Source organism: Oncorhynchus gorbuscha, linkage group LG09, assembly GCF_021184085.1.
Source record: "Oncorhynchus gorbuscha isolate QuinsamMale2020 ecotype Even-year linkage group LG09, OgorEven_v1.0, whole genome shotgun sequence".
Lineage (NCBI taxonomy): Eukaryota > Metazoa > Chordata > Actinopteri > Salmoniformes > Salmonidae > Oncorhynchus > Oncorhynchus gorbuscha.
In genome coordinates this window covers 33,020,918-33,309,275 of record NC_060181.1, presented here as the reverse complement: position 1 = coordinate 33,309,275, position 288,358 = coordinate 33,020,918, and the positions used below count along the sequence as shown (strand labels likewise).

Below are 288,358 nucleotides of genomic sequence, written 5' to 3'. Positions count from 1 at the left end.
ACTGCAGCCCATACTACAACAGCCAATGCCACCTCAACTGCAGCTGGTACTACAACAGCAGTTGCAACTACAACTTCCCCTGCAACCACAACTGTAGCCCACACTACAACAGCTTCTGCCACCACAACTGCAGCCACTCTTACGACAGAGGCTGCCACTACAACTGCAGCTGCTACTACAACTTCCCCTGTCACCACAACTGCAGCCCATACTACAACAGCCAATGCCACCACAACTGCAGCTGGTACTACAACAGCAGTTGCAACTACAACTTCCCCTGCAACCACAACTGTAGCCCACACTACAACAGCTTCTGCCACCACAACTGCAGCCACTCTTACGACAGAAGCTGCCACCTCAACTGTAGCTGCTACTACAACTTCCCCTGTCACCACAACTGCAGCCCACACTACAACAGCCAATGCCACCACAACTGCAGCTGGTACCTCAACAGCAGTTGCCACTACAGCATCCCCTGTAACCACAACTGCAGCCCACACTTCAACAGCTTATGCCATGTCAACTGCAGCGGCTCCTACGACAGAGGCTGCCACTACAACTGCAGCTGCTACTACAACTTCCCCTGTCACCACAACTGCAGCCCACACTACAACAGCCAATGCCACCACAACTGCAGCTGGTAACTCAACATCAGTTGCCACTACAACTTCCCCTCTAACCACAACTGCAGCCCATACTACAACAGCCAATGCCACCTCTACTGCAGCTGGTACTACAACAGCAGTTGCAACGACAACTTCCCCTGCAACCACAACTGTAGCCCACACTTCAACAGCTTCTGCCACCACAACTGCAGCCACTCTTACGACAGATGCTGCCACTACAACTGCAGCTGCTACTACAACTTCCCCTGTCACCACAACTGCAGCCCACACTTCAACAGCCAATGCCACCACAACTGCAGCTGGTACCTCAACAGAAGTTGCCACTACACCATCCCCTGTAACCACAACTGCAGCCCACACTACAACAGCCAATGCCACCACAACTGCAGTTGCCACTACAACTTCCCCTATAACAACAACTGCAGCCCACACTACAACAACCAATGCCACCTCAACTGCAGCTGGTACTAAAACAGCAGTTGCAACTACAACTTCCCCTGTCACCACAACTGCTGCCCATACTACAACAGCCAATGCCACCTCAACTGCAGCTGGTACTACAACAGCAGTTGCAACTACAACTTCCCCTGCAACCACAACTGTAGCCCACACTACAACAGCTTCTGCCACCACAACTGCAGCCACTCTTACAACAGAAGCTGCCACCTCAACTGTAGCTGCTACTACAACTTCCCCTGTCACCACAACTGCAGCCCACACTTCAACAGCCAATGCCACCACAACTGCAGCTGGTACCTCAACAGAAGTTGCCACTACACCATCCCCTGTAACCACAACTGCAGCCCACACTACAACAGCCAATGCCACCACAACTGCAGTTGCCACTACACCATCCCCTGTCACCACAACTGCAGCCCACACTACAACAGCCAATGCCACCACAACTGCAGCTGGTACTACAACTGCAGCTGCTACTACAACTTCCCCTCTAACCACAACTGCAGCCCATACTACAACAGCCAATGCCACCTCAACTGCAGCTGGTACTACAACAGCAGTTGCAACGACAACTACCCCTGCAACCACAATTGTAGCCCACACTTCAACAGCTTCTGCCACCACAACTGCAGCCACTCTTACGACAGAGGCTGCCACTACAACTGCAGCTGCTACTACAACTTCACCTGTCACCACAACTGCAGCCCACACTACAACAGCCAATGCCACCACAACTGCAGCTGGTACATCAACAGCAGTTACCACTACAACATCCCCTGTAACCACAACTGCAGCCCACACTACAACAGCCAATGCCACCACAACTGCAGCTGGTACTACAACAGCAGTTGCAACTACAACTTCCCCTGCAACCACAACTGTAGCCCACACTACAACAGCTTCTGCCACCTCAACTGCAGCCACTATTACGACAGAAGCTGTCACCACAACTGCAGCCCACACCATAACAGCAAATGCCACCACAACTGCAGCTGGTACCTCAACATCAGTTGCCACTACAACTTCCCCTATAACCACAACTGCAGCCCATACTACAACAGCCAATGCCACCTCAATTGCAGTCCACACTTCAACAGCTTCTGCCACCACAACTGCAGCCACTCTTACGACAGAGGCTGCCACTAGAACTGCTACTACAACTTCACCTGTCACCACAACTGCAGCCCACACTACAACAGTCAATGCCACAACAACTGCAGTTGCCACTACAACTTCCCATATAACCACAACTGCAGCCCACACTACAACAGCTTCTGCCATCTCAACTGCAGCGGCTCCTACGACAGAGGCTGCCACTACAACTGCAGCTGCTACTACAACATCCCCTGTCACCACAACTGCAGCCCACACTACAACAGCCAATGCCACCTCAACTGCAGCTGGTACTACAACAGCAGTTGCAACGACAACTTCCCCTGTACCCACAACTGCAGCCCACACTACAACAGCCAATGCCACCACAACTGCAGCTGGTACTACAACTTCCCATATAACCACAACTGCAGCCCACACTACAACAGCTTCTGCCAATCCAACTGCAGCGGCTCCTACGACAGAGGCTGCCACTACAACTGCTATTACAACTTCACCTGTCACCACAACTGCAGCCCACACTACAACAGCTTCTGCCACTCCAGCTGCAGCGGCTCCTACGACAGAGGCTGCCACTACAACTGCAGCTGCTACTACAACTTCCCCTGTCACCACAACTGCAGCCCACACTACAACAGCCAATGCCACCACAACTGCAGCTGGTACCTCAACAGCAGTTGCAACTACAACTTCCCCTGCAACCACAATTGTAGCCCACACTTCAACAGCTTCTGCCACCACAACTGCAGCCACTCTTACGACAGAGGCTGCCACTACAACTGCAGCTGCTACTACAACTTCACCTGTCACCACAACTGCAGCCCACACTACAACAGCCAATGCCACCACAACTGCAGCTGGTACCTCAACAGCAGTTACCACTACAACATCCCCTGTAACCACAACTGTAGCCCACACTACAACAGCTTCTGCCACCACAACTGCAGCCACTCTTACGACAGAGGCTGCCACTACAACTGCAGCTGCTACTACAACTTCACCTGTCACCACAACTGCAGCCCACACTACAACAGCCAATGCCACCACAACTGCAGCTGGTACCTCAACAGCAGTTACCACTACAACATCCCCTGTAACCACAACTGTAGCCCACACTTCAACAGCTTCTGCCACCACAACTGCAGCCACTCTTACGACAGAGGCTGCCACTAGAACTGCAGCAGCTACTACAACTTCACCTGTCACCACAACTGCAGCCCACACTACAACAGCCAATGCCACCACAACTGCAGCTGGTACCTCAACAGCAGTTACCACTTTAACATCCCCTGTAACCACAACTGCAGCCCACACTACAACAGCCAATGCCACCACAACTGCTGCTGGTACCTCAACAGCAGTTACCACTACACCATCCCCTGTAACCACAACTGTAGCCCACACTACAACAGCTTCTGCCACCACAACTGCAGCCACTCTTACGACAGAGGCTGCCACTACAACTGCAGCTGCTACTACAACTTCACCTGTCACCACAACTGCAGCCCACACTACAACAGCCAATGCCACCACAACTGCAGCTGGTACCTCAACAGCAGTTACCACTACAACATCCCCTGTAACCACAACTGTAGCCCACACTTCAACAGCTTCTGCCACCACAACTGCAGCCACTCTTACGACAGAGGCTGCCACTAGAACTGCAGCAGCTACTACAACTTCACCTGTCACCACAACTGCAGCCCACACTACAACAGCCAATGCCACCACAACTGCAGCTGGTACCTCAACAGCAGTTGCAACTACAACTTCCCCTGCAACCACAACTGTAGCCCACACTTCAACAGCTTCTGCCACCACAACTGCAGCCACTCTTACGACAGAGGCTGCCACTACAACTGCAGCTGCTACTACAACTTCACCTGTCACCACAACTGCAGCCCACACTACAACAGCCAATGCCACCACAACTGCAGCTGGTACCTCAACAGCAGTTACCACTACAACATCCCCTGTAACCACAACTGTAGCCCACACTACAACAGCTTCTGCCACCACAACTGCAGCCACTCTTACGACAGAGGCTGCCACTAGAACTGCAGCAGCTACTACAACTTCACCTGTCACCACAACTGCAGCCCACACTACAACAGCCAATGCCACCACAACTGCAGCTGGTACTCAACAGCAGTTACCACTACAACATCCCCTGTAACCACAACTGTAGCCCACACTACAACAGCTTCTGCCACCACAACTGCAGCCACTCTTACGACAGAGGCTGCCACTACAACTGCAGCTGCTACTACAACTTCACCTGTCACCACAACTGCAGCCCACACTACAACAGCCAATGCCACCACAACTGCAGCTGGTACCTCAACAGCAGTTACCACTACAACATCCCCTGTAACCACAACTGTAGCCCACACTTCAACAGCTTCTGCCACCACAACTGCAGCCACTCTTACGACAGAGGCTGCCACTAGAACTGCAGCAGCTACTACAACTTCACCTGTCACCACAACTGCAGCCCACACTACAACAGCCAATGCCACCACAACTGCAGCTGGTACCTCAACAGCAGTTACCACTACAACATCCCCTGTAACCACAACTGTAGCCCACACTTCAACAGCTTCTGCCACCACAACTGCAGCCACTCTTACGACAGAGGCTGCCACTAGAACTGCAGCAGCTACTACAACTTCACCTGTCACCACAACTGCAGCCCACACTACAACAGCCAATGCCACCACAACTGCAGCTGGTACCTCAACAGCAGTTGCCACTACAACATCCCCTGTAACCACAACTGCAGCCCACACTACAACAGCTTCTGCCACCACAACTGCAGCCACTCTTACGACAGAGGCTGCCACTACAACTGCAGCTGCTACTACAACTTCACCTGTCACCACAACTGCAGCCCACACTACAACATCCAATGCCACCACAACTGCAGCTGGTACTTCAACAGCAGTTACCACTACACCATCCCCTGTAAGCACAACTGTAGCCCACACTACAACAGCTTCTGCCACCACAACTGCAGCCACTCTTACGACAGAGGCTGCCACTACAACTGCAGCTGCTACTACAACTTCACCTGTCACCACAACTGCAGCCCACACTACAACAGCCAATGCCACCACAACTGCAGCTGGTACCTCAACAGCAGTTACCACTACAACATCCCCTGTAACCACAACTGTAGCCCACACTTCAACAGCTTCTGCCACCACAACTGCAGCCACTCTTACGACAGAGGCTGCCACTAGAACTGCAGCAGCTACTACAACTTCACCTGTCACCACAACTGCAGCCCACACTACAACAGCCAATGCCACCACAACTGCAGCTGGTACCTCAACAGCAGTTACCACTTTAACATCCCCTGTAACCACAACTGCAGCCCACACTACAACAGCCAATGCCACCACAACTGCAGCTGGTACCTCAACAGCAGTTACCACTACAACATCCCCTGTAACCACAACTGTAGCCCACACTACAACAGCTTCTGCCACCACAACTGCAGCCACTCTTACGACAGAGGCTGCCACTACAACTGCAGCTGCTACTACAACTTCACCTGTCACCACAACTGCAGCCCACACTACAACAGCCAATGCCACCACAACTGCAGCTGGTACCTCAACAGCAGTTACCACTACAACATCCCCTGTAACCACAACTGTAGCCCACACTACAACAGCTTCTGCCACCACAACTGCAGCCACTCTTACGACAGAGGCTGCCACTAGCTGGTACTGCAGCAGCTACTACAACTTCACCTGTCACCACAACTGCAGCCCACACTACAACAGCCAATGCCACCACAACTGCAGCTGGTACCTCAACAGCAGTTACCACTACACCATCCCCTGTAACCACAACTGTAGCCCACACTACAACAGCTTCTGCCACCACAACTGCAGCCACTCTTACGACAGAGGCTGCCACTACAACTGCAGCTGCTACTACAACTTCACCTGTCACCACAACTGCAGCCCACACTACAACAGCCAATGCCACCACAACTGCAGCTGGTACCTCAACAGCAGTTACCACTACAACATCCCCTGTAACCAAAACTGCAGCCCACACTACAACAGCTTCTGCCACCACAACTGCAGCCACTCTTACGACTGCCACTAGAACTGCAGCAGCTACTACAACTTCACCTGTCACCACAACTGCAGCCCACACTACAACAGCCAATGCCACCACAACTGCAGCTGGTACCTCAACAGCAGTTACCACTACAACATCCCCTGTAACCACAACTGTAGCCCACACTTCAACAGCTTCTGCCACCACAACTGCAGCCACTCTTACGACAGAGGCTGCCACTAGAACTGCAGCAGCTACTACAACTTCACCTGTCACCACAACTGCAGCCCACACTACAACAGCCAATGCCACCACAACTGCAGCTGGTACCTCAACAGCAGTTACCACTACACCATCCCCTGTAACCACAACTGTAGCCCACACTACAACATCTTCTGCCACCACAACTGCAGCCACTCTTACGACAGAGGCTGCCACTACAACTGCAGCTGCTACTACAACTTCACCTGTCACCACAATTGCAGCCCACAATACAACAGCCAATGCCACCACAACTGCAGCTGGTACCTCAACAGCAGTTACGACTACAACATCACCTGTAACCACAACTGTAGCCCACACTACAACAGCTTCTGCCACCACAACTGCAGCCACTCTTACGACAGAGGCTGCCACTAGAACTGCAGCAGCTACTACAACTTCACCTGTCACCACAACTGCAGCCCACACTACAACAGCCAATGCCACCACAACTGCAGCTGGTACCTCAACAGCAGTTACCACTACAACATCCCCTGTAACCACAACTGTAGCCCACACTACAACAGCTTCTGCCACCACAACTGCAGCCACTCTTACGACAGAGGCTGCCACTAGAACAGCAGCTACTACAACTTCACCTGTCACCACAACTGCAGCCCACACTACAACAGCCAATGCCACCACAACTGCAGCTGGTACCTCAACAGCAGTTACCACTTCAACATCCCCTGTAACCACAACTGCAGCCCACACTACAACAGCTTCAATGCCACCACAACTGCAGCCACTTGCAACTACAACTTCCCCTGCAACAGAGGCTGCCACAACTGCAGCAACTTACCACAGACTGCAGCCCACACTACAACAGCCAATGCCACCACAACTGCAGCTGCTACTACAACTTCACCTGTCACCACAACTGCAGCCCACACTACAACAGCCAATGCCACCACAACTGCAGCTGGTACCTCAACAGCAGTTACCACTACAACATCCCCTGTAACCAGAACTGTAGCCCACACTACAACAGCTTCTGCCACCACAACTGCAGCCACTCTTACGACAGAGGCTGCCACTAGAACTGCAGCAGCTACTACAACTTCACCTGTCACCACAACTGCAGCCCACACTACAACAGCCAATGCCACCACAACTGCAGCTGGTACCTCAACAGCAGTTACCACTTCAACATCCCCTGTAACCACAACTGCAGCCCACACTACAACAGCCAATGCCACCACAACTGCAGCCACTCTTACGACAGAGGCTGCCACTACAACTGCAGCTGCTACTACAACTTCACCTGTCACCACAACTGCAGCCCACACTACAACAGCCAATGCCACCACAACTGCAGCTGGTACCTCAACAGCAGTTACCACTACAACATCCCCTGTAACCACAACTGTAGCCCACACTTCAACAGCTTCTGCCACCACAACTGCAGCCACTCTTACGACAGAGGCTGCCACTAGAACTGCAGCAGCTACTACAACTTCACCTGTCACCACAACTGCAGCCCACACTACAACAGCCAATGCCACCACAACTGCAGCTGGTACCTCAACAGCAGTTACCACTTCAACATCCCCTGTAACCACAACTGCAGCCCACACTACAACAGCCAATGCCACCACAACTGCAGCTGGTACCTCAACAGCAGTTACCACTACACCATCCCCTGTAACCACAACTGTAGCCCACACTACAACAGCTTCTGCCACCACAACTGCAGCCACTCTTACGACAGAGGCTGCCACTACAACTGCAGCTGCTACTACAACTTCACCTGTCACCACAACTGCAGCCCACACTACAACAGCCAATGCCACCACAACTGCAGCTGGTACCTCAACAGCAGTTACCACTACAACATCCCCTGTAACCACAACTGTAGCCCACACTTCAACAGCTTCTGCCACCACAACTGCAGCCACTCTTACGACAGAGGCTGCCACTAGAACTGCAGCAGCTACTACAACTTCACCTGTCACCACAACTGCAGCCCACACTACAACAGCCAATGCCACCACAACTGCAGCTGGTACCTCAACAGCAGTTACCACTACAACATCCCCTGTAACCACAACTGCAGCCCACACTACAACAGCCAATGCCACCACAACTGCAGCTGGTACCTACAACAGCAGTTACCAACTACCTGTCACCACAACTGCAGCCCACACTGCAACCACAACTGCAGCTAGCCCACACTCCCCTGTAACAAACAGCCCACACTACAACATCTTCTGCCACCACAACTGCAGCCACTCTTACGACAGAGGCTGCCACTACAACTGCAGCTGCTACTACAACTTCACCTGTCACCACAACTGCAGCCCACACTACAACAGCCAATGCCACCACAACTGCAGCTGGTACCTCAACAGCAGTTACCACTACAACATCCCCTGTAACCACAACTGTAGCCCACACTACAACAGCTTCTGCCACCACAACTGCAGCCACTCTTACGACAGAGGCTGCCACTACAACTGTAGCTGCTACTACAACTTCACCTGTCACCACAACTGCAGCCCACACTACAACAGCCAATGCCACCACAACTGCAGCTGGTACCTCAACAGCAGTTACCACTACAACATCCCCTGTAACCACAACTGTAGCCCACACTACAACAGCTTCTGCCACCACAACTGCAGCCACTCTTACGACAGAGGCTGCCACTAGAACTGCAGCAGCTACTACAACTTCACCTGTCACCACAACTGCAGCCCACACTACAACAGCCAATGCCACCACAACTGCAGCTGGTACCTCAACAGCAGTTACCACTACAACATCCCCTGTAACCACAACTGTAGCCCACACTACAACAGCTTCTGCCACCACAACTGCAGCCACTCTTACGACAGAGGCTGCCACTAGAACTGCAGCAGCTACTACAACTTCACCTGTCACCACAACTGCAGCCCACACTACAACAGCCAATGCCACCACAACTGCAGCTGGTACCTCAACAGCAGTTACCACTACACCATCCCCTGTAACCACAACTGCAGCCCACACTACAACAGCTTCTGCCACCACAACTGCAGCCACTCTTACGACAGAGGCTGCCACTACAACTGCAGCTGCTACTACAACTTCACCTGTCACCACAACTGCAGCCCACACTACAACAGCCAATGCCACCACAACTGCAGCTGGTACCTCAACAGCAGTTACCACTACAACATCCCCTGTAACCACAACTGTAGCCCACACTACAACAGCTTCTGCCACCACAACTGCAGCCACTCTTACGACAGAGGCTGCCACTACAACTGCAGCAGCTACTACAACTTCACCTGTCACCACAACTGCAGCCCACACTACAACAGCCAATGCCACCACAACTGCAGCTGGTACCTCAACAGCAGCCATTTCAACATCCCCTGCCACCACAACTGCAGCCACTCTTACGACAGAGGCTGCCCTACAACTGTACTACCTTCACCTGTCACCACAACTGCAGCCCACACTACAACAGCCAATGCCACCACAACTGCAGCTGGTACTACAACAGCAGTTACCACTACAACATCCCCTGTAACCACAACTGTAGCCCACACTACAACAGCTTCTGCCACCACAACTGCAGCCACTCTTACGACAGAGGCTGCCACTACAACTGCAGCTGCTACTACAACTTCACCTGTCACCACAACTGCAGCCCACACTACAACAGCCAATGCCACCACAACTGCAGCTGGTACCTCAACAGCAGTTACCACTACAACATCCCCTGTAACCACAACTGTAGCCCACACTTCAACAGCTTCTGCCACCACAACTGCAGCCACTCTTACGACAGAGGCTGCCACTACAACTGCAGCAGCTACTACAACTTCACCTGTCACCACAACTGCAGCCCACACTACAACAGCCAATGCCACCACAACTGCAGCTGGTACCTCAACAGCAGTTACCACTTCAACATCCCCTGTAACCACAACTGCAGCCCACACTACAACAGCCAATGCCACCACAACTGCTGCTGGTACCTCAACAGCAGTTACAACTACAACATCCCCTGTAACCACAACTGTAGCCCACACTACAACAGCTTCTGCCACCACAACTGCAGCCACTCTTACGACAGAGGCTGCCACTACAACTGCAGCTGCTACTACAACTTCACCTGTCACCACAACTGCAGCCCACACTACAACAGCCAATGCCACCACAACTGCAGCTGGTACCTCAACAGCAGTTACCACTACAACATCCCCTGTAACCACAACTGTAGCCCACACTACAACAGCTTCTGCCACCACAACTGCAGCCACTCTTACGACAGAGGCTGCCACTACAACTGCAGCTGCTACTACAACTTCACCTGTCACCACAATTGCAGCCCACAATACAACAGCCAATGCCACCACAACTGCAGCTGGTACCTCAACAGCAGTTACGACTACAACATCACCTGTAACCACAACTGTAGCCCACACTACAACAGCTTCTGCCACCACAACTGCAGCCACTCTTACGACAGAGGCTGCCACTACAACTGCAGCAGCTACTACAACTTCACCTGTCACCACAACTGCAGCCCACACTACAACAGCCAATGCCACCACAACTGCAGCTGGTACCTCAACAGCAGTTACCACTACAACATCCCCTGTAACCACAACTGTAGCCCACACTACAACAGCTTCTGCCACCACAACTGCAGCCACTCTTACGACAGAGGCTGCCACTAGAACTGCAGCAGCAGCTACTACAACTTCACCTGTCACCACAACTGCAGCCCACACTACAACAGCCAATGCCACCACAACTGCAGCTGGTACCTCAACAGCAGTTACCACTTCAACATCCCCTGTAACCACAACTGCAGCCCACACTACAACAGCTTCTGCCACCACAACTGCAGCCACTCTTACGACAGAGGCTGCCACTAGAACTGCAGCAGCTACTACAACTTCACCTGTCACCACAACTGCAGCCCACACTACAACAGCCAATGCCACCACAACTGCAGCTGGTACTACAACAGCAGTTGCAACTACAACTTCCCCTGCAACCACAACTGTAGCCCACACTACAACAGCTTCTGCCACCACAACTGCAGCCACTCTTACGACAGAGGCTGCCACTACAACTGCAGCAGCTACTACAACTTCACCTGTCACCACAACTGCAGCCCACACTACAACAGCCAATGCCACCACAACTGCAGCTGGTACCTCAACAGCAGTTACCACTTCAACATCCCCTGTAACCACAACTGTAGCCCACACTTCAACAGCTTCTGCCACCACAACTGCAGCCACTCTTACGACAGAGGCTGCCACTAGAACTGCAGCAGCTACTACAACTTCACCTGTCACCACAACTGCAGCCCACACTACAACAGCCAATGCCACCACAACTGCAGCTGGTACCTCAACAGCAGTTACCACTTCAACATCCCCTGTAACCACAACTGCAGCCCACACTACAACAGCCAATGCCACCACAACTGCAGCTGGTACTCAACAGCAGTTGCCACTACAACTTCCCCTGTAACCACAACTGTAGCCCACACTTCAACAGCTTCTGCCACCACAACTGCAGCCACTCTTACGACAGAGGCTGCCACTACAACTGCAGCAGCTACTACAACTTCACCTAACACCACAACTGCAGCCCACACTACAACAGCCAATGCCACCACAACTGCAGCTGGTACCTCAACAGCAGTTACCACTACAACATCCCCTGTAACCACAACTGTAGCCCACACTACAACAGCTTCTGCCACCACAACTGCAGCCACTCTTACGACAGAGGCTGCCACTACAACTGCAGCTGCTACTACAACTTCACCTGTCACCACAACTGCAGCCCACACTACAACAGCCAATGCCACCACAACTGCAGCTGGTACCTCAACAGCAGTTACCACTACAACATCCCCTGTAACCACAACTGTAGCCCACACTTCAACAGCTTCTGCCACCACAACTGCAGCCACTCTTACGACAGAGGCTGCCACTGTCACCACAACTGCAGCCCACACTACAACAGCCAATGCCACCACAACTGCAGCTGGTACCTCAACAGCAGTTGCCACTACAGCATCCCCTGCAACCACAACTGTAGCCCACACTTCAACAGCTTCTGCCACCACAACTGCAGCCACTCTTACGACAGAGGCTGCCACTACAACTGCAGCTGCTACTACAACTTCACCTGTCACCACAACTGCAGCCCACACTACAACAGCCAATGCCACCACAACTGCAGCTGGTACCTCAACAGCAGTTACCACTACAACATCCCCTGTAACCACAACTGTAGCCCACACTACAACAGCTTCTGCCACCACAACTGCAGCCACTCTTACGACAGAGGCTGCCACTACAACTGCAGCTGCTACTACAACTTCACCTGTCACCACAACTGCAGCCCACACTACAACAGCCAATGCCACCACAACTGCAGCTGGTACCTCAACAGCAGTTACCACTACAACATCCCCTGTAACCACAACTGTAGCCCACACTACAACAGCTTCTGCCACCACAACTGCAGCCACTCTTACGACAGAGGCTGCCACTAGAACTGCAGCAGCTACTACAACTTCACCTGTCACCACAACTGCAGCCCACACTACAACAGCCAATGCCACCACAACTGCAGCTGGTACCTCAACAGCAGTTACCACTTCAACATCCCCTGTAACCACAACTGCAGCCCACACTACAACAGCTTCTGCCACCACAACTGCAGCCACTCTTACGACAGAGGCTGCCACTAGAACTGCAGCAGCTACTACAACTTCACCTGTCACCACAACTGCAGCCCACACTACAACAGCCAATGCCACCACAACTGCAGCTGGTACTACAACAGCAGTTGCAACTACAACTTCCCCTGCAACCACAACTGTAGCCCACACTACAACAGCTTCTGCCACCACAACTGCAGCCACTCTTACGACAGAGGCTGCCACTACAACTGCAGCAGCTACTACAACTTCACCTGTCACCACAACTGCAGCCCACACTACAACAGCCAATGCCACCACAACTGCAGCTGGTACCTCAACAGCAGTTACCACTTCAACATCCCCTGTAACCACAACTGTAGCCCACACTACAACAGCTTCTGCCACCACAACTGCAGCCACTCTTACGACAGAGGCTGCCACTAGAACTGCAGCTGCTACTACAACTTCACCTGTCACCACAACTGCAGCCCACACTACAACAGCCAATGCCACCACAACTGCAGCTGGTACCTCAACAGCAGTTACCACTTCAACATCCCCTTAACCACAACTGCAGCCCACACTACAACAGCCAATGCCACCACAACTGCAGCTGGTACCTCAACAGCAGTTACCACTACAACTTCCCCTGTAACCACAACTGTAGCCCACACTTCAACAGCTTCTGCCACCACAACTGCAGCCACTCTTACGACAGAGGCTGCCACTACAACTGCAGCAGCTACTACAACTTCACCTGTCACCACAACTGCAGCCCACACTACAACAGCCAATGCCACCACAACTGCAGCTGGTACCTCAACAGCAGTTACCACTACAACATCCCCTGTAACCACAACTGTAGCCCACACTACAACAGCTTCTGCCACCACAACTGCAGCCACTCTTACGACAGAGGCTGCCACTACAACTGCAGCTGCTACTACAACTTCACCTGTCACCACAACTGCAGCCCACACTACAACAGCCAATGCCACCACAACTGCAGCTGGTACCTCAACAGCAGTTACCACTACAACATCCCCTGTAACCACAACTGTAGCCCACACTTCAACAGCTTCTGCCACCACAACTGCAGCCACTCTTACGACAGAGGCTGCCACTACACTGCAGCAGCTACTACAACTTCACCTGTCACCACAACTGCAGCCCACACTACAACAGCCAATGCCACCACAACTGCAGCTGGTACCTCAACAGCAGTTACCACTACAACATCCCCTGTAACCACAACTGTAGCCCACACTACAACAGCCAATGCCACCACAACTGCAGCCACTGGTACGACAGAGGATGCCACTAGTTGCAGCACTACTACAACTTCACCTGTCACCACAACTGCAGCCCACACTACAACAGCCAATGCCACCACAACTGCAGCTGGTACCTCAACAGCAGTTACCACTACACCATCCCCTGTAACCACAACTGTAGCCCACACTACAACAGCTTCTGCCACCACAACTGCAGCCACTGCGACAGAGGCTGCCACTAGAACTGCAGCAGCTACTACAACTTCACCTGTCACCACAACTGCAGCCCACACTACAACAGCCAATGCCACCACAACTGCAGCTGGTACCTCAACAGCAGTTACCACTACAACATCCCCTGTAACCACAACTGCAGCCCACACTACAACAGCTTCTGCCACCACAACTGCAGCCACTCTTACGACAGAGGCTGCCACTAGAACTGCAGCAGCTACTACAACTTCACCTGTCACCACAACTGCAGCCCACACTACAACAGCCAATGCCACCACAACTGCAGCTGGTACCTCAACAGCAGTTACCACTACAACTTCCCCTGCAACCACAACTGTAGCCCACACTACAACAGCTTCTGCCACCACAACTGCAGCCACTCTTCTGCCACGACAGAGGCTGCCACTACAACTGCAGCAGCTGCTACTACAACTTCACCTGTCACCACAACTGCAGCCCACACTACAACAGCCAATGCCACCACAACTGCAGCTGGTACCTCAACAGCAGTTACCACTACACATCCCCTGTAACCACAACTGTAGCCCACACTACAACAGCTTCTGCCACCACAACTGCAGCCACTCTTACGACAGAGGCTGCCACTAGAACTGCAGCAGCTACTACAACTTCACCTGTCACCACAACTGCAGCCCACACTACAACAGCCAATGCCACCACAACTGCAGCTGGTACCTCAACAGCAGTTACCACTTCAACATCCCCTGTAACCACAACTGCAGCCCACACTACAACAGCCAATGCCACCACAACTGCAGCTGGTACCTCAACAGCAGTTACCACTACAACGTCCCCTGTAACCACAACTGTAGCCCACACTTCAACAGCTTCTGCCACCACAACTGCAGCCACTCTTACGACAGAGGCTGCCACTACAACTGCAGCTGCTACTACAACTTCACCTGTCACCACAACTGCAGCCCACACTACAACAGCCAATGCCACCACAACTGCAGCTGGTACTACAACAGCAGTTACCACTACACCATCCCCTGTAAGCACAACTGTAGCCCACACTACAACAGCTTCTGCCACCACAACTGCAGCCACTCTTACGACAGAGGCTGCCACTACAACTGCAGCTGCTACTACAACTTCACCTGTCACCACAACTGCAGCCCACACTACAACAGCCAATGCCACCACAACTGCAGCTGGTACCTCAACAGCAGTTGCACTACAACCATCCCCTGTAACCACAACTGTAGCCCACACTACAACAGCTTCTGCCACCACAACTGCAGCCACTCTTACGACAGAGGCTGCCACTACAACTGCAGCTGCTACTACAACTTCACCTGTCACCACAACTGCAGCCCACACTACAACAGCCAATGCCACCACAACTGCAGCTGGTACCTCAACAGCAGTTACCACTAACATCCCCTGTAACCACAACTGCAGCCCACACTACAACAGCCAATGCCACCACAACTGCAGCTGGTACTACAACAGCAGTTGCAACTACAACTTCCCCTGCAACCACAATTGTAGCCCACACTTCAACAGCTTCTGCCACCACAACTGCAGCCACTCTTACGAGGCAGAGGCTGCCACTTCACAACTGCAGCTGCTACTGGTACAACTTCACCTGTCACCACAACTGCAGCCCACACTACAACAGCCAATGCCACCACAACTGCAGCTGGTACCTCAACAGCAGTTACCACTACAACATCCCCTGTAACCACAACTGTAGCCCACACTACAACAGCTTCTGCCACCACAACTGCAGCCACTCTTACGACAGAGGCTGCCACTACAACTGCAGCAGCTACTACAACTTCACCTGTCACCACAACTGCAGCCCACACTACAACAGCCAATGCCACCACAACTGCAGCTGGTACCTCAACAGCAGTTACCACTAAACATCCCCTGCCACCACAACTGCAGCCCACACTACAACAGCCAATGCCACCACAACTGCAGCTGGTACTACAACAGCAGTTGCAACTACAACTTCCCCTGCAACCACAACTGTAGCCCACACTTCAACAGCTTCTGCCACCACAACTGCAGCCACTCTTACGACAGAGGCTGCCACTACAACTGCAGCTGCTACTACAACTTCACCTGTCACCACAACTGCAGCCCACACTACAACAGCCAATGCCACCACAACTGCAGCTGGTACCTCAACAGCAGTTACCACTACAACATCCCCTGTAACCACAACTGTAGCCCACACTACAACAGCTTCTGCCACCACAACTGCAGCCACTCTTACGACAGAGGCTGCCACTAAAACTGCAGCTGCTACTACAACTTCACCTGTCACGACAACTGCAGCCCACACTACAACAGCCAATGTCACCACAACTGCAGCTGGTACCTCAACAGCAGTTACCACTTCAACATCCCCTGTAACCACAACTGCAGCCCACACTACAACAGCCAATGCCACCACAACTGCAGCTGGTACTACAACAGCAGTTGCAACTACAACTTCCCCTGCAACCACAATTATAGCCCACACTTCAACAGCTTCTGCCACCACAACTGCAGCCACTATTACAACAGAGGCTGCCACTACAACTGCAGCTGCTACTACAACTTCACCTGTCACCACAACTGCAGCCCACACTACAACAGCCAATGCCACCACAACTGCAGCTGGTACCTCAACAGCAGTTAGCACTACAACATCCCCTGTAACCACAACTGTAGCCCACACTACAACAGCTTCTGCCACCACAACTGCAGCTGGTACTACAACAGCAGTTGCACTACAACTTCCCCCACAATTGTAGCCCACACTTCAACAGCTGCCACCACAACTGCAGCCACTCTTACGACAGAGGCTGCCACTACAACTGCAGCTGCTACTACAACTTCACCTGTCACCACAACTGCAGCCCACACTACAACAGCCAATGCCACCACAACTGCAGCTGGTACCTCAACAGCAGTTACCACTACACATCCCCTGTAACCACAACTGTAGCCCACACTACAACAGCCACCACAACTGCAGCCACTCTTACGACAGAGGCTGCCACTACAACTGCAGCTGCTACTACAACTTCACCTGTCACCACAACTGCAGCCCACACTACAACAGCCAATGCCACCACAACTGCAGCTGGTACCTCAACAGCAGTTACCACTTCAACATCCCCTGTAACCACAACTGCAGCCCACACTACAACAGCCAATGCCACCACAACTGCAGCTGGTACTACAACAGCAGTTGCAACTACAACTTCCCCTGCAACCACAACTGTAGCCCACACTTCAACAGCTTCTGCCACCACAACTGCAGCCACTCTTACGACAGAGGCTGCCACTACAACTGCAGCTGCTACTACAACTTCACCTGTCACCACAACTGCAGCCCACACTACAACAGCCAATGCCACCACAACTGCAGCTGGTACCTCAACAGCAGTTACCACTTCAACATCCCCTGTAACCACAACTGCAGCCCACACTACAACAGCCAATGCCACCACAACTGCAGCTGGTACTACAACAGCAGTTGCAACTACAACTTCCCCTGCAACCACAATTGTAGCCCACACTTCAACAGCTTCTGCCACCACAACTGCAGCCACTCTTACGACAGAGGCTGCCACTACAACTGCAGCTGCTACTACAACTTCACCTGTCACCACAACTGCAGCCCACACTACAACAGCCAATGCCACCACAACTGCAGCTGGTACCTCAACAGCAGTTACCACTACAACATCCCCTGTAACCACAACTGTAGCCCACACTACAACAGCTTCTGCCACCACAACTGCAGCCACTCTTACGACAGAGGCTGCCACTACAACTGCAGCAGCTACTACAACTTCACCTGTCACCACAACTGCAGCCCACACTACAACAGCCAATGCCACCACAACTGCAGCTGGTACTCAACAGCAGTTACCACTAGTAACCACAACTGTAGCCCACACTACAACAGCTTCTGCCACCACAACTGCAGCCACTCTTACGACAGAGGCTGCCACTACAACTGCAGCTGCTACTACAACTTCACCTGTCACCACAACTGCAGCCCACACTACAACAGCCAATGCCACCACAACTGCAGCTGGTACTACAACAGCAGTTGCCACTACAACTTCCCCTGCAACCACAATTGTAGCCCACACTTCAACAGCTTCTGCCACCACAACTGCAGCCACTCTTACGACAGAGGCTGCCACTACAACTGCAGCTGCTACTACAACTTCACCTGTCACCACAACTGCAGCCCACACTACAACAGCCAATGCCACCACAACTGCAGCTGGTACCTCAACAGCAGTTACCACTACAACTTCCCCTGTAACCACAACTGCAGCCCACACTACAACAGCTTCTGCCACCACAACTGCAGCCACTGACAGAGGCTGCCACTCAACTGCAGCTGCTACTACAACTTCCCTGTCACCACAACTGCAGCCCACACTACAACAGCCAATGCCACCACAACTGCAGCTGGTACTACAACAGCAGTTGCAACTACAACTTCCCCTGCAACCACAACTGTAGCCCACACTACAACAGCTTCTGCCACCACAACTGCAGCCACTCTTACGACAGAGGCTGCCACTACAACTGCAGCTGCTACTACAACTTCACCTGTCACCACAACTGCAGCCCACACTACAACAGCCAATGCCACCACAACTGCAGCTGGTACCTCAACAGCAGTTACCACTACAACATCCCCTGTAACCACAACTGTAGCCCACACTACAACAGCTTCTGCCACCACAACTGCAGCCACTCTTACGACAGAGGCTGCCACTAGAACTGCAGCAGCTACTACAACTTCACCTGTCACCACAACTGCAGCCCACACTACAACAGCCAATGCCACCACAACTGCAGCTGGTACCTCAACAGCAGTTACCACTTCAACATCCCCTGTAACCACAACTGCAGCCCACACTACAACAGCCAATGCCACCACAACTGCAGCTGGTACTACAACAGCAGTTGCAACTACAACTTCCCCTGCAACCACAACTGTAGCCCACACTACAACAGCTTCTGCCACCACAACTGCAGCCACTCTTACGACAGAGGCTGCCACTACAACTGCAGCTGCTACTACAACTTCACCTGTCACCACAACTGCAGCCCACACTACAACAGCCAATGCCACCACAACTGCAGCTGGTACCTCAACAGCAGTTACCACTACAACATCCCCTGTAACCACAACTGTAGCCCACACTACAACAGCTTCTGCCACCACAACTGCAGCCACTCTTACGACAGAGGCTGCCACTACAACTGCAGCAGCTACTACAACTTCACCTGTCACCACAACTGCAGCCCACACTACAACAGCCAATGCCACCACAACTGCAGCTGGTACCTCAACAGCAGTTACCACTTCAACATCCCCTGTAACCACAACTGCAGCCCACACTACAACAGCCAATGCCACCACAACTGCAGCTGGTACTACAACAGCAGTTGCAACTACAACTTCCCCTGCAACCACAATTGTAGCCCACACTTCAACAGCTTCTGCCACCACAACTGCAGCCACTCTTACGACAGAGGCTGCCACTACAACTGCAGCTGCTACTACAACTTCACCTGTCACCACAACTGCAGCCCACACTACAACAGCCAATGCCACCACAACTGCAGCTGGTACCTCAACAGCAGTTACCACTACAACATCCCCTGTAACCACAACTGTAGCCCACACTACAACAGCTTCTGCCACCACAACTGCAGCCACTCTTACGACAGAGGCTGCCACTACAACTGCAGCAGCTACTACAACTTCACCTGTCACCACAACTGCAGCCCACACTACAACAGCCAATGCCACCACAACTGCAGCTGGTACCTCAACAGCAGTTACCACTACAACATCCCCTGTAACCACAACTGTAGCCCACACTACAACAGCTTCTGCCACCACAACTGCAGCCACTCTTACGACAGAGGCTGCCACTACAACTGCAGCAGCTACTACAACTTCACCTGTCACCACAACTGCAGCCCACACTACAACAGCCAATGCCACCACAACTGCAGCTGGTACCTCAACAGCAGTTACCAGCTTCAACATCCCCTGTAACCACAACTGCAGCCCACACTACAACAGCCAATGCCACCACAACTGCAGCTGCTGGTACTACAACAGCAGTTGCAACTACAACTTCCCCTGCAACCACAACTGTAGCCCACACTTCAACAGCTTCTGCCACCACAACTGCAGCCACTCTTACGACAGAGGCTGCCACTACAACTGCAGCTGCTACTACAACTTCACCTGTCACCACAACTGCAGCCCACACTACAACAGCCAATGCCACCACAACTGCAGCTGGTACCTCAACAGCAGTTACCACTACACCATCCCCTGTAACCACAACTGTAGCCCACACTACAACAGCTTCTGCCACCACAACTGCAGCCACTCTTACGACAGAGGCTGCCACTACAACTGCAGCTGCTACTACAACTTCACCTGTCACCACAACTGCAGCCCACACTACAACAGCCAATGCCACCACAACTGCAGCTGGTACCTCAACAGCAGTTACCACTTCAACATCCCCTGTAACCACAACTGCAGCCCACACTACAACAGCCAATGCCACCACAACTGCAGCTGGTACTACAACAGCAGTTGCAACTACAACTTCCCCTGCAACCACAATTGTAGCCCACACTTCAACAGCTTCTGCCACCACAACTGCAGCCACTCTTACGACAGAGGCTGCCACTACAACTGCAGCTGCTACTACAACTTCACCTGTCACCACAACTGCAGCCCACACTACAACAGCCAATGCCACCACAACTGCAGCTGGTACCTCAACAGCAGTTGCCACTACAACATCCCCTGTAACCACAACTGCAGCCCACACTACAACAGCTTCTGCCACCACAACTGCAGCCACTCTTACGACAGAGGCTGCCACTACAACTGCAGCAGCTACTACAACTTCACCTGTCACCACAACTGCAGCCCACACTACAACAGCCAATGCCACCACAACTGCAGCTGGTACCTCAACAGCAGTTACCACTTCAACATCCCCTGTAACCACAACTGCAGCCCACACTACAACAGCCAATGCCACCACAACTGCAGCTGGTACCACTACAACAGCAGTTGCCACTACAACTTCCCCTGCAACCACAACTGCAGCCCACACTACAACAGCCAATGCAACCACAACTGCAGCTGGTACCTCAACAGCAGTTACCACTAAACATCCCCTGTAACCACAACTGCAGCCCACACTACAACAGCTTCTGCCACCACAACTGCAGCCACTCTTACGACAGAACTGCCACTAGAACTGCAGCACTACTACAACTTCCCCTGTCACCACAACTGCAGCCCACACTACAACAGCCAATGCCACCACAACTGCAGCTGGTACCTCAACAGCAGTTGCCACTACAACATCCCCTGTAACCACAACTGCAGCCCACACTACAACAGCCAATGCCACCACAACTGCAGCTGGTACCTCAACAGCAGTTACCACTACAACATCCCCTGTAACCACAACTGTAGCCCACACTACAACAGCTTCTGCCACCACAACTGCAGCCACTCTTACAACAGAGGCTGCCACTACAACTGTAGCTGCTACTACAACTTCACCTGTCACCACAACTGCAGCCCACACTACAACAGCCAATGCCACCACAACTGCAGCTGGTACCTCAACAGCAGTTACCACTACACCATCCCCTGTAACCACAACTGTAGCCCACACTTCAACAGCTTCTGCCACCACAACTGCAGCCACTCTTACGACAGAGGCTGCAACTACAACTGCAGCTGCTACTACAACTTCCCTGTCACCACAACTGCAGCCCACACTACAACAGCCAATGCCACCACAACTGCAGCTGGTACCTCAACAGCAGTTACAACTACACCATCCCCTGTAACCACAACTGTAGCCCACACTTCAACAGCTTCTGCCACCACAACTGCAGCCACTATTACGACAGAGGCTGCCACTACAACTGCAGCAGCTACTACAACTTCACCTGTCACCACAACTGCAGCCGACACTACAACAGCCAATGCCACCACAACTGCAGCTGGTACCTCAACAGCAGTTACCACTACAACATCCCCTGTAACCACAACTGTAGCCGACACTACAACAGATTCTGCCACCACAACTGCAGCCACAATTATGACAGAGTCTGCCACTACAACTGCAGCAGCTACTACAACTTCACCTGTCACCACAACTGCAGCCCACACTACAACAGCCAATACCACCACAACTGCAGCTGGTACCTCAACAGCAGTTACCACTACAACATCACCTGTAACCACAACTGCAGCCCACACTACAACAGCCAATGCAACCACAACTGTAGCTGGTGCTACAACAGCATTTGCAACTACAAATTACCCTGCAACCACAACTGTAGCCCACACTACAACACTTTCTGCCACCACAACTGCAGCCATTCTTACGACAGAAGCTGCCACCACAACTGCAGTTGCCACAACAGCTTCCCCTATAACCACAACTGCAGCCCACACTACAACAGCTTCTGCCATCTCAACTGCAGCCCCTCCTACGACAGAGGCTGCCACTACAACTGCAGCTGCTACTACAACTTCCCCTGTCACCACAACTGCAGCCACTCTTACGACAGAGGCTGCCACTACAACTGCAACTACAACTACACCTGTCACCACAACTGCAGCCCACACTACAACAGCCAATGCCACCACAACTGCAGCTGGTACCCCAACAGCAGTTGCTACTACATCCCCTGCAACCACAACTGCAGCCCACACTACAAAGGCATCTGCCACCACAACTGCAGCCACTCTTATGACAGAGGCTGCCACTACAACTGCAGCTGCTACTACAACTTCCACTGTCACCACAACTGCAGCCCACACTACAACAGGCAATGCCACCACAACTGCCGCCCATACTACAACAGCCAATGCCACCTCAACTGCAGTTGGTACGTCAACAGCAGTTGCAACTACAACTTCCCCTGTAACCACAACTGCCGCCCACACTACAAAAGCTTCTGCCATCTCAACTGCAGCGGCTCCTACGACAGAGGCTGCCACTACAACTGCAGCTGCTACTACAACAGCCAATGCCACCACAACTGCAGCCCACACTACAACAGCCAATGCCACCACAACTGCAGATGGTACCTCTACATCAGTTGCCACTACAACATCCCCTGTAACCTCAACTGCAGCCCACACTACAACAGCTTCGGCCATCTCAACTGCAGCCGCTCCTACGACAGAATCTGCCACCCCAACTGTAGCTGCTACAACAACTTCCCCTATAACCACAACTGCAGCCCACACTACAACAGCCAATGCCACCACAACTGCAGCTGGTACCTCAACATCAGTTGCCCCTACAACTTCCCCTCTAATAACAACTGCAGCCCATACTACAACAGCCAATGCCACCTCAACTGCAGCTGTTACTACAACAGCAGTGTCACCTAAAACTTCCCCTGCAACCACAATTGTAGCCCACACTTCAACAGCTTCTGCCACCACAACTGCAGCCACTCTTACGACAGAGGCTGCCACTACAACTGCAGCTGCTACTACAACTTCACCTTTCACCACAACTGCAGCCCACACTACAACAGCCAATGCAACCACAACTGTAGCTGGTGCTACAACAGCATTTGCAACTACAAATTACCCTGCAACCACAACTGTAGCCCACACTACAACACTTTCTGCCACCACAACTGCAGCCGCTCCTACGACAGAGGCTGCCACTACAACTGCAGCTGCTACTACAACTTCCCCTGTCACCACAACTGCAGCCACTGTTACGACAGAGGCTGCCACTACAACTGCAGCTGCTTCTACAACTTCCCCTGTCACCACAACTGCAGCCCATACTACAACAGCCAATGCCACCTCAACTGCAGCTGGTACTACAACAGCAGTTGCAACTACAATTTCCCTTGCAACCACAACTGCAGCCCACACTTCAACAGCTTATGCCACCACAACTGCAGCCACTCTTACGACAGAGGCTGCCACTACAACTGCAACTACAACTTCACCTGTCACCACAACTGCAGCCCACACTACAACAGCCAATGCCACCACAACTGCAGCTGGTACCCCAACAGCAGTTGCTACTATATCCCCTGCAACCACAACTGCAGCCCACACTACAAAGGCATCTGCCACAACAACTGCAGCCACTCTTATGACAGAGGCTGCCACTACAACTGAAGCTGTTACTACAACTTCACCTGTCACCACAACTGCAGCCCACACTACAACAGCCAATGCCACCACAACTGCAGCTGGTACCCCAACAGCAGTTGCTGCTACATCCCCTGCAACCACAACTGCAGCCCACACTACAAAGGCATCTGCCACCACAACTGCAGCCACTCTTATGACAGAGGCTGCCACTACAACTGCAGCTGCTACTACAACTTCCACTGTCACCACAACTGCAGCCCACACTACAAAAGCTTCTGCCATCTCAACTGCAGCGGCTCCTACGACAGAGGCTGCCACTACAACTGCAGCTGCTACTACAACAGCCAATGCCACCACAACTGCAGCCCACACTACAACAGCCAATGCCACCACAACTGCAGATGGTACCTCTACATCAGTTGCAACTACAACTTCCCCTGCAACCACAACTGCAGCCCATACTACAACAGCCAATGCCACCGCAACTGCAGTTGGTACGTCAACAGCAGTTGCAACTACACCTTCCCCTGCAACCACAATTGCAGCCCACACTTCAACAGCTTCTGCCATCTCAACTGCAGCGGCTCCTATGACAGAGGCTGCCACTACAACTGCAGCTGCTACTACGACTTCCCATGTCACCACAACTCCAGCCCACACTACAACAGCCAATGCCACCACAACTGCAGCTGTTACCTCAACATCAGTTGCCACTACAACTTCCCCTCTAATCACAACTGCAGCTGGTACCTCAACAGCAGTTGCTACTACATTCCCTGCAACCACAACTGCAGCCCACACTACAACAGCCAATGCCACCACAACTGCAGCTGGTACCTTAAGAGCAGTTGACATTACAGCATCCCCTGTAACCACAACTGCAGCCCACACTACAACAGCCAATGCCACCACAACTGCAGCTGGTACTACAACAGCAGTTGCCACTACAACTTCCCTTATAACCACAACTGCAGCCCACACTACAGCATCTTCTGCCATCTCAACTGCAGCAGCTCCTTACGACAGAGGCTGCCACTACAACTGCAGCTGCTATTACAACTTCCCCTGTCACCACAACTGCAGACCACACTACAACAGCCAATGCCACAACAACTGCAGCCACTCCTACGACAGAGGCTGCCACTACAACTGCAGCTGCTACTTCAACTCTACCTGTCACCACGACTGCAGCCCACACGACAACAGCCAATGCCACCACAGCTGCAGCTGGTACCTCAACAGCAGTTACCACTACAACATCCCCTGTAACCACAACTGCAGCCCACACTACAACAGCCAATGCCACCACAACTGAAGCTGGTACTACCACAGCAGTTGACACTACAACCTTCCCTATAACCACAACTGCGGCCCACACTACAACAGCTTCTGCCACCACAACTGCAGCTGGTACATCAACAGCAGTTGCCACTACAACATCCCCTGTAACCACAACTGCAGCCCACACTACAACAGCCAATGCCACCACAACTGCAGCTGGTACCTCAAAAGCAGTTACCACTACAACATCCCCTGTAACCACAAATGCAGCCCACACTACAACAGCCAATGCCACCACAACTGCAGCCCACACTACAACAGCTTCTGTCACCACAACTGCAGCCACTCTTACGACAGAGAATGCCACTACAACTGCAGCTACTACTACAACTTCCCCTGTCACCACAACTGCAGCTAACACCACAACTGCAGCCACCTCCAAAACAGCCGCTGCCAACACAACTAAAGAAAATACTTCACCAGCAGTCGCCCCTACAACTTCCCCTGTCACCACAACTGCAGCCGCCACTACAACAGTCCCAGCTACCACAACTGTAGCCGCCACTACCAATTCCCCTGTCACCACAACTGCAGCTGGTTCTACAACTGCCGCTGCCACCACAACTGCAGCAGCTCCTCATACAGCTGTTGCCACTACAACTGCAGTTGCTACTACAACTTCCCCTGTCACCACAACTGCAGCCGCCACTACAACAGTCCCAGCTACCACAACTTTAGACGCCACTACCAATTCCCCTGTCACCACAACTGCAGCTGATTCTACAACTGCCACTGCCACCACAACTGCAGCTGCTACTCATAAAGCTGCTGCCCCTACAACTGCAGCTGCTACTACAACTTCCCCTGTCACCACAACTTCAGCCGCCAATACAACAGTCCCAGCTACCACAACTGTAGCCGCCACTACTACTGCCACTGCCACCACAACTACAGTCTTTCCTACGACAACTCCTGCCACTACTGCAGCCATTACAATCACCAGAACAGCATCCACCACAACAAAAGCTCCTGTCAGCAAAACTGCAGCCCACACTTCGGAAGCCACTGCCACCACAACTGCAGCTGCTACCACAACTGCATCTGCCAATATGACAGTAGTCACAACAACCACAAGTACTTCCACAACAACTACATCACCTACCACAACTGTAGCCACCACTATCACAGCCCCTGTCACCACAACTGCAGCCTCTACAACAACATCCCCAGCCAACACAACAGCCGCTGCCACCACAAATGCACCCACTCCTACGACAGCCCCTGCCACCAGAAATGCAGCTGCTACCACAACTGCAGCTGCCACTACAACAGCATTCCCTGCCACCTCAACTGCCACCACCACAACTGCATTTGCGACTTCGACAACTCCCAATGCCACACCAACAGTATCAGCCACCACAGCCGCCACTACAACAGCCCTTGCCACCAAAACTGCAGCCACTACTGCTAAAGCCCCTCTCACCACAACTGTAGCTGCAACTACGTCAGCCCCTGCCACCACAACTTCAGCCGCTACAAGAACAGCATCTGCCATCACATCGACTGCATTTACCACTTCGATAACTCCCGCTGCCACCACCACAACTGCAGCCACCACCACAACTGCAATCGACACAACAGCCTATGCCCCCATAACTGCTCCCACTACTACTACAGCCCTTCTCACCACAACTGTTGCCGCAACAACCTCAGCCCCTGCCACACCAACTTCAGCTGCTACCACAACAGCAGCTGCCGCAACCACAACTGCATCTGATACTATGACAACATCCGCTGTCACCAAAACAGCAGTCGAAACTGGAAGAGCCCCTGTCACCAAAACTGCAGCTTCTACTACGACAGCCCCTGCCACCACAAATATAGTCAAACTACTACGACAGCTCCTCCCACTACAATTACAGATATTAACAACAACTAAATCTGCCACTATGACAATAGCCTCTGCCACCACAACTGCTAACACCACAATTTCAGCCGCTACCAGAACAGCATCTGCAACCACATCAACTGCAATTACTACTTCGACAACTCCCGCTGCCACAACCACAACCGCCAGCACAACAGTACCAGCCACTACAACTGCATTCACCACTACAACAGCCACTGCCACCACAAGTGCTCCCACCACTACTACAGCCCCTCTCGCTACAACTGGAGCCACAACTACTTCAGCCCCTGCCACCAAAATGTCAGCTGTTACCACAACAGCAGCTGCCGCACCCACAACTGCTTATGCTACTATGACAAAATCCGCTGTCACCACAACAGCAGCCGCCACTACAAAAGCCCCTGTCACCACAACTGCAGCCAACACTACGACAGACGCTGCCACCACAACTGCAGCTGCCAGTATGACAGCAGCCGCTGACACCACAACTGCAGCCACTCATACGACGGCTGCTGCCACTACAACTGCAGCTTCTACTACAACAGTCAGTCCAACTTCAAGAGCAACTGCCACTATGACTGCCGATGCCACCATAATTGCAGCCCCCACTCCTACATTCCCAGCCACCACAACTGCAGCTACTTCCACAACTGCATCTGCCACTACGATAGCAGTCTCTGCCAAAACTACTTCTGCCACCACAACTGCATCCACTACCACAACAGCATCTGCCACCGCCACAACTGCATTGACCACTTCAACAACTCCCGCTGCCAACACAACTTTAGATGCAAACACAACAGTCCCAGCCACCTCAACTGCATTTGCTGTCATCACTGCAGCCCACACGACAAAAGACGAAGCCACTACAATTACAGATGCTAACACAACAGCAGCCACCACTAAAACTTACCATGTCACCACAACTACAGCCCACACGACAACAGCCGCTGCTACCACAACTGCTCCCACCTCCACCACAGCCGCTCCTATGATAGGTGCTACCACTTCAACTGCAGATGCTACTAGAGCTTCCCCTGTCACAACAACTGCAGCCCACACTACCACAGCTGCTGCAACCATGACTGCAGTTACCACCACAACAGTCCCATCTACCACAACTGTAGCCACCACTACGACTGGCACTGTCACCACAAATGCAGCTGCTACCACAACTGCATCCGCCACTACAACAATAGCCTCTACCACCACAAGTGCTGCCACAACTACTACATCAGCTCCCAAAATTGTAGCTGCCACTTTGACAGCCCCTTTCACCACAACTGCAGCCTCTACTAGGAAAGCCCCTGACACCACAACAACAGTCGATACTATGACAGTTCCATTCACTAAAATTGCAGATGCTACCACAACTTCATCTGCCACTACGACAGCAGCAGCTGCCACCACAACTGCGGCCGCTACCACAACTGCATCTGCCACCACATCAACTGAATTTACCACTAAAACAACTCCCACTGCCATCACAACTGCAGCAACTCCCATTACAGCTGCTACTACAACTTCCCCTGTCACCAAAACTGTAGCCCACACTACAACAGCCGCTGCAACCACAACTGCAGCTGCCACCACAACTGAAGCAACTCCCACAACAACCCACACTACAACAGCCGGTGCACCAACAATTGCAGCCCCCGCTACAAAATCCCCAGCCACCACAAATGCAGCTGCTACCACAACTGCATCTGCCACTACAACAATAGCCGCTACCACCACAAGTGCTGGCACAACTACTACATCAGCTCCCAAAATTGTAGCCGCCGCTGTGATAGCCCCTTTCACCACAACTGCAGCCTCTACTAGGAAAGCCCCTGCCACCACAACAACAGTCAATACTATGACAGTTCCATTCACTAAAATTGCAGATGCCATCACAACTTCATCTGCTACTACAACTTCCCCAGTCACTACAATTGCAACCCACGCTATAACAGCCGCTGCCACAACAACTGCAGCCGCTCCCATGACAGCTGCTGCTACAACTTTCCCTGTCACCAAAACTGTAGCCCACATTACAACAACCGCTGCAACCACAACTGCATCTGCCCCTAAAACCGTAGCCCCTGCCACCACAACTGCAGGGGCTGCTGTTATAATGGAAGATGCAGTTGTGGTACCTGTATCTATGTCAGGCCCTGCCACCACAACTGTAGCTGGTACTGCAACTGCAACCACCACTACGACAGCCCCTGCCACCACAAGTGCATCCCTTATGACAACTGAAGCCACCACTTCTGCAACAACAGTCGCTGACACCACAACTGCAGTTGCCACAACGACAGTAGCTGCTGACACCAAAAGTGCAGCCGCAGCCACAACAGCATCTGCCACCACCTCAACTGCATTTACCACTTCAACAACTCCCGCTGCCACCACAACTGCATCCGCCACCACAACAGTCCTCGCCACCACAACTGCACTTGCTACTACAATAGCCCCAGCCACCACAACTGAAGCTGCTACTACGACAGTCCATGCCACTACAATTGCAGATGCTACCACAACTGCATCTGCCATTATGACAGCAGCCCCTGCCAACACAACTGCCATCACCACAACTGCATTTGCGACTTCGACAACTCCCAATGCCACAGCAACTGCAGCCGCCACCCCAACAGAACCAGCCACCACAACTGCCACGACAACAGCAGCTGCCAACACAACTGCAGTGGCCACTACGACAACAACCGCAGCCACCACAACTGCAGGGGCTGCTGTTACAATGGAAGATGCAGTTGTGGAAGCGGCATCTATGTCAGCCCCTGCCACCACAAGTGCAGCTGGTACAAAAACTGCAACTGCTCCTACAATAGCAGCTGCCGCAACTGCAGCTGCCACTACCATAATAGCCACTGCCACCAAAACTGCAGCCCACACTACAACAGCCACTGTCACCACAACTGCAGGGGCTGCTGTTATAATGGAAGATGCAGTTGTGGTACCTGTATCTATGTCAGGCCCTGCCACCACAACTGTAGCTGCTACTGCAACTGCAACCACCACTACGACAGCCCCTGCCACCACAAGTGCATCCCTTATAACAACTGAAGCTGCCACTACTTCAACAACAGTCGCTGCCACCACAACTGCATCTGCCACCACAACAGTCCCCACCACCACAACTGCAGCTGCTACTACAACAGCAGCCGTCACTACAACTTCCCCTGTCACCACAACTGCAACCAACACTACAACAGATGCTGCCAACAGAACTGCAGCCGCTCCTCTGACAGATGCTGCCACTTCAACTACAGCGCCTACCACAAGTTCCCCTTTCACCACAATTGCAGTCACAAACAAGACAGCTCATGCCACTTCAACTGCAGATGCTGCCGCAACTGCAGCTGCCACTACCATAATATCCACTGCAACTACAACTGCTACGACGACAACAGCAGCTTTCACCACAAAAGCAGCCACTACTACAAAAGTCCTTGCCAACGCAACTGCTGAAATTATAACTGCAGCCGCTCCTACGAAAGCAGATGTCGTGACCACAACTGCAGCTGCCACTACGATAATAGCCACTGCCACCAAAACTGCAGCCCACACTACAACAGCCGCTGTCACCACAACTGCAGGGGCTGCTGTTATAATGGAAGATGCAGTTGTGGTATCTGTATCTATGTCAGGCCCTGCCACCACAACTGTAGCTGGTACTGCAACTGCAACCACCACTACGACAGCCCCTGCCACCACAAGTGCATCCCTTATAACAACTGAAGCCGCCACTACTGCGACAACAGTCGCTGACACCACAACTCCAGTTGTCACTACGACAGTAGCCGCTGACACCAAACGTGCAGCTGCAGCCACATCAGCATCTGCCAACACCTCAACTGCATTTACCACTTCAACAACTCCCGCTGCCACCACAACTGCATCCGCCACCACAACAGTCCCCACCACCACAACAGCACTTGCTACTACAATAGCCCCAGCCACCAAAACTGAAGCTGCTACTACAACAGTCCATGCCACTACAATTGCAGATGCTACCACAACTGCATCTGCCATTATAACAGCAGCCCCTGCCAACACAACTGCCATCACCACAACTGCATTTGTGACTTCGACACCTCCCAATGCAACAGCAACTGCAGCCGCCACCCCAACTGAACCAGCCACCACAACCGCCACAACAACAGCAGCTGCCAACACAACTGCAGTTGCCACTACGACAACAACCGCAGCCACCACAGCTACAGGGGCTGCTGTTACAATGGAAGATGCAGTTGTGGAAGCGGCATCTATGTCAGCCCCTGCCACCACAAGTGCAGCTGGTACAAAAACTGCAACTGCTCCTACGATAGCAGCTGCCGGAACTGCAGCTGCCACTACCATAATATCCACTGCAACTACAACTGCTACGACGACAACAGCAGCTTTCACCACAAAAGCAGCCACTACTACAAAAGTCCTTGCCAACGCAACTGCTGCCAATATAACTGCAGCCGCTCCTACGAAAGCAGATGCCGTAACCACAACTGCAGCTGCCACTAAGACAATAGCCACTGCCAGCAAAACTGCAGCCCACACTACAACAGCCACTGTCACCACAACTGCGGGGGCTGCTGTTATGATGGAAGATGCAGTTGTGGTACCTGTATCTATGTCAGGCCCTGCCACCACAACTGTAGCTGCTACTGCAACTGCAACCACCACTACGACAGCCCCTGCCACCACAAGTGCATCCCTTATAACAACTGAAGCTGCCACTACTTCAACAACAGTCGCTGCCACCACAACTGCATCTGCCACCACAACAGTCCCCACCACCACAACTGCACTTGCTACTACAATAGCCCCTGCCTTCACAATGGCAGTCGCTACTATGACAGCTCCTGCCACTACAATTACAGATGCTATCACAACTGCAGCTGCTACTACAACAGCAGCCGTCACTACAACTTCCCTGTCACCACAACTGCAACCAACACTACAACAGATGCTGCCAACAGAACTGCAGCCGCTCCTCTGACAGATGCTGCCACTTCAACTACAGCGCCTACCACAAGTTCCCCTTTCACCACAATTGCAGTCACAAACAAGACAGCTCATGCCACTTCATCTGCAGATGCTGCCGCAACTGCAGCTGCCACTACCATAATATCCACTGCAACTACAACTGCTACGACAACAACAGCAGCTTTCACCACAAAAGCAGCCACTACTACAAAAGTCCTTGCCAACGCAACTGCTGCCAATATAACTGCAGCCGCTCCTATGAAAGCAGATGCCGTAACCACAACTGCAGCTGCCACTAAGACAATAGCCACTGCCACCAAAACTGCAGCCCACACTACAACAGCCACTGTCACCACAACTGCAGGGGCTGCTGTTATAATGGAAGATGCAGTTGTGGTACCTGTATCTATGTCAGGCCCTGCCGCCACAACTGTAGCTGGTACTGCAACTGCAACCACCACTAGGACAGCCCCTGCCACCACAAGTGCATCCCTTATGACAACTGAAGCCACCACTTCTGCAACAACAGTCGCTGACACCACAACTGCAGTTGCCACAACAACAGTAGCTGCTGACACCAAAAGTGCAGCCGCAGCCACAACAGCATCTGCCACCACCTCAACTGCATTTACCACTTCAACAACTCCCGCTGCCACCACAACTGCATCCGCCACCACAACAGTCCCCGCCACCACAACTGCACTTGCTACTACAATAGCCCCAGCCACCACAACTGAAGCTGCTACTACAACAGTCCATGCCACTACAATTGCAGATGCTACCACAACTGCATCTGCCATTATAACAGCAGCCCCTGCCAACACAACTGCCATCACCACAACTGCATTTTGACTTCGACACCTCCCAATGCAACAGCAACTGCAGCCGCCACCCCAACTGAACCAGCCACCACAACCTCCACAACAACAGCAGCTGCCAACACAACTGCAGTTGCCACTACGACAACAACCGCAGCCACCACAGCTACAGGGGCTGCTGTTACAATGGAAGATGCAGTTGTGGAAGCGGCATCTATGTCAGCCCCTGCCACCACAAGTGCAGCTGGTACAAAAACTGCAACTGCTCCTACAATAGCAGCTGCCGGAACTGCAGCTGCCACTACCATAATATCCACTGAAACTACAACTGCTACGACGACAACAGCAGCTTTCACCACAAAAGCAGCCACTACTACAAAAGTCCTTGCCAACGCAACTGCTGCCAATATAACTGCAGCCGCTCCTACGAAAGCAGATGCCGTAACCACAACTGCAGCTGCCACTAAGACAATAGCTACTGCCACCAAAACTGCAGCCCACACTACAACAGCCACTGTCACCACAACTGCGGGGGCTGCTGTTATGATGGAAGATGCAGTTGTGGTACCTGTATCTATGTCAGGCCCTGCCACCACAACTGTAGCTGCTACTGCAACTGCAACCACCACTACGACAGCCCCTGCCACCACAAGTGCATCCCTTTTAACAACTGAAGCTGCCACTACTTCAACAACAGTCGCTGCCACCACAACTGCATCTGCCACCACAACAGTCCCCACCACCACAACTGCACTTGCTACTACAATAGCCCATGCCTTCACAATGGCAGTCGCTACTATGACAGCTCCTGCCACTACAATTACAGATGCTATCACAACTGCAGCTGCTACTACAACAGCAGCCGTCACTACAACTGCAACCAACACTACAACAGATGCTGCCAACAGAACTGCAGCCGCTCCTCTGACAGATGCTGCCACTTCAACTACAGCGCCTACCACAAGTTCCCCTTTCACCACAATTGCAGTCACAAACAAGACAGCTCATGCCACTTCAACTGCAGATGCTGCCGCAACTGCAGCTGCCACTACCATAATATCCACTGCAACTACAACTGCTACGACGACAACAGCAGCTTTCACCACAAAAGCAGCCACTACTACAAAGGTCCTTGCCAACGCAACTGCTGCCAATATAACTGCAGCCGCTCCTACGAAAGCAGATGCCGTAACCACAACTGCAGCTGCCACTAAGACAATAGCTACTGCCACCAAAACTGCAGCCCACACTACAACAGCCACTGTCACCACAACTGCGGGGGCTGCTGTTATGATGGAAGATGCAGTTGTGGTACCTGTATCTATGTCAGGCCCTGCCACCACAACTGTAGCTGCTACTGCAACTGCAACCACCACTACGACAGCCCCTGCCACCACAAGTGCATCCCTTTTAACAACTGAAGCTGCCACTACTTCAACAACAGTCGCTGCCACCACAACTGCATCTGCCACCACAACAGTCCCCACCACCACAACTGCACTTGCTACTACAATAGCCCCTGCCTTCACAATGGCAGTCGCTACTATGACAGCTCCTGCCACTACAATTACAGATGCTACTACAACAGCAGCTGCTACTACAACAGCAGCCGTCACTACAACTTCCCCTGTCACCACAACTGCAACCAACACTACAACAGATGCTGCCAACAGAACTGCAGCCGCTCCTCTGACAGATGCTGCCACTTCAACTACAGCGCCTACCACAAGTTCCCCTTTCACCACAATTGCAGTCACAAACAAGACAGCTCATGCCACTTCAACTGCAGATGCTGCCGCAACTGCAGCTGCCACTACCATAATATCCACTGCAACTACAACTGCTACGACGACAACAGCAGCTTTCACCACAAAAGCAGCCACTACTACAAAGGTCCTTGCCAACGCAACTGCTGCCAATATAACTGCAGCCGCTCCTACGAAAGCAGATGCCGTAACCACAACTGCAGCTGCCACTAAGACAATAGCTACTGCCACCAAAACTGCAGCCCACACTACAACAGCCACTGTCACCACAACTGCGGGGCTGCTGTTATGATGGAAGATGCAGTTGTGGTACCTGTATCTATGTCAGGCCCTGCCACCACAACTGTAGCTGCTACTGCAACTGCAACCACCACTACGACAGCCCCTGCCACCACAAGTGCATCCCTTTTAACAACTGAAGCTGCCACTACTTCAACAACAGTCGCTGCCACCACAACTGCATCTGCCACCACAACAGTCCCCACCACCACAACTGCACTTGCTACTACAATAGCCCCTGCCTTCACAATGGCAGTCGCTACTATGACAGCTCCTGCCACTACAATTACAGATGCTACTACAACAGCAGCTGCTACTACAACAGCAGCCGTCACTACAACTTCCCCTGTCACCACAACTGCAACCAACACTACAACAGATGCTGCCAACAGAACTGCAGCCGCTCCTCTGACAGATGCTGCCACTTCAACTACAGCGCCTACCACAAGTTCCCCTTTCACCACAATTGCAGTCACAAACAAGACAGCTCATGCCACTTCAACTGCAGATGCTGCCGCAACTGCAGCTGCCACTACCATAATATCCACTGCAACTACAACTGCTACGACGACAACAGCAGCTTTCACCACAAAAGCAGCCACTACTACAAAGGTCCTTGCCAACGCAACTGCTGCCAATATAACTGCAGCCGCTCCTACGAAAGCAGATGCCGTAACCACAACTGCAGCTGCCACTAAGACAATAGCTACTGCCACCAAAACTGCAGCCCACACTACAACAGCCACTGTCACCACAACTGCGGGGCTGCTGTTATGATGGAAGATGCAGTTGTGGTACCTGTATCTATGTCAGGCCCTGCCACCACAACTGTAGCTGCTACTGCAACTGCAACCACCACTACGACAGCCCCTGCCACCACAAGTGCATCCCTTTTAACAACTGAAGCTGCCACTACTTCAACAACAGTCGCTGCCACCACAACTGCATCTGCCACCACAACAGTCCCCACCACCACAACTGCACTTGCTACTACAATAGCCCCTGCCTTCACAATGGCAGTCGCTACTATGACAGCTCCTGCCACTACAATTACAGATGCTATCACAACTGCAGCTGCTACTACAACAGCAGCCGTCACTACAACTTCCCCTGTCACCACAACTGCAACCAACACTACAACAGATGCTGCCAACAGAACTGCAGCCGCTCCTCTGACAGATGCTGCCACTTCAACTACAGCGCCTACCACAAGTTCCCCTTTCACCACAATTGCAGTCACAAACAAGACAGCTCATGCCACTTCAACTGCAGATGCTGCCGCAACTGCAGCTGCCACTACCATAATATCCACTGCAACTACAACTGCTACGACGACAACAGCAGCTTTCACCACAAAAGCAGCCACTACTACAAAGGTCCTTGCCAACGCAACTGCTGCCAATATAACTGCAGCCGCTCCTACGAAAGCAGATGTCGTAACCACAACTGCAGCTGCCACTAAGACAATAGCCACTGCCACCAAAACTGCAGCCCACACTACAACAGCCACTGTCACCACAACTGCACGGGCTGCTGTTATAATGGAAGATGCAGTTGTGGTACCTGTATCTATGTCAGGCCCTGCCGCCACAACTGTAGCTGGAACTGCAACTGCAACCACCACTAGGACAGCCCCTGCCACCACAAGTGCATCCCTTATGACAACTGAAGCCACCACTTCTGCAACAACAGTAGCTGACACCACAACTGAAGTTGCCACAACAACAGTAGCTGCTGACACCAAAAGTGCAGCCGCAGCCACAACAGCATCTGCCACCACCTCAACTGCATTTACCACTTCAACAACTCCCGTTGCCACCACAACTGCATCCGCCACCACAACAGTCCTCGCCACCACAACTGCACTTGCTACTACAATAGCCCCAGCCACCACAACTGAAGCTGCTACTACGACGGTCCATGCCACTACAATTGCAGATACTACCACAACTGCATCTGCCATTATGACAGCAGCCCCTGCCAACACAACTGCCATCACCACAACTGCATTTGCGACTTCGACACCTCCCAATGCCACAGCAACTGCAGCCGCCACCCCAACAGAACCAGCCTTCACAACCGCCACGACAACAGCAGCTGCCAACACAACTGCAGTGGCCACTACGACAACAACCGCAGCCACCACAACTGCAGGGGCTGCTGTTACAATGGAAGATGCAGTTGTGGAAGCGGCATCTATGTCAGCCCCTGCCACCACAAGTGCAGCTGGTACAAAAACTGCAACTGCTCCTACGATAGCAGCTGCCGCAACTGCAGCTGCCACTACCATAATAGCCACTGCCACCAAAACTGCAGCCCACACTACAACAGCCACTTTCACCACAACTGCAGGGGCTGCTGTTATAATGGAAGATGCAGTTGTGGTACCTGTATCTATGTCAGGCCCTGCCACCACAACTGTAGCTGCTACTGCAACTGCAACCACCACTACGACAGCCCCTGCCACCACAAGTGCATCCCTTATAACAACTGAAGCTGCCACTACTTCAACAACAGTCGCTGCCACCACAACTGCATCTGCCACCACAACAGTCCCCACCACCACAACTGCACTTGCTACTACAATAGCCCCTGCCTTCACAATGGCAGTCGCTACTATGACAGCTCCTGCCACTACAATTACAGATGCTATCACAACTGCAGCTGCTACTACAACAGCAGCCGTCACTACAACTTCCCCTGTCACCACAACTACAACCAACACTACAACAGATGCTGCCAACAGAACTGCAGCCGCTCCTCTGACAGATGCTGCCACTTCAACTACAGCGCCTACCACAAGTTCCCTTTTCACCACAATTGCAGTCACAAACAAGACAGCTCATGCCACTTCAACTGCAGATGCTACCACAACTGTATCTGTCACTACGACAGCAGCTGCATCCACATCAACTGCTGCCACCACAAGTGTAGCCGCTGCCACAACAGCATCTGCCAACACATCTGTAGCCGATACCACAACAGTCCCAGCCAACACAACAGCATCTGCCACTACATCAGTTGCCCCTGTCACCACAGATGCTGGCACCACAACTGCAGCCGATACGACAACAGTCCGAGCCACCACAACTGCAGCAGCAACTATGACAGTCCATGCCCCTACAATTACAGAAGCTACCACAACTGCATCCACCACTAAGACAGCCCCTAACACCACAAGTGCATCTGCTATCACAACTGTAGCCACCACTACTACGACAACAACAGCTAAAACCACAACAGCAGATGTCACTACAAAAGCCCCTGTCATCACAACTGCAGCCCACACTACGACAGCCGCTGCCACCACAACTGCTGTCACCACAACTGCAGCTGCTACCACTACAACTGCAGCACCTACTACAATGTCCCCTGTAACCACAATTGCAGTCGCTACATCTAGAGCTCATGCCACTACAATTGCAGATGCTACCACAACTCCATCAGCCACTACAACAGCAGCCGCTGCCACCAAAACTGCTGCCACCACAAGTGTAGCCGCTGCCAAAACAGCATCTGCCACCACAACTGCAGCCGATACCACAACAGTCCCAGCCAACACAATTGCATCTGCCACTACAACAGTAGCTCCTGCTTCCACAGATGCTGCCACCACAACTTCAGCCGATACCACAACCGTCCCAGCCACCATAACTGCATTTACCACTTCGACAACTCCCGCTGCCACCTCAACTTCCAAAACCACAACTGCATTTTTGACCACTACAATAATAGCCACTCCCACCACAACTGCAGCCCACACTACGACAGGCGCTGTCACAACAACTGTAGCAGCCACTATGAAAGCCCCCAAAACCACAACTGTAGCTTCTACTACGATAGCCCATGCCACCACAATTGCAGTCGCTACTATGACAGCCCCTGCCACTACAAATGCAGCTGCTTCCACATCTGCAACCGCCATTATGACAGCCCCTCTCACCTCAACTATAGCCACAACTACATCAGCCCCTGTCACCACAACTGCAGCAAAAACTATGATAACAGCCACTGACACCACAACTGAAGCCCCCACTACGCCGGCCCGCGTAGTGGTTGCTCCAGTTGTTGTGGCAGTGGCTGGAACTACAAAAGCCCTTGTTTCCACAACTGCAGCTGCTTATACGACAGCTACTGAAACCACAACTGCTGCTTCTACCACAAGAACAGCTGCCGCAACCAGAACTGCGGCTGCCAATACGACAGCAGCCACTGCAGCTGCAACTACTACAGCTGCTATCACCAGAACTGAAGCCACCACTACTACACACCCTGCCACAACAACTGCAACCACCACTACGACAGCTCCTGCCACCAAAAGTGCATCCACTATCACAACTTTAGCCACAACTACAACAGCCCCCACCACTACAACAGCCACTGCCAATACAACTGCAGCCACCACTACGATAACAGCCACAGTCACCACAACTAGAGTCATCACTACGCCGGCCCGCTGCAACCAGAACTGCAGCTGCCTCCACAACAGCCCTTGCCACCAGAACTGCAGCCGCTCCAATGAAATCTGCTTCAAGCAGAACTGCAGATGCTACCACAACAGCAGGTTCAACAACCACAACTGCAGATGCCACTACATCTGCAACTACTACTGTAACTGCAACTACAACAGCCCCCACTACCACAACTGCTGCCACCAAAACTGCAGCCGCAAGTACGACAGTCCCTGCCACCAAAACTGCAGCTGCTACTCCTACAGCCCCTGCCACCACAACTGCAGCCACAACTCCTATGGCTCCAGCCACCACAACTGCAGCCGCCACCACATCTCCATCTGCCACCACAACTCAGGCCGCAACCACAACTGTGGCCGCTACTCCTACAGCCCCCGCCACCACAATTGCAGCCGCTACGACAACTGCTGCCACCAGAACTGCAGCCGCAACTATGACAGTCCCCACCACCCCAATTGCATCAGCCACCACAACTGCAGCAGCCACCACAACTGCAGCAGCCACAACTGTAGCTGCAACCCCAACTGTAGCCGCCACTATGACAGCCCTCGCCAAAACAACTGCAGCCGCCGCCACAACTGTAGCCGCAACCACAACTGTGGCCGCTACTCCTACAGCCCCCACCACCACAATTGCAGCCGCTACCACAACTGCTGCCACCAGAACTGCAGCCGCAACTATGACAGTCCCCACCACCACAATAGCATCCGCCACCACAACTGCAGCAGCCACCACAACTGCAGCAGCCACAACTGTAGCTGCAACCCCAACTGTAGCCGCCACTATGACAGCCCCCGCCAAAACAACTGCAGCCGCCGCCACAACTGTAGCCGCAACCACAACTGTGGCCGCTACTCCTACAGCCCCCAACTACAACAGTCCCTGCCACCACAATTGCAGCCGCTACCACAACTGCTGCCACCAGAACTGCAGCCGCAACTATGACAGTCCCCACCACCACAATAGCATCCGCCACCACAAATGCAGCAGCCACCACAACTGCAGCAGCCACAACTGTAGCCGCAACCCCAACTGTAGCCGCCACTATGACAGCCCCCGCCAAAACAACTGCAGCCGCCACAACTGTAGCCGCCACCACAACTGTAGCCGCTACTCCTACAGCCCCTGCCACCACAACTGCAGCCGCTACTCCTACAGCCCCTGCCACCACAACTGCAGCCGCCACAACTGTAGCCGCCACCACAACTGTAGCCGCTACTCCTACAGCCCCTGCCACCACAACTGTAGCCGCTACTCCTACAGCCCCTGCCACCACAACTGCAGCCGCCATCACAACTGCTGCCATCAGAACTGCAGCCACAACTACAACAGTCCCTGCCACCACAACTGCTGCCTCCACCACAACTGCATCAGCTACCACAACTGTAGCCGCCACCACAACTGCAGCCGCAACCATAATTGTAGCTGCCACTATGACAGCCCCCGCCACAACAACTACAGCCTCCACCACAACTGCATCTGCCACCACAACTGCAGCTGCAACCACAACTGTAGCCGCCACCACAACTGTAGCCGCCACCACAACTGTAGCCGCCACCACAACTGTAGCCGCCACCACAACTGTAGCCGCCACCACAACTGTAGCCGCCACCACAACTGTAACCGCCACCACAACTGCAGCCGCAACCACAACTGTAGCCGCCACCACAACTGTAGCCGCCACCACAACTGTAGCCGCCACCACAACTGTAGCCGCCACCACAACTGCATCCGCCACCACAACTGCAGCTGCCACCACAACTGCAGCTGCCACCACAACTGTAGCCGCCACCACAACTGTAGCCGCTACCACAACTGTAGCCGCCACCACAACTGCAGCCGCCACCACAACTGTAGCCGCCACCACAACTGTAGCCGCCACCACAACTGCAGCCGCCACCACAACTGCACCAGCTGTCACATCGGTAGCCGCCACTATGACAGACAACAACAGCATCTGCTACCATAACTTTAGTCTTTGGCACCACAACTTTAGCCACCATTACAACAGCCCCTGCCACCAGAACTGCATTTGCCATTGCGACAGCCGCTCCCACCACAACTGAAGCTGCCACTAAGACAACAGCCACTGCCACCACAACATAATCTGTCACCAGCACTTGTGCAGCTGCCATTTCGACAACTGCCGATTCCACCACAACTTCAGCTGCCCCCACAACAGTCCCTGACACCAGCACAACTGCAGATGCCATTTAGACAATAGCAAATGCTTCCACAACTGCAACCTCCATTACGAAAGTGTTTCCCTACCCTGGTCGTCGACAGTACACGGTTTCTTTATAAAACACCTGATTCAATTTATCAACGAATCATCAAACCTTCACCAAGTTGAATGAGATGTTATTTTCCAGAGTTACAGTGTTACCACAGCCCTTGCCACCACAACTGCAGCTGCCACTACAACAGCCCCTACCACCACAACTGTAGCTGCCACTACAACAGCAGCCGCTGCCACCACAACTGCAGCTTCTACCACAAAAGCAGCTGCTGCAAACAACAACTGCAGCTACCAGCACAACTGCAGCCACTACAGCCTCTGCTAAAAACAGACCCTGCAACCACAACTGCAGCCACCACTAAGACAGCTGCTGCCACCACTGCTGCATCAACAGCATCTGCCTCCACCACAACTGCATCTGCCACAATGGCAACAGCAACTGCCATCACAACTGCATTTTTACATTACGTCAGCCCCTGCCACCACAACTGCAGCTGCTACCACAACACCCAAGTGAAAATAGTATATTCATCTATACATAAATATATTAAATTAAAATAATATACTGAAAATACAATATGTATTTTTCGGATATATCTTAAGTATATACTACCCATATAACAATTTCACTTCAACACACTTATTAAAAGTGTACTTTAAATTCATAGTTTTTTCAGCCTTTTACTTTCAGCCTTTTACTGTATGCAATCATCACACTTCAATACACTTATTAAAAGTGTAATTTAAATGGATTGTTTTCAGTCTTTAAGCATACAATATGTTCACTATCATTGAAATTGAAGTACAGTTATGATTGTGTTTAAGTTCAAATGCTTTTATTGTATTTTAGTATATTCATAAAAATACACTTGAAGTTGTTTTTAAATTGAAACATTGCTTTTTTTATGAAACTCTGCTTCTGAGTGATCAAGTACACTACGAGTATACAGTGCCTTGCAAAATTCTTCATACCCCTTGGATTGCTTCACATTTGTTGTGCTAAAAAGTGGGATTAAATGTATTTAATTGCCATTTGTTGTCAACAATGAACTCTATTTTAGTCACATTTTTATTAATCTTGTATTTTTCCCACGTTGACATTACAGAGTAATTATAGTAATTGCATAAATATTATATCTTTGCTTAGGCAAGCCTAAATTAGTTCAGGAGTAAAATTTGGCTTAACAATTTACAGAATATGTTTCATGACCCTTCCTCTGTTCCCCAGAAATATAGCATACCTTAAGGGAACATTTAGGCAGTTGCTGTATGGTTAGTGAGAAAGTCCATATTGCAAATGTACGGTCCCTTACTAGACGTCCGAAATCGTTTGTAAAATTTGCGGACGGCGTCGGGCCGAGCGGCAGGGCCGGACCTACCGGGAAGTCATCAAATGAACTTTGTCGCACATTCGGTTTCCGTTTTACAAAAATAATCCAATTTTGGTCATTTTTCTGCTGTCCCGGAAAATCCCACAAAAGGGCATAGGCAATCATATTGCTATTGGACAAAACATCACGATTCACGACGGGGCCTTATCTCGAAAACGGAAAATATTTTGAAGCCGAAACTCAGTGAGCGTAGGTTTGGCATAATGGGCAGTTGGCCCCGAACAAGATGGCGTCTAGGCCTCAACGGTTTTTGAGTTATGGCCATTTATCTGGGATTAAAGGTCCAAAATGAAAATAGAGAAATTATTTTTCCACTTCACCTCAAAGTCAAGGAGCCTCCGGTGTCAATAAAAAAAGAAGCAGCCATTTATCTATCGTCATTTAAGATAAATCGTACAATGACAGATTGGTGATGTTCACGGATAGGTGTTTTTTTTCAACGGTTACAGATCCAGTTGCAGGGTGTTCTTAAGAATATTTTTAAAGTGTGCTGCGGAGCTCTGCAAGATTTCTGTGATTTTCTATGATTTTCTGAAATAACACACACTCACAAAACCCTCCTTAGATAACACAGTTCTTAATGTAAAGACTTAAACTCAGGATTCTGTAAAGGCATACCCCAATCAGGATATGAGTTTATTTATAGCTTCCTGTGCCACCCGTAAGTGCCTTAAATGGTGTCATAGTGGCAGTTTCCAAGGGTTAACTAAAAAGGTCAGATCTTTTCAAAACTTCATATGTGTGATTAGGCAAACCCCATAAACAGTAAGTCAGTAATTTCTCCCAACAAATGTCAAAGAATAGCTCTCTCTCTCACACACACACACAGAAACACACACACAGCAAGGATGGAGTGACAAAGTGCGGTGCTTAAAGACACACAAAGCCTACAATGGCATTTCCATATTCTCTAGGCCGTGCCGAGTACAACGAGATGCCCCGCTTGACCGTAGCTCGCTCGGTCTAAGCACAGCGACCATTAGAAAAGTAGGCCCAAAATGAAGCCTAGCCCTAAATGTCATTTGTTTTGGGTGACAGTGAGAGAACTGTTAGGGTGAGAAGCACAATTCGACCTCAGGTATGTTCCTAAGGTCCTCCCGAAGGTGTTTACTTCAAAGAGTTTGCATTGACTTCTCTCCCCATAGGAATACATTGCCTGCACCCCTAAATTCAACCTGAAGACTATATGGGTTATGAATGCCTTATGAACCCGTCTTTGGTAACAGTCCATCAGGCCAGTATGAGGTCTACCTGTGTTGATTCTAAGCTTCCTGGACCAACCGGAAGTGGTTAAAATCACCCTAAAAGTGTATATCCATACCCTGCCTGCAGTTTGATAGACTGTAAATCAGTCAATTCTTAACATAAGGACTTAAAACTCAGGATTCTGTCAAAGCATTCCCCAGTGAGGATATGTGATGACTTATAGCTTCCTGTGCCAACCGGAAGTTCCATAATTGGTGTCTCTTGGGCTGTTTCGAGGGGTTAAAAAAGTCAGATATTTCCAAAACTTCATATATGTGATTAGGCATCCCCCATGAACTGTAAATCAGTCATTTTTCCCATAAAATTTCAAAGGAAAACTAAATCACATACACACACAGCTTGGAAGTAGGGACCCATTGGGGTGCGTAGAGACATACACTCCCTAGATTAGTTAACCTTGTTGGAACTTTTAAAGAACCGTCAGACCTAGAGTTCCGAAACTTTAGAATCCTGTTCTAGACCTCAGGTCAATAGTGCGTGGTGAGTTACGTGGCTCTAGAAGGTTCTCGGACCGAGAAACAGCCTCGTACATTTGGCCTACACATAACATAAGAAATGGACCCACAGCTAGAACGTAACTACGTGTTTTATGTTTTTTTTATGGTTTGAACCGAAGGCGTTGTGAATTCTGGGCCAGCTCTGAAGTATGTGATAGTTGGCTACTAAACGAGTTGGAAAAAGTGGGTTTAGTGTCAGTTTGTATCAGTTTGGTGTCAGAATGATATCTAATTGACTGATGGACAGTGACTTGCTGGTGACTCTTGTCCATTTGCAATATGTTTAAACAGTGAGGTTCCATCACCAAAGTGACATTCTGAAATCAACCCTAACGAGCGATTTAGATGAACCAGAATCACTGCCCAGCCATCCCGAGATTTTCGGGCCAGTTAATTTCACATTCCTGCAGGAGTTTTATAGCATGACAAATTCGTGATGGTACCTGCCCATTAAACCATATTGAAAATGCACAGTGACTTTGCAAAAGTAAGAAAACATAAACAAATGGACATAATGAAATCACCATATTTTTATTTTTGGGTTACCAGTTGCAAAAACAATGCACGTGCATATGCAATATTATTCAACAGTGAAAAGACATCACAAAATGGACATGATGAAGTCAACACAACGAGCGATGGAAAGGAGCAACTATCACTGCCAGGCCACCCCGAGTTCATCAGGCCAGTCAATTTTGCATTTCTGCAGGATTTTTGAGCATGTCAAATTTCTTATGGTAAATGCCCATTGAACCATATTGCAAATGCACGTGCACTTGCAATATGATTCAACAGTGAAAAAACATCACCAAATGGACATGATGAAGTCAACACAACGAGCGATGGAAAGGAGCAACTATCACTGCCAGGCCATCCTGTGTTCATCAGGCCAGTCAATTTTGCATTTCTGCAGGATTTTTGAGCATGTCAAATTTCTTATGGTATTTGGCCCCCAAAAAAGTGACTTTTGACTTTGACTTTTGACTTCCTATGAAATCATATTGCAAATGGACAAATCATATTCCTTATGCACAGGTTAAAAAAACAATTATGATAATACAATTTTACAAAAGCATATTCATACAGTTCTTACACATGATTAATTGACATAAAATCGAAACAATTTCGAAAAATGGTCCAGAAAGCACTTTTTTATGAGGGTGATACGTTTTTTAAAAGTTCACATTTTCGACTTTTGACTTCCTATGAAATCATATTGTAAATAGACAAAACATACTCCTTATGCGCATGTAAAAAAAAATATGATAATAAAATTGGACAAAAGTATATTCATACAGTTCTTACACATGTGTAATTGACAAAAAAAAATCGAAAGAATTTCGAAAAACGGTACAGAAAGCACTTTTTTAAGGGGTGATAAGTTTTTGACAAAAAAATCATTTTTTTAAAAATTTTGCTTTTGGATGTTGACTTGGGTTACATTTCCAATATGAAAAACCAAGGTGGAGCGGATTCGCCACCTGTTGGATTTTTAAAGTGTTGCAACTGGCAATTGCCATATGGCATTTGCAATACACTTTGTCGAATACCACCCAATTCGGCGTTGATTCATGCAATGTGTATATGGTTTGGCCGATGCCAATGACTTCCCATTCATTTTTGTCCAATTCAGGGGGGTATTCCCTTACTAGACATCCACCAACATTTCTAAAATTTTGCGGACGGCGGTGGTCCGTGCACAGGAGTCGGATCTTCCGGGAAGTCATCAAACGAAGTCTCTCGGACATTCGGTTTCCATTTTATAACATTTTCTAATTTTGGTAATTTTTCCGCTGTCCCGGTAAATCCCACAAGAGGGCGAATGGAATCATATTGCAAATGTACAAAACATCTTCAATCACGACAAAGCCTTTTCTCCTAAATGGAAAAGACTTAGAAAGATGAAACTTGGTGAGCATAGGTTTGGCATAATTGGGCATTTGGCCCCGAACAAGATGGCGTCGAGGCCTCATTGGTTTTTGAGTTATGGCCATTTTTCTGGGATTAAAGGTCCAAAACGAAAATAGAGCAATAATTTTACCGCTTCATGTCAAAGTAAATGAACCTACGGTGTCAGGAAAAAAAGAACCAGACATTTACCTATCGCAATGTACAATTGGTGATGTTCAAAAAAATATTTTTTTAAAGTTACAGATCCAGTTGCAGCGTGTTCATTTGAATCTTTTTAAAGTGTGTTTAGGAGCTCTGAGAGATTTCTGTGATTTTCTGAAATAACACACACTCGCTAAACCCTCCGTAAATATGTCAGTTCTTAACATAAAGACTTAAAACTCAAAATTATATAAGTGCCTACCCCAAGGAGGATATGTGTTTAGTTATAGCTTCCTGTGCCAAAACTGGTGTCATATGGGGCTGTTTCGAAGGGTTAAAAAAGTCAGATCTTTCCAAAACTTCACATGTGCGATTAGTCAACCCTCATGAACTGTAAATCAGTCATGTCTCCCATAAAATTTCCAAGAAAAACTCACACACACACACACACACACAGTGTGGTGCGAAGAGACAGATAGAGCCTGCAACAGTTACCTTTGTTCGAACTATTAAAGAACCGTCAGACCGAGAGTTCTGAAACTTTAGAAACCTGTTCTAGAGCTCAGGTCGATGGTTTAGTTTAGTTTATTTTATTTTTACAGGGACAGTGCACATTAATCAACGTTTCAGTAAAAGTGCCGGTTTTAGCCAGCCGGCTAATTTTCAACCACAGTCCCAGGGCAGGTTATTAAAAACAATTACAATATAGACAATAGCACCATAGAACAAGCAAGACATAGCAACATAGGACAAGCAAGACATAGCATACAGACAGAGCAACACAGAACAAAAAGCAGCAAGACAAAATTCATAAAAGCAACAAAGTGTTTCCACACCTCACAAGCTACAGACAACAGACAACATGGAAAGCGGCAACACACAGCTAGGGACCATGTTCACAAATCTGATTGACCTTTAGCCATGTCTTCAAGCATTTTGTGAAAGTGTGATATGTGGTGCAGTTATGTGTTTCTGATGGCAGTGTATTCCAGACATGGGAAGCTCTCACAGAGAATGCAAATTTACTAAAGGTGCTTTTCCTTAGGGGAACTATACAGTCACCTCTCATGGCAGACGTTGTGGATCTGCTGCCATATGTCTGGGTTTTCTGTTTAACAAAAATATTGAGTGGAGGGGGAGCCAGGCCATTAAGGATCTTGAATACAAGACATGCGTCGGTGTATTGCACAAGATTTTCCCAACTCAAGAGCTCATGTTTTCTAAGGATGTGACAATGATGATGGCTATTGGGCTTCCTATCAAGCACTTTGAGAGCCTGTTTGTAGACAGACTGAATAGGTTTTAATGTTGTACAGCAAGCTTGGGCCCAACTAGTCAAGCAGTATGTTAAGTGGGGGAGTATCATAGATTTGAAGTACAGTTTTGCTACCTCTGTAGTCAAACAATTTCGTATAAATCGGAAATTAGCTAGATTGAATTTAGTTATTTGAATTACCTTTTTCACATGCTTTTTAAAAGAGAGGTTGGAATCAAGTATGATGCCAAGGTACTTAAAATTGGATACCACCTGGAGCTTCTCCCCTGACACATAGACATCTGGCTCAGTAGCATCTGTTGCCCTCTTTGTGAAGAACATGCAAACAGTTTTTTTCACATTGAGATGCAAACACGAGTCACTGAGCCACTTTGTAACCTGGACCATTACAGTAGTGAGTTCTTGTGCAGCTTGTTGTTTGCTCTTTGCATGCACATATATCACTGTATCATCTGCATACATTTGAACTTCAGACCCAGTACAGACATAAGGCAGATCATTAATGTACAGGCTGAACAGGAGGGGCCCCAGTATTGACCCTTGGGGCACGCCCACATCATAGCTACGAGTGGGCGACAGCTCATTGCTCACTCTGACACACTGAGTTCTGCCTTCAAGGTATGATTCCATCCATTTTAAGGCATCAGGGGAAAAGTTGAACTTGGACAATTTTGTGATGAGAATCTCATGGTTAACAGTATCAAAAGCCTTCCTTAGGTCCAGAAACACAGCCCCAACAGCACCCCCTTTGTCCATCTTGGACTTCACATTTTCCAGAAGAAAGCAGTTGGCCGTTTCTGTGGAGTGTTTCGCTCTGAAGCCAAACTGCATGGAGTGTAATGTGAAGGGGCTGTTGTTGAGGTGGGCAATCAGTTGTTCTGCTACACACTTTTCAACAACCTTTGACACCACAGGTAGTATACTAATGGGCCTGTAGTTACTCACGTCAGCAGGGTGGCCTGATTTAAAGATGGCCGTTATTATGGCCGACTTCCATACCCTTGGAAACACACCGAGACCAATAGATGTGTTGGTGACCTTAGTAATGGGGCCAATGAGTGTCTCTTTGTAGTTTTTAAGAAAGGTAGAGTCCATCCCAAACACATCTTTGGCTTTAGAGTTCTTTAGTGAGCTAATCACCTTGTTCACCTTTGACTCAGAAACCTCCCTTATGATGAAGACAGGTTGAGTGTCATTCACTAGCACTGAGCCCAAGAAATCAGTGGAGGGGTTCTGTGTCAGTAACCTGACAGAGTCAATAAAGTAGGAATTGAAGGCTGTTGCGATTTCAACTGCATCCTGTGTTAGATTGTTATTCACCATGATTTCTAGTCTTTTTGCAGTGTTACTATGGTCTTTCCCTGTTAACTTTTTTAGATTCTCCCATATCAATTTTGAATTTCCCTTTGCTTCACCAATTACGTTAATAAATAAATGATTTCTTTTATCACCTTATTTCTCAACATGGTAAACCTACGTCTGTCATGCTCTAATTTAGATTTTAGGGCTGTTTTTAGAGCATAATCTCGTTCTTTCATCATTTTCCAGATTTCTCCATTTAGCCAAGGAAGAGTGCTCTTTTGGCCAGGTTTGGATTTGATTTTCTTTAGGAAGCCATTTATTGTAGTCTGGATTGTGGATAGAAAAACCTATCAGCTTCCACGTCTGTATAGGACAAGAGATCATTCCAGTGAGTTATCTGGCTCTAGAAGGTTCTCTAACCGAGAAACAGCCTCGTACATTTGCAATAACTTCAATTAATTTTGACATCACGAAAATGACGACATCTAGAAATGTCCCAGAGTCACAAGACTAGGTGCATTGCAACCGCCTCGGCCCATAGAGACGGACCCTAACGTTTCTGTCCGATAGCTCATTCAAGGACCCCGTAGCAACACCAATTAAGGTCGCTACTCGGGCTCCAAATTATCTATCGAGTTGAAACTCGGGATTCGGGCTCGCCTCAGATAGGCCTACACATTATGTCAGAACTGGATCGGATGCTAGAACATAACCATGTTTTTGTTATGGTTTGAACAGAAGGCATGGAGAGGAACCAGAAACACTGCCCGGCCATCCCGAGTTCATTGGGCCAGTCAATTTTGCATTTCTGCAGTATTTTTGAGCATGACAGATTTGTGATGGTAAATGCCAATTGAAACATATTGCAATGCACAGTGCATTTGCAATATGATTCAACAGTGAAAAAACATCACCAAATGGACATGATGAAATCAACACAACGAGCGATGGAGAGGAACCACTATCACTATCAGGCCAGTCAATTTGGCATTTCTGCAGTATTTTTGAGCATGACAAATTTGTGATGGTAAATGCCCATTGAAACATATTGCAAATGCACAGTGCATTTGAAATATGATTCAACAGTGAAAAAACATCACCAAATGGACATGATGAAATCAACACAACGAGCGATGGAGAGGAACCACTATCACTGCCCGGCCATCCCGAGTTCATCAGGCCAGTCAATTTTGCATGCCTTTGCGGGGTAGCAAGGGGTCAACGGTTGGTAGGGAGCACCCCCCACCCGTGCCCATCCAATAGGGGGCGCCCCTTGTCATTTTGGACGTTCTTTTTTTATTGTTAAAAAACACAGTCCCACTTCTCCCTCATCATACATGACAAATAGACCATCTAGGTTGATGCATGGTTTAACATAGTGCTATATATCATTTTGGCAGTATAAATGCCTGTTGGACATGGTTCACAGACTTTTGGGTTTGTTAACCGAATACAGTTGATCGTACATGGCAAATGGACATAAAATCCTGATTTGGCACTTTCAAATCTTTCATATTGCATTTGGACATTTCTTATGGCATTTGGCAAAAAAAAAAGTGACTTCGACTTTTGACTTCCTATGAAATCATATTGCAAATGGACAGAATGGCCTTATGGACAAGGGAAAAAAGATTATGATAATACAATTTGACAAAAGTATATTCATACAGTTCTTATACATGTGTAATTGACTAAACAATCTAAAGAATTTTGAAAAACGGTCCAGAAAGCACTTTTTTAACCTCTTGGAGATAGGGCTGAATACTGCCCCCTTTGGAGGAAGTGCGTGCCCATAGTAAACTGAAAATATTTTTTCCCAAAATTGCTAATATATGCATATAATAATTATTATTGAATAGAAAACACTCTAAAACCGTTTAAATTATGTCTGTATGTAAAGCAGAACTCTCAGGGCAGCCTTTCTCCCAAACTCTCTCTTGTCAAGAGAAAAGTTGGGTCAACTTTGACGTCATCGCCCCCACCCTTCCCAGGCAGCTACCGATCTGGGAACAGTACGTATTTGTTCAGCGCGATGTCTGCTTTCAAATGGCGCGTTCATTGTGAGAATCTCGCGAGCCCTCGCCGTTTGGCAGGCTAAAATGTTCGGGTCACTCTCAAATACATGCACTCTATTGCGCACTGCCGATTTGGGGCACATTCTTTTCCAAGAAACACCAATTGAAGGTGGTTTGTCTGTTCGCGCTGATCGTTGTTTTACATGTTAAAAACATCATAAAGCTCGATTCTGCACATAGTTTGACCAGTTTAGTCGACATATAATATGTAATTTTGAAGTTTTGATGCGCAAGAGTGCGGGACCAGAAGTCATTTTGGGTGCATTTCAGCTGAAGCTGTTAGCATATGCTAATACAGAGACACACAACGTGAAACCAAACAATGTATTGGGTAAGTATGACTCCTTCTACGTCTTCTGATCGAAGAACATCAAAGGTAAGGGAATATTTATGGGGTTATTTTGGGTTTCTGTGGACTCCAAACGTAGAGGAGACATACTGCTAATATCTGAGCGCCGACTCATAGTATAGCCTAGTGAACTAATTCTGTAACGTTAAAAATAAATGTAATACAGCGGTTGCATTAAGAAGAAGTGTATCTTTGTAACTATATGTAGAACGTGTATATTTAGTCATGTTTATTGCTTGTTATCTGACGTTATCTGTCGGAGCTATCATCATTTCTCCGGACATTTGAGTAGCATTTTTTGAAAATGTCGTCATTGTAAACAGAGATTTATGGATATAAATGGCATATTATTGAAAAAAAAATGTATTGTGTAACATGTACTATTACTGTCATCTGATGAAGATTTTCAAAAGGTTAGTGAATTATTTATTTTTTAATCCTGCTTTTATAATTTTATATTTTCTGGGACAAAATGGCTGCCTCTCGTCTTTTGTTTCGGTGGTGGTCTAATATAAATATGTTCTATGTTTTCGCCGTAAAACATTTTAGAAATCTGACTTGCTGGGTAGATGAACAAGGTGTTTATCTTTCATTTGAGCTATTGGACTTGTTAATGTGTGGAGGTTAAATATTTCTAAGAATATTTTTTTTGCATTTTGCGTTATGGTAATGAGCTTGAGCCGTAGTCACGATCCCGGATCCGGGATGTGCCCCGCAAGAAGTTAAGGGGGTGATAAGTTTTAGATTTTTTTTTTTTTCAAATGTTCAAAATTTTACTCTTGGGTCTTGACCTGTGTTACATTTGCAATATGAAAAATTACGGTGGAGCACACTCGCCATCTATTGGATTTTTGCAGTGTTACACATGGCATTTACCATGTGGCATTTGCAATCAACTTTGAATGAAAAGACGTCCAATTGAGTGGTATTGGACACCGTGTTTATCGTTCGTATAGTGCCAATATGTTCCCATTAATTTTTGTACATTTCTGGGGGATGTTCCCTAACTTGGCTAATCTTACAGACCACGACAATATGGCCGCGGGGATTCCCCCAAGGACATAAGGTGAGGGTAAGTGGACGAGAGTGTGTATTTTATGAGTTTTAAATGCAGCCATGGTTTGAAAAACTATGGGATCAAAGGAATCTTCAGACTTCCTTGATCGCGTGATAATGTTACTTTTAAACTAGCATCCATTCAGTGTTAGATCTATAGTGCATTTGTGTTTTGGAGCGGTGGAGAAAGAGTGGGCAAGTTCGATTCGACTTGAGGATGGTGAAGCACAGTTCACATAGCCACAGTTGGAGTGTAGGATATCTACAAATGTGTAGCCTACCACAACATTAGGAGAGGGGAAAACATAAAAACAGGGGAGTTTGAGTAGCCTCTAACCCCTCCCCGGAATCATGCAATCTACTTTCACTGGTGGTTGGTAGGTTATAAACTATTTAAATAATTTAAACGTTTAAATGAATGAAGTAGGTATTTAATTACATAAATTACCTTCATGCTTAAAGGGACAATCTGCAGTTGCTACGTACATTTACTTAGAAATGAATGATATGTACCCATTGATTAGTGAAGAATATTACTTATTTAAACCCACCCTGAGCTTAGTTCCACTGTCATACCCCATCAAAACCCAAAATATGAGCTTGTTTTACTCAAATGTTTGTAAACAAAGTAAATATAAACAAACACAATATAGACTCAAAACATGTTTTAAACTATAATTGTGATAGCATGTATGTTACATCCATTTCTCCAGCCCTGTCCCTCAGCTTTTTACTGAAACGGGCAGGGACTCCGCTTTGCTACTGTTATTGTAACCGCTGATTACCGCTTTAATAGGAACTGAGAGAAAAGAGACGAGAAAATATACAAGTGTACAGTATTACACATTGACACTACCCACCAAGCTCTCAAGCACTATTTTGAAAGTGCGCGTGTGTGCCCAACGTAAGAGCGTGCTTCTACGAGAACGCTGAAAATAGTTGAATTCAATGGGACTAAATTCAATGGGAATAGACTTTGTTCTGATTATAATTAGGTAGAGAACGATTAAGATAACCTATAACGTGCACTTGGTAGCCTAATGCACTGCACACGCAACCGCTCAAACGCTCCACCTCTTCTTGCTTCTCTCTCCCACTCACTTCGGCTCGTGTGACATACCCTATTTCTATGTAGACTACAATTTACATGCATTGATGTTTATGTCCTTTACTCTATCGTCGGAAATGGTTTCCAAAGGAGATGGACTGAGTCATTTTAATACATTGCTGTTGTATTTTGTCAGTTAACGGTTCCTAGGCTTTGCGGGATCATTATGTAGCTGTTTAGTTAATGGAATTTCTATACTGACGAGATTGGACGTGCTGAGAGCTTGCTCTCGGTGACTCCGATGTCTTTGGACCATGTCCTATGTCTCTTCGCAAGGTAAGATACCCAGATATTTAACAGCTCTTACAATCACGCACCCTCTCGTTGCCTCATAACCCACAGAGAATGAGTAAGTGGTACAGTGCAGGTTGCGAGATTGTTTCGCTCTGTATCATTTCGTAAGGTATACAATCATCGTGTTGCTTTGTCAACTGGACTACTTGATTTGCTGTTGATAGTGGTGACCAAATGTTGTGCGTGTATGCACTGTAGCTGAATTGTTACAGTATTTGTTTTTTAAAGGATGTCTTCTTAACTATTTCAGTTGATGGAAACACTGAATGCGTGACTAGATGGTCCTGAAATACTCCGAGATGATTATACAGCATTACATGTACTTGATGTTCTAATAGTGCGTATAAGCCAGTCATTATTAAATTATTGATACGAAATGTGTTTTTTTGTCAATGCACAACCTGACTCTTTCGATAGTGCACTTCTCATTTGTATTGGGGAGCTGTTGGCCTCAGAGTATTTTACTAAAGCCTACGCCAGCCACTGCACTGCACACATAGTGTATTTTTAGATTTCAAAATAGCCCAACGGTGAAAAGTCGTGGAATTGAGGTGAGAATATTTGGAGCACGGGGTCATAGTATTACACCAATAAACCGAGGGTCATTTAAGTTCGCGTTTTGCATAGGCCAAACAAATGAAATAATTTCATATTTCTTAAATATGAATATACATAGGATCAAGCTGATACAGGTTTGTGTTATAGCTTTGGAATTTAGTAGTCACAATGTTGGACTGTTAATCGGAACTGTGTATCTGATTTGTATTAATTTCATGTTATATTATTGAAATCTTATTGTCACTGGACTAATTGGTTAATCACCCTAGTCACTATTAACAGACCTTGTATAAATCATTTTAAGGCTCTTCCTAATACTGTGATGTAGTCAGTGGTTAACCATACTGACAAGGACCATTAATATATGTTTGAGACAACTTAAAGAAGAAAAAAATCTCACTAATTGGTCTCTTGACCAATCAGATCAGGTATTTTGCCAAAACTGGGCAACATATCAGAATTTGGCTGCATGTGTAAATGCAGTCATAAGGCTTATGTTAAAAAACTTTCATTCATAGCACAATAAGGAAATCAAAATGCCTTGATCAGTACGAACTCATTTGTTTAGTTCATAAAATATACCATTAATCATCTCAAAGTCCATATCAATCTCAGTCTGAGTACTCCCCTCCACAAAAAAACCCCAGAATAAACATTTACCAATTTAACTTGATTGAGAATGGAAAAAATGTGTTATTTGTAAACTGACAAATAATAGCTTGGTTCCTTAACACTTGAAAGAGCAAACATGCAACTTCACTCAGATTTTCTTTCATGTTTTGTCATGCTGTAGATATTCATTTGAATATATAATGATCTCAGCTCATCAACCTAATTGTCAAACATGTTTGCCCCAAAATATTTTGACATTATCTGGATTTTATAGATGACTGGAGACATCAGCATTACTGTATGTGCTGTAACCCAATCATTGAGTTTGTTGCTGTAATGCACAGGTACTTCCTTGCAAGTTTGCTTATCTTTGAGAAGTTCGCTTTGAGAAGTTCACTTTGACCCTCTCATTAGTGTATCAGAAAAGATGTTCAGAATCCTGATACAATTGTTTTTAGGACTAAAACCACTCCTAATTTAGATTAGGGTGTTGAATTATGTTATGAAACTGTTAGGACAGTTCATTAGGTGTGATATTTAGATTTTGGTTAACACTTTATTTGAAGGGTACTTATTATAAGGATGTCCTAAAGCAGTGGTATACAAACTTTTTCAACTGGGACCCCATTTTTTTTGCCTGAATTTTTCGGGACCCCATTTCTTCACAAGTCTTTCTCGTGACCCCACCAAAAATCTAATGACACAACCTTAAAATCGTTAAATGTACATTTTTACATCAACAAATAACCTTCAACTCATGGCATTTTAATTTCTTATCAACATAAATACATTTACTCAATAAAATTGTATTTTTATTTGTAATTTTTGGTTCAGGGTGGGGTTGGCAACCCTACTGCAGTTCTCATAAAGCCCAGTAGGGGTCGCAATCACGACTTTGAATACCACTGTCCTCGAGGGATACTTCACTCAAATGGCAAAACTACTTACAGAATTTGTTTCCTTATACTTGGAAATAAAACATCTCTGACCATTTTTTAAAGACACATTTGCAATAAAACAATTGTTCCTAAATTCGTTGTACAACATAATGATTAGGGTTGTAGCATTGTTTTTTAACTTAACTGTGCCTTTACAACTTTATTTGTAATCGTCCATTTACCAAAAACCATTAGGCCTACTTGTAAAACCCTATCAGAGTGCAAAATGTGTATGCTTAAGCACAGCATAGTTCTAGAATATTGGACCATTAGCTTTCATACTTTCTGAATTCTCGTCGCTGCTCAAGCAATTTATCCACACATTCAAATGAATAGAGGCGTAAATGGAGCCGCGTTGGTTGGTAATATTGGGGAGGTGCGCAGTCGGGCTGTGTGGTCTCAAACGTCCCTGCGTCTGTGGACTCTGAATTACGCTTAATGAGTTACTCACCCTGCGAAACAAACCCAGTGTGTTCCATTTTAGCTAGAGAGAAAAGGGAATGTAGTTTTGGTCCTGTGAGATGCAGAAAATAGTAACCTGTCCTCGATTCATAGATAGACTGAAAGAAATGTAATAGCCCTTAAGAAATGCATCATCACTTCCCTGGCACACACCCCAACACACCCACCCCTTTACTGATACAGCATCGTGCACACACAAAGAAATAGTTTCATGCATACACTAGACTGGAGTAAATATAAGATTTTCAGTTGAAACCCAGGGCTGACTGAGGGAATCTGAGGTGTGAGGCGGAAGGTTACTGGTTTTAGACACAGGTCCCCATGTAGGGTGACCACATTGTCATGCAGGTGAAAGAGGACCCAAAAGCGACTTAACAGAAACAGAGTTTATTTAAGTCCAAACAGGGAATAACAGAAATCCTCTAGTCTGTAGAGGGGAAATAACTGGAGAAGCGGCCACAGACTGCAGGTCGCTTCGGGTAGGCGCAGGCCGTAGTTGACAGAGACACCTGCTCACACGCAGCATCTGATGAAGGCAAAAAACACGACAGGACAGGGCGATACACAATCACAGCAAAAACACGACAGGACAGGGCGAAACGCAATCACAGCATGGTGAATACTAAACAAGGAACCGACGGGACAGGAACGGAACACAAAGGAATAAATAGGGACTCTAATCAGGGAAAGGATCGGGAACAGGTGTGGGAAGACTAAATGATGATTAGGGGAATAGGAACAGCTGGGAGCAGGAAGACGATAGAGAGAAGAGAGAGCGAGAGAGTGAGAGAGGGAGGGGAGAGAGAGGGATAGAGAGAGGAAAGGACCTAATAAGACCAGCAGAGGGAAACGAATAGAATGGGGAGCACAGGGACAAGACATGATAATAAATGACAAACATGACAGTACCCCCCACTCACCGGCGCCTCCTGGCGCACTCGAGAGGAATCCTGGCGGCAACGGAGGAAATCATCGATGAGTGAACGGTCCAGCACGTCCGAGACGGAACCCAACTCCTCTCCTCGGACCGTAACCCTCCCAATCCACAAGGTATTGGTGACCCCGTCCCGAACGCATGTCCATGATCTTATGTACCTTGTAAATAGGTGCGCTCTCGACAAGGACGGGAGGGGGGAGGGAAGACGAACGGGGGTGCGAAGAAAGGGCTTAACACAGGAGACATGGAAGACAGGATGGACGCGACGAAGATGTCGCGGAAGAAGCAATCGCACAGCGACAGGACTGACGACCTGGGAGACACGGAACGGACCAATGAACCGCGGAGTCAACTTACGAGAAGCTGTCGTAAGAGGAAGGTTGCGAGTGGAAAGCCACACTCTCTGGCCGCAACAATACCTTGGACTCTTAATCCTGCGTTTATTGGCGGCTCTCACAGTCTTCCCCGCAGACAAAGGCAGACCGGTAATGAAGTCTAAGGCGATGTGAGACCATGGTCGAGAAGGAATGGGAGAGCGGTCTGAGACGACCGGCAGGAGGAGAGTTACCCGACTTAGTCTGCGCGCAGTCCGAACAAGCAGCCACGAAGCGGCGCGTGTCACGCTCCTGAGTCGGCCACCAAAAGCGCTGGCGAATAGACGCAAGAGTGCCTCCAACACCGGGATGACCAGCTAACTTGGCAGAGTGAGCCCACTGAAGAACAGCCAGACGAGTGGAAACAGGAACGAAAAGGAGGTTACTAGGACAAGCGCGGCGGCGCAGTGTGCGTGAGTGCTTGCTTAACCTGTCTTTCAATTCCCCAGACTGTTAACCCGACAACACGCCCATAAGGAAGAATCCCCTCGGGATCAGTAGAAGCCACAGAAGAACTAAACAGACGGGATAAGGCATCAGGCTTGGTGTTCTTGCTACCCGGACGGTAAGAAATCACAAACTCGAAACGAGCGAAAAACAACGCCCAACGAGCTTGACGGGCATTAAGTCGTTTGGCAGAACGGATGTACTCAAGGTTCTTATGGTCTGTCCAAACGACAAAGGAACGGTCGCCCCCTCCAACCACTGTCGCCATTCGCCTAGGGCTAAGCGGATGGCGAGCAGTTCACGGTTACCCACATCATAGTTGCGCTCAGATGGCGACAGGCGATGAGAAAAATAAGCGCAAGGATGAACCTTATCGTCAGACTGGAAGCGCTGGGATAGAATGGCTCCCACGCCTACCTCTGAAGCGTCAACCTCGACAATGAATTGTCTAGTGACGTCAGGAGTAACGAGGATAGGAGCGGACGTAAAACGTTCTTTTAGAAGATCAAAAGCTCCCTGGGCGGAACCGGACCACTTAAAACACGTCTTGACAGAAGTAAGAGCTGTGAGAGGGCAGCAACTTGACCGAAATTACGAATGAAACGCCGATAGAAATTAGCGAAACCTAAAAAGCGCTGCAACTCGACACGTGACCTTGGAACGGGCCAATCACTGACAGCTTGGACCTTAGCGGAATCCATCTGAATGCCTTCAGCGGAAATAACGGAACCGAGAAAAGTAACGGAGGAGACATGAAAAGAGCACTTCTCAGCCTTTACGTAGAGACAATTCTCTAAAGGCGCTGTAGAACACGTCGAACGTGCTGAACATGAATCTCGAGTGACGGAGAAAAAATCAGGATATCGTCAAGATAGACAAAAACAAAGATGTTCAGCATGTCTCTCAGAACATCATTAACTAATGCCTGAAAAACAGCTGGCGCATTGGCGAGACCGAACGGCAGAACCCGGTACTCAAAATGCCCTAACGGAGTGTTAAACGCCGTTTTCCACTCGTCCCCCTCTCTGATGCGCACGAGATGGTAAGCGTTACGAAGGTCCAACTTAGTAAAGCACCTGGCTCCCTGCAGAATCTCGAAGGCTGATGACATAAGGGGAAGCGGATAACGATTCTTAACCGTTATGTCATTCAGCCCTCGATAATCACGCAGGGGCAGAGTACCGTCCTTCTTCTTAACAAAAAAGAACCCCGCCCCGGCCGGAGAAGAAGAAGGCACTATGGTACCGGCGTCAAGAGACACAGACAAATAATCCTCGAGAGCCTTACGTTCGGGAGCCGACAGAGAGTATAGTCTACCTCGAGGAGGAGTGGTCCCCGGAAGGAGATCAATACTCAATCATACGACCGGTGAGGAGGAAGGGAGTTGGCTCGGGACCGACTGAAGACCGTGCGCAGATCATGATATTCCTCCGGCACTCCTGTCAAATCGCCAGGTTCCTCCTGAGAAGTAGGGACAGAAGAAACGGGAGGGATGGCAGACATTAAACACTTCACATGACAAGAAACGTTCCAGGATAGGATAGAATTACTAGACCAATTAATAGAAGGATTATGACATACTAGCCAGGGATGACCCAAAACAACAGGTGTAAACGGTGAACGGAAAATCAAAAAAGAAATAGTCTCACTGTGGTTACCAGATACTGTGAGAGTTAAAGGTAGTGTCTCAAATTTGATACTGGGAAGATGACTACCATCTAAGGCAAACATGGGCGTAGGCTTGTCTAACGGTCTGAAAGGAATGTTATGTTTCCGAACCCATGCTTCGTCCATGAAACAACCCTCAGCCCCAGAGTCAATCAAGGCACTGCATGTAGCACCCGAACCGGTCCAGCGTAGATGGACCGAATAAGTAGTACAAGATCTAGATGAAGAGACCTGAGTAGTAGCGCTCACCAGTAGCCCTCCGCTTACTGATGGACTCTGGCCTCTTACTGGACATGAATTAACAAAATGTCCAGCAACTCCGCAATAGAGGCACAGGCGGTTGGTGATCCTCCGTTCCCTCTCCTTAGTCGAGATGCGAATCCCTCCCAGCTGCATGGGCTCAGTCTCAAAGCCAGAGGAGGGAGATGGTTGCGATGCGGAGCAGGGAAACACCGTTGATGCGAGCTCTCTTCCACGAGCCCGGTGACGAAGATCTACCCGTCGTTCTATGCGGATGGCGAGAGCAATCAAAGTCCACATCTGAAGGAACCTCCCGGGAGAGAATCTCATCCTTAACCACTGCGTGGAGTCCCTCCAGAAAACGAGCGAGCAGCGCCGGCTCGTTCCACTCACTAGAGGCAGCAAGAGTGCGAAACTCAATAGAATAATCCGTTATGGACCGTTCACCTTGGCATAAGGAAGCCAGGGCCCTAGAAGCCTCCCTACCAAAAACTGAACGGTCAAAAACCCGAATCATCTCCTCTTTAAAGTTCTGGAACTTGTTAGAGCAATCAGCCCTTGCCTCCCAGATAGCTGTGCCCCATTCTCGAGCCCGGCCAGTAAGGAGTGAAATGACGTAAGCAACCCGAGCTCTCTCTCTAGAGTATGTGTTGGGTTGGAGAGAGAACACAATCTCACACTGCGTGAGAAAGGAGCGGCACTCAGTGGGCTGCCCGGAGTAGCAAGGTGGGTTATTAACCCTAGGTTCTGGAGGCTCGGCAGGCCAGGAAGTAACAGGTGGCACGAGACGTAGACTCTGGAACTGTCCAGAGAGGTCGGAAACCTGAGCGGCTAGGTTCTCCACGGCATGGCGAGCAGCAGACAATTCCTGCTCGTGTCTGCCGAGCATGGCTCCTTGGATCTTGACGGCAGTGTAACGAGCGTCTGAAGTCGCTGGGTCCATTCCTAGGTCGGTTCCTTCTGTCATGCAGGTGAAAGAGGACCCAAAAGCGACTTAACAGAAACAGAGTTTATTTAAGTCCAAACAGGGAATAACAGAAATCCTCTAGTCTGTAGAGGGAAATAACTGGAGAAGCGGCCACAGACTGCAGGTCGCCCGGGTAGGCGCAGGCCGTAGTTGACAGAGACACCTGCTCACACGCAGCATCTGATGAAGGCAAAAAACACGACAGGACAGGGCGATACACAATCACAGCAAAAACACGACAGGACAGGGCGAAACGCAATCACAGCATGGTGAATACTAAACAAGGAACCGACGGGACAGGAACGGAACACAAAGGAATAAATAGGGACTCTAATCAGGGGAAAGGATCGGGAACAGGTGTGGGAAGACTAAATGATGATTAGGGGAATAGGAACAGCTGGGAGCAGGAACGGAACGATAGAGAGAAGAGAGAGCGAGAGAGTGAGAGAGGGAGGGGGAGAGAGAGGGATAGAGAGAGGGAAAGGACCTAATAAGACCAGCAGAGGGAAACGAATAGAATGGGGAGCACAGGGACAAGACATGATAATAAATGACAAACATGACACACATTTTATTTTATTTATTTTTATTTCACCTTTATTTAACCAGGTAGGCTAGTTGAGAACAAGTTCTCATTTGCAACTGCGACCTGGCCAAGATAAAGCATAGCAGTGTGAACAGACAACACAGAGTTACACATGGAGTAAACAATTAACAAGTCAATAACACAGTAGAAAAATATGGGCAGTCTATATTTTATTTATTTTTTATTTCAACTTTATTTAACCAGGTAGGCAAGTTGAGAACAAGTTCTCATTTACAATTGCGACCTGGCCAAGATAAAGCAAAGCAGTTCGACAGATACAACGACACAGAGTTACACATGGAGTAAAACAAACATACAGTCAATAATACAGTATAAACAAGTCTATATACAATGTGAGCAAATGAGGTGAGAAGGGAGGTAAAGGCAAAAAAGGCCATGGTGGCAAAGTAAATACAATATAGCAAGTAAAACACTGGAATGTAAATACAAATAAATAAATAAATAAATTAAATACAGTTGGGAAAGAGGTAGTTGTTTGGGCTAAATTATAGGTGGGCTATGTACAGGTGCAGTAATCTGTAAGATGCTCTGACAGTTGGTGCTTAAAGCTAGTGAGGGAGATAAGTGTTTCCAGTTTCAGAGATTTTTGCAGTTATATATATATATATATATATATATATATATATATATATATATATATATATATATATATATATATATATATATATACAATGTGTGCAAAAGGCATGAGGAGGTAGGCGAATAATACAATTTTGCAGATTAACATAAATGATCAGATGGTCATGTACAGGTAGAGATATTGGTGTGCAAAAGAGCAGAAAAGTAAATAAATAAAAAACAGTATAAAAACAGTATGGGAATGAGGTAGGTGAAAATGGGTGGGCTATTTACCAATAGACTATGTACAGCTGCAGCGATCGGTTAGCTGCTCGGATAGCTGATGTTTGAAGTTGGTGAGGGAGATAAAAGTCTCCAACTTCAGCGATTTTTGCAGTTCGTTCCAGTCACAGGCAGCAGAGTACTGGAACGAAAGGCGGCCAAATGAGGTGTTGGCTTTAGGGATGATCAGTGAGATACACCTGCTGGAGCGCGTGCTACGGATGGGTGTTGCCATCGTGACCAGTGAACTGAGATAAGGCAGAGCTTTACCTAGCATGGACTTGTAGATGACCTGGAGCCAGTGGGTCTGGCGACGAATATGTAGTGAGGGCCAGCCGACTAGAGCATACAAGTCGCAGTGGTGGGTGGTATAAGGTGCTTTAGTGACAAAACGGATGGCACTGTGATAGACTGCATCCAGTTTGCTGAGTAGAGTGTTGGAAGCCATTTTGTAGATGACATCGCCGAAGTCGAGGATCGGTAGGATAGTCAGTTTTACTAGGGTAAGCTTGGCGGCGTGAGTGAAGGAGGCTTTGTTGCGGAATAGAAAGCCCACTCTTGATTTGATTTTCGATTGGAGATGTTTGATGTGAGTCTGGAAGGAGAGTTTGCAGTCTAGCCAGACACCTAGGTACTTATAGATGTCCACATATTCAAGGTCGGAACCATCCAGGGTGGTGATGCTAGTCGGGCATGCGGGTGCAGGCAGCGATCGGTTGAAAAGCATGCATTTGGTTTTACTCGCGTTTAAGAGCAGTTGGAGGCCACGGAAGGAGTGCTGTATGGCATTGAAGCTCGTTTGGAGGTTAGATAGCACAGTGTCCAATGACGGGCCGAAAGTATATCGAATGGTGTCGTCTGCGTAGAGGTGGATCAGGGAATCGCCCGCAGCAAGAGCAACATCAGTGATATATACAGAGAAAAGAGTCGGCCCAAGAATTGAACCCTGTGGCACCCCCAAAGAGACTGCCAGAGGACCGGACAGCATGCCCTCCGATTTGACACACTGAACTCTGTCTGCAAAGTAATTGGTGAACCAGACAAGGCAGTCATCCGAAAAACCGAGGCTATTGAGTCTGCCGATAAGAATATGGTGATTGACAGAGTCGAAAGCCTTGGCGAGGTCGATGAAGACGGCTGCACAGTACTGTCTTTTATCGATGGCGGTTATGATATCGTTTAGCACCTTGAGTGTGGCTGAGGTGCACCCGTGACCGGCTCGGAAACCAGATTGCACAGCGGAGAAGGTACGGTGGGATTCGAGATGGTCAGTGACTTGTTTGTTGACTTGGCTTTCGAAGACCTTAGATAGGCAGGGCAGGATGGATATAGGTCTATAACAGTTGGGGTCCAGGGTGTCTCCCCCTTTGAAGAGGGGGATGACTGCGGCAGCTTTCCAATCCTTGGGGATCTCAGACGATATGAAAGAGAGGTTGAACAGGCTGGTAATAGGGGTTGCGACAATGGCGGCAGATAGTTTCAGAAATAGAGGGTCCAGATTGTCAAGCCCAGCTGATTTGTACGGGTCCAGGTTTTGCAGCTCTTTCAGAACATCTGCTATCTGGATTTGGGTAAAGGAGAACAAGGAGAGGCTTGGGCGAGGAGCTGCGGGGGGGGCGGAGCTGTTGGCCGAGGTTGGAGTAGCCAGGCGGAAGGCATGGCCAGCCGTTGAGAAGTGCTTATTGAAGTTTTCGATAATCATGGATTTATCGGTGGAGACTGTGTTACCTAGCCTCAGTGCAGTGGGCAGCTGGGAGGAGGTGCTCTTGTTCTCCATGGACTTCACAGTGTCCCAGAACTTTTTGGAGTTGGAGCTACAGGATGCAAACTTCTGCCTGAAGAAGCTGACCTTAGCTTTCCTGACTGACTGCGTGTATTGGTTCCTGACTTCCCTGAACAGTTGCATATCACGGGGGCTATTCGATGCTATTGCAGTCCGCCACAGGATGTTTTTGTGCTGGTCGAGGGCGGTCAAATCTGGAGTGAACCAAGGGCTATATCTGTTCTTGGTTCTGCATTTTTTGAACGGAGCATGCTTATCTAAAATGGTGAGGAAGTTACTTTTAAAGAATGACCAGGCATCCTCAACTGACGGGATGAGGTCAATGTCCTTCCAGGATACCCGGGCCAGGTCGATTAGAAAGGCCTGCTCACAGAAGTGTTTTAGGGAGCGTTTGACAGTGATGAGGGGTGGTCGTTTGACTGCGGCTCCATGGCGGATACAGGCAATGAGGCAGTGATCGTTGAGATCCTGGTTGAAGACAGCGGAGGTATATTTGGAGGGCCAGTTGGTCAGTATGACGTCTATGAGGGTGCCCTTGTTTACAGAGTTAGGGTTGTACCTGGTGGGTTCCTTGATGATTTGAGTGAGATTGAGGGCATCTAGCTTAGATTGTAGGACTGCCGGGGTGTTAAGCATATCCCAGTTTAGGTCACCTAACAGAACAAACTCTGAAGCTAGATGGGGGGCGATCAATTCACAAATGGTGTCCAGGGCACAGCTGGGAGCTGAGGGTGGTCGGTAGCAGGCGGCAACAGTGAGAGACTTATTTCTGGAGAGAGTAATTTTCAAAATGAGTAGTTCAAACTGTTTGGGTATGGACCTTGAAAGTATGACATTACTTTGCAGGCTATCTCTGCAGTAGACTGCGACTCCGCCCCCTTTGGCAGTTCTATCTTGACGGAAGATGTTATAGTTGGGTATGGAAATCTCTGAATTTTTGGTGGCCTTCCTGAGCCAGAATTCAGACACGGCAAGGACATCAGGGTTAGCAGAGTGTGCTAAAGCAGTGAGTAAAACAAACTTAGGGAGGAAGCTTCTGATGTTGACATGCATAAAACCAATGCTTTTTCGATCACAGAAGTCAACAAATGAGGGTACCTGGGGACATGCAGGGCCTGGGTTTACCTCCACATCACCCGCGGAACAGAGAAGGAGTAGTATGAGGGTGCGGCTAAAGGCTATCAAAACTGGTCGCCTAGAGCGTTGGGGGCAGAGGATAAGAGGAGCAGGTTTCTGGGCATGGTAGAATATATTCAGGGCATAATGCGCAGACAGGGGTATGGTGGGGTGCGGGTACAGCGGAGGCACTGGGTGATGATGAGAGAGGTTGTATCTCTGGACATGCTGGTTGTAATGGGTGAGGTCACCGCATGTGTGGGAGGTGGGACAAAGGAGGTAACAGGGGTATGCAGAGTGGATCTAGGGGCTCCATTGTGAACTAAAACAATGATAACTAACCTGAACAACAGTATACAAGGCATATTGACATTTGAGAGAGACATACAGCGAGGCATACAGTAATCACAGGTGTTGAATTGGGAAAGCTAGCTAAAAACAGTAGGCGAGGCTAATCAGCTAGCACAACAAACAGCAGGTAAAATGGCGTTGACTAGGCAACTGGGCCGACAGATGAAACAAACAAGCAGAATGGAGTACCGTGATTAATGGACAGTCCAGCGTGCGTCAGCTATGTAGCCAAGAGATCAGTGTCCACGGGGCAGCAGTGGATGGGCAGGGAAGCTGGGCTGGTGAGTGTTATCCAGGTTTTTTTTTTTAAACGAACAATGACTAAATAGCTTGTAGCTAGTTAGCTGGTTAGCGTCTGGAGGTTCTTGAGTGTGTCATAAAAATAAATTAAAAGTAATAGCGATTCCGTATCACATTGGGTGAGGCAGGTTTCCGGAAGGTATAAACAAATAAAAAATCAAAAAGAGATAGAAAGTAAATGGGTTCAGAGAGTGTTTGGGACGCTGTGATTGACGGTTAGCAGGCCTGTGCTAACAAGCTAACAGTTCGTAGGCCCGGGCTAGACAAGGTAGCAGTTAGCGGACCGGAGCTAGACAAGCTAGCCGTTAGCAGGCCGAATTAGCAAGCAGGGAGATAGCGAGGGCTAGAGAGTTAACCTTTGGGGGACGTCGCGATGGGGTGAGTCTGTTTATTTCTCTTCATGCGGTGACATCGACAGACGGGTCGTGGGCCCGGGTAATTGTAGCCCAGGAGTATGCTACAGGTGCTCTAGTACGCTAGGTGAGCTGGAGACACAGCGATTCAGAAAGCTCGCGGGCCTTGGCCAGCAGATGGATCTTTGGCGATGTCGCAACGGAAAAGCCTTTTGAAACCACCTCGGACGATTATGTCGGCGGACCAGTCGTGATGGATCGGCGGGGCTCCGTGTCGGCAGTAAAGGGTCCAGGCCAATTGGCAAAGGAGGTATTGTTGGACCTCTTCGGCTAGTCAGGAGATGGGCTTAGCTCGAGGCTAGCTCAAGGCTAACTGGTGCTTGCTTTGGGACAGAGACGTTAGCCAGGAGTAGCCACACGGATTGCAGCTAGCTAGTTGCGATGATCCGGTGTAAAGGTTCAGAGCTTGCGGTAGGAATCCGGAGATGTGGTAGAGAAAAAGCAGTCTGATATGCTCTGGGTTGATGTCGCGCTGGTGTCCTAGTTAGCTTTGAAGACCGCTAGCAGTGGCTAACTGAGTACTAGCTAGTAGCTAGTTAGCTGGCTAGCTTCTGATGGGGGTTCCGGTTTGGGTGATGCGGGTTGCAGGAGAGTATATTCAGCCTATAGTTGGAAAGTGAGATTAAAATATGTACGAAGTATATACAGAAAAAAAACGAGGAAAACTATATTTACACCAGACAGGACGGGACAAGACAAAACATACGTCTGACTGCTACGCCATCTTAGATTAACCCATCTCATTATAGAATATGTATAAAATGCATCTTCCAATTGCAACCTCTGCCCATGCCCACACATATTGTTTCAATAACATTTTCTATTTTTAATACCCTCAAGCATCAAGTTAAGCAGACCTAATTTCAAAATAGGCCATCATCCCTGTCAATCGTGAACAATAATTATGATCACATTTTACCGGTGAAACATCCAAACTAACTTCATCTGCATGCCAGTCATTTGATCTCAATCAGTTTCATGGGAATATGCATTTACATCATCTTGATTTAATGTTTCATAAACAAATTAGAGCAGATGGCGTTAAACTATAGCTTAGCCTACAGAGCCTACAGCCTTCCTGTATTTAGTTAAAATCCAAGCACATAATGCCTAGTGTGGCGCGTGGTTGTTTTGGCCGCATGCGAAAAAAAAGTGACTATTCAGTTAACCATCCTAAAATCTCATGAGATATTAGGTGTTGTTTTTGATGTAACGTTATACTATTGTATTATATTTGTTTATGTTATGTAGAATACTGATGAGATATTCCAAGACATTGATTCTGCTTTGATCTAACTTTACTGTGGTCCTTCTGTAGCTCAGTTGGTAGAGCATGGCCAAGAGGGTAGTGGGTTCATCCCGGGACCACCCATGATGTATGCACACATGACTGTAAGTCGCTTTGGATAAAAGCGTCTGCTAAATGGCATATATTATTATTATTATTACTAAATGAGCACCATTGTTAGAAGTGGCAGAGCGACACTTCGGTGCTCTCCAGCAGCACAACAGTGGAAGTCGGTGCCGTTTAATGAGGGAGGACGATTGTTTTTCTCATGAGCATGGCCTTATTTCTATTACAACATATTGGATGACTGTCATTCACATTCCATTCACCCTGTTCAATGTAACATCAATAGGTTTAGGCTACTACATGGTACTCAACATTTCCCTATACCCATCATGAGGTTGCTACAAATTAGTTAAAGTTTACAACATAGGTGCACACAGGTCGAAAGAAAAATGTACCTTGAAATGGAAGAGTTCCAGTGTTGTGTATAATATCCCTCTGTTTGACCAGGGTGTTTGAGGAGGCTAAACTAGTTAGCTAGCTGCATTTGCTAGCTAAGTAAGAGAAAGTGAGATTGTAAAGAATGACAAAATAAGGCTCTCTCTTTCTCTCTCTGACTTCTTCATTTTGGAATGAAATAATTTGTTCAAAACTGATCAACATTGTCGTTCTCCCCCTTCTTTGAGTCAACTTCTCACCACAATTTAAGCACTGCAGTGCTGACTAGCCATAGTTTATGGGTTCAGTACTAGATTCATTCTCTGATCCTTTGATTGGGTGGACAATATGACAGTTCATGCTGCAAGAGCACTGATAGGTTGGAGGATGTCCTACGGAAGTTGTCATAATTACTGTGTAAGTCTTTGGAAGGGTGTGAGACCTTGAGCCTCCTAGGTTTTGCATTGAAGTCAATGTACCCAGAGGAAGAAGGAAGCTTGCTGTCCTCTGGCTACACCATGGTGCTACCCTACAGAGTGCTGTTGAGGCTACTGTAGACATTCATTGCAAAACAGTCTGTTGTTAATCAATTATTTGGTGACGTGAATATATTTAGTATAGTTTTTTCCAAAAATGATAACTTTTTAAATGTTTTACAATTTGTAAAAAAAAATACTGAGGTGAATGGTCCTCCCTTTCCTCTGAGGAGCCTCCACTGCACTACACCCCTGCTCCCACTGCACCAAACAGGCTAGTTGAAGCGCACCTAGCTTACTCTTTTGTCTTGCGTAAAATTTAGTGATGCAGCAATGAGAGACCACATGTGACTGTTGAATGAAAATCTGGGAATACACTACATGACCAAAAGTATATGGACACCTGCTCGTCGAACATCTCATTCCAAAACCATGGACACTAATATGGAGTTGGTACCCCCTTTGTTCCTCTTCATCTGAAGAGGAGAGGCGAGAAGGATCAGAGGACCAAAATGCGGCGTGGTATGTGTTCATGATGAATGTTTAATTAAAGAAAGAACTGAACACTGAATACAAAAACAATAAACAAATAAAGACCGTGAAGCTATCATAAGGACTGTGCTGACACAAGCAACTAACATAGACAATCACCCACAAACAAACAGTGCAACCCAGGCCACCTAAGTATGATTCTCAATCAGAGACAACTAATGACACCTGCCTCTGATTGATAACCATACTAGGCCGAAACATAGAAATCCCCAAATCATAGAAAATCAAACATAGACTGCCCACCCCAACTCACGCCCTGACTATACTAAATAATGAATACAAAACAAAGGAAATAAAGGTCAGAATGTGACAATAACAGCCTCCACACTTCTGGCAAGGCTTTTCACTAGATGTTGGAACATTTCTGCGTGCCTTGCTAGCATTCAGCCGGAATAGCATTAGTGAGATCTGACACTGATGTTTGGCGATTAGCCTGGCTCACAGTCGGCTTTCCAATTCATCCAAAGTAGTTTGATGGGGTTGAGGTTGGGGCTCTGTGCAGGTCAGTCAAGGTCTTCCACACCAATCTCAACAAACCATTTCTGTATGGACCTCACTTTGTACAAGGGGCATTGTCATGCTGAAACAGCCTTCCCCAAACTGTTGCCACAAAGTTGGAAGCACAGAACCATCTAGAATTTTGTATTTTATTTAACCTTTATTTAAATATGGAAGTCAACTAAGAAACAATTCTTAATTAAAAGGATACCCCTCTCCTTACTCCCCGTCATGGAATTGAACCCCGGTCTCCCACATGCCCGCAGGACACTGGATTCTTTAGCTAAATAGCCCATTACTGTACTCCTGACCGTCATGTTGTACAGCGCCATATTTTCTGTTCCATCCTAACGGAAAAACAATGGGTTTTTCATTTTCCTTGGCATAGAAACACCATAATATTAATCAAATTAATTAAGCAAGTACCAGTTTTTCTTTATTTTTTACTTCTTTTCCACATTGTAGAGTAATGGTGAAGACATTACAACTTTTAAATAACACATATGGAATCAGTTAAGAATAAATTCTTATTCACAAGGACAGCCTACTCCTTCCTCCCTGTCGGGGAATTTAAAGCCGGTCTCCTGCGTGCCCGCATTCTCTAGTACAGCTATTATTGAAGGCTATCAAATGCTTCTCAAAGATGCCCTCTGGTGGTCAAACTAGCACTAACTAGCATTAATGGAACCAGTGGTTCAACACTTAAATAACGTTCCATAGAATTATTCGGCACCATGCAAGATGCGCCGCAGTACGCTGCAACATTTAAAGGAGGAACCACTGTAATAACCCCTAAAGAGACTCTGACCTATGATGACAATTGTGCATTGATAGGGGGTGCAGTTTTAACTACTAGCATACTAGCTGATAAATTGGTTCTTCATACGGACAGCACTGTAGCAAGCTAGCTAGGTGGTTGATGTTTTATAGCTTCCATAACTTTAACATGAACAACTAGCTATCTTGATTTCAGTTTAATGTCGAGGGCAGGCAGATATATCTAGCACTAGCTAGACAAACTCACTCAGTAAAGTTGTTAGGTAGCTAACTTTCTTTATAGCTGTAACATTAGCTAACGTTACACCACTCACAGTCAACACCTAGAGAGTGAGAGAGTGAGCAGCTAGAGCCCAATTACCTTTATGCAAATGAGGATTTGACACTGACAAAACCTATTACTCATAGCTAGGGCTGCACATTTTGGGGAATATTCAGAGGTGGACATATTGTGGGAATTAACGGTGATATATGGGAATTAACGGAAATATGCAAATTAATATTAATACCATATAAATGTAGATGTTGTTTTCATTGGACATATTTACCATATATGGAGACAGAAACATAAATATTTTACCTTATCATAAGTAGACATAATTGCAAATGATTAAATCCTCCCAATAGAAATTAAAAAACAAACATTTTAGTTACGAATTGTACTTTAATTAAATGAGTTGACTCTTCACATGGGATGATTTCACTGAACAAAAAAAAGAAAGGGAATATTGAATGATCCCCAGTGATCCATCGCATCTCCCAAAAACATTTTCAACATACATCTGTAAAATGAAAGTCTAGAAACTAAAGCTTTGGTTGTCTTCCTCTTAGGCTTCTATGTCTTCTCACTGGACCATCAGACTCTGATGCCTGATCTTCACTGTCACTTTCCAACCTTGTTGAGGATGGCTCGTTGTCAGGCTCAAAAAGCCTCAATTTTGTCCGGATGGCCACCAATTTTTCAAACCTTGTATTGGTCAGCCTGTTGCATGCTTTGGTGTGTGTGTTCCCAAACAATGGCCAGTTGCGCTCTGAGGTGGCTGATGTTGGTGGGATTTGGAGGATTATGGAGGCGACAGGGGAAAGAACCTCAGATCCACAATGTCCCTTCCACCAGGTGGCTGATGAGATATGTTGGCACGACTGCCATATTGCATCTACATCCCAAAGCACTTTCTTGGAAGTGTACTTCGCCAGACTGCAAAGAACCTTGCCCTCATCCAGGCCAAGGTGGCGAGACAGGGTAGTGATGACACCATAGGCCTTGTTGATCTCTGCACCAGACAGGATGCTCTTGCCAGCATACTTGGTGTCCAAAATGTACGCTGCGGCGTGTATGAGCTTCAGGCAGAACTCTTCACGCTTTTAAATGTATTTCAGAACTGCAGATTCATCTGCTTGGAGCAACAGTGAAGTGGGCAGGGATGTACAGATTTCTTATCTTACATCTGCAAGAGTCTGAACATCAGACAGGATGGCCTTGACTCCCATAATCCGTGCAATGACTACTTCTATAGGTTTCAGGAGTTTCAGGCTGCTTACCACTCTCTCCCAAAATACATCAACGACGGCCTAGGAACAGTTTGTTAACAACCTTGTTCAGGGGCAGAACAACATAAATTTACATTGTCAGCTCAGGGATTTGAACTAGCAACCTTTTGGGTATAATAATGCACCCTAAAGAAATCCATGCCTCTTGCAGCCGGTGGCCGCTGTGCCCTTGCCTCGGAGTGCTGCATTGTGCCCTTCTCTCTAAGTGCCCCACGCTCCTAACTCTCCATCATGTGATCGGGTCTTTCTCACAGACTACAAGAGAAGACAGACACATCAGGACGCAACTGTGCGTGAATTTATCAATTTACGAGGTGCATATTGAAGATATTGGAAGAACTGTCCACATTTACATTTCATCAGCTCACAAGATGAGTAAGCCTAACGAACAGCAAAACCACTAGCCTATATCAATCTACTATCCCCCATAGTAGTTCACCTATTCTATTCTGTGTGAGAAATGAAAACATAGCCTGGGACAGATCAGAACATTTAGCTTAAACTTTTGATAAACTATTTCTTCACATTAAAGCTCATTAATGAACACATGGCAGTAGGCTATAAGTGCAAATGTTCCATTAGCAGAAAACACCATTATCATAATGACAAATGCAATTATACATTTAATGCTTTTATTGTGAAGGTGCATTTTTATGGTGAAAATTATCTTCCCTAAACATGAAACTCACACGCTGCTTATGTATGCCAGTTGTAAAGCGGATTAATGTGCTTAATTTTAAGAAGTTATTTGGCCACCATAGTTGTGATACAAACCTTCAAAACATACAGTGCTTTCAGAAAGTATTCAGACCCCTTGACTTTTTCCACATATTGTTTCGTTACAGCCTTATTCTAAATTGGATTATATATTAAAAGAAATCTCATCAATCTGCATAAAATAATACCTCATAATAACAAAGCATTTTGCAAATGTATTAAAAATTTAAAAAATAGAAAGACCTTCTTTACATAAATATCCAGACCCTTTGCTGTGATTCAAAATTGAGCTCAGGTGCAACCTGTTTCCATTGATCATCCTTGAGTTGTTTCTACAACGTGATTGGAGTCCACCTGAGGTAAATTAATTTGGACTTGGAAAGACACACACCTGTCTATTTAAGGTCCTACAGTTGACAGTACATGTAATAGTAAAACCCAAGCCATGAGATCGAAGGAATTGTCTGTAGAACACAAAGATATGATTGTGTCAAGGCACAGATCTGGGGAAGTGTACCAAAACATTTCTGCAGTGTTGATGAGGCCCAAGAACACAGTGGCCTCCATCATTCTTAAATGGAAGAAGTTTGGAAACACAAAGACTCTTCCTAGAGCTGTCCGTCTGTCCAAACCGAGCAATCGGGGGAGAACGGCCTGGGTCAGGGAGGTGACCAAGAACCCAATGGCCACTCTGACAAAGCTCCTCTGTGGAGATGGGAGATCATTCCAGAAGGACAACCATCTCTTCAGCACTCCACCGATCAGGCCTTTATGGTAGACTGGCCAGGTGGAAGCCACTTTTCAGTAAAAGACACATGACAGCCTGCTTGGAGTTTGCCAAAAGGCCCATAAAGACTCTCACACCATGAGAAACAAGATTCTCTGGTCTGATGAAACCAAGCATCACATCTGGAGGAAACCTTGCACCATCCATACGGTGAAGCATGGTGTTGGCAGCATCAAGCTGTGGGGATATTTTTTAGTGACAAAGAGTGGGAGACTAGTCAGGACCGAGGGATAGATTAACGGAGCAAAGTACAGAGAGATCATTGATGAAAACTTACTCCAGAATGCTCAGGACCTCAGACTGGGGCGAAGGTTCACCTTCCAACAGGACAACAACCCTAAGCACACAGCCAAGACAACGCAGGACTGGCTATGGGACAAGTTTCTGAATGTCCTTTAGTGGCCCAGCTAGAGCCCAGACTTGAACCTGATCAAACATCTCTGGAGAGACCTGAAAATAGCTGTGCAGCGGCACTCTTCATCCAAACTGACAGAGCTTGAGAGGATCTGCAGAGAAGAATGGGAGAAACTCCCCAAATACAGGTATGCCATATTTGCCGTGTCATACCCAATAAGACTCAAGTCTGTAATCGCTGCCAAAGGTGATTCAACAAAGTGCTGAGAAAAAGGTTCTGAATACTTATGAAAATGTGATTATTTCCATGTTTTATTTTTAATACGTTTGCAAAATTTTCTAGAAACCTGTTTTTGCTTGGTCATCGTGGCGTATTGTATGTAGATTTGACAAGGGAAAATAACTATTTCAGACATTTTAGAATAAGGCTTTAATGTAACAAAATGTGGAAAAAGTCAAGGGGTCTGAAATCTTCCAAATGCACTGTATAGGCCTATGGGCTAGGCTACATGAGGTATACAACTACAATTTTTTTTTAAAGGCATCATTCACAAGTCATAATATGTCATTCACAAGTGATATGCTAATATTGTCACCCATCAGACTATTCTTGATTTAATCTTGTTTTTACATATACTAAATAATATATGTGTGAAATTTGTTTTGATTTAGAATGGACCATTATCATGCACCTGTATCGAAACAGGGGTAGCGGGAAAAAAATAAATGTCATCTATGCACTTAAATAGCGAATGGAGGATGGTTTTCCGGTGGTTCATTTTCATTCCAGCCAGGTAGGCTATACTCCGGTTGTAAAGATAAACTATGTGCTTAATATTAGGAAAGTTGAGAAATACATATAGTATGCCATGCCTATAGAACGCTGATGGGATCCTCCTCCTTTCAATAGAGGCCATCACTGTTTTCTTGCGCAATTACATAGCCTATAGAAATGTTGCACAACATGTGCTCATTGGCTCTCATGAAGTGTTTGATTCGATTTTCGAATACATTTGCATTGATGTCAGAGTGATTACAGGGACAATAGAATGCTGAGTACCAGACAGTTAGCAAGTTTGTTAGTCTACTAACGACCAGCAGCACCATCAGAGCTTGGAGAAGCCTAATTACCATGACTAAACGGTCACGTGGAATTTGACTGCCTTCATGACTCGTGACCGCCGGTGTGGCGGTAATACGGTTATCGCAACAGCCCTAGTTCAGAGTAGCTAGTGAGACAGTTGTATCGTGAGTACTGTGTGTCAGAGTAGTTTAGGTCTTGTGATGAAATGTAATTTGGCTAACTAGCAAAGCTAGCCTTCTGTTTCCCACCCCTGCACTGAATATGGACCGCTATCGCATGCATGTGTTACTCCCACTCCCAGAACTCACACACACCCACACACAGACACAGAGAAGAGCAAGGACCACTCTTGTTCTTGTTCATCTAGTCCCATTGAGGAACGAAGCCCAGGCCTGCAACGTAGTAAGATACTTTTTACATTTCAGAGCTCTCAATAGTAATAAGGGGTACCCCAGGTTTTGCAAGGTTGCAACCGGTTTTACTTCATTGAATGTTTTTTTTCTGATTGTGAATTACTGAGTTTACTACGACTTTATGAATTCCAGTTCTTCTGCAGGATACCATACTGAATGATTTTGTTTCTGATTGAAGCCTTTTCTCTTGCATGATCCCATACTGATTGCTTTTGTTTAAATAAAGTATTCCCTCTATTGTTATTCTGACATTTCACATTCTTAAAATAAAGTGGTGATCCTAACTGACCTAAGACAGGGAATTTGTACTAGGATTAAATATTTGGCTATGTGTATGTAAACTTCCAACTTCAACTGTATACTCAAAAATAACCAAATGAAGGAAATTGGCATACATGATCTTGTATTAGGAAAACGTAATATATTTGGACAGTACATATTACCTTTGGGTTTATTAAGAGTTATATGCCTTGCATTTCATTCCATTCTGAATAGTTTTATTTCTGTATATACTGAATTAAGCCCAAAGGTAATATGTTCCGAAACTTTAGAAACCTGTTCTAGACCTCAGGTCGATAGTGCATGGTGAGTTAGGTAGCTCTAGAAGGTTCTCGGACCGAGAAACAGCCTCGTACATTTGCAATGACTTCAATTCATTTTTGCATCAAAATGACAACATTTAGAAATGTCCCAGAGTCGCAAGACTAGGTGCATTGCGACCGTTTCGGCCCATATAGACGGACCCCAACGTTCCTGTCCGATAGCTCATTCAGGGACCCCTTAGCAAGTCATGGAAAAATGTGGATTTTCAGCACCAATTAGGGTGTTGCTGGGACTCCAAATGACCTATCAAGCCAAAACTTGGGATTCGGGGGTCGCCTCAGCTAGGCCTACACATAACATAAGAAATGGACCCGCAGCTAGAACGTAACTATGTGTTTTATGTTTTTTTTATGGTTTGAACCGAAGGCGTTGTGAATTTTAGGCCAGCTCTGAAGTATGTGATAGTTGGCTACTAAACGAGTTGGAAAAAGTGGGTTTGGTGTCAGTTTGTATCAGTTTGGTGTCAGAATGATATCTAATTGACTGATGGACGGTGACTTGCTGGTGACTCTTGTCCATTTGCAATATGTTTAAACAGTGAGGTACCATCACCAAAGTGACATTCTGAAATCAACCCTAATGAGCGATTGAGATGAACAAGAATCACTGCCCAGCCATCCCGAGTTCATCGGGCCAGTCATTTTCGCATTCCTGCAGGATTTTTATAGCATGACAAATTCGTGATGGTAAATGCCCATTGAATCATATTGCAAATGCACAGTGACTTAGCAAAAGTGAGAAAACATAAACAAATGGACATAATGAAATCAACACAACGAGCGATGGAGAAGACCCACTATCAATGCCCGGCCATCCTGTGTTCATCAGGCCAGTCAATGTTGCATTTCTGCAGGATTTTTGAGCATAACAAATTCGTGATCGTAAATGGCCATTGAACCATATTGCAAATGCACGTGCATTTGCAATATGATTCTATAGTGAAAAAAACATGACCAAATGGACATGATGAAGTCAACACAATGAGCAATGGAAAGGAACAACTGTCACTGCCCGGCCATCCTGTGTTCCCATAGCGGGCATTAATATCAGAATGACTGGTAAATGCATTTACAACCATATTTCTATTTTTGGGTTGCCAGGTGCCTATTTTCAATCACCAGTTGCACAACAATGCGTATCCATCAGAATATTTTAAACAGTCCATAAAGCACTCAGGACGGCCCCCACGGATCGAGGGCCGTAGTAGGGTGCTCACATAGCGGGCATTAATATCAGACTGACCGGTGAATGCATTTACAACCATATTTTCATTTTTTGGGTTACCAGGTGCCTATTTTCAATCACCAGTTGCACAACACTGCGTGTCCATAAAGCACTCAGGAAGGGCCCCCGTGGATAGAGGGCCGTAGTAGGGTGCTCACATAGCGGGCATGGATAATAGGAGTACCGGTAAATGCATTTACAACCATATTTTTATTTTTGGGTTACCAGGTGCCTATTTTCAATCACCAGTTTCACAACAATGCACGTGCATTTGCAATATGATTCTATAGTGAAAAAACATCACTAAATGAACATGATGAAATAAACACAACGAGTGATGGAAAGGAACAACTATCACTGCCCGGCCATCCTGTGTTCATCAGGCCAGTCAATTTAGCATTTCTGCAGGATTTGTGAGCACGTCAAATTTCTTATGTTATTTTGCCAAAGAAAAAGTGACTTTTGACTTCCTATGAAATCATATTGCAAATGGACAAAACATATGCCTTATGCACAAGTTTAAAAAAAATTATGATAATAAAAGTTGACAAAAGTATAGTTTGAGCAAAGTATAGTTTGACTTTTGAGCATGCCAAATGCGTGATGGTAAATTCCCATTGAAACATATTGCAAATGCACGTGCATTTGCAATATGATTCAATAGTGAAAAAAACATCACCAAATGGACATGATGAAATCAACACAACGAGAGATGGAAAGGAGCAACTATCACTGCCCGGCCATCCTGTGTTCATCAGGTAAGTCAATTTTGCAATTCTGCATGATTTTTGACCATGACAAATTCGTGATGGTGAATGCCCATTGAAACATATTGCAAATGCACGTGCATTTGATTACGCTCCCGGATACGGTTTTGGAGTCGCAAGAAGTTAAGGAGCCGTCAAGACCTGCATTCAAATTGTTACTGTTTTCTTTCAAATACTTGAAAGATTTAAATTACTCTTTGAATCCAGGTCTGGTGCCAGCCATCCAGTACTGCCATTGTGCAGCACTGATACTCTGAATGATCGGCTACGAAAATCCAACTGACATTTACTCCTGAGGTGCTGACCTGTTGCAGCCTTGACAACCACTGTGATTACTATTATATGACCCTGCTGGTCATATATGACCATTTGAACATCTTGGTTTTGGTCTGTTATAATCTCCACCCAGAACAGCCAGAACAGGACTGGCCACCCCTCATAGCCTGGTTCCTCTCTAGGTTTCGTCCTAGGTTCTGGCCTTTCTAGGGAGTTATTCCTAGCCACCGTGCTTCTACACCAGCATTGCTTGGTGTTTGGGGTTTTAGGATGGGTTTCTGTACAGCACTTTGTGACATCAGCTGATGTAAGAAGGGCTTTATGAATGCATTTGATTGATTGTGGCCTTGAGAAAAGCAACTCCTGTGGCGGGCCGGGCACAGTGCACGCTGACCAGGTCGCTAGGTGTACAGTGTTTTGTCCGACACATTGGTCCGCCTGGCTTCCGGGTTGGATGTGTGTTGTGTCAAGAAGCAGGGCGGCTTGGTTGGGTTGTGTTTCGGAAGACGCGTGGCTCTCGACCTTCGCCTCTCCTGAGTTTGTACGGGAGTTCCAGCGATGAGACAAAACGGTAATTACTACCAATTGGATACCACGAAATTGGGAGAAAAAGGGGTAAAAAAAAATTAAAACAATAAATGTGTTATGAATGTTGTTATGAATGATACTGCAACACTCAAAGGTGTAATGCCTGGTCATGAAGGTGTTGTGAATTCCTTATGTATACAACCTTCAAATAGTGTTACCACCAAAGCTCACACAGTCATTCATTCTGCACACAAACTTCAATGGTCCCTCAGAACCTGAATACTGACCCAAATGGGTAAAATAAAATGTGTCCCTCCAGGTTGGGTCCTGTTTGACTGTCACAGGTCTCTGGTCTATGTAACTACAGCTGATATACCCAAGTTGATCCAACCATGGCTCTGCATAGCCTATATCTTATTTTTAAGGCAATGTTTTTGATTTACAGTAGGCCTGGCCAACAACAACAGAAAAGACTAGTGTCTGCCACATTTATTTTGGTGATATAATCTACATCAGTTGACAGCACCTTTTGAACACCTTGTATTTTGGAGTGTTGAGATATGTCACTGGATGCTCCTCACACATAATTTCTTATTGTATTTTATTTATTTTATAAGGCTATAACTAGTAAACGTACCACTGTACCTCTGTTCCTTGACTCAGATCATCCCAACTACACAGTAAATCATGGATAGTTGAAATCACATTGTTAAAGAAATGTGGGTTAAATCGACACTTCTGGGAGTTATCTTAACCCTCAAGAGACCCTTGAGTTAGTGTTGATAACTGGAGTTGATTGGGACAGAGTATTTTTAACTCCATTAAGAGTAACCAGAGACTGGGAGTTAAATCTATGGCATCATCCACGGATATGGGAGGGGCCTCATTGACATAGTTCCCAGCATGCACTGTTGCAGGTAGTAGAATTTTGAAATGGCTTGTTATTGATTTAATGCGGCACGAAAATAAGAAACATACATTTTTCTAAACTAATCCAATCTGTAAGTGGTTGGATTTATACCACCGTTAGTGACATAGTTACAGTTTACACTGTGTAGGTAGTCTCCAAATACTGTATTTTCGTCCCTACTATGACAGGTATTATAAATGCTATATGTGGGTAATGTAGAAGTGCTGGATATCTTCCTGCAATTTGGATTCCAATAGAGATTCAATATCACATTGTAATATAATAATAATAATAATAGTAAACCACTATGTGACATACTGAATTAAGAAATGTTCAAATAAGGCTAAATACACAGTTTCTCAGGTCAGGATGACAAGGCCTACATGTATTTACTATGGTGGTGGGTATTTATTTATATTTATGTTTTTATGCACTAGAGTTGTTTTGAATGGATCAAAATATGCAACCCTTCGGAAAGAGGTATTCTAACATCAGTGAAACATTCTGGTTTAATAAAGGTGAAATTAAATTAAACAAATTCCATAGTGTGGAGTTGCTTTTGTCATGGCCTTCTATTGTTTCACACAAGCTCTTTCCTGTTGCAAACCTGGCCCACTTTCTTATAACCTTTTGTGAGTATGTCAGATCACTCCTTTTAAACAGCACTTTTTGCCTGTTCTGTCTCGTCCAGTGACGGTGGGTTTGTGCCCATAGGCAACGTTGTTGCCGGTGATGTCTGGTGAGGACCTGCCTTACAACAGGCCTACAAGCCCTCAGTCCAGCCTCAATTAGCCTATTGCGGACAGTCTGAGCACAGATGGAGGGATTGTGCGTTCTTGGTGTAACTCGGGCAGGTGTTGTTGCCATCCTGTACCTGTCCCGCAGGTGTGATGTTCGGATGTACCGATCCTGTGCAGGTGTTGTTCCACGTGATCTGCCACTGCGAGGATGATCAGCTGTCCGGCCAGTCTCCCTGTAGCGCTGTCTAAGGCGTCTCACAGTACGGACATTGCAATTTATTTCCCTGGCCACATCTGCAGTCCCCATGCCTCCTTGCAGCATGTCTAAGGCACGTTCACGCAGATGAGCAGGGACCCTGGGCATCTTTCATTTGGTGTTTTTCAGAGTCAGTAGAAAGGCCTCTTCAGTGTTCTATGTTTTCATAACTTAGAACATACTTAGAACACGTTGTTAGTGTCTTAACAACCGTTCCACAGGTGCATGTTCATTAATTATTTATGGTTCATTGAACAAGCATGGGAAACACTGTTTAAACCCTTTACAATGAGGATCTGTGAAGTTATTTGGATTTTTACAAATTATCTTTGAAAGACAGGGTCCTGAAAAATGGATGTTCCTTTTTTTGCTGAGTTTAGTAGAGCAATGGATGCAATCAGATGTACTGTACGTATATATTTTTAGGCGAATGTGTTACAGATTTTATGTATTTATTTATTATTTATTTAACTAGGCAGTTAATAACCTCCGGGATAATCCGGGATCGTAATCATAGCCTCAAACGAATTAGCATAACGCAGCGGGCATAAATACCCCTAGTAACTGTTCCTATTCATGAAAATCGCAAATTAAATGAAATAAATATATTCAAACACAAGCTTAGCCTTTGGTTAACAACACTGTCATCTCAGATTTTCAAAATATGCGTTACAGCCAACGCTAGACAAGCATTTGTGTAAGTTTATCATGGCATAATGCTATGCTAGCTCTGCTGGCAGCAGGCAACATTTTCACGAAAATAAGAAAATCAACCAAATTAAATAATTTACCTTTGAAGAACTTCAGATGCTTTCACTCAGGAGACTCCCAGTTAGATAGCAAATGTTCCTTTTTTCAAAAAATATTATTTTTGTAGGAGAAATAGCTCCTGTTTGTTCATCATGCTTGGCTGAGAAATCGACCGGAAAATGCTACCACTAGAATGCCAAACTTCTTTTCAAAATTAACTCCATAATATCGACAGAAACACACGGCAAACGTTGTTTAGGATCCATCCTCAGGTGTTTTTAACATATCTATTCGATAATATATCCGTCGATGCTCAGGAGGAGATGAGCCGGCAGTCCCAGATGATCCTCGAAGGGGCTCGGGTGATTTCGAATTCTCTCGGGAATGCGTCCATCGATCCTTATTAACAAGGCTATGAGGGAGTGAAGGTCCCTGGGTAACTCCTGGGCTGCGAGTTCATCTTTGATTTCCTCAGATAATCCATGAAGGAAGGTGTCAGAGACTCGGGGTTCCAGGCACTCTCGGCAGGCCAGCGTGCGAAAGTCTACCACGTAGTCTGCCACACTGTGGGAGTCTTGACGCATACGAAGTAGCTTCCAAGCCGCCTCTCTCCCAGACACAGGGGAATCGAACACCTTCATTACCTCCACCACGAAATCCTCCAGAGTAAGGCAAACAGTGGATTGTTGATCCCACACCGCTGTAGCCTCAAGTGAGCGCCCTTCCAGACATCAGCGTTATAAAATATGCTATCTTTGACCGATCTGAAGGGAACGAAGAGGGCTTTAGCTCAAAGATAAGGGCGCACTGGGAGAGAAACACCCGGCAAGTTCCAGAATCTCCAGCATAGCGTTCCGGAGGCGGTAAGAAGAGTTCTCAGGGAGCCAGGATAGGCTGGAGAGAAGCATCACTTCACAGCAAGATTACTGAGCGCCCTGTAGGTTTCCGTTGTGGCTTGCTCCAGTAATGAGTTGAACATATGGTCATGGCATTCCTCCAAGGTATGGAGTCCCTCCAGAAGGTTCTGAAGTAGCTCCTCCTGTCTTCCAATGGTGGCTCCTTGTAGGGATACAGCGTTGTGGAGCTGGTGTGAGTCTGCTGGGTCAGTCATGGTTCGTACTTTCACGACTCAGGATATGACCCAGATGCAGACACAGGAGGCAGATAGTACAGTTCTGAGATAATTTATTATAACACAGGGTCAGGCAAAGGACAGGTCGAGGACAGGCAAACGTTCGTAATCAGATCAGAGTCAGGCAGGTACAGGCGCCAGGTAGACTCAGGGTCAGGGCAGGCAGAATGGTCAGAACCGGGAAAACTAGGAAACAAAATCTTGAGAAACGGGAAAACACACAGGTAAGACCTGACAAGACAAACTGGCAACAGACAAAGAGAAAACGCAGGTATAAATACACAAGGGATAATGGGGAAAAATAGGAGACACCAGGTGGGGGGTGGAGACAAGCACAAGACAGGTGAAACAGATCAGGGCGTGGCAAACATGAAAGAGAGGAGGAAGGCATTGGTATTTCTCTACAAGTAGGGTGAGTCAACATGTTGTTCTTCTTTGCACAAACGAACACACACACACACACACACACACACACACACACACACACACACACACACACACACACACACACACACACACACACACACACACACACACACACACACACACACACACACACACACACACACACACACACACACACACACACACACACAAATCAGAACCATGGACAGCCACATCATATTTAGCCTATATTGTTTTTGGTATCTTTTAGTTTTCACTGTTTTAGTCTTAGCAGAGGTGATTTGATGATGTTGAAATCTTGAAGTTGAAATGGTGTTGGAATAGTGGATGCAGCTCCTGTTTTCTTTCTGACTTGCAGTAAGTCTCCGTAGTCCTAAATTGTTAAGTAGTCCAAAAATGTCAGAAACATTAAATCGTTATGTTGGTCATGTAACAGTTTTTTACATGCAATATCTTTGTGGACTTCACCGGACAGAGGTCACTCTTCGGTATTGTGATGAAACAATACCGAAGAAAATACATTTCTTATTGTCTCGGCCTTAGGCCTTTATATCAAGGTCGCAAGGCCTATAACAGGTTATTTACATTTACATTTAAGTCATTTAGCAGACGCTCTTATCCAGAGCGACTTACAAATTGGTGCATTCACCTTATGACATCCAGTGGAACAGTCACTTTACAATAGTGCATCTAAATCTTAAGGGGGGTGAGAGGGATTACTTATCCTATCCTAGGTATTCCTTAAAGAGGTGGGGTTTCAGGTGTCTCCGGAAGGTGGTGATTGACTCCGCTGTCCTGGCGTCGTGAGGGAGTTTGTTCCACCATTGGGGGCCAGGGCAGCGAACAGTTTTGACTGGGCTGAGCGGGAGCTGTACTTCCTCAGTGGTAGGGAGGCGAGCAGGCCAGAGGTGGATGAACGCAGTGCCCTTGTTTGGGTGTAGGGCCTGATCAGAGCCTGGAGGTACTGAGGTGCCGTTCCCCTCACAGCTCCGTAGGCAAGCACCATGGTCTTGTAGCGGATGCGAGCTTCAACTGGAAGCCAGTGGAGAGAACGGAGGAGCGGGGTGACGTGAGAGAACTTGGGAAGGTTGAACACCAGACGGGCTGCGGCGTTCTGGATGAGTTGAAGGGGTTTAATGGCACAGGCAGGGAGCCCAGCCAACAGCGAGTTGCAGTAATCCAGACGGGAGATGACAAGTGCCTGGATTAGGACCTGCGCCGCTTCCTGTGTGAGGCAGGGTCGTACTCTGCGGATGTTGTAGAGCATGAACCTACAGGAACGGGCTACCGCCTTGATGTTGGTTGAGAACGACAGGGTGTTGTCCAGGATCACGCCATGGTTCTTGGCGCTCTGGGAGGAGGACACAATGGAGTTGTCAACCGTGATGGCGAGATCATGGAACGGGCAGTCCTTCCCCGGGAGGAAGAGCAGCTCCGTCTTGCCGAGGTTCAGCTTGAGGTGGTGATCCGTCATCCACACTGATATGTCTGCCAGACATGCAGAGATGCGATTCGCCACCTGGTCATCAGAAGGGGAAAGGAGAAGATTAATTGTGTGTCGTCTGCATAGCAATGATAAGAGAGACCATGTGAGGTTATGACAGAGCCAAGTGACTTGGTGTATAGCGAGAATAGGAGAGGGCCAAGAACAGAGCCCTGGGGGACACCAGTGGTGAGAGCGCGTGGTGAGGAGACAGATTCTCGCCACGCCACCTGGTAGGAGCGACCTGTCAGGTAAGACGCAATCCAAGCATGGGCCGCGCCGGAGATGCCCAACTCGGAGAGGGTGGAGAGGAGGATCTGATGGTTCACAGTATCGAAGGCAGCCGATAGATCTAGAAGGATGAGAGCAGAGGAGAGAGAGTTAGCTTTAGCAGTGCGGAGCGCCTCCGTGATACAGAGGAGAGCAGTCTCAGTTGAATGACTAGTCTTGAAACCTGACTGATTTGGATCAAGAAGGTCATTCAGAGAGAGATAGCGGGAGAGCTGGCCAAGGACGGCACGTTCAAGAGTTTTGGAGAGAAAAGAGAGAAGGGATACTGGTCTGTAATTGTTGACATCGGAGGGATCGAGTGTAGGTTTTTTCAGAAGGGGTGCAACTCTCGCTCTCTTGAAGACGGAAGGGACGTAGCCAGCGGTCAGGGATGAGTTGATGAGCGAGGTGAGGTAAGGGAGAAGGTCTCCGGAAATGGTCTGGAGAAGAGAGGAGGGGATAGGGTCAAGCGGGCAGGTTGTTGGGCGGCCGGCCGTCACAAGACGCGAGATTTCATCTGGAGAGAGAGGGGAGAAAGAGGTCAGAGCACAGGTTATAAAGCAAACAACACATATGTTGTAATATGGCTTTTATTTCAGTTGTGATGAGGGCACGACAAAACCTATTCCACCTCAGGAGACTGAAAAGATTTGGCAATGGTCCTCAGATCCTCAAAAGGTTCTACAGCTGCACCATCGAGAGCAACCTGATGGGTTACATCAGTGCCTGGTATGGCAACTGCTTGGCCTCCGACCGTAAGGCACTACAGAGGGTAGTGCGTATGGCCCAGTACATCACTGGGGCCAAGCTTTCTGCCATCTAGGACCTAACAATTGTCAAAGATCCCAGCCACCTCAGTCATAGACTGATCTCTCTGCTACTGCACGGTAAGCGGTACCGGAGCGCCAAGTCTAGGTCCAAGAGCTTCTACCCTCAAGCCATAAGACTCCTGAACATCTAATCAAATGGCTAACTAGATTATTTACATTGCCCCCCTCTTTTATGCGCTGCTACTCTCTGTTATTATCTATGCATAGTCACTTTAATAACTCTACCTACGTGTACATATTACCTCAATTACCTCGACTAACCAGTGCCCCCGCACATTGACTCTGTACCGGTACCCCCTGTATATTGCCTCGCTATTGATATTTTACTGCTGCTCTTTAATTATTTGTTACTTTTCTTTTTTCTTTTTGGTATTTTTAACTGCATTGTTAGTTAAAGTGCTTGTAAGCATTTCACTGTTGTATTCGGCGCATTTGACAAATACAATTTGATTTGATTTCTAGCCTTGGTCGGTTGATCTGTTTAAGATTGAACATGAAGACTTTTTTGGCACAAATGTCCATTGATGACTGTAAAGGAGGACTTCTACATCATACCCAATTAGCGTTCGTAGTGGATTTGACCATGGTCGTGATTTGAATTAGATCAATAATTCTCAGGTGTGGGTGTGAGTCTGTGAGAGCAGTGTGAACAGTGCTGTGTTGCTGAAACAGTTCAAACTCCCTAGACATTGGGCAGCACTTAAGGACATCACTGTGGTGCTGAAATGGTTTGAATTCCGTAGACACTGGGCAGCACTTAAGGACAGCGGAATGGTGCTGAAATGACAGACTCGACATACAGATAGATACACGCATTCAAAAGTGTGAATTGGAATCTGACTTCTTGAGAACACTTTATATTAAGTTACCCTAAATACAATGCTGAAGCTACTACAGTAACAACATTGTACAACATGGTTCCTTAATTGTTCCTTATCTGCATAGTAATGGAGTTGAGCAGTTTCGGTTGTCACAAAAGTGGAATAAGGAACGGTCCCTATTCCTCTTGTGCAATTACTCAATATAATTCTATCCAATTTACCTAAGTAACAAAATGTTAATATATTGTTACTAGTGTAATTACAGTGTTACACAATTCTCAGGGAATTCGGTAACACCAAATTAAGTTGCTTTTATACACGTGTAGTGTGTGCCCAAAGGTAATATCTCCTACTGGCCTATGAATACAGTGCAACCCATTCTGCTACTTTATAATTGTCTCTTTCTTCATTTTTCCTTGAAGTAATCGATATGTTATGACTGAATAGATGAGAGTTTAGCAATGGAACCCTTGCTTACATGTATACAACCGTATTAGATCAGTGATTACTTAAAGCAGTGTTTCTCACTTAAAAAAGGTTGTCTATGGCCTGGTTTTAATTTCCTCTCTTTGCTTTCTCAATCCATTCCTGTGGGAACCTCACGGTGTGTACATTTTTATTTGACCTTTAGTTGAATCAGGTATGTTAAGTGCTGCGGTATAATGAAATTGTGCACGCCCCTGTATTGAATGTATTGAGAAACACAGGCTTAAAGGAAATGTAGAGAGAAGGATGCACTGTAAACTTGTTCAATTCAGGTCATACTGGCTCAGGCAGCATTCTCATTGCATGACAGAGAAAATAGAGAGTGTGGGAGACAGTGAAATACAGGGAGCGAAGGGGAGGAAATGGAAGGGACAGATGGGTAAAGAGAGAGGGGGAGGGGTGAGCCATAAGGTGAAAATATGATTGTCACTATGAAGCAGAACAATGTTTCCTGTATGTAGTGGTCAAGGTTATCAAAAGCCCACACAAAACTACAGTGGCGGAATATCTACTTCCTACTTTTTGGATCTGGAAGGCCTCCTACATAGTGCATGTGAAATTGTACATTTAAAGACTATAGAGGACAAGAATGGGAGGAGACTAGTCACTATTTCTCGTGTGTCAGGGTTACCATGGAGAAAAAGTGTGGGCTTCTCTTAAAAAATAGTGCCTTCCTTTCCTTCATTTCCTACCCCTACTATATCTCTCTTCCACCTTTTCCACTGCATTGTCAATGATTCACAAACCTCCATTTCCCCTTTAGGTAGCTAGTTCTATCAAATGTTCTCTTCTCTTCTTCTCATGTGGAACGCTAGTCCTATCCTCCTAACCCATTTTCCTCTTTCCATTTTTCTTTCCATTCTGCTTGGAATGTCTCGCTCTATCCTTTGCAGATCATCTGTCCCTCCAGCAGTCCCTTACGGTCTATTCTTTACTCAGTTGCCATGGCAATGAGCTGGGGGCGTTTGTGTGTGAGTTAGAGAGAGTGAGGGAGTGGGTGTTGCGGAAGTGACATCGATAGAGCTGAATTTTTGCTTCCTGTGCACCCTCTCTCTATTTCTGGAGGTGCAACTTTAACAGTGCACAAAATATAACACACAGTCAAATTGTATACAGTATTGCATTCTCATTGAACTGGGAATGTAAATCACCTTCCTCCAAGTAGGAGGCTAATAATTGTGTTGCTTGGCTGTCCTCCCAGCACAATGAATGCATGGGCAAATTATAGAAATGGTTCTCTATTCTATTTTTATCATTGTCATTCAACCAACGGAGAATTAAAACTAAAATGAAATGTCACATACCTTTCCATAAAAAATCATTAGGTTTGCTATATTGCCAAGTACATATGCAGGAGTATGTCTGTTTTACTAATGTTATATTAATGTTAATGTTAGTTTCTTTGTGCATCCCTGTCTCCTAGATTTGGGCATAAACCCATGTGATATGTCGCGAGCATCACACTGCTCAGGTGCATACAGGCCTATTGGTTAACATTAAAGGTGCACTATTTAGCGTTTTTACAAATTGGTATGTGAAGAATGCTGCTTTTCAAATTATTATATGCACTGAACAAAAAAATAAACGCATCATGTAACAATGGCTGTGCAAAGCTGCTGATTATTGGTGGGAACTGTAACATGCTGTTGTACACGTTGATCCAGAGCATCCCAAACATGCTCAATGGGTGACATGTCTGGTGAGTATCCAGGCCATGGAAGAACTGGGACATTTTCAGCTTCCAGGAATTGCGACATGGAGCAATGCATTAATATGCTGAAACATGAGGTTATGGTGGCAGATGAATGGCATAACAATGGGCCTCAGGATCTCGTTAAGGTATCTCTGTGCATTCAAATTGCCATTGATAAAACGCAATTATGTTTGTTGTCTGTAACTTATGCCTTCCCATACCATAACCCCACTGCCACCATAGGGTACTCTGTTCACAATGTTGACATCAACAAACCGCTTTCCCACACAACACCATACACACTGTCTGCCATCTGCCGGGCACTGTTGAAACCGGGATTCATCCATGAAGAGCACACTTCTCCAGCATGCCAGTGGCCATCGAAAGTGATTATTTTCCCCCTGAAGTCAGTTACGATGCCAAACTGCAGTCATGTCAAGACCCTGGTGAGGACGTTGAGCACGCAGATGAGCTTCCCTGAGACGGTTTCTGACAGTTTGTGCAGAAATTATTTTGTTGTGCAAGCCCAGTTTCATCAGCTGTCTGGGTGGCTGGTCTCCGACATTAACGTCGGTGAAGAAGCTGGATGTTGAGGTCCTTGGCTGGCGGGGTTTCACGTGGTCTGCAGCCTCAAATTCTTTAAAATTATGTTGGAGGGGGCTTTTGGTAAAGAAATTAACATTCATTCAAATCTCTGGCAAAAGCTCTGGTGGACATTCCTGCAGTCAGTATGCCAATTGCACGCTCCCTCAAAACACAATTTGTGGCAATGTGTTGTGTGACAAAGCTGCGTGTTTTGGTGTCCTTTTATAGTCCCCATCACAAGGTGCACCTGTGTAATGATCATGCTGTTTAATCAGCTTATTGATATGCCACACCTGTCAGGTGGATGGTTTATCTTGGCAAAGGAGAAATGCTCACTAACAGGGATGTAAACAAATCTGTGCACAAAATTTGATAGAAATTGTTATTTTACTATGCAAGTCAGTTAAGAACAAATTCTTATTTTCAATGACGGCCTAGGTGAGTTAACTGCCTTGCTCAGGGGCAGACCAACAGATTTGTACCTTGTCAGCTTGGGGATTTGAACTTGCAACCTTTTGGTTACTAGTCCAACGCTCTAAACACTAGGCTATGCTGCACTTTTTGTGCATATGGAACATTTCTGAGATCTTTTATTTCAGCTCATGAAACTTTACACTTTACATGTTGCGTTTATATTTTTGTTCAGAATATGTAAGCAATAAGGAATGAAGGGGTATGGGTATGGATATGGCCAATATACCAGGGCTAAGGGCTGTTCTTCTGCACGACTTAACGCTAAGTGCTGGATACAGTTCTTGTAGAAATATACCACAAACACACAAGGTGCCTTATTGCTATTATAAACTGGTTATCGGCGTAATTAGAGCAGTAAAAACAATTGTCATAGCAGTGGTATATGGTCTGATAAAGCACATTCGGAAAGTATTCAGACCCCTTGACTTTTTCCACATTTTGTTACTTTAAAGCCTTACTCTAAAATGGATTAAACTAAAATATGTTTTCCCTCATAAATCTACACACACTACCCCATAATGACAAAGCAACAAGAGGTGTTAAGATTTTTTAAATAAAAAATATACATATATTTACATAAGTATTCAGACCCTTTACTCAGTACTTTGTTGAAGCACCTTTGGCAGTGATTACAGCCTCAAGTGTTCTTGGGCATGACGCTACAAGCTTGGCTGTATTTGGGGAGTTTCTCCCATTCATTCAAAGATGTTTGATCAGGTTCATGTCCGGACTCTGGCTGGTCCACTCAAGGACATTCAGAGACTTGTCCTGAAGCCACTCCTGCGTTGTCTTGGCTGTGTGCTTACCGTGGTTCATCAATTAAAAGTTACGAGCTTATACTGCGACTGTTTGTGGTTGATGGTGGCAATCAGTCATTGCACCACACTATCACAAGGGGGAGTTAGAACGCTGATCCATCAGGAGTCTGAACTTAAATGTCCTGCATCAGGCAACAACAACAACAACTGTCGGTGGTCCTGGAGATAAGAGAGAACTTGGGTAAATACAATGGGGGAATTTCACTTGACATGTGAACTGATGATTTTCCCAAAAATAGGCACAGTGGGCTTTTGGTTTCTCTCCCTCAATCATTCTAAATAACAAACTGACTTTATTTTCAAATGAGTAAGAATGTCTCCACCCATGTTCAAGAATGGGCATTATTCCTTTATTCAGATTAAAATCATTCACGTTTGGTTATTTGAAATGAAATCATCTCCAAAATATCGTTTAAAAAAAAACAAAGCTATTATTATTATTAACCCTGCATATTAATTATATAACTAGGCTACCTGCCGCCCCTTAGATATTCTGACAGATCAGATTTGCTCTAATGAAAAATGCCCCTGAGATAGTAGTTTAGAATCCTCCAATCCTCTAAGTGTAATTATTGCTGAAAAGTCATGCAACCATCCGTGGAGATCAGTGGACAAAGGGCTGGACAACAGGCCACACCGGAAAAAATGATGGTTCCACAGAATACCAACTGGGATGAATCTCGAGGCAAATGAGGCTTCGTTAATAGAATAATGATTAATATACTCTCGCCAGCTTTGATCCATGCCTGCACCTGCAGGGCCCAAAGGTCTTTGTTTGTCAGATGAATCATTGGGTCGAAACTACAGAACAGTAATAAACAAGAAAATTAACACATGGTTAATGTTCTGAAGAAAAAATTATATATATATATATATATATATATATATATATATATATATATATATATATTGGTCATATTGCTTATGGCTCCCGAGTGACGCAGCAGTCTAAGGCACTGTATCTCAGTGCAAGGCATCACTACAGTCCCTGGTTTGAATCCAGGCTGTATCACATTTGGCTGTGATGGGGATCCCCCCAACAGCAATAGTCTACCCACGTGTGGTCAACTATTTCAGCACTGTTTCGCGCTGCTCTGAGACAAGCAAGACTTCTTAATTAATAAACATCTACTTTTTAAATTTTTTTGATTAAACCTGCATTATAATTGTATAAAAGACCCGTAGATATTCATTTAGAAACCTCTACATTTAATTAGATCTCCTACTGTACAAGGACATTTTATGGATCTGCCAGTATTTTCATTTAGAGATTCCGGTAAAGAAATGTGTGTGTAGAGAGGTAACATTCTTCACCAGTTCTCTTACCATTTTGTTCAATTGTGTGATTAGACTACCAGTTGGTGTAACTGTAATGTTAATTCTCACAATATTAAAAATGTTTAAATGCATTAATGAATTAATTCGCTTTAGCCGCCATGTTGTGGTTCATCTGATGAAGGATTGACTCGATCTATAAGCCCAGGGAAATATTAAAATGGGCAACAAGATACACTACAAGAAAGGGAACACATATATAACCGTAGAAAATGGTTGTAGGTAGGAGGGCCATCTAACAAGTGCAGATCAGAGGGCCATCAAGCGAAACAAACCAAGGAAGCATGGGTAAACAGTAAACTCTCTGAGAACTGGATAGGGTAGGGGGCCCACTCCTTCCACTTCTCCCTTCCCTTGGCGCGAGGTTCTGGCTCGGGAGGGTCGGGAAGGTGACTTCGGCTCTCACCCAAGCTCGGATCCCCGCATCTCCATGTCGCCTGGGGTGCGCCCCATTTCCCCATTAGGCACGGCCGCATGGTGCACCCCCAAAATCAAGGTGCACATGGGCCTATTTATATAATGAATATGAATTCAGAGGGCAGAAATGATTAAATATTAAAGAATGAGACCTCTCACTAAAGGCATCATACAAAAGTTATACGCATGGGATATCATGGATCACCTCCTATAACCCTTCTCAGAGTTTTAAGAATTGTGTGTGTTAAATTATTTGTGACATTGTGGCATTTAAAGCATGTTGAAGATAGAAGCAATAGGATTTGAAGCAATAGCCTACCCACATGTGGTCAACTATTTCAACACCGTTTCGGGCTGCTCTTAGACAAGCATGTGGACTGGTCTTGATAAATCAATTAGATTTTTATTGTCACTGAATCTCCGTTTGGGTATTGGTTAAACTACAATTAGGGTGTGGGAAGGTTTGGATTATTTTGCTCTTAGTACTGTAGCCTACTCCCGACCGGTCATGTTGTACAGCGTCATATTTTCCTAACGGAAAGCCAGAGGGTTTAGTTTTTCTTGTAAAATAAACACTATAATATTAATCAAATTAATGAATCTAAATTTCTTAAAATCATTCCCATATACTATGTTCTTACAAAAAAAGGTTTTAAATTCTCTAGTACAGCCAATATTAAAGACTGTCAAATGCTTCTCAAAGCATCAGCTAGCAATAATGGCAACAATGGCTGACACTAAAATAACGTGCCTTAGAATTCTGTGGCAGTGTGCTTCTGTATGGCGCAACTTCTACAGGAATAAACACTGTAGGGTCATTGTCCTGTTGGAAGGTGAACCTTTGACCCAGTCTGAGGTCCTGAGCGTTCTGGAGCATGTTTTCATCAAGGATCTCTCAGTACTTTACTCTGTTCATCCATCCTGACTAGTCTCCCAGTCCCTACCGCTGAAAAACATCCCCACGGCATGATGCTGCCACCACCACGCTTCACCATAGGGGTGGTGCCAGGTCTCCTCCAGATGTGATGCTTGGCATTCAGGCCAGAAAAATCAATCTTGGTTTCATCAGACCAGATAATCTTGTTTCTCATGGTCTTTTGGGTGCCTTTTCACAAACTCCAAATGTGCCTTTTACTAAGGAGTGGCTTCCGTCTGGCCACTCTGCCATAAAGGCCTGATTGGTGAAGTGCTGCAGAGATGGTTGTCCTTCTAGAAAGTTCTCACATCTGCTGTACACAGAGGAACTCTGGATCTCTGTCAGAGTGACCATCGGGTTCTTGGTCACCTCCCTGACCAAGGCCCTTCTCCGCTGATTGCTCAGTTAGACTGAGCGGCCAGCTCTAGGAAGAGTCTTCCACTTAAGAATGATGGAGGCCATTGTGTTCTTGGGGACCTTCAATGCTGCATAAATGTTTTGATACCCTTGCCCAGATCTGTCCCTCAACACAATCCTCCCTCGGAGCTCTACGGGCAATTCCTTCGACCTCATGACTTGGTTTTTGCTCTGACATGCATTGTGAACTGTGGGATCTTATATAGACAGGTGTGTGCCTTTCCAAATCATGACCAATCAATGTAATTTACCACAAGTGGACTCAAATCAAGTTGTAGCAACATCTCAGGGATGATAAATGGAAACAGGATGCACCTGAGCTCAATTTCGAGTCTTTTAGCAAAGGGTCTGAATAGTTATGTAAATAAGATATATATATATTTTTTTTAATGAAATTTTACTGGCAAAAAATGAAAAATAAGGTTTTGCTTTGTTATTATGTGGTATTGTGTGTAGATTGATGAGTACAAGTATTTAATCAATTAAGAATTAGGCTGTAATGTAACAAAATGTGGAAAAAGGGAAGGGGTCTGAATACTTTCTGAATGCACTATATACCACAGCCTTCAGCCAATCAGCATTCAGGGCTCGAACCACCCACTTTATAATCAATTAAATACTTTTGGTGAGCCTTGTCCAATCCAGAACAGCCCATTGGTTCAGGAGCCAGTTTCTGTATCGTGAGGCAGCACATAGATATAGCATAGAGGTCTCTCTCTTTCTTTGTCAAAAGACACCACTGTCTTTCTATCTCATGAAAGTTTCTGAATTGAGGATAGGTCTATTTTATTTTTAGGACAATCCGTAACCCTGATTGCCGACTCTATTTACGGCAAACTCTGCTGCTACCTCCTGGAGAAAATAATTGTTTTGTTTTTCTGCAAATGCCACTCTACCGCTGTTAATTGTGCTATTGATCCCAGTTTTTGTTAAAACGTTTCAATTAACAAATTCCTCTTATCTCATTCTTAGATGGAATTTGTGCCTCCCCCTTGTCCTCGAGGCCCCAGACCCCTTCCAATGGCCTGGCTTATGATCCCCCGGGTTGGAACCCATGTCGCTCGATGAGAACTGGGAGTCAGCGCTACATGTTTGACCAGGAGGAGGTAGGATGAATACCTCCATCTTGTTCACAAGAGACAAGCACATGCAGGACATGGAACACAACCACAGTCCTGCTGATTTTCATTTCTCCCAAGCTCTTAATTGGTCAGTGAATCTATTCGATTGACTCGACTAGAGAGTCCACATTGAGCTCTGAAGTATTTACCTATATGGGTATGGTGCACCTAACCCCTGTTTGGATCGAAGTGTTGTCCCTAACCAATAAAGGTACAGTTTGTTTTATATAGACCATTTGAGTATCCAGACTAGGTCCTACTTTATTCTGTTACCTATTAAAGGTGATGTGTTTAAACGTTATAACGCTACTAGAGAGAGTCCATACACCAGACTACCTAGGTCTTTTTCAGTCTAGGATTGAGGGACAGGGGTGAGAAACAAGGTATCAAATCAGATCTTTTCACATCAGAGCTCATTTAGAGCTGATCTGATTGATCAAAAGACCAATCAGTGAAACAACAGAAACAGAATTGGGCTGCCTGGGTAAACGCAGCCATAGAGATCCACATCAGATCCCTAGCTCTGTTTAATTATTAAATTATATTTCTATAAAATTATATACGTTTCCATTAGGTCCAAGTGGGGGTTATTGAATTATTTAGTTAATAAGCGGTGTCTCATCAAGTGGTTATGAACATATTTAAGGAATTGTTGTTGTAAAGAACAGCAAGCATGTTATTGTATTATACAATTTTAATTTTAATTTTAATTTAAAATGTGTTTTTGTATTATCTTTCCCCCATTTGAATACATACATATACAGACTGATGAAATTAGTACAAGCTAAAGCATTGATGATGTAATGCAATATATCAGTGTTTTATTAGTTCCGATTAGGACAGTGGAAGTGGACAAATTTGTGGATTGAAGTAATTAATCAAAAAAGTTACTAATTGATAATACAACACGGGGCAGTCCACATGTGAGAGTTGATGTCCCAAAACTAGCCATTGGAGGGAGACATTATTCAACAATACAATGAGGTGTTGCACTGTTTAAAGTACAGTAGTCTTGCAAACCCCCCAGTCCTCCAAAGAGTGTCCGGGAGACACTTTTTTGTTGTTGTAAATTTAAACTTATATGATCGTAATCATTGTTTTAGGGTTAGGGTTTACTATGAAAATGAGAGGAATCCCTCTTACCTTTTCCTTTAGTGTGGATGGGATGGGGGATGAAATGAATCTATTGATCTGAGTACATAGCAGAAACATTGATTATAGTTCATTATTATTTATAGTCATACAAAACATCCTCAATATGTTTTAGTCACTGCACTTACTGGGGTAGTGCATTTGAAAAATCTGTGCAATACTATACCAGTGAATAAAGGAAAAAAGCTATTTAACTTAGATTCAACTTAATAGATTTTATAAGTCAATTTTGATGAAAATTTGTCATTGCTAACGTTACCATTGCTACACTTTTTTGTGTTGTTTTCTGCTACTTACTATGACACAGTATTACAATGGCAATGTCACTTGTGGCTCACGTCACCTGTCTAGGGAAATAAATACCTGTGAGAGAAGTTATTTCAGACCACTCGCTTGTCCTTTCACTGTCCCTTAGCCAAGGTCTCTTTGCCCCAGCTAACAGCAGAACCCACTAAACATAATGTACAGTAGCTCTTCAAGTTCATTGAGGTTGTCCTCTCTCTGTGGTATTTCATGATGTCAAACAACTATGCATAGTAAAATGATCTCCATGCAATATGTCAGATGTAATATATGAACTCAATGCAATATCTGGGAAAATGTCACAATTTCAGAGTTACAGGATCAACAAAGCTACTAGTGTTTATAGAGAGGATAGGGGACATAAGAACGGCTCACAAATGAAATATGACATTTAATACAATATGTGCTGCATGGTTTTGAAGGTCGCAGTAAATTACAGGATATGATAAATTAATATTTTCAGATACAAGGTCAGTAGTACTGATATTAAAGGGATATTTGTATCTCTGAAGTGTACATAGTTGCTAAAGAGATTTGAGTTGCCTCCGCTGTCACGATTTCATAATGAAATTGACACAAGACTGATGGTTAGTAATACAATGAATTACTTTAAAGCTGTGGTCTGGAATTTGGAAATCTGCCCATTTAAATGACCATTGAACATTTAATGAATGGATGAATGGATATTTATTTACAGATTGATTCCTAAAGTATATTACTTATAAATGCATCATGAGCTTAGCACAACCTTCTTTCCATATAATAACCCACATAAGGTATACAATGACATACGGTTCTATTGTTTAAAAGCAACAAAAACATAAACAATGTACATTTTATAAATGTGTTAAACGATCATGTGGATGTCACAGACTGTCAAGAGTTTGTGCTGTCTATGAATTTGAGAAGGGTTACATTTCCCTCTCCCCATCCGAAAGGCTGTATACCGATACACATGGCAGTTTGTTATATTAAATACCTGAATGTAGCTTTAACCCCAACCTTCTATTCACTTTGTTAACTATTTGTGTCACACAGAGACAAAGTGCTTCTGGGTAAGGCTTTGCATGTTCAAAAGGAACTTGACCTTTCACCTCTGCAAACCACATTGGGAATGTGTTGTTCTAGTCTTTACTTTAAGTGTGGGTGGAAAATGCCCTTGGTCCTTGAGACAGTCAACTCTCAAAAGGTTTCGATTTCAGAAGGGGAGGTTTTCAGCTTTGAGCTTTATTATGTTAAACGCTGTATATATATATATATATATATATATATATATATATATATATATTAAGTCATATGAAGGTAACTGAACATTTTACACCATGAAATGGACATAAATAAAATAATAAAAACATGTAGCAGTGTTACACAACTAACTTTTTCTTATACAGTATATGCTCTGGTTTGATATGATCATTTAGCGTAAATGAAATGATCCATTTAACATAAATGAAATTATTTAAGATCCTCTACAATCACTTTTTTATTGCAGGACAACAGCTAAAGAAGTGAGACTTTAGTGCCCAACACCAGTGATTTCTACAGTATGTAGGGAAGGTGCTAGTAGGAGGGATGAACGGGCGTGGAGTGACCAAGGTACAATCTGAACATTTTACTTTGACCTCTCTGACCCTCTGTTCCGACCATAGGTTCACCCTTTACTAATGCGTGAGCGTCGCTCAGGGTCTCAGCGCAGTGAGCGCACCAAGCTGCTCCGAAGGACAGTCAGTGTGCCGGTGGAGGGGAGACATCAACACCCTGAGATAGGTATGTAGAACATATATCCCAAAAAGATTTGTACTGGATTACAAAGTGAAAAGTATATAAATACATTGCAGTTATATAGCACCAATTAAAATACATTGTTTTTCATTTTTTAAGTACATGCATGCTGGCAGTTCCCAATCCATTGTATTTGTTAGGAGTCGATTTAAATACACCACTATGAAAGCATACTGTTGGTTACCATTCGGCTTTGCATTCCTTCTCTGTGCCTTTTTATGTGTCAATCAAATCAAATGATATATCATAAACCATCAATAGCTCACGTTCATGTTTATACCTTAAATAAATAAGAAGTGCCCACTTGCAGTTTGTAGTCTTTTGTTGTTGAAGTGATGCATTGGCATGATGCACTACAGTATGTCAAACAACAATTTGACCGTATTGGTATTTGTCAGGTTCAAAATATCATAAAATGTTTCTTTATACTATTGCGCTGGAAGCATAGAATAGTTTAATTATTTAAATAGATTTGTGATCAAACTGCACCATGAAACAAGCTAAGCGTTCCCTGATTGCTGGTTTAGAGAAAATCTCCTTTCCAATGGTCAGTGTTAGCATGAACCTGTATGCCGTAATCAAATACAGAGATGAAGAAATGTGTATGGAAAACAATAATTTAATGAATTTCGGAATTAAATGCCTATAATTGTGCCTCTAAGAATACATCTATTGGCTTTGTTGATACAGTTGTTAATACTCTGTAGCCTGTACATTAGTTGGTGGGATGTTCCACCAATTCGGTGCCTTTTGATCAATCTAATTAGCATAATCTAGAAGAAAAAGAAACGCACACCTATTTAGGCGAGGTGCTGGCTAGCGGAGTAGAAAACTTGAAAATAAAAGCTCAGGAGCTCAGATGCAACAATGTAATTACCAACGTTTCGACAGCCAAGCTGTCTTCATCAGGGTACAATCACAAACACTGCGGGATGACTCGTTTATATAGTGTCAAAAGACACAGGTGTCTGTAATCATGGCCAAGAGTGGCCTAATATCATTGGTTAATTATCAAGTATTAAAATGAGATACAAAGAACAGCATACAAACAACAAATGGATAGCATACGATCATAAATTCATTTTCGACTACACAAGCTTATAAACAATTACAATGGCAAAGTCACAATAATCACAAGAATGGCTTCAGATCAAAGTCTACGTTGAGACCTAAGGGAGCAAGGGTCTTTAAGTTAAAGATCCAGGCAGCCTCTTGTTTTAACAATAAATTATCAAGGTCACCCCCTCTCCTGGGAGGGTGACATGCTCGATGCCAATATAACACAGAGATGAAATCGAGTGGCCTGCCTCCAAGAAGTGGGCCGCAACTGGGTAAGTAAAGTTTTTACACCTAATGGTGCCACGATGCTCTGAGATACGTACTTTTAATTTGCGCTTTGTTTAACCACATAATTTTTACCACAAGGACAAGTTATAAGATAAATAATTGCCTTAGTGGAGCACGTAATAACACCTTTGATTGGGATTGATTTCCCTGTTTGTGGGTGTTTGAAGGATCTACATTTATAAGTGCCATTGCATTGAGCACAGCCATTACATTTGTAATTTCCATCTAGTAGAGGCGCAAATAGACGTTGTTCATTAATATTTTGGGGTGGTAAATCAGAGTGTACCAATTGGTCTCTGAGATTTCTGCCCAGCGAGAATACGACCAACGGAAGGCACGAAAACACATTACCGAGACTCTCATCGGGTTTTAGAAAGTGCCAATGTTTGTGAACAATTCCCTTAATTTGTTCAGAATACTTTGAATAGCGGGTAGTTAGAACACAAGAAATAGTATTTTTGCGAGACTGTCACGTTTTGTTTTGAATTTTCTCAATATTTCTGTCAAAATCTGATTGTTTTTTGCAAATTCTTTTGATTCGACAGAATTGGCTGTAGGGCAAACTATTTTTCAAGGGAAGTGGGTGACAACTATCAGCCCTCAACAAACTGTTACGATCAGTAGGCTTCCTGTAAAGATCAGTGTATAGAACATTATCTTCACAAAAGATCAGAAGATCAAGAAAACTGATTTGACGTGTATCTAATTGCATAGTAAATCTCAAATGATCAGAACAGGAGTTAAGAAAAGCATGGAACGCCTGGAGATGTTTTGCATCACCCCTCCATAGAACAAAAATATCATCAATATACCGTTTCCAAATAATGACGTTAGGCAAGAAAACATTTTTGAGAGGGTTGAAAATAGACTGTTTCTCTATGTAACCCACATACAAATGAGCATAGTTAGGAGCCATGGGGGATCCCATAGCACTACCCTTCATCTGAATAAAGAAAGCATTTAGAAACATGAAATAGTTATGCGTGAGTACTATTTCAGCCAATGTTATAATGCAGGCACTGGTTAGTCGAGATAGTTACTTGAACTCTTAACTACTGTACATGTACATTTTACCTCAATTATGTCTAGACAATAAACAGAGAGTAGCAGCAGCGTAAAAGAGGGGGTGGAGGGTAATGCAAATAGTCTGGGTAGCCCTTTGATGACCTATTCAGAAGTCTTATGGCTTGGGGGTAAGAAGCTGTTAAGAATCCTTTTGGACCTAGACTTGGCACTCTGGTACCACTTGCTGTGCGGTAGCAGAGAGAACAGTCTATGATTAGGGTGGCTGGAGTCCTCTGACACCACCTGGTATAGAGGTCCTGGGTGGCAGGAAGCTTGGCTGTACGCACTACCCTCTGTAGTGCCTTTCGGACAGAGGTCGAGCAGTTGCCATACCAGGCTGTGATGCAACCAATGCTCTCGATGGTGCAGCTGTAGATCCTTTTGAGGATCTGAGGACCCATGCCAAATCTTTTCAGTCTCCTGAGGGGGAATAGGCTTTGTCGTGCCCTCTTCACGACTGTCATGGTGTGCTTGGACCATGTTGGTTTGTTGGTGATGTGGACACCAAGGAACTTCAAATAACTCTAGCCTAAGCTAGAGATATCTGTTTGTTTTTTTGCATTGGATACAACTCAATCCACCGCATCCACTGATGTTGCACTTCCGCATCTGCTGTGAAATGTGACAGAGCAAGAGTGGTGTTGTTCAGATCATGAGACATCCCAATACTCGGGCTTCTCAGAAAAATCATCTGTAGCTTCCGAACAAACTATTACTCCTCTGATGAGACTTCTCATGATCACGGTGTTCCCCGTTTTGCTGTACGACCCCCACAAGAGTCTTACATCCGATCTGCTTACTTCTGTCTGCATATTTCTGTCTGCTACTTCTGTAGTGTCTGAACAGTTTGGGCTACAAACTAATATCCCTCTGTGGAATGGTGAGGCTCTCATGAACACGTACATGTCTGAATGTCCCCCGGTATCCGTTGAAAACAGTAGATGCAGTGCTTTCGGAAAGTATTCAGACCCCTTCATTTTTTCCACATTACAGCCTTATTCAAAAATTTACTAAATGTGTTTCCCCTCAACAATCTACATACAAATACCCCATAATGACAAAGCAAAAACGTTTTTAGAAATGTTTGCTTATGTATTTGGCTGAAGAGCCTTTGGCAGAGATTATAGCCTCAAGTCTTCTTGTGTAAGACTCTACAAGCTTGGCACACCTGTATATGGGGAGTTTCTCCCATTAATATCTGCATATCCTCTCAAGCTCTGTCTAGTTAGATGGGGAGCATCACTGCACAGCTATTTTCTCTCAGATGTTCGATCGGGTTCAAGTCCGGGCTCTGGCTGGGCCACTCAAGGACCTTCAGAGAATTTTCCTGAAGCCACTCATGCGTTGTCTTGGCTGTGTGCTTAGGGTCGTTGTCCTGTTGGAAGGTGAACCTTCGGCCCAGTGCTCTGGAGCAGGTTTTCTGTAAGGATCTCTCTGTACTTTGCTTCGTTCATCTTTCCCTCGATCCTAACTAGTCTCCCAGTCCCTGTCGCTGAAAAATCTCCTCACAGCATGATGCTGCCACCACCATGATTCACTGTATGGATGTTGCCAGGTTTCCTCCAGAAGTGACATTTGCTTCAGGCAAAATAGTTCAATATCGGTTTCATCAGACCAGAGAATCTTGTTTCACACGGTCTGAGAGTATTTAGGTGCCTTTTCACAAACTCCAAGCGGCCTGTCATGTGCCTTTTACTGAGAAGTGGTCACTCTACCTTAAAGGCCTAATTGGTTGAGTGCTGCAGAGATGGTTGTCCTTCTGGAAGATTCTCCCATCTCCACAGAGAAGCTGAAGAGCTCTATCAGAGTGACCATTGGGTTCTTGGTCACCTCTCTGACAAAGGCCCCTTTCCCCTGACTGCTCAATATGGGTGGGAGGCCAGCTCTATTAAGAATCTTGGTGGTTCCAAACATCATCCATTTAAGAATGATGAAGGCCACTGTGTTCTCGGGCACCTTCAATCCTGCAGAAATATGTTGGTACCCTTCCCCAGATCTGTGCCTTGACACAATCCTTTCTCTGAGCTCTACAGATAATTCCTTCAATCTCGTGGCTTGATTTTTTCTCTGACATGCACTGTCAACTGTGTATATAGACAGGTATGTGCCTTTCCAAATTATGTCTAATCAATTAAATTTACTACAGGTGGATTCCAATCAAGTTGTAAAAAGGATGATCAGTGGAAACAGGTGTCACGATCGTCGTATGGAGGAGACCAAAGCGCAGCGTGATGTGAATACATCTTTTTAATCAAAGACAAAAAAAACACGAAGTACACTAAACAAACAAACAAACAAACAAACAAACTAACAAACTAACAAACTAACAAACTAACAAACTAACAAACTAACAAACTAACAAACTAACAAACTAACAAACTAACAAGACGACCGCTATCAAAACTGAGTGCAAACATGCAACATCACAGACAATAACCCACGAAATACCCAAGAAGATGGCTGCCTAAATATGGTTCCCAATCAGAGACAACGATCAACACCTGCCTCTAATGGAGAACCAATCTAGGCAACCATAGACCTACATAAACAACCCCATAAATCTACAAAACCCCTAGACAGTACAAAAACCCTAGATGAGACAAAAACACACATACCACCCTCGTCACACCCTGACCTAACCAGAATATATAAAGAAAACAAAGAATACTCAGGTCAGGGCGTGACCTTCAATTTCGAGTCTCATAGCAAAGGGTCTGAATAGTTATGTAAATTGGTTATTTCTGTTTATTACTTTGAATAAATTTGCAAACATTTCTGAAAACCTGTTTTCACTTTGTCATCATGGGGTATTGTGTGTACATTGAAATATTTAAAATATATATATTTTAGAATAGGGCTGTAATGTAAGAAAATGTAGAAAAAGTCAAGGGGTCTGAATACACTCGAATGCAATGTAAACCGCTGTGAAATATATTTTCCATTAACAAAAATATTGTATTATCAGCTGTTTGAAGCTGGTATACAAAACCGAGAGTAAAAGACAAAAACAAAACTTAAAAACCGGAAGCATAGAAATAGCACACATAGAACAGATCTACCGCTACTTAGACTTGCTTTCTATGAGAATGACAGATGTATAACTTGAATTTTGTAACTTCAAAAGTTACATATTGCAGCTTTAAGTACCAAATAAAGTAACAATATTAATCATTTAATCTTAAATCAGCCATGAATGCCCTGACAGGGGAAATAGATGCTTGTTGTATTCAACAGGGTGGGGCAGTTTAAGCAAGATTTAAAAAGTCTAGAAATGTTTTAACAGTTTCATGTTGTCTATCTATGCTGTCTATCTATGGGTAACAGGGTTGATGAGTCATGCTTGACTCACTCAGTTTTCCACCTCAAAACACTAGAAAATGGCCAAAAATAGTAGAACCAGATCACCTGCTTTTACGCTATGATTTGACTATTAGATGTTCAATGTTTCTTTAAACAAATATAAAAATAAATAAGGAGTAGTTTCACTATATTAAAATGAGAGTTCAGTTCACATGAAAGAGTTGACCTTAAAATTAGGAAAACATATATAAATATATTTTACTTTGTCCATGTGGTCAATATTAATTGACTATAACAGACTTTTAAAATTCAGTATTGCTGCACAATTTCTACTTAAGATATCAAATGGACCCAAAAGACATGCATTTTATTGGAAGAACGACCCTGGTACATTTGTATATTCTGAATTAGAGATAACTTTGTTTTCTACAAATACAGTGTTTTCCGATTTATCTAGTACCCCATGGGATTGGCTGGTGGTGGTAATGTGCAATTATGAACATTAACCTTTTTTCTAATTCAACAGTATTTGTGAGTGGGTTTCACAGTGGGACTGCAATATGTAATCATGTAATTAATGATGGAGCGAATAAGTTATTTTCCCCCATCAACAATTAATGCTGGCTATTTTGTTAGTGGTTCACAAATTGGTTCACAAATTCTTCACCTTTAAATGTCCTGTTATTCTATGTAGATGAAATGTTTTTGCTTGTCAGCTAAATGGGTTTTATTAAAAACACAGCTTCTGAAATGACATTACACGATCTGAATCCAGAGTCCAAATACTCAGGGAAAAAGTCAAAAACAAACAAAGATGTGACATGGGAACCACGTCCATGTATGTTATTGCAACTTGACTACAGTCTGTCTCATCTTTACCCAACTTTAAACCAAAACGCAATTACATGGTTTAAAGTTTTGCTGATTTCACATTGAATTTACGTCCGCCAACAACAAACTAAACATTGGACGGAGGTCTGTGCCCAGTGGGAGAGCATTCAGTTCTGCCTTAAAAAATATTAAGAACAGCAATGACAGAGTGACCAGGTGAAAGCTATGATCCCTTATTAATTCAACTGTCTCTTGTTTAATCCACTTCAATTAGTTTAGATGAAGGGGAGGGGACAGGTTAAAGAATGATTTTTAAGCCTTGAGACAATTGAGACATGGACTGTGTATGTGTGCCAGTCAGAGGGTGAATGGGCAAGACAAAACATTTAAGTGTCTTTGAATGAGGTATAGTAGAAGGTGCCAGGCGCACCGCTTTGTGTCAAGAACTGCAACGCTGCTGGGTTATACATGCTCAACAGTTTCCCGTTTGTATCAACACTTGTTAAGCAATTGTTGAGCATTTACAACTGATTAAATGTAGATTGTTTGTCACCGGCCTACACATTGTCAAATTCTTTACAAATGAATTACAAATCAAAAGCTGAAATGTCTTGAGTTAACCCTTTATGTTATGGCAATCCTTAATACCTTTTGGAGTACAAATGTGCTTAACAAGTCTTAATAAGTTGCATGGACTCACTCTGTGTTCAATAATAGAGCTTAACATGACTTTTGAGTGACTACCTTATATCTGTACACCACACATGCAATTATCTGTAAGGTCCCTCAGTCGAGCAGTGAATTTCAAACACAGATTCAACCACATAGACCAGGGAGGTTTTCGAATGTCTCACATTGGCTGTGATAGGAGAAAATGGAGGATGGAACAATAACATTGTAGTTACTACACAACACTAACCTAATTGACAGAGTGAAAACAAGGTAGCCTGTACAGAATTAAAATATACCAAAACATATTGCTGCAACAAGGCACTAAAGTAATACTGCAAAAAAGTTGGCAAATCAATTAACTTTTTGGCCTGAATACAAAGTGTTATGTTTGTTTTGTGGCAAATCCAATGCAACATTACTGAGTAACACTCTCCATTTATCAAGCATTGTGGTGGCTGCATCATGTTATGGGAATGCTTGCAAAAAAATTCTGACTTCGGAGTTTTCCTGGATATAAAAATTCATGGAATGGAGCTAAGCACAGGCAAAATCCCTAGAGGATTTTTTTCAGTCTGCTCTTCATAAGACACTGGGAGTTGAATTCACCTTTCAGCAGGACTATAATCTAAAACACAATGCCAAATCTACACTGGAGTTGCTTACCAAGAAGACATTGCATGTTGGGCCAGTTACAATTTTGACCTAAATATACTTGAAAATCTATTGGAAGACCTGAAAATGGTTGTCTAGCAGTGATCAACAACCAATTTGACAGAGCTTGACGGGGTTTGAAAAGAACAATGGGCAAATGTTGCACAATCCAGTTGTGGAAAGCTCTTAAGAGACTTTCCCAGAAAGACACTCAGCTGTAATCACTGCCAATGGTGTATTGACTCAGGGGTGTGAACATTTTGTAAAAACATGTTTTCACTTTTTCATTATGGGGTATTTGTTTTATTTATTTTTTATTTAACTAGGCAAGTCAGTTAAGAACAAATTCTTATTTATAATGACGTCCTACCTCAACCAAACCCTATCCTGGACGATGCTGGGCCAATTGTGCACTGCCCTATGGGACTCCCAATCATGGCCGGTTGTGATACAGCCTGGAATTGTGTGTGGATGGGTGACAGAAAATATACATTTTACCCATTTTGAATTCAGGCTGTAACAACAAAATGTGTAATAAGTGAAGGGGTATGAATACTTTCTGAAAGCACACACACACACACACACACACACACACACACACACACACACACACACACACACACACACACACACACACACACACACACACACACACACACACACACACACACACAAATCATTATTGGATTTGATGTCCAGGACTCTTGCATTTTACCCATTTTGAATTCAGGCTGTAACAACAAAATGTGTAATAAGTGAAGGGGTATGAATACACACACACACACACACACACACAAATCATTATTGGATTTGATGTCCAGGACTCTTGCATTTGCAGCACAAGACAGAACAACGCCATCACAAGTTTTACATATCAACAGTGTACCGTGATCGGTTTGAATCTGTAGTTTAACAATATTATACAATGAATTGGACCCCGTTTGTGAAAAAAAAGCAGCTCTTGTGCCAAACGAAGTACTACACTGCCCGTTTTAAACTAGATTGTATGAAATACATACAAATCAAAACTTAACTGTACATCAGTTCAAACATGCTCTCTGTCTCGTAATGCATGAATGCTTTTATACTTTTACACTGAAATCAAGTTTTGATGAAATAGGGTAATGCACAAATCGAATGTGAGTTTTTTGTCTTGATTGACTGTTGTCTTAATCCGCTGACAAGTGTCCTTGTGTCCCACTGAGCTTACAAACTACCCATGAATGATGAGCACCGATAAGCCTTGATATGAAAATAGGCTGTGTGTGTGTGTGTGTGTGTGTGTGTGTGTGTGTGTGTGTGTGTGTGTGTGTGTGTGTGTGTGTGTGTGTGTGTGTGTGTGTGTGTGTGTGTGTGTGTGTGTGTGTGTGTGTGTGTGTGTGTGTGTGTGTTATAATATAGTGGGGAAAAGAGTTCAGTCGAAGAAAGTATAATCATACTGCAACATCACCGAGGTCAGATCTCATCTCTCTCCTGATGGTAACCATAGTAATAACCAGACTGAAGTCTGTTAAATAGTAATAGATTTTTCTATGACTCTTGTGGATGCTGTTAAAAATATTTGTTGGTCTGATGTGATTAATGAGGAGCATCCAGACACTGCACTTGATGAATTTATGAAATTGCTTCTTCCAATTATTGATAAACATGCACCTGTTAATTAAGAAACTGACTGTTAGAACTGTTAAGGCTCCATTGATTGATTAGGAATTGAAAAACTGTATAGTTGAAAGAGATGGGGCAAAAGGAGTGGCCAATAAGTCTGGCTGCACATCTGACTGGCTTACTTGCTGAAAATTGGGAAATTATGTGACTAAACTTAACAAAACAAGAAGAAACTGTATCATGAAGTCAAGATCAATAATATAAAGATTGATGGAAAAAAATTGTAGTACTTTTAAATGAAATTATGGGCAGAAAGACAAATTCAACTCCATCTTTCATCGAATCAGATGGCTTATTCATTATGAAACTATTTGATGTTGGCAATTATTGTAATGATTATTTCATTGGAAAAGTGGGCATACTTAGGCAGAAAATGCCAGCAACGAACAGTGAGCAATTATATTCATGCATAAAAAACTAATCATGAAAAAAAAGCATTGCAAGTTTGAATTTTGTAAAGTTAGTGTGGGAGAGGTGGGAAAATTATTGTTATCGATCAATAATGACACACCTCCTGGCATTGACAACTTAGATGGAAAGCTACTGAGGACGGTAGCTGACTCTATAACCACTCCTATCTGTCATATCTTTAATCTGAGCATAGAGGAAATTCTTTGCCCTCAGGACTGGAGGGAAGCCAGAGTAATTCCACTACCCGAGAGTGGTAAAGCGGCCTTTACTGGTTCTAACAGTAGACCTATAAGCTTGCTGCCAACTCTTAGCAAACTGCTGGAAAAAATTGTGTTTGACCAAATACAATGCTATTACTCTGTGAACAAATTAACAACAGACTTTCAGCATGCTTATAGAGAAGGGCACTCAACATGTACTCTGGCGCCTCTGGGCTGAGGGGCTCTGGCGGCCCCTGGCTGACTGGCGGCCCCTGGCTGACTGGCGGCACTGGCGGCCCCTGGCTGACTGGCGGCACTGGCGGCCCCTGGCTGACTGGCGGGCACTGGCGGCCCCTGGCTGACTGGCTGCACTGGCGGCCCCTGGCTGACTGGCGCCACTGGCGGCCCCTTGCAGACTGGTGGCACCTTGCAGACTGGCGGCACAGGCGGCGCTGGGCAGACGGGCGGCTTAGGTGGTGCTGGGCAGACGGGTGGCTCAGGCGGCGCTGGGCAGACGGGCGGCTCAGGCGGCGCTGGGCAGACGGGTGGCTCAGGCGGCGCTGGGCAGACGGGTGGCTCAGGCGGCGCTGGGCAGACGGGAAGCTCAGATGGCGCTGGCCAGATGGGTGGCTCAGGCGGCGCTGGGCAGACAGGTAGCTCAGATGGCGCTGGGCAGACGGGAAGCTCCAGCAACGCTGGGCAGATTGGAAGCTCCGGCAACGCTGGGCAGACGGGAAGCTCCGGCACCGCTGGAGAGGAAGGCTCTGACAGCGCTGGACTGAGTAGCTCTGGCGCCTCTGGACTGAGGGGTGGGAGCTATGGTAGCGCCGAACAGGCGGGAGACTCCGGCTGCGCTGGAGAGGAGGAAGGCTCTGGCAGCGCTGGAGAGGCGGGAGACTCCGACAGCGCTGGAGAGGAGGAAGGCTCCGGCAGCGCTGGAGAGGCGTAAGGATGAGCCGGAGAGACAGCCTGGTGCGGGGGGCTGCCACTGGAGGGCTGGTGCGTGGAGGTGGTGACGGATAGACAGGACCGTGCAGGCGCACTGGAGCTCTTGAGCACCGAGCCTGCCCAACCTTACCCGGTTGAATGGTCCCGGTCGCCCTGCCAGTGAGGCGAGGTGGAATAGCCCGCACTGGGCTATGCAGGCAAACCGAGGATACTGTGCGCAAGGCTGGTGCCATGTAAGCCGGCCCAGGGAGACGCACTGGAGACCAGATGAGTAGAGCCGGCTTCATGGCACTTGGCTCGATGCCCACTCTAGCCCGGCCGATACGCGGAGCTGGAATGTACCGCACCGGGCTATGCACCCGCACTGGGGACACCATGCGCTTCACAGCATAACACGGTGCCTGCCGGTCTCTCCAGCCCCCCGGTAAGCACAGGAAGTTGGCGCAGGTCTCCTACCTGGCTTCACCACACTTCCTGTGTGCCCCCGCCAATATATTTTTGGGGCTGACTCTCGGGCTACCATGCACGCTGCCGTGCTGCCTCCTCCTACCAGCGCCTCTCTGCCTTCGCCGCCTCCAGCTCTTCTTTGGGGCGGCGATATTCTCCAGGCTGTGCCCAGGGTCCTTTGCCTTCCAATATTGGCTAGAGTGGGCATCGAGCCAGGTCAGGTTGGGCAGGCTCGGTGCTCAAGAGCTCCAATGCGCCTGCACGGTCCGGTCTATCCAGAGCCACCTCCACACACCAGTCCTCCGGTAGCAGCTCCCCGCACCAGGCTTCCTGTGCGTGTCCTCGCTCTAGTATCACCAGTGCCAGCACCACGCATCAGGCCTACAGTGCGCCTCGCCTCTCCTGTCTGTTCAGCGCTATCAGAGCCTTCCTTCCCTCCTGCGCTGTCGGAGTCTCCCACTTGTTCAGCGCTATCGGAGCCTTCCTCCTCTACAGCGCTGCTGGAGTCTCCTGTCTGTTCAGCGCTATCAGAGCCTTTCTCCTCTCCTGCGCTGTCGGAGTCTCCCGCCTGTTCAGCGATATCAGAGCCTTCCTCCTCTACAGCGCTGCCGGAGCCTCCTGCCTGTTCGGAGCAGCCTCAGCTGTCAGTCTGCATGAAGCAGCCAGAGCTGTCAGCCTGCATGAAGCAGCCAGAGCTGTCAGCCTGCATGAAGCAGCCAGAGCTGTCAGTCTGCAAAGAGCTGCCAGTCTGCAAGGAGCTGTCAGTCTGCAAGGAGCTGTCAGCCTGCATAGAGCAGCTAGATCCGCCAGTCAGCCATGATCTTCTAGATCTGCCAGTCAACCAGATTCTTCCAGATCTGCCAGTCAACCAGATTCTTCCAGATCTGCCAGTAAACCAGTCTCTTCCAGATCCGCCAGCCAGCCAGGATCTACCGGAGCCTACTACCTACCTGAGCTTCATCTCAATACTGGGCTTCCTCTCAGTACTGGGCTTTCTCTCAGTACTGGGCTTTCTCTCAGTACTGGGCTTCCCCTCAGTCCCGGGCTGCCCCTCAGTCCCGGGCTTCCCCTCAGTCCCGGGCTGCCCCTCAGTCCCGGGCTGCCCCTCAGTCCCGAGCTGCCCCTCAGTCCCGAGCTGCCCCTCAGTCCCGAGGTTCCCCTCAGTCCCGAGGTTCCCCTCAGTCCCGAGCTGCCCCTCAGTCCCGAGCTGCCCCTCAGTCCCGAGCTGCCCCTCAGTCCCGAGGTTCCCCTCAGTCCCGAGCTGCCCCTCAGTCCCGAGCTGCCCCTCAGTCCCGAGCTGCCCCTCAGTCATGAGCTGCTCCTCAGTTCAGTGGGGTTCTGGGTGAGGACTATAAGGCCATGGTCGGCGGCGAGTGTGGATTATCCCGGGACGCGAAGGGGAGGAACTATGACTTTAATGGAGTGGGGTCCACGTCCCGAGCCGGAACCGACACCATGAACAGACGCCCACCCGGACCCTCCCTATGGTTTTGAGGTGCGTCCGGGAGTCCGCACCTTAGGGGGGGGTTCTGTCAAGCCTTGGTCTTAGTGTTTTGTGTTTTCGTTGATTGTTTGGTCAGGCCAGGGTGTGACATGGGTTTGTTTTGTTGTATTTCGTATTGGGGTTTTGTAGTTATTGGGATTGCGGCTGAGTAGGGGTGTTGTATGGGCTTGGCTGCCTGAGGCGGTTCTCAATCAGAGTCAGGTGATTCTCCTTGTCTCTGATTGGGAACCGTATTTAGGTAGCCTGGGTTTCGCTTTGTATTTCGTGGGTGATTGTTCCTGTCTCTGTGTAGTGTTCACCAGATAGGCTGTAATAGGTTTCACGTTCCGTTTGTTGTTTTTGTATTTATAGTTATTTCATGTATCGTTCCGTTTTTTCTTCATTAAAGACATGAGTAACCACCACGCTGCATTTCGGTCCGACTCTCTTTCTACAAATGAAGAACACCGTTGCATTTCTTAAATGGAAGCTTCTCTAATGTCAAACATGTAAATCGTGGTCTACAGCAGGGCAGCTCTCTAGGCCCTCTACTCTTTTCTATTTTTACCAATGACCTGCCACTGGCATTAAACAAAGCATGTGTGTCCATGTATGCTGATGATTCAACCATATACGCATCAGCAATCACAGCTAATGAAGTCACTGAAACTCTTAACAAATAGTTGTAGTCTGTTTTGGAATGGATTGCCAGTAATAAACTGGTTCTGAACATCTCTAAAACTAAGAGCATTGTATTTGGTACAAATCATTCCTTAAGTTCTAGACTTCAGCTGAATCTGGTAATGAATGGTGTGGCTGTTGAACAAGTTGAGGAGACTAAATTACTTGGCGTTACTTTAGACTGTCAAAACTTATAGATACAATGGTTGTAAAGATGGGGAGAGGTCTGACCGTAATAAAGAGATGCTCTGCTTTTTTTGACACTACACTCCAAAAAGCAAGTTCTGAGGCTAGTTTTCTCTAATCTTGATTATTGTCCAGTCGTGTGGTCCAGTGTTGCAAGGAAAGACCTAGTTAAGCTGCAGCTGGCCCAAAACAGAGCGGCACGTTTTGCTCTTAATTGTAATCAGAGGGCTGATATAAATACTATGCATGCCAGTCTCTCTTGGCTAAGAGTTGAGGAAAGACTGACTTCATAACTTCTTCTTTTTATAAGAAACATTAATGTGTTGAAAATACCAAACTCTTTACATAGTCAACAAACACACAGCTCGGGCACACACACTTCTCCCTCCAGACATGCCACCAGGGGTCTTTTCACAATCCCCAAATCCAGAACAAGTTCAAGAAAGCGTACAGAATTATATGGAGCCCTAATTGCATGGAACTTCCTTCCATCTCATTTTACTAAAATAAACAGCAAACCTCTGTAAAAAAAACAGATAATGCAACACCTCACGGCACAACGCCTCTCCCCAATTTTACCTAGATAGTTTGTGTGTATGCATTGATATGTAAGCTACGTGTGCATTTAAAAAAAATGTATGTAGTTCTGTCTTTGAGCTGTTCTTGTCTATTGATGTTCTGTAATATGTCATTCTGTATTATGTTTTGTGTGGATCCCAGGAAGAGGAGCTGCTGCTTTTGCATCAGCTAAGGGGGATCCTAATAAAATACCAAGGACCAAACTGTTCAGATGTATTTTTTTACACCAAGATCGCTCACTCGCTCCATTTTCCTCTATATTTTCCTCCTCTTCAAGTAAAAATCTAATTTTGTGCTGCCTGCAGATAAAAGGGAAATAATCAATGGCATACAGTATGGTTGTCATGGAAACTGGGAATACTGATTTATCCCCCCATGGCTGGCTTGGTTGGATCCAGGAACCATGATTGGCTAGTACAGTCTCATCTTTAATAAACTGCTGTAGAACACGGAACAGGTGGTCAGAATAAAAAATGGTGTAGTTATGTGTTCATTCAAAGATGCATGGAATAAGAATCCTTCAGCTTAGTGAGTATTTTGTTTAACAAAATGCCATCTGCATCAGTGGTTGAATGAAGAGCTGTACATTTAGACTTACTTTACCCATTGTTGATAGAAAAGTAAGGCACAGAGTTTTCTTTCAATTCATTCACCATTCCAACTCCATACTTCATCGTATCAGCCTTTAGGAAAATTCTATCTCTGAAAATGCTTAGCATTTATATTTTCATGGTGTGGCACCATGTGGGGTGAAGTGCTGCTGCTACAGAGCTACTGGGTTCAGAGAGGTAACATTTGTGTGGCAGTGGTCTTCAATCCTGGTCATTGAGACCCTCCAGCAACTGATCAAGCCTTTGATTGGTTAAATCAGGTTTGTTATTATTGGTCTTCAACAAATGGCTGCAAATCCAGTTGATCTCCAGGCCTGGGGTTGAACAACACACGTCTGTGGGTAATAAATCAAGTACACATTCTGCAGCTGGAGGAGTGTCTTCTGAACAGATAGAGATTTCCTATGTATTCAGATATGATTTATCAACACTGTTAGTTGGTGTCCTAAGCCAATGCCTCAATGCAAATGTCTAACTGTCAGTCTTCTTTAGAGGACGTAATACATATAAATGACTGAGGAGTAAAAAAATAAAATGAAGGTCAACTGACAGTATACCATAGCTGCCAAATGATCACAGTATAGGCATATGTGGGTTCCCAGGGTCCCAGAATTCTCCCAATGTTCCCAAATGTTGGACACATGCACATCATTTGAAACACAATTGAATGCTTTAGTCTTGGGAGAGCTGTTTTACTCTGCTAAAAATGAATGTGTAGTTGGTAGGCTGTTGTCTGGTTCGTTTGTGACCATTAAGGCTATACCACCGTTTACCGTGCATCCTGTAAGCCTATCGCGCCTTTGCGCCCATGCTTCCCACACACTTCCCCCTCTCTCGTAACCTCTTCTTGTTGTGCTTCGTGTGTGTGCGCGCGGTCCCGGTCGTCGTTGCAAGCGATAGAGGGAGAGAGAGCGCGCGCGCCAAAGAGAGAATAAACGAGAAAAAACGATTTCACCAATCACCTGCGCCTCTTTCTGACAATTTGCATCTCCATCTTCTCGTTGCAAGTGACAGAGCTAGATGAAGCGCGAGAAAACAGATTGGCGACAATGTACACAACATAACCTATGCGGACACCATCGATCAATCCATCTCCTCCAAGCTACAAATAAAGTATGATGCAGCACCATAGAGAAATAGATTTGACGGAAGAACGGAGGGAGCATCAAAGCTGCAACTCCTTTGAATGAACCAGATCATTTGGAATGTGATGCACTTACATTTCGGTTTATTGGACTTCAGTGAGGGGGTGACAGATTGCGGACGTGTCCTCAACCCTTCCCCGATGCTATCAGCAAACAATGTGTAGCCTACGAATTGGAAAATATTCCATGTTTTACGCATTTTCTGGATGTGGGGCATATACGCGCATTGGAAAGGTATAATACCTCTATAGGCTATATTTTCTTTATTGCTGGTCTGACGTGGTGTGTAAACGCGCATAGCCTGAGCACGATGATGCATTTGTAGTCTAGTTGTTGGCATACACCCTAAATTTCTACACACGTTTCTGCTTGTATGATAACTCTGGCCTTGTCATATCGATGAAAGTAGGGGTGATGTATGATACGCATTTAATATTGACACATCGTTCTGTGAATTTCAATGACATGTGTGATGGCATGCAATAATCTTCAGTGTCTTTCACAGAAATACTGAATGCATTTGACACACAATTGACAGGTGAACCTACCTGATCATTGATCATTAGATTGATAATTAGGCTATCAGAGAGTACAACTAGGCCTATGTTTAAATAGAACGCCAGTTATGGTATTAAAGAGTAATAGGCTGCAAACATAATCACAACAAAAAGATGAAAAAAATCAGCCTCAGAAGAGATTCTGTAGGTTACCGAGGAAACTGCAAAGGGATCGCATTTCAGCTTTGGGGTTGGAAAACAGTCGGAAGAGAAGGAGCCGGGGGAAAAGACCAAGGAGAGGCCGCGGCCAAGGAGCATTCTGTGGGACTGCACGACAAGGAGCTACCGCTGCCAGCACTGGAAAGCGTGGCTTGGGGTTGGTGGAAGAAAGAATCGAATAATCGTGAGACGTCATAACAATCATTATAACAAAACACATCACGATATCGTTTGAATAATCCCATATTTTTGATTGTGTTAAGAGGTGTGGCAAGCAGCCATTTCAAAATTAACATATTTTAACAAAGACTATTTATAATATGTATGTTGTATAACTAATATTTATAATTTAAAGACTGTGCAGGTATATTTGAATAATCCAGTCTCTGTAATAATCGACTTGTATTCTCAGTTGTACTGACGATATAGCATCGTAATAATGGGACGTTTAGAAATACATTACTACAGACACAAGCTAAATCCATGTCACAAGCAACACAAACACACTTAAAACAGTATCCTGTTAATGTTATTCTCTAACATCTGCACACTGATACGAACTGCCAGAAAGATGATCAGCCTTATGACTCCTTGTCCTCAACAACATGTTGGCAAAAGACATATGCTTTCTTCACAGAGAGCTATCAGAATTGATTCAAAGTATATTATCATAAATGCAATTGCACACACATCTACAGAAAAGGTGAACATTTTCAAATGCATACTAATTTGGCTTAAAACGATGAGATGCACACACTCCTTTTCCTGTCCAATGTGATGTGAAGAGTACCACTTTGGTAGTGATAAAGGAGTATGGATATCAGGCACCTTTAAGTGTCTCAAATGTGGTCACATAGATTGCTGTAAAGCGCAAGCTATCTTAAAAAGGAGAGGACCCTATACCCTATTACTGGACACATCTCAGCCCACACCCTCAACCTGTGTTGTGGACCAACAAAACTTGGACCCTCTTTAATATAGTCAACCTTAGCCGGAAGCGAACTGGAAAACTAACCCCCCTGCCTAAGCAACTTGGAAACCAACCTTAACTCTGCTGACTCCAACTCACCCAGTTATCGAGCTGCAGTACTTGGAAATCAACGACTCGCAACCTGACGATTGGGTAAGGCCTGTAAATCTATCAGCGTCTTTGATCATTTTGTCTTTGTAATCCTCTCCAATGTTGAACGTCAGAAGTGTCATGTCCATTCTAACTGAGACTGACTTGTAACTTTAAACTGTAACAACACTGAAGTTCCAATTGCTCGACAAGTGCCCTGTCCAGAAACAACACCTAGCTCCTACCCCTGTGGCCATGTTGATCTGAATTAAGTTAATAGGTATACGTTATATGGTAGTAGCTCCTTCACCCTCTGGTATGCTAGATGGAGCTACTACCAAATGGTTTTACCTGTCCAATTCCTTCAGATCTACATGAAGTATCCAGGGATTGTTTCTGGACCGGGCCGTGAGCTGTTGTGAAATGGTGAGGATAGAGAACAGAAATCTGGATTAAAACAAGCTAATAAGGGGCCAGGGATGGGGCTGGTCCACTTGGAAATTTGGACGTGGAATGTATGTTACAGATTGCTCTAAAGATTTATTGTAACAATAGTTTTGGCCTTGGCCATGCATGCCATGTTGTACCGTTCAGAGGCTACCTGAACAGTCACATCACATCTAGAGTTGTTGTTGGAGGACCTGAGGCCCACAATGTTGTTATTACCAGTATCTCTTCCCGGTTAATGCATTGTAACCAATGATGTAGTGGAATCTTTTTATTCATTTGGTGAATAGCCTTATGCACTTATTATGCTAAATTAATATTGTTAGTGTTAGCCTTTGTTTCTCAGCCACCTTTATATACCCACCTTTTTACCTCTACATCCCTGCTTGTAACGCTACACACATACAGTATACTTAGGTCCTTAGTTTGTTCCTATTAAAACGCTAGCCTTACCGTTTCCACATTTTGGCCAGAATTAAATCATTACAGATGGTGTATTTTCCACAACTCGTTTCCAGAAGTGTTTGACTTGCACAACAGTGTGTCCTGATTGGAGGGAGTTGACACTTGATTTAGCAATAAGCAGTCCCATTCTGTGAGCCGGATGACTTTCCAGCCAGGTTTGCCATCCGCACTGAATAGGTCACAACATGGGACAGACAATTTCTAAGCTCACTAGGTCTGGGATGTGCTGCTGCTGTTCAAATCAAAGGCACTCCTGATAGCATAGTTGTGGAAAGTCCTCCATACTCAATGATAGCGTTCCAGCCTTTGTTCTGTACTCAGTCTACCTGGCAAATACATGAGTTCCACATCTTATTGGCTGGTAGTCAAAGAATTGCTTTGAACTTTTGCCATCAAGATGTCTATTGATGCCGTGTTTCCAAATGTAAAGCTCCTCTTATCTGACTCAGTTTCCTCCCTCATATAGCATTGGCTTTGTACTGTACCTAACAGATTGGACACCGAAGTTGGTGTGTGCTGTGAAAACTTCAAATGGACAGTTGTCATGGTAACAATAGAAAAGGGAATGCATAGGGAACAACATTGAAGCAGATAGAAACCTACCGTAGATGCTGTGGCAAACTCCTGCAGTATTATTTTTGTTTTTCCACACACATCAAATTGTTCATTAAACACTAATCAAGAATGTTTGAGTGTAGTCAGCTACAGATGATGCTAATTAACCCCAGAGTCTAAGCCTCTGGCAATATCAACTAAGCTACTAACATTTGAACTTTTTTTAAGATGATCATAAGATGGATCATTCAGCTATTTAATTTAGAAGTGTAGGACTCCTGTAGATATCCAAAAGAAATATAAAACAATTATTTGATGAAACATTGAATTTGGTATAACTGCTGTTAGCCCGTATTAGCATTGAATAGCACATTCGTACAGGGAAAAAAATGTAGTCCAAAAATTAATCAACAGGAAGTACGATTTGAAGTGTCTGAAATGCATCTGAGAGATATGGGAAAGCATCAGAGACGGGGGAATAAAGGTTACATGTGCAACCCTGGTTCCAAAAAAAGCCTATTCAGCGCCATTCATTTTTACCGCACAGTCACAGATGAGCTGTGAAGCTTGTGAGCATTGTATAGCAAAACGGACGACATGTTCGCTCCAAATCCTGGGCTCAAACCATTCAGACTTTACAGACGTTTTTTGTGAGAAGATTTGTGCAGAGTTGGCACCTCGACGGGGCCGACTTTAGACAAGTCCTTTGAAGCTTGTGGGCGTCGTAGAGCAGAATGGACTACATGTTTCTATTTGTGAGTCTCGGCTTTTCAGAACAGGTTATAGTTATATAATAGTTTCATGCTCAAATCCTTCTGACTTTACAGAGATTTTCGTGAGAAGATCTGTTTTGTGGATGTCTTCTGGTCTTACAAACACCGATGTAGCTTCCTTCATCCATTGTTTCTTGCGCAACAGCCAGAAAATCATATTTCCTGGTGTCACAAAACATCCGTGGGTAAATCTATCAAGCAAAATAAATAGCATGTTTTAGCCTTAAGAGAATCTCAAAACCCTAAAAAGCAGCGCAGGAAAGAAATACCCCTGTTTAGTATATATATTTTTTTACAACCATATTTTTATTGTCACACACTGGATAGGTGCAGTGAAATGTGTTGTTTTACAGAGTCAGCCATAGTAGTACGGCGCCCCTGGAGCAAATTAGGGTTAAGTACCTTGCTGAAGGGCACATTGACAGATTTTCACCTTGTCGACGTGGGTATTCGAACCAGAGACCTTTCATATACTGGCCCAAAGCTGGTCAGCAAAAGCCGTAAATATTTTTGATGGCCATGCATTCCGATTACTTCTTAAAAATAAAGATTTAGTCTCGGTACACTTTACTTGAAACCCAGTGTCATAATATGTCATAACAGCTGACATAACGTGCCATAACCTGTCATAATATGGTCATAACACTGTCATGACCCATATATATTTACACCTGTTGTGACATATATTGTGTTTATTTATGGATGGTTATGACACCTACATAGGAGTGTCAAAACCCACATTTATTCAAATGAGTAATTTTCCCTGCCAAGAAATGTCTTTTAATTCGTAGGCTTGTTCCTTAAATCCTTTGTTGTTGTTGGGTCTATTATGTACATGCCCTTATGTCAGTCATCAGTCAAAAAGAGAATGTCTTGTCCTGCTCCTGAAATCTGCTCCTGCATTCAGCCCAGTCTTCAGCAACAGAGCATTGGGGTAGATAGGTGGCATGAGCCCAGCCAACAGCGAGTGACATAACGTGCCATAACCTGTCATAATATGGTCATAACACTGTCATGACCCATATATATTTACACCTGTTGTGACATGAAAAACCCACATTTATTCAAATGAGTAATTTTCCCTGCCAAGAAATGTCTGTGTTCAATTTGTTGTTGTTGGGTCTATTAATGTCAGTCATAAAATCTGCTCCTGCATTCAGCCCAGTCTTCAGCAACAGAGCATTGGGGTAGATAGGTGCATGTGTGACATGAATGTGTGCAATTTACAATGATAATTTGAGATGGTCAATTTCATAAAATGTTATATAACATAAACATACTATTGAAACGTAGGCTATGGGGTAATGGAATGTTTGGCCTTGTGCGGAAGGTTTTGAGAGTTTATGACAGGTGTAATGATGCTGGGTGTCAGGTAAAAGTGTTACCAATATCTCAAACTCATGCACAGAGAAATACATGTGAAAGGGCTATTGTGTACTTCCCAAACACCCACTCTCAATCTTCCTTGCTCTCCCCCTATCTCTCTTTTTATCTCTGTCCCTTTCTCGCTCTCTCTCTCTCTCTCGCTCTCTCTTTCTCTGTGTATCAGTTGGCTGGAAGCTGTTACCACCCACATACACTCCGGCCTGACATAAAATGTACATTCAGAATATAAACACACACACACACACACACACACACACACACACAGATATTCACAACGATGCAATCACACACAGACAAAGTTATTTCAGCGTTTGAAAATTTTGTTGTGTGATATGTAATAATGCCACAGCAGAGTCATAAGGCATGTGTTTTCACTAGGATACCAGTTGTGTGTTTTATTACTGTTCCACGCCTCTGGTACAAGGCCCTGTGCAAAGCTATTTGATTTGTTCCTCACACATGAGTGTGAGAAATGCACTCTCATTTGCACATTTTGTGTGTGTGTGTGTGTGTGTGTGTGTGTGTGTGTGTGTGTGTGTGTGTGTGTGTGTGTGTGTGTGTGTGTGTGTGTGTGTGTGTGTGTGTGTGTGTGTGTGTGTGTGTGTGTGTGTGGTAAGTTGGTGTGAATTTACTGTTGTTTTGTCCTGGAAAATGAACATGTTTGTAACTCTCAAGTCTCTTGCTCCAAATGTATTAGTTGTGCCAATGTCTTGTGGTTCAAGTTGAATTTATTGGTGTTGTTACCATGGATACCAAACAATGAGCTGGGATCTAGAATAGAACATATAGAGAGAGAGAGAGAGTTGAATATTGCAAAAGGTTGAACCAAATGGACAAGTGCCAAATATACAGGATACAACCTATATTTTCTCTTTCTTTGATGTACATGTCAGGCCACGTTATAAGCCCATATTTGGGCTTATAATGTTACAATTAGGGTTGCAAAGGGTTGGAAACTTTCTGGTAAATTTGGGAATTTTGCTTAAATTCATCAAAAAAGTTTGCTTATAACAGTGAACCTTTTTTGGTGGGATACACAAGGCAATTCTAGGTCTTGTGACATATTCTGGTTAAACTATCCCGAATTCAATGGAATCCATTCCATCACATGTACATGTACAGCTGATTCTCAAGATCTTGCACACTAATGAGATGCTATTGAGCCCACACTACTAGACTGTCTGAGCCAAGGACTACATACTTTCTGGTAAGTTTTGATTACAATACTGGGTGGGGTGAATATATTTTATATGATATACATGATTTTCTTGTTAACTAGTAAATGGTAGCCTTCAGCAAAGTGTGTTTAAATCATTTCTAACTTGTTAACAAGTTAACAAGGTTTGATTTACTTCACGTTTATTGTTTTGTTCAGTGTTCGTTATTTCATTAAAAAACATGAACACTTACCACGCTGCGTTTTGGTCCTCTGATCCTTCATACTACTCCTCTTCGTCAGGGTCAGGGACAGCCTGTCCCTGACCCTGAGACTGCCTGCTGTCCTGCACCTTTGCTCCACCTCTGGGTTACTGAACACTGCCTGTTCCTGACCCTGATCCTGCCTGCCGTCCTGCACCTTTTCTCGACCTCTGGGTTACTGAACTCTGCCTGTCCCTGACCCTGAGTCTACCTGCTGTCATGCACCTTTGCTCCACCTCTGGGTTACTAAACCCTGCCTGTCCCTGAGCCTGCCTGCCTTGACCTGTAATTTGCATGCCCCATTGTTACTTCGACACAGGCTGCATCTGGGTCTTACCTTATCCTAATAGTGCAAACTGGCCATTACTGACCCAGCAGACCCGGGCCAGCTGCGTGACGCCATCTCCTCCAAAGGAGCCCCATCGGGAGTCACAAGGAACTGCTTTGTGGCCTTAAAGAGGGGGTAAACGTTGGCTAACCGCCATGGCTGGGCATTGAACAGTTTGCTGGAGCAATTCCGCGGGTTTTCTGGGAGGCAGCCTACCAGGGTGGTAACCCCGCAGCTCTTCAGCAACTCAGCTGTTAGCAGCGGCATCCCATCAGCCACTCCACCTTCTTGGGAGCCCCGTTTACCCCCTGGAACGCTTCAATGGAGAGTTGAGCACCTGTCGGGCGTTTCTTGCACAGTGTGTTCTCATTTTCGAGCTTCAGCCCTCCTCCTTCCCCTCGTTGATGTCCGGGAGGACTCTCACCTGGGCTACTGCGTTAGTCTGGAGGGGTTCGTGGGGTTTATGAATCAGACGCCTTTTCGATAGCAGCAGCTCATGGTCCTCCTGGAATCAGAAGTTTTTCTGACGCAATGGACGAACGTAGTCAGAGAAATGTTGATGAATGTCTTGCTCGAGCTGTGTATGCAACTGGTTCACCTCTGATGCTTACAGGCAATGTGTATTGGAAAAGATTTCTGAATGTTCTTCGCCCAGCATACACCCCTCCAATCAGACATGCTTATTTACTAATTTGCTGGATGCAGAGTTCAACAGAGTTTAAGTGAAGGTCAAGCAAATCATAGAGAAAGCAGACTGTCTTGCAAACATCTCTGATGGGTGGTCGAATGGTCGTTGGCAAGGAATAATTAACTACATCATCTCCAACCCTCAACCAGTATTCTACAAGAGCACAGACAGAAGGGACAACAGACACACCGGTCTCTACATTGCAGATGAGCTGAAGGCAGTCATCAATGACCTTGGACCACAGAAGGTATTTGCGCTGGTGACAGACAATGCTGCTAACATGAAGGCTGCTTCGTCTAAAGTGGAGGAGTCCTACCCTCACATCACACCATTGGCTGTGCTGCTCATGCATTGTATCTGCTCCTCAATGACATCACTGCACTGAAAATAATGGATACACTCTACAATAGAGCCAAGGAAATGGTTAGGTATGTGCAGGGTCAAGTTATAGCAGCAGTCTACCTCACCAAGCAAAGTGAGAAGAATAAGAGCCCCAGTTTGAAGCTGCCCAGCAACACCTGTTTGGGTGGTTTTGTCATCATGTTTGACAATCCCCTGGAGGGGAAGGAGTCTCTGCAAGAAATGGCCATATATATATATGCCATTTAGCAGACGCTTTTATCCAAAGCAACTTACAGTCATGTGTGCATACATTCTACGGGTGGTCCCGGGGATCGAACCCACTACCCTGGCGTTACAAGCGCCATGCTCTACCAACTGAGCTACAGAAGGACCATACATATCACAGTCTGCAGATATGGACAGCCCCATCAAGAGGATCCTCCCGGATGATGTATTTTGGGAGAGAGTGGTAAGCAGCCTGAAACTCCTGAAACCTGTAGCAGTAGCCATTGCACGGATTGAGAGAGACAATGCCATCCTATCTGATGTTCAGACTGCTTGCAGATGTAGGAGAAGAAATCCTTACTGCCCTGCCCACTTCACTGTTGCTCCAAGCAGAGGAAACTGCAGTTCTGAAATACATCAAAGAGCGTGAAGACTTCTGCCTGAAGCACATACACGCCACAGCGTACATGTTGGACCCCAAGTATGCTGGCAAGAGTGTCCTGTCTGGTGCAGAGATCAACAAGGCCTATGGTGTCATCACTACCATGTCTCACCACCTTGGCAAAATTAACCTACATTTAGGCTAGTGTTTATATGTGTATTTCACGCTATGTTAGAGTAATGCTTGTATGGATGTGAATCCCAATACATGTTCATGTCAACTACATTACAGTTAAAAACAACTTTGACTCCCACCACCAATTTCTCCATGCTAATTATGAAGCCAGCTTATACAAACAGGAGTTAGCATTTAGCAGTCACTTCTTCTAAACCTGAAAACAACTTCTAAATGTTATGCAGTGAAAACAGCCAAATATATCCAAATCAGACTTTAGCAACCACATTGTGGGCCAGTTACAATACATAGATCATGACAGATTTGATGAAGATCCACTTTGTTAGATCAGATTTGTTGAATTTTTAGCATTTTGGCGTCCTTCTATGGTCTACATTCCATTGAACTCGTTGTAGTGTTGTAATGACATGAGCTGCACATTTGAACACAAACATTTAAATTCATAAGGTTACCGTAACGTTGTTGTAAATGTGTATAAGGCCTCAGAAACACAGGCCTGTATTTAATCAAAGTAATCTCTGGTTAACAAACAAAATGTCATTATTGAAGTGTAAGAGATCTATTTGAAGTAATGCAGTTTTATATTTGGCTTTGTTTCACTCCATAAACATTATTTAGGTGGGCATAGAAACATCTAAAATAATATCCTCAGTTAGATTAGTCTAGCAGGCAGGACAATCCATTTTATAAAGGTGTTTAGATAATTACTAGGAGTGTTGCTCATTAAACAATGCATTAAAAGGAAGAGTTAACTCTCAATGGAAAATACATTGAAATTCCGTAGCCTGCAGGCAAACAAACTCTAATGAAAGGTCTAATGAAAACTGAGTGTCGGGCTGACAGCACATAATGTTCCTAATCAGTGGCAATTTTATCATCTAAATCTTGGTGGGACAAACGAACAAAAACATTTTTTGATGCATGCCAGCAAAGCCACTACCCAACACAACACTACAAAATAACGGTGACAAATGGTTCCAAATGGTTCCCACAAACTGTTAGGGACTAGATGAAGCTGTCCCAACAGCAGACCTTTCTTTTCAGTCCCATGGAGTGATTCCTTACCACTGCTACACCTGGCTATGAGTGGAGCCTTGTCTGTAGCGAAATAGTTCATTCAGGCTCATTTACTGCCTTTTAAAAACGCATAGCTGATATGGCTGACTTGCTTAACCAAATGTGGTTTCTACTGACAATTGAGATGTACAACCTATGGCATAAGGGGGACGACGTTAATGAGACATTAATGAGCGACATTAATTAGCAAGCTAGGACGGACATAGTCATTATAACTATTTGTTCAGCGCTTCTGAAATGTACAACGACAGAATTCAGATAATGGGCCATTCTTGCAGTATTCTCCCTGTACACCAAGATAGAACCGTAGGATGAATAATGGGGGCATATAAGCAGACAAGGAAAGTTCTTACAAAATTCAATTATTATATTTCTGTAAAACAGACTATAGACTACATGTGCACCACCAAGTCAGAACAGTAGACTAGGTTATGAAGGGGAAAGGGACCAAATTATTAGGGTGAGGCACATGGGCTACTAACATGGGCTACTAACAGCTTACTACACAACATACACTTAGTATTACTTTCTTAGTATATGTTACATAATTCATGCAGCAGCATACAAGACATTTTTGGACTCACCTTGTTGTGCTGTGCTCACTTGAACCGGAAGGTGGTGCTGCGGTCTTTGTGGGAAAATCTTGTCATCAAACTTTGTAATCAAAGTCTGGCATTCTCTGGATTTATGGTGTTTTCAAGACAACTGGGAACTCTGGAAAAAAGCAAGGTTGAATCATGACATCAGTGATCTTCGTGGACTACAAGAGAAGGCGGGCCAAACAGGCCACAATTAACATCGACGGGGCTGTAGTGGAGCGGGTCGAGAGTTTCAAGTCCCTTGGATGTCCACATCACCAACAAACTGTCATAGTCCAAACACACCAAGGCAGTTGTGAAGAGGGCACGACAAAACCTTTTTCACCTCAGGAGACTGAAAAGATTTGGCATGGGTCACCAGATCCTCAAAAAGTTATACAGCTGCACCATCGAGAGCACTGGTTGCATCACCGCCTGGTATGCTCGGCATCTGACCGTAAGGCGCTGCGGAGGGTAGTGCGTACGACCCAGTACATCACTGGGGCCAAGCTTCCTGCCATCCAGGACCTATATAATAGGTGGTGTCAGAGGAAAGCCCATAAAATTGTCAGAGACTCCAGTCACCCAAATTATAGACTGTTTTCCCTGCTACAGCACAGCAACTGGTACCGGAGCTCCAAGTCTAAGACCAAAAGGCTCCTTAAGAGCTTCTACCCCCAAGCCATAAGACTGCTGAACAATTCATCAAATGGCCACCGGACTATTTACATTGACACCCCCCCCCCCCCCCATTTGTTTTGTACACTGCTGCTAGTCGCTGTTTATTATCTATGCATAGTCACTTCACCCCGACCTACATGTATAAATTACCTCAACTAACCTGCACCCCTGCACATTGACTCGGTACCGGTACCCCCCTGTATATAGACTCGTTATTGTTATTTTATTGTGTTACTCTTTATTGTTTTTTACTTTAGTTTATTTGGTAAATATTTTCTTAACTCTTCTTGAACTGCACTGTTGGTTAAGGGTTTGTAAGTGAGCATTTCACGGTAAGGTCTACACTTATTGTATTCAATGCATGTGACAAATTTGATTTCAGGTCGGAGCTCTAGAAAGAGGCCCGAGTTCCCAATTTCCAAGTTGGTTGACCGTTCAAAACTTATTTTCACTGTCGGAGCTCGTTTTGTCCCTGAGTTCCCAGTTGTCTTGATCTCACTGAAGTCTGAGATTTCCCAGTTCCGAGTTTCCAGTTGAATTGAACGCGGCAGAAGTCATGTTGGATTGACAGCATTGTTAATGTATTCAAACTTTTCTGGCCGTAGTGTTTATCATTTTAATATTGGAAAATAATCCCTTAAACCCAGACTTGGACCACACCCCCACCGCACTGAATAGCAGGCTAGTAATTGCTTTGCAATGCTTTCAGTTAGCCACTGATTCCTTCCAAACCATTCATTGCCGAATTTGCGACTTCCTAATGGCTGTGCAATGTCCAATGGCCGATGTCCACCGATTCGCTTTATGTATAATTTCTCTTCATATGACAAGGATTGCAAAGGATTTGCCAGTAGATTGTCAACGTGATTCACGATGATACCTGCTTGTCTATCTTGCTAACTAAGATTGTGTCTAGCTTCCTAGCTAAGATCAGTCCAATCAAAGCTACGGTAGATATAACGTGATTTTTCATCATTTTATCTGTGGCCAATGAGACTTCTTGGATGGGCACTTCTAATGTAACTCTATGGCAGCACCCAAGGGGCTTGAATTTTCTAGATCTCCCTGTAGATTTGTTTGCGGTGATGTAGTGTCCCCATGAGGGACAGAACACTGAGCCAATCACAGCGCAACTAGAGAACATCACCAAACCTCCGTATTTTCCGCTGGCTGCCCCACCATTACAGAAAGCACTGAGCTAGGCTGAAACACCTGCATTTTGGAGATGCCTTACTCAACTAAGCAAAAAAGAGACCATCTTTGTATGCACCTTTTATTATTATTATTTTTTACATTGGTTGGAAATTGATGTGACACGTATTCATGCTAAAATAATATATTTTTTTGCTAAACATGTATGTCAGCCCAAAACAGGTTGGGCTCTGCCCCACCTGCCCTGAATGATGGGTTGCCACTGTTCCTAATGTACTAAAACAGACAGGACAGAACGTGGTCACTTTCTGAGAATTAGTGTATGACATACAGTATTTTGTGCATTGAATCACAGATTTTTGGTATGCAGTTTTCATGTTTTTTTGGACCTGGGTTTCAAGTGGTCTTAAACTGTACAGTAAAACAGAGCTTCCTACTCAATCAATTGTGTTTGTTTTTGGCCAAATTCTAAAATCTCTGGTTCTCCATCCCCTGCAATATTAGCAGGTACGTTTGGGTAGTCAAGGCTGTTCAGTGAGCTCACTTGGGCGTGCATAACTTGTTCCTGTGAGCAGGTCTTCTATAATCAACTTTTAAGATCTTGGTACTAAAAGTAAGCACTTAAAGCCTGAAATAACTTTCTGGCTGGTTGCATTGGATAGCACTTTTGTCCTTGTTTTGGAAATGTGTTATTTTTGTCCAAGATATGCTACTCAGGGCAATGAGCTGTTATGAAGCATTTACGAGAGCCATGTGACACTAAGTTCTAAAATAATTGCTCTGAAATGACTCATATTCTCCCAATATAAATCCTTATGTGAATTAGCTTTATGTGACTCAGTCTCTACATTCCCTCAATATTTTGGCATGTTTGAGTCATTAGGGCACATATTTTATGAAATCAAGGGTATTCTATCCAGGCCATTTCTGACACTAGGTAATGGTGTTTACAATCTTCACTGTAGAAATATGTTCACCTAAAGCCGGGTGTACACCACAAGACGTTCATAATCCTAGCATCGCTGAGCCTCTCACATTAAACAACCATCTTACAGGTAGTGTTGTCTTGCTAACGTAGTGTTGCTCACAATAAATGAGGTGGCACAGACTGGGGTCACACACTACAAGGTTCTTGACTTGGTCGTTAGGATTCTCGATACCACGCTGCCTCACAAAAACTATGTGATGATGTGATTAAGATTTAACTTAGCTACAATGAATTGTGGCTCAATGCAGCCTCATGGACGTTTTCAGTCAGACCTTCACGCTTGCCATTCAAAGTTTAAATATCTAGCCAACATTTAGAATTTAATCAAATGTATTGTGAACTTCAGAGCTATAATGATTTGACACTTTGGCTTTGTTTAATGGCAATTACAAATGCGTACCATGTAGTCATCACTCCTGCTCGAGAGAGTATACAAATTCTGGGTAATGTGAAATAACCTCATCGTCTCACTGACCTTCTTCTCCGGCAAGCTCTGACCAACCAGAGTCTCTGACCAGCTCACATTAAAACGGGTGTCGGTGACGGCCGCTGCCCTGAGTAGACAACGACATGGGGATTTTGTCTCCGATCTCAAAAATGTGTCTGTAACAGCTAACCGTTTAGTGTAGAAAATATATTTTCCACCGTTCCAGCTGTGTTAGATTGAGATTGAGGAGAATGCTTAACATTTTTAGATACACATGTATGGAGAACAAGGTGGATCTTTGGTGATGCTGATTTAATCTAATGTTGTCCAAATATAATATGGGAATAGTGGTCTATGGCTCTATGGTACTTAGGATTTTGTCTGCTTTGAGTCACACTGTGGCAGGGACGTTCAAGGTAGTTCTAAATGGGGCCTGTGTAGTTTGATACATTCAAACAAGACTGCTTTGGCACACGACCTTGGATTGCATTAAAGTATACCACTCGTCTTTTTTCATACATAGTTTTGCAACGCAGCCACAAAAACCTGCAAGCCAATGAGAATGTTTTAGTGCTGACAATTGCAGTGACACTTTTCTTCTTTCCATGTTTAATCATGTTCTAGGATGATGTGGTGATTTTTTTTCTTCTCCCTCATAGAATGTGCTCATGAATGCCTTTTATATTATCAACTCATATTGAAGGACACATAAATCCATATAATAGTTTATAATCTTAGGCACTTGTTTCACAACACCTGATTGCCCTCGGCAATATTAATTATGCATGTTGAATGTGTATGAACTTTAGAGGTCTAATAATTGGTGACGTAATGAATGAATTAATTTGCCTATTTCAAATTAATAATGTTGTATAAGGGCATCAGTAATATTTTTTTTTTTAAAAAGAGAACAATTAACTTCAAACTCAGATTAGTAGTTTAGCATCCGTTCATCAAGTCTGATACACTACATTACCAAAAATATGTGGACACCTGCAAGTCGAACATCTCATTACCAAATCATGGGCATTAATATGGAGTTGGTCCATTCTTTGCTGCTATAACAGCCTCCACTAATCTGGGAAGGCTTTCCACTAGATGTTGGAACCTTGCTGTGGGGACTTGCTTCCATTCAGCCACAAGAGCATTAGTAAAGTCGGGCACTGATGTTGGACGATTAGGTCTGGCTCGCAGTCGGTATTCCAATTATTCCAAAGGTATTCAATTGGGTTGAAGTCAGGGCTCTGTGCAGGCCAGTCAAGTTCTTCCACAAAGATCTCGACAAACCGTTTCTGTATGGACCTTGCTTTGTACATGAGGGAATTGTCATGCTGAAACAGGAAAGGGCCTTCCCGTTGCCGCAAGTTAGAAGCACAGAGTTGTCTAGAATGTCATTGTATGCTGTAGCTCTAACATTCCCCTTCACTGTATCTAAGGGGCCTAGCCCGAACCATGAAAAACAGCCCCAGACCATTATTCCTCCTCCACCAAACTTTACAGTTGGCACTATGCATTGGGGCAGGTAGCGTTCTCCTGGACTCCGCCAAACCCAGATTTGTCCGTCGGACTGCCAGATGGTTGATTCATCACTCCAGAGAACACGTTTCCACTGCTCAAGAGTCCAATGGTGGCTAGCTTTACATCACTCCAGCCCAAGCTTGGCATAGCACATGGTGATATTTGGCTTGTGTGCGGCTGCTCGGCCATGGAAAACCATTTCATGAAGCTCCCGACAAAAAGTTATTGTGCTGACGTTGCTTCCAGAGGCACTCATTAGTGAGTGTTGCAACCAAGGACAGATGACTTTTACATGCTATGTGCTTCAGCGCTTGGCTGTCCCATTCTGTGAGCTTTTGTGGCCTACCACTTCGCGGCTGAGCCTTTGTTGCTCCTAGACATTCCCTCTTCACAATAATAGCACTTACAGTTGACCGGGGCAGCTCTAGCAGGGCAGAAATGTAATGAACTGACTTGTTGGAAAGGTTGCATCCTATGACAGTGGCACGTTGAAAGTGGCTGAGCTCCTAAGTAAGAGCAGTCTTCTGCCAATGCTTTTCTATGGAGATTGCAGGGCTGTGTGCTCAAATGTATACACCTGTCAGCAATGGGTGTGGCTGAAATAGCTGAATCCACTCATTTGAAGGAGTGTCCACATACTTTTGCGTATATAATGTATTATACTTATTTGTTTAGTTTTTGGGGGGTTGATCAGCTTTACTATTGCATATAGATTGTGGCTTCCCTCAATGTAATTGTTTGCATAATTTCCAATCCTCCATATATTTTTTGGGGTAAAAATATTTAAAATATATATAGAGTGCATTTGGAAAGTATTCAGACCCCTTCCCTTTTACCAAATATTGTTACATTACAGCCTTATTCTAAAATGTATTTTTTTTAAATCCTCATCAATCGACACAGAATACCAAATTCTGAAAAGCGAAAACAGTTTTTTATACATTTTTGCTAATTTATTACAAATAAAAACAGTGATAACTTATTTACATAAGTATTCCTACTCTTTGCTATTAGACTCTAAATTTAGCTCAGTTGCATCCTGTATCCATTGATAATCCTTGAGTTGTTTCTACAACTTGATTGGAGTCCACCTGTGATATATTCAATTGATTGGACATGATTTGGAAAGGCACACCTGTCTATATTAGATGATAGTGCATGTCAGAGCAAAGATCAAGCCATGAGGTCGAAGGAATTGTCCGTAGAGCTCCTAGACAGGATTGTGTTGAGGCACAGATCTGGGGAAAGTAACAAAAAAGGTCCCCAAGAACAAAGAGGCTTTCATCATTCTTAAATGGAAGAGGTTTGGAGGGGACAAAATGGCGCCGTAGAGAGAACACTGTGTTTCAGCGAGCTCCCGTGGCATTCGTAAATGTATATTTTTACATTAATCGCCTAGTTTGAAAAAGTGGTAGAATTGGCTAAATAAGTTATCCTACAATGAGTATTGACGGCTATTTCCCAAAATCTCCGACAACATGCCCAACAGAACTACTAAGAACTCTAATAAAACCACCATCCCTGTAGATGTGCAGGAGGAGCTAGCTAACGTTAGCCGAAGCACAATGGACCTGGTGATTCAAAATATGACTGATGATGGATAACATTACTAAAGTGATCGATGTTAAGATAATAACGGTCTTGGAAGCTATAGCAGTCCATTCAGCTGAACTACAGAGGGTTGTCAAACATGTTGATGAGGTAGAAGGAAGAATTGCTACAGTGGAAACTTCAACTACATCTATGGACACTAAGATAAAAGCACTTGAGAAACAGGTGCGCGAAATGGCGGAGCACATTGACGACTTGGATAATCGAGGATGCAGATTCAATATTTGTGTTGTGGGACTCCCGGAAAATTTTGAAGGGACACGTTCAGTAAAATTTGAGGAATAGATCCCTGGCTACCTACAAATGGACACTAAGGCTGGTCGTGTGAAGCTGGACAGAGCCCATCGCTCTCAAGCACCTATACCCGGTCCCAACCAGCGCCCACGGCCAGTGGTTATAAAGTTCCACAACTTCACCGACAAGCAGCGCGTCATGGATGCGGCTAGAAACATCGGCTCTGACGGTAGTCAACGTAAAGGTCCAAAGGTCTCATTCTTCAATGATTATTCCACAGCGATTGTATGAAGACTCAAAGCGTTTGATGAGGCGAAGGCTCAACTCAAGAGAATGAAGATGGACTACGCACTGCTGTACCCGGCCACATTGAAGATTATGGTCAACGTCTAAAAAACTCTACACACCTGAAGAGGCAACTGCGTTTATTGACTCTCTCGGGTAAATAACTTTAAGCTGCACCTCCGCAGCATTGGATAACTTTTTAATTTTTATTTGAATCTGATCAGGAAACAGTGATGTGAGTTCTCACATGCTCCGGCTCAGGAATATTCGTATCTTTATTATTTTTATTGCTAAAGTTACTGCTGCTATAGCTCAGGCTGAGATATGTGTGAATCTATATTGGTGCCCAGGCTTGGTTTTAGGTGGAAGAGCCTCAATCTTTTTCTATTGATTTTCATTTCCATATATATATATATAAAGGATGAGGCTATTGAGCGGCAATGCGGACTTAAGAGTCTACATTGGAAAGTTGAAATCCCCTGCATGTTAACTAGTGGGAAAACCCCCTTTTGGATCTTTACATGTTTAATTTTGGGGTTTAGTATAGTTCGAGTTCAGGGTTCATATCGTTTGGTTATGCCCGGTGAGATAGAGGAGAGTTCAACACATGGAAAAAGGTACCACCCCACTTTTACAGTAGGATTCAGTCTGGATATTGAATGGTCAAAGTGCAATGGCAGGTAACAGACTGCAGGTATGTACATGGAACATTAGAGGGAGCCATAACCCCATTAAAAGGAAGAAGGTACTGTCTTTTTGGAAAAAAAGAAAATATTGATATTGCCCTGTTGCAAGAAACTCATTTGGATGATAAGGAGCATCTGACATTACAACAAGCAGGGTTTGGTCAAGTGTTTTTCTCATCATTTACATCCAGCTGTAGTGGTGTGCCAATTCTTGTGAAAAATAACTTTTCACTTAAGTTCTTGAATTGTGTGAAAGAAACAAGTGGTCGCTTTGTTATAATTAATGGTACTTTACAAGGGCAGAACATTTCCATAATGAATATTTACTCCTCTACCCCCCCCTGGATTTCCTCACTAAGGTATTTCTAGACTTTTCAGAATTAAACTCAGACACTGCAGTGGTTGGAGGAGATTTTAACTGCTTGTTGAACCCCCTTATTGATAAGTTTCCCAGCGGTATAGCTTCACTCTCTCCTCAAGCTAAGTCACTTAAAGCTATTTGTGATGATCTGGGGTATGCTGATGTTTGGAGAACTTTTCATCCCTCCAACAGAGAGTTAACTTTTTTCTCTGCACCTCATGGATGTCAGACTAGAATAGGTTACTGTTTTATGCACAGGACGTCTTTGCAGTCTGTTTGATCCGCTAGGATAGGAAGCATAGTCATATCTGATCATGCAGAGGTGATCCTGGACATAATACTCAATGGGGCTTTCAATCGTTCATTGGAGGTTGACGACAACCATTCTTAAAGACCATACATTCACATCATATTTTATTACAGAGTTGAAAGCATTTTTCTCTATTAATTCTCAATCAACAGATAACCCCTCGCTCCTTTGGGAAACCTGTAAAGCGTACGCCAGGGGTCTGATTACGTCATACACAGCCACTAAGAGACCTGTAAAGCGTACGCCAAGGGTCTGATTATGTCATACACAGCCACTAAGAGACCTGTAAAGCGTACGCCAGGGGTCTGATTACATCATACACAGCCACTAAGAGACCTGTAACACGTATACCAGGGGTCTGATTATGTCATACACAGCCACGAAGTGACAGAAAAAGCGTGAAAAGCAAAAAATGTTAGAGGGTGAATTAGGAACTAGAGTGAAGGATTACATTAAAACTCCCACTCCTGCCCTGTTAAAGGAAATATCAGTCCTTTGATCAATGTTGGACTCTCTCCTAACACAGGACGCTGAAAAGAAAATTAGATTTGTCAGGCAAAAGCTATATGAACATGGCCAGGAAAGTACTTGGCATACCTAGCTAAAAAGAGAGCTGACTCTCAGTCAATTGCTACTATTACTGATTCTGATGGCAATCATTCATATGAAAATAAATTGATAAATGACTAATTTAAGAAATGTTATGCAAACCTTTATACCTCACAACTGCCAAATGATGCACTTATTTTCTAAGATTGAGCTCCCTACTATCTCTGAAGAACAGAGGTATCTCCTTAATGCCCCTATTACCGAGGAAGAAATAATGTTCACAATTAAGAATCTGCAAAATGGTAAGGCCCCAGGACCAGACGGGTTTTGTAGTGAGTTCTATAAAGAGTTCCATGGCCTGATCCTTGAGCCATTGCGTGATATGTTTAACTACTCATTTTCAAATGACCAGCTCCCTCAAACGCTGAGAGAAGCCAACATATCACTTATTCTCAAAAATGGAAAATGTCCAGTCTTGTTCCTCGTACAGACCAATTTCCCTCCTGAATGTGGATAGAAAATTGCTTTCTGAAATTTGAGCCACAAGATTAGAGGAGTCAGTGCCACTAATTGTGAAAGGAGACCAAACTGGCTTCATTAAGGGCCGTAAGTCATGCAACAATGTCAGGCAGCTTCTTAATGCAATTCAAGCCTACCAACAAAGTGCTATGGATGGTCTTGTGCTCTCCCTAGATGCTGAGAAAGCATTTGATCGTGTGGAGTGGTCTTACCTATTCTTTGCTCTAAATAAATTTGGTCTAGGGGACAACTTTATAAAATGGGTGAAAGTTTTATATGATGATCCTCAGGCTGCTGTCCTTACTAATGGGCTAAGGTCAAATAGCTTCTCTTTATACAGAGGTACCAGACAGGGCTGTCCTTTGTCCCCTCTCCTATTTGCACTCGTTATGGAACAACGCCTGCTATACAGGGGCTGCTCATTGGTGATGTTCACCATAAAATAAGCTTGTATGCTGATGATGTCCTGATATTCATCTCTAGTCCCGAGACTTCAATTACATCTCTTATTAATATTATTGAATTATTCTGCGAATTCTCAGGCTACAAGCTTAACTTAACTAAATCAGAGGCTATGCCACTTGGTAACCTTCACTCTGTACCTAGTACTTCTCCCCTCTTCCCTTTTAAATGGTCTCCCTCAGGTTTTTTGTATCGGGGTATATTTGTAACTCCTAAATTCCAGTAGATGTACAAAGCCAATTTTGTTCGCTTGTTTGATACAATAAGACAGGATCTGGAGCGCTGGAACTCTCTCCCGATTTCTTGGTTGGGTAGCATATCCCTCTTGAAAATGAACATTTTACCTAGACTACTTTACCCAATCCAAATGATCCCAGTATTACTCTCCAATAAGGTAATAAAGGATGTAAATGGATGGCTAAGTTCCTATATATGGCGTAAACGCAAGCCAAAACTTAAGATGTCAATATTGCAGCTGCCAAGTTTTATGAGCGGCTTGGATCTGCCCAATATCAGGTTCTATCAGGGGTGTGCCCACCTATGTTATATTTCTGACTGGATCACAAATGATGACTCCTCTATTTGGTTAGACATTGAGACTTCTCTTTCAAAATACCGCTTACAGGATCTTTTATTTTTCTGAAGTTTCAAGTCTGTAGAAGATCACTGCAATAATCCTATTACACTTAACACACTCAAAGTATGGAGGTCAGTTCAACGCTTCCTGGGAAGGTCCAAGCTAACCTCTGCTCTTACCCCAATTCTTAACAACCCAGATTTGAGTCCAGGATTGCTGGATGCTGGCTTTAACTTTTGGCTTAATAAGGGGATACGCAGACTAAATTACTTATTTGCTGATAAGATTTTATTGTCATTTGAACAGATGGTCGAGAATTACCGACTCCCAAAGCAAGCCTTTTTCCACTTCCTACAAGTAAGACATTATATTCTGAAGAGCACCACCTTAATTGGTAACCCTGATATATCTGTCATTGAAATAATGTTTTTTTCCCCACAAAGGAAAATGTCTAAGTCTGTTTTATGATGCGTTAAGGTCCTTTTCTGCTGTCAACACACAGAGGGTGAAACAAGTGTGGGAGATAGAATTGTCTCTTACTATTTACGAAGAGATGTGGGAGGACATTTGGAGATATGCAAAAAAATTCTATATGTAATCGTACTAGAGCAATCCAATTAAGAATAATACACAGATTGCATATATCCCCAAATCGCAGACATGCTTTTAGCCCCTCTTCCTCTTCTCCTCAGTGTCTTAAATGTAAAACTGATACAGGCACCCTAACACATTGTTTATGGTCATGTACCAAAATGCAAAGATACTGGTCTGGTGTTCTGCAAGAAATTGAAAAGATCCTAGGGGTTGATCTAGAATTGGACCCAGTTTCTTTATTGTTAGGTCTCCCTAGTAGGCATGTTACTTCTGTGGGTAAGAGGAGGCTTTACAACATCCTTACCTTCACATCGAGGAAAAACATCATTTTACAGTGGATGAGTGATAAGGTTCCTTCTATTAAAGATTGGCATAAGATACTATTTGAATGGGTGCCTCTGGAATATCTGACATGTACATTGCATTCTAAAACAGATCAGTTCTACAAAGTATGGGAACCTTATCTAAATGACCTAGAACATGTTTTTTGTTGTTGCTTTGTCTCTGTTGTATCTCTTAATATAGGTGAAAATTGTGAAATTCCAATAAAAAATACTGTTACAAAAACGAAAATGGAAGAAGTTTGGAACCACCAAGACTCTTCCTATTTCTGTCTGCCCGGCCAAACTGAGCTATCGAGGGAGAAGGGCTCCAGTCAGAGTGACCAAGAACCCGATGGTCACTCTGACAGAGCTCCAGAGTTCCTTTTTGGAGATGGTTGTTTTCCTGGAAGGTTTTCCCAACTCTGCAGCACTCCAGACGGAAGCCATTCCACATTAAAATGCACATGACAGCTATCTTGGTGTTTGCCATTGATGTTTGCCAAAAGGCACCTAAAGGACTCAGACCATGAGAAGCGTCACATCTGGAGGAAACCTGGCACCATCCCTACGGTGAAGTATGGTGGTGGCAGCATGCTGTGGGGATGTTTTTCAGCGGCAGGGACTAGTGGACTATTCAGAATCAAGGCAAAGATGAACAGAGCAAGGTACAGAGAAATCCTTGATGAAAACCTGCTACCAGAGCACTCAGGACCTCAGATTGGGGTGAAGGTTCAACTTCCAACATGACAACTACCCTAAGCACACAGCCAAGACAATGCAGGAGTGGCTTCGGGACAAGTCTCTGAATGTCCTTGAGTGGCCCAGCCAGAACCCGGACTTGAACCCGATCAAACATCTCTGGAGAGACCTGAAAATAGCTGTGCAGCGATGTTCCCCATCCTACCTGACAGAACTTGAGAGGATATGTAGAGAAGAATGGGAGAAACTCCCCAAATACAGGTGTGCGTCATACCCAATAAGACTTGTTAAAGGTGCTTCAACAAAGTGCTGAGTAAAGGGTCTGCATACGAAATGTGATATATATATTTTTTTAAATGAGACAAGCAAAAATGTCTTTAAAAAACGTTTTGCTTTGTCATTATGGGGTATTGTGTGTAGATTGATGAGGGAAAAAACGATGTAATACATTTTAGAATAAGGCTGTAACGTAACAAAATATGAAAAAAGTCAAAGGGTCTGAATACTTTCCCAATGCACCGTACATAGAGTTCTATCTGTCAAGTAATTTTTAAACCAGTTGCATGCAGCCTGGTCTAGGCTAATTGATGAAATTAGCAGAGAGTGATCAACAGTATCGATCAGTATCGAAAGCCTTTGACAGGTCAATGAAGAGGACAGCCTTTTATCCACACAGTTAAGCACATAATTTACAACTATGCAGCAGAGATAGTGCTTTAATGTGGATCTGACCTGGTATTAAACCTGACTGATGTACATTTAGAATACATTTCAAAGATAAGAAAGATCTTCAACGAGAATATTTTAGCTATGCAAGAAAGTTCATTATTTAGGTCACAAGGGTCAAGGGTGACAAGGGTCACCAACTTTGTGAAGTGGGAGTACATGGGCCACCTTCCAAACCTTGGGGATAGTACCAGATATGATTGTCAGGTAAACAATATGGGTTAATCATTTCGCAGCCAGGGGAACAGAGAGATGCATCAAAATTGATCAAGTTTATCAGCTGTAGTGGATTTTTCCTCCTCAATCTAAAGCAAGGCATGTAGCACATCACAAATAGTTAATTGTTGAAATGAAAACAAAGATTAACTAGAAGTTGACAGGTTAACCGTCGAGTCAGCTAGAGGCTGGCAGAGGGAAGAGCAGTTGATTTACTGACCAGGGTCAACTACACCACCTTTTCCCTCAAATAAAAAGCCTGCCGAGATAGAATGACAATTAAAATAATCACTTATCCCATTCTTCTCAGTTATGATGCCAGAGTCAGACAGAACTTGCTTAGGCAGGGAAGAAGAGGAATTTATACGCTTCAGTGCATTTGCTGTTTTCCAACATTTTGAATGATCACCAGCAGAGTCAGAGTTGGAGCTTAAAAAGTAGCTTGATTTAGCTTTCTTAATCGAGATAATACATCTATTAAATGTCTGAAAGGTTGCCAGTCTACTACACAGTCAGTTTTCCATGCTTTGGCCCAGGCCTGATATCTCATCTGAATGAGCTCTGATCACTCAGAAGAAATCGGATCTATCTTTGTTTAAAAGGTGCGTGTTTGTCTGCCAGAGGAATAAATATCGAGGAGACATTTTCTAGAGCCAACTTAGGGTCAGGTATACAGGAGACAGTGGCTACATCAGAGTAGAACACGTAATCTTGAGCAGAAAATAGGATTTTGCTCATTCGTATCTCTAATGCATACTATGGGACAGTAATCACTGAGATCATATGAGAATACTCCACTAGACAAGTATTTATGGGGGTTATTAGTAAGAATTAAATCAAATAATGTTTTTCACATTTAACTGTGTGGGTTTTGAGATCAATTAAGTCAGATTAAAATCAATGCATACATCTTAAATTGATCTGAGGCCGGGGATAGCCAATCCAGATTCAAATTCCAGCAGAGACTATTATATTTTTGTGATAATCTACCTCTACCTCATATTGCACAATGTTTCCAATACAGCATAGGCTTTTTTCGATGAAAATTACAGTTTACAGTAAGGGATTGCTTTTAGGGTCTGTTATTATTACTTAATTGATTGATATGTATCAACTCACATTAAAATGCGTAGCCCTTCTTAGAGAAATGACTAGCAGGGGAAATTTGTTAGGCAGCAGGATGAAAAGAAAAAGAAGAGAAAAGAGAGGGTACAGAGGAGAGGGGAGGATGACAGAGAGAAAAAGACGAGATGAGAAGGGTGTACACCACTGGAATTATGTAAAAGAGTGCGTGGGAGAGAAGAACAGATGAGAAGGAGAGTGAGTATTTATAGTGCCTTAAGTATTCAGAAGGTTACCATTGCTCTACTGTGAAACTGAGGAAAATGTCAGATATTGACTGTCCGATATTAAGGGGGAAATAAAGGGGGTGTGGGTGTAACCATAGGAATTGATTTGGTAGAAAATTGCCTGTTTGTTTACAGTCTGGCAACCATCTTGTTGGGGTGGTTTGAGATATTTAATTTACCAATGCTTTAAACAACAAAGTCGATGACCTTATGTTATAGGTTGTATATAAGTAGAGTAGAGGGAGTGCTATTCATATATAATTGATCATATGATTATATAGGTATCCCCCCCAGTTGGCTAGCCAACTGAAGCTCCCTCAGTCGCTTGGCTCGATGGAGAGGGGGGGCACAAAAGTGTTGACGCAGGGGATAATTCTCATCTGCCCATACGCCAAGGAGTACTTTCATATAGTCTGCCCTCCAGTTGGTGGTTATTTTCCATTTTCACGTCATTTGGCTGGTGGCCTACTTTCGTATCTGCTTCTGAATGTAGACATATATGATGTGGACATATGGCTAGCATTTCTTCATTGTGTAGCTGTCTGTACTTGTGATTTCTTCATTGTTTATCTTGACCGCACCCCTTCAAACCGTTGGCACGACTAGGGAATGAAGGAGGGGGCCAGGCCATAGGCGTGATGTATGCGAAATAAGCACAGAAAATGTTCAGATAGTACATAGAACAAACATGCCTCTCTGACATTTAGAATTAGTAGCAACATCAGCTCAATTCTTGACTGTTAAATCTGCAACATTCCACAACATTTGCCTGCTGAACATGGCCCAGACAAAATATGCACCCAACTGATGAGCAAAACAAACAGGCACTACCATGCACTGGCTCACCTGGAGATATAGAATGGTAGTGAAAATCATGCTACAGTATTTTCAACTTCTCAGAACAAAAGTTTTGTTTGTGTTTGTATTTTTTTTGTTTAGACTATTCTTGCAATTTTTCCCATGGTCAGAGTAGATATTAAGTTACAGTTTCAGACTGGACTTAAGGTTCTTGGGTTCCTTCTCTCTCACAGAGCACACTCGAGCTCGCAGGAAGAGCATTGCCACTGCGAGACAGCCAAGCATGGAAACCCCTCCCACTGCCCCCCCACAACCCTTCAGACAACAAGTAAGTACTGGAACATGCTACATTACCTGTCATTTCCACTTAATCCAGGCCTTACAGTAAAGTTCTATCCACCCATATTAGCTTCACTCCCTGCTCTCTAGCATTATTCTCCCTCATCTCTTTTGTACTGAGTAGAATCAATAATAGTAATAGGTAGTAGGCTAACAGTCAGTGGTGGAACAAGTACCCAATTGTCATACCCACTGTTCCTAGGCCATCATTGAAATTAAGAATTTGTTCTTAACTGACTTGCCTAGTTAAATAAAGGTCAAATAAAATAAAATAAATAAATACTTGAGTTAAAGTAAAGATACCTTAATGGAAAATGACTCAAGTAAAAGTAAAAGTCACCCAGTAAAATACTACTTGAGTAAAAGTCTGAAAGTATTTGGTTTGAAGTATTCTTATGTATCAAAAGTCAATCTAATTGCTAAAATATACTTAAGTATCAAAAGCAAAAGTAGAAATCAAATCAAATTCCTTATATTAAGCAATCCAGATGGCAGCATTTTTTTTTTACTGAGAACCAGGGACACACTCCAACACTCAGACATAATTTACAAACAAAGCATTTGTGTTCCTTGAGTCTGCCAGATCAGAGGCAGTAAGGATGACCAGGGATGGTCTCTTGACAATTTTCCAGTCCTGCTGAGCATTCAAAATGTAAGAAGTACTTTTGGGTTTCAGAGAAAATGTATGGAGTACATTTTTTAGGAATGTAGTGAAGTAAAAGTTGTCAACAATATAAGTAGTAAAGTAAAGTACAGATACCTCAAAAAAACTACTTAAGTAGTACTTGAAAGTATTTTTACTTAATTAAGTACTTTACACCTTTGCAAATAGTAATGGTACTAATTTACAGATTCCAAATTAAAAGTACACCAGTTCAACCTCTGAACAGTACTCCTACCAATTGAGTTTTCGAGTCTTCAAAAAGGCTTACACCATCCATCTTAGTGACTGAATCAGCGATGCCCACTGAAACAACATTATTGAATGGACATTGTTGCTTTATCTGTAGCCCAATAGCCTCCTCCAGTGGCCATCAGTACCATAACTTTATTCCATGTGTAACTCTTGTTGTTGTATGTGTCGAATTGCTATGCTTTATCTTGGCCAGGTCGCAGTTACAAATGAGAACTTGTTCTCAACTAGCCTACCTGGTTAAATAAAGGTGAAATAAAAAGAATAATAACACCATCATCACCAACAACAATAACATGGACACGTGCTAGCACTGATTTTGCAGATAGCATCTATTTTGTAGAAGGGTTTAATGATTCCATTATTTATGGAATGGACATCCCCACCTGTGTCTCGTCTGCTGTCCCTAATAGAGCTTCCTCAGTCGAAAGTTGAAGGGCTCCATCAAGAGGGCAAAGAGCCAGCCCAAACTGGATCGAACCAGCAGCTTCCGCCACATGATTCTACCCCGTTTCCGTAGTGCAGATCAGGAGAGGTAGCTAACACTTTCCCAAAAGTTTGCATGTGTGACGTACACTTGTGGTCCTTATTCTATACTCTGTAATGTTTTATTTTATACTCCTTTTCTTTTCAGTTTTTTTTTGCCTGGTGTTTTCCAATATGTACAATATATTGTAACAGTGGTTACTTCTTGTGGCAAATTATATTTAGGAGTGCTTGTTTCAAAGCACTGTTACCCTAAACACACCTTCTCTCTCTATCTCTCTTTAGGACCCGTCTAATGCAGAGCTTCAAGGAGTCCCACTCTCACGAGTCCCTGCTCTCCCCTAGCAGTGCAGCGGAGGCTCTGGACCTCACGCTGGATGAAGATGCTGTCATCAAACCTGTCCACTCCAGCATATTGGGCCAGGAGTACTGCTTTGAGGTGTGTGCACTGCTGCCAGAAGGATAGAGGATAGTATCTCTCCTGATATTACATCTGAAACAGTTATTACAGCTGTGTCTTCCCAGTTGATGGGTCAAGGTCATAACAATTGATCAACTGTCACACACTAACAAGCAACAAACAATATAATTGATGAATTCACTTCTATGGGTCTGTTTGACTGCAGGTGACCACCAATTCAGGGACGAAATGCTTTGCCTGCCGCTCGGCCGCTGAGAGAGACAAATGGATTGAGAACCTACAGAGAGCTATCAAGCCAAACAAGGTAAACAAATAGAGAGGACCCTGCTTGCAGTCCACACTCAAAATGCCTTTTTGGCATAAATATTGTAAGATCATCTCCATTAGTTTCAGCAGTCTTCACCTCTCTCGCTCTGTCTCCAATGCTGCCATTTTAGGACAACAGTCGAAGGGTGGACAATGTGCTTAAGCTGTGGATCATTGAGGCCAGGGACCTTCCGCCTAAGAAGCGGTACTATTGTGAGCTGTGTCTGGATGACATGCTGTACGCACGCACCACTAGCAAGCCGCGTACGGACACTGTCTTCTGGGGCGAGCACTTTGAGTTCAACAACTTGCCTGCCATTCGCAGCCTACGCCTGCACCTTTACAAGGAGACAGACAAAAAGAGACGCAAGGTGTGTGCGTTTCTCTCTATGGTGGTTGTATTTCTCTTTGTCTATCTTTGTGTTTGCAGAGTTACTCAAATATTCCTTTCTATTCTATTCTCCATTCTGTTCTCTAACCTAGGAGAAGAGCACGTACCTCGGCCTGGTCACTATCCCCATATCGAGCATCACAGGCAGGCAGTTTGTGGAGCAGTGGTACCCGGTGATCCAGCCTAGTGCTTTGGCTAAGGGTGGCGGTGTAGGCGGTGGCAAGGTCATCAATGCCTCAATCCGCCTCAAGTCCCGTTACCAGACCATGAGTATCCTGCCCATGGAGCTGTACAAGGAGTTTGCTGAGTACATCACCAATAACTACCGTACGCTGTGTGCCGTGCTGGAGCCTCTGCTCAGTGTCAAAAGCAAAGAGGAGGTGGCGTTCGCACTGGTGCACATTCTCCAGAGCACAGGCAAGGCCAAGGTAGGAAGGAAGGCACTACAGCAGGTGTGGCCAAGCACTCCTGTTGGAGAGAAACCCCTTTCAAAATGTTTTGTAAATGTGTCTGCTGTCAAATGTGTTTGTGTTGTTTGTTTGAGGAGCATGTTCTTTTTTCAGGACTTCCTTTCGGACATGGCGATGTGCGAGGTGGATAGATTCATGGACAGAGAGCATCTGATCTTTCGAGAGAACACCCTTGCTACTAAAGCCATAGAGGAGTACCTCAAATTGATAGGGCACCGGTACCTCAAAGATGCCATAGGTAAAGATTATTTCATTGTATACCAATACCTGTGGAAAATTACCTGAAATGATCAAATCCAGAAATGGTTTCAAATATTATTTGAAATCGATCAAATACTTATTATATTAATGAACCATTGTTTCATTGACAGGGGAATTCATTCGAGCATTATACGAGTCAGAGGAGAATTGTGAAGTGGATCCCATGCGCACTCCACCGTCTGTCCTCGCCGACCACCAAGCCAACCTCCGCATGTGCTGCGAGCTGGCACTCTGCAAGATTGTCAACTCTCATTGGTCAGAACTTATTTCACATGAACTCTGTCATTGTACAAATGTGTCAGTGACATAGCATCCTTTCAAGTGTGGTGGGGTGTTTGCCCCCCCCCCCAAAAAAAAACAACAACATTTGCAATGGAAAATCAAGTACATTTCTGTCCTTCTGTCCTACCCTTTCATTCTAGTGTGTTTCCACGGGAGCTGAAGGATGTCTTTGCCTCTTGGAGGGTCAGGTGTGCCGAACGGGGAAGGGAGGACATCGCAGACCGCCTCATCAGCTCCTCCCTCTTTCTACGCTTCCTGTGTCCCGCCATCATGTCGCCCTCTCTCTTTAACCTCACCCAGGAGTACCCCGGAGAGCGGACATCCCGCACTCTTACCCTCATCGCCAAGGTGGTGCAGAACCTGGCCAGCTTCTCCAAGTCAGTCACTACCTTCCCTCCCATGCAGCCTTCCCTTTATTTTTATCATTGTGTTTATTTTAGCCTTCCCTCACATTCAGCCATTAACATTTACCAGTAACTTTATTTTTTTTGCCTTTCCTCCTATGTACAATTTACTCCCACATAGCCTTTCCTTTCTTTTAACATTTATTAACCTTTATTTTAGCCTTCACTCACATTTAGCCACCCCTCACCTGTACTGTACAAAATAATCTGCCTTTCCCCAATTTATTCAGTATGTCCACTACCAATCAAGCCTTGATAAGTCATTATCTATGTCCTCGACTAGTTACTCTTCCAGGAAGCAATACATTCATTTCCACAACATTACAATGGGGTCATACATGCTTATGCCTTGCTTAAATCTTACTATGCATTATAACTGCATCATAATACATTATATCAGTCAGCATGAAGTAAAGTATTACCAAATATTGTTTTCCTTTGTGGATGGGGAATGAAGAATTCATCCAACATGATTGTCCACAAACAAGATGATTGTGCACAAAAGTGACAGAAACAGGTTTTAATCGCACAAATGTTCAGAGGGTGGAGAAGTCTGTCTGCACAGAAATGATTTGTTTTTGTGATGTTCTTGTCACATTGTAGACAAGGTTAAAGTATGAATAAAACAATTCTCCCCCTCACCATCACCTGTGTTTTGTACTGTATACTTCCATCTCCTCACCTGCTCTTTCATTCTTTACATTTTCACACTGTCTCTCTCCCCTCTCTTGTTATCCCTCCATACCCCCTTATCTCTATTTCTCTGTACTCGATACTATATACAGTGCCTTCGGAAAGTATTCAGACCCCTTGACTTTTTCCATATTTTGTTACATTACAGCCATATTCTAAAATATATTTTAAAAAGGCAGCAAATCTACACACAATACCCCATAATGACAAAACAAAAATACAATTTAAAAAATTGCAAATGTATTGAAAGTAAAAAACAGACATACCTTATTTACATAAGTATTCAGACCCTTAGCTATGAGACACATAATTGAGGTCAGGTGCATCCTGTTTCCGTTGATCATCCTTGAGATGTTTCTACAACCTGTGGTATATTAAATTGATTGGACATGATTTGGAAAGGCACACACCTGTCTATATAAGGTCCCACAGTTAACAGTGCATGTCAGAGCAAAAACCAAGCCATGAGGTCGAAGGAATTGTCCATAGAGCTCAGAGACAGGATTGTGTCGAGGTACAGGTCTGGGGAAGGAACCAAAACATTTCTGCAGCATTGAAGATCTCCAAGGACACACATCATTCTTAAATGGAAAACACAAAGACTCTTCCTATAGCTGGTCGCCCGGCCAAACTGCAATTCAGGGAAGAAGGGCCTTGTCAGGCAGGTGACCAAGAACCCGATGGTCACTCTGATAGAGCTCTTCAGTTACTCTGTGGAGATGGGAGAACCTTCCAGAAGGACAACCATCTCTGCAGCACTCCACCACTCAGGCCTTTATGGTAGAGTGGCTAGACGGAAGCCACTCCTCAGCCCACATGGAGTTTGCCAAAAGCCCCCTAAAGACTCTCAGACAATAAGAAACAAGATTCTCTGGTCTGATGAAACCAAGATTGAACCCTTTGGCCTGTATGCCAAGTGTCACGTCTGGTAACGCGTCTGCTGTCACGGGAAGCATGGTGGTCGCAGCATCATTTTGTGGGGATGTTCTTCAGAGGTAGGGACTAGTGGACTACTCAGAATCGAGGCAAAGATGAACGGAGCAAAGTACAGAGACATCCTTGATGAAAACCTGCTCCAGAACGAACACTCAGGACCTCAGACTGGGCCATCCAACAGGACAGCAACCCTAAGCATGCAGCCAAGACAACACAGGAGTCTTGAGGCTGTAATCGTTGCCGTAATCGAGGCTGTAATCGATGCCAAAGGTGCTCCAAAAAAGTACTGTGTATGAGTCTGAATACTTATGTCAATGTGATATTTCCAGGGGGGTTTTCTTCATAAATTAGCAAACATTTCTAAAAACCCATTTTTGCTTTGTCATTATGGGGTATTGTGTGTAGAGGGATGAAGAAAAAAACGATTTAATCCATTTTAGAATAAGGCTGTAGCCTAACAAAATGTGGAAAAAATAAAGGGGTCTGAATACTGTCCGAAGGCACTGTATCTTGTCCCTTTCTCCCTCAATCTTTCACTGTCTGTGGGGATTTCTTTCTCTCTGTCCCCGTGTCTCTCTTCCTTCCCCCTACTCTCTCTATATGCTCCCTCCACACTGCTGTCTTTTCTCCCCTCAGGTTTAGTGGCAAAGAGGATCACATGTGTTTCATGAATGAGTTTTTGGAGATGGAGTGGGGCTCCATGCAGCAATTCCTGTACGAGATCTCCAACATGGACACGGGGAGCAACGCCGGGGGCTTCGAGGGCTACATCGACCTGGGCAGGGAGCTGTCAGTGCTCCACAGCTTGCTGTGGGAAGTCATGGCCCAACTGAGCAAGGTAATGTGGAATGTAACCTCGTCCCCAGGCTATTGTGCACAGTGCATATAAGCCTGGGACATCAACGCTTCAAAGTTGCTTCAAAGTTGGCCTTAATGAGATTGACCTTAATAAGTATAGTATGTGTCATCATTTAATTTGAGTGAATCACACGACTGTGAAGCGTGGTTCAAAATGGAGGCAGGAACTTGCGGTGTGCACAAGACATGTAGGGTTAGGGGGAAGGTGTTGTGGTAGATGATTGGCTGGTTGATTAAGTTGAGGCCTACATTTCTCCCGTTCTTTCTGTATAATTGGATAACGAAGGCCAAGTGTCATGCAGGTGAAAGAGGACCCAAAAGCGACTTGGCGAAAACAGAGTCTTTAATCCAGTAAAGTAAATACAAACAAAAAACACAACTTTCACTCGAAATGACGAGGACAAACTGGAGACTCGATCTTGAACAGCAGGTGAACAGCAGGTTGCCTCGGGAAGGCACTTGAACCAGACAGACTCAGACACCTGCTCACCACGCAGCATCTGAGGAAAACACGACACGACAGGGCGATACACAAACACAGCACGGTGAATTCTAGACAAGGAACCGACAGGACAGGAACGGAACACAAAGGAAGAAATAGGGACTCTAATCAGGGGAAAGGTTCGGGAACAGGTGTGGGAAGACTAAATGATTGATTAGGGGAATAGGAACAGCTGGGAGCAGGAACGGAACGATAGAGAGAAGAGAGAGCGAGAGAGTGAGAGAGGGAGGGGGAGAGAGAGGGATAGAAAGAGGGAAAGAACCTAATAAGACCAGCAGAGGGAAACGAATAGAATGGGAAGCACAGGGACAAGACAAGATAATAAATGACAAAACATGACAGTACCCCCCCACTCACCGAGCGCCTCCTGGCGCACTCGAGGAGGAATCCTGGCGGCAACGGAGGAAATCATCAATGAGTGAACGGTCCAGCACGTCCCGAGACGGGACCCAACTCCTCTCCTCAGGACCGTAACCCTCCCAATCCACTAAGTATTGGTGACCCCGTCCCCGAGAACGCATGTCCATGATCTTATGTACCTTGTAAATAGGTGCGCTCTCGACAAGGACGGGGGGGGAGGGAAGACGAACGGGGGTGCGAAGAAAGGGCTTGACACAGGAGACATGGAAGACAGGATGGACGCGACGAAGATGTCGCGGAAGAAGCAGTCGCACAGCGACAGGATTGACGACCTGGGAGACACGGAACGGACCAATGAACCGCGGAGTCAACTTACGAAAAGCTGTCGTAAGAGGAAGGTTGCGAGTGGAAAGCCACACTCTCTGGCCGCAACAATACCTTGGACTCTTAATCCTGCGTTTATTGGCGGCTCTCACAGTCTGTGCCCTGTAACGGCAAAGTGCAGACCTCACCCTCCTCCAGGTGCGCTCACAACGTTGGACAAACGCTTGAGCGGAGGGAACGCTGGACTCGGCAAGCTGGGATGAGAACAGAGGAGGCTGGTAACCCAGACTACTCTGAAACGGAGATAACCCGGTAGCAGACGAAGGAAGCGAATTGTGAGCGTATTCTGCCCAGGGAGCTGTTCTGCCCAAGACGCAGGGTTTCTGAAAGAAAGGCTGCGTAGTATGCGACCAATCGTCTGATTGGCCCTCTCTGCTTGACCGTTAGACTGGGGCTGAAACCCGGAAGAGAGACTGACGGACGCACCAATCAAACGACAGAACTCCCTCCAAAACTGTGACGTGAATTGCGGGCCTCTGTCTGAAACGGCGTCTAACGGGAGGCCATGAATTCTGAATACATTCTCGATAATGATTTGTGCCGTCTCCTTAGCGGAAGGAAGTTTAGCGAGGGGAATGAAATGTGCCGCCTTAGAGAACCTATCGACAACCGTAAGAATCACAGTCTTCCCCGCAGACAAAGGCAGACCGGTAATGAAGTCTAGGGCGATGTGAGACCATGGTCGAGAAGGAATGGGGAGCGGTCTGAGACGACCGGCAGGAGGAGAGTTACCCGACTTAGTCTGCGCGCAGTCCGAACAAGCAGCCACGAAACGGCGCGTGTCACGCTCCTGAGTCGGCCACCAAAAGCGCTGGCGAATAGACGCAAGAGTGCCTCGAACACCGGGATGACCAGCTAACTTGGCAGAGTGAGCCCACTGAAGAACAGCCAGACGAGTGGAAACAGGAACGAAAAGGAGGTTACTAGGACAAGCGCGCGGCGGCGCAGTGTGCGTGAGTGCTTGCTTAACCTGTCTTTCAATTCCCCAGACTGTTAACCCGACAACACGCCCATAAGGAAGAATCCCCTCGGGATCAGTAGAAGCCACAGAAGAACTAAACAGACGGGATAAGGCATCAGGCTTGGTGTTCTTGCTACCCGGACGGTAAGAAATCACAAACTCGAAACGAGCGAAAAACAACGCCCAACGAGCTTGACGGGCATTAAGTCGTTTGGCAGAACGGATGTACTCAAGGTTCTTATGGTCTGTCCAAACGACAAAAGGAACGGTCGCCCCCTCCAACCACTGTCGCCATTCGCCTAGGGCTAAGCGGATGGCGAGCAGTTCACGGTTACCCACATCATAGTTGCGCTCAGATGGCGACAGGCGATGAGAAAAATAAGCGCAAGGATGAACCTTATCGTCAGACTGGAAGCGCTGGGATAGAATGGCTCCCACGCCTACCTCTGAAGCGTCAACCTCGACAATGAATTGTCTAGTGACGTCAGGAGTAACGAGGATAGGAGCGGACGTAAAACGTTCTTTTAGAAGATCAAAAGCTCCCTGGGCGGAACCGGACCACTTAAAACACGTCTTGACAGAAGTAAGAGCTGTGAGAGGGGCAGCAACTTGACCGAAATTACGAATGAAACGCCGATAGAAATTAGCGAAACCTAAAAAGCGCTGCAACTCGACACGTGACCTTGGAACGGGCCAATCACTGACAGCTTGGACCTTAGCGGAATCCATCTGAATGCCTTCAGCGGAAATAACGGAACCGAGAAAAGTAACGGAGGAGACATGAAAAGAGCACTTCTCAGACTTTACGTAGAGACAATTCTCTAAAAGGCGCTGTAGAACACGTCGAACGTGCTGAACATGAATCTCGAGTGACGGAGAAAAAATCAGGATATCGTCAAGATAGACAAAAACAAAGATGTTCAGCATGTCTCTCAGAACATCATTAACTAATGCCTGAAAAACAGCTGGCGCATTGGCGAGACCAAACGGCAGAACCCGGTACTCAAAATGCCCTAACGGAGTGTTAAACGCCGTTTTCCACTCGTCCCCCTCTCTGATGCGCACGAGATGGTAAGCGTTACGAAGGTCCAACTTAGTAAAGCACCTGGCTCCCTGCAGAATCTCGAAGGCTGATGACATAAGGAGAAGCGGATAACGATTCTTAACCGTTATGTCATTCAGCCCTCGATAATCCACGCAGGGGCGCAGAGTACCGTCCTTCTTCTTAACAAAAAGAACCCCGCCCCGGCCGGAGAGGAAGAAGGCACTATGGTACCGGCGTCAAGAGACACAGACAAATAATCCTCGAGAGCCTTACGTTCGGGAGCCGACAGAGAGTATAGTCTACCCCGAGGAGGAGTGGTCCCCGGAAGGAGATCAATACTACAATCATACGACCGGTGAGGAGGAAGGGAGTTGGCTCGGGACCGACTGAAGACCGTGCGCAGATCATGATATTCCTCCGGCACTCCTGTCAAATCGCCAGGTTCCTCCTGAGAAGTAGGGACAGAAGAAACGGGAGGGATGGCAGACATTAAACACTTCACATGACAAGAAACGTTCCAGGATAGGATAGAATTACTAGACCAATTAATTGAAGGATTATGACATACTAGCCAGGGATGACCCAAAACAACAGGTGTAAACGGTGAACGAAAAATCAAAAAAGAAATAGTCTCACTGTGGTTACCAGATACTGTGAGGGTTAAAGGTAGTGTCTCAAATCTGATACTGGGAAGATGACTACCATCTAAGGCGAACATGGGCGTAGGCTTCTCTAACTCTCTGAAAGGAATGTCATGTTTCCGAACCCATGCTTCGTCCATGAAACAACCCTCAGCCCCAGAGTCTATCAAGGCACTACATGTAGCACCCGAACCGGTCCAGCGTAGATGGACCGACAAAGTAGTACAGGATCTTGATGGAGAGACTTGAGTAGTTGCGCTCACCTGTAGCCCTCCGCTTACAGATGAGCTCTGGCTTTTACTGGACATGAATTAACAAAATGTCCAGCAACTCCGCAATAGAGGCACAGGCGGTTGGTGATCCTCCGTTCCCTCTCCTTAGTCGAGATGCGAATCCCTCCCAGCTGCATGGGCTCAGACTCTGAGCCAGAGGAGGGAGATGGTTGCGATGCGGAGCAGGGAAACACCGTTGATGTGAGCTCTCTTCCACGAGCCCGGTGACGAAGATCTACCCGTCGTTCTATGCGGATGGCGAGAGCAATCAAAGAGTCCACATCTGAAGGAACCTCCCGGGAGAGAATCTCATCCTTAACCACTGCGTGGAGTCCCTCCAGAAAACGAGCGAGCAGCGCCGGCTCGTTCCACTCACTAGAGGCAGCAAGAGTGCGAAACTCAATAGAATAATCCGTTATGGACCGTTCACCTTGGCATAAGGAAGCCAGGGCCCTAGAAGCCTCCCTACCAAAAACTGAACGGTCAAAAACCCGAATCATCTCCTCTTTAAAGTTCTGGAACTTGTTAGAGCAATCAGCCCTTGCCTCCCAGATAGCTGTGCCCCATTCTCGAGCCCGGCCAGTAAGGAGTGAAATGACGTAAGCAACCCGAGCTCTCTCTCTAGAGTATGTGTTGGGTTGGAGAGAGAACACAATCTCACACTGCGTGAGAAAGGAGCGGCACTCAGTGGGCTGCCCGGAGTAGCAAGGTGGGTTATTAACCCTAGGTTCTGGAGGCTCGGCAGGCCAGGAAGTAACAGGTGGCACGAGACGTAGACTCTGGAACTGTCCAGAGAGGTCGGAAACCTGAGCGGCCAGGTTCTCCACGGCATGGCGAGCAGCAGACAATTCCTGCTCGTGTCTGCCGAGCATGGCTCCTTGGATCTTGACGGCAGTGTAACGAGCGTCTGAAGTCGCTGGGTCCATTCCTTGGTCGGTTCCTTCTGTCATGCAGGTGAAAGAGGACCCAAAAGCGACTTGGCGAAAACAGAGTCTTTAATCCAGTAAAGTAAATACAAACAAAAAACACAACTTTCACTCGAAATGACGAGGACAAACTGGAGACTCGATCTTGAACAGCAGGTGAACAGCAGGTTGCCTCGGGAAGGCACTTGAACCAGACAGACTCAGACACCTGCTCACCACGCAGCATCTGAGGAAAACACGACACGACAGGGCGATACACAAACACAGCACGGTGAATTCTAGACAAGGAACCGACAGGACAGGAACGGAACACAAAGGAAGAAATAGGGACTCTAATCAGGGGAAAGGATCGGGAACAGGTGTGGGAAGACTAAATGATTGATTAGGGGAATAGGAACAGCTGGGAGCAGGAACGGAACGATAGAGAGAAGAGAGAGCGAGAGAGTGAGAGAGGGAGGGGGAGAGAGAGGGATAGAAAGAGGGAAAGAACCTAATAAGACCAGCAGAGGGAAACGAATAGAATGGGAAGCACAGGGACAAGACAAGATAATAAATGACAAAACATGACACCAAGTTTAACACATTGGTCCACCAGACTCTTCGTGCATTTGGGTGTAAGTGTCTGGGAACGAGATTATTTGGAATGTGACCGTCTAGGTTCGAACCCTGGTCTTTTGCACACCCGCTAATCTGAAGCCTGGTCATCGTTTTCAAGTCTCAGGCAAGGTTAGTCATCACTAGGGATGCAACGGTAGTGGTGCGTTTAAGGTATCTTTATATTTAAGAAAACAATACAATGAACTCTTTATTTTGCCTATAGACAAAAATAAAACTTTCCATCCAGGCCTGGTTTCTGTCTCTACTGTATGAAATTAAGGGGAGAAACGCGTTAAAATGAAAAGTGCTTCTTAACTTTGACAACCTGTAGCTCTTCTTCTCCCAATCCATGTAAATAGTGAACCGTCACAGTGAGGTATCTTTGAGTTGCTCCTGGAGGTCCAACTATCAGTGTAGAGAGCTAGATAGGGTGTCTGTGTCAATTCGTTTTCAATTTCTCTCTGTGATGTTTCATAGAGTTTGGGAATTACTTTACTTTGGGACATTGTAACGCGGGTCAATTTTTTTTCACGAGGTGACGAAATCCCGAGTCAGTAACCACCTAATAGGGCTCAAATCTTTGGCTATGAATACTCCCACTGCTTTCGTTATTTCTTTGTTTTTATGAATTTGTCGCAAATTGTTGTTGGAAGGCAGCAGCGAGAGATTGTGTGCTAACGAGTGGACTCTCCTTGCTCCAGCTCCACCTGCAAGGAATAACTGTAAGTCGCTTTGGATAAAAGCGGCTGCGTGATGGCGACATAAATGACACATCATGTTAGATGTGTTTCCACTCGAGTAGCCGACAGTGGCAAAGCGATGCTTGCAGACTGTACTTTGTTTATGGTCGTCTTACCTTCTTCATCGTATTTGAACGCTGAATCTAAAATGTCCACACACAGTGGATTTGAAAGACGTCGGTGCCTCTTCAAATGTGCTTCTCTGTCTCGCTAGTGCTCGCCATTGTCACGTTGGAGCTGAGCGAATATTTGTTTTCAGTTTCCCCTATCTTGATGAGGCCCCTTTAGGCAGGTTTCCTACTGAGATGTCATTGAACATCGTCCTTTAGTTGTTTAAGGGGGAAGGGGCTGTGGTCGCTACATTTTGAGGCATTGCAGTGGAGTAAAGTTTGTTAGCCCTCAGGAGACCCCTAACAGCCACAACCTGCGCGTGCGTCTGGTTCTGTGGATCTGAATGTACAACGTGGGTGTAGTCTGCAGTGCAATAAATACATTTAGGAAATTATAGGAAAATGACAGGCATACCGTAATTCCGCGGTTCACATGTGCGTATTAAACCGTAGGGGGCATACCAAATGGTTCGATAACCTACTGTCTGTGTACCGTTGCATCTCTAGTCATCACCCATGTCATTACATAAAGAAAATACTGTCGCTCCATCACTTTTCAAAAAACGCACAAGAACCAAAGAGCAAAAGGAAAATTAGGACAAAGGAAGTTGATTTGAAAATACTTGTTTATTTTTTTAAACAACATGTTTTGGCATATACTGTACCCTTCCTTGGGATATTGCATCCTAAATGCATTGGTTTTTGGTAATAACAAAACATTTTTTAGGACAAATTTCATTGTCCTCCAAGAGTTCTCCAGCTGATCAAGGTAACAGCAATGCTACACCTGCCCCCCAAAAATGTCACGGCTTGAGCCACGACTGATTACACTCCTGCTGTGTTCAATGCTGCCCACTACACTGGCAGCATGAGGAGGAGCATGGCACAAGCAAGGCATAAGGCAGGCCTTTTAACATAAAAAAACAACATGTTTTAGCTATTTTCTGCTGTTTTTGCATCTTTGAAGTATAAAAATAAATATTGAGTGGCTGTAATACAGATATAAAACACTTTTCTTCTGCTGATATACCTCCTGCTACTGGTTTCCCTCCGCCACCCCTTTTACGCCTCTTCTCTCACCACCTCTTGGCTGAAATCCATTTGTATTTTCACTCTCTCCACTACTGCTGTTCACTTGGCTGAATTCCATTTATATTTTGGCTCCCTCCTCTCTGTTCACTTTTAAAGGGTAGAATCCATTTTAGAGAGAGAGTGCAAATGATGTGGAGCACTGGTAAATATAATTTAAGTGAAACTGAAAGGGGTGTGAATGAGGGGAAGGGGAAATGACTTTTAATTGTCTGAGAACACAACACAGGTGATATCAATATGGTTGACATCTGATTTTGCTCAGTTCCTTCACCTCAGTGTAGATGAATGAGAGGAAAAGAAGCTGCTCCAGACTATTGAGATGTGTATCCCAATTCTCTGTTCTTTCTCCAGAGATGTGCATTTATGAACTCCTCCCCACTCATTTATAAGCATTGAAATTGGTGGAGGCATGGGCTAGATCAGGTTTATGGAGGGCTGGTAGTTAATTGCACCTACCTGGTGTCCCAAGTCTGAATCAGTCCCCAATTAGAAGGAAAGAATGAAAACCAGGTGTTTTGGCCCTCCAAGACTGGAAATGAACAGCCAGATAGAGGTTACACCACATTTCTTATAACAGTATTTTCCTTTTAAATCCACGAATGGAAGTGAATGAGTGCACACTTTGTGAGAAAGGACACAATTGGGGATAAACTGTCCAATCTTTTCATTGTACTTTGTCTCCCAGGATGCTATTCTGAAGCTTGGCCCCTTGCCACGTCTGCTGAATGACATCAGTGTAGCCTTGAGGAACCCCCAGCTCCACCGGCAGGCCAGCCACCAGCCAGACAGACAGCAGGACAGGCTCATCACACGGCCCTCCTTCAATCGCATGGTATCATCCGATTTCCAGAGCCTCATGATGCGGGATCTCAACAGGTAACTGCTCCAAGCTTATAGGCACAATCTGTGTAAGATTTCTTGAGGTTCAATGGCCATTTCAATTGATACGCATTGATTATTGAAGAATGTAAGTTATGAATGCTTCGTTCATTTATTACTGTTTCACACTTATCATAATCCAACAGCTAGGATTGTACAATTTCATTGTTGTCATTTGAGTCTTTGTAAAAAAACATTTATGATGCAAAGAGGAGTGAGGTGTGAGTCTAAAATATACACTATAGCTTTCAAATACAGCCCCTGACAATGGTAATAATGATAGATAATGGTGAATATCCTCCCCCAGCTCAATAGACATCTCCCGCCTCCCCTCCCCAACCTCGGCATTATCTGGGGGTGGGGTCCTCTCGTCTCATGTCAGCATGGGAAGCTTTGCGGAACGAGACCCCCGCGGTTCAAAGGACGTTTTCTACGTGACCCGTCCCCCCTTGGCTCGGTCCAGCCCTGCGTACTGCACCAGCAGTTCTGACATCACTGAGCCAGACCCAAAGGTAAACTCCGATGCATAGATTTTTTTGCCACTAGAAGCCATCAATGAATTGACTACCAACAACGTTGAGTTGGACACATACAGTATATTACAACTCCTAATATACCTCACAATTTAGTTATGAATTATCCCAATCACTACATAGTGAACATTTTTTGGGTCATAAGGGATAATAGATTATTCCAGTTGACAGGTTATGTTTTCTCTCTTAGGTCCTCAGTGTGAACAAAAGCGTGTCCATGATGGACCTGCAGGACTCACGCATGAACAGCATCTCTAACCTCCATTCGGTGGGTGATATGCTCAACTCCTCCCAGGCCTCCATATCAGGCCTGGGTCACAGTTTCGGGAACCTGGGAGGCCCGCTTCGCATGGGAGGCCACATGTCCTCCGGTGGCTCGGGGGGCTCTGGTTTGAGGCTGAGCCAGATGGGGGAACCCCTCCACCAAATGGGGGGTCCCACCGACTCTCTCTCCCAGCAGCAGCAACATGCGGCGGCCGCCATGCACTTTCCCCTCTCCTTCCAGAACCCCCTCTTCCATCTGGCTGCCGACGGCCCTCGGGGTCAGCCTCACAGTCGTCCTCAAGCCCAGCCGCCTCCCCCTCCGCTCTTGCTGGCCCCAGAGCTTGACAATTCCCACCACCAACAGGGCTACGTGCGGGCGTTCGGCCACAGCGGCTTCTCGCGCAGCGAGGATCTGTCGGCCCTGCGGCCACAGAGCAGTCTGGTGCAGCCCAGTATTGTCCACTCGCACAGCTACAGTGACGACTACACGCGGCAGAACCAGAACGCTGAATACGCCCGGCGCCAGCTTTCACTGCAAGTGCAGGTCTGTATTCCGGGAAAATATCTGTCATTTAATTTCAAAATAACTTCATTCGTTCCTGTAGCAGCATTTCAGATGACACTGTCAGTGCACGATAACAAGAATACAACTGTTCATACTAAACATACGCCACACAATGCATGTAACACCTTATGCAGACATTACATTTGGCAAAAGGTCTGTTGCATTGATAAACTCCATCATGGATTTACATTGATATTTAATTGAATTTCTAAATAAATGTACAATAATGAATTCACCCAGCAGTCACTTTTTAGAGACATTGATAGTGAAATGTATCTGCCTATTGTTTGTAGTGATGCACCGATATTACATTTTCTGTCCGATACTGGTATCCGATATTTTCCTTGCCCAAATAGCCCTGATACCGATACCCAATATTTAAAAATGTTGCAGCCTTTTAAGCATTCTAGTACAGGTAAAGTATTAACACACACATGGAAGCAGCAGTCTAAGGCACTGCATCTCAGTGCAAGAGGCGTCACTACAGTCCCTGGTTCGAATCCAGGCTGCATCACATCCGGCCGTGATTGGGAGTCCCATAGGGCGGCGCACAATTGGCCCAGCGTCATCCAGGCCGTCGTTGTAAATAAGAATTTGCTCTTAACTGGCTTGCCTAGTTAACTAAAGGTTAAATAAAAAATACAAAATGTAATTACTGAAACAGATTGTCATTTTGCTATGTTTTTGGGGAAGTCCATTGTTTGCATCCATGAGCTAGCTAGCTTTTTTTGTGACCAGCACTGTAGATGCGCGAGACAACTTTACCAGTATCATAGCATACGTATCGATGAATCGTTGTGACATATGAAATACAGTTGATAATTATGTAAAAAATGTATGAACGTGCAGTCATATTCAGGTCCTGATTGGTCAGGAGCTTATCTGACACGTCAAATAGAGTTATTTGACATGCAAAGACCCAAACGGCATTCCATAGAAATCCTGGTTGAGAATGAAACGACTGAACAAATGAACAATGAAACAACACAGCAAGTAAGTGAAAGAAATAGGTTTTAATGATGTTTTACTGGTAATGGGGACATATGTAAATGCCAACAAAATATATTTTTGGTCAATGTGGTGTGTGTGTAACCGTTATTTAACTAGGCAAGTCAGTTAAGAACAAATGATTTGTCATACACGTGTGTATAGATGACAGGGAAGTCAGGCACAGGAGAATCGAACTTGGTAAAATGGAGTAGTTTAATAACTTAAAAACATAGCTCCAAAACCATGACAATAATCAAAACAAAGTGGGTACGAGGACCCGTCGCGCACCAATACAAACACGATAAATGAACAACAAACAATCTCTGACGAGGACATGAGGGGAAACAGAGTGTTAAATACACAACAGTTAATGAATGGGATTGGAACCAGGTGTGTAGGAAGACAAGACAAAACCAGTGGAAAATGAAAAATGGATCAATGATGGCTAGAAGACCGGTGACGTCGACCACCAGCACCACACAAACAAGGAGAGGCATCGACTTTGGCAGAAGTCGTGACATTCTTATTTACAATGACAGCCTACCAAAAGGCAAAAGACCTCCTGCGGGGACGGGGGCTGGGTTTAAAAATAAATAGCATATAAATATAAGACAAAACACACATCACAACAAGAGAGATAACACTACATAAAGAGAGACCTGAGACAACAACATAGCAAGGCAGCAACACAACATGACAACAACACGGTAGCAAAACAACATGGTGGCAGCACAAAACATGGTACAAACATTATTGGGCACAGTGAACAGAACAACGGGCAAGAAGGTAGAGACAACAAGGCATCAAGCAAAGCAGCCACAACTGTCACTATGAGTGACCATGATTGAGTCTTTGAATGAATAGATTGAGATAAAACTGTCCAGTTTGAGTGTTTGTTGCAGCTCGTTCCAGTCGCTAGCTGCAGCGACCTGAAAAGATGAGCGACCCAGGGATGTGTGTGCTTTGGAGACATTTAACAGAATGTGACTGGCAGAACGGGTGTTGCATGTGGAGGACGGTTTTATAAGAAGGTTTTTATAAATAAGCATCAACCAGTGGAATTGCGATGGATGTACAGAGATGACCAGTTTACAGAGGAGTATAGAGTGCAATGATATGTCCTATAAGGAATATTGGTGGCAAATCTGATGGCCGAATGGTGAGAGCACCCTTACGTGCCGATCTATACATAATGTCTCCGTAATCTAGCATGGGTAGGATGGTCATTTGAATCAGGGTTAGTTTGGCAGCTGGGGTGAAAGAGGAGCGATTGCGATAGAGGAAACCAAGTCTAGATTTAACTTTAGCCTGCAGCTTTGATATGTGCTGAGAGAAGGACAGTCTACTGTCTAGCCATACTCCCAAGTACTTGTATAAGGTGACTACCTCAAGCTCTAAACCCTCAGAGGTAGTATTCACACCTGTAGGGAGAGGGGCATTCTTCTTAGGAAACTACATTATCTTTGTTTTGGAGGTGTTCAGAACAAGGTTAAGGGTAGAGAAAGCTTGTTGGGCACTAAGAAAGCTTTGTTGTGGAGCATTTAACACAACATCCGGGGAGGGGCCAGCTGAGTATAAGACTTTATCATCGGCATATAAATGGATGAGAGAGCTTCCTACTGCCTGAGCTATGTTGTTGATGTAAATTGAGAAGAGTGTGGGGCCCAGGTTGAGCCTTGGGGTACTCCCTTGGTGACAGGCAGTTGCTGAGACAGCAGATTTTCTGACTTTATACACTTGAGAGAGGTAGTTAGCAAACCAGGCCAAAGACCCCTTCAGAGACACCAATACTCCTTAGCCGGCCCACAAAAATGGAATGGTCTACCGTATCAAAAGCTTTGGCCAAGTCAGTAAAAATAGCAGCATAACATTGCTTAGAATCAAGGGCAATGTTGACATCATTGAGGACCTTTAATGTTTCAAGTGACACATCCATAACCTGAGTAGTTTTCCAGAACTTATTGGAGTTAGACCCACAGAGAGAGAACTGCTTCTTAAAGTAACTAACTTTGGCCTTCCGGATAGCCTGAGTGCACTCTTTTCTCATTTGCCTGAACAAGAGCCAGTCAGCCTGAGTATGCATGTGTCGAGCATTTTGCCAAATGCAATTCTTAAGGTGGAGTAACTCTGCAAGATCACGGTCGAACCAGGAGCTGAACCTGTTTATAATTCTCATTTTCTTTATGGGGGCGTGTTTGTTAACAATAGCTGTGAAAATATCAAAAAAGGTCCAAGTGTCTTCGACAGAGGGGATCAAGCTGATTCTATACCATTTTACAGAGGCCAGGTCATGAAGTAAGGCTTGCTCATTAACGTTTTTCAGCAATCGTCTATGACAAAGCCGGACAGGTTGTTTCACTGAGCAGCCATTACGAACACAGGCTGTTAAACAGTGATCACTAAGGTCATTACAGAAAACACCAGACTGATACCTATCAGGATTATTTGTGAGGATAATATCAAGTAGAGGAGCCTTTCCTGGGTGTTTGGAGTCATACCTTGTGGGATTGGTAATAATCTATGGAAGATTTAGGGATGACATAGCTAGGCGTCAACATCTAAAATACCCCGAATTTATATGGCAGTTCTTATTTGATTAATGGTGGTTGAACCCATCTATGTGAACCTAGCCACAATAAGACTTTGCAGTTATCCTTCAAAATAAAAGTATGGCATAATTGTACTATTTGTATTAATTTGCATCACGGTCAATGACATTTTATTTTGAAGGCAAACTGCAAAATCCACTATTGTGCCTAATCCTTATTGTGTCTAGCTTCACAACACATAGCCCGGTCCATTTGAGCCTCACTAGCCAGATGAAGCTAGCTGGCTGCTTATAACGTTGGCTTTGGGCAACAGGGTTAAGTATCTGGCTAGCTATTTATTTTCATGAACTGAAGTTCAATTTCGATAGACAAACAACAAATGGCAGCCTAGCTAATAGCTACTCACAAGGATTCCCAAATCATTGCTGAGAATAATGAGAATGACTGCAGTTTCTACTGGTCATTGTTTTCAGGCTGGTTGTATTGGTGTTAGTTAGGTGCCAAGCTAAAGCCAGCTACCCCAGAAGTTGCGGTCAAACAAATTATGCTTTATTACCAACACGGTTTCGTAAACACATCATTTGTGAACGTGACGTAATCGATTCCGTTATGTTCACCGATTTATCGTGCATCCCTAATTGTTTGTATGAGAAGATGCTTGAAAAACAAGTTAGACAGGCATGAACGAAAGAGGGATTGTCCAATTAAATTGACTTCACAACCATTCCTCATCTCATTCCTCGTTTCTCCTCTTATACCCTCTCCCTCACTCTCCCTCTCCTATAGTATTTGATCTCAAATACTGTATCTTCTTTTTCTAAATATTTCCTGCCCTCCCTCCCTCTGTCTCCCTCTCTTCCTTTTCCCACCCACCCTCTCTCTCTCAGGAGAATCTCCAGCAGCAAATTCTTATGGGCATGACCCCTCAGACGGCAACAGGCATGGGCACCCCCACCTCCTTGGCCACTCCCCCTTCCACCGTGCACCCTGTCCGTCATGGCTCCGTAGCACCGCCTCCCCCGCAGCGCCTCAAATCCCAGCTGTCCATCAGCCCCGGGGCCACGTCCACCCCTCCCAAAGCCCGCCCCCAGAGCAGGAACCTCCTTCTCCAGTCGCCCGAGTCCAGCTTTGGTGGCAGGCAGCCCTCGACACAGCAACAACAGCAGCAGCAGTTGTCCGTCAAACAGTCTGACAGCCCAGCCCCTGGTCTCCCGCGCCAGTCGAGCTCTGCCAGGGACGGCCAGGGGGCACCACAAGGGGGCAACGGAGAGACCACAGACACCCCGACTAAGAGCTCCAAGCAGCCTCAGACCACAGACACCCCGACTAAGAGCACTAAGCAACCTCAGCAGCAATCCCAGCAGCAGCAACAGCAGCCTCCACAGCAGCACCTGCTCAAGCCCACAGTCAATAAACAGGTATATTGCTGGAACATCATGGGCTCTGTGTTGGGACACCTAGGACTTGAGACTGTGTTAGTCCAGCTCTGGAAGCTAAGATGAGTCTAGAGGTCTCAGCCAAGGTTACACGTCACAAACCACCTTGGCTACATTTATTAATCACACTTCTGTGATATTTGGTCCCAGTTCTATACATGTTGCACATTATGTAAAATAATGTAATGTAACATGAAATACAACCTGATTATGTATTGAAGGCTATCGTTTGAACATTATTGTATATTGTCAAAATCTAAGGACTTGTCCAAAGGCAAGTCCAAAGAGATACATCTTGAAGATGGACAGCTTCCTAAAAAGCACAGAAAAGTGTTGCTGTTTTATCTAGTAATTTAATCCATCCGCCGTCAACTCTTAACAGGTTAGAACACATCACAAGCTTTCCTAAATACTTTCTGAGATAGGAGAACCTTTTAGTCTTAATAATTTTGATAGCATGATCATGCAATTACTGAGCCTCTTCCTGTATCATCTTGCCTCTTTGCTTTCAGGTTTCTCAGTCCCCCTCCACCCTGACACCCAACGAGCGCACTGTGGCCTGGGTGTCCAACATGCCACACCTCTCTGCCGACATCGAAATATTGCGTAGCTCATCAAACCTTGAGGACCTCAAGCTGAAGGAGTACTCCAAGAGCATGGACGAGTCTCGCATGGATAGGGTGAGCCCATTTTGTAGTAAATTAGTCAATTAAATAAGGTTCCTAGATTATAAGGGAATGTCTTTATCTGATTTTCATTTGATTGTAGGGTAACATTTAACCCCCAGCATGATGTTCCAAGAATTTTACGACAAGGTCAAAGGAACATTTTCACTCCATGTCATAATTTGATGTTCCAGGTTTGGGACCTGAAAATATTGCTAGACTGTTCATTGAATTAAATGTTCCTTGAAGAAAGGAATGCAGGTAGCCTAGCGGAGGCCAATAAGAGTGTTGGGCCAGTAAACCAAAAGGACGCTGGTTTGAATCTGCAAGGTGGAAAGAGCTGCTGTTCTGCCCTTGAACAGGGCAGTTAACCCCCACCAACTGCGGGGGCTGTCTTAATCGACGCTGTTGGCGCAGTTGTTGGGGGTTAACTGCCTTGCTCTCTGATTCAGAGGGGTTGGGTTAAATGTGGAAGACACATTTCAGTTGAATGCATTCAGTTGTGCAACTGACTAGGCATCCCCTTAAATTAATGTAATTCCTCACCTAACAGATGGTTCATACTTTTAACACTGTGTAAAAGTGGGGACTACGGTGCTACAGTTGGGGACTAAAGTGTATTGTAGAAGCTCTGAAACATTGGGGTCAGTCCTAATGCTGCACCCGGCTCCACGAGGGGGCTAAAGGGGGCTTAGCCCCCTCAGTTCAAACGTGTGCCCCCTCAGCGTTAGTTTTATGTCCCTATATAAAAATAGCAAAAAAGAGTTCAAATGCGTGAGTGACAGGTTGGCTAAAAAAAATATTGTTTTCTACGCTGCGCTGTCAGCACAATGGACAGAGTGCACCACGGTGTGTGTAGGGGGGATATGGAAAGCAACTAGGGCGCTTCTCATCTCTGTGGTAGGCTACGTGAATAACATCATACGCCTCTGCCTGGAATATTTTATTTTGATTTATAAGTGCGGGGTCAAGTTTACCCGTTAGGCCATGGTGAGGATGCCGTGTCGGAGGCCAAACTATCTCCTTCTTGCTCTTCTGCTGTACCTATGGAAGGCGCTCTGCACGAGTGTCTGCCCTGTGTTGGGGTGTGTGAGGTTTTCATCCTGACACTGACTGACACTGAATTGATTATGACTGAACTCTCTCAGGAGCCTGGAGAGGAGAGGATGTGCTCTGACCCTTTCCCCGGGCTTGGAGAGAAAATGACTGCACCACAAAATGTTCCTCGGAATTTCACTGAAGATTTTTCACTGCTGGGGTGTCTGGAGATAACCCCAGTGTCCACTGTGCATCGTTCGGGAGAGAATGCTCCCTTACCTACTTCAACAAAGGCCAATGCGGGGAAGTTTGTGCCCCCGCATCACCAAAAGGTTAGAGGACAGTATTTAGGGCCTGGGCATAGTGTTCATCTGCCTCTGAGCAACTGCTACAATGTTCCTTTATTTCCTCCGCCAATCTACATTCACCAAATGGACATACCATGCTGGTAAATATGGAAAAGAAAAGTGACCACTGCTACATCCTGACAATATTTATGAGGTTACTGACTTTTTCCACATGATGTTACGTTACAGCTTTATTTAAAAAAAATATATATATTTCTTATTCCCTCATCAATCTACACACTATCCCATAATGATGAAGCAAAAACAGTTTGAAAAAAGTCACATTTACATAAGTATTCAGACCCTTTACTCTGTACTTTGTTGAAGCACCTTTGGCAGCGATTACAGCCTCGAGTCTTCTTGGGAATGACGCTACAAGCTTGGCACAGCTGTATTTGTGGAGTTTCTCCCATTCTGCTCTGCAGATCCTCTCAAGCACTGTCAGGTTCGATGGGGAGCGTTGCTGCACAGCTATTTTCAGGTCTCTCCAGAGATGTTCGATCTGGTTCAAGTTTGGGCTCTGGCTAGCCCACTCATGGACATTCAGAGACTTGTCCCATAGCCACTCCTGCGTTGTCTTGATTGTGTGCTTAGGGTCTAATGACAATTACAACAATACTGAATGAACACTTATTTTAACTTAATATAATACATCAATAATATCAATTTAACCTCAAGTAAATACTGAAACATGTTCAATTTGGTTTAAATAATGCAAAAACAAAGTGTTGGAGAAGAAAATAAAAGTGCAATATGTGCTATGTAAGAAAACTAACGTTTCAGTTCCATGCTAAGAACATGAGAACATATGAAAGCTGGTGGTTCCTTTTAACATGAGTCTTCAATATTCCCAGGTAAGAAGTTTTAGGTTGTAGTTATTATAGGAATTATAGGACTATTTTCCTCTATACCATTTGTATTTCATTACCCTTTGACTATTGGATGTTCTTATAGGCACTTTAGTATTGAAACACAAGCACTTCTTACCTCTTAATCGCCTCGCATTCATGTCAAATTAATTTGTCAGTTAATTTGTACTAAGCAAACTGCTAAATTGTTCAGTTTACATCTTGCCTACATCTTGTCTTGGCTACTGTGGACTATCTGAAATTAGATGTTAGGCCTATCAGGGGCTATTTGCTACCTGCCTTTATCTAAGCAAAACATGGCAAAATTGAATCATGAACCCAAATTCTAGTTCCTAGCCTATGCCTATTGAAATGACAAGTCAGTATCGCAAATGGGCCATTTGTCTTCTTAACTTTTGGCATGTAATAATAGCACAATTGCCAGAGAATAGTCTAATATACATTTTTATGTTCGTCCAAGTTTTTCTTGTTTACAGATTTAGAGATCCTCTGTCCAACTTTCATCACTCAAACTTACCTGTCGGATTTATCTATAGTTATGCACATGTGCAAAAGGGATTGTTTTACAACTATAAACCTGGTTCGAGCCCTGAATGCTGATTGGCTAAAAGACTATGCAAATCAGACCATACACCATGGGTATGAAAAAACAGTACTTTGTACTGTTCTAATTACGTTGGTAACCAGTTTATAATAGCAATACGGCATCCCCAGGGTTTGTGATATATGGCCAATATACCAGGGCTAACGGCTGTATCCGGACACTCTGTGTTGCGTCATGCTTAAGAACAGCCCTTAGTCGTGGTATATTGGCAGTACACCATACTCCTTTTGCAAACGATCTGGTGAGATGAATAAGGGGAAATTATCTTTTCTCTCCCCACATTTTCAAATTGCTTTATTGCGTCATGTCATAGCTTGCAATAATTATTATTTTGAGGAACCCCGAATTTTGCTTTTAACGTTGTTACAAGTTAAATATTCCTTCTTAATTGGCTCGATAACGTTATGGAAAAGGGGCTATTGTATAAATATGGCAACTCCTCTCTTGCTGTGAATTTTTTTTTAAATTTGGGCTAGTTTTGAAGCCTTTTGGGCAGGTTTTGCGTGGTCATTGGGCTATAATTTTTTGTTTGTTTGACCTGACAACCCTGTAGTTAGTTCACTTTTGGGTAACACAAGGGGAGGCTGTATCTGAGCCTGGTAGACCCTACCTGTGCTTTATTGGTTAAGACTGGTTTTGTCTAAAGAGAGGCTTTTTCTTTTGAAAACGGACATTTTGAAGTCAGAACATTATGTACAAAACATTAAGAACACCTCTTTCCATGACATAGACTGAAAAGGTGAATCCAGGTGAAAGCTATGATTCTTTATTGAAATCCACTTCAATTAGTGTAGACGAAGGGGAGGAGACAGGTTAAATAAGGATGTTTAACTTAGTATTAGGAAGGTGTTCTTCATGTTTTGTAAATACCACTGTCATCTTTGAAACACCAGCGCTATGTAAATAAATCCAACACTCATTTGCACCTTTACCTGCCTACCTCCTGCTGAGTCTTTGTCCTTAAAACTGCTAGAAGTCCCATATTTTAGCTGATACAGTGCAGTGGAAATGGGCGACAGATTGCGCGCAAACCTGTCACTTAAAAAGCACTCAATGATCTCGGAATCTCTGCATTTGAACTTAGTGTTTATTGTGATATAGCGTGATATAAGCAGAATTCAATATAATTCCAATGCAAGACCCCAAAATTTTTGCCCCCTCGTCGATTACAACTTCCCCCTTAGTCACGTTATACTTGCGCCAAGGTCTGCCTAATAGATGCTAGAATTCCAGAGCATTGATCTCCCTCCCCTGCCGTCTATCCGCCAGGTAAAGGAATACGAGGAGGAGATCCATTCTCTGAAGGAGCGCCTGATAATGTCCCATCGGAAGCTGGAGGAGTATGAGCGCAGGATGCTTTCACAGGAGCAGCAGACCAGCAAGATCCTATCGCAGTACCAGAACCGGCTGGACGACAGCGAGCGCATGCTGAGGCAGCAGCAGCTGGAGAAGGACAGCCAAATCAAAGGCATTATCAACAGGTGAGCTCGACCAAAACAAGACAAGACAGAAGGTTAATGCCTGCTTGCTCACTTGCCTAGATATCATTTACGTTGAATGCATTTACTTTTGTGGGAATTTCAATTCCCCCGAACATCATATCTGTTTCCATAAACAGAAAGGCTAATGATGGGAGGCCAAATGGCAGAAAGAAACTGAATCGTGGTTCTGTAGCTTTTTCTAAAATATACATGTTCTCCTTCTTTTACAGGCTGATGGCTGTGGAGGATGAGTTGAGAGTGAGTGCCATTCCTGAAATGAAGCCCAGAATGTTCATAGCGCAGATCTGTCAGATCTGTTTGTCCGTTGGTCTGTATGGCTGAGAGTGTATTCTAGTCTCTATGAGTCTATGGTGTGTACGTTGACATGGTTTAATATGGATTCACTAGTCTGTCATATGTGCTATTTGTACATTAGTAGTGGTACCATGTGGCTAGTGGAATGCATTTGGAAACCTGCAACGTGCTTACCCAGATATGGCGGGCTTACCCATATATGGCGGGCTTACCCAGATATGACGGGCTTACCCAGATATGACGGGCTTACCCAGATATGACGGGCTTACCCAGATATGACGGGCTTACCCAGATATGACGGGCTTACTCAGATATGACGGGCTTACCCAGATATGACGGGCTTACCCAGATATGACGGGCTTACCCAGATATGACGGGCTTACCCAGATATGACGGGCTTACCCATATATGACGGGCTATATATGACGGGCTGATATGACGGGCTTACCCAGATATGACGGGCTTACCCAGATATGACGGGCTTACCCAGATATGACGGGCTTACCCAGATATGACGGGCTTACCCAGATATGACGGGCTTACCCATATATGACATACCTGTGGCAAAGAAACGGTGACATAGTTAACCCCATAAAGGGCCTTGATAACTCATGGACCCAGCCAAGTTTCTCAACACCAGCTTCCCCTTTGAGAAAACAATGCAAAACAAGTAAAACGCTGTTCTCTTTACATTGATTAATTTGGTTACTTGACAACATACTATATTGCACCATGTCTATTCCGTCCTACAGTATGTAAGCTGTTGAATGTCTGTCTGGGCACAATGTCTCTCTACATTATAGAATTTTTACCACCACTGACAAAAGACCGTTTCAACCACTGCATATTGAGGCATTTCTTTCTCAAAGCTGGTGTAAATGGCATCTATGATGGAGTGGACTGGCAGTATAAGGTTGAATGGTGTGGTAAGTATAGGGGTGTTGCTATGCATTGCAGCATATTCGAGTCCTAGAACATGGAGTTTTATCAACTGGACAACCTTTGATTGGCTGAAGGTGATCCAATCCCTGACCAGTTTGTTTTGCCAAATGCCCCTTATTTGTAGACACAACCAGTTTCAATGAAAGCATGGCCAGACTGAACCAGTGTAGTGAAATAATATTGAAACAGAGAGATATTCAGTTTGGTTTCCAGGCTAGCTTTCCCTTGATCCAGCTACATGGTATTTCTTGCACACTATATAGTGTGTATGGCCAGGGAAAGTAGAGCCCTGGCATCTATATGTTTATTTGTACAGGTATACAACACTCCATTACTGAAATATACCCCCTACATTTCTGAAAACGAAATGCCTTAAGTAGCTTACCATGGTACAACTGTATTACCTTGTATTTAATCATTTGAAATGTTTCCATCTTTCAAAAGCGAGAGGCTCAATGTGTGAATCAGAAAGAAGCTGCGGTTTGCACTGATAGTGTCAGACCAACACTGACAGTGAACAGGGTTGGGGGGAAAAGGAGGGTTGGGTTCTTTCACTGTCTGAATGGTTGCAAAGAGGGTTTTCTTCTTGTTATAGGGTTGTGGGTTATGTTTCCCTGTAGCATGATTTCCCATACCCTTGTACCTGTGATTTAGTCTGTTGTTTTATTCTAACTGTGTTGCCATATTGTGTTTATGTTCATCAGTTATTTTGAGGTGGTGGGGTGAATACATGAACAACCCTATTTGGTACTAATTAGCATCTTTTTTTCTGAGAGTGTATTGATACATCTTTGCGGGAAATTATGAATTGAACATACATGTCTTTTTGAAGTCTTACAGAGTGCATGACTGATGGTAGTTCTCTGTGCATCCCTGTGTTGAGGATGAGTTTGGGGCATCTGCCAGATGCCAGATGCCTGAAACAGTGGTTTTGATTGGTCATGAGCATGAGTTGTTGCTGATCCCAAACAGAGGTTAATTATGACACTTTCATTGTGTTATTTGAGAAAGGATAGGAGCAGAAGCAGGGAGAGTGAAGGGAGTACAAATGTGAAGCGCTCATGATTGAACCGGGATCCCCGCCGTGGGGGAACGTATATGGATTTAAACGTGAGAGCGTTACCCACTCAACCAGACTCCGGGGCCACGTGACACTTTTCGTAACTTGGCTATTTCTAGCTTTACTTGTTCAGTGTGTATGAGGCCACAGTCCGCAGTGAGTTAAGGCAGCCAACACTGTTAGGGTGCCACTGATATGAAGCCCATTGACAACTACATTTTCTCAAATTGAAATGACAATCACTGACTCTTATCAATCCCATTACATGAGGGGAAAGGTCGCTACTGCCACCTTAGGCTAAAGTCCCTCTGTATTGCTTCAGACAAATGGTTGGACAACACCTGGGTTGTGTTCATTAGGGCATACATCAGAAAATGTTTTGCAACGGAAAATGAAAAATAGCTTTTCTTATTGGATAAGTCCAGGTATATCAGTCCGTCTTCTTCCATTGGGTACCTAATGAACAGGACCCTGTTTCTCAACCCTAAACCCCCCCCCCACCCCCCTGTCTCTGTCCTGTGCTTTCTTGTGGGGTCTTTCTTTTATTTCATCTCTGTTGGAACTTCACATTCCTTTACTTTATAACATATTTCTTCTCTCCCTTTCTGCAAACCCCCCCGAACCCCCTCTTCTATCCCCTCCTGTGTGACGTTCTCTCCCCACGCGTTCTCTTCTGACTCCCTCCCACCCACCATTCCGCCTTTTCTCCTCCCTCCCTCTGTCTTGCTATCGATAGGAAGAGGACTCTTCCTCTCTGGGTTCAGCAGACCCCCATGGTCTCCCCGGAGGGGGGGGAGGGACGGCCACCGCCACTGCCAGGCCCGGGGTATCCTTTTCGGGCGTCTCCTGTGCCAGCACCCCTTGGAACGGAGCCCTCCCTCCTGTCCCACCTCCCCGCCTACACGTCAGCCACAACGGGGAGCTCCATGGCAACCAAGCCTACCCCTCGACTACTACCATGGCTACGCCAGCCAGGAGCACGGCATCTTGGACCTCGGCAACAGCAACATCAGATCCAAGCTTAACCGGGAGGAGAGCAGTCTAATAACGAAATGTGATTACTAAAACGAGTCAAGTTGAGAGAAGAGTTTTCACACCCAGAACATCCTCTTGGCTATATGTTTATCCTTTTGGCGTTTTTTCAAAATAATCATTAATTTACTTGATAGGGACAGATTCAGTGACAACATTGACACATCAATTTACCAGATAGCACATGCATTGCACCGTCTTGCTTTAGCTTGGGCTAATTTCCAGCATCAGTCACTAGATGGGCTTTGAAATAATAAGAATTGGTTCTCAATTAAGAAACCGTGTTGAATAAAGGGATAATAATAAAGTGACATATTTGTTTTAAAGACTAAAGGAGCCATCCTCTGATGTTTAACAGGTGATCCAATAATGGCGGTTATGTAGTTTTTAATCAAATGGGCTTATAGCAGTTTTTAAGGTTTGCTAATTTACTAATTGATAATCGCAGTTAATGACACGTGGATTGGAAAAGCTTATTTGTACCTCTTTATTTGCCTCTTGTTTTTAAATCCAACTAGGACTTCCGTGTGTGTGTGTGTGTGTGTGTGTGTGTGTGTGTGTGTGTGTGTGTGTGTGTGTGTGTGTGTGTGTGTGTGTGTGTGTGTGTGTGTGTGTGTGTGTGTGTGTGTGTGTGTGTGTGTGTGTGTGTGTGTGTGTGGTTGCTAAATGTTCAACTCTGTATTTTGAAATGTACTTTGACCAACAAATTGCGGCCTATAATAACTCAAAGATTCTTATTATTATTTCATCCATTCCCCTTTCACCATTTTCATCTTTCCCTCCCTTCCTGCAGCCAATCCAACCGTTTTACGGAGGACACCCTGGAACCTGACTGGCAGATCAAATGCGGGCGGAGCTGATATGGGTCCAGGCTTAATCCTATTGGCAGAAACATAGAAGAGGTCTGCAGTACACGCCTACTCCAGATCTTGATTCCCCCACAACAAGCTGAGCTTTCGGAAAATTCAAACGGGGGAGGGTTCTTTACATGCTAACACACCTTCTCCAGTCCCTCATGCATTTGCTCTTTCTCTTTCTCTCTGCAATACCACTCTAAGTCTTGACCCTGGTGACAATCAGTCCAGTATTAGGGGTGCTGTTTACAGTATCTACATGTTGCAGTGACCCATTCACGAGTGATGAAACATTGCAATATCGAACCTGTTGTTTCAATTTGAATAGGTATGACAAAGCACAATACTGAGAAAGAGAAAGAGAGACTTTGGGGGATCCAAATACCCCCCCCCACCTCAAATATTCACTTCACTTAATTAATTCCCCTGTGACACACCTGCTACACTGAACGCGTAACCCAGTGGGTAGAATTTTTGATTACAGAGCTAGTGCCTGCGTGCCTGTCGTGGAAACATGCTGCTTACGCCCAGGTTTTATTGAAAACAATGGGAGCATCTCATACCTGGTAAAAGTCATGCGTCCAGTGTAGCAGGCCTGTTATCCTGTCAACCACCATGGCTCCAATGTTTTATATGTTCTTAGTATTAAACTGATACCCTCATTCCAGATGGTGAATGAAATTAAAGCATAATGCACAATACTGCCCCTGTTCTCAGACTATATACAGTACCAGTCAAAAGTTTGGACACACCTACTCATTCCAGGGTTTTTCTTTATTTGTACTATTTTCTACATTGTAGAATAATAGTGAAGACATCACAACTATGAAATAACACATGGAAACATGTAGTAACCATAAGTGTCAAACAAATCAAAATATATTTTAGATTTGAGATTCTTCAAAGTAGCCAGCCTTTGCCTTGGTGATAGCTTTGCACACTCTTGGCGTTCTCTTAACCAGCTTCATGAAGAATGCTTTTCCAACAGTCTTGATGGAGTTCCCACATATGTTGAGCACTCGTTGGCTGCTTTTCCTTCACTCTGCAGTCCAACTCATGCCAAACCATTTCAATTGGGTTGAGGTCATTCTCCTTCTTTGTCAAATAGCCCTTACAGAGTCTGGAGGTGTGTTGGGTCATTGTCCTCTTAAAAAACAAATGATAGTGCCACTTAAGTGCAAACCAGATGGGACGGTGTATTGCTGCAAAATGCTGTGGTAGCCATGCTAGATAAGTGTGCCTTGAATTCTAAATAAATTACAGACAAGTGTCACCAGCAAAGCACCATCACACCATCATACCTCCTCCTTCATGCTTCATGGTGGGAACCAGATAGGCGGAGATCATCCGTTCACCTACTCTGCAACGACGGTTGGAACTAAAAATCTCTCATTTGTACTTATCAGACCAAAGCACAGATTTCCACCGGTCTAATATCCATTGTTCGTGTTTCTTGGCCCAAGTAAGTATCTTATTCTTTTGGTGTCCTTTAATAGTGGTTTCTTTGCAGCAATAATACCATGAAGGCCTGATTCACGCAGTCTCCTCTGAACAGTTGATGTTGAGATGTGTCTGTTACTTGAACTCAGTGAAGAATTTATTTGGGCTGAAATTTTTGAGGCTGGTAATTCTTGTGAACTTATCCTCTGTAGCAGTGGTGATTCTAGGTCTTAATTTCCTGTGGCGGTCCTCATGAGAGCCAGTTTCATCATAGCGCTTGATGGTTTTTGCGACTGCACTTGAAGAAACTTTCAAAGTTCTTGAAATGTTCCGCATTGACTTTATGTCTTAAAGTAATGATAGACTGTCGTTTCTCTTTGCTTATTTGAGCTGTTTTTGCCATAATATGGACTTTTACCAAATAGATCTATCTTCTGTATACCACCTCTACCTTGTCACAACACAACTGGTTGGCTCAAACGCATTAAAATGAAAGAAATTCCACAAATTAACTTTTAACACGGCACACCTATTAATTGAAATGCATTCCAGGTGACTACCTCATGAAGCTGGTTAAGAGAATGCCAAGAGTGTGCAAAGCTGTCATTAAAGAAGGCTACTTTAAAGATTCTCATGTATAAAATATATTTTGATTTGTTTAACACTTTTTTTGTTTACTACATGAGTCCATGTGTTATTTCACAGTTGTGATGTCTTCACTATTATTCTGCAATGTAGAAAATAGTAAAAATAAAGAAAAACCCTTGAATGAGTAGGTGTCCAAAATTTAGACTGGTACTGTATAACTCTGTAATTCCATGAACATATTTCTCTACAGCCTAATTGTTTCCTCCTTTTTCCTTATTCTATTCTTCTCTATCTCTACACAAGAGGAAATAGTAAATATGCACAGCCCTATGTTTCACAACAGAAGGACAACAGGTCTCGATTTCTATGTCATCTGGATACAATTACAACCTAGGGAGCTGGGATATATGGACATTGTTTTACTTTTCCTACGTAAGTGTTTTAATGACATGAATTACTCACCTGGACATGTGTGGTGTTTGTTTCTTTGAAATTATATCCCAGTTAGATTTCTTTACATTGTGGACAATTCCTCTGGACCACTTTACTTTTGTACGCATGGGTTCTCCTCTTCGAGATGGAAAGAGGTTTTTACCTGCTTTGCCTCCATCAAAGTATGGGACACACTGCCCTCTTGTGGCCATAGTATCAATCTGCACTAGGTAGGGGAGGAAGGATGTTTCCTCAAATGGTGCTCAGCTACAGAGCTGATGTCTGGCTTGGGATCGGGAATGATACAATTGCCATGAGCGACCTGTCCCAGTTGAATTGACTCCACTCTCTCACCTTGGACTCGTGCAGATGCCTGGACTCTAACCTTCAGGTCGTACTCACCTCCCCTTATCACCACAGAGGGGTGTGGCAGAACAATCGTCAGATGGTATTACTTAATGTCTCAGTTATTAAATGGGTGTATCCGTTCTTTGTGTGTGTGTGTGTATATATATATATATATATATATGTATATATATATGTATATATATGTATATATATATGTATATATATGTATATATATATATGTATATATATGTATATATATATGTATATATATATGTATATATATATATTTATATATATATATATTTATATATTTATATTTATATATATATACACACTACCGTTCAAAAGTTTGGGGTCACTCAAATGTCCTTGTTTTTGAAAGAAAAGCACATTTTTTTGTCCATTAAAATTGATCAGAAATACAGTGTAGAGATTGAAGAGTGACGAAGCGACTGGCATGCTGGCCTTCTAGGTAGAGTTCCTCTGTCCAGTGTCTGTGTTCTTTTGCCCATCATAATATTTTAGTTTTATTGGCCAGTCTGAGATATGGCTTTTTCTTTGCAACTCTGCCTAGAAGGCCAGCATCCCGGAGTCGTCTCTTCACTGTTGATGTTGAGACTGGTGTTTTGCGGGTACTATTTAATGAAGCTGCCAGTTGAGGACTTGTGAGGCGTCTGTTTCTCTAACTAGACACTCTAATGTACTTGTCCTCTTGCTCAGTTGTGCACCGGGGCCGCCCACTCTTTCTATTCAGGTTAGGGCCAGTTTGCGCTGTTCTGTGAAGGGAGTAATACACAGCGTTGTATGAGATCTTCAGTTTCTTGGCAATTTCTCGCATGGAATAGCCTTAATTTCTCAGAACAAGAAAAGGCTGACTAGTTTCAGAAGAAAGTTATTTGTTTCTGGCCCTTTTGAGCCTGTAATCGAACCCACAAATGCAGTTGTTCCAGATACTCAACTAGTCTAAAGAAGGCCAATTTTATTGCTTCTTTAATCAGACCAACAGTTTTCAGCTGTGCTAACATAATTGCAAAAGGGTTTTCTAATGATCAATTAGCCTTTTAAAATGCTAAACTTGGATTTTTAACACAACGTGCCAATGGAACACAGGAGTGGTGGTTGCTGATAATGGGCCTCTCCATGCCTATGTAGATATTCCATAAAAATCTACCGTTTCCAGCTACAAGAGTCATTTACAACATTAACAATGTCTACACTGTATTTCTGCTCAATTTGATGTTATTTTAATGGACAAAACACGTGATTTTCTTTCAAAAACAAGGACATTTCTAAGTGACCCCAAACTTTTGAACGGTAGTGTATATACTGAGTTGAATGTGTATATACAAGAAAAGGTTTACATGTATGACGAGAGGGCGTACACAAGCATGGGTACACACAGGAGCACATCCCATGTCCATGTCTTCTCATTTGAGCTGTGTATTGTCCTTTCTTGGTTCCCCCCACTTGAGGAAAAACAAATCTACATTTTCTCTTCCCCCATGCATGTTTACATCACCCTGTTCTGCACAAAAGAAAACACAAAAAGAATTCAATCCTCACACACACGAAAGAACACCCTTTCACACAGACACACATGCCGGAATCTAACTAAATGAATGTTTTATCTTTCCCTTCTAGTCTAACTGTATGGCACTTTGAAATACTATTATGTGTTGGTAATTTCTGTATATAAATTGGGACAGTAGATATTACAGAATCTTGCTTGAAACGTTTTTCTTTCCAATTTTTCTTTTCTCATGCTGTAGTTCTATTAAGGTGAATATATATTTACATTCAGAATTTTGTTGGTTTTATGAGTAGACCTTATGGTAAGTTGATTTTGTAGTATGTTTTTGAGATAGTTGGGGATTTAGGTAGACTGCACTTAAGATGATGCTTTTCATAGATACAGGTGCAATATATTGAGATGTGATACTGTGCCTCTGTTCGGATATCAGATATTTTTTAAAACAATGCCACAACCCCTTTGGGGTCATTTCTCTTTACACCTACAAAAGCCTCAGATCAACATCTTCTCACGTCTATAACCAAGTGGTCAACATACAAGTGAATAGCATGGAAATGTTTGCTGTAGCCACGAGGAATGAATTGCCATATATTGATTTAGCCAATATAGAAATGTTTTCAAGTTTCAAATGTAAATCATTCTCAGCTGCTGTGCTACAACATCTCATGTGTATGACTCCTAGACACAAGTAGATTGTCACACCAATCAACTGAGCCCTTAACCTATCATATTGAAACTACCTATATTAATTACAATGACTGACATATGATATACTGCCTTTTCTCATAGCCATTCCTGTAATCGATTTCTGTGTTTTGCCTTCCCTTTGATGCTATCCTTATGATGGGGACTTTCCCCTTTTTACTTCCCTTAAAGTTAGCCAAGCCCCTTGACAAGCCATAACCCCTCGACACCCCCTCCTATTGTCAAACTTTTAATGGACATTAGGGAACGTCACAGGCATTGGTATGCAGACATTAATATGTGTGCATACTGTAGATCAGGGGTGTAAAACTCATTCCATGGAGGGCATAGTGTCTGCTGGTTTTTGGTTTCTCTTTTCAATTAAGACCTAGGTAACCAGGTGAGGAGAGTTCCTTACTAATCATTGACTTTAATTCATCAATCAAGTACAAGGGAGGAGCGAAAACCAGCAGACACTCAACGCTCCGTGGAATGAGTTTGACACGTGCTGTAGATCAATGAAAAACATATTTATCAACATTTTATGAAGATATGATTGTTAATAGTCCCATGATAGTAATGATTATTGTAATTATTTTGATGATTCTTGTAATTATTATTACTATTACAATTATTTTATTGATATTTACTTAATTATTCAACAACAGTTGATTTTATGTGAATAAGGGTGAAGTTTATATTTCTGGAGATTTAAATAAGTGAACAAATTAATAAATAGATTTATCTCTATCCTCCCACATGCTTTGTGTGTTCTGTCAATTACAGTGCAGTTTCTAACCTACCTCCAGAGTGTTGTGATTTTGTTTAATGGAAGTCCGCCCTCCCCAAAGGGACTACTATAGATGGGATGAATTGATCAAAGTTAACAAGGGGAATGCTATGTTCGCTGAAGGAGGGTTAGAGGGGTCCACAGGCATGCTCATATTAACATTTACAACAGTACATTTAGATCATAACCAAAGCATGGATTGCAGTTTCTCCCTATCCGTAGACTGCTTTCAAGGTAAGGAAACACCATAGAGATAAATAGAGGACTAGATGGATATTTAAGCAACAAGGACTGAGGGGGTTTGGTATATGGCCAATATACCACAGCTAAGGGCTGTTGTTAGGCACAGCGCAACGCGCCTGGACACAGGCCTTTACCGTGGTATATTGGCCACATACCACAAACCCCCGAGGTGCCTTATTGCTATTATAAACTGGTTACCAACGTAATTAGAGCAGTAACAATACATGTTTTGTCATGGTATATGGTCTGATATACCACTGCTGTCAGCTAGCCAGTCAGCATTCAGGACTCACGTCACCCAGTTTATAAACCTGTTTTAGCATGGACATTGCCACAAAGGGATTCCACCATTTTAACTTACTCAACTGGGTGGGGATTCCTATTGATCAGCCAATTATCAGAGCATTGTCTTCAAATTGGGTTGCCTATGGTTTCTAAATGGCTTTAAGCTATATTACTGCCATCTGGTGGCCACAAAATATGCATGATAAAATTTGGTTCAGGACTCCAGCACTGAAGGTGGCCGTAAAATTACCAATATTAGCTTATATGTTTTTGTCAAACACAAAATAAAGAAAATTACTTTAAAATGGAGATAGCCTCAAAGGCGCTGCCCCTGCTGTCAGAGATGCTTTAATGGCAGAGATACAAAGATGAGTCCTCTATCTAGCTCTATGCGAAACACACATATGCATATAGAATTACACCTTACGCAAATGCCATGTCTATTTATTGTCTCCAGAGCCAGTTCTAGCTTGGTAGGCTATGTCAGAGTGAACAAAGGAAATGTGATTTGGTCCATATTGGAGGCAAAAAAAAATGCTGACCGGAGACTGCATTTGGGCCTATTTTAATTATTGTTTATTGAGAGATGTAAAATACACCACAAACACGTTTTGTTGTTTTGAAGGCTAATTCCCTGTAATTCTGCATAGTATAACATGACTCATGACATCTTTTGGGTAGGCTATTTCATCATAATGCTCTATTCAGTTCTGCTCTATTTATTCTCTTCTATTCAGTGTACTGTTGTGTACTGTTATGTACTATACTGTACTGTTGTGTACTATACTGTCATGTACTGTACTGTTGTGTACTGTACTGTTATGTACTATACATTTACATTTAAGTCATTTAGCAGACGCTCTTATCCAGAGCGACTTACAAATTGGTAAATGACTATTGTAGTTGGAAATGGCAGATTTGTTATGGAATATCTACATTGGCCGTACAGAGGCCCATTATCAGCAACCATCACTCCCGTATTCCAATGGCACGTTGTGTTAGCTAATCCAAGTTTATCATTTTAAAAGGCTAATTGATCATTAGAAAACCCTTTTGCAATTATGTTAGCACAGCTAAAAACTGTTCTTATGATTATAGAGGCAATAAAACTGTCCTTCTTTAGACTAGTTGAGTATCCAGAGCATCAGCATTTGTGGGTTCGTTTGCAGGCTCAAAATGGCCAGAAACAAAGACCTTTCTTCTGAAACTCATCAGTCTATTCTTGTTCTGAGAAATGAAGGCTATTCCATGCGAGAAATTGCCAAGAAACTGAAGATCTCGTACAACGCTGTGCACTACTCCCTTCACAGAACAGCGCAAATGGTCTCTAACCAGAATAGAAATAGGAGTGGGAGGCCCCGGTGCACAACTGAGCAAAAGGACAAGTACATTAGAGTGTCTAGTTTGACAAACAGACACCTCACAAGTCCTCAACTGGCAGCTTTATTAAATAGTATCCTCAAAACACAAGTCTCAACATCAACAGTGAAGAGGTGACTCTGGGATGTGGCCTTCTAGGCAGAGTTGTGAAGAAAAAGCCATATTACATTTACATTTAAGTCATTTAGCAGACGCTCTTATCCAGAGCGACTTACAAATTGGTGCATTCACCTTATGACATCCATCTATACTGTACTGTTGTGTACTATACTGTACTGTTGTGTACTGTACTGTTATATACTGTTATGTACTGTACTGTTATGTTATGTACTGTTGTGTACTGTACTGTTATATACTGTTATGCACTGTACTGTTATGTACTATACTGTACTGTTATGTACTATATGCACACATGACTGTAAGTCGCTTTGGATAAAAGCGTCTGCTAAATGGCATATATTATTATTATTATTATTATAATATGCATAGGGTAAATACATTTTTTAAACAATTTTACCAAATATATAATATAGCTCATTACATTATAAAAACCATCAACAATTTACAGAAGGTGAATACTGTAGCTCGGTTGATGGTGACAGTCACACATTGTGTTAGATTTGAGTCCTTGACTTTAGAGGGTCGCTGCTCAGCCATTGAATGTCAGAGAATTTAACTAAAGATATCTCCATGTACAGTGCCTTCGGGAAGTATTCAGACCTTTTAACTTTTTCCATATTGTGTTAGGTTAGTGCCTTATTCTAAAATGAATTAAATGAATAAAAAATCATCAGCAATCTACACACAATAGCCTATAATGACAAGGCGAAAACAGGAATAGAGAATGCTATGAGACTCGAAATTGAGCTCAGGTACATCCTCTTCCCATTGATCATCCTTGAGATGTTTCTATAACTTGATAGGAGTCCGCCTGTGGTAAATTCTATTGATTGGACATGATTTGGAAAGGCACACACCTGTCTATATAAGGTCCCACAGTTGACAGTGCATGTAAGAGCAAAAACCAAGCCATGAGGTCGAAGGAATTGTCCATAGAGCTGCGAGACAGGATTGTGTCGAGGCACAGATCTGGGGAAGGATACCAACACATTTCTGCAGCATTGAAGGTCCCCAAGAACACAGTGGCCTCCATCATTCTTAAGTGGAAGAAGTTTGGAGACACCAAGACTTCCTAGAGCTGGCCGCCCGGCCAAAGTGGGCAATCAGGGGAGAAAGGCATTGGTCAGGGAGGTGAACAAGGACTTGATGGTCACTCTGACAGAGCTCTAGAGTTCCCCTGTGTAGATGGGAGAACCTTCCAGATGGACAACCATCTCTGCAGCACTGCACCAGTCAGGCCTTTATGGTAGTGGCCAGACAGAAGCCACTCCTCAGTAAAAGGCATATGACAGCCCGCTTGGAGTTTTCCAAAAGATAACTAAAGACTCTCAGACCATGAGAAACAAGATTATCTGGTCTGATGAAACCAAGATTGAACTCTTTGGCCTGAATGCCAAGCGTCATGTTTGGAGAAAACCTGGCAACATCCCTATAGTGAAGCATGGTGGTGGCAGCATCAAGCTGTGGTGGTGTTTTTAGCATCAGGGACTGGGAGAATAGCTGTGCAGCAACGCTCCCCATCCAACCTGACAGAGCTTGAGAGGATCTGTTGAGAAGAATGGGAAATACAGGTGTGCCAAGCTTGTAGCGTCATACCAAAGAAGACTCAAGGCTGTAGTTGCTGCCTAAGATGCTTCAACAAAGTACTGAGTAAAGGGTCTGAATACTTATGTAAATGTGATATCTGTTTTTTATTTTTAATAAATTAGCAACATTTTCTAAAAAAACTGTTTTTGCTTTGTCATTATTTGGCATTGTGTGTAGATTGATGGGGGAGGGGCAATTTAATACATTTTAGAATAAGGCTGTATGTAAAAAGGAAACCGTCAAGTGGTCTGTATACTTCCTGAAGGCACTGTACGTCAGAGCAAAGTGCCTTTCCTGTGTCTTTCACATGCATTTGACAGATTTTTCCTCTTCCTCTCTTTCCTGTGCCTTTTTATGATATTGTACAACAGCTGATGAAGCTAACACTGAAAAAAAGTGTAAAACAATGTGATACGTATTATTTTCTGAAATTTGCTGGTTGAACATTCAATCTACACAGAACCCTCTCATCAGCAGGTTTTGTATGGGTGGAGTTTTGGCTTGCCAGGTGACATCGCCAGGTGGTATTTGTTGACAGACCAACAACAGAATTCCAAACCTGTCTGCCAATAACAGCTAGTTTTCAGGTTATATATCCCTCTCATTAGGCCTTTCCGCTCTGGTGGATTGATCCAAACTGGTTAATGCACTGCTGTGGTGCCCTTTCCTTCCCCACTCAAAGACAATCCTAGCAAAAATCTTGCCATATAAATCGTTTTTTGCTTTTGTTTCTTTCCGTTTTAATAGGAAACTATTACATTAAGGTACCTAATCATTACTCAGAAATGTTTTGATAGTGAGATATGCTAAAGCAACCAACAGTCAGCTAACTCTTCCAGTAAACATCAGCAGAACTTAATCACTTCCTGTTGAACATGGAACGAGGGAGAGCTTGGTTTGTTGTTTTAAAAGTGTATTAGAAAGTTTCTTGACTTTTTAGTTTGGATCCCGCCACAGTTGGCATCAGTTGCTGGGACTGCTACTCTCAGTGATCCTGCCGATCAAGGCCGGGTCTGGGGAGCTATTTGGTGTAGCAGCTAGCCTAGCTTCTAGCTAGCTGCCTGTCAAGCTAGCGTGGTTTCTTGATGGCCTGTACACAGCCTGTGATGTGATTAGCCATTATGGCCGGATCTCCGCTGTTTGTTTTCAATCCTCCCTTTGATCTGCCCTGTCTGGAACTGCAAGGAGTAACAGCGTAACCGACATTGCTAGCTTCCATGACAAAGACCAAAGCTGGAGGGAGTATTGTTGGGGACAGTGATGTCACCCTATCACAGGTGAAGGATCTTATAAAATAACTAAAAGAGTTCTACAAGCAGTTGTTACAACAATAAATTATCTTCAAGTGTTTTGTCCAAAAACTGGTGGATTCAACTAATAAAATCATGGACGACCTGACCAGAGAGGTCCAGGACCTGAAGAACAGCTTGCAGTTTTCCCAGGGTCAGCTTGATGAGTTGAAACAGGAGAACGGAAAGATGACAGCAATCTGTAAGTCATTGAAAGAGGACATCAGTTCTGTGTGTGAATGATAACATCTCGAGGGACAATCAAGGTGGAATAGCATGGATGTGGATGGAATTGCAGAATCTCCACATGAGACCTGGACTGAGTCTGAGGACAAAGTGAGGGAAATGATCACTGAGAAATTTAAGATGGACCACAGGAAGATAGAGGTGGAGTGTACCCACAGGACTGGAAAGCCACCACCGGCCTAGGTGACAGGCCCAAGTCGATAGTGGTCAAGTTCCTGAGGTTCAAGGACAAAGTAACTGCTCTGGAAAGAGCTAAGAACTTGAGAGGAACATATATCTTCTTCAACATAGACTATCCTGAAGCTGTGAGCCAGAAGAGGAAATAACTTATCACTTCCATGAAAGCTGCCAGAGAGTGTGGGGACATTGATTACATCCGCTATGACAGGCTCATTGTCCATCCCAGAAGGGATGAGAGAGCCAAGCCTATGGGTTCATAGCTTCAACCCTGCAGCACACATACACCAATTGATGAGTGGACTGCTGAATGTGTCTTTTTTCTCTTGTTTTGTTTACTCTTTTCCATATTATGTCTATCTCTGATAAGCTACTCAGGAAAGGGCTGAATATAGCCCAGATTAATATATTGTATGTAACCTTAAAAATAAGGATAATGAAATCAATAACTTGCTAATATCGATAACATTAAAATATTAGCCATTTCTGAGACTCACTTAGAAAATTAATTTGATGATACAGCAGTAGCAATACAAGGATATAACATCTATGGAGACAGGAATACTTATGGGGGAGGTGTTGCTGTATATATTCAGAGCCATATCCCGGTTAGAGAAGATCTTATGTCAAGTGTTATTGAAGTGTTGTTGTTGCAGGTTCACTTGGCACATCTAAAACCTTTTCTTTTGAGGTGTTGCTATAGGCCACCAAGTGCTAACAGTCAGTATCTAAATAATATGTGTGAAATGCTTGATAGTGTATGCGATGTAAACAGAGAGGTCTACTTTCTGGTTTTCATCAAGCTGTCCGCTCAAGAGGAAGCTTCTCACTGTAACCAGTGCCTGTAATCTGGTCCAGGTTTATTAATCAGCCTACCAGGGTGTATTCAAACACACACATTTTTACTAATACTGTAGAACTGTGTTCTAAAGCTGTATCCGTACCCATTGGATGCAGTTATCACAATATAGTGGCTATATCCGGAAAGCCAAAGTTCCAAAAGCTGGGTCTAAAATTATTTATAAGAGATCAACAAACGATATGGCTGGGACTCTTATGTGGATGTTTGTTGGGCTGATGTGATTAATGAGGAACATCCAGACCCTGCACTTGATGAATTTATGAAATTGCTTAATTAAGAAACTTACTGTTAGAACTGTTAAGGCTCCATGGATTGATGAGGAATTAAAAAACGGTATAGTTGAAAGAGATGGGGCAAATGGAGTGGCTAATAAGTCTGGCTACACATCTGACTGGCTGACTTACTGCAAATTAAGATTTATGTGACTAAACGTAACAAAAAGGAGAAGAAACTGTATTATGAAGCTAAGATCAATGATATAAAGAATGGTGGGAACAAACTTTGGAGTTCTTTAAATGAAATTATGGGCAGAAAGACAAATTCAACTCCATCTCTCATCAAATCCGATGGAATACTCATCACAAAACCATTTGATGTTGCCAATTATTTTAATGATTACTTCATTGGCAAAGTGGGCACACTTACAGTAGGCAAGACATGCCAACAACGAACAGTGAACCATAGTATTCATGAATAAAAAACAAATAATTAAAGAAAAGCATTGCAAGTTTACATTTTGTAAAGTTAGTGTGGGAGAGGTGTAACAGTTGTTGTTATTGATCAATACTGACAAACCTCCTGGCATTGACAACTTAGATGGACATCTACTGAGGATGGTAGCTGACTCTGTAGCCACTCCTATCTGTCATATCTTTAATCTGAGCCTAGAGGAAAGTCTTTGTCCTCAGGCCTGGTGGGAACACAAAGTAATTCTACTACCCAAGAGTGGTAAAGCGGCCTTTACTGGTTCTAACAGCAGACCTATCAGCTTGCTGCCAGATCTTAGCAAACTGTTGGAAAAAATGGCGTTTGACCAAATACAATGCTATTTCTTTGTAAACAAATGAACAACAGACTTTCAGCATGCTTATAGAGAAGGGCACTCAACATGTACTGCACTGACACGAATGACTGATCATTGGTTGAAATAAATTTATAATAAGAAGATTGTGGGAGCTGTACTGCTAGATTTCAGTGCAGCCTTTGATATTATTGACCATAACCTGTTGTTGAAAAATCGTATGTGTTATGGCTTTTCAACCTCTGCCATATCGTGTGGATTCAGAGCTATCTGTCTAATAGAACGCAAAGGGTTTTCTTTAATGGAGGCTTCTCTAATGTCAAACATGTAAAGCGTGGTCTACAGCAGGGCAGCTCTCTAGGCCCTCTACTATTTTCTATTTTTACCAATGACCTGCCACTGGCATTAAACAAGGCACATGTGTCCATGTATGCTGATGATTCAACCATATACGCATCAGCAACCACAGCCAATGAAGTCACTGAAACCCTTAACAAGGAGTTGCAGTCTGTTTTGGAATGGGAGGCCAGTACTAAACTGGTCCTGAACATCTCTAAAACAAATGGCATTGTAGTTGATACAAATCCTTGCCTAAGTTCTAGACCTCAGCTAAATCTGATAATGAATGGTGTGGCTGTTGAACAAGTTTAGGAGACTAAATTACTTGGCGTTACCTTAGATTGTAAACTGTCGTGTTCAAAACATATAGGTTCAATGGTTGTAAAGATGGGGAGAGGTCTGTCCGTAATAAAGAGATGCTCTGCTGGCAGACAGGTAATGTCGGACTGAACGAAGTTAAAAAGAGCACCTCAAGATAAAACGTAATATTCAATATTGACAAGTTAGACTAAAATATTATCACTACAAAATCTGGTAGGTGATAACCTTCAATCTGGATAATAACACAAAACAAATCTTAAGACTAGAGACATTTATCGACAAATATTACGAAAACAAGCAACACCCAAACATGATGGTGTCACGCCCTGGTCGAAGTATTTTGTGTTTTTCTTTATGTATTTGGTCAGGCCAGGGTGTGACATGGGTTTTTGTATGTGGTGTGTAGCTTAGCCTGTTAAGTCAACCCTCTACTTTTTCGAACATTCTGTTAAAAATCGCGCAACATTTCAGCGCCCTGCTATTCATGCCAGGAATATAGTATATGCATATGATTAGTATGTGTGGAGAGCAAACACTCTGACGTTTCTAAAACTGGTTAAATCACGGCGGTGACTTTAACAGAGCGTGAGTTTCATCGAATAGCGCAGGAAAACCTGATCACTGAAAATGGAAATATATATCCTTGCGCTTACTTCCAGGAATTGTTCAAAGTGAACCGAATTACATGAGACCGAGGTTTCAGCGCCTACAGCTACCACACGTTGTCTAGAGTCTTGTCATTTGATTCGCAATTGATTCTTGGTCTAACCGGTTCAAGGGAACTCCTTCCCTCCGTTCTCCGACCGGATATTTTGGTCGAGCTCTCTCGGTCATGTTTTTTTTTCCAGACGACACTATAGAAGTTACATCGCCTCCTGATGAATTTTATCGCTTATTAACATGTACTAATACCTAAAGTTGCATTACAAAAGTATTTCGAAGTGTTTTGTGAAAGTTTATCGTCGACTTTTTGAATAAAAAAAAAATGACGTTACGTTATGAAACGCTCTTTTTTTTCGTTTATCATACAGTCTACAACGATATCTAGGCTATATATGGACCGATTTAATCGAGAAAAAAAGACCCAATAGTGATTATGGGACATCTAGGAGTGCCAACAAAGAAGATGGTCAAAGGTAATGAATGTTTTATATTTTATTGTGTGGTTTGTGTAGCGCCGAATATGCTAATCATTTTGTTTACGTCCCCTGCGGGTCTTTTGTGGTGTTACATGCTATCAGATAATAGCTTCTCATGCTTTCGCCGAAAAGCATTTTAAAAATCTGACTTGTTACCTGGATTCACAACGAGTGTAGCTTTAACTCAATACCCTGCATGTGTATTTTAATGAACGTTTGAGTTTTAACTAATACTATTAGCATTTAGCGTAGCGCATTTGCATTTCCAGAGCTCTAATAATAATAATAATATATGCCATTTAGCAGACGCTGATGGGATGCCTGCGTGCCAGGTAGGAGCAAGTGGTTAGTGGGATTGTAGCTTAGTGGGGTGTTCTAGGAGAGTCTATGGCTGTCTGAAGTGGTTCTCAATCAGAGGCAGGTGTTTATCGTTGTCTCTGATTGGGAACCACATTTAGGCAGCCATATTATTTGGTTGTATTGTGGGTGATTGTCCTGAGTGTCTTGATGTCCTTGTGCTGTATTAGTTGACACATGTATAGGCGGTTTTCGTTTCGTTTATTATTTTGTAGTGTTTGTGTTTATTCGTGTTTACGTTGTTTAATTAAACATGGATCGCAATATACACGCTGCAGTTTGGTCCGACTCTCCTTCACCATATGAAAACCGTGACAGATGGAGAGTAAGACAGGGGAACCGATTCCAAAACGAAAACGTGACTCTTCTACAGACACAGACGATTAAATATTTTCACCACCGGGAATGGTAAAGGTCAAAGCGATCTGTTAAAATCAATAAATTACAAACTGGGTATACTTGAATTAGTTAGTAAGGATATAAAAGAGTTGAAGGCAAGCCTCGAGATGAGTGATGAAAAATCTGCGACATTGGAGAAGGAAACAAACAAGCTAAAAGGGACAGTCAATAAGATTGAAACCGAAGTGAATGAAATTAATAAGGAGAACACTGTTCTGAGAGAAGCCTTACTGGACATACAAACTAGATCCATGCGAGAGAATCTGGAACTTACAGGTATCCAGGAGAAAGAAGGGGAAGTTCCTGAATCTGTAGTTAGAGAGTTCCTTCTTACTGCACTTCAGATCCCACGCGAAGCTATCGACAAAATACAACTTTTTTTCCCCTAATAATATTGTAAAATTAACATCTGTACAGAAAGACGCATGCGAAGGCCAAATTACAGAGGAGGAACTGCTTGATGCAATTGGGGCCTTTAAGGATGGGAAAACTCCAGGGCTGGATGGCATACCAGTGGAAGTATACAAAACGTTTTTTGATATACTCAAAGGACCATTATTAGCATGTTTTAACTACTCCTATATAAATGGTAGATTATCAGACACGTAACAAGGTCTGATATTATTATTACTGAAACAGGACCCAAGTGGTATATATAAAGATCCAGTCCATTTAAACAAATTGGAGACCTCATACACTTCAGTGTTGTGATGCAAAAATGCAAAATGCAAAATGCTTGGCGCATAGAATTTAAAAAGTATTCAAATATTATTCATCCTAATCAGACAGGTTTTTTACATGGACGTTACATTGGAGATAATATAAGACAAGTACTGGGAACAATAGAATTGTCATGTTTTGTCATTGATTATCATGTCTTGTCCCTGTGCTTCCCCTTCTATTCGTTTCCCTCTGCTGGTCTTATTAGGTTCTTTCCCTCTTTCTATCCCTCTCTCTCCCCCTCCCTCTCTCACTCTCTCGCTCTCTCTTCTCTCTATCGTTCCGTTCCTGCTCCCAGCTGTTCCTATTCCCCTAATCAATCATTTAGTCTTCCCACACCTGTTCCTTATCTTTTCCCCTGATTAGAGTCCCTATTTCTTCCCTTGTTTTCCGTTCCTGTCCTGTCGGATCCTTGTCTATAATTCACCGTGCTGTGTCTATGTATTGCCCTGTCGTGTCGTGTTTCCCTCAGATGCTGCGTGGTGAGCAGGTGTCTGAGTCTGCTACGTTCAAGTGCCTTCCCGAGGCAACCTGCAGTTCTTGATCAAGTCTCCAGTCTGTTCTCGTCATTCCGAGTAGTATTATGCCTTTTGTTTGTAAAGTAACTTTACTGGATTAAAAACTCTGTTTTCTCCAAGTCGCTTTTGGGTCCTCATTCACCTGCATAACAGAAGGATCCGACCAAGGAATGGACCCAGCGACTACAGATGCTCGTAACACTGCCGTCGAGATCCAAGGAGCCATGCTCGGCAGACACGAGCAGGAATTGTCTGCTGCTCGCCATGCCGTGGAGAACCTGGCCGCTCAGGTTTCCGACCTCTCTGGACAGTTCCAGAGTCTTCGTCTCGTGCCACCTGTTACTTCCTGGCCTGCCGAGCCTCCGGAACCTAGGGTTAATAACCCACCTTGCTACTCCGGGCAGCCCACGGAGTGCCGCTCCTTTCTCACCCAGTGTGATATTGTGTTCTCTCTCCAACCCAACACATACTCTAGCGAGAGAGCTCGGGTTGCTTACGTCATTTCACTCCTTACTGGCCGGGCTCGAGAGTGGGGCACAGCTATCTGGGAGGCAAGGGCTGATTGTTCTAACAATTACCAGAACTTTAAAGAGGAGATGATTCGGGTTTTTGACCGTTCAGTTTTTGGTAGGGAGGCTTCTAGGGCCCTGGCTTCCCTATGCCAAGGTGATCGATCCATAACGGATTACTCTATAGAGTTTCGCACTCTTGCTGCCTCTAGTGACTGGAACGAGCCGGCGCTGCTCGCTCGTTTTCTGGAGGGACTCCACGCAGTGGTCAAGGATGAGATTCTCTCTCGGGAGGTTCCTTCCAGTGTGGACTCTTTGATTGCTCTCGCCATCCGCATAGAACGACGGGTAGATCTTCGTCACCAAGCTCGTGGAAGAGAGCTCGCGTCAACGGTGTTTCCCTGCTCCGCATCGCAACCATCTCCCTCCTCTGGCTCAGAGACTGAGCCCATGCAGCTGGGAGGTATTCGCATCTCGACCAAGGAGAGGGAACGGAGGATCACCAACCGCCTGTGCCTCTATTGCGGATTTGATGGACATTTTGTCAATTCATGTCCAGTAAAAGGCCAGAGCTCATCAGTAAGCGGAGGGCTACTGGTGAGCGCTACTACTCAGGTCTCTTCATCTAGATCCTGTACTACTATGTCGGTCCATCTACGCTGGACCGGTTCGGGTGCTACATGCAGTGCCTTGATTGACTCTGGGGCTGAGGGTTGTTTCATGGACGAAGCATGGGCTCGGAAACATGACATTCCTTTCAGACAGTTAGACAAGCCTACGCCCATGTTTGCCTTAGATGGTAGTCATCTTCGCAGTATCAGATTTGAGACACTACCTTTAACTCTCACAGTATCTGGTAACCACAGTGAGACTATTTCTTTTTTGATTTTTCGTTCACCTTTTACACCTGTTGTTTTGGGTCATCCCTGGCTAGTATGTCATAATCCTTCTATTAATTGGTCTAGTAATTCTATCCTATCCTGGAACGTTTCTTGTCATGTGAAGTGTTTAATGTCTGCCATCCCTCCCATTTCTTCTGTCCCCACTTCTCAGGAGGAACCTGGCGATTTGACAGGAGTGCCGGAGGAATATCATGATCTGCACACGGTCTTCAGTCGGTCCCGAGCCAACTCCCTTCCTCCTCACCGGTCGTATGATTGTAGTATTGATCTCCTTCCGGGGACCACTCCTCCTCGGGGTAGACTATACTCTCTGTCGGCTCCCGAACGTAAGGCTCTCGAGGATTATTTATCTGTGTCTCTTGACGCCGGTACCATAGTGCCTTCTTCCTCTCCGGCCGGGCGGGGTTCTTTTTGTTAAGAAGAAGGACGGTACTCTGCGCCCCTGCGTGGATTATCGAGGGCTGAATGACATAACGGTTAAGAATCGTTATCCGCTTCCCCTTATGTCATCAGCCTTCGAGATTCTGCAGGGAGCCAGGTGCTTTACTAAGTTGGACCTTCGTAACGCTTACCATCTTGTGCGCATCAGAGAGGGGGACGAGTGGAAAACGGCGTTTAACACTCCGTTAGGGCATTTTGAGTACCGGGTTCTGCCGTTTGGTCTCGCCAATGCGCCAGCTGTTTTTCAGGCATTAGTTAATGATGTTCTGAGAGACATGCTGAACATCCTTGTTTTTGTCTATCTTGACGATATCCTGATTTTTTCACCGTCACTCGAGATTCATGTTCAGCACGTTCGACGTGTTCTACAGCGCCTTTTAGAGAATTGTCTCTACGTAAAGGCTGAGAAGTGCTCTTTTCATGTCTCCTCCGTTACTTTTCTCGGTTCCGTTATTTCCGCTGAAGGCATTCAGATGGATTCCGCTAAGGTCCAAGCTGTCAGTGATTGGCCCGTTCCAAGGTCACGTGTCGAGTTGCAGCGCTTTTTAGGTTTCGCTAATTTCTATCGGCGTTTCATTCGTAATTTCGGTCAAGTTGCTGCCCCTCTCACAGCTCTTACTTCTGTCAAGACGTGTTTTAAGTGGTCCGGTTCCGCCCAGGGAGCTTTTGATCTTCTAAAAGAACGTTTTACGTCCGCTCCTATCCTCGTTACTCCTGACGTCACTAGACAATTCATTGTCGAGGTTGACGCTTCAGAGGTAGGCGTGGGAGCCATTCTATCCCAGCGCTTCCAGTCTGACGATAAGGTTCATCCTTGCGCTTATTTTTCTCATCGCCTGTCGCCATCTGAGCGCAACTATGATGTGGGTAAACGTGAACTGCTCGCCATCCGCTTAGCCCTAGGCGAATGGCGACAGTGGTTGGAGGGGGCGACCGTTCCTTTTGTCGTTTGGACAGACCATAAGAACCTTGAGTACATCCGTTCTGCCAAACGACTTAATGCCCGTCAAGCTCGTTGGGCGTTGTTTTTCGCTCGTTTCGAGTTTGTGATTTCTTACCGTCCGGGTAGCAAAAACACCAAGCCTGATGCCTTATCCCGTCTGTTTAGTTCTTCTGTGGCTTCTACTGATCCCGAGGGGATTCTTCCTTATGGGCGTGTTGTCGGGTTGACAGTCTGGGGAATTGAAAGACAGGTTAAGCAAGCACTCACGCACACTGCGTCGCCGCGCGCTTGTCCTAGTAACCTCCTTTTCGTTCCTGTTTCCACTCGTCTGGCTGTTCTTCAGTGGGCTCACTCTGCCAAGTTAGCTGGTCATCCCGGTGTTCGAGGCACTCTTGCGTCTATTCGCCAGAGCTTTTGGTGGCCGACTCAGGAGCGTGACACGCGCCGTTTCGTGGCTGCTTGTTCGGACTGCGCGCAGACTAAGTCGGGTAACTCTCCTCCTGCCGGTCGTCTCAGACCGCTCCCCATTCCTTCTCGACCATGGTCTCACATCGCCCTAGACTTCATTACCGGTCTGCCTTTGTCTGCGGGAAGACTGTGATTCTTACGGTTGTCGATAGGTTCTCTAAGGCGGCACATTTCATTCCCCTCGCTAAACTTCCTTCCGCTAAGGAGACGGCACAAATCATCATCGAGAATGTGTTCAGAATTCATGGCCTCCCGTTAGACGCCGTTTCAGACAGAGGCCCGCAATTCACGTCACAGTTTTGGAGGGAGTTCTGTCGTTTGATTGGTGCGTCCGTCAGTCTCTCTTCCGGGTTTCATCCCCAGTCTAACGGTCAAGCAGAGAGGGCCAATCAGACGATTGGTCGCATACTACGCAGCCTTTCTTTCAGAAACCCTGCGTCTTGGGCAGAACAGCTCCCCTGGGCAGAATACGCTCACAACTCGCTTCCTTCGTCTGCTACCGGGTTATCTCCGTTTCAGAGTAGTCTGGGTTACCAGCCTCCTCTGTTCTCATCCCAGCTTGCCGAGTCCAGCGTTCCCTCCGCTCAGCGTTTGTCCAACGTTGTGAGCGCACCTGGAGGAGGGTGAGGTCTGCACTTTGCCGTTACAGGGCACAGACTGTGAGAGCCGCCAATAAACGCAGGATTAAGAGTCCAAGGTATTGTTGCGGCCAGAGAGTGTGGCTTTCCACTCGCAACCTTCCTCTTACGACAGCTTCTCGTAAGTTGACTCCGCGGTTCATTGGTCCGTTCCGTGTCTCCCAGGTCGTCAATCCTGTCGCTGTGCGACTGCTTCTTCCGCGACATCTTCGTCGCGTCCATCCTGTCTTCCATGTCTCCTGTGTCAAGCCCTTTCTTCGCACCCCCGTTCGTCTTCCCTCCCCCTCCCGTCCTTGTCGAGAGCGCACCTATTTACAAGGTACGTAAGATCATGGACATGCGTTCTCGGGGACGGGGTCACCAATACTTAGTGGATTGGGAGGGTTACGGTCCTGAGGAGAGGAGTTGGGTTCCGTCTCGGGACGTGCTGGACCGTTCACTTATTGATGATTTCCTCCGTTGCCGCCAGGATTCCTCCTCGAGTGCGCCAGGAGGCGCTCGGTGAGTGGGGGGGTACTGTCATGTTTTGTCATTGATTATCATGTCTTGTCCCTGTGCTTCCCCTTCTATTCGTTTCCCTCTGCTGGTCTTATTAGGTTCTTTCCCTCTTTCTATCCCTCTCTCTCCCCCTCCCTCTCTCACTCTCTCGCTCTCTCTTCTCTCTATCGTTCCGTTCCTGCTCCCAGCTGTTCCTATTCCCCTAATCAATCATTTAGTCTTCCCACACCTGTTCCTTATCTTTTCCCCTGATTAGAGTCCCTATTTCTTCCCTTGTTTTCCGTTCCTGTCCTGTCGGATCCTTGTCTATAATTCACCGTGCTGTGTCTATGTATTGCCCTGTCGTGTCGTGTTTCCCTCAGATGATGCGTGGTGAGCAGGTGTCTGAGTCTGCTACGTTCAAGTGCCTTCCCGAGGCAACCTGCAGTTCTTGATCAAGTCTCCAGTCTGTTCTCGTCATTACGAGTAGTATTATGCCTTTTGTTTGTAAAGTAACTTTACTGGATTAAAAACTCTGTTTTCGCCAAGTCGCTTTTGGGTCCTCATTCACCTGCATAACAAGAATACTATGAAATATCGGGGACACCAGGCATGTTTTTCATAGCTGATTTTGAAAAGGCTTTTGATAAAGTACAACTGGAGTTTATATATAAATACCTAGAATATTTCAATTTTGGGGAATCTCTTATAAAATGGGTTAAAGTTATGTATAGTAGCCCTAGGTGTAAATATCTTTATTTTTTAAACAAGCATTAGGAAGTTGGTTGCAATTTCATTTTAATCCACCTGAAAAGACATAACAAATAATACAACAAATATTATGGTTAAATTCAAATATACAAAAAAAAATATTATTATTTCAAATACATTTTTTAAAAAGGTATTATTTTTGTGAATGATATCATAAATAGGACTGGTGGAGTTATGTCACACAAGCAGCTGGAAATATGGATATGTCTGCTCTACCCAAAATTACAACCAATTACCAACCACTGCAGCAGGGATTTTGGCCCACTCCTCCATACAGACCTTCTCCAGATCCTTCAGGTTTCGGAGCTGTCGCTGGGCAATACGGACTTTCAGCTCCCTCCAAAGATTTTCTATTGGGTTCAGGTCTGGAGACTGGCTAGGCCACTCCAGGACCTTGAGATGCTTCTTACAGAGCCACTCCTTAGTTGCCCTGGCTGTGTGTTTCGGGTCGTTGTCATGCTGGAAGACCCAGCCACGACCCTTCTTCAATGCTCTTACTGAGGGAAGGAGGTTGTTGGCCAAGATCTCGCGATACATGGCCCCATCCATCCTCCCCTCAATACGGTGCAGTCGTCCTGTCCCCTTTGCAGAAAAGCATCCCCAAAGAATGATGTTTCCAACTCCATGCTTCACGGTGTTCTTGGGGTTGTACTCATCCTTTTTCTTCCTCCAAACACGGCGAGAGGAGTTTAGACCAAAAAGCTCTATTTTTGTCTCATCAGACCACATGACCTTCTCCCATTCCTCCTCTGGATCATCCAGTTGGTCATTGGCAAACTTCAGACGGGCATGGACATGCGCTGGCTTGAGCAGGGGGACCTTGCGTGCGCAAGAGTGAGTGTTACTATTGGTTTTCTTGAGACTGTGGTCCCAGCTCTCTTCAGATGATTGACCAGGTCCTGCCATGTAGTTCTGGGCTGATCCCTCACCTTCCTCATGATCATTGATGCCCCACAAGGTGAGATCTTGCATGGAGCCCCAGACCGAGGGTGATTAACCGTCATCTTGAACTTCTACCATTTTCTAATAATTGCGCCAACAGTTGTTGCCTTCTCACCAAGCTGCTTGCCTATTGTCCTGTAGCCCATCCCAGCCTTGTGCAGGTCTACAATTTAACCCTGATGTCCTTACACAGCTCTCTGGTCTTGACCATTGTGGAGAGGTTGGAGTCTGTTCGATTGAGTGTGTGGACAGGAGTCTTTTATACAGGTAACGAGTTCAAACAGGTGCAGTTAATACAGGTAATGAGAGGAGAACAGGAGGGCTTCTTAAAGGAAAACTAACAGGTCTGTGAGAGCTGGAATTGTTACTGGTTGGTAGGTGATCAAATACTTATGTCATGCAATAAAATGCAAATTAATTACTGAAAAATCATGCAATGTGATTTTCTGGATTTTTGTTTTAGATTCCGTCTCTCACAGTTGAAGTGTACCTATGATAAAAATTACAGACCTCTACATGCTTTGTAAGTAGGAAAACCTGCAAAATCGGCAGTGTATCAAATACTTGTTCTCCCCACTGTATCTGCTGTCCTGCGCCTGACTCATCTCACCAGCTACACACTGACACCTTTACAGAATCACTCATCCAGAAGAATGGCGTCAGCAGGAGCAGACACCCTCCCAGTTGCAGTGGAGGAGCGCATTCAGCAGCACGCAACCATGTTGCAACGTCTGGGCACAGCCATGGATCGCGTGCTGCCAACGATATATTTTTTGGAGAGTGGAGGAGGTTATCCAGTGCCTCCACCAGCTCCACTACAACAGGTCCCACTGTCCACCCCTCTTCCATCTGGTGTCAGCGGGATTCGACTTGCGCTCCCGAGAGAGTATGATGGGACGGCTGCCGGATACCAAAGGTTTCTACTACAGCTGGAGCTCTACCTGGTGACCGTCCACCTGGCTCCTTCGAGGCGTGAGAGTGTGTCCGCCCAGGCAAAGCCCTGGAGTGGGCCAATGCCGTATGGAGTGAGGGAGACGCGGCATTGGACCATTACACAGAGTTCACCCGCCGCTTTCAGGCAGTGTTCGACCACCCGCCTGAGGGTCGAGGCAGGGAACGAGGATCGTGCAGGATTTCGCCTTGGACTTCCGGACCCTGCCCACCAGCTCAGGATGGAAAGAAAGGACCCTGATCGATCGCTACAGGTGCAGTCTGTGCAAGGACGACTGTCGGGAGTTGGCCTGCCGAGACACCACCCTCACATTGGACCAGCTGGTGGACATGTCCATCCGGCTGGACAACCTGCTGACTGCCCGCGGTTGTCCGGATCAGGACCTGTCAGTTCCATCCCCCAGCACCTCCGCTCTGATGCCCATGGAGCTGGGAGGTGCTGCAATTAGGGCGACCGGAGGAGTGGCTATTCCCTGCACCATCTGTGGCCGCAGAGGGCACACTGCTGGTCGGGGCTGGGGGGGTTCCTCAGGGAGTCAAGGCAGCTGGCAGGGCACTATCGTGTCACCCCAGGTGAGTCGGCACCAGGCTCACCCAGAGCCCCCTGTTGCTCACATGTATGTGTTTATTTCATTTCCTGAGTTTTCCCCGCATTCCCAGCATAAGGCGCTAGTAGATTCAGGCGCAGCTGGGAATTTTATTGACTGTTCATTTGCTCTTCGTTTAGGGATTCCCCTTGTTCCTGTGGATATGCCCTTCCCTGTGCACGCCCTAGATAGTTGACCATTAGGGTCACCGCTCCACTTGACATGGTTACGCGGGAGGCTCATAAGGAGAGAATGAGTCTCTTCCTTATTGATTCTCCTGCGTTTCCTGTGGTGCTGGGCTTACCCTGGTTGGCCCGTCATGACCCCACTATTTTGTGACAACAGAGGGCTGCGGCGCTGGACAATTTAGAGGATTTTACCTGCCGCTTCCGGGCAGTCTTCGACCATCCACCTGAGGGTAGAGTGGCGGGTGCACATCTCTTCCATCTGAGACAGGGGACGAGGAGCGCCCAGGATTTTTGGACCCTGGCCAGAGTGCGGGATGGAACGATAGGGCCCTGATCGACCACTATCACTGCAGTTTGCGAGATGACATCTGTCAGGAGGTGGCCTGCAGGGACACCACCCTCACTTTCGACCAGCGGTGGACCTGTCCATTCGGCTGGATAACCTGCTAGCCACCCGCGGACGTCCAGATCGGGTTCTATCGGTTCCATCCCCCAGCACCGCCGCTCTGGTACCCATGGAGCTGGGAGTTGCTGTGCGTAGGGAGACTGGAGGAGGGTCCGGCTTGTGCACCATCTGTGGACGCAGAGGTCACACTGCCGGTCTGTGCCCGGTTGGTTCCTCTGGGGATCGAGGCAGCAGGCAGGGCCCTCTGGCGCCATCCCAGGTGAGCCGGCACCCTTCTCACCCAGAGCCCTCTGTTGCACACATGTTTTTGTATGTTTCTTTCCCTGAATTTTATAGACAGATCGTTCACCCTTAGTTTAGGGATCCCCATTGTTCACGTGGCTGTGCCCTTCCCCGTTCACTCCTTAGACAGTCGACCATTAGGGTCAGGGTTGATTAAGGAGGCCACCGCTCCTCTGGGTATGGTGACGCAGGGGCTCACAAGGAGCGAATTAGTTTCTTCCTCACTGACTCTCCTACGTTTCCCGTGGTGCTAGGCCTACCCTAGTTAGCTTGTCATGACCCCACTGTTTCTTGGCAATGGATGGCTCTCACGGGATGGTCGCGAGAGTGCTCGGGGAGTTGTTTAGGGTTTCCGTTGGTGCTACTACGGTGGAAAGTCCAGACCAGGTCTCCACTGTGCGCATTCCCCCTGAATATGCTGATTTGGCTCTTGACTTCTCCAAAAGGAAAGCGCCTCAGGTGCCCTCACAGGAGGAGACGGATGCTATGGAAAGATATGTCTCCTAATCCCTGCGTCAGTGGTACATTCGGTCACCCACCTCCTTGAGTTTATTTTTTTGTGAAGAAGAAGTGGGGAGGTCTGCGCCCGTGTATTGACTACCGAGGCCTAAATCAGATCACGGTGAGGTACAGTTACGCGCTACCTCTTATCACCACGGCGATTGAGTCAATGCACGGGGGCGCGCTTCTTTACCCAACTAGATATCAGATGTGCTATCAATCTGGTGTGTATCTGGGAAGGAGATGAGTGGAAGACGGCTTTCGGTACGACCTCAGGGCATTATGAGTACCTCGTCATGCTGTACGGGTTGATGAATGCTCCATCAGTCTTCCAAGCCATTGTAGACGAGATTTTAAGGGACCTTCACGGGCAGGGTGTAGTGGTGTATATTGATGACATTCTGATCTACTCCGTTACACAAGCCGAGAATGTGTCCCTGGTGCGCAGGGTGCTTGGTTGACTGTTGGAGCATGACCTGTACGTCAAGGCTGAGAAATGCCTGTTCTTCCAGCGGTCCATCTCCTTCCTAGGGTACAGCATTTCCACGTCAGGAGTGGGGATGGAGAGTGACCACATTTTAGCCGTGCGTAATTGGCCGACTCCCACCAAGGTAAAGGAAGTGCAGCAGTTCCTAGGGTTTGCCCATTACCACTGGAGGTTTATCCAGGTTTTTGGTCAGGTAGCGGTTCCCATTACCTCACTGCTGAAGGGGGGCCCGGTGCATTTGCAGTGGTCGGGTGAGGCGGACAGGGCTTTTGATCGCCTGAGGGCTCTGTTTACCTCGGCTCCCGTGCTGGCCTATCCGGATCCCTCTTTGGCATTCATAGTGGAGGTGGACACGTCCTTGGCTGAGATTGGAGCCGTGCTCTCTCAGCGCTCTGGTACGCCACCGAAGCTCCACCCCTGTGCCTTCTTCTCGAAGAAGCTCAGCCCGGCGGAGCGAAACTATGACGTGGGGGACCATAAGTTGTTGGCTGTCGTCAAGGCTCTGAAGGCGTGGAGACATTGGCTTGAGGTGGCTAAACACCCTTTTCTCATCTGGACTGACCAACTCAATCTGGAGTACATCTGGGCAGCGAGGAGACTGAACCCTCGCCAGGCAAGGTGGGCCATTTCACCTGTTTTGTTTTTTTTTCTCTTTCCTACAGACCAGGTTCCCAAAATGTTAAAGCAGACGCACTGTCCCGACTGTATGACACAGAGGAGCGGCCCATGAATCCCACTCCCATACTCCCGGCATCCTGCCTGGTGGCAGTCAGTCATCACACCTGTCCAGCTACCCTCACAGATTCCACTAATCTTTCACTACTGTTCAAAAGTTTGGGGTCACTTAGAAATGTCCTTGCTTTTTTTCAATTTAAAGTTTTATTAAGTTTTCTTGTTTTTCAATCAACCAACAAAACACATTCCACATTCACAGATGTGACAGGCTTTAAAAAAATAAAAAGTCAAAAAATAATAATACATTTGAAAAAATAAAAATACAATTAAAATGAATGATAAAGTCAAATAAAAGCATTTATTTTTCTTAATCTATATATTTTCCTTGGTACATATATATATATACATACATAAATACAAATACGTACATACATACGCACATATACATACACACACATACGCACACGTACTCAAAAACTAAATTAAAATAAAAACACACAAAAAAAACATATAACACTTGCAGCAGCACTATCAAGGTTCTTATCAGCTATTTCAAGCATTCCCTGAGACGACGGGCCAATAATTCGTTTTTAGGTTTTACAGTACCTTACACAACATGTATCTGCGCATTTCCCTAGTCACCCCGTTCACTCTGTCCAGTTTGAAATATAGTTGAATAGTGGAGACCAGAGTCTATCAAACATGGGCTGTCTCTTGTGAAGGTCATAAGTGAGCTTTTCAAGAGGAAGAAAGTCAACAATCTGGTCAATCCACATTTTAAATGTAAGGGGGTATTAGAGGCCCACAATAGAAGAATACATTTCTTAGCAAAGTATGTAATAGTCATAAGCAACTTTTCTCTGTCAGGATCAAGAACAAAGTCCTGCTGGGCATTAAGAAGATAGATACACGGGGTCATATCAAACTGTACCTCTAGTATTTTCTGTGCAGCAGTATGTACAGATTGCCAGAATCTGGCAATCTCCCTACAGCTCCAAAATACATGCATATAGGTTCCACTTTCAGAGGTACATATTTTACAGTTAGGAGACATATCTGTTTTCATTCTATGGAGTCTCAACGGAGTATAATAAAATTTGTACAAACATTTGTAATTAGATTCTTTCATTTTTACACTGGTAGAGGAGCAGTATACCCTGTCGCAAACCTCCGCCCATAACTCATCACTGATAGTCATACCAAGGTCCTTTTCTCAGATTATTTTCAAAGGATTAAAGGAGGAGCTTCCTTTCTCAGAAAGGAGTCTATAGATGTAAGATATTTTGCCTTTAATGGATTGTGCTGTGACAAGAAGGGTGTCAACTTCATTCAACTGAGTTCTAAACCTCCTCTTGGAGGTAAATGAGGAAATTACATGTCTAATTTGAAGATACTTTAAAAAATGGGATCTTGGCACATCGAATTCACTGCAGAGCTCTTGAAAGGATTTCAGTGTAGTGGTTTTCTGATGAAATAGGTCTGAAAAGGTCCTGATTCCTAGAGTATGCCAAAGATTAAAGTTGGCATCCCTCAGGGCTTTTGGCAAGTCTGGGTTGCCTACTATAGGCAAGTGAGAACATATTTGGGAGGAAATGCCCAGGTATTACTTACAGTCCCTCCACGCTTGTAGGGTGCTGTAAATCGCAAAGGTTTTGGCTATGTTGCCCACTTCACTAAAGTTATTAATGAATATAATTGAGCTTAAGGGCAATGAACCACAGGATTGGGCTTCTATCTGAATCCACGTTGACTCTTGTCTGTTTGTGATCCATGTTAGCATGTTGCGGATTTGGGCAGACCAGTAGTACAATTGAAGGGAGGGAAGGGCAAGACCACCTTTAGATTCAGGTTTTGATAAAGTGGAAAACTTGATCCTAGGTTTTTTATTGCCCCATATAAATTTGGTGATGCTTTGGTTAGTTGTTTTGAAGAAGGAAACTGGGAGATAGCATGGGAGCATCAGTCTAGGGAGGACGTTCATACGGATTACATTAATTCTTCCTACTAAGCTAATTGGGAGGGAGATCCAGGTTTGGAGATCGTTCTTGATTCGATCCAGGAGTGGAAGATAATTTTCCTTAAAAAGGCTATTCAGATATGGTGTTATGAAGATCCCGATGTATTGAAACCCCTGTGTTTTCCATTGGAAAGGACAAAGTGTCTTCATAGAGCTGGTGAGTGTAATATTGAGAGGGCAGACAGTGGATTTGTTAAAATTGATCTTATAACCTGAAAACTTGCCATACTGAGCAATTGTGTCTAAAATGAGAGGGAGGGATTTCTCAGGGTTGGATATGTAGAGCAAGACATCATCCGCGTAAAGCGAAATCTTGTGCTGCAGGCCACCTGCAGAAACACCCATAATACTTGGATTGCTCCTTATCAGCTCTGCCAGAGGCTCCGCCCCCAACAAGTAGAGCAGCGGGGACAGCAAGCACCCTTGTCTTGTGTCTCGTTCCAGAGGGAATCTGTCAGAGTTCAGTCCATTAGTAGTCACCATGGCATTTGGATGAGAGTATAGTGATTTGATCCATTTAATAAAATTTGGGCCCATATTGAACTTTTCTAAGACTGAAAACAGAAAGCTCCACTCCATCCTGTCAAACGCCTTCTCAGCATCCAGTGAAGCCAGCAGGACAGGGGTCTTTTGTGCGTTTACTTGATCAATAATATCAAAAAGACGGCGAATGTTATCAGAAGAGTATCTGTCTCTAATACATCTAGTTTGGTCCGCTTTTATTATTTTGTGAATAAGAGTGTTTAGTCTTTTGGCGAGCAATTTGGTAATTATTTTATAGTCGAAATCCAACAAGCTTATGGGCCGGAAGGACGAGCAGGATAGGGGGTCCTTGTCCTTTTTTAACAACACTGTAATGCGAGCTGTGTGCATTGAGTCTGGGAGAACTCCGTTTTTGCAAAAATCCTCCAGCATTGGCATGAAGATAGGGCTGAGCTGGGGCCAAAAAGCTTTGTAGAACTCTCTGGGGAATCCATCTGGGCCTGGGGACTTATTAGGTGGCATGGAGGTAATTGCCTCCAGGATCTCCTCTGGAGTGAAGGGGGAGTTGAGATCTTCCTGGTCGGTCTCTGATAGTTTAGGTAGCGAGATTCCCTCCAGGAAAGAGTGGAGTTCTGCCTCTGTGTGTTTTCTCTCAGAGGTATATAGTTTGCAGTAAAAATCATGAAAAGTTCAATTGATCTTTTTTGGGTCATATGTGACCTCGTCCTCTGCTGTTCGGATAGCCATGATTGTACGCTCTGACTGCTCCTTTTTTAATTGGTAAGCAAGCAATCTACTGGGCCTATTGCTATACTCATGGTATTTCTGTTTAGTAAATAAAACTTTTTTATCTCCCGAGTGTAGTCCAAATTCAGTTTGGCTTTGGCTGCTTTAAGATGACTCCAGGAGGTGCTGTCTAGGGATTGTTTATGTATTTTTTCACAGCATTCCAGCTCTCTCTCAAGATCTAGCCTGTGTGCTTCCATTGCTTTTTTCTTAGAGGAAGCATATGCAATTAGATGACCTCTTAGTGTGGCTTTAGCAGCGTCCCACATTGTGGCCGGAGAAACAGGAGAATCTTTATTGTTTTGTGTGTAGTTGTCTATCCATGTAGTTACCAATGTATGGAACTCGTCATTTGATAGCATGGAGGTGTTGAATTTCCAGCTCTTTGACCTCGGGATGTTTTTGAAGAGGTCAAAGCGGAGGTGGACAAAGGCGTGATCTGAAAGTGCTATGGGTCCGATTGTACAAGTGGCTGAATTTATGAAACTTTTTGGGATAAAAATGTAATCTATACGGGAGTAGGTGTTATGGACATTAGAGTAGTATGTATAGTCCATAGATGAGCTATTATTCTCTCTCCAGATATCTATCAGTCCCATCTCTTTAGTAAGAGAGTTCAACATCTTTGCAGATCTAGGATTTGTGGTGGGGACTTGAGATGATTTGTCTAGGGTTGGGTTAAGGGTACAATTAAAATCTCCGGCCACCACGCCAAAGGAGACACAATGCTCATTGAACAGGGTTATAATTTTTTACATGAAGGCAGGAGTATCTGTGTTAGGGGCGTATATGTTTAATATAGTAATTGGTTGACCATATAGTGACCCAGTTATCAAAATAAATCTCCCCTCCAGATCAGATATGTTTTTGTCTATTATGAATGGAACATTTTTATGGATAAGTATGGCTGTGTCTCTACTCTTTGATTTGAAAGATGAGAAATACACCTGTCCCACCCAAGCTCTGCGGAGTTTGGCATGTTCAGCATCACAGAGATGTGTCTCTTGTAATAGTGCAATGTCTGCTTTTTCCTTTTTTAGAGCACATAGTATCTTTTTTCGTTTTATTGCATGCCCTAGACCATGGCAGTTCCATGTCAATAGATTTAAGGTACTAGTCATCGTCATCGAGCAGTAATCAAACTTTAGTGCAAGTCATCGCTGGGTAAAAGTGGATAGTAATTACAGCTGCGTTCACATAAAAGGAAAATAAATGGTGTACATAAAATAATAATATCTGAACACCCCAGCCGAGTTCCCAAACAACTCGACACATCCCGTTGGATCTATTACCCCCCCGCTCAGTCTCAATTCTGTGTTCCGAATAAAACAAAAACCGAGAACAGTTAGCAACGCACAACGTCTCCCTCTCCCCACCAAAGAAATGCCTCATCCTCTCCACCCCGCATTGAGTAAATAACACAGTTGCCCTCGTCCAGACCACAGTAAAAGAGGGGAGAAAAATCAAATCACTAGCCCAGCCTACATATACCTCCCCCAAGGGACATAGGGAACCCCAGGTAATAATAGCAACAACAAAAAAACAGGGAAATAAAAGTAGGCTGAAACATTAGTAGGCCTAGGTTAGGCTATACAGCCCATCCCTCTCAGTTAAAGGAAAATAAATATAAATTGGACGGCTACAATGACATTTAGGGGGTGGGTCTCTGGATATCGGCTATATGTCGTCTTACCTCCTTTAGTAATAATGGCATTAATGGCATTTAGTCATTGGTCTGTTTCTCATTGGCCAGGATTGCCTTTCAAAAAACGTTTTGCCTCTTCGGGAGTTTTGAAGTGTCGCAAGGCTCCTTGGTGAAGAATCCTGAGCTCGTTTGGGTATTTGAATCCCCTGAAGATGCCTCGGTCAATGGAGTATTTCTTCACTTCGTCAAATTCTCGGCGCTTTCGGGGTATTCCAGCTGACAGGTCCTGGTGTAAAGCGAGTTTGGCGTTTCCCACTCTGATGGTGTTGTTTTTCGCCGCCTGTAGGACTCGTTCCTTGTCGGTGAATCTCAGGAAACGTATGGTGATTGGGCGCGGTGGTTGTCTGGCTGCTGGTGGGGGCCTCAGTGCTCTGTGAGCTCTCTCGAGTTCTATGGGCCTGTCGGTGGGCAGGTGGAGCCACTCGGGAAGTTTGTCTTGCAGGTAGCGGATCAGTGGCATGTTTCCCTCTTCTTTTTCGCCCAGATTGAATAGAACACAATTATTCCTTCGCCCCCTGTTTTCCAGGTCCTCTGTTTTCTCTTCCAGATGCTCGATTTTCTTTTTAGCATATGCTATTGTTTCCATGGCATCTGTCAATAAGTTTTCCTTGGATAGGATTCGCCCCTCTGCCTCGTCCAGGCGCCCCGCCCCGCATCTTGTTGTTGATGTCAGGCAAAGCGTTTTCCAGGATTGTCACCTTGCCCCCTATCGCACTGAGCTGAGAGTTAAGGGCATCTAATTTGGTGTTTGGTTCTGTACGTTGGGATCTCAACTCAGAAAGGATGTCTTCGACAGAGTGCGAGGTTGGCATTCGTTGTGCCTCGTGGGGGAGCGGGTTCTCTTGCTCCTGGCTAATGGCTCTAGTTTTTTCTGAAGCTAGCTTCTTCTTGGAGTCTGCGTAAAAATGTCACCTGTAGTGTCGCCTTTTGTAGCCGCCATGACTTTTTCTTACTAAAGCTAAATGAGTGTGAACTTGGAGTGGAGGTAAGATTAGGAATTGGAAACTACTTGTGCGGAGCTCTTAGCTCATGCGGCCATCTCGTTCAAGGGTCACGTGATCCCGTTCTTGCTTTTTTAAAGAAAATCACATTTTTCTTCCATTAAAATAAAATCAAATTGATTGGAAATACAGTGTAGACATTATTAATGTTGTAAATTTATATTGTAGTTGGAAACGTCAGATTTTTTTAATGGAATATCTGCATAGGCGTACAGAGGCCCATTATCAGAAACAATCCCTCCTGTGTCCCTCCTGTGTTCCAATGCACGTTGTGTTAGCTTGTGTCCTTTGCAATTATGTTAGCACAGCTGAAAACTGTTTTTCTGATTTTAAAAAGCCTTAAAACTGGCATTCTTTAGACCAGTTGAGTATCTGGAGCATCAGCATTTGTGGGCTCGATTACAGGCTCAAAGTGTCCAGAAACTAAGAACTTTCTTCTGAAACTCGTCAGTCTATTCTTGTTCTGAGAAATGAAGGCTATTCCATGCGAGAAATTACTAAGAAACTGAAGATCTCGTTCAACTCTGTGTACTACTCCCTTCACAGAACATGGCAAACTGGCTCTAACCAGAATAGAAAGAGGAGTGGTTGGCCTCGCTGCACAACTGAGCAAGAAGACAAGTACATTAGAGAGTCTAGTTTGAGAAACAGACGCCTCACAAGTTCTCAACTGGCAGCTTCATTAAATAGTACCCGCAACACACCAGTCTCATCGTCCACAGTGAAGAGGCGACTCCGAGATGCTGGCCTTCTAGGCAGAGTTGCAAAGAAAAAGACCTCAGACTGGCCAATAAAAATAAAAGATTAAGATGGGCAAAAGAACACATACACTGGACAGAGGAACTCTGCCTAGAAGGCCAGCATTCCAGAGTCGCCTCTTCACTGTTGACGTTGAGACTGGTGTTTTAGAAAATGTATTTACATGTACGTAAGTACTATTTGCAATTAATGGGTAGAATGTATGTATAAGCATGTATAAACTGTCTTCGGTGGCTGGAAAGTATCTTTGCAAACATTTTACGTTGTGTATAGCATAATGTCAATTGTTAATCTTTTCTGCAAATTAAATTGTTTGACAATATATTTTCTAAGCGCATACATGTATGTATAAACTACTGTGTAGGTGTCACGCCCTGGTTGAAGTATAATATGTTTGTCTTCATTTATTTGGTCAGGCCAGGGTGTGACATGGATTTTTGTGTTGCGTTTTTGTCTTGGGGTTTTATGGGGTGTCTAGCATAGCCTATGGCTGCCTGAGGCGGTTCTCAATCAGAGTCAGGTGATTATCGTTGTCTCTGATTGGGAACCATATTTAGGCAGCCATATTCTTTGAAATCACCCTATTTCGTGAGTGATTGTTCCTGTCTCTGTGTTGGTTGTCACCAGATAGGCTGTATAGGTTTTCACATTCCGTTTGTTGTTTTTGTATTGTTCGCGTTTTTTCTTCATTAAAGATGTATCGAACTAACCACGCTGCATTTTGGTCCGACTCTCCTTCGACGGAAGAAAGCCGTAACAGAATCACCCACTACACCAGGACCAAGCAGCGTGGTGACAGGCAGCGACAGCAACAGCAGCGAAAAGAGGAATGGACATGGGAGGACGTTATGGACAGCAAGAGTATGGACTATACTACTTGGGAGGAGATAGACAGGTGGGCGGTCGACCCAGAGAGAGTGCCGGAGCCCGCCTGGGATTCGCTGGAGCAGTGCGAGGAGGGCTATAGGAGAATGGAGTTATTATTATTATTATTATTATTATTATAATGGAGTTGAAGAGAAAAGCAGGGCGGCGCAGAAGGAAATATTTTGGGGGGGCCTCAGGGAGAGTGTGGCAGAGTCAGGGTTCAGACCTGAGCCAACTCCCCCTGTTTATCGTGAGGAGCAGCGATCAAAGGACTTCTGGACTTGGGAGAAGATATTGGATGGAAAAGGAGCCTGGGCACAGCCTGGAGAATATCGCCGCCCCAAAGAAGAACTGGAGGCGAAGAAAGTGGAGAGGCGCTGGTATGAAGAGGCAGCACGGCGACGCGGATGGAAGCCCGAGAGTCAGTCCAAAAAATGTAATTGGGGGGGGCTCAGGGAGAGTGTGGCAGAGTCAGGGTTCAGACCTGAGCCAAATCCCCCTGTTTATCGTGAGGAGCCAAGGAGGAGACCAGAACCAGATCCGGTGTTGGAGGTGAGTGAAGCAGAGACTATGAAGGAGTTAATGGGGAAAGTGGAGGAGAGAGTTATGAGAGAGTTGCTAGTTTGGTGCTTTAAGTATGATATTCGCCCGACGGAGCGTGACGGGGATTTAATGGCACCTGGGTCAGCGCTCCATACTCGTCCTGAGGTGCGTGTTAGTCGGCTGGTGAAAATTGTGCCAGCCTCACGCACTAGGCCTGCCAGCCTGCATGGAGCAGCCTGAGCTGTCAGTCTGCATGGAGCAGCCTGAGCTGCCAGTCTGCATGGAGCAGCCAAAGCTGCCAGTCTGCATGGAGTAGCCAGAGCTGCCAGTCTGCATAGAGCTGCCAGTCTGCATAGAGCTGCCAGTCTGCATAGGGCAGCCAGAGCTGCCAGTCTGCATGGAGCTGCCAGTCTGCATAGAGCAGCCAGAGCTGCCAGTCTGCATGGAGCAGCCTGAGCTGCCAGTCTGCATGGAGCAGCCAAAGCTGCCAGTCTGCATGGAGCAGCCAGAGCTGCCAGTCTGCATAGAGCTGCCAGTCTGCATAGAGCTGCCAGTCTGCATAGGGCAGCCAGAGCTTCCAGTCTGCATGGAGCTGCCAGTCTACATAGAGCAGCCAGAGCTGCCAGTCTGCATGGAGCAGCCAGAGCTGCCAGTCTGCATGGAGCAGCCAGAGAGTGCCAGTCTGCATGGAGCAGCCAGAGCAGCTAGATCCGCCAGTCAGCCAGGATCCGCCAGTCAGCCAGGATCCGCCAGTCGGCCATGATCTTCCAGATCCGCCAGTCAGCCAGGATCCGCCAGTCAGCCAGACTCTTCCAGATCTGCCAGTCAGCCAGACTCTTCCAGATCTGCCAGTCAGCCAGACTCTTCCAGATCTGCCAGTCAACCAGACTCTTCCAGATCTGCCAGTCAACCAGACTCTTCCAGATCCGCCAGTCAACCAGACTCTTCCAAATCCGCCAGCCAGCCAGGATTTGCCGGATCCAAATACCTGCCTGAGCTTCCTCTCAGTGCTGGGCTTCCCCTCAGTGCCGAGCTTCCCCTCAGTGCCGAGCTTCCCCTCAGTGCCGAGCTTCCCCTCAGGGCCGAGCTGCCCCTCAGTGCCGAGCTGCCCCTCAGTGCCGAGCTTCCCCTCAGGGCCGAGCTGCCCCTCAGGGCCGAGCTGCCCCTCAGTCCCGAGCTGCCCCTCAGTCCCGAGCTGCCCCTCAATCCCGAGCTGTCCCTCAGTCCCGAGCTGCCCTTCAGTCCCGAGCTGCCCCTCAGTCCAGTGGGGTTCTTGGTGAGGACTACTAGGCCATGGTCGGTGGCGAAGGTGGAACTAAGACATTGATGGAGTGGGGCCCACGTCCCAAGCCGGAGCCGCCACCATGGACAGACGCCCACCCGGACCCTCCCAATTGTTTTGATGTGCGTCCGGGAGTATGCACCTTAGGGGGAGGGGGTTCTGTCACGCCCTGGTCGAAGTATAGTATGTTTGTCTTCATTTATTTGGTCAGGCCAGGGTGTGACATGGGTTTTTGTGATGCGTTTTTGTCTTGGGGTTTTGTGGGGTGTCTAGCATAGTCTATGGCTGCCTGAGGCGGTTCTCAATCAGAGTCAGGTGATTATCGTTGTCTCTGATTGGGAACAATATTTAGGCAGCCATATTCTTTGAGTATTTCGTGGGTGATTGTTCCTGTCTCTGTGTTAGTTGTCACCAGATAGGCTGTATAGGTTTTCACATTCCGTTTGTTGTTTTTGTATTGTTCGTGTTTTTTTCTTCATTAAAGATGTATCGAACTAACCACGCTGAATTTTGGTCCGACTCTCCTTCGACGGAAGAAAGCCGTAACAGTAGGTTACGTGATCATATCGAGGATTACATAGGCTATGACTGTCTGGAGAGATTTAGCATTAATTTCAGTCAGCACTAATACATTTTTACTGAGAATCGAATATATACAAGCTGATACTACCCCAGGCATGTGTACAGATAGGGCTCTACCTGTGCAGAGCACATACCCCTTTGTCTTTCCAGTCTCCAAAGTGCACTTTTTGGTGATGGTATAATTTTCCCCAAAATATAGCTTGTTTTTTTGTATAAATGTTTTGTCATTGTTTATTCTGAACCCACTGCCCGCAAGTCGTCATTAAATTCTCACCTATGTTTCAGAACCAAAAAGTTGACCGTCTTGATTGTTGACCAATGACCAGTCATCAACATTCGCGCGCAAAGGCCATAGGGGTCAAGTTTATGGTTTAGGGTAGGGACGCCCCGAGGATTCTGAATAGGACTAACCTATCCAGATTAGAGACCAGAATTAACTTGTTTTATTTCCTCCAATTGTGCCTGGCAAAAACAGACTAGGTCTACGATTACCATCCGAGTAAAAATACAGTTTAGCAATCTACTACTACTACCGACTCATCTTTGCCAAAACAATAGGCTCCCTGGCGATTAGATTGATAATTTTTATATTTTAGATAGACCTAGTTTGGGTGGCTACTGGTTATAAACTGAGTGTACAGAACATTAAGAACACCTGCTCTTTCCTGATGGACTGACCAGGTGTATCCAGGTGAAAGCTATGCTGACTTATTGTTGCCACTTGTTAAATCCACTTCAATCAGTGTAGATGAAGGAGAGGAGACAGGTTAACGAATCATTTGTAAGCTTTGAGACAATTGAGACATGGATTGTGTATGTGTGCCATTCAGAGGGTTAATGGGCAAGACAAAAGATTTAAGTGTCTTTCAACAAGGTATCGTTAGTAGGTGCCAGGCGCACCGATTTGTGTCAAGAACCGCAATGCTGCTGGGTTTTTCCATGCTTAACAGATTCCCATGTGTATCAAGAATGGTCCACCACGGAATTGACACCCAGCCAACTTGACACAACTGTGGGTGGCATTGGAGTCTACATGAGCCAGCATCCCTGTGGAACGCTCTCAAAAAGTGGGGGGAGGGAAACTCAATATTAGCAAGGTGTTCTTAATGTTCTTAATGTTTCTACAGTCAGTGTATGTCTAAAGATAGGCAGCTGTAACATCGCACTGCCTTCAATATTATGGGATGAAGATGTAACATATTCTGGCCAATTTTTTACGATATTTGTGAAGAAGAACAAGGCTACCCGGCTGGCAACGAGCACTCTACAGGCAGACCTCCATAGTGATGGCATGGGTGCAGACAGAACATGCTTTCCATCCAATCCTGCAACCTCTGCTACAGAGGCCGTATAATTTTGCTTGCTCTGGACTCCAGAGAAGTGACATGATATATCCCTTTGTTGATATTGGCCACTAACGTGAATGACTTTCAGCTCCAAATGCAGGTGTAAAATGCAGTTTATTTCTGTAGCCTATCTTGCATTTTGAAAATGCATCACCGTTTGTTTGTGGTATAATTTATAATTTATAATGACAGGCTACATTTTCTCAGTGATTGTGTTTGTGTGTGCACATGTGCATGTGTGTGCATGAGTTCGCACATTTTGTACCATTCTTTTTTGGGGATCGTGGATCAGACAGTTTGAAAACTACTGGGATACATGGTAATGGTAACAAATGGAGTTGGGTTGGATATAGTAATAGTAAGTTACAGTATTTCTTACAATCGTGGTCGTTGTTTAGTGCTGCATTTATTACAGTTCAAAATAGTTCAGCAAAATACTTGACTCATCAGATTGTGCTGCTTTCCCCTCTTCCTTGTGTGTGTATGGGGGGTGCTCTTTTATTAGTTTGAGCATATGCCCCCCAAAAGGTCTGTGCACAGCCCTATACTACCCAATGACTACCTCACTAGCAGTTGGATTAGCCATCCTAAGAAAAAGAGGCCACAGACAGGTATACTGTACATATTCATGGTGATTTCAAGTGCCTACAACTGAAACCCATTCAATGAGTTTAAATAAAACAACTGGTTAACCATTAAACCAGGGCAGAACTTTGACCTTGTGTGAATGATCATACGATCACGCTTGTGTGATGTTGGTGATAAAACACCTGAAAGCCAGGCCCAAGGAGGAGGAAGTGTACACAGGGGCATGAGTCTTACCAGTAAGGAAGCATTAGGCGGCCACACACACAGGTTCACACTGCACTTAGCTCAGATCTAGGCGAGTTCTTAGGAACAGTTTTACAGGGCTTGCCAATCAGAGAGTTCCATTGTCACCTAATTTTAATATTCAATAAGCTTAGTCCTGGGTTAAGGACATGCAATTTGAACCCAGGTGATAGAATAAAATAAAACCCTTTAAGCACTGTTTAGTTTTTAGATTGCTGTGAAATACATCATTTTAGTTTGTTTGTTTCACATGGTTTGAATTATTATATATATTTTTTACAATTTCATTTAGAAAGACAGTAGCATAGTTATAATATTCTGGTCATTAGCAGCCAGCCACTGAGTCATGGATGGTGCAGACTGGTCCATATTTTGACCCGAGATGTGTAAAACTGTGTCTCTCATTGGCGCCATTGTCACGCCCTGACCATAGAGAGCCCTTGTAGGTCAGGGCGTGACGAGGTGTTCTAGTTTAAAATTTCTATGTTGGTGTTTTGGTTTGGTTCCTAACTAGAGGCAGCTGGTAATCGTTGCCTCTAATTGGGGATCATATTTAAGTAGCTATTTTTCCTACCTGTGTTTGTGGGATATTATTTTGTGTTTGTGCATGTGCACCACTTAGTCACGTTTTGTTGTTTGTTTATTGTTTTGCTTAAGTTTGACTTTATAATAAAGATGTGGAACTTCTATAAGGAGAGTCAGAGATTAGTCTGCCATTTCTTTACAAGCAGCCTATGTTTCACAGCTAGCGAGACTAATAATATTATTTCTTATACAGTAGGTACAGTTTAAAATAAGAAACAGGTTCATTTCATCTTGTGGTATCTTGTGGTACACAATGCAAACCTGATCTCTGAGCAGGAATGATATGTAACTGTCCAGTGCGTGACATCCCTGACCACTCATTAATTGCAAGTGCAATAAAACATACACTACCGTTCAAAAGTGTTGTGTCTTTGGATATGCCAGATTAAGTGATATGACATGCTATTCTATAAAATAATTTCTCTGTAATTAATATTACCTGATTAAGATAATCAGGTAGATAAATAACTAGAAAGTCGGGGCACCACAAAATAATGTTTATAGAGCTGTTGTCTTCCAAATAAACTCTTAAAGACCTAGTAATCTTTTACATCAATAGCAGTCAATATTAATCATCACCTTATTTCAGTCTCATCTGAACATTGTAGAATTCTTGAAATCTTCACGAACCCTGGCTAACAAGTTGAATCAGCAATACAAACTTTGGTGTAATTATTTATTTACTAAATACCTAAATAATCACACAGAATTACATCAACATAGAATGGATATTATGTCATACAGAAAACGTCCCTGGTGGACGGAGCCGACATGATGGCTGGTTACACAAAGGAAAGGGGGTTGGGTTTGAGTGAAAGAGCAGGAAGACTGAGGGACAAAGGGAGAAGCTATGCTATCGTAAATACAGTATCTTATGCATACTAAATTACCGCCCATTTCAAAAAGGAGAATGCAATAAATATTTACTCTGGTAAATATCACGATACGAATTTTGTTAGGTTATTATTATTATCTGAGCCCTTTTAACGTAGGACTGTCGTCCACACGTCGTCGGAACAGAAAGTAATATTTTCGTAAAGGGCTTATATAGTGGAGGGAGAGAAGGGTGTGTTTCATAGTTTATAACCAATGTCCCTTCACAGGGGCGGGCCACTGATTGAGCAGAGCTTTAACCTTATGAAAACCCAATTCTCTCATTTGGAAGCTAAAATTACATTTAATCTTTTCACAAATAGTTTCAAATGTAAACATTTAAATTGCACAACAATTCCATGTGAATCTGATAACTATAATGTGTAGACTTTCCAAGATACAGTTTGTCATCCTATCATTAATAAGAATGTCTCAGATGGCAACTGAACTGACATTATATTCATTAAGTCCCAACGCATAGTTTCAACTGGTTGGACTCCCGAAATATGTTTCCTTTTGCCCCACCTTTTGATGTTCCCTGACTCTATATGTTTAACAAAGGCTCTTCAAGAGTCCTTCTGTAGAGTCAAGAGAGAGAGACAGGGAAGGGAGAAAGGTATTTATCGGGGTATTTACCCCCAGGCCAACGACATGAAAAAAGTTTGGGGTCACTTGGAAATGTCCTTTTTTTTACATTAAAATAACATCAAATTGATTTGAAATACAGTGTCGACATTGTAAATGAATATTGTAGCTGGAAACGGATGATTTTTTATGGAATATCTACATAGGCGTACAGAGGCCCATTATCAGCAACCATCAATCTTGTGTTCCAATGGCACGTTGTGTTAGCTAACCCAGGTTTATAATTTTAAAAGGCTGATTGATCATTAGAAAACACTTTTGCAATTATGTTAGCACAGCTGAAAACTGTCGTCCCGATTAAAGAAGCAATAAAACTGGCCTTATTTAGACTAGTTGAGTATCTGGAGCATCAGCATTTGTGGTTTCGATTACGGGCTCAAAATGGTCAGAAACAAAAATGTACTTCTGAAACTCGTCAGTCTATTCTTGTTCTGAGAAATGAAGGCTATTCCATGTGGGAAATTGCCAAGAAACTGAAGATCTTGTACAATGCTGTGTACTACTCACTTCACTGAACAGCGCAAATTTGCTCTAACCAAAATAAAAAGAGGAGTGGGTGGCGCCGCTGCACAACTGAGCAAGAGGACAAGTACATTAGAGTGTCTAGTCTGAGAACCAGACGCCTCACAAGTCTTCAACTGGCAGCTTCATTAAATAGTACACGCCAAACACCAGTCTCAACATCAATATTGAAGAGGCGGCTCCGGGATGCTGGACTTATAGGCAGAGTTGCAATGAAAAAGCCATATCTCAGACTGGCCAATAAAAATAATAGATTAAGATGGGCAAAAGAACACAGACACTGGGCAGGGAAAGATTGGAAAAAAGTGTTATGGACAGACAAATCTAAGTTTTAGGTTTTTGGATCACAAAGAGCAACATTCGCGAGACGCAGAAAAAATGAAAAGATTCAAAAGTCTCTTGGCTCTATTTTCTGCAGGCAATTTTCAAATTGACCTGTTAAAACTGATTTGGGATGGGGGCAGTATTTTCACGTCCGGATGAAAAGCGTGCCCAGAGTAAACTGCCTGCTAGTCAGGCCCAGAAGCTAAGATATGCATATTATTAGTAGATGTGGATAGAAAACAGTCTGAAGTTTCTAACACTGTTCGAATGATGTCTGTGAGTATAACAGAACTCATATGGCAGGTGAAAACCTGAGAAAAATCCAACCCGGAAGTGGGAAATCTGAGTTTTGTAGTTTTTCAAGTAATTGCCTATCCAATATCCAGTGTAAATGGGGTCAGAGTGCACTTCCCACGGCTTCCAGTAGATGTCAACAGTCTTTAGAAAGTTGTTTCAGGCTTCTATTGTGAAAGTGGAGCAAATAAGAGCTGTTTCAACAAGTGTTCAGCCTGAAAGCCATTAGTTGTGTCTCGCGCATAGCCGTGAGCGCGACGGTCGTTTCTCTTTTCTTTCTAATGACAACGGAATTGTCCGGTTGGAATATTATTGAGGATTTATGATAAAAACATCCTAAAGATTGATTATATACATCATTTGACATGTTTCGATGAACTTTAATGGAACTTCTTTGACTTTTTTCTGAACTTAGAGCCCGCGCTTTGTGCATTCGGATTAGTGAACTAAACGCGCGAACAAAAAGGAGGTATTTGGACATAAATTATGGACTTTGTCGAAAAAAATTAATGTTTATTGTGGAACTGGGATTCCTGGGAGTGCATTCCGATGAAGATCATCAAAGGTATGGGAATATTTATAACGCTATTTCTGACTTTTGTTGACTCCACAACTTGGAGGGTATCTGTTTGGCTTGTTTTGGTGGCTGAGCTCTGTACTCAGATTATCGCATGGTGTGCTTTCGCCGTAAAGCTTTTTTGAAATCTGACACAGCAGTTGCTTTAAGGAGAAGTCCTAATCCTATGTATAAATCAAATCAAATGTATTTATATAGCCCTTCGTACATCAGCTGATATCTCAAAGTGCTGTACAGAAACCCAGCCTAAAACCCCAAACAGCAAGCAATGCAGGTGTAGAAGCACGTGTATCTTTCATCAAAGTTTATGATGAGTATTTCTGTAAATTGATGTGGCTCTCTGCAAATTCACCGGATGTTTTGGAGGCAAAACATTACTGAACATAACACGCCAATATAAACTGAGATTTTTGGATATAAATATGAACTTTATCGAACAAAACATACATGTATTGTGTAACATGAAGTCCTATGAGTGCTATCTGATGAATATCATCAAAGGTTAATGATTCATTTTATCTCTATTTCTGGTTTTTGTGAATCCTTTCTTTGGCTGGAAAATGTCTGTTTTTTGTGACTAGGCGCTGACCTAACATAATCGTATGGTATGCTTTCGTCGTGAAGCCTTTTTGAAATCGGACACTGTGGTAGGATTAACAAGAAGTTTATCTTTAAAATGGTGTATAATACTTGTATGTTTGTCACACCTACAACTTGTTTGTTCATCAAAACCCAGCTCTTTCACACCACCATCAGCTACTGCGCTCATAACAACGGCTGTGAAACTAGCTAAAATATTTCTGACACGCCCATGACCTATAGTGCTACCTCCAGCGCTTAGGTTTACCATTGTGTTAGGTCTAAAATAATGTAATTTTCCCTTCTACCAGGACAAAGTATGTTACAGGACCAAGTACCTTATATTAGCTCTCATACAAAACGTGGTTTGGGATTTTAGATGTTGCTAGTTATTTGTTTGAAGGTAGTGCTGAGCACCCCCAAACCCACTCTGCTTATGATTCACCTGAAATTCAACACTGAACCAGGAGGGGGTAAAGGTAAACATTATGCAATTTTGCATATTTTAACACCTCGTTAGCATGCTGTTTAAGAGAAAAGACTACAAGCAATATTGCTGACATGATTACATGTCTTTTTGACACACTAAACAAGCAGTTTGTAAAATACAGCAAGTTTCCTGGTATTTGGGGGCAAAACATCTGTGAAACAAGCTGTAGTCCATTGCGAATATCTGTTTGTCTGTTGTTTTTTTAAATGAAACAATGTTGTGTTTGTGTGCTGCTTGTCATTAAATAATGTATGGCTGTATTTTAGGCTACAGCCTAGAATATGTGTTCATATGAGCAGAATATTATACTGAACAAAAATATTAACGCAACATGCAAGATTTCAAAGATTTTACTGAGTTACAGTTCATATAGGGAAATCAGTCAATTGAAATAAATCAGCCTCAAATCTATGGATTTCACGATTGGGAATGAGCATAGCCATAGGTGGGCCTGGTATAGGCCCACCCACTGGGGAGCCAGGCCCAGCCAATCAGAATTATTATTTTTTTTTTACCACACACAGGCTTTATTACAGACAGAAATACTCCTCAGCAAAGGGGAACATAATATGGGCATTCAAAAGGAATCTCACGGCCAGTATGGAGATCAAACAAATGGGTGGGTGCTGTTATCATTACCAGTGAGCTGAGATAATGCGGAGCTTTACCTAGCATCGACTTATAGATGACCTAGATGACCTAACTGACTTAACCAGCCCAGCTTGTCAGGTGGGGCATCGTGGCTCAGCAAGTGCGAGCAAGTAAGCTACCAAGTAAGCTAAGATGATAGCCTGGCCAGGGCTTGAGCCTCTACATTGCTCCATGTGGTCTCTACAAACAGCTGGGGAATTAGTTTAAATGGTAGACTGCCTGCTTAGCATGCGAGAGGTAACAGGTTGATGCCCGCATTCTCCAATACACATTGTTTTTTTGAGGACCCAAGACAGCTCCTGTTCAGTGTGCCTGCATTTCAGTCTTGTGACAACCTACTTTGATGTAACAATGATGTAGCAATGTCAGCCTAAAAACATCAATACTTTCTGAAGAAGAGGGCAGCACACAAAGCTTTGGCCATGCTCCTGGTGGTCAAAGGGCAGATTGTGTTAGAACCAACCTCATGCTGAAAACCAGAAGCAAACTAGGGACCTTTAGCTCTTCAGTTTAATGCTCTCCCAACTGAGCTATTACAGCGAGCCGCTTTGCTTATGTCTGTGGCACCTTTAGGTATACCCACAAGTGGCACAGAATATGGACACTCAAAAAGCATCTCATGGCCAGCACGGGGACTGAACCCGCGATGATGGCGTTATTAGCACCACACTAATCAACTGAGTTAACCAGTCCAGCTTCCCAGGTTGGGCAGTTGTTCCAAGTCTGAACTTAGTTCAGGGTTAGGGTTATTTAACGTGGTTGTTCTTCAAGCCTTGGTGTGCATATTGCAAATTAAGTAATGACCTTTGAAAACCTGAATCTAGTGATAAGGCTGATGGAGACTGCATTATACTTTCCTCCAAATCTGGAGCATATGCTTGGACCATGGGCTCTTACTGTCCCTGTCTGTCCTCTTTCCCAGGAAAGGTCTTCCTGGAGCGTATGTTTGGACCATGGGCTCTTACTGTCCCTGTCTGTCCTCTTTCCCAGGAAAGGTCTTACTGGAGTGTATGTTTGGATCAGTGGGTAAAAGGAAGTGGGTAAAAGGAAGGGATACGTAGTCAATTGTACCACTGAATGCATTCAACCTGTCTTAATCAGAGAGGTGCATTGACCACCTTTGTTGTTTTCTTATTCGAGCCATCTAGATTCAGATTCATATTTTATCCAAGTAATTATTGGTTACAATTGGGTGGCCCAGTAGTACCACACAGGGGTGCAACTTTGGTTTTCGAAGTGGGGGGATAAACACTCCAAACAGCCTACCCGACCACGCGGAAGCATCCACGTGGTCCTAAAGCACACCGTTGCCTCGTTTTGTATCACATTCCAATGATAAAACTGTGTGGGGAAAAATGTCAATTTCAGTGGAAGTTGCGCCCCTGGTATCACGTCAAATTTGGTAAACCTAGGTCACCTGATTCCTTTGGCTGTGGAGTCTCGAAATTGAGCTCAGGTGCATCCTGTTTCCATTGATCATGTTTCTACAACTTGATTGGAGTCCACCTATGGTAAATTCAATTGATTGGATATGATTTGGAAAGGAAAATGTCAGTTCATGTCAGAGCCAAAACAAGCCAGGAGGTTGAAGGAATTGTCTTTAGAGCTCTGACACAGGATTGTGTCGAGGCACAGATCTGGAGAAGGGTACCAAAACATTTCTGCAGCATTGAAGGTCCCCAAGAACATAGTGGCCACCACCTAGACCTGGCCGCCCAGCCAAACTGAGCAATCAGGGGAGAATGGCCTTGGTCAGGGAGGTGACCAAGAAACCAATGGCCCTTCGGACAGAGCTCTCGAGTTCTTCTGTGGAGATGGGAGAAACTTGCAGAAAGGACAACCATCTCTACAGCAGTCCATCAATCAGGCCTTTATGGTAGAGTGGCCAGACGGAAGCCACTCCTCAGTAAAAGGCACATGGCAGCCTGCTTAGAGTTTGCCAAAAGACCCCTAAAGGACTCTGACCATGAGAAACAAGATTCTCTGATCTGATGAAACCAAGATTGAACTCTTTGACCTGAATGCCAAGCGTCACGTCTGGAGGAAGCATGACACCATCCTTACAGTGAAACATGGTGGTGGCAGCTTCATGCTGTTGGGATGTTTTTCAGCAGCAGGGACTGGGAGACTAGTCAGGATCGAAGAAAAGATTAATGGAGCAAAGTACAGAGAGTTCCTTGATGAAAACCTGCTCCAGAGCACTCAGGACTGCAGACTGGGAAAATGTTCACAGTAAGCACACAGTCAAGACAATGCAGGAGTGGCTTCAGGACAAGTCTCTGAATGTCCTTGATTGGCCCAGCCAGAGCCCAGACTTGAACCTGATTGAAAATCTCTGGAGAGACCTGAAAATAGCTGTGCAGCAGCCATCCCCATCCAACATGACAGAGCTTGAGAGGATCTGCAGAGAAGAATTGTCATGTATTGTATTGTCATGTCTTGTCCCTGTGCTTTCTCTTCTCTTCGTTTCCCCCTGCTGGTCGTATTACGTTTCTTTCTCTCTCTTTATCCCTCTCTCTCTCTATCGTTCCGTTCCTGCTTCCAGCTGTTCCTCATTTTCCTAACGACCTCGTTTACTCTCTCACACCTGTCCCCTATTTTGCCCTCTGATTAGGTCTCTATTTCTCTCTCTGTTTCTGCTTCTGTCCTTGTCGGATTCTTGTTTGCTTTGCCCTTGTTCTGTCCTGTTGTATTCTGCCTCGTCTTCAGATACTGCGTGTGAGCAGGTGTCTCTATCCTCTACGGCCCGCGCCTACCCGAAGGGACCTGCAGTCTGTTGCCGCTAGCCCTGCAACTCTCCTCAACAACTAGAAGGGGGACTCTCCTGTTAAGCTAGAGGATTTGTGTTTTCCCTGTTTGGACTTCCCCTGTAATGATTGAGGATTTATGTTTTCCCTGTTTGGACATTAAAAGACTCTGTTTCTGTTATATCACTTTTGGGTCCTCACTCACCTGCATAACAAGAATTGGAGAAATTCCCCAAATACAGGTGTGCCCAGCTTGTCGCGTCATACCAAAGAAGACTCGAGGATGTAATCGCTGCCAAAGGTGTTTCAACAAAGTACTGAGAAAACGGTCTGAATACGTATGTAAATGTTATATTTCACTTTTTTTTTACATTTGCAAAAATGTATAAAAGCTTGTTTTTGCTTTGTCATCATGGGGTTTTGTGTGTAGACTGATGAGGGAAGAAAACAATTGAATCAATTTTAAATTGAGCATACCCATGAAGGAGCCATGGGATGCTGGGGGGGATTCTGCCCACATGCTAGAACGCCCCAAATGGCAGACTGCAGTTGCAGACTGTTGCTCAGGAGAGAGGAGGTGGATGTGGTAGTGCCAATGAGCAAGGCAGCTCCTAAGGGTCTGATATGGGCAGTAGTGGTTCAGAGATGGCAGGAGAAGTGGAACAGAGACACAAAGGGCAGGCATCTACTCCAAGTAGAGAGGAAAGTCTGGGAGGGGAGGATGGTAGGAAGAGACAAGTGAGGAGGCAATCTTTGCAAGGCTAAAGTTGGGACACAGCTGGCTGAATAAAACATTAAATATGATAGGAAATTATCCAACAGGAAGGCGTGATTACTGTAAGGAAGCAGAGACAGGGACATGTACTAATCAGTGGTTTTAGTGGAGGGTAATCACAGTTTACCCCCATTTTCTATTTTTCCCAACAGCTTACCCTCCTTTTGCAGAGAAAAACTCTCTAATTATAGGGAGCATTAATTTTTTTATGCGTGAGCAAGACAAAGGAGATGATAGTGGACTACAGGAAAATTAGGGCCGAACACGCCCCCATTCACACCGACAGGGCTGAAGTGGAGTGGGTTGAGGGTTTCAAGTTCTTTGGTGTCCACATAACCAACAAACAAATTATCATGGTCCAAACACACCAAGAAAGTTGTGAAGAGGGCACTTTTCAGTCCGCCTAAGCAGACTGAAAAGATTTGGCATGGGTCTCCAGATCTTCAAAAAGTTCTACAGCTTCACTATCGAGAGCATCCTGACCGGTTGCTATGGCAGCTGCTCAGCATCCGACTGTAAGGTGCTACAGAGGGTAGTGTGTACAGCCCAGTACATCACTGGGGCCAAGCTTCCTGCCTTCCACGAACTATATACTAGGTGGTGTCAGAGGAAGGCCCAAAAAATTGTCAAAGACTCCAGTCACCCAAGTGAGACTGTTCTCTCAGCTACCGCGTGGAAAGTGGTACCAGAGCGCTTGGTCCGGTAGGTCTAGGTCCAAAATGCTCCTTAACAACTCTTTCCTCTTTCAGTAGGAAAGGGGATCAATGAGAAGGTGTGAAGGTGAAGTTTAAGTGTTGTAATTCTGGGAGGGAGACATCGGGCAGCATTTGGTGGATGCCAGGTGCAGATAGATGCTACAGAGGCTCAATATAGAATCAGTCATGACGCAGAGACTGTAAGATTGCTGGAACTACAGTGTGGAATGATGTTTCCATGGCTGCTCCTGTACTAAGTGGACCCAATGTCGGGGCTGGAAGTTAGTGGGGATTTATTATTTTTTAAATTGTATTTGCTTTGTTATACAGAATTTGGCAGACCATGAGTGGTCGCACACTCCAGCACAGTAGGTAGCGGCATTTGTTTATGTCATAGAAGAAGGGTAATATCATGCCTGTTTGGCCCTGTCCGGGGGTATCGTCGGACAGGTCCACGGTGTCTCAGCCTCCAGTATGCTGCAGTAGTTTGTGTCGGGGGCTAGGGTCAGTCTGTTATATCTGGAGTATTTCTCCTGTCTTATCCGGTGTCCTGTGTGAATTTAAGTATGGTCTCTCTAATTCTTTCTTTCTCTCTCTCGGAGGATCTGAGCCCTAGGACCATGCCTCAGGACTACCTGAAATATTCAGGATTGTCTAAATCTAACTAGCTTCAGTTGGCTTCACATTCATTCATGTCACAAAGGGTGGATGTTGATCAAATGCATGCCGTTAATTCAAACCAGGCTTCTAACTGCATGTGCCTGTCACACGTAGACAGCCCAGCGAGTCAAAAACTGATATCTTAATTAAAACGATGCTCACTAACTCTATATTATGCTGGTGAATGAGGACCCAAAAGCGACTTAACGGAAACAGAGTCTTTATTCACGTCTTAAACAAAAGCGATAATCCTAATGCAAAAACAGAAAAACTGAAATCCACTCGTCAGTAGAGAGGAATGACTGGAGACGCGACCACAGACTGCAGGTCGCTTCGGGAAAGCACCGGCCGTAGCTGACTTTGACACCTGCTCACACGCAGCATCTGAAGAAGGTAAAACACGACAGGGCGGAACAAGGACACAGAACAGCGAACATCAAGCAAGGATCCGACAAGGACAGAAGCGGAAAACAGAGGGAGAAATAGGGACTCTAATCAGAGGGCAAAATAGGGGACAGGTGTGAAAAGAGTAAATGAGCTAGTTAGGAGAATGAGGAACAGCTGGGAGCAGGAACGGAACGATAGAGAGAGAGAGCGAGAGAGGGAGAGAGGGAGGGGGAGAGAGAGGAATAGAAAGAGGGAAAGAACCTAATAAGACCAGCAGAGGGAAACGAATAGAAGGGAAGCACAGAGACAAGACATGATAATCAATGACAAAACATGACAGTACCCCCCCACTCACCGAGCGCCTCCTGGCGCACTCGAGGAGGAACCCTGGCGGCAACGGAGGAAATCATCAATCAATGAACGGTCCAGCACGTCCCGAGATGGAACCCAACTCCTCTCCTCAGGACCGTAACCCTCCCAATCCACTAAGTACTGGTGACCACGTCCCCGAGAACGCATGTCCATGATCTTCCGTACCTTGTAAATAGGTGCGCCCTCGACAAGGACGGGGGGGGGGAAGACGAACGGGGGCGCGAAGAAAAGGCTTGACACAGGAGACATGGAAGACAGGGTGGACGCGACGAAGATGTCGCGGAAGAAGCAGTCGCACAGCGACAGGATTGACGACCTGAGAGACACGGAACGGACCAATGAACTGCGGAGTCAACTTGCGAGAAGCTGTCGTAAGGGGAAGGTTACGAGTGGAAAGCCACACTCTCTGACCGCGACAATACCTAGGACTCTTAATCCTACGTTTATTGGCGGCTCTCACAGTCTGCGCCCTGTAACGGCAAAGTGCAGACCTGACCCTCCTCCAGGTGCGCTCACAACGTTGGACAAAAGCCTGAGCGGAGGGAACGCTGGACTCGGCGAGCTGGGACGAGAACAGAGGAGGCTGGTACCCAAGACTACTCTGAAACGGAGATAGCCCGGTAGCAGACGAAGGAAGCGAGTTGTGAGCGTATTCTGCCCAGGGGAGCTGTTCTGCCCAAGACGCAGGGTTTCTAAAAGAAAGGCTGCGTAATATGCGACCAATCGTCTGATTGGCCCTTTCTGCTTGACCGTTAGACTGGGGATGAAAACCGGAAGAGAGACTGACGGAAGCACCAATCAAACGACAGAACTCCCTCCAAAACTGTGACGTGAATTGCGGACCTCTGTCTGAAACGGCGTCTAACGGGAGGCCATGAATTCTGAACACATTCTCAATGATGATTTGTGCCGTCTCCTTAGCGGAAGGAAGCTTAGCGAGGGGAATGAAATGTGCCGCCTTAGAGAACCTATCGACAACCGTAAGAATCACAGTCCTCCCCGCAGACGAAGGCAGACCGGTAATAAAGTCTAAGGCGATGTGAGACCATGGTCGAGAAGGAATGGGAAGCGGTCTGAGACGACCGGCAGGAGGAGAGTTACCTGACTTAGTCTGCGCGCAGTCCGAACAAGCAGCCACGAAACGGCGCGTGTCACGCTCCTGAGTAGGCCACCAAAACCGCTGGCGAATAGAAGCAAGCGTGCCCCGAATGCCGGGGTGGCCAGCTAACTTGGCAGAGTGAGCCCACTGAAGAACAGCCAGACGAGTAGAGACAGGAACGAAAAAAAGGTTACTAGGACAAGCGCGCGGCGACGCAGTGTGAGTGAGTGCTTGCTTTACCTGTCTCTCAATTCCCCAGACAGTCAACCCGACAACACGCCCTTCAGGGAGAATCCCCTCGGGGACGGTAGAAGCCACAGAAGAACTAAAGAGACGGGATAAGGCATCAGGCTTGGTGTTCTTATTACCCGGGCGATAAGAAATCACGAACTCGAAACGAGCGAAAAACAACGCCCAACGAGCTTGACGTGCATTAAGTCGTTTAGCAGAACGGATGTACTCAAGGTTCTTATGGTCAGTCCAAACGACAAAAGGAACGGTCGCCCCCTCCAACCACTGTCGCCATTCACCTAGGGCTAAGCGGATGGCGAGCAGTTCGCGGTTACCCACATCATAGTTGCGTTCCGATGGCGACAGGCGATGAGAAAAATAAGCGCAAGGATGGACCTTATCGTCAGAATGGAAGCGCTGGGATAGAATGGCTCCCACGCCCACCTCTGAAGCGTCAACCTCGACAATTAATTGTTTAGTGACGTCAGGAGTAACAAGGATAGGAGCGGATGTAAAACGCTTCTTGAGGAGATCAAAAGCTCCCTGGGCGGAACCGGACCACTTAAAGCACGTCTTGACAGAAGTAAGAGCTGTGAGAGGGGCAGCAACTTGACCGAAATTACGAATGAAACGCCGATAGAAATTAGCGAAACCTAGAAAGCGCTGCAACTCGACACGTGACTTTGGAACGGGCCAATCACTGACAGCCTGGACCTTAGCGGGATCCATCTGAATGCCTTCAGCGGAAATAACAGAACCGAGAAATGTGACAGAGGAGACATGAAAGGCGCACTTCTCAGCCTTCACGTAGAGACAATTCTCTAAAAGGCGCTGGAGAACACGTCGAACGTGCTGAACATGAATCTCGAGTGACGGTGAAAAAAATCAGGATATCGTCAAGGTAGACGAAAACAAAGATGTTCAGCATGTCTCTCAGTACATCATTAACTAATGCCTGAAAGACAGCTGGAGCATTAGCGAGACCGAACGGCAGAACCCGGTATTCAAAATGCCCTAACGGAGTGTTAAACGCCGTTTTCCACTCGTCCCCCTCTCTGATGCGCACGAGATGGTAAGCGTTACGAAGGTCCAACTTAGTAAAGAACCTGGCTCCCTGCAGAATTTCGAAGGCTGACGACATAAGGGGAAGCGGATAACGATTCTTAACCGTTATGTCATTCAGCCCTTGATAATCCACGCAGGGGCGCAGAGTACCGTCCTTCTTCTTAACAAAAAAAACCCCCGCTCCGGCGGGAGAGGAAGAAGGCACCACGGTACCGGCGTCGAGAGAAACAGACAAATAATCCTCGAGAGCCTTACGTTCGGGAGCCGACAGAGAGTATAGTCTACCCCGAGGGGGATTGGTCCCCGGAAGGAGATCAATACAACAATCATACGACCAGTGAGGAGGAAGGGAGTTGGCTCTGGACCGACTGAAGACCGTGCGCAGATCATGATATTCCTCCGGCACTCCTGTCAAATCACCAGGTTCCTCCTGAGCAGAGGGGACAGAAGAAACAGGAGGGATAGCAGACATTAAACACTTCACATGACAAGAAACGTTCCAGGATAGGATAGAATTACTAGACCAATTAATAGAAGGATTATGACATACTAGCCAGGGATGACCCAAAACAACAGGTGTAAAAGGTGAACGAAAAATCAAAAAGGAAATGGTCTCACTGTGGTTACCAGATACTGTGAGGGTTAAAGGTAGTGTCTCACATCTGATACTGGGGAGAAGACTACCATCTAAGGCGAACATGGGCGTGGGCTTCCCTAACTGTCTGAGAGGAATGTCATGTTTCCGAGCCCATGCTTCGTCCATAAAACAACCCTCAGCCCCAGAGTCTATCAAGGCACTGCAGGAAGCAGCCGAACCGGTCCAGCGTAGATGGACCGACAAGGTAGTACAGGATCTTGATGGAGAGACCTGAGTAGTAGCGCTCACCAGTAGCCCTCCGCTTACTGATGAGCTCTGGCTTTTACTGGACATGAAATGACAAAATGTCCAGCAGAACCGCAATAGAGGCAAAGGCGGTTGGTGATCCTCCGTTCCCTCTCCTTAGTCGAGATGCGAATACCTCCCAGCTGCATGGGCTCAGTCTCTGAGCCGGAGGGAGGAGATGGTTGAGATGCAGAGAGGGGGAACACCGTTAACGCGAGCTCTCTTCCACGAGCTCGGTGACGAAGATCTACCCGTCGTTCTATGCGGATGGCGAGTGCAATCAAAGAGTCCACGCTGGAAGGAACCTCCCGGGAGAGAATCTCATCTTTAACCTCAGCGTGGAGTCCCTCCAGAAAACGAGCGAGCAACGCCGGCTCGTTCCAGTCACTGGAGGCAGCAAGAGTGCGAAACTCTATAGAGTAATCCGTTATGGATCGATCACCTTGACATAGGGAAGCCAGGGCCCTAGAAGCCTCCTTACCAAAAACTGAACGATCAAAAACCCGTATCATCTCCTCTTTAAAGTTCAGATAATTGTTAGAACACTCAGCTCTTGCCTCCCAGATAGCTGTGCCCCACTCCCGAGCCCGACCAGTAAGGAGTGAAATGACGTAAGCAATCCGAGCTCTCTCTTGAGTATGTGTTGGGTTGGAGAGAGAACACAATATCACACTGGGTGAGAAAGGAGCGGCACTCAGTGGGCTGCCCAGAGTAACATGGTGGGTTATTAACCCTAGGTTCCGGAGACTCTGAAGACCAGGAAGTAGCTGGTGGCACGAGACGAAGACTCTGAAACTGTCCTGAGAGGTCGGAAACCTGAGCGGCCAGGGTCTCAACGGCATGACGAGCAGCAGACAATTCCTGCTCGTGTCTGCCGAGCATTGCTCCCTGGATCTCGACGGCAGTGTTGCGAGAATCCGTAGTCGCTGGGTCCATTCTTGGTCGGATCCTTCTATTATGCTGGTGAATGAGGACCCAAAAGCGACTTAACGGAAACAGAGTCTTTATTCACGTCTTAAACAAAAGCGATAATCCTAATGCAAAAACAGAAAAACTGAAATCCACTCGTCAGTAGAGAGGAATGACTGGAGACGCGACCACAGACTGCAGGTCGCTTCGGGAAGGCACCGGCCGTAGCTGACTTTGACACCTGCTCACACGCAGCATCTGAAGAAGGTAAAACATGACAGGGCGGAACAAGGACACAGAACAGCGAACATCAAGCAAGGATCCGACAAGGACAGAAGCGGAAAACAGAGGGAGAAATAGGGACTCTAATCAGAGGGCAAAATAGGGGACAGGTGTGAAAAGAGTAAATGAGGTAGTTAGGAGAATGAGGAACAGCTGGGAGCAGGAACGGAATGATAGAGAGAGAGAGCGAGAGAGGGAGAGAGGGAGGGGGAGAGAGAGGAATAGAAAGAGGGAAAGAACCTAATAAGACCAGCAGAGGGAAACGAATAGAAGGAAAGCACAGAGACAAGACATGATAATCAATGACAAAACATGACACTCTATCCTGATTTGGGATATACCCCCTATTCCTCAACTGTGTATGTATGTATGTATGTATGTATGTATGTATGTATGTATGTATGTATGTATGTATGTATGTATGTATGTATGTATGTATGTATGTATGTATGTATGTATGTATGTATGTATGTATGTATGTATGTATGTATGTATGTATGTGTGTATGTGTGTGTGCGTGTGTGCGTGTGTGCGTGTGTGTGTGTGTGTGTGCTATGAAATGTACAAAAACATATGGGATTTACTCAGGATATAAACTGAATGTAAGTAAGACTGAAGCCTACGCTATGAATGGTTTCAACATCCATCGGGTACCCTGTCTGGCAAAGGAATAAAATGCCTTGGAATTACTATCCCTACCTCTATTGAGGCCATGTATAAAACTAAATATATTGAATTAATTGAGATGATAACCTCTCACTGTAACAGGAAAGGTGGAAACAATTAAGATGAGTATTCTCCTCAGACTGCTATTCCTATTTCAAACGCTATCTGTTCTGGTCCCAGAATCCATATTTCAATAATAACATTGTCTAATTTCAAGGTTCCTATGGCAAGGTAATAAACCGAGGGTGGGGTACAAAACACTCAACTGCCAAAGGAATCGGGTCATCTATCAGGTCACCACTTTACGTGGTACCAGGGACGGGGGGGACGGGAGACATGTCATTTTAAAATAGCATTTTTGTCCCACCAGTTTTATAATTGGAATGTGATACAAAATTAGGCAATGGGATGCTTTAGGACCATGCAAACGCCTCCGAGTGGTTGGGTAGGCTGTTTGGAGTGCTTATTGGACTGGATGAAAAAATATATATTTTAAAAAATGATGTCCCCCCCACTTCTAAAACAGAAGTTGTGTGAGGCCACCTGCCATTTATTTTACTAGGCAAGTCAGTTACAAACAAATTCTTATTTTCAATGATAGCCTAGGAACAGTGGGTTAACTGCCTTGTTCAGGGGAAGAACAAATGATTTTTAACTTGTCTGCTCAGGGATTTGATCTTGCAATCTTTTGGTTATAAGTCCAATTCTTTAACCACTAGGCTACCTGCCACCCCAGCTGTAGTGGGCAGTACAGAGGATGTGCTGGTCAGGATCAAAATGGTGAAGGCTTGCCAGTACCCCTGTGGCGTAGTGCAATGTTAGAGAGAGAGAGTTTGTGTGTGTTGTTTTAAACACACTTTCTTCAATTCTACACATTTTGCCAAGGGGCTAAGAGAAATTAAAGTTTCAAAGCTAATTTCCTGCAATTCTACTTATTTTGCCATTGGGACTGAGAGACATTGCCTTTTTAAAGCAAATTTACTGCAATTCACATTTTGCCATGTCTTATGTTGTGTTATAACATAACATGACAAAATCAATGAGGACCCAATGCCATTGCATTTTTGGATTGTCACTGACTGTCTAGTTTGTATTTTGGTGATTTGTTAGTTTTCAAATATGATCTAATTTTAAAATATATATTGCGAATAGATGGTGCTATTATAATCTGATTTTGGTCGTTTAAAGCTGCAATATGTAACTTTTTGGGCGACTTGACCAAATCCACATAGAAATATGTGTTATAGATCTGTTATTCTCATTGAAAACAGCTCTAAGAAACGTTCTTAAGTTGAGTTTTTGTTTCTTTTACTTACGGTTTTGTACACCAGCTGAAAATACAATATTTGTGTATATGGAAACGATGGTAAAACAATTCTCTACACTAGCTTGTTTTGTCACAAACTGAAATTAGGCAATCTATTACAGTTTTAGCAACCATGAAATGACGGAGCGATTCCTGCACACCGATAGTGTCCTTGCACATGTGGTGCATACGTTTGATAAATCCAACGCATGCACCACACAGAACGCACTGCAACTGCCTCTGCAGCGCAATGCCGTAAGGCAACACAGTGTTCCATTAGAAAGGAATGTACTTCTGGTGTACCAAAATGCAATGACACTGTCGGTGTGATCGAGACGTTTATACTGAACGTTTTGCTATCCCGGTGCGCCGCTGCTAAATCCATAGACTGAAACATTGTCTGAATGTTTGCATTTCTCTGTTATTTTAGACCGCATTTCTGTGGTATTTTGCTTTAATATATCCCTCCATTTTATATCTCTATGTTATATTTCCCACTTTGTTAACCTCTGCCACTACAGGACATCGGCAGTCTCCATGTTTTACCGAGGAATACCCTTATTTTTACCTGCCTCACAATCCACTTACACTGTTTCACTCCCCGCTACCAGTAATCAGTAAAAAGTGATTCATTGGGTTGAAATGTATTTACTAATTGGATGTGATTTATCTGTTCATTTACATTTGTTGTGGATAGAAATGTTTCTTCTTAGGGAGAGTTTGACCAAATATTACATTTCAGGGATCTGTTCATTGTGTTGCTGTTGACCACATGTTTTAGATTAGAGGATTTTTACGTGGTGATTTTAAGACACTAGAGTGCTGTGTGTTAGACATATTTTGGTAGGCTATTTCTATAACTCAGGTCCAACTAATTATAATAGGCTAATATTTTTTGTTATAAGGAAATGTGTATATATATTCTTAATGCCTATAGAATTAGCCTATACAGTCTGAGATTGGTTTGGATGCGGGTTTGATAGAAAAGAGACGGCTGTGTAGGCCTACCGTCCAGAGAGTTAAATAAAATATTATTAATTAGAGAGAAGTTTTCCTGATATTTGTTATACCTATCCATGCCATGAACAATCAATAAATCGGCAGGCTTTCCGCATTAGGCTACAATATTTTCTCCAGATAAGCCTAGGGCAATCCACTGCATCATGTAGGTAGCTCATGAGTGTAAGGGTTTTCTCTTCTGACAAAGGGGAGTAGTATGAAGTAGTATGAAAGATCGGAGGACCAAAACGCAGCGTGGTAAGTGTTCATGTTTTTTAATGAAATAACGAACACTGAACAAAACAATAAACTTGAAGTAAATCAAACCGAAACCGTCCCGTGTGGCACAGACACCGACACGGAAAATAAACACCCACAACTCAAAATTGAAACCAGGCTACCTAAGTATGATTCTCAATCAGGGACAACGATTGACAGCTGCCTCTGATTGAGAACCATACTAGGCTGAACACAGAAATCCCAAATTATAGAAAAATTAACATAGAAAACCCACCCAACTCACGCCCTGACCATACTAAAACAACGACATAACAAAGGAACTAAGGTCAGAATGTGACAATGAGGTTGAAGTTTGAGGAAGCTTACAATTCATCATACAATTTCTACCTGTGCCTGTCAGTTATAATTATTTGTATATGTGCATTTTTGTGGAACAGTTTAATTTTAATAATAACATTTTTGTTTCTCAAAATTATTTTCACGTGATTATTAATCCTTAATCTGAATTAAAATGACAATCTAAAAATTCAAACTCAACTAATGCAAGAGCACCAGGTTTTGCCGTATGGACACATTGATACACTGATCCATCGGTGGCTAAAGAAATGAGCTCAGGCGCATGCGCTCCCTCACTCTTATCAGGACAGAGAAACCACACACATGCTCCTTGCTCACATGGAGCACTCCAAACAAAATACAATTAAAACATTTATAACTCTTACATGATGGTTATGAAATAAACCAAAACATGTTTCTCACAAGTGTAGCAGGTTGTGAACTCTGCAAACAACGTTTCCACTCCAAGAATGTGAACGTTAAAGTACTGTAATATGTGGGGTGTAGAGCGTTGGGCCCTCCTAGGCCATCATTGTAAATACGAATTTGTTCTTAACTGATGGCAAAAACCAACAAAAAAAGCCAAATTACGGGATTAACGGTATATTTGCTAGGCATACTGATTACATATGTAATGGGGAATTGGTAGGAGAAAGCACAGCACATTCTGGAGCGCTGAGTCCATGCATTCTGGCGACACCGCCATTATCTTCGCCACACAACCCTCCCCTTTTTCTTGTCTCATTAGTTTGAGTTATACTTAAGACACATTATCTTCACACATTTTAGATGCAGTGACAGCCACAACTCAATTATCAGCTCGCCCTATTTTCACGCGCACTGGCCAAATTGCTGACTTTCGAAATAGGCACAGGCCTATGTACTTGTGATTTTTTTGTTATCCTTTATTTAACTTGGCAAGTCAGTTAAGACCAAATTGTTATTTACAATGACTACCTACCCCCAGTCAAACCCTCCCCTAACCCTCACCCCGTGATTGGGACTCCTGGTCATGGCCGGTTGTGACACCGCCAACAACTATAGTGTGTAGTGACGCCTATTGCACTGCAATGCAGTGCCTGAGACCACTGCACCACTTTGAAGGCCTCTTCTACAGGAAGTATCCGAACAGTGCACTGTGCACCAGATAACTTTCCTTTCTATTTTGTAAATTGCTGGAACCAGAGATTAATATATAATGACGAGATGCGCATGTCTCCGCCCTAACAATGCGAGTCCTCCCATAGGCGGGAATGCAGGCGACAAGTTTAGGTCTGCATATTATGCTCATACGAAAGCATTGAGTTTATTCAAATTTTGTCGATAGTGAGCCCTCTCGCTTCGCATCTTCCTCTCTGCTGAAACGAATGAGTTCAACAGCGCCCAACTGTTTTACTATATGTATCCCATGTATCTGATGCTGTTTTACCAGAACAAGTATGACATACCATACTCCATTTATCCTGACAGCATTAGATACATAATCTACACATACCGAGGCAGAAAGGCGTTCTTTCGCTTGCTGGTATGCTTAATCTGAGATTGATGTATATTTCTGTTGGCGCGGGTCTCTGTCAAATTCATCTAATCAAATCAAATCAAATCAAATTTTATTTGTCACATACACATGGTTAGCAGATGTTAAATGCGAGTGTAGCGAAATGCTTGTGCTTCTAGTTCCGACAATGCAGTGATAGCGTGCTAAATTAACACTCTACCATTTAAACTAATCTCTCAGTTGTTTGAAGTGCCACAAGGAGCAATCAAGAGACTCCCGCCCACTAGTATTTATTTGCTGAACCTCGATGGCTCATAACAATTGACCCTCCTGGCAAGTGGACGGTTAGCTCATTTGGTTAAACGTTAGAGTGTGGTGCTAATAATGCCAAAATCGAAGCATAGATCCCAGTACTGGCCACGAGATGCCTTTTGAGTGTTCATAGTCTGTGCCACTCGTGGGTGTCCCCAAAGGTGCCACCGACATAAACCAAGAGGCTTGCCGAAATAGGTCAGTTGGGCCAGCATTATACTGAAGATCTAAACGTCTGATTCAGTCCCAGGTTTCGGCACATGATTTTGGAGGTAAGTTCCATCAGAAGTTCCCCTTAGACCAGCTGGAGCATGTTCATAGCTTCGTGTGCTGCCCTCTTCCTCCGAAAGTAAGGATTGTCCTACTTTTAAGGCTGACATTGTTAAATCATCGTCACTTCATAATAGGTTGTCAGAAGACAGTCGCTGTAGTAGCTGACGGGTATGGTGAATCATCCGCATACTTGACTTTACTCAAAGCCAGTGGCATGTCATTAGTGAATGTCCTTCCCTATGAGCGTGCTGAAAGTCTGTTGTCAATTGGTTTACTGTAAAATAGCATTGTATCTGGTAAAACACAATTTTTTCAAAAGTTTACTACGTGTTGGTAACAGGCTGATTAGTCGGCTATTTGAGCCAGTAAAGGGGGCTGTACTATTCTATTCTTAGGTAGCGGAATTACTTTGGCTTCCATCAAGGCCTGAGGGCACACATTTTGTAGTAGGCTTAAATTGAAGATATGGCAAATAGGAGTGGCAATATCGTCTGCTATTATCCTCAGTAATTTTCCATCCAAGTTGTCAGACCCGGGTGGCTTCTCATTGTTGATAGACATCAATAATGTTTTCACCTCTTCCACACTCACTTTAAGGAATTCAAAATTACAATGCTTGTCTTTCATAATTTGGTCAGATATACTTGGATGTGTAGTGGCATCGTTTGTTGCTGGCATGTCATGCCTAAGTTTGCTAACCTTGCTAATGAAAAAAATGATTAAAGTAGTTTACAAAATCAGTGGGTTTTGTGACGAATAAGCCATCTGATTCAATAAATGATGTAACTGAGTTTGCCTTTTTGCCCAAAATGTAATTTAAGGTGGTCCAAAGCTTTTTACTATGATTCTTTATATAATTTATCTTTGTTTCATAGTATAGTTTATTCTTCTTTTCTTCTGTTTAGTCAAATTATTTCTCAATTCGCAGTATGTTTGGCAATCGGTTGTGCTGCCAGACTTATTTGCCATACCTTTTGCCTCATCCCTTTCAACCATACAATATATAAATTCCTCGTCAATAAAATCAAATTGTATTTGTCATATGCGCCGAATACAATAGGTGTAGACCTTACAGTGAAATGCTTACTTAAAAGCCCTTAACCAACAATGCAGTTTTAAGAAAAATACCTGAAAAAAAATAAGAATGAAAAGTAACAAATAATTAAAGAGCAGCAGTAGAATAACAATAGCGAAGCAATATACAGGGGGTACCGGTTTTTAAAGTGACTATTGATAGATAATAACAGAGAGTAGCAACAGTGTAAAAGAGGGGGGGGGGGACAAAATAAATAAGCTGTAGAGCCATTTGATTAGATGTTCATGAGCCTTATGGCTTGGGGGTAGAAGCTGTTTCGAAGCCTCTTGGACCGAGACTTGGTGCTCCGGTAATGCTTGTCGTGCGGTAGCAGAGGGAACAGTGTATGACTCGGGTGGCTGGAGTCTTTGACCATTTTTAGGGTCTTCCTCTGACACCGCCTGGTATAGAGGTCCAGGGAGAGGATTGAAGCACCTTGGCAGCGATTACAGCCTCGAGTCTTCTTGGATATGACGCTACAAGCTTGGCACACCTGTATTGAGGAGTTTCTCACATTCTCCTCTGCAGATCCTCTCAAGCTCTGTCACGTTGGATGGGAACATTGCTGCACAGCTATTTTCAGTTCTCTCCAGAGATGTTAGATCGGCTTCAATTCCGGGCTCTTGGCTGTGTGCTTAGGGTCATTGTGAAGTTGAAACTTCACCCCAGTCTGAGGTCCTGAGCGCTCTGGAGCAGGATTTCACCAAGGATCTCTACTTTGAGGCATTCATCTTTCCCTCGATCTTTCAGTCCCTGCCGCTGAAAAACATCCCCACAGCATGATGCTGCCACCACCATTCTTCACCATAGGGATGTTGTGATGTATCCTCCAGATGTGATGTTTGGCATTCACGCCAAAAAGTTCAATCTTGGTTTCATCAGACCAGAGAATCTTGTTTCTCATGGTCTGAGTCCTTTAGGTGCCTTTTGGCAAACTCCAAGTGGGCTGTCATGTGCCTTTTACTGAGGAATGGCTTCTGTCTGGCCACTCTGCCATAAAGGCCTGATTGGTGGAACAGCAGTGGAAAGAACTGGAAATAAAGCAAGAACCAACCTGCGTGGAAATTAAGAGGGAGTGGTATGAGCAGCCTTACCAAACCCACGCCCAAACGGAAGAAGATGTATGGGCATCTGTGCTGCAAGACCTAAAACTGGATTGAGTAATAATGACTTTTGCACTTACAGGCAAAGTCGGTTGCACTCACAGGCAAAGTGAGTTGCACTCCCGAACATCCTCCCCCAAACTGAGTGTCTAAAAGAGATATTAAAGGAGGAGAGATCAGTGCCTAGCCATGATCCTCAACATATATGATTTGGATATCATAGAGAATCATCAGACAAGGTAAATTACTTTATACTATACTCTGTTTGTATTGACTACCTCGACATTAAGGCATGAGCAAACTATTGACTGGAATATCTTAATAATTGTATTGTACTCTGGAAGCTCACTCAAGAAGCGAACGACGTTGAGTAGGAGAGAACTTTACACCTCAACAGAGCGAGGCGTGTAGAACTCTTGAGGTCAACAAGTTCCATCTTTTGGGTGCCAGAGACGATTACAGTTTGGCGAGATTGAAAAAGCCCAGAAATAAGTAAGCCTCGTAGTAGCCAAGGGTCGACAAAAGGAAATCAATATCTAAACAGTAGGCAGTAAAAAGTGTAACCATAGGAAATTCGGACTAAATAAAAAATGATATTATTTTATTATAAACAGCGGAGGCTGCCAAAATATTAGTACTCTTATAAAGACCAGTTTCGGGAAGGACCAAGGGAATAGAGCTTTAAGGTTAATATATGGCTATTTGCTTTGTTTAAGAGTTATAAGAAGTGTTTTGAGCGAATTATATTTGCAATATTATCTGGCATAGCGCATCAAGGATTGATTGAGCATTATTGATGTATTAGGACTGTATCACCATTGAATTGTAATAGCGTGTATAAGACAAAAAAACAGTGATTTAATAAAAGCTTGAAACTTTGACAACTAGGCCAGATTAACGATCTGGAGAGCAAACGCCTTTGACACTCTCACTGAACAGAAAGTGACCCTGGTTATAGGTTAAAGTGATTGCACTAAAGAATATTTCATTGTGTGGACAATAATATATCTTTGGAAAAGTCAATACATATAACAATACTAGTTTCCAAGTGACTACTATAGCTGACGAGCCTAATAACTAACAGAAGATAAGTTATTAGGTATTGATATATAAAGGAAGAAGACACAAGGTAAGGAAGTATGGGAAGAATCTATAAACATAAAGTAATAAAGTACTAATCTATCCAAGGCCCCATACTAGACCAGGAAATAAGAGTGGAGTGACAATGTGAACGAAGGAACAAACCCAACTCACGCGAAGGGCCATTACGAATGAATAGAAGGGTTGGTAGGGCCGCACGGCTAGGCCCTTGTTACACCAAAGTGGCTAAAATCCTAAAGTACTCTGCCTAGCCAGGAGACGGGATAGAGGCTTTTGCTGCAGGCGACGGGAAAAGTCAGCACTGTGACAAGCCATGGCATATTTTTCTGTAATTTTCCAAGCAGTTTAAAGGCACAGTCAACTTCGTGTATGTACACTTCTGACCCACTGGAATTGTGATACAGTGAAATGATCTGTCTGTAAACAATTGTTGGAAAAAAGACTTGTGTCATGCACACAGTAGATGTCCTAACTGACTTGCCAAAACTATACTTTGTTTACAAGAAATTTGTGGAGTGGTTGAAAAACAATTTTTAATGACTCCAACCTAAGTGTATGTAAACTTCCGACTTCAACTGTCGCTTACTTGATTGTAGTGTAGACTCATTATAGTTGCAAATACCAGGTAGTTGCACTAGGGCAATTTAAACCAAACTGATTTGTTTTGCATGTCATCTGTTTTCCCACATTTATTGCTGAACGAATTTCCCATCATGAAAATGTATCAACATTCTTCAATCAAACACCTTCATCGATGCCAGAAAAAAACGGACAAAAACAGCTTTGTACTCCAGTCTGGCAACCCTCATAAAGTCTGACATAGCACCACTATCCCAAAGTATTAAGTAAAAACAAGCATAGAAAACAGCATTGGAATTCATTTAAAAAATATATTAAAATGTAAGGCTACTATTATAAGTATTTCAGTGACAACCTGGTTGATTAACAATATTGGGTTGTTAACAAGGGTTGTTAACAAGTGTTTTAATATGTATGTATGGATGTGGGACACAAAAAAGAGGAGGTTGCCGAAAAAGCATTGGTCCAATAACTTTCAAAACATTGTTCTGAAGTTTGCCCCCCCCCCCCTCCCCCAAGAAAATGTATTTTCCTGTGAATGAAGTCGCACACAAATGTGTGTTTTTTCCTACAAATTAAGTAGCACAAAAATGTGTGTCTTTTCACACTAATTAAGCCACACAAATATGCAAAAATCACTAAATCTGCAGAAATACTTTTTGTACAGATTTTCACGAATTGATGGTGAGATTGTGTTGGCTTTTCAAACAAGTGTATGAAAAGTATTATAGATTCCTACACACATTCCTACACACATTCCACATCAATAATAACAGAAGAAAGATAAAGAAAACTTAAAGAAAAACTTATTTACAAAAAAGAAGAGAAAGAGAGCTGTTCATTCTAACCTTTTGGCTCGACTGCATCAAAGCCATCCATCCTGAAATCCTTTATCTGTTTTGTTTTCAGCTATTCTTAATTTGAGCACACATTATGTCTATCCAATGTAGACTATAGTGGCAAGAAAAAGTATGTGAACCCATTGGAATTACCTGGATTTCTGCATAAATTGGTCATCACATCTGATCTTTGTCTACTGTAAGTCACAACAATTGACAAACATATATTGAATGCATCATTTAAATATTCACAGTGTAGGTTGTAATAAGTATGTGAACCCCTAGGCGAATTACTTCTCCAAAAGCTAATTGGAGTCAGGAGTCAGCTAGTCAATAAAACGAGATTGGAGATGTTGGTTAGAGCTGCCTTGCCCTATAAAAAAACACTCACACAATTTGTGTTTGCGATTCACAAGAATCATTGCCTGATGTGAATCATGCCTCGAACAAAAGAGATCTCAGAAGACCTAAGATTAAGAATTGTTGACTTGCATAAAGCTGGAAAGGGTTGCAAAAGTATCACTTTAAGCCTTTATGTTCATCAGTCCATGGTAAGACCAATTGTCTATAAATGGAGAAAGTTCAGCACTGTTGCTAGGAGTGGCCGTCCTGCAAAGATGACTGCAAGAGCACAGTGCAGAATGCTTAATGAGGTTAAGGAGACTTGCATAAATCTCTGGAACACTCTAACATCTCTGTTGACGAGTCTTCAATACGTAAAACACTAAACAAGAATGGTGTTCATGGGAGGACACCACGGAAGAAGCCACTGCTGTCCAAAAAAAAAAACATTTGAAGTTTGCAAAAGTGCTCCTGGATGTTTCGCACCGCTACTGGCAAAATATTATGTGGACATATGAAACTACAGTTGAGTTGTTTGGAAGGATCACACAACACTATCTGTGAAGAAAAAAGACACAGCACACCAACATCAAAACCTCCTCCCAACTGTAAAGTATGGTGGAGGGAGCATCATAGTTTGGTGCTGCTTTGCTGGCTCAGGGCCTGGACAACTATCATTAATGGAAAAATGAATTCTCAAGTTTATCAAGACATTTTGCAGGAGAATGTTAGGCTATCTGTCCACCAATTGAAGTTCAACAGAAGTTAGGTGATGCAACAGGACAACGACCCAAAACATAGAAGTCAATCAACAACAGAAGAAAATATGCCTTCTGGAGTGGCCCAGTCAGTCCTGACCTCAACCTGATTGCGATGCTGTGGCATGACCTCAAGAGAGCAGTACACACCAGACATCCCAAGAATATTGCTGAAATGAAACAGTTTTGTCAAGAGGAATGGTCCAACATTTCTCCTGACTGTTGTGCAGGTCTGATCCGCAACTACAGAAAATGTTTAGTTGAGGTTATTGCTGCCAAAGCCAGTTATTCAATCCAAGAGTTCACATACTTTTCCCCCTCTGTACTGTGAATGTACACTGTGTTCAATAAATACTTGTTTTTTTTACCTCTATTTATTTTATATTTTTTATATTTTTTAATATTTTACCCCCAATTTCGTGGTATCCAATTGTTTTAGTAGCTAATATCTTGTCTCGTCGCTAGAACTCCCGTACGGGAGTCACGTGAAAGTCATGTGTCCTCCGATACACAACCCAACCAAGCCGCACTGCTTCTTAACACAGTGCCATCCAAGCCGGAAGACAAGGATTTCCCTACCGGCTAAACCCTCCCTAACCCGAACGATGATAGGCCAATTGTGCGGTTACGACAGAGCCTGGGCGCGAACCCAGAGTCTCTGGTGGCACAGCTGGCGCTGCAGTACAGCGCCACCCGGGAGGCCTTTTTTTAACCTTTATTTAACTAGGCAAGTCAGTTAAGAACATATTCTTATTTTCCATGACAGCCTAGGAACAGTGGGTTAACTGCTTTGTTCAGGGGTAGAATAACAGATGTTTACCTTGTCAGCTCAGGGATTCGATCTTGCAACACTCTAACCGCTAGGCTACCTGCCACCCCACGGCATGAGAACATTAACATTTTTGTGTGTTCTTAGTTTAAGCAGACTATGTTTATCTATTGTTGTGAGCTAGATGAAGATCAGATCAAATTTTATAACCAATTTATGTAGAAATCCGGGTATTTCCAAAGGGTTCACATACTTTTACTTGCCACTGTATGTACACAGCATGGGGCTATACTTTTGCTTAGACCCGGCAGACCTGGCACAATTAGCCACTATGCTAAGTACGACCAGCTGAGCACAAAATTATATCCAGCAACAGAATTCTGTATCAGACAATTAAAATCGTCAGCGTAGTTGGACTTGATTGAACACTTTTTCACGAAAGTGCCCAGAAGTCCACCAGCACGTTCTGATAATCAAACTACGTAGATCACAAGAGGTATGTTTACTGGACAAATAGTTCATAGCATAGAGCGCCACGCAGATTGGGATGGGTTTTTTTCTCCTTTGAAATGTACAATTACATTTATTGTGTTAGTGTGTTGAGAAGGGAAGTGCAGTCAAGTACAGAAGGTGTAGGTGCGGGATTCTGGAGCACTTATTCGGGAGCACTGCATTTTAGAAGTTTAGGATGATTAATATCATAGCTGATGATGGTGTTCCTATTGAGCGGTTTGCGAGAAAACAATGGTCATTTCAAGAGCATCACCATCGCTTTAAAAACAATTGTACGGTTGAGGAAATTTACAGACGAAATACAATGCTCTTCTGTAAATGAAAAATGGGGTTATATAGACCTATAGACCTTCATCGCTATACTGATAATGACGTATTTGGGTGTTTTTGGAGCCTTTGTTCATGTTTATCTGTGCCTCTGCAGCTGTAGAACGAGCGTGAAAAAGTTTATCGCTGGTGTATAAGTTTCTCAAATCAAAGTGAAATTGTTAAAAAAGTGTCTGCACACTTCTGTAACATGGCATTTACCTTCAAAATAGAATTATGTTGAAAAGGGGAACTTGTCCTTTAATTCAAAGGTTCTTTATTGGGCAAGAGTTCTCCGTGGACCTTAAAGCACTAAGGAAGAACCATTTAAGAACCTTTATTTCTGTCTTTGTTGGCTGGCACAACTGGGAAACCAGGCACGTGCCCAAAAGGGGCAGGAGTGAGGTATAAAAAAAACAAGTCAGCGCATCCCACCATGGCCATACACTTCTTAAGAAGATGATTATAGTCTCTGTCTCAACTGTACTTAGGCAGATCCTCTCTCAATCTCTATCTTGAACATGAGAGCCCAATTCCGTGGAGTTCTCACCTTGGCGCTCATGGTCGCTGTGTGCGCATTGCTCTATGTGCTCCTGTATGGACAAATCTCTGATCATAGCATCAGGTATGTATTCTGCACCAACAAATAGCAATATATCTGACTTGTTTTACTCGTCAACGGACGGTATTTAGCCTTTAAGATTACACATTGTGGGGGATATTCACAACAAGGATAAAAACTCACAAGTAAAACTCAAACTCAATCATATTTTTTTCTTGTTCCAATTGTATTTGATGCCTATTTGAGGCATTTGACCACATAAATATAAATGAAAATTAGTTAATTACAGTGCACATATTACTGTGTAATTGAGTATATTCATTCTTACACTAATTGCACAGTACAGCAGTAACCATAACCCTGCAATGTACTTAGTGTAAAAATTATTGATTACAATACTTGTTAAACTGTACTTGCATTAATACTTACATATTAATAATGACATGTAATAATGGATAATAATTATTACTGTTTGATTTGATCATAATGTCCCAAAAAAAGAGGTGAAATGATGAAGGGAAACTGATGTTTTTCAAAATACATTTGTAGCCCAACATTTTTCTCTATGGTTTTATCTGAAAAAAAAAATGTTTTTTAAACATTGAAGTGCTAGTAAAATATTGTCATTATTGTGTGTATGGATCCTATCGTTCCGTTGATAGAATCCTAGAATTACATGACATCAGTGCACGTCTAAGTGAAAATTCGACCGCAGTGGAAGTTAGGATTTACCTCTGAAGGCTGTTAAAATTGGCCAGCTAAAGGGACATTTTACCACTTTTTGACATCATATTCATAGTTTCTTCGCACCATAACAGTGTTTCAATGTAAACTATAAATCTGAATCTAAAATTGTATAACTGAAAAAACAAAGATGTTCTGTACTCAAAAAGATAAGAAAATATAATGAGAAAACCCCCTATGATGTCATCTTTTATATTGTTTAGCTATTTTCAAAAACTACAACTAGCTCCTCGGGGAGGGCGTCTCTGCGAAACGAATTGTCCTTGTAAAAATACGACAGGAGATGTTTTTACGGCTGGATCCGGGTCTGCACACAAGGAGACCCCCATGCTCCGGCTGCAAAAAAAGGACTTCAAGCAATATCCCATCTGGGCTTCTGAGGATGTTTATGTCCGGGACAAGCAAAAGAGGCAGATGGTAAGCCTGTGTGTTTTAGAGTAGACCGTCACTGGTCAAGGATATGCAAATCATTCACAAATATCCTAGATAAACTGTGTGTGTGTGTGTGTGTGTGTGTGTGTGTGTGTGTGTGTGTGTGTGTGTGTGTGTGTGTGTGTGTGTGTGTGTGTGTGTGTGTGTGTGTGTGTGTGTGTGTGTGTGTGTGTGTGTGTGTGTGTGTGTGTGTGTGTGTGTGTGTGTGTGTGTGTGTGTGTGTGTGTGTGTGTGTGCGTGCCAGACCTGTCCCCAGTCTCTGAGGAACTCCCAGAACACAGGCTTCAAGCAGGCCTTTATACCAGACATCCAGATGTACCTCCACGGAGAACTACTCAACGTGTCAGAGTGGAACAGACTAGCCTACTTCAATAACCCCTTTGGCTTTATGGACTACACTAACTACACAGGTGTGTGTGTCCAGGAGTAGAACTATCATTTGTCAGGCAGCTCAGCTCATAGAGCCAACTCCCTCTCCAGCTGTGTAGACTTTTGAATACGATATATAATGACACCTACTTTCATTATTTACAGTGCCTTTGACTTTATTGACTTTATTAGTTTCAGACCCCTTGACTTTTTCCTCATTTTGTTACGTTACAGCTTTAATCTAAAATGGATTAAATAAATAAATACATTTCAATAAAATGTTTTAAAAACTGAAATACCTTATTTACATTAGTATTCAGACCCTTTGCTATGACACTCGATATTGAGCTCAGGGGTGCATCCTCTTTCCATTGATCACCCTTGAGATGTTTCCACAACTTCATTGGAGTCCACCTGTGGTCAATTCAATTGATTGGACATGATTTGGAAAGGCACACAACTGTCTACAGTTGAAGTTGGAAGTTTACATACACTTAGGTTGGAGTCATTAAAACTTGTTTTTCAACCACTCCACAAATTTCTTGTTAACAAACTATAGTTTTGGCAAGTCGGTTAGGACATCTACTTTGTGCATGACACAAGTAACTATTCCAACAACTGTTTACAGACAGATTATTTCACTTATAATTCACTGTATCACAATTCCAGTGGGTCAGATGTTCACATACACAAAGTTGACTGTGACTTTAAACAGCTTGGAAAATTCCAGAAGATTATGCCATGGCTTTAGAAGCTTCTGATAGGCTAATTGACATAATGCGAGTCAATTGGAGGTGTAGCTGTGGATGTATTTCAAGGCCTACCTTCAAACTCAGCTTGACATCAAGGGTAAATTAAAAGAAATCAGCCAAAACTTCAGAAAAAAATTCCAGACCTCCACAAGTCTTGTTCATTATTGGTAGAATTTCCAAACGGCTGAAGGTACCACATTCATCTGTACAAACAATAGTACGTAAAAACACCATGGGACCACGCAGCTGTCATACCGCTCAGGAAGGAGACGCATTCTGTCTCCTAGAGAGGAACGTACTTTAGTGCGAAAAGTGCAAATCAATCACAGAACAACAGCAAAGGACCTTGTGAAGATGCTGGAGAAAACAGGTACAAAAGTATCTATATCCACAGTCAAATGAGCCCTATATCAACATAACCTGAAAGGCCGCTCAGCAAGGAAGACGCCACTGCTCCAAAACCGCCATAAAAAAAGCCAGACTACAGTTTGCAACTGCACATGGGTACAAAGATCGTACTTTTTGGAGAAATGTCCTCTGATCTGATGAAACAAAAATAGAACTGTTTGGCCAAAATGACCATTGTTATGTTTGGAGGAATAAGGGGGAGGCTTGCAAGCCGAAGAACAACATCCCAACCATTACGCACGGGGGTGGCAGCATCATGTTTTTGGGGTGCTTTGCTTCAGGAGGGACTGGTCCACTTCACGAAATAGATGGCATCATGAGGCAGGACCATTACGTGGATATATTGAAGCAACATCTCAAGACATCAGCCAGGAAGTTAATTGAGTGTATGTAAACTTCTGACCCCCTTGGAATGTGATGAAAGAAAAAAAAGATGAAAGAAATCATTCCTCTTTACTATTATTCTGACATTTCACATTCTTAAAATAAAGTGGTGATCCTAACTGACCTAAGACAGGGAATTGTTACTAGGATTAAATGTCAGGAATTGTGAAAAACTGAGTTTAAATCAAATCAAATCAAATTTATTCATATAGCCCTAGTACATCAGCTGATATCTCAAAGTGCTGTACAGAAACCCAGCCTAAAACCCCAAGCAGCAAGCAATGCAGGTGTAGAAGCACGGTGGCTAGGAAAAACTCCCTAGAAAGGCCAAAATCTAGGAAGAAACCTAGAGAGGAACCAGGCTATGTGGGGTGGCCAGTCCTCTTCTGGCTGTGCCGGGTGGAGATTATAACAGAACATGGCCAAGATGTTAAAATGTTTATAAATGACCAGCATGGTCGAAAAATAATAAGGCAGAACAGTTGAAACTGGAGCAGCTGCACGGCCAGGTGGACTGGGGACAGCAAGGAGTCATCATGTCAGGTAGTCCTGGGGCATGGTCCTAGGGCTCAGGTCAGTTGAAACTGAAACAGCAGCACGGCCAGGTGGACTGGGGACAGCAAGGAGTTTTTTTTAGTTTAGTTTATTTTATTTTATTTTTACAGGGACAGTGCACATTAATCAACGTTTCAGTGAAAGTGGCGGTTTTAGCCAGCCGGCTAATTTTCAACCGCAGTCCCTGGGCAGGTTATTAAAAACAATTACAATATAGACAATAGCACCATAGAACAAGCAAGACATAGCAACATAGGACAAGCAAGACATAGCATACAGACAGAGCAACATAGGACAAGCAAGACGTAGCATACAGACAGAGCAACATAGAACAAAAAGCAGCAAGACAAAATTCATAAAAGCAACAAAGTGTTTCCACACCTCACAAGCTACAGACAACAGACAACATGAAAAGCGACAACACACAGCTAGGGACCATGTTCACAAATCTGATTGACCTTTAGCCATGTCTTCAAGAATTTTGTGAAAGTGTGATATGTGGTGCAGTTATGTGTGTCAGATGGCAGTGTATTCCAGACATGGGAAGCTCTCACAAAGAATGCAGATTTACTAAATGTGCTTTTCCTTAGGGGAACTATACAGTCACCTCTCATGGCAGACCTTGTGGATCTGCTGCCATATGTCTGGGTTTTCTGTTTAACAAAAATATTGAGTGGAGGGGGAGCCAGGCCATTAAGGATCTTGAATATAAGACATGCATCGGTGTATTGCACAAGATTTTTCCAACTCAAGAGCTCATGCTTTCTAAGGATGTGACAATGATGATGGCTATTGGGCTTCCTATCAAGCACTTTGAGAGCCTGTTTGTAGACAGACTTAATAGGTTTTAATGTTGTACAGCAAGCTTGGGCCCAACTAGTCAAGCAGTATGTTAAGTGGGGGAGTATCATATTCTTGAAGTACAGTTTTGCTACCTCTGTAGTCAAACAATTTCGTATAAATCGGAAATTAGCTAGATTGAATTTAGTTATTTGAATTACCTTTTTCACATGCTTTTTAAAAGAGAGGTTGGAATCAAGTATGATGCCAAGGTACTTAAAATTGGATACCACCTGGAGCTTCTCCCCTGACACATAGACATCTGGCTCAGTAGCATCTGTTGCCCTCTTTGTGAAGAACATGCAAACAGTTTTTTTCACATTGAGATGCAAACACGAGTCACTGAGCCACTTTGTAACCTGGACCATTACAGTAGTGAGTTCTTGTGCAGCTTGTTGTTTGCTCTTTGCATGCACATATATCACTGTATCATCTGCATACATTTGAACTTCAGACCCAAGGCAGATCATTAATGTACAGGCAGAACAGGAGGGGCCCCAGTATTGACCTTTGGGGCACGCCCATATCATAGCTACGAGTGGGTGACAGCTCATTGCTCACTCTGACACACTGAGTTCTGCCTTCAAGGTATGATTTCATCCATCTCAAGGCATCAGGGGAAAAGTTGAGCTTGGACAATTTTGTGATGAGAATCTCATGGTTAACAGTATCAAAAGCCTTCCTTAGGTCCAGAAACACAGCCCCAACAGCACCCCCTTTGTCCATCTTGAACTTCACATTTTCCAGAAGAAAGAAGAAAGTAGTTGGAGCAGTTGGAGTCATCATGTCAGGTAGTCCTGGGGCATGGTACTAGGGCTCAGGTCCTCCGAGAGAGAGAAATAGAGAAGGAGAGAATTAGAGAACGCACACTTAGATTCACACAGGACACCGAATAGGACAGGAGAAGTTCTCCAGATATAACAAACTGAATCTAGCCCCTCGACACATAAACTACTGCAGCATAAATACTGGAGGCTGAGACAGGAGGGGTCAGGAGACACTGTGGCCCCATCCGAGGACACCCCCAAATGTATTTGGCTAAGGTGTATGTAAACTTCCAACATCAACTATACATAAGGCCCCCAAATTGACAGTGCATGTCAGAGCAAAAACCAAGCCATGAGGTCGAGGGAATTTTCCGTGGAGGTCTGAGACAGGATTGTGTCGAGGCGCAGATCTGGGGAAGAGTACCAAAACATTTCTATAGCATTGAAGGTCCCCAAGAACACAGTGGCCTCCATCATTCTTAAATGGAAGAAGTTTGGAACCAGCAAGACTCTTCATAGAGCTGGCCGCCCGGCCAAACTGAGCAATCGGGGGAGAAAGGCCTTGGTCAGGGAGGTGACCAAGAACTCGATGGTCCCTATGACATAGCTCTAGAGTTTATCTGTGGAGATGTGAGAACCTTCCAGAAGGACAACCATCTCTGCAGCACTCCACCAATCAGGCCTTTGTGGTAAAGTGGCCAGACGGAAGCCACTCCTCAATGAAAGGAACCTGCTTGGAGTTAGCCAAAAGGCACCTAAAGATTCTCTGGTCTGATGAAACCAAGATTGAACTCTTTGGCCTGAATGCCAAGTGTCTGGAGGAAACCTGGCACTATCCCTACGGTGAAGCATGGTGGTTCCAGCATCATTCTGTGAGGAGGTTTTTCAGAGGCAGGGACTGGGAGAATATTCAGGATCAAGGGAAAGATGAATGGAGCAAAGTACAGAGAGATCCCTAAGGAAAACCTGCTCCAGGGTGCTGAAGACCTCAGACTGGGGCACAGATTCACCTTTCAACAGGACAACGTCCCTAAGCACACAGCAAAGCAATGCAGGAGTGGCTTTGGGACAAGTCTAAATGTCCTTGAGTGGCCCAGCTAGAGCCTGGACTTGAACCCAAACAAACATCTCTAGAGAGTCCTGATAGTAGCTGCACAGCAACACTCCCCATCCAATCTGACAGAGCTTGAGAGGATCTGCAGAGAAGAATGGGAGGAACTCCCCAAATACAGGTGCGCCAAGCTTGTAGCGTCGTACCTAAGACTCGAGGCTGTAATCGCTGCCAAAGGTGTTTCAACAAAGTACTAAGTGAAGGGTCTAAATACTTATGTAAGTGTGATATTTCTGTTTGAATTTTTTTTAAATGTATTAGCAAACATTTCTAAAAACCTGTTGTTGCTCTGTCATTATGGTGTATTGTGTGTAGATTTATGAGGGGGAAAACGATTTAATACATTTTAGAATAAGGCTTTAGAATAAGGCCTTAACCTAACAAAATGTTGAAAAAGTCAAGGGGTCTGAATACTTCCCGAAGGCACTGTATCCTTTGGTACTTATCATACCTGGCTAGATCACAAAATAATACAGAGTTTAAGAGGGCATGTCTACATTGGCTAAAGGAGTGCATTGGGCTTATTACCGCCCAGTAGTAAAATTACACGTGACCGCTGAGTTACGGTAATCTTCTTTAATGCACTCTGGCCATTTGTTGGTAGTACCCAACTCGCTAAACAATCATCGGGTCACTTTTGGTTGGGTATTCAGGGCTCTGTGGTCCCTCTAACCACTCTGACATCACTGCAAATACAATGGAAAATCACAGCAAACACTTCAAACTCACCGTGATTGATCAATTTGAAGAAAGAAGTTCAACCTCAGATTGAAACTGAGTGGAAAACATAGGAGTTGTGGATGTTGTTTCAAAGCCTAACAGCTAAAGCCTAACAGAAGGAAATGGACAGCTTTCTAAGGGGATTTATTCATTCAAAACACCCATACCCATATTAGAGCTTATGCATATGCGTAGGCCCAAGCTCTTGTAATTGCCTTTGAGTATGGTCAGTATTATTATTACTGGATGTACTGTTTAGCTTAATGCTACTCTTCAAACATTCTATCCGTGAGTCTGGGAGACAACATATATGCCTAGGCGATGTTGTTGGTTGGTTCGTTCATTGATTGTGCATGGGCGACTTATAGAGTTACCCTACAATTACAGTGAATTTGTATTTGATTTGGAATGGCCTAATACTAGGCCATTATCTTTAGTGACAGAATATCTCACCACCTTGCATTTCCATCTCCCTTCTCCTTCATTCCTTTCTCGAGTGCGCAAAGACAGGGACTGTCAACAGTGTAATGAAATATGTTTTGTTGTGAAAACATGTTACTATTGATGTTCCCAAACAGATTTCACTTGGTTCCCAAATTAAAATCTGGGTAGCTGCAGGAACAGGGTTGGAAAGCCCATGGCATACAGAGTTTTGGCGGAATATCACCTTTCACGCACGGAGAGGCAACATTGCCCCTCAAACAGTTGTTGATGTGTGGAGTGAAATAACCAGAGTAGCCTGCTGTGCACTAGTGAAAAGATAACCTGTGAATAAGTGCCTCCATTTGCTATTCCAGTGCATATGGACAGGGGTGCAACTTTCACTGGGGACAGGGGGGGCGTTCTGAAATTGCATTCTTGTCCCCCCCCAGTTTTCAGGACCATGTGGATGCCTCCGAGCAGACGGGCTGGCTGCTTGGCGTGTTAATCCGACTGGGTAAAAATATTATAATAACTAAAAACACAAATATTATATCCCTCCCACATCTAAAACCAAAGATGCACCCTTGCATGTGGATGGCATGTATTTTTTCCCCTGCCAGTGTTCCTGTCCATTTAATAATGGGACATTCTAAATAAAAAACTCATTTTACATATTAGTAAAGACAAGATAAAATTGATAATATTCTGATGGTGGAAAAATATGATCACTTGATGAGAGAACAGTGTGTGCACCCTGAGGCAAGGAACAAAGCTCTTTTTTTTGCGACATTCTCAAATGCTCATTAGCCTAAAGTTACATCATGAGCCCATTAACACTATCGTACAAAAGTTTGCGGTCACTTAGAAATGTCCATGTTTTTGAAAGAATAGCACATTTTTCGGCCATTAAAATAACATCAACTTGATCAGTGTAGACATTGTTAATATTGTAAATGACTATTGTAGCTGGAAACGGCTGCTTTTTTAAAATGGAACATCCTCATAGGTGTACAGAGGCCCATTATCAGCAACCATCAATCCTGTGTTCCAATGGTACGTTGTGTTAGCTAATCCAAGTTGATCATTTTAAAAGGCTAACTGATCATTAGAAAACTATTTTGCAATTATGTTAGCACAGTTGAAAACAGCCTACACCAGTCTGAACATCAACAGTATAGAGGCGACTCCGGGATGCTGGCCTTCTAGGCAGAGTTGTATGAGATCTTCAGTTTCTTGGCAATTTCTCGTATGGAATAGCCTTCATTTCTCTGAACAAGAATAGACTGATGAGTTTCAGAAGAAGGTGCTTTGTTTTCTGGCCATCAGCTGCTTGCTTGTACAGTATATATGGAGGCCTGTCCACGCTGAACTGTTTATGTTAATTAAAGGTCATTTACAGTCTTTCACATGACAATAACCGGCTGATCAAGTTAACTTTATTCTAAAACTGAATAAAACCGTCTTGTCTCGGCTGTTGTATCTGTACCGGGCTTGAACTTTTTCCTGATTTTTACAGCAGCCTATGCAACGTAAAGTGTCAGAGTTTATTTTCATCAACGAGCCAATGGTTTATTTACTGTTTCTACTGGTATGTAGATCTTCTTGACCTTTATTATTAAGACATTGTGAATGGAGTGGTTACAAAGTATTTCCAAAGTGCCCCTTTATTGAATCCCCCAAAAATAGGTTTTGTATCTGTGTGTTTACAGAGATAAAGGGGTGGTGGATCTGATTCCCAAGCCCAGAGAGCCCCTGCTCTTGCCACGGGGAAACCCTGGGTGTATACGCTGTGCTGTGGTGGCAACAGGAGGAATCCTCAACGGCTCTAGGATGGGCAAGGAGATAGATGCTCATGACTATGTGTTCCGGTCAGTGGGGCCATTGTGGTCTGTGTGTGTGTGGTGTGTGTGTCTCTGTGTGTGTGGTGTGTGTGTCTCTGTGTGTGTTGCTGTGCATCAGCACATTGCAATGTACAGTAGAAACAAAATGCACCAATCAGGAAGGATAAAAAGCTAAGCTAATTAAAACAAACATGTTGATATTAACGTTTCAGATATAACCTATTTTTGGTTCTGGATCATGACTTTGTGTTTGAAGTCAGGAGATAGACTCCCATGAGAATAAAAAGGGTTGTGAGTTTAACTGCTGGCCGTACTCCTGGCAAGCACTGGAGGTGTTCATCACAGTAGGGCTTTCGTCCCAGCAGGGTGAATTACTATAACACCAACAGGATAGTCCATATAACTTTATTTTCTCCAGTATGTTCGCTACATCAAATATTTGTTGTACTTTGTTTTATTAAGGTAGGGTTACAGTATGTTTGGAATGGGATTTATTCAGCAACACACACACATAGACATACAGAATAACACACATACATCTCAAGCGTTTAGTTTACAATATTGCTATCTGGACGTTGTCACTCTCTCCGCCCTGGAGCCACCATTTTCTTTTATCTGGCAAGGTCCATTTGTGTCAGGGAGGGAAGGGATATGAGACACACACCTTTTAAGTGCATTGTGGGATTGGCTGGGATGCTGATGGGGACTGACTGCCTAGAAATGTCTGCTTGCTTAGCCTGAAGCATTGCGGGTGAATGAAAGGACTGATGTAAACTTTTCAGGGGCAGAATGGTCGCCATGTTAGCAGGGCTGCTCCACTGGTTCACCTGGTCTGACTTTGTAAAGGTTATTAAAGGATTTCGGACAGTGGAGCCTGTGGAAATAGGGCTGAATGAACGACTATGAGCTCATACATAGATTAGTAGGTTGAATCGCATTAGAATGATACAGACACAGTCAGAATCTGATATTGCCAATTAGGATTAGACATGTTACAATATAGACAACACAACTGTTATGTGTGCAACATACTTACCAGTTATCATGATCGTGTCAATGTAATGGAGGTGGTCAACATTTGCGTGATGAGTGATGACAAACCTTGCCTTTCTCTTCCTGTCTCTGTCCCTGTTCCTCTCTCTGTCAGGATGAATGGTGCCGTAACCAATGGTTACGAGGAGGATGTAGGCAACAGAACCTCGGTCTACGTTCACACCGCCCACTCCATCACCCAGTCTCTTCTCATATTCAAGAAATACGGCTACAACAGTGCACCGCATGACAAGGTAGGTAACCGAAGTGCTGCTGCTGTACTGACACGAGACTACAGTGACTTTTTAAAGGTTCATGACTGAGATGGCATTAAGTTTTCACTGTAATGGGGACATTTAAGATCAATAAAGTTCATATTTTCAGTTTAGAGTGCTTAACACAATGTTAAGCATATTTCTATGTTTTCCCCGTTCTGTTTTACACGTGATTTCCAGTGTTCTGTTTGTGACACTGGGTGCAGCTTGATGGTCACTAGACTTGAAGCTGAATGTTATGGATTGTTCTCTTATCTGTTGATAGCGATTGACGCCAGACTGGAGGACCAAGTTCAAGGACCAAGGACATACTGATTATTCACTGTTGGTTTGTCTTCTGTGGAAGAACACAGTGTGGTTCTGTAGCAGATGACAAAGTCCCTGCCTTTTGTTTCGACTTCCTTACAAGCCTGTCGGGCTGGTGTTTACAGAACAGTTGTCTGCTGATTAGGATATAAGGGTGTTCTCAGAGAAGGCCAGTTAGACATTTTCTCTGCTTCTCTGGTGTAGGTGTCTCCCTGTTGCAACTTGTAATAAACCGGATTGATTTTTTTAGTGATTTAATCTGCGACTGCTCTGCTCTTTAGGCCACGTGGAAATTCCTATTACACTCACACACACTCACGCACCCACGCGTAAGCATGCACACACACATACTGCTGAGTGCTGAGTGTGCCTGTTCTGTGCAGGGTATAAAGTATGTGCTGATTCCAGAGGGGCTGAGGGATTTCCAGTGGCTAAAGGGTCTATTGGGGAGGACAACTGTCTCTGATGGACCCTACAGGAACAGACGGTAAGCCTGTGACGTGGTCTCACACACTGACACTCTTTGCTCTCACGACTATCTATTGGTCCGTTGTGCCAGGCAAGCTCAGCTAAAGTCATTTTTAGATTTAAAATAGTTTTTGAACCCAGTTCTGATGCACGCACGCACACACAAACACACACACACACACACGCACACACACACACAAACACACTGCTCAGTGTTGTGTTTGCTGTCATATCTGCAGACCGTGGATGCAATACTCAGGAGAGTTTGATGAGAACCGCTTCTATGTTCTTCACCCTGACTTCCTCAGATACGCCCGTAACAGGTATAACAAACAGCCTCCAATAACAGTTGTATGAAAGGAGAGAAGGCTAGCCCTCAGCTCGAGGAGGATGCAATAGGTCCTAGTGTAGCCTAGGTACCAGTCTGTTTCAGCTCTCTTGCCAACTCCATATGGAATTGTCTTCTCTAGCAATGACACGGTGTATAAGGAGTGAAATGGTAGCCAAACAGACTAGTACCCAGACTAGTCCTAGTGGCCTTCAACACACATACGGTTAAGGAATTGCCAGCTACTTTGTGGCATATTCAATGTGGTCAATTCTGGCTCTGTTGATAGGGCACGGTGCTAGCAATCCCATGATTGTGTGTTCAATTCTCACTGGGACCACACATGTGAAACTGTATGCACGCATTACTCTAAATTGCTATGGATAAAAGTGTCTGCTTAATGGCTTAAATTATTTTTAAGGAGACACACAACATAGAAATTACTAGTATAGTAATGGCGCCAAGTCAACTACAGTGCCTTCAGAAAGTATTCACATCCCTTGACTTTCTCCACATTTTGTTGTGTTACAGCCTTAATTGAACATTTATTCAATTTAGATTTGTTTTGTCACTGGCCTACACACAATACCCCATAATGTCAAAGTGGAATTATGCTTTTTGAACATTTTCCGAATTAAAAATGAAAAGCTGAAATGTCTTGAGTCAATGAGTATTCAACCCCTTTGTTATGTGAAGCCTAAATAAGTTCATGAGTAAAAAAAATTGCTCAACAAGTCACATAATAATGGACTCTGTGTGCCTTAATTGTGCTTAGCATGATTTTTGAATGACAACCTCATTTCTATATTCCACACATACAATTATCTGTAAGATCCCTCAGTTGAGCAGTGAATTTCAAACACATATTCTATCACAAAGAGCAGGGAGGATTTCCAATGCCTCACAATGCGACTTGAAAATGGTTGTCTAGCGATAATCAGCATCCAATTTGACAGGGCTTGACATTTTTTTGAAAATAGTTATGGGAAATTATTGTACAATCCAGGTGTGCAAAGCTCTTAGAGACTTACCCAGAAAGAGTCACAGCTGTAACCACTGCTAAAGGTGATTCCAACATGTACTGACTCAGGGGTGTGAATACTTATGCAAATTAGATATTTCTGTATTTAATTTTCAATACATTTGCTAAAATTTCTAAAAACATGTTTTCACTTATTATTGTGTGTAGATAGGTGATAATAATTGTTTTAATCCATTTTGAATTCAGGCTGTAACACAACAAAATGTGGAATAAGTCAAAGGGCGTGAATACTTTCTGAAGGCGGTGTAGGTAGAACCACGTGATCACATAGTGCATGCAGTGCAGTACAGCACTCGCTTCTATGTTCAGTTGAAGTCGGATGTTTACATACACCTTAGCCAATACATTTAAACTCAGTTTTTCACAATTCCTGACATTTAATCCTCTTCAAAATGTCCTGTCTTAGGTCAATCACTTTATTTAAAAAATGTGACATGTCTAAATAATAGTAAAGAGAATGATTTATTTCAGATTTTATTTCTTTCATCACATTCCCAGTGGGTCAGAAGTTTACATACACTCAATTAGAATTTGGTAGCATTGCCTTTCAATTGTTTAACTTGGGATAAACGTTTCAGGTAGCCTTCCACAAGCTTCCCACAATAAGTTGGGTCAATTTTGACCCATTCCTCCTGACAGAGCAGGTGTAACTGAGTCAGGTTTGTAGGCCTCCTTGCTTCTGCCCTCAAATTCTCTATAGGATTGAGGTCAGGGCTTTGTGATGGCCACTCCAGCTGACTGATGCCTGACTGATGTCTTGACATGTTGCTTCAATATATCCACATAATTTTCCATCCTCATGTAGCCATCTATTTTGTGAAGTGCACCAGTCCCTCCTGCAGCAAAGCACCCCCACAACATGATGCTGCTACCCCCGTGCTTTACGGGTGGGATGATGTTCTTTGGCTTGCAAGCCTCCCCTTTTTCCTCCAAACATAACAATGGTCATTATGGCCAAACAGTTCTATTTTTGTTTCATCAGATCAGCAGACATTTCTCCAAAAAGTACTATCTTTGCCCCCATGTGCAGTTGCAAACCGTAGTCTGGCTATTATATGGCGGTTTTGGAGCAGTGGCTTCTTCCTTGCTGTCGATATAGGGCTCGTTTTACTGTGGATATAGATACTTTTGTACCTCTTTCCTCCAGCATCTTCACAACGTCCTTTGCTGTTGTTCTGGGATTGATTTGCACATTTCGAGCCAAAGAATGTTCATCTCTAGGAGACAGAACGCATCTCCTTCCTGAGCGGTATGACGGCTGCGTGGTGTTTATACTTGCGTACTATTGTTTGTACAGATGAACGTTGTACCTTCAGGCGTTTGACCTTCAGACTTGTGGAAATCTTGGCTGATTTCTTTTGATTTTTCCAAGATGTCAAGCAAAGAGGCACCGAGTTTGAAGGTAGGCCTTAAAATGCATCCACAGGTACACCTCCAATTGACTCAAAAATGTCAGTTAGCCTATCAGAAGCTTCTAAAGCCATGACATCATTTTCTGGAAATGTCCAAGCTGTTTAAAGGCACAGTCAACTTAGTGTATGTAAACTTCCGACCCACTGGAATTGTGATACAGTGAATTATACGTGAAATAATCTGTCTGTAAACATGCACAAAGTAGATGTCCTTACCGACTTGCCAAAACTATAGTTTTTGTGGAGTGGTTGAAAAATGTGTTTTAATGACTCCAACCTAAGGTTATGTAAACTTCCTACTTCAACTGTACTTCTGAAATTAAACTGTGTGTGTATCTGTGCTCCTCATTCGTAGGTTCATGTGGTCCCAGGCGCTGAAGGGTTCTTATTGGGCTATATGCAGACCTACTAACGGAGCATTCACACTCTTCCTGGCCCTGCACACCTGTGATGTGGTTAGTCTGCACCACACACATACACACACACACACACACATACACGCACACACACACACACACACACACACACACACACACACACACACACACACACACACACACACACACACACACACACACACACACACACACACACACACACACACACACATACACACATACACACATACACACACACAGTGCTGTACTGCACTACATCTACTGAATGTAATAACGTTGTTGTACATCGCTGACTTGGCACCATGACTATGCTGAAACAGACCATTGAGTTATTTGATGGTCTTATAATGCTCTTTATTGAAATTGGGGCTCTAGTTTAAAGTACTGCACAACAGTGTAAGAGGAACATGGTAGCATCTGAGATCATCTATCTCTCCTTCTGCCCTGTCTCAGGTGGATGCGTATGGATTCATCACTGAGGACCACAGTAAATATCCTAACTACTATGCTGAGAGACACTCTAAAACCAGAGTCATCTTCTACGCTAATCACGACTACAACCTAGAGATCAAGACCTGGAAGAAACTACATGACACCAAGATCATCAGGCTTTATCAGAGACAGGAGAGCCCAGAGAGAAAGACAGGAAAGCCAACAGGACCATAAAACCCTGTCTGACTGCAGAGATGAGCAAAGATACATTGACATGTCATGTATCTTGTTACAAAATAAACTAAAGACCAATGCATTTATATCAGAATAAACAACAAAATACTGGTGCCAAGAAATGTATTTACTTCAAATGCATGTATTGTCCATCCCATGCCACCAGGGGCAACAGTGAAAGCTGTTACCTTCAAGTAGGTTTAAGTTTTTATCGGCGTTGTGGACGGGGATGGCGAATAGGTATCTGCCTCAGGTGCCAAAGGTAGCACGCTCGAATCCAGCAATTGAAAGTTGTTTTTTAGATTTTTGTTTTAAGCCTATCCCAAACCTTCACTCATACCTTAACCATTTGAAGTTCATGCCTAACCTTACAATTTCAGAGTTAATGCCTAAACTTAATTCTAACATTCAAATCAAATCAAATCCAATTTTATTTGTCACATACACATGGTTAGCAGATGTTAATGCGAGTGTAGCGAAATGCTTGTGCTTCTAGTTCCGACAATGCAGTGATAACCAACAAGTAATCTAACTAACAATTCCAAAACGACTGTCTTATACACAGTGTAAGGGGATAAATAATATGTACATAAAGATATATGAATGAGTGGTGGTACAGAGCAGCATAGGCAAGATGCAGTAGATGGTATCGACTACAGTATATACATATGAGATGAGTATGTAAACAAAGTGGCATAGTTAAAGTGGCTAGTGATACATGTATTACATAAGGATGCAGTAGATGATATAGAGTACAGTATATACGTATGCATATGAGATGAATAATGTAGGGTATGTAACATTATATTAGGTAGCATTGTTTAAAGTGGCTAGTAATATATTTTACATCATTTCCCATCAATTCCCATTGTTAAAGTGGCTGGAGTTGAGTCAGTGTCAGTGTGTTGGCAGCAGCCACTCAATGTTAGTGGTGGCTGTTTAACAGTCTGATGGCCTTGAGATAGAAGCTGTTTTTCAGTCTCTCGATCCCAGCTTTGATGCACCTGTACTGACCTCGCCTTCTGGATGATAGTGTGGTGAACAGGCAGTGGCTCGGGTTGTCCTTGATGATCTTTATGACCTTCCTGTAACATCGGGTGGTGTAGGTGTCCTGGAGGGCAGGTAGTTTGCCCCCGGTGATGCGTTGTGCAGACCTCACTACCCTCTGGAGAGCCTTACGGTTGTGGGCGGAGCAGTTGCCGTAGCAGGCGGTGTGTAAAAAATGTGTAAATTGTTACCATAGAAATAGTGGCTTTAGGCACATTTTACCAAGCTATCTCTGCCATTTGCGGCATTGTCATTCCAGGCTTAGATTCCTTGATATCTGAGGTATAGCAGTTAAAGGGAACTTCCACCCAAAAACTTTTGACATATGTCATACATACAGCCCGCCAGGATGCTCTCGATTGTGCATCTGTAGAAGTTTGTGAGTGCTTTTGGTGACAAGCCAAATTTCTTCAGCCTCCTGAGGTTGAAGAGGCGCTGCAGCGCCTTCTTCACGATGCTGTCTGTGTGGGTGGACCAATTCAGTTTGTCTGTGATGTGTATACCGAGGAACTTAAAACTTACTAGCCTCTCCACTACTGTTCTAGTGATGTGGATAGTGGGGTGTTCCCTCTGCTGTTTCCTGAAGTCCACAATCATCTCCTTAGTTTTGTTGACGTTGAGTGTGAGGTTATTTTCCTGACACCACACTCCGAGGGCCCTCACCTCCTCCCTGTAGGCCGTCTCGTCGTTGTTGGTAATCAAGCCACCACTGTTGTGTCGTCCGCAAACTTGATGATTGAGTTGGAGGCGTGCGTGGCCACGCAGTCGTGGGTGAACAGGGAGTACAGGAGAGGGCTCAGAACGCACCCTTGTGGGGCCCCAGTTTTGAGGATCAGCGGGGTGGAGATGTTGTTGCCTACCCTCACCACCTGGGGGCAGCCCGTCAGGAAGTCCAGTACCCAGTTGCACAGGGCGGGGTCGAGACCCAGGGTCTCGAGCTTGATGACGAGCTTGGAGGGCACTATGGTGTTAAATGCTGAGCTGTAGTCGATGAACAGCATTCTCACATAGGTATTCCTCTTGTCCAGATGGGTTAGGGCAGTGTGGTTGAGATTGCATCGTCTGTGGACCTATTTGGGCGGTAAGCAAATTGGAGTGGGTCTAGGGTGTCAGGTAGGGTGGAGGTGATATGGTCCTTGACTAGTCTCTCAAAGCACTTCATGATGACGGAAGTGAGTGCTACGGGGCGGTAGTCGTTTAGCTCAGTTACCTTAGCTTTCTTGGGAACAGGAACAATGGTGGCCCTCTTGAAGCATGTGGGAACAACAGACTGGGATAGGGATTGATTGAATATGTCCGTAAACACACCAGCCAGCTGGTCTGCGCACGCTCTGAGGGCGCGGCTGGGGATGCCACATACCTGTTGTGTCTGAGCCGTTGAATTGAGATTCTACTTTGTCTCTATACTGACGCTTAGCTTGTTTGATTGCCTTGTGGAGGGAATAGTTACACTGTTTGTATTCAGTCACATGTTTCCAGTCACCTTGCCCTGATTAAAAGCAGTGGAGCACTTCCGGCGCCGACAGAGATGGCCGCCTCGCTTTGCGTTCCTAGGAAACTATGCAGTTTTTTGTTTTTTTACGTGTTATTTCTTACATTGGTACCCCAGGTCATCTTAGGTTTCATTACATACAGTCGAGAAGAACTACTGTAACATAAGAGCAGCGTCAACTCACCATCAGTACGACAAAGAATATGACTTTCACGAAGCGGATCCTGTGTTCTGCCTTTCACCCAGGACAACGGAATGGATCCCAGCCGGCGAACCCATGTTTTGGTTGCAGGCCGTGTCAGTGGCACTGTATTGTCCTCAAAGCGGGCAAAAAAGTGATTTAGTCTGCCTGGGAGCAAGACATCCTGGTCCGTGACGGGGATGGATTTCTTCTTGTAGTCCGTGATTGACTGTAGACCCTGCCACATGCCTCTTGTGTCTGAGCCGTTGAATTGAGATTCTACTTTGTCTCTATACTGACGCTTAGCTTGCCTTGCGGAGGGAATAGCTACACTGTTTGTATTCGGTCATATTTCCGGTCACCTTGCCCTGATTAAAAGCAGTGGTTCACTTTCAGTTTCACACGAATGCTGCCATCAATCTACGGTTTCTGGGGTGGGAATGTTTTAATCGTTGCAATGGGAATGACATCTTCAACGCACGTTCTAATGAACTCGTACACCGAATCCGCGTATTCGTCAATGTTGTTGTCTGACGCAATACGAAACATATCCCAGTCCACGTGATGGAAGCACTCTTGGAGTGTGGAATCAGATTGGTCGGACCAGCGTTGAACAGAGCTCAGCATGGGAGCTTCTTGTTTTAGTTTCTGTCTGTAGGCTGGGATCAACAAAATGGAGTCGTGGTCAGCTTTTCCGAAAGGAGGGCGGGGCAGGGCCTTATATGCGTCGCGGAAGTTAGAATAGCAGTGATCCAAGGTTTTGCCAGCCCTGGTTGCGCAATTGATATGCTGATACAATTTAGGGAGTCTTGTTTTCAAATTAGCCTTGTTAAAATCCCCAGCTACAATGAATGCAGCCTCACGATGTATGGATTCCAGTTTGCAAAGAGTCAAATAAAGTTCGTTCAGAGCCATCGATGTGTCTGCTTGGGGGGGAATATATACGGCTGTCATTATAATCGAAGAGAATTCCCTTGGTAGATAATGCGGTCGACATTTGATTGTGAGGAATTCTAAATCAGGTGAACAGAAGGACTTGAGTTCCTATATGCTTTTGTGACCACACCACGTCTCGTTAGCCATAAGGCATACGCCCCCGCCCCTCTTCTTACCAGAAAGATGTTTGTTTCTGTCGGGGCGATGCGTGGAGAAACCAGCTGGCTGCACCGACTCCGATAGCGTCTCTCCAGTGAGCCATGTTTCCATGAAGCAAAGAACGTTACAGTCTCTGATGTCCCTCTGGAATGCTACCCTTGCTCGGATTTCATCAACCTTGTTGTCAAGAGACTGGACATTGGCGAGAAGTATACTGGGGAGTGGTGCACGATGAGCCCGTCTCCAGAGTCTGACCAGAAGACCTCTACATTTCCCTCTTTTACGAAGTCGTTTTTTTGGGTCGCCGGCTGGGATCCATTCCGTTGTCCTGGGTGAAAGGCAGAACACAGGATCCGCTTCGCGAAAGTCATATTCTTGGTCGTACTGATGGTGAGTTGACGCTGCTCTTATATTCAGTAGTTCTTCTCGACTGTATGTAATGAAACCTAAGATGACCTGGGGTACTAATGTAAGAAATAACACGTAAAAAAAAACTGCATAGTTTCCTAGGAACGCGAAGCGAGGCGGCCATCTCTGTCGGCGCCAGTTGATGCTTCAATTCAGAGTTAATGCCTGAACTTAATTCAAACACTTACAATTCAAAGTTAATGCCTAAACTTAATTCTAACACTTACAATTCAAAGTTAATGCCTAAACTTAACCATAAATACTTAAAAATTTGAAAAACAACTTTGAAATTTGGCGTTTGAGAAACATGGACGAATGTCTATTTCTGACTTGAGACTGCGAGAGCTAGTTGACAAATAGCCTATAATACTGGTGCCAAGTAATGTAGATGAAGCACAGAGATAACACATTAATATGTTGTATGAATAAACCAAATATCTGACATTGTATTCACATTTGAACATTGCTGTGCTTTTAAATGGTTGAAAGCGCAGTGATAGAGATTTGGGTGACTAAGCCAGAAATTGAACATTGTTTTTCCATTTAAAATTGGTTGTGCTTTTAGATGGTTGAAAGCCAATTGGAGACTCAATTAACTTTTCGCTGTCTTTTTGAGCGGGTGAATATAGTTTGTAATCTCATTGATCAATGTCTCAGCCAAATATTACCAAATTATCCACTTTGAAATGACGTGTTGTGCCCTTTGGGAAATGTCACGTTTGAGGGGTGCACACGAATGCTCACAGCTCACAGCTAAAAACTAAATGCTGATATCGGGACCTTGACAAATTTAGCAGTAAGCATGTGAACACCATGAAAACACACAAGACTGATGGCTATGGCTATGCTCAACAAGTATATTATTATTCTGGCTTTATCTAGTTTTATTTGTGATATTTTACCTTGCCTCACCGGCTTGCTAACTTCCTAGGTAATCAATCCTCCGATGACATCTGTGATGTTGTAGACGATAACCACCAAGGTAAAGATAGTTTCAAGTTAGAACTTTGACGGATTTCCGACGGATTTTCACTCTTTCAGACCTCAATAGCTTTCAAACCACTTGAGCCACAGACTCCTAATAAGTGTCATGATGTTGGAAAAATTGTGCACAACATTGCTCAGGTCTTATTTTCACGATTTGGACATTAATTCACTTTCCAAAGCTAATAAACGTGGAAATATGAGCAGCATTTTGTATTCCTAGTTGAACTAGTTAGGGAGCATAAACAAAGTAAAAACTTTTTTACATTCAAATTTCCATAGCTCCTTGGTCATGTGACCTACTTGACTCAAACAAGGTTCAGAATGTCCACTGACTACCCTTCTATATTGCACACCCTTTGGTTTGTCCATTTTCATCTCACACATTTTTACATTATTTTTTAGAAATGTCAAATTTCAATAGCTCCTTGGTCATGTGACCAACTGACTTCAAACAAGGTTCAGAATGTACACTCAGTGGGCCTACATGCTGCACACCCTTTAGTTTGTTCATTTTCATCTTACTCGATTGTACATTCATTTTTCAAAGTGAAACACTTCAATCACTCCTTGGTCATGAGACCTACTGGACTCAAACAAACTTCAGAATGTCCACAGACTAGCCTTATATATTGCACACTCTTGTTTGTGTATGGTAAAATCAAGCAGTGTAACATACATTTTTCATAGTTTTACATTTCAATAGCTCCTTGTTCATGTCAATTACACACCTAAGAAGCATGCAGTGGATATACATCCATATTGCATAAACTCTAGTCATGTAGCTTCTATATTGTTGTACATTAATATTAGTTTGACAATTAGGGGGTTCAGTCCAGTGTTGTGTTTACCCTTTTCTTTAATATTTATTGATAATAATTGGTAGTTCTAAGTTCTTATTTTCCCTGTTTTTTATATTTTTGCCACAGTATTTAACAGCGGTACACAATAGGAGAGGGACAGATAATATTTCCTTTTGTCGTTAATATCAACCATAAAGGAAAAGGGCAAAGTACTGTACAAGAGTCATGCTAATAATTGTCCAAAGCAGGGATGGAGAGTGAGCTAGTGAGATAGACTGCAGTGGGTTTTCTGGCCAATACATATACTGAAAATGTAACCACAGTAATGGTGGCCATAAAATCAATGCATAAAAATGGAATATTGACAAATTAAACAGAAACAGACCTTTAATCTTTTCTAACATGTCAACAGACAATTTACTTCAAATAAGTACAGAACATTTCACCGTGTTAACTTTCTCTTTATCCCTGGTTGATGTACATGTCAGAGCCTCTTCAGTGTGGATGGGGTATGGCACACATTTTCAACAACAAAGACTGCACTTCCAGTTTGTGTTCTTCACTCTGTTGAACTCTTTTGTCTTCATTCCGAGGCACAGCACATGGAACCACTGTTGGCATGCAAAACATTCAATCGAAAACAAAACAAAGCGTAACACGTTATAAATAATAACACATTTCAATGCAGTATGACAAATTAGCCATACATTGTGTTATATCATAAATTGTCTTACATGTTTTGACTGTTGTCAAAAGATTCTAAACATGTTAAATAAAATTGCTAACTGTGGAAGGACCACCAGAGGGCAGGCTTGGCTCACGGATAGTAGCCCAACAAGGCATGGGAGACAAGGTAACCAGAGGCAATTAAGCACAGCTGACGGTACTAATGACATATTCTCCTTCCCCTATAAGAGAGAGTATGGAACCAGCAGAGAGAGTGGGGGGAAAAACTATCTCTGGAAGATGGCCACCGAGACAGAGGAGCTATCCATGAAGAACCACTAAGACGGTGACAATCTCGTGACTTTTGTTATAGTTTAAAGATAATCATATTGTGTTCCTGTTTCATCTGGAGAAGAAAATGTATGTTTTCCTTGGGCGATTTTCATTGATTATGTTGGAGTGTTTGTGTTGACCAAATGCCCTCAATAGAGAACTGTGTTCAATCAAGAGAACCTACTCCTGAGTCGTTTATTCCACCTTTCCACTTTAGAGTGACGCCCAATTACGCTGTCCGCTCACATAACCCAGTCAGTCTTTGGGCCACATGAAGCAGTTGTTGGCTTTGTTGAACTCTGAAATCATAGGCATGAACTGAACATATGGTTGTCCAACACAACTACAGTCATGGCCAAACGTTTTGAGAATGACAAATATTAATTTCCACAAAGTTTTCTGCCTCAGTGTCTTTAGATATTTTTGTCAGATGTTACTATGGAAAACTGAAGTATAATTACATGCATTTCATATGTGTCAAAGGCTTTTATTGACAATTACATGAAGTTGATGCAAAGAGTCAATATTTGCAGTGTTTACTCTTCTTTTTCAAGACCTCTGCAATCTGCCCTGGCATGCTGTCAATTAACTTCTGGGCCACATCCTGACTGATGGCAGTCCATTCTTGCATAATCAATGCTTGAAGTTTGTCAGAATTTGTGGGGTTTTGTTTGTCCACCGGCCTCTTGAGGATTGACCACAAGTTCTCAATGGGATTAAGGTCTGGGGAGTTCCTTGGCCATGGACCCAAATTATCGATGTTTTGTTCCCCGAGCCACTTAGTTATCACTTTTGCCTCAAGGCAAGGAGCTCCATCATGCTGGAAAAGACATTGTTCGTCACCAAACTGTTCCTGGACGGTTGGGAGAAGTTGCTCTCGGAGGATGTGTTCGTACAATTCTTTATTCATGGCTGTGTTAGGCAAAATTGTGAGTGAGCCCACTCCCTTGGCTGAGAAGCAACCCCACACATGAATGGTCTCAGGATGCTTTACTGTTGGCATGACACAGGACTGATGGTGGCGCTCACCTTGTCTTCTCCGGACAAGCTTTTTTCCGGATGCCACAAGATTCATCAGAGAAGATGACTTTACCCCAGTCCTCAGCAGTCCAATCCCTGTACCTTTTGCAGAATCTGTCCCTGATGTTTTTCCTGGAGAGAAGTGGCTTCTTTGCTGCCCTTCTTGACACCAGGCCATCCTCAAAGGTATCGCCTCACTGTGCATGCAGATGCACTAACACCTGCCTGCTGCCATTCCTGAGCAAGTTCTGTACTGGTGGTGCCCCAATCCCGCAGCTGAATCAACTTTAGGCGATGTTTTTGGTGCTTGCTGGACTTTCTTGGGTGCCCTGAAGCCTTTTTCACAACAAAATAACCCGTCTCCTTGAAGTTCTTGATCCGGTAAATGGTTGATTTAGGTGCAATCTTACTGGCAGCAATATCAGTGAAGCTCTTTTTGTGCAAAGCAATGATGACTGCACGTGTTTCCTTGCAGGTAACCATGGTTGACAGAGGAAGAACAATGATTCCAAACACCACCCTCCTTTTGAAGCTTCCAGTCTGTTATTCGAACTCAATCAGCATAAGAGTGATCTCCAGCCTTGTCCTCGTCAACACTCACACCTGTGTTAACGAGAGAATCACTGACATTATATCAGCTAGCACTTTTTGGACAGGGCTGAAATGCAGTGGAATTTTTTTTTGGGGGGGGGATTCAGTTCATTTGCATGGCAAAGGACTTTGCAATTAATTGCAATGCATTTGAATACTCTTCATAAAATTCTGGAGTATATGCAAATTGCCATCATAAAAACTGAGTCAGCAGACTTTGTTAATTTATATTTGTGTCATTTTCAACTTTTGGCCACGACTGTACATAAAAATAAAGAATTTACATATACTTTGAATTAATGTCATTACATACCACAGATTTTTAGTGTATCCTCAGCCATTTAATTTCAGTTGCTGCATGTGTTTTTGGGAAGGTTCTATATCAATTTAGGAGTGGATGTTGGGGAAGTTCTGTGCAACTCTCTTGGCCATCCATACCAAAAAAATAAAATATTGTTTTTGACCTAATTGTCACAACCGCTAACTATTCATTATTGAAAATATAACTATCAAACCTGCATTCCAACAACCCTGCAGCTGAAGGTGTCCTGCTGCATGGTGTGAGTTATTTCCCCTCCTTTCCACTTATGTCCACCCAGTTGTCTTTTCCATGGCAGGATCTTCTCATTTTGAACAATTATCTTTTTTTATGTAATCATAATGGAATTCTTATTAGTTATAGGCAAATGATTACACAAGCCACAACTGTATGTTGATTTCCTTATCACTATAATTGTCACTCCCTGGCCAGAGAGAGGCTTTTATCTATTTTGGTTAGGCTAGGGTGTACATTCTTGTTTCTTTATTTCTATGTTTTCTATTTCTTTGTTTTTGGTCGAGTGTGGTTCCCAATCAGAGGCAGCTGTCTATTGTCTCTGATTGGGAATCATACTTAGGCAGCCTTTTTCACACCTGTGTTTTGTGGGTAGTTGTTTTCTGTATAGTTTATTTGCCTTACAGAACTGTTTGAGTGTTTGGAGTAATACATAATCATGAACACTTACCATGCTGTGCTTTGGTCCGATCCTCATTCTGACGAGCGACGTGACAATAATCTAGTAGTGGTAATGTCCTTTATGCCCCAATCTACACACAGCCTAAATTATAGGCACTGAACCATTTACAGGAGAAAAATAAAAGTAGCATGTAGGACAGACATTCCCACATACAATATAGCCTGTACATACATAGAGGCATTTTTCAGCTGTAATTTTACCACTCGGAATCCAGAATGGATATGACAATGGGGCAGCACAGAAAGTAATACACCCTTACGACAATCTACTTTTTGATCTTCTTGACTTCTTATTTGGTAAACTGCTACTATGTGTCAATAAAAAAGCCCCAATTAGGGGTTAGTGTACTCCAGTAAAAAAAGGGGCTGGTTTAGATTTAAAACTATTGCCCTGTGTCCCCATTCATAGGGGAATGAGAGACTAGTCAGTGGTACAATTGAGTTGGCACTTTATTGGACCACAGGCCCATAAGGTTGAGGTTAATCATGGACAGTAATTAGTCATGTTTTTTACATTGACACATTGTTTCTTTAACTGTCCAAGATTGGGATTCAAGTGTTAGGGAATATTTCTTCCCTTAAATACAGTTGAAGTCGGAAGTTTACATATACTTAGGTTGGAGTCATTAAATATCGTTTTTCAACCACTCCACAGATTTCTTGTTAACAAACTATAGTTTTGGCAAGTCGGTAAGGACATCTATTTTGTGGATATGACAACTAATTTTTCCAAAAATTGTTTAGACTATTTCTCTTATAATTCACTGTATCACAATTGCAGTGTGTCATATGTTTACATACACAAAGTTGACTGTGCCTTTAAACAACTTGGAACATTCCAGAAAATGATGTCATGGCTTTAGAAGCTTCTGAGAGGGTAATTGACATTTTTGAGTCAATTGGAGATGTACTGTGAACCATCAGATCCTCCTCTCCACCCTCTCCGAGTTGGGCATCTCCGGCGCGGCCCACGCTTGGATTGCATCCTACCTGACAGGTCGCTCCTACCAGGTGGCGTGGCGAGAATCTGTCTCATCACCACACGCTCTCACCACTGGTGTCCCCCAGGGCTCTGTTCTAGGCCCTCTCCTATTCTCGCTATACACCAAGTCACTTGGCTCTGTCATAACCTCACATGGTCTCTCCTATCATTGCTATGCAGACGACACACAACTAATCTTCTCCTTTCCCCCTTCTGATGACCAGGTGGCGAATCGCATCTCTGCATGTCTGGCAGACATATCAGTGTGGATGACGGATCACCACCTCAAGCTGAACCTCTGCAAGACGGAGCTGCTCTTCCTCCCGGGGAAGGACTGCCCGTTCCATGATCTCGCCATCACGGTTGACAACTCCATTGTGTCCTCCTCCCAGAGCGCTAAGAACCTTGGTGTGATCCTGGACAACACCCTGTCGTTCTCAACCAATATCAAGGCGGTGGCCCGTTCCTGTAGGTTCATGCTCTACAACATCCGCAGAGTACGACCCTGCCTCACACAGGAAGCGGCGCAGGTCCTAATCCAGGCACTTGTCATCTCCTGTCTGGATTACTGCAACTCGCTGTTGGCTGGGCTCCCTGCCTGTGCCATTAAACCCCTTCAACTCATCCAGAACGCCGCAGCCCGTCTGGTGTTCAACCTTCCCAAGTTCTCTCACGTCACCCCGCTCCTCCGTTCTCTCCACTGGCTTCCAGTTGAAGCTTGCATCCGCTACAAGACCATGGTGCTTGCCTACGGAGCTGTGAGGGGAACGGCACCTCAGTACCTCCAGGCTCTGATCAGGCCCTACACCCAAACAAGGGCACTGCGTTCATCCACCTCTGGCCTGCTCGCCTCCCTACCACTGAGGAAGTACAGCTCCCGCTCAGCCCAGTCAAAACTGTTCGCTGCTCTGGCCCCCCCAATGGTGGAACAAACTCCCCTCACGACGCCAGGACAGCGGAGTCAATCACCACCTTCCGGAGACACCTGAAATCCCACCTCTTTAAGGAATACCTAGGATAGGATAAGTATTCCCTCTCACCCCCCCCCTTTAAGATTTAGATGCACTATTGTAAAGTGACTGTTCCACTGGATGTCATAAGGTGAATGCACCAATTTGTAAGTCGCTCTGGATAAGAGCGTCTGCTAAATGACTTAAATGTAAATGTAAATGTATGTAACTGTGGATGCATTTCAAGGCCTACCTTTAAACTCGGTGCCTCTTTGCTTGACATCTTGGGAAAACCAAAAGAAATCAGCCAAGACCTCAGACAAAAATTGTAGACCTCCACAAGTTTGGGTCATCCTTGGGAGCAATTTCCAAACGCCTGAAAGTACCACGTTCATCTGTACAAACAATAGTACGCAAGTATAAACACCATGGGACCATGCAGCCATCATACCGCTCCGGAAGGAGATGCGTTCTGTCTCCTAGAGATGAATGTACTTTTGTGCGAAAGGTGCAATTCAATCCCAGAACAACAGCAAAGGTCCTTGTGAAGATGCTGCAGGAAACGGGTACAAATGTATCTATATCCACAGTGAAATGAGTCCTATATCGACATGAAAGGCCGCTCAGCAAGGAAGAAGCTACTGCTTCAAAACTGCATAAAAAGGCCAGACTACAGTTTGTAACTGCACATGGGGACAAATATCGTACTTTTTGGAGAAATGTCCTCTGGTCTGATGAAACAAATGTAGAACTGTTTGGCCATAATGACCATTGTTATGTTTGGAAGAAAAGGGGCGAGGCTTGCAAGCCGAAGAACACCATACCAACCGTGAAGCACGGATGGCAGCATCATGTTGTGGGGGTGCTTTGCTGCAAGAGTCCTTCTGTAGCTCAGTTGGTAGAGCATGGCGCTTGTAATGCCAGGGTAGTGGGTTCGATCCCCGGGACCACCCATACGTAGAATGTATGCACACATGACTGTAAGTCGCTTTGGATAAAAGCGTCTGCTAAATGGCATATATTTAGGGACTTGTGCACTTCACAAAATAGATGGCATCCTGAGGAAGGAAAATTGTGGATATATTTAAGCAACATCTCAAGACATCAGTCAGGAAGTTAAAGCCTGGGTCTTGGGTCAAATTGGTCTTCCAAATGGACAATGACCTCAAGCATGCTTGCAAAGTTGTGGGAAAATGGCTTAAGGACAGCAAAGTCAATGTATTGGAGTGGCCATCACAAAGCCCTGACCTCAATCCTATAGAGAATTTGTGGGCAGAGCTGAAAAGGCATGTGCGAGCAAGAAGGCCTACAAACTTGACTCAGTTACACCAGCTCTGTCAGGAGGAATGGGCCAAAATTCACCCAATTTATTGTGGGAAGTTTGTGGAAGGCTACCTGAAATGTTTGACCCAAGTTAAACAATTTAATAGCAATGCTACCAAATACTAATTGAGTGTATGTAAACTTCTGACCCATTGGGAATGTGATGAAAGAAATAAAAGTTTAAATAAATAAATATCTCTACTATTATCCTAACTGACCTAAGACAGGGAATTTTTACTAGGATTCAATGTCAGGAATTGTGAAAAACTGAGTTTAAATGTATTTGGCTAAGGTGTATGTAAACTTCCGACTTCAACTGTACAAAGGAGGATGTCTGTCGTCATTCCTCTGGCACTTTAGCCAGACTGTGTAAGAACTATATGATGGGGCCGGGCCCCATTGAATAAGCACCACTGAGACCAATCAGGAGAGAATACATACAGATCAAGGGTGTCAATTGAAAGTCAAGGGGCGTGTCTGTGTCTTTTGGAATACACTCTCTTTACAGAGAACCCCTGTGGTTCAAGTCAAGACCTACCCTTCCCCTTCCAGTCTGCTCTGCACATGTCTGAAAGTGACCGAGCCAGCAGCCAAGAGAGTTTTTCACAGTATGTCATAAAAAATTATTACACTTACAAATTTAAAATGATAATATGTATTAGATTCAGTACAATGGAATAACTATAGTCAATTGACTATATAGGGGTAGTCAATTGCATGAGATGAAAATTGACAAACTAAATGGTGTGCAATGTGTAGGCCCGCTGAGTGTACATTCTGAACCTTGTTTGAAGTCAGTAGGTCACATGACTCAGGAGCTATTGAAATTCCCAAATGTAAATAAATAATTTAAATAGTGCGAGATGTAAATTGACAAAAAAAAGTCTGTGCAATGTGTGTCTATGCCATCGGGTTAGTGACAACCCGTTTTGAAAGCTTTAGGAGTAATGGTTAAATAGACAAATCAAATTTCAATAGCTATGTGTTGACGGTCCCTAACTGCTGTAAGGAAAACTACAGGCAAATATCCGTTGAATATCCAACTTGAAACTGCCTTTACCCTGGTACGATAACCATCTGTGTATGTTAAGTTGGTCCTTCTGTAGCTCAGTTGGTAGAGCATGGCGCTTGTAACGCCAGGGTAGTGGGTTCGATCCCCGGGACCACCCATACATAGAATGTATGCACACATGACTGTAAGTCGCTTTGGATAAAAGCGTCTGCTAAATAGCATTTATTATTATTATTATATTAACTTGTGCAAGCTGCATTTGAAGTTGCATGTGACTTTCGTGTAAACAAACCCCTTTCTGCTGCTCAAATTCGCACACAGCTTTTTTATTGACGTGGCTGGAGAATGGGTCTATATTGTCGATCTATGTTGGTCTGTCTGACTGACTGTCTGGGCCAGTAGTGTCACGTATGGTCACAAGGAGACTTTACATCTTTTACATACTGACATACTGAAACAATACAAAAGTGGTCGCCAGCTTCTGTTGCGGTAAGAAGCTGAGGGATGATGCCTCCAGAAATGTAACCACTCTCAAATTCACAGACAGAGCTACGGATGCAACGACTGACCATCCATGATATAAAACGTATAGTTTTAACCATGTTTTGAGGCTATAATGTGTTTGTTACGTTTACATTGTTTACAAACATTTGGAGTAAAACAAGTTCTGATGGTGTATGACAGTTAAACTACACTAAGCTTATGAGGCATTTATAAGTTATTTTCTTTAAGAATCTATTTTTAAGTCCAAAAATGAATGTAGCAACTACGGATTCTAGCTGTGATGTATTTGCATATGTACTTTATGTTCTCTCCTGATTGGTGAATGAATAGATAAATGGAAGGAGCCTGACAGCTGCTGTGGAAGTAGTGGTTGTGGTAATTACAGGTCAGCAACCCTTGTGGAAAACCAGATTAACTTTGTAACCCTGTGTGGTAACATTTCTAGTGTTGTGTCATTTTTATACTCACAGTCTCATTGTGAACTTGTGGAGGGAATACTCATTATGACTGTAAAGGTTGTTGGTTTGATGTCAGTTTGCAAATGTCAGAGTTTGATGGAAATCAAGCCATTGATGTATTCAATATGGTGTCAGTACAGTGCAGGGATATAAGGTACTTTTTATGGGTCAAGGATTTTACTTCACAGAAATGGTAAATTAATGTTTTACTTGAAGGTGGTCTGCACTTTTTATTTCAGTTTGCTTTTGTGATCAAATGTTTTTCAAAATCAAGTAAAGTTTTGTCTTATTGTCTTATTCCTTATGGTTTTGTTATTTTATTTGTACTTAGAATTATATGTTCCATTTTTTCTCTCACCCTCGTTTTCTTCTTTTTTTTAGCATGTAGATATGTTCACGGGAAGAAAGATTCATTTGATTTAGTTTGAACTCATCCTCATTCTTTCTGGGATTATATCTGAGAGTATGAGTGTGTCTTAAATGTCTGATAAATTAATCAAATATAAGCATTTGACTGTTTTCCTTGACAAACACTTTGGAACAAGTTCATCGATAAGAATTCTTGATTCTACCAATCCACTTGTTTGTGTTTGTGTGTGGATGAGGGCTTGACGGTGAGGGATTAGACCTTGGAGGATAAGACCCTTCAGACTTTTACGACTCTTGGAACTCTTCAAAGAGGAAGCTACGCATAACCTTAGATAAGCGTCTGTTCTTTTTGTAACGATGGACCCATTGAAACAAAAGCTCACACCTTGCTTTTCTGTGGGTTTTAAACGACATTGTGTTTCAGCAACTATCCAGCCTTACTGAAAATGTTAACATTCTAGATTCAAATAATAATTTGTGTGAAATCTTATCCGATAACAATATTGTAAATGTCTGTGCCAAATCCTGCCACCTTGTCATTCTCCAGAGATGTTTTTTGTGTGTGCCTAAGTGTCATTTTATATACTGTACTTAATTTGTTTATGCATACATGTGTACAGATGACGTAATGTATAATAATTTATATAGATTATGCAATATGTTATAGATTACTCATATAATAATACTAGGGTCTGTCTGCATGAACGTTCTGATTTGCCTGGTTGTCACGATCGTCGTAAGAAGCGGACCAAAGCGTAGCGTGGTGTGAATGCATCATTTAATAGTGAACTGTACAAAAACAAACAAATAACGACCGTAAGAACTGTGCTGACACAAGCAACTAACATAGACAATCACCCACAAACAAACAGTGAAACCCAGGCTACCTAAGTATGATTCTCAATCAGAGACAACTAATGACACCTGCCTCTGATTGAGAACCATACTAGGCCGAAACATAGAAATCCCAAAATCATAGAAAAACAAACAAAGACTGCCCACCCCAACTCACGCCCTGACCAGACTAAATAACGACAAAATAACGCCTGTCACCACGCCGCTTGGTCCTGTTGTGGTGGGTGATTCTGTCACGATCGTCGTAAGAAGCGGACCAAAGCACAGCGTGGTGTGAATGCATCATTTAATAGATGACGAAAAACACCAAGTAAACTGTACAAAAACAAACAAATAACGACCGTAAGAACTGTGCTGACACAAGCAACTAGCATAGACAATCACCCACAAACAAACAGTGAAACCCGTGCTACCTGACCGTACTAAATAACGACAAAACAATGGAAATAAAGGTCAGAATGTGACACTGGTTCAGTTCCCTTGCTCCTGCAGCCAGTCAGAGTCGTATGGGGAGCATCATCTAGCTACAATTCTCTGACTAAACTACTGAATTATCATGCCATATCTTTTTCTGCTTTCTATCCGATTCCTAGTAAACCACCATACATTCTTCCATGATTGCTGTGTACTGTAAATTGAGCATTTCTCTCTGGCCAAGTAATCGTTCTCAAGCTGATAAAGTACAAGATGTTGCTTGTACTCCAAGTGATGTGAGAGCTGTAGGTCTTAACTGTGCATGTGTATTTGTCCAAATCGGATCTCTGTTTTGGAGGAAACCAACCTATTCTTATAAAGTTTAACCTGTTTCGACGAGCCATCCCGGATTTGATGCACTATTGTAAAGTGACTGTTCCACTGGATGTCATAAGGTGAATGCACCAATTTGTAAGTCGCTCTGGATAAGAGCGTCTGCTAAATGACTTAAATGTAAATGTAAATGTAAATACAGCCTCAAGCTCATTACCATAACGCAACGTTAACTATTCATGAAAATCGCAAATGAAATGAAATCAATATGCTAGCTCTCAAGCTTAGATTTTTGTTAACAACATTGTCATCTCAGATTTTCAAAATATGCTTCTCAACCATAGCAAAACAAGCATTTGTGTAACAGTATTGATAGCTAGCATAGCATTTAGCGTTAGCATTCAGCAGGCAACATTTTCACAAAAAAACAGAAAAACATTCAAATAAAATAATTTACCTTTGAAGAACTTCAGATGTTTTCAATGAGGAGACTCAGTTAGATAGCAAATGTTCAGTTTTTACAAAAAGATTATTTGTGTTGACAAATCGCTCAATTTTCTCCATCACGTTTGGGTAAGAAAAAAAACGAAAATTAAGTCATTAAAACGCAAACTTTTTTCCAAATTAACTCCATAATATCGACAGAAACATGGCAAACCGATGTTTAGAATCAATCCTCAAGGTGTTTTTCACATATCTATCGACGATAAATCCATCGTGGCAGTTGACTTTCTCTTCTGAAAAAATGGAACGCACATGGACCTAGAGATTACGCAATAATTTCGACACAGGACACCGGGCGGACCCCTGGTAAATGTAGTCTCTTATGGTCAATCTTCCAATGATATGACTACAAATACGTCACAATGCCGCAGACATCTTGGATGAACGGCAGAGAGCTCAGGTTCATTCATGGCACATTCACAGCAATATAAGGAGACGATGGGAAACAGAGCCTCAAAAATTCAGCTCATTTCCTGTTTGAGGTTTCATCTTGGTTTCGCCTGTAGCATGAGTTCTGTGGCACTCACAGATAATATCTTTGCAGTTTTGAAAACGTCAGAGTGTTTTCTTTCCAAAGCTGCCAATTATATGCATAGTCGAGCATCTTTTCGTGACAAAATATTGCGCTTAAAACGGGCATGTTTTTTTTATCCAATAATGACATAGCGCCCCCATAGGTTGAAGAAAGGTTAAGAAACATTTCAACTTGTTTAGCAGCTTTTTGACTCATTATTTGAATCGTGCCATTCCAGACATCTTAACGGCAGAGTAAAGCGCTTTTCAGAATTAATGGAAACACTCAGGAAGTGGATATATTATTACCCAGCGTCCCCATCACGTGTGTATATGGAAACGATATTTGATTATTTGCCACAATTCAACCAAAAACATCAGCACAGGGATCATCTATCTAGTGTTTGTGAGTAGATAGCCAGGTGACCAGAACATAATTACAACTAATTTGTAGACTGCAAACTGACCACAAGAAGCTCAAAAATATATATTTGACTAAAACATAATACTTTCAAAACCTTGCTTACATATATCTCTCTATAATATGTGGGAATACTTTGGAATAGATTTACAAAATGAAAATCACTTGGAGCTGATTTGCTGGTGTTTTTACAGTATTTTATGTCCAACAATCTGTTGTTTTGTTATGAACATTCAGGAGGATGTACTCTTCTTTAAAGAACTGTAACACAAATCTGCTTGTGGGTTCTCAACGGTCACGGATGGTCGTTGACCAGCTCCATTATTCAGAGAATTAATTGATATTAAATGAAGATGATTGTTTGAAGAACTGACTGTCTCTCTCACTTGGTTAGAATTTCCACAACACATGGTCAAATTGCTGCAAGGAAACCACTACTAAAGGACACCAAAGAAGAGACTTGCTTGGGCCAAGAAACACGAGCAATGGACATTAGATCGGTGAAAATCTGTCCTCTGGTCTGATGAGTCCAAATTTGAGATTTTTGGTTCCAACCGCCGTGTCTTTGTGAGACGCAGAGTAGTTGAACGGATGATCTCCACGTGTGGTTCCCACCGTGAACCATGGAGGAGGAGGTGTGATGGTGTGGGAGTGCTTTGCTGGTGACACTGTCAGTGATTCATTTAGAATTCAAGGCACACTTAACCAGCATGGCTACCACAGCATTCTGCAGCGATACTCGATCCCATCTGGTTTGGTATTAGTGAGGCTATCATTTGTTTTTCAACAGAACATTGACCCAGCACACCTCCAGTCTGTATAAGGGCTATTTGATCAAGAAGGAGAGTGATGGAGTTCTGCATCAGATGATCTGGCTTCCACAATCACCCGACCTCAACCCAGTTGAGATGGTTTGGGATGAGTTGGATCGTAGAGTGAAGGAAAAGCAGCCAACAAGTGCTTAGTATATGTGGAAACTCCTTCAAGACTGTTGGAAAAGCATTCCAGGTTCATTCCTCATGAAGCTGGTTGAGAGAACGCCAAGAGTGTGCAAAGCTGTCATCAAGGCAAAGGGTGGCTACTTTGAATAATCTCAAATATAAAATATATTTTGATTTAACACTTTTTGGCTTACTACATGATTCCATATGTGTTATTTCATAGTTTGATGGCTTCACTATTATTCTACAATGTAGAACATTGTAACAATAAAGAAAAATCTTTGAATGAGTAGATGTGTCCAAACCTTTGACTGGTACTGTGTATATTTTTTTTCAAGTCCTCATTGAAAAGTAGTTATGATCTCAGAATAAAATGATGTAGCATGCATGGAATTTCAGACTTTGGACACTACATGCAATACGTTGGACACTACATGCAATACGTTGTATTGTAGATTTGCAGTTTCATTTATCAACTTTGTCTACCAAATTTGACCACTGAGTAGAGCCATTGAGTTGCTGAAAGTAATTTCTTGCTATTTTCTGAGCCCACTATAAGCTTCTTTGTTTATGTGCTGCTACAGAGCTGCTACTGCCTGTCTTGTTTGGCACACAACGTTTTCATCTCTGTGTATTTTGTTCTGTGAAAGTATAAAAGTTGAGACAGTAATGACATCCCTCTTTATTGAGCACGCTGTCTCGCTGCCTTCTTTTAAAGATGTACTGCCGTGTATCCCATCCATGACATTAGAGGGCCACCATGTGGCCGTGTGATGGATTGCACTACAGTCCTGATTGATTCTGAGAATCCTGTCTGTTTGCGTTCTTATTTTTTATAGGATTTAGAGTTATGTTCATCATTTGCTGATGTTTTTATTTCCATTGTATTGTCGTTTAATTATAAACAGTAAATGTGGATAACCAATAATAGACTACTGTTCTTACTATTTTTAATTGCAGACATGTTGGGAACCGTTGCTGTGAATCCTAGTGCTGTCAACTCAGTCCTTGGCGGTGTCAATAAGTAAAAGCAGAGAACAAGTGAGGACTACAGAGACGAACCCATGGTAAAAACGGGAATGTAATACAAATACCGTATACATAAAATATAAATGACTAGGGAAAAGCAAAGCTAAAAAAGTAAGTTATAAGATACATTTTATAAAATGTCTACAGTTCTGTCCCCCCTCATCTTCTCTGGCAGGCTGTTCCAGAGGCTGGGGCAGGCCCCCAGTGTCCGGTCTGGAAGTCCTGAAGTTACTAGCTCTGCTGGTATAGCAACCTAGCGGTGCCATAGCCATGGGAAGTAGGGGTGATGAGAGTGCTGCAGCACCCCTGATAAATCACAAATTACATATTTTTTCCCCCACCAAATTAGCGCACTAGGCCTTTATTACTCCTGTATGAGTTAACAAAAACTTGTCAGCAGAACAGTGCCAAAAGCCCTGGTCTGCCCTAAAAATCCTACATAAATCACGATCACCAGAATGGCCAAACCTTAGACGCCTGCTTTGGTCTCTAAAATGTGTTTATTATGATCAAGTTCGACCCCCATGGTCAACTCTATAAATGGTCAATACAAATCGAGATATTTAATTAAATAGTGATCCATTCTGACGACACATTTTACGTCACACAGGACCACGTGCTGATACAGACCAATCATGAGCCGGTAAGCTATGACGAGGCTCCATATGACTCTCTAAGGCAGGATGAAAACAACTACATTGACCATGATCCTTTGCTCGTTTTGGACACTTTCACCATGATCCTTTGTAAGTTTTGGGGGTGCCATTCAGCCGCATTCAGCAATATGGCATGTGTCAAATTCAAAAACTTCCGGCTTCATGCTCCATCTGGAGTTTTACATAGGAAAACATTAGCGCTATCACTACTAATGGTTTTAATTTTCTTTGGGCTGGGGACATAAAAACTGAAAGCTGTCTCTCCATGCCTATTGGTCCTAGGCTTTGGGATAGTTAAAAAGCCAGTGCCACAGGACCTGAAGGACCTATTGGGTACATACACTATATATATATGAAAGTATGTGGACACCTCTTCAAATAAGTGAATTTGGCTATTTCAGCCACACCGTTGCTGACAGGTGTATAAAATAGAGCACACAGGCATGCAATCTCCATAGACAAACATTGGCAGTAGAATGGCCTTACTGAAGAGGTCAGTGACTTTCAACGTGGCACCATCATAGAATGCCACCTTTCCAACAAGTCAGTTCATCAAATTTCTGCCCTGCTAGAGCTGCCCCAGTCAACTGTAAGTGCTGCTATTGTGAAGTGGAAAACATCTAGGAGGAACAACAGCTCAACCTCAAAGTGGTAAGCCACACAAGCTCATTGAACGGGACCGCCAAGTGCTGACAATTGTCTGTCCTCAGTTACAACACTTGCTACTGAATTTCATACTGCCTCTGGAAGCAACATCAGCACAAGAACTGTTCATTGGGAGCTTCATGAAAAGGGTTTTCATGGTTGAGTAACCACACAGATAACCATGCTCAATGCCGTATGTCGGCTGGAGTGGTGTAATGCTCGTTGCCATTGGACTCTGGAGCAGTGGAAACGCTTTCTCTGGGGAGATGAATCACACTTCACAATCCGGCAGTCCGATGGAGAATCTGCCAGGAGAACGCTACCTGCCCAAATGCATAGTATCAACTGTAAAGTTTGGTGGAGGAGGAATAATGGTCTGGGGCTGTTTTTCATGGTTTGGGCTCCAGTGAAGGGAAATCTTAACGCTGCAGCATACGTGATACTCTAGATTATTCCGTGCTTACAACTTTGTGGCAACAGTTTGGGGAAGGCCCTTTCTTGTTTCAGCATGACAATGGTTTGTCGACATCGATGTGGAAAAACTTGACTGGCCTGCACAGAGCTCTGATCTCAACCCCATCAAAGACCTTTGGGATGAATTGGAATGCCGACTATGAGCCAGGCCTAATCGCCCAACATCAGTGCCCAACCTCACTAGGAGCTGCTGCGCCTTCTTCACCACGCTGTCTGTGTGGGTGGACCATTTCAGTTTGTCCGTGATGTGTATGCCGAGGAACTTAAACCTTTCCACCTTCTCCACTACTGTCCCATTGATGTGGATCGGGGGCTGCTCCCTCTGCTGTTTCCTTAAGTCCACGATCATCTCCTTTGTTTTGTTGACATTGAGTGTGAGTTTATTTTCCTGACACCACACTCCGAGGGCCCTCACCTCCTCCCTGTAGGCCGTCTCGTCGTTGTTGGTAATCAAGCCTACCACTGTAGTGTCGTCTGCAAACTTGATGATTGAGTTGGAGGCGAGCATGGCCACGCAGTCATGGGTGAACATGGAATACAGGAGAGGGCTGAGAACTCACCCTTGTGGGGCCCCAGTGTTGAGGTTCAGCGGGGTGGAGATGTTGTTTACCTACCTTCACCACCTGGGGGCGTCCCGTCAGGAAGTCCAGGACCCAGTTGCACAGTGTGGGGTCGAGACCCAGGGTCTCGAGCTTAATGACGAGTTTGGAGGGTACTATGGTGTTAAATGCTGAGCTGTAGTCAATGAACAGCATTCTTACATACGTATTCCTCTTGTCCAGATGGGTTAGGGCAGTGTTCAGTGTGATTGCGTTGTCTGTGGACCTATTGGGGCGGTAAGCAAATTGGAGTGTGTCTAGGGTGTCAGGTAGGGTGGAGGTGATACGGTCCTTGACTAGTCTCTCAAAGCACTTCATGATGACGGAAGTGAGTGCTACGGGGCGGTAGTCATTTAGCTCAGTTACCTTAGCTTTCTTGGGAACAGGAACAATGGTGGCCCTCTTGAAGCATGTGGGAACAGCAGACTGGGAAAAGGATTGATTGAATATGTCCGTAAACACACCAGCCAGCTGGTCTGCGCATGCTACCTTTAAAGCACGTATGTCATGTATTGGGGTGCACGGTCGTTAAGTGATGTAAAAATCTATTCTAAAACTCACAGACAACCAATGCAGATGATTTAATATTGGTGTATTGTGTGCTCTCCATCTGGTCTTGGTCAGTGCCCGTGCTGCTGCATTCTGTATGTTTTGCAGTTGACCAATGGTTTTCTTTGTTAGTGGGGTTAAAATCCTTTAAAGTTGTGTATTGGCTGCATAGCCGTGCTTTCTGTTAACCCTGCCAAGGGGTAACATATATTAACTGAACAGAACCGGAGCCAATATTGAACCTTGTGAAACACCACACATGATATCTATTTTCTCTGAGTTACAAAAAACTCCTGACCGGTTAAATAGGTCCTAAACCAGTTAAGAACTGGACTGGAGAAGTCTGTCCAGAAGGACATCATGGTCAAAAGTATCAAATGCTGCACTCAAATCCAAGACAAGGACAGAGAGCTTTTGACATCTGTGTTGATCCTAAGATATGCCACTTTAACAAAGGCATCTCTGAGCTATGGGGGTCACAAAATCCAGATTAGAATTTCAAAAAAATACAATTGGGACTTTAAAATTATTTAGCTGTTTGAAAACCAATTTCTCCAGAATCAAGAAGGCATGTAGAAGACTTTAGGTGTGATATTAATATTAAGTATTATTTTTATCCAACCAGTTTGTAGTAACAAGCTTGACATCGTCATTACGTGCTAGGAATATGGGACCAAATAGTAAACATTTGACTACTTTCATAGACTATAAGTGAATTTGTCCAAATACTTATGACTTCTTCAAATGGAGGGACTAGATACATAAAGTAGGGGAGAACCGGGGCGTAAGTAACACTTATTTACTCAGAGATTGATAGAGCTAAAGCCACCATATTTTATTATAAACAACTTATACATGTCCTCTAGCAACTGTAATTTCATTTCTAGGTTATTAAAGGACTTCAAATGAAATAGACCGAGAACAGAACTACTGCAACATTACTTTTGTACCTGTTGTGGGCCAAAGTAACACAGGCTTGGGTTGGAAGTCTGGCGAGAAGTGCACAATATCTGTCACTTCTGTGCCCTACCAATGTTACTTCCGCCCCACCCCTCTCTCCTGTACCTTCTCCTTGGTTAGCATCCTAGACTAGCTGTCAATATATTTTAAACCTATGCTGTAATTTAGTCACTAGATCGGTTAAGAAAATAACATATGTTTAGAACCTTAAAAAAAATGAGCACAACATTTGTTTTTTACTTTCCCTCACTCAAAACAACTTTTGTTGATAATTTGTTGAAATGTTTCAGCGAGCAGATTTTTTTGCAGGAAGGTGGTCTTCTGCATTAGACACTTGCGCGTGTCGTTAAATCATTCTAGCGTCTGTATTATTTGAGAAAATGGGCGTGTTACTTCTGACCGCGTTACTTTTTGTCATAGATGGTATACAGGGACAAACAGAATTTAGGATAGGATACTTAATGTAGCAGGTTAGGATAATTAGGTTAAGGTTAAAACAATGGTTAGGTTTAGGGTTAGCTAAAATGCTCAAATTCTCCGCGAAATTAACATATTGACGATTTATGCCTCTCTTTCGTCTGTAGCTGTATACCATGTAGCCACAATCCGGTTCTTCCCTTCTTTTATTTCTTAACGGTAAAACCGATATGTATGAAAATACCCTCAGATAAAAGGTGACATTTTGTACTGTCGCCTCATATGAAACATTTGATCTCAAATCCAAAATGCTGGAGCAGAGCGCCAAATTTAAACATTTAGCTTAACTGTCCAAATAAATACAGAGGGAAGTGTAGTGATTTTTTTATTGAGAGAATGGGTTGGTAGTGTATGACCTGTGATGTAGTAAAATGGGTTATTGTTGAAACTATAATTCCTAAATTGAGAAATGAAGCCGATTTCAATAATCAGACACAAAACAAACATGCTAAGGGATGTATGATTGGAAACTAATTTCTGTGAAAATTAATAGACAACAAATTACAATAGAGACCACAGGACCAGTTTACAAGTTTTAATGATGTTCCAGATTACTACTGTCTGTCTTTGCATGTCAACAACATTGGTCTTGGCACAAATTCAAATGACTTAAACAGAAGGTTTGTCTAGTTCCAATTCTTGGTGGACTGGTTTTGGCTTCTTGTAAGCCTATGGAGCTGTTGATTCAGTCCAAGATGGTCAGGTTGTTGAAAAGGAGATGCTTTATTGGCTGAGTGCCTTGGTCTGGTCCATCACCTTGCGGAAGAGGTCTTCTATCTGAGCCTGGACGTTGTCGACCAGAGGCTTGAGCTGAGCCTGCATGTTCTCAGCCAGGGGCTTCAGCTGGGCCTGCATGTCATCGGCCAGTGGTGCCAGCTTGGCCTGGATCTGCTGCAGCTGGGCCTTCCCATCCTCTAAGAAGGTCCTGTTCGGAAGGGAGTGGGTGATTAGTGGTCTGAATACAATATAAACTAAGGTAGTGACAAAAATATTATTGAAAAATAGGATCAAAACACATTGATTGTTAATGCTTTTGCAGGCCATTGGCCTTTTTTCATCTAATTTTTGTGTATATTATTTTTGACCCTACATCCATTATTTTGCATTGCTTTTGGCTGCTCCCTTCATCGTTTCTTTATTGTAAATTATAAGGCAATAGAATGAGGATGACTTGTGTTTTTTCTTCAACTTTTTATTTAGGACTTGGTTGGAAGGGCTGGTTCTTCAAAAGTGTATCAAATAATGTAATAGTTTTAAAAAATGTCACTCACTCTGACTGGATCTTCTGCACCAGTTCCTGAGTGGTGGAGGTCAGCTGAGCTGACAGATCCTGGAAGTACTGTGTCAGTTTCTCAACCTCGGGGCACTGTGCTGCTTGGCTTCCTAGGGGTAGCCAGAGGGTAACGTCATTAACAGAGGCCCACATTGTACACAAACCATTTATGCCCACATAGCATACAACAACACATACAAGACCCTCTACACATACAGCCGTTAAAAATAAATCCACCAACTCTGGAATATAACATGTCTATATCAAGCATATCTCTCACTATTATTATATTTTATATATATATATATTTATTTATTTTATTTATTTATTTTTTTGCCGCGATTGTGTATTTAATTCCGAATGCTACCACAGGGGAGAAACTAACGACAGACTGAACCTTTCAGATATGAAAAACTCTCTTACCATGTGCCAGAGCAAGCACAACAACCAGGGCGGCAAGAGAGAACTTCATGGCTGTTGAGTAGGGCACCTAAGGAGAGAAGAGAGTGGTAGAATTAGCTTGACCTCATAGGTCTGTGGAGGCGTGTGATCACTGGATGGCAGTGATGTAAATGAACTAAGTAAAATTACTTTGAAGTACTACTTAAGTCATTTTTTGCTGCATCTGTACTTTACTATTTATATTTTTGACTCCTTTTACTTTTACTCCACTACATTCCTAAAGAAAATATGTATTTTTTAATCCCATACAATTTTCCTGACACACCAAAGTACTTGTTACATTTTGAATGGTCAGGCAGGACAGCAATGTGATCCAATTCACGCACCTATCAGTTTAACGCGTTGTCATCACTAGTGCCTCTGATCAGGCGGGCTCACTAAAGACATGCTGCGTTTGTAAATTATGTCTGAGTGTGGGAGTGTGCCCCTGACTATCCTTAAATTAAAACAATAACATTGTGCAGTCTGGTTTGCTTAATATAGGGAATTTGATGTAGGTCTGTCGCATTTACTTTTTACTTTTACTCAAATATGACAAATTATTACTTTTTCCATCACTATACTTAAGTACATTTAAAACCCAATACTTCTAAACTTTTACTTAAGGTTCTTTTACTGGGTGACTTTCATTTTTACCTGAGTCGTTTTCTATTAAGGTATCTTTTTACTCAAGTATGACAATTGAGTACTTTTTCCACCACTGCCGAATGGAAGGATGGCGGTCTCTAAAGCATTTTGTAGTTTCAAGGTTTTTCTCTTGGCATAACAAATAAGTACACTCGGTGGCAGGTTTGAGATCAGTTCAATTTAACTCAGTTAATTCAAGAAGATTTAAAATCAGCAAGATTTCATATCATAATAAATTGTCTGAATAGTAATGTAGTTCGCCAAATGCCCATTACCCTGACTCCCTAGGAAATGGCATGTTCTGACTGTCTGGGCAAATTTGGAATTGAATTAGACATGGACTCTGTTTTGATTTCCATCTTAATTTGCCTTTCTGAATTCCCTGAGAAGAATCATCTTGATTCACATCGACAGTTTACCTCTTGGAAAACAGTAATGAAACATCTATCAAGCACTCTAAAGATCACTCTCTGAACTACTGCTTATAGCAATACTGCTTAAATAAGCAGCTCACAATGTGGTTGGGAAGGAATGTCCCTCTATCATTGAATGCCCATTTTTGCAGACACCTGACTCACTACTAAACAACATATTGCAAGAAAAACAAACGTTTTACCGCATCAAGCATAAGAGTTCCTCGGCAGAGAAAGAAACGGGACCACTCACCTGAGTTGCAGGACAGTTTAAATCGGATGGTATCTTTCGTCGGGCCTCCCAAACGTCTTATAGTCCTTCAGAAATGATAAGGCCCACCTCAGACGCAGACCCATTGGCAGCGTAGGTTGAAGTACAGGACTATCATTGGATGTTTGTGCTAGCATGTGACTGCAGGCTGACCCTTGCTGCTCAGCTTGCCACCAAGGCAATCTACTCTAAAGTCCAAGAGTTCCCCTCCTGTGAAGGAGTGCTGATTGCTCAAACGCAGTAGGTGTCTTGTCAAAGCATCGGATTAAAGAAAACATACACAGGACATTTCATCACAAGAAACAACAAAACAGAGAGAATGACAACCAAGCTGTTAAAACACAACACGAACTGCAGAAGTACGGAAACATGGCAGCCACAGTACTGTCCAGGGGTCAGCCTGAAGATGACTGTTCAGCTGTTTCTGACTGTACGTGTGAATCACATGTTAAATGTTTATGTTTGCTGTTCTAATTCTTGTGTGTGCATTTGTTTAAAACAGGTCATCTATGAATACAGATTCATTTTTATAGAAATGGTGTGCAGCATAAGATGAGATATAGAAAGTTTCTTACCTTCTATCTAATATGGAGGATGACATTTTGGGATGACTGGAGAAAATGTACCTACAATAGAGACTTTGCAGGGTAAAATATGACCTATGACCTAACTGAAACCTTACTGAATAGAAGTCCCAGAAACTTAAGTTCTGTACGGATATAAGATATATACTTACAATACATAATATTGTGTACTCAATATTTGTCTCGTTTTACACTTGGTGAGGATTGTCATAAATGGGTACAAATGTTGAGTATAACATCATCAGGAATTTCAAACTGAAACTACATTTTTTTTTACAATATACATATGTATAACTATACATTTTATATTAGTATACATTGAGTATACCAAACATTAGGAATACCTTCTAATATTGAGTTTCACCTGGATTCACCTGGTCAGCCAATGCCATAGAAAGAGCAAGTGTTTTTAATGTGTGTTATTCATAAATATTACATTTTCAAAAATTCAGGATTCTCTAGTTATCTTGGGAGGAATTTCTCCACAAACATTTCTAAGTAACATTTGTAGTGAAATGACTTTTGCAGTGCTATGCACATTCATATACATTCCATGCACAACATCTTCAGAGGCTTTCACTGGGAGAAGATTAACATGACAAAGCAACCAGTTAGCTGAGCAATTTACACACAAACACTCCCTGCATCCCTCATCGAAAGGCAGATGAAATCAATGTCTCAAAAGATTAGCTGCGTTTGCATGTAACGTGTGCCCAGATGTGTCCAGTGTCTTAGAGTAAGATTTACCTTGGGTTAATCACAGACTGTGTTAATTTGTGCAATGCCCTCATGCCCTTGTCCTTCCTTTTCAGAAAAATGTGTGGAAGCTATGCCTAAGTTTCTTTTGGGGGGGGGGGGGTTCACCTTTGTTTAACCAGGTAAGCCAGTTGAGAACAAGTTCTCATTTACAACTGTGACCTGGCCAAGATAAAGCAAAGCAGTGCGACACAAACAACAACACAGAGTTACACATGGAATAAACAAACATACAGTCAATAACACAATAGAAAAGTCTATATACAGTGTGTGCAAACAAGGTAACATAAGGGAGGTAAGGCAAAAAATAGGCCATAGTGGCAAAATAATTACAATTGAACAATTAAACACTGGAGTGATAGATGTGCAGAAGATGAGCACAAAAAAAACAGTATGGGGATGATAGTTGGATGGGCTACTTAAAGATTGGCTATGTACAGGTGCAGTAATCTGTGAGCTGCTATGACAGCTGGTGGTCAAAGTGAGAGATGGATATATGAGTCTCCAGCTTCAGTGATTTTTGCAATTTGTTCCAGTCATTGGCAGCAGAGAACTGGAAGGAAAGGCAGCCAAAGTAGGAATTGGCTTTGGGGGTGACCAGTGAAATATACTTGCTGGAGCGCGTGCTACGGGTGGGTGCTGCTATGGTGACCAGTGAGCTGAGATAAGGAGGGGCTTTACCTAGCAAAGACTAATAGATGACCTGGAGCCAGTGGGTTTGGTGACGAATATGAAGCGAGGGCCAGCCAACGAGAGGATACAGGTCGCAGTGGTGGATAGGCTATGGGGCTTTGGTGACAAAACGGATGGCACTGTGATAGACTGCATCCAATTTGCTGAGTAGAGTGTTGGATGCTATTTTGTAAATGGCATCGCTGAAGTCAAGGATCAGTAGGATAGTCAGTCATAGTTTTACGAGGGTATGTTTGGCAGCATGAGTGAAGGATGCTTTGTTGTGAAATAGGAAGCTGATTATAGATTTAATTTTGGATTAGAGATGCTTAATGTGAGTCTGGAAGTAGATTTCACAATCTAACTAGACACCTAGTTATTTGTAGTTGCCAGCCGTAGAAAAATGCTTATTGAAATTCTCAACTATCGTGGATTTATCGGTGGTGACAGTGTTTTCTAGGCTCAGTGCAGTGGGCAACTGGGAGGAGGTGGTCATATTCTCCATGGACTTTACAGTGTCCCAGAACTTTATTGGAGTTCGTGCTACAGGATGTACATTTCTGTTTGAAAAAGCTAGCCTTTGCTTTCCTAACTACCTGTGTATATTGGTTCCTAACTTCCCTGAAAAGTTGCATATCGTGGGGGCTATTCGATGCTAATGCAGTACGCCACATAATTTTTTTGTGCTGGTCAATGGCAGTCAGGTCTGGAGTGAACCAAGGACTATATCTATTCCTGGTTCTCCATTTTTTGAATGGGGCATGCTTATTTAAGATGGTGAGGAAATCACTTTTAAAGAATAACCAGGCATCCTCTACTGACGGAATGAGGTCAATATCCTTCCAGGATACCCAGGCCAGGTCGATTAGAAAGGCCTGCTGTGTTTTAGGTGGTGTTTGACAGTGATGAGGCGTGGTCGTTTGACCGCAGACCCATTACGGATGCAGTCAATGAGGCAGTGATCGCTGAGATCCTGGTTGAAGACAGCGGAAGTGTATTTGGAGGGCAGATTGGTTAGGATGATATCTATGAGGGTGCCAGTGTTTAGGGATTTAGGGTTATACCTAGTAGGTTCCTTGACAATTTGTGTGAGATTGAGGGCATCTAGCTTAGATTGTAGGACGGCTGGGGTGTAAAGCATGACCCAGTTTAGGTCACTTAACAGTACGAGCTCTGACGATAGATGGGGGGGGGCAATCTATTCACATATGGTGTCCAGGGCACAGCTGGGGGCAAAAAAGGTGGTCTATAGCAAGTAGCAACAGTGAGAGACTTGTTTCTGGAAAGGTGAATTTTTTTAAAGTAGAAGCTCAAATTGTTTGGGCACAGACTCGGATAGTATGACAGAACTCTGCAGGCTAACTCCGCCCCCGTTGGCAGTTCTATCTTGTCGGAAAATGTTATAGTTAGGGATGGAAATTTCAGGGGTTTTGGTGGCCTCCTAAGCCAGGATTCAGACACGGCTAGGACATCTGGGTTGGCAGAGTGTGCTAAAGCAGTGAATAAAACAAACGTAGGGAGGAGGCTTCTGAAGTTAACATGCATCAAACCAAGGATTTTACGGTTACAGAAGTCAACAAATGAGAGCGCCTGGGGAATGGGAGTGGAGCTAGGTACTGCAGGGCCTGGATTAACCTCTACATCCCCAGAGGAACATAGGAGGAGTAGGATAAGGGTACAGCTAAAGGATATAAGAACTGGTCGTCTAGTATATTCGGAACAGAAAGTAAAAAGAGCAGGTTTCTGGGCACCGAATAATAGATTCAAAGCATAATGTACAGACGATAGTATGGTAGGATGTGAATAGAGTGGAGTAAAACCTAGGCATTGAGTGACGATGAGAAAGGTATTGTCTCTAGAGACACAATTTAAACCAGGTGAGGTGTGTGTGGCAGGTGGAACAAAAGGGTTAGCTAAGGTATATTGAGCAGGCTCTACAGTGAAATAAGACAATAATCACTAACCAATACAGCAATGGACAAGGCATAGGGAGAGGCATGCATAGCCGAGGGTTCATGAGTAGCTAGGTGGGCTGGAGACACTCTGATTCAGACAGCTAGTGGGCCGGGGCTAGCTGGCTAGCAGAAGGGCCTTAGAGGGATGCCGCGATGCAAGAGTCAGTTATAGCCCTTCGGGCAGTTATGTCGGCAGTCCAGTCGTGATGGATCAGCAGGGGTCCGTGTAGTAAAAGGGTCCAGGCCATTTGGCAAAATAGGTATTGTTGTTATGCAGGTGAATGAGGACCCAAAAGCGACTTGGCGAAAACAGAGTCTTTAATCCAGTAACGGAAATATGCAATACTCCTAGACAAATCGGAGCGGTAAATAAAGCATAAAAAACAATTCCACTCATAATGACGAGAACAGACTGGAGACTCGATCATAAACTGTAGGTTGCCTCGGGAAGGCACTTGACCGTAGCAGACTCAGACACCTGCTCACCACGCAGCATCTGAGGGAAACACGACACGACAGGGCGATACAAAGACACAGCACGGTGAACAATATACAAGGATCCGACAGGACAGAAACGGAAAACAAGGGGAGAAATAGGGACTCTAATCAGGGGAAAAGATAGGGAACAGGTGTGGAAAGACTAAATGATTGATTAGGGGAATAGGAACAGCTGGGAGCAGGAACGGAACGATAGAGAGAAGAGAGAGAGGGAGGGAGAGAGAAAAAAGGGAACGAACCTAAAAAGACCAGCAGGGGGAAAACGAACAGAAGGAAAAGCAAAATGACAAGGCAATATAAGACAAAACATGACAATTGTAGCCAAAGAAAATTGGCCGATGGACCTCTTCAGCTAACAGTCCGATATGCTCCAGACAGCTAGCGGGCCTCACTACCAGGCTAGCAGATGGGCATTCAGGGGACGTCGCAACGGAGGAGCCTGTTGAAAACACCCTTGGGC

The 288,358-nt window shown here is 44.3% G+C and overlaps 4 protein-coding genes across 7 annotated transcripts; 3 read left to right on the top strand and 1 right to left on the bottom strand.

Annotated features, from left to right (window-relative positions):
• The first annotated feature begins 39,191 nt into the window (after window positions 1–39,191).
• On the top strand, window positions 39,192–42,483 carry LOC124044354 (prestalk protein-like). The gene is made up of 5 exons (XM_046364009.1): window positions 39,192–39,262; window positions 39,372–39,919; window positions 40,062–41,243; window positions 41,281–42,126; window positions 42,239–42,483. Exons 1-5 carry the CDS (start codon window positions 39,192–39,194, stop codon window positions 42,481–42,483), a joined length of 2,892 nt encoding a protein of 963 aa, XP_046219965.1.
• A 12,574-nt stretch (window positions 42,484–55,057) lies between these two features.
• LOC124043416 (ras/Rap GTPase-activating protein SynGAP-like) lies at window positions 55,058–172,895 on the top strand. Of its 3 annotated transcripts, XM_046362007.1 has the most exons (22): window positions 55,058–55,304; window positions 95,982–96,115; window positions 99,235–99,352; window positions 141,524–141,618; window positions 142,956–143,077; window positions 143,314–143,467; window positions 143,655–143,753; window positions 143,887–144,126; window positions 144,239–144,574; window positions 144,710–144,854; window positions 144,988–145,132; window positions 145,300–145,536; window positions 147,829–148,030; window positions 156,366–156,556; window positions 156,867–157,071; window positions 157,283–157,900; window positions 162,348–162,878; window positions 163,409–163,576; window positions 167,689–167,900; window positions 168,131–168,158; window positions 170,954–171,271; window positions 172,043–172,895. In XM_046362007.1, exons 1-21 carry the CDS (start codon window positions 55,283–55,285, stop codon window positions 171,260–171,262), a joined length of 4,311 nt encoding a protein of 1,436 aa, XP_046217963.1. In that variant the 5' UTR covers window positions 55,058–55,282; the 3' UTR covers window positions 171,263–171,271; window positions 172,043–172,895. The 3 variants fall into 3 exon arrangements, with proteins under 3 accessions (XP_046217963.1, XP_046217964.1, XP_046217965.1); XM_046362008.1 differs by lacking the exon at window positions 170,954–171,271; XM_046362009.1 differs by lacking the exons at window positions 55,058–55,304; window positions 95,982–96,115; window positions 99,235–99,352 and adding an exon at window positions 115,352–117,428.
• A 61,883-nt stretch (window positions 172,896–234,778) lies between these two features.
• Window positions 234,779–256,282, top strand: LOC124043415 (alpha-N-acetylgalactosaminide alpha-2,6-sialyltransferase 1-like). 2 transcript variants are annotated; one of them, XM_046362006.1, is made up of 9 exons: window positions 240,338–240,574; window positions 241,459–241,672; window positions 241,932–242,097; window positions 249,728–249,884; window positions 251,005–251,143; window positions 251,854–251,957; window positions 252,178–252,261; window positions 255,076–255,175; window positions 255,572–256,282. In XM_046362006.1, exons 1-9 carry the CDS (start codon window positions 240,471–240,473, stop codon window positions 255,782–255,784), a joined length of 1,281 nt encoding a protein of 426 aa, XP_046217962.1. In that variant the 5' UTR covers window positions 240,338–240,470; the 3' UTR covers window positions 255,785–256,282. The 2 variants fall into 2 exon arrangements, with proteins under 2 accessions (XP_046217961.1, XP_046217962.1); XM_046362005.1 differs by lacking the exons at window positions 240,338–240,574; window positions 241,459–241,672; window positions 241,932–242,097 and adding an exon at window positions 234,779–234,981 and having other exon boundaries at window positions 249,726–249,884.
• Window positions 256,283–280,908: 24,626 nt separating this feature from the next.
• On the bottom strand, window positions 280,909–283,508 carry LOC124042775 (type-4 ice-structuring protein-like). The gene is made up of 4 exons (XM_046360882.1): window positions 283,416–283,508; window positions 282,084–282,150; window positions 281,659–281,770; window positions 280,909–281,312 (listed from the first exon to the last, which is right to left on the bottom strand). Exons 2-4 carry the CDS (start codon window positions 282,130–282,132, stop codon window positions 281,111–281,113), a joined length of 363 nt encoding a protein of 120 aa, XP_046216838.1. The 5' UTR covers window positions 282,133–282,150; window positions 283,416–283,508; the 3' UTR covers window positions 280,909–281,110.
• Between the last annotated feature and the right edge of the window lie 4,850 nt (window positions 283,509–288,358).

Coding starts and splice junctions, on each gene's coding strand:
- LOC124044354 (XM_046364009.1), top strand. CDS start 39,192: ATGTCACTACAAAAGCCCCTGTCATCACAACTGCAGCCCACACTACGA. Junction 39,263..39,371: donor CCGCTGCCACCACAACTGCT/GTCACCACAACT, acceptor CTACAATTGCAG/ATGCTACCACAACTCCATCA. Junction 42,127..42,238: donor CTGTAGCCGCCACCACAACT/GTAGCCGCCACC, acceptor CCACAACTGTAG/CCGCCACCACAACTGCAGCC.
- LOC124043416 (XM_046362007.1), top strand. CDS start 55,283: ATGTCCTATGTCTCTTCGCAAG. Junction 141,619..142,955: donor CACAACCCTTCAGACAACAA/GTAAGTACTGGA, acceptor TGTCCCTAATAG/AGCTTCCTCAGTCGAAAGTT. Junction 148,031..156,365: donor TCATGGCCCAACTGAGCAAG/GTAATGTGGAAT, acceptor TTTGTCTCCCAG/GATGCTATTCTGAAGCTTGG.
- LOC124043415 (XM_046362006.1), top strand. CDS start 240,471: ATGAGAGCCCAATTCCGTGGAGTTCTCACCTTGGCGCTCATGGTCGCT. Junction 240,575..241,458: donor ATCTCTGATCATAGCATCAG/GTATGTATTCTG, acceptor TATATTGTTTAG/CTATTTTCAAAAACTACAAC. Junction 249,885..251,004: donor GCTCATGACTATGTGTTCCG/GTCAGTGGGGCC, acceptor TCTCTCTGTCAG/GATGAATGGTGCCGTAACCA.
- LOC124042775 (XM_046360882.1), bottom strand. CDS start 282,132: ATGAAGTTCTCTCTTGCCGCCCTGGTTGTTGTGCTTGCTCTGGCACAT. Junction 281,771..282,083: donor TGTGCTTGCTCTGGCACATG/GTAAGAGAGTTT, acceptor GGCTACCCCTAG/GAAGCCAAGCAGCACAGTGC. Junction 281,313..281,658: donor GTGCAGAAGATCCAGTCAGA/GTGAGTGACATT, acceptor CCTTCCGAACAG/GACCTTCTTAGAGGATGGGA.